Here is a 210,468-nt window from a genome sequence, read left to right as displayed (position 1 = left end):
AAGGAAAAGAACAACATTGGAAATATAACAGTGGATATATTTAATACAGAGATAGATAGATTCTTGACTAGTATGGGTGACAGAGGTTATGGGAAGAAGGCAGAATGGGGTTAGGAGGGAGAGATAAATGAGCCATGATTGAACGGTTGAGTCGACTTGATGGGCCAAATGGCCTACTTCTGCTCCTATCCCTTATGATCTTAAGATTTTATGAACATGCCTGGAAATAGCACCACATTTAAACACCATCCTAACCTATTAACACATCACCTTTGGGTCAAAATCCAGGAACTCCTTACGTGTTAACACTATATATGCTCCATAAAAGCTGCTATGGTTAAAGATGGTGGCTTACCACCACTTTCTCAATTCCATTTAAGGACAGGCAATACGTATTGCCTTAGAGTCAGACAGTAACACCCACATTACACAAAAGTTTTAGAAAATCCCAACCTTGTTCACAGTGAGAAGTTAGGTTTAAAAGGGAAATGACTCATATAAATTGAGCAAGATTGAGTTCTTGTCAGAAGGCAAAGGAAATTGTAAAGTAATATGTGTAAAGTAATCATTTATACAATGAAGAAAAAAGCGAACCATTTTTAAGAATCAATGTGCTTCAAAAGGTATTAGAAAGATTAAGTAAATAAAGCCTTGAGGAGGATATAAGGGAGGAAGGGAACATATCACTAATGCTGATGCAATGCCATCTCTGGGTGCATATGATCCATTCCTACTTAACATTGTGATGAATAATTAAATTGAACACTTAGACTTAATTAATAAAAAGGCTAATGGAAACAACACTATTAATTCAAACAACTCCAACAGGAATTCAAGGATATTAATAATAAACAGGACCTACTCCTTGGATGTGAATTAAAAAATAATAACTCTATAAAGCTTACCATGACATTCTGGCCGTTTATCAGCAAAATTGGAAATGAAGCTGAAGTGCTTCATGGTACGATGAGTGGCACAGTGGCACAGGGGTAGAGTTGTTGCCTTATGATACCAGGACCAGGGTGTCAGGGACCAGGATGCCAGGGTGGTAAATCTGTGGAATTCTTTGCCACAGAAGGCTGTGGAGGCCATGTCAATGGATATTTTTAAGGCAGAGATAGGTGGATTCTTGATTAGTGTGGGTGTCAGGGGTTATGGGGAGAAGGCACGAGAATGGGGTTAGGAGGGATAGATCAGCCACAATTGAATGGCGAGTAAACATGATGGGCCAAATGGCCTAATTCTGCTCCAATCACTTATGACCTTATGGCCCGGGTTCGATCCTGACAATGGGTGCTGTCTGTACGGAGTTTGTACATTCTCCCCGAGACCTGCAGAGGTATTCTCTGGGTGTTCCAGTTCCCACCCACACTCCAAAGATGTGCAGATTTGTTGGCTAATTGGCTTGGCATAATTGTAAATTGTCCCTAGTGTATGTAGGATAGTGTAAGTGTGCGGAGATTGTTGGTTGGTGCGGACTCGGTGGGCCGAAGGTCCCGTTTCCATTCTGAATGTCTAAACTAAACTAAATTGATATCATCATTGTCCATAATGTTTTATTAAATCTGTTTTACCTGTATATTTAAGAGATATTTCAACACATACATTTCCATTGAGTAGTGTCCAAATTTTCTTGGTGCTCTTGGCTCTGCTGACGATTCCATGGATGCCCCTCATAAAGCCCCATTGACCATCAAAGGAAAATAAATGCACATGGTGAGATATTGATCTTTTCACCCTTTTAAACCTAGAAATTACTCTTGGTAACATTAGCCAATGAATGCTTAATAATTATGTAATCTTACCCTGTCTGCATTTTTAGGATAAGCATGTTTTTTATTTAATCTGGTCTATCTTCAATGCCATTATTAATGACAAGGCAAAGATCCTATTAAGTTAATTGGGCATAATAACACGTAAAACATACTATGTTATTCTGTTTTAAGTGGAATTGCATTGAATTAACCTGTTCCTTTAACGGCCATAGACAAAGCACAGTAAGTAATCGGGTCCCCGGGTATAATAAAGTAAAAGTCCTCTTCCAGAGGTCAGTGCAAGAATAATTTATTTTATTCCAAAAGATAATAGGAGTCAAAGATATTTATTACCATTCTTAGGAAAATTAATTAAAAAAATTGTGCAATGATTATCAATAATCACATTTGTGTAATTATAATTAATTATTACACATATACAATAATATTTTTAAAATAATAATTACATACAATTGAAGACTATGTGATCTTGTATTTCTGAATTCATAATTTCATGTGTTTCAATCTGAAACATTGAAAGGCTGGCCAGGTTTTGTAAATTCTGAATAACCTATTCTGAAACCTTGCTTTTTATTACCTTTAGTTCACCCTGGCTTTGTGAGAAGTCCTGCATCATCCAAATTAGATGGTCTTTAGATCTAAAAGAGTAACTCTCCAAACCGTAATCCTGTTTGAATTTCCATTCAGTTGAATAGTTGTAGAATTATAGAGTCAACACTTCTGTTATTTTCTCAATCAAACTCCTGAAAACTACTCAGAGGAATTATTTATGCTCATATGAATGAGACCGTTAACCAACCTGTTAGCTCACTGGAGCATAACTTGCTGAAGATGATAAGGCCGTCACATCCAACAAAAGAGGTCTGTTTGTGGCTTCTGCTGAAATCTTATCAGTTAAAACACACTCTGTTTGTTCTGCATCCAAGCAATAACATTATCAGCGAAAGACCACTGACTGGAGTATCTTTTCATTAAAAAAATTCCCCCATTTGAAACGTACTTAACAGGAAAATGCTTAAAAGTTGAGAATTAACTGTTTCCTTACTCTTTCATCACTACCATTCAGGTGACTAATGTCAAAAAAGGTCAGGTGTGAACTACAGGCAAAGAGCAAACTTCTGCCCTAAAACTTGGATCCATCAAGTATTTAATTGTGGTTTATAAGAAAAGTTCACCAATTCTGGCATACCCCTTATGCTACCATAATTTCAAACTTAAATAACTGAAAACTGTATTACTTGATCCTGCTTCTCTTGAGATTGAAGTGAGAGTCTACCGTGCCTCGCATACCATCACTGCAGACATGATAACCACACCTATAATGACCAGAACAACTGGGGAACCCACCCTGCCGCCAATCCTCTCCCGCCTGTACTTCACCATCCTCCCACATTTAGCACTGAAGCAATCTCTCAACTTGCACAAAATGCTGGAGAAACTCAGCAGGTCAGGCAGCATCTCGGGAGAAATGCTCTGCAGTTATTTTCTTATTCTCCTGAGATGCTGCCTGACCTGCTGAGTTACTCCAGCATTTTGTGAATAAATACCTTCGATTTGTACCAGCATCTGCAGTTATTTTCTTATTCTCCCGAGATGCTGCCTGACCTGCTGAGTTACTTCAACATTTTGTGAATAAATACCTTCGATTTGTACCAGCATCTGCAGTTATTTTCTTATATATCTCAACTTGCACATATCTTCATCATGCATGATCAGATATATCGTTGTCATTCATCCTCGCTCATTAAGCTGCATTTAATATTTTGAAGCTGATACCTTAAGTTTACTTTAGTTTAGAGACACCGTGCAGACACAGGCCGTTCAGCCCACCGAGTCTACGCCGACCAGTGAGCCCCACACATTAGACAATAAACAATAGACAATAGGTGCAGGAGGAGGCCATTCGGCCCTTCGAGCCAGCACCGCCATTCAATGTGATCATGGCTGATCATTCTCAATCAGTAACCCGTTCCTGCCTTCTCCCCATACCCCCTGACTCCGCTATCCTTAAGAGCTCTATCTAGCTCTCTCTTGAATGCATTCAGAGAATTGGCCTCCACTGCCTTCTGAGGCAGAGAATTCCACAGATTCACAACTCTCTGACTGAAAAAGATTTTCCTCATCTCATTTCTAAATGGCCTACCCCTTATTCTTAAACTGTGGCCGCTTGTTCTGGACTCCCCCAACATTGGGAACATGTTTCCTGCCTCTAACGTGTCCAACCCCTTAATAATCTTATACGTTTCGATAAGATCTCCTCTCATCCTTCTAAATTCCAGTGTATACAAGCCTAGTCGCTCCAGTCTTTCAACATATGACAGTCCCGCCATTCCGGGAATTAACCTAGTAAACCTACGCTGCACGCCCTCCCAACAGCTTCATTAAAAAGGAGGCCACTTTAGACATACTGCCAAAAAGTAGATGGAGCCTTTCATTAACTCCGCTGGATCCAATCCAAAGTTCAACCAAAACCTCTTGTGCATCTTTCCCCGACTTATGCAAGATGTACTTTAAATTCTACGTGAGGGCATGGAAGGTGTAAATGACAATGTAGAGACACCTCATACATGGACTCATCCCCAGACTTACATTTGTAGCTATGTGGGGCCCTTGAAAGCTTCATTACTGAGAAGCGATCCTGGAAATATTGGTCCCGGTTGGGCCACATCCAAGTTTGTGGACATTTTGAAAGATTCATGTATATGTATGGTGAGATTACCAGAGTCCATTACATTTTCAGATACGGTGGAATTTGAATACAGGTGTAAAATTTCACTGTTCAAACTCTCAACATTTAGGTGTATGTTTATTTTTGTGATGTTTATGGGGGTACAGTGAAAAGCTTTGTTTTTGCATATTATCCAATGAAGTCAGATAATACTATACATAAATACAATCAATCCAAAGTCAAGTGCAATAGGTAGAATGAAGGGGAAGATGTAAGCTGCAGAACATTGTAGCTCAACAGTTCCAGAAATGAAGTCCAATATCCACAATGAGGTAGAGGTGAATAGCTTATGGAAGGTCTGCTCAGAAGCCTGATAACAAAGGAAGGAAGTTGTTCCTGTGCCTGATCGTGTGTGCTTTGAATCCTTTATATCTTTGCCCAACAGAAGCAGTGATAAATGTCAATTTCAAGAAGCTAATTTAACTCATATTTTTGTAACTTGCACAAAAATGCAAAATTTCTGGTTGGAGATTTTTAAAATAGTTTCTAAAGTTATCAACAAGCAATTGGATATGGATCCAAAATTAATTATATTAGGATTATCAGAACATACTACAAACTTTACAACGTCAGGTACATTTTCTTGATTACAGTTTAATAACTGCGAAAAAATTAATACTTAAATTTTGGAAAAAAACAATAACCCCCACAATTAAAATGTGGACTACGGAAATGACAGAGACCCTGCATTTGGAAAAAATAAGATTTGCCTTAATTGACAAACCTGAGTTATTTTTTAAAATATGGTCTCCATTTATTGAATTTTTAGAAAAGTAAATGGGTTTGGCACAGGACTAAAATAAAAATTTTAAATTAAAAGTTGAAACTTGAGTTTAGCGTTGGATGTACAACTGTGGTTATTGTCTCCTGGATCTACCCCCTTTAACTTTTATAGTTATACCTTTTTTTAAAATTTTCTTATTCTCTCTTTCCAATAGTTTATAGTTTTTTTTTCTTTCTTCTTTATTTTTTTATTTTCTCTCTTTAAAAATTTAAAAATTGAAGCTATGTTAGAACTTTGTAACAAATTTGTCTTTTATTTCTATTTGTACATATGCTTTTCAAAAATAAAAATATTTAAATTTTATTTTTTTTTAAATAAAAAAAAAGAAGCAGGAAGAAGAAAGAATGGCCAGGGTGAGAAAAGTCTTTGATTTTGTTGGCTGCTTTTCCGAGTCAGCACGAAGTGTAGATGGTGGGGAGTCTGGTCTGTGTGATGGATTGGATTACACCCACTACTCTCAGCAATTTCTTGCGGTCTTGGGCTCAGCTGTTCCCGAACTAAACTGTGATGCAACCCGGCAGTATGCTTTCAATGGTGCATCTGCAGAAGTGTTTAAGAATCACTGGAGACATACCGAATTTCCTCAACCTCCTGAGGAAGTAGAAGTGTTGGTGTGACTTCTCGGCTGTCGCATTAATATGGTTAGTTCACAACAAATCGTTAGTAAAGGATCTTGAAGTTCTCAACCATTTCCACATTGGCCCCATTGACGTATGTCCTCCAACGTACTTCCTGAACATGTGTAGGAAGGAACTGCAGATGTTGGTTTAAATCGAAGATAGACATAAAATGCTAGAGTAACTCAGTGGGACAGGCAGCATCTCTGGAGAGAAGGAATGGGTGACGTTTCGGGTCAAGACCCTTCTTCAGACGTCAAGTCACGGGAAAGGGAAAGTGTGGGAATGGGAGGGGAATTAAAGTGTTTAGCAACTGGGGAGACCCAGGTAGGCCCAGGCAGACTGAGCAAAGGTGTTCAGTGAAACGATTGCCTAGTCTACGTTTGGTCTCGCCGATGTATAAGAGTACACATCTTGAACAACGGATACAGTAGATGAGATTGGAGGAGGTGCGTGAACCTCTGCCAAAGGGACCCCAACAGTCCTTTCAGGTTAGGCCAAGTCAGCTTCAGGTCAGGTCAGGTTCATCATCAGTTCCTGAACATCATCAGTTTCAAGATATGATGGCTATTCTATGACCTTCACCATGGATTAAAACATATACATTCTTCACACTTGACAGATGCAAAAAAGGTGGATTAAATAGCAAGTCAAATATTAAAACCTGATAGTGACAAAAGAAGGTGAAGAGCTAAGAGAAGGCACACCAAGTCAACTTAAGCTTAGTTAATTCTTCAATCAATATTAATATTTTTCTTGTAATTTCATATGTTAAAGAAAACTCAAATTTCTTTGTCCAATGGTTTGCAAGTAGAAAGAGGCAGTCAAATGCCAAAACATCACGAGTAACACCAATATGATGGCTGGAGATTTCATGCTCATGAAAGTTAGTATATGGTCTAGAAATCTTTCACCAATAATTCTCAAAACAAATGGGGCCTAAAACAGTGAAGATTTAATCTACATTTGTATAAAATTTCTAAATTCAATAACAATTTGTGATAATTGGAAAATGACAAATATAGCCTCCATTATCTAAGAGATGGAGTTAAAAGAGGAAGAACGACAATTAAATAGACATTATTCAATGCCATTAGCAAATACAACCCACACAGTGGATCATTGTCATAAATCAAATGCCGGTGCTGTCAAACAGATATGCTCACTCATTGTAAATTACTATGGAAACAGCAAGGAATCATTGAAATTCCAGTGAAGTGATAAGTTACGTATTAATTCCAAATGCAGACTCAACTCTAGTGCTATATGATTGCCTGTGACTGAAATTGCAGAGGCAACTATTTTTTTGCCAACTCATGAACTTGAAATGTTACTCCCTGTCCTGGTGTGGTCTGTTACACACTTAATGCAGTCCGCACTGGTACAGAAATGCAATGAATACCAAAATATCTGTTGTGGTATATTGGATAATTATGAAGAACTACCAATGCAACTTTATCCTCGTGTCATCAAACCTCAACAGGTATCATTACAGGGGTCTTACCATCATAATATCATTCCTGCCTTTGAATCTACACTGACACCGAGTACCTGACCTTTACAATCTATTTATTCCAGAACTTTCTGAAGTGTTGTGGCACATGGTTCTACACAATGGATTCTCTACAAATAAAGGCTTAAACGCAATTGGGTTTGCAATCATCTGTGGTTTGTTTGTTGCTCTCACTGGGGCTATTCTACTGTATCACAAAATGCTGGAGTAACTCAACGGGTCAGGCAGCATCTCAGGAGAGAAGGAATGGGTGACGTTTCGGGTCGAGACCCTTCTTCACTGATATTCTACTGGTCATGGAAGGTCTTTCTGTATTTCTGCAAGCACTACGTCTACACTGGTGAGTATATAAAGCAATTGTAAAATGTGAAAAAGAATTGGAAAGGATTTGGCCAGAATATGTGATTCAATAGTGTTTAAAATAATTTAAATATTGAATGTAATTTCTGTTGTTAGATTAAGGAATTCCTATATGTTCTTTTATTATTGCACTGTATAAAGTTACTTTTGAGTAATCAGATCCCAGCAAATTGAATGTTAAGAAAGCTTTAGTCACTTCACCAGATATGCAATTAGATAATTAGCTTTGGTAATAACTGTTTTGAATGTGAACCAGTGAAATGGCTGAAGATTTGATTACGAGGACAGAACAATTCATTAAAAACATTTATTACATGAGATTTGCATATATCACTATTATTGCAGAGAAGATTCAAGTTTGTCCTCAGATTAGCAGCACCTGTAGATGGAGAAATAGCATGAATGTTTTGAGGCAATGTCCTATCTCCAGCATTTTCCATTATTATTTCAGATTTCCAGTATTTGTACATTTGTTTGTTTGGAAAGTAGGTACATATTTTTGTGAGAGTCACCTTTTTCCATCATGTTTTTTCAGTTATCGCACATGTAATACCTTCCTCTCATTGTTATAGCGCATTAAACTCCAAAGGCAGGTGGGTCTACGATATATATTGTCTTCTATTGTATCACCTACCACACACCTTTTACAGCATAGCATGAAGCACTCTAGAGTCTCCCGCCATTGCCTCCTGTTCGTGTTGCTTCTACCACACACTCTTATTGACAAGTCCGGTACGGGGTTGGCGTAGATGGCACTGCCCTGAGCTGGTTCGTTTCCTACCTCAAAAATAGGAGTTTCTCCATCAACATAGGCAATTATTCCTCTTCCCCAGCTAGCCTCTCCTGCGGAGTTCCACAAGGCTCCATCCTAGGCCCCATTCTCCTCTCTCTGTACATGCTTCCCCTCGGCCAAATCTTTCCATTGCTATGCTGATTACACACAGCTCTATCTCCCCCTGAAACCCAACAACCAGTCAAATTTAATCAGCCTCATGCACTGCCTGGAGGACATAAAATGTTGGATGGCACAGAACGTCCTTCGGCTAAATGAGAGCAAGTCTGAGGTCATCCTATTCGGCCCCTCCAACCCCATCAAAATGACAACAGGCAGCCTTGGAAGCCTATCCACCCTAGTCAAACCTCATGTCAAAAACCTTGGCATGATATTTGACTCCGCTTTTAAGTTTGACAAACAAGTCAACTCTGTGGTAAAAGCCAGTTTCCTCCAGCTTCGTACCATAGCTAAAATCAAACCATTCCTCCAATTTGAAGATCTAGAAAAAATCATCCACGCATTTATCTCCTCCCGCCTGGACTATTGCAACTCCCTATACACTGGGATCAGCCAATCATGGCTGATCATCCATGATCAATTTATATCAATGACTTTCACAAAGGCACCAAAGGTGTGGCTGCTAAATTTGCTGATGGCACAAAGATGGGCAAGACAGTAAGCTACGTAAAAGACATAATGAGGTTACAAAGCATAGGTTCAATTGAATAAGTGGACGAACATCTGGGAAATGGAAGGTAATGGGTGAGAATGTAAAATTTGGCAGGAAAGATAAAGACAAGCATATTGGATATAAACATTGCATCTCAATGCTCTGCAAAATCTCAAAGGGATCAAGTTGTCATAGACCACAATTCGCAAAAGCCTACAATACAATTCCAGTAAGTTATCAGAAAAGTTCACAGAATGTTGTTATTTGTTGGTGTGGAATTGAATGCAAAAGTTGGGAGATTTTGCTTCAGTTATATAGAGTGTTACTGAGACCACAAATGGATATTGTGTAGAGTATTGGTCTCCTTAATTAAAGAAGGACATAAATGCATTCAACGCAGTTCAGAGACAGTTTGTTAGAATAATATCAAATGTGGGCTGATTGACTAATGAAGGGAGACTGAGCAGGTTGGACATATCAATTTCATTTTGAAGAATGAGATGGATGATTGCAACAAACATGTTTTGGAAGAGTCTTGACATAATGGTCATATTTCCATTTCTATAAGAATCAAGAAATAGGGATCACTATTTAAAAATAATGAATTATCAGTTTAGGACAGAGAAGAGGCAATTATGTTTCCCTCAGTAGATCATACGTTTTGGAACTGTCTTCCTGAATGGCTGTGAGACAATAGACAATAGGTGCAGGAGTAGGCCATTCGGCCCTTCGAGCCAGCACCACCATTCAATGTGATCATGGCTGATCATTCTCAATCAGTACCCCGTTCCTGCCTTCTCCCCATACCCCCTGACTCCACTATCCTTAAGAGCTCTATCTAGCTCTCTCTTGAAAGCATTCAGAGAACTGGCCTCCACTGCCTTCTGAGGCAGTGAATTCCACAGATTTACATCTCTCTGACTAAAAAGGTTTTTCCTCATCTCTGTTCTAAATGGCCTTCCTCTTATTCTTAAACTGTGGCCCCTCGTTCTGGACTCCCCCAACATTGGGAACATGTTTCCTGCCTCTAACGAGTCCAACCCCTTAATAATCTTATATGTTTCGATAAGATCCCCTCTCATCCTTCTAAATTCCAGTGCATATAAGCCTAGTCGCTCCAGTCTTTCAACATATGACAGTCCCGCCATTCCGGGAATTAACCTAGTAAACCTACGCTGCACGCGCTCAATAGCAAGAATATCCTTCCTCAAATTTGGAGACCAAAACTGCATGAGGGCCTCACGAGGGCCTTGTACAACTGTAGAAGGACCTCTTTGCTCCTATACTCAACTCCCCTTGTTATGAAGGCCAACATTCCATTGGCTTTCTTCACTGCCTGCTGTACCTGCATGCTTCCTTTCAGTGACTGATGCACTAGGACACCCAGATCTCAGTGTATGTCCCCTTTTCCTAACTTGACACCATTCAGATAATAATCTGCCTTCCTATTCTTACCACCAAAGTGGATAACCTCACACTTATCCACATTAAACTGCATCTGCCATGCATCCGCCCACTCGCACAGCCTGTCCAAGTCACCCTGCAACCTCATAGCATTTTCCTCACAGTTCACACTGCCACCCAGCTTTGTGTCATCTGCAAATTTGCTAATGTTACTTTTAATCCCTTCATCCAAGTCATTAATGTATATTGTAAATAGCTGCGGTCCCAGCACCGAGCCTTGCAGTACCCCACTAGTCACTGCCTGCCATTCTGAAAGGGACCCATTTATCCCCATTCTTTGCGAGAATATCATTACAGCAGAGGAGGATAGATACTTGCTATAAGTGAGGCAGTGAAAGATTAATTATAAGTAGATGTGAATGTTGATCTGAGATTAAAGTCAGTTTGGACAATCTTATTAGCAGACTGGTTTTAAGTGCCCAAGTGGTCTACTCCTAATTTATGTGCGCTTAACTTGTTTAGGAAGTCACTGCACTATTGCGATCATGCAATATTATTCATTGTCCCATATGTCTGAACAGGGAAAGCATCTAGTGTTGAACAGTTTGGAGTGATTAGCAGTTTTGTTAAATTTAATAAGCTCTAGTGACTCACCCCTATACACTCCAAGCGGCCATGTCTTCATATGTCCCACAACTTACTCTAGACTCAATTATCTTGTTCCCTCCACTCAGAGATTTTTCCAAGCATTTTTCAAAGACATTATGTATCTATTGCTCCACAAAAATCTCACCTCATCCTCTTTATCCCTGCAAACTATTTCATCAGTTCCACCCTCCCTTCCTTTTCTTGAATGTGTTCTAATTATCTTCTGGATTAGCATTCATTAATCCAACTGCATATATGATTCTCTCCAAAAATGTTTACATCCTTTTAACAGTTCAGAGACAGCCCTGGAAAAAGTTATGAAAGGCATTTTATGTAACTTAGAGCACAATTTATTATTTTTGTTCGTCATCCTATGGCAGTTATCCATCTTCAAAATCTCTTTTGGCCTGTTTGGCAGAATTGGTCTTATTTGAATTTATTCACCATTCTGTGATCAACAGTTTCTTTTCTTCCAAACCTCACAACATTGTTTCTCAGTTCCACCAAGGGTCAACTTCCACATGCATAGCACATTCAGTACTTCCCCTCCTTCAAGATCTCAGTTGATCTTGTAATATTTTTGTCAGGGTACTCCTATGGCACTTAAACTTAGATGAGCTGCAGTTACATCCATCTAAGCTCTAAAAGACTAAAATCACCAACTTCACTCCAAACTGCCAAAAACTACATCTCCTCTCAGGCTATTGTCAAATGTTGAAATGCAAACTAAAGAAGTTTTCCCTCGATGATTTGAGTTGAGATTTTGATCTCACATTTTCTTGATCGCAAAGACATTTTATTTTTGCCTATGCCCTTAACATAGTTTTCTCTCTCCTCAGCAACTGCCATTGAAACCCTCAGCTATGCCTCTTTTATCTCTGGACAACAATTCCCATACTTTCCCTGCGAGCTTCCATCTTCCATCCACCCTAAACCCTGTCTCATGCAAAACTTTGCTATTCACAGTGTATTTTACCATGACCCAGAACAAAATCCCAGTGGCCTTTTACGCCTGGAAATAATTACCTATATTTCTCTTATCACCCTGCACCTTAAATAAATTCTCAGCTTTGCATTTAAATCTTTTCATGGTTTTATCTTTCCTTGTTTTGGCACCTTTGTCCAGCACAAAGACTGTCTCAAATTACCCATTTATCTAACTTGTGCCTCATGTGCTGTTCTACCTCCCTTTAATCTAATTTTGGTGGCTGTGTCTTCAGCTATCTAGCCCCACATTCGAGAATTCTCTAGTTCTGCTTCCCCGTATCATCTTTATCTTTAAGAAACTTAACAACTAAGTACTTTAATAATGCATTTGGCCAGCTCTGCCAACAAGCCCTTTTCTAGCTCAGATGTTGTTCTATTTAACTGGTTTTTATAAGGAGCAGAACATTTTCTTTCATTAAAGACATTTTAGAGACTGCCGCTGTTGTTGAATGAGAAGCATTCCTAGCAGAGAAGTGGATTATCTGCTGAAAGAATAAGTCTTCTGCGGCAAGCAAATGTCTCTATAGATATAACTTTGACCTATTTGAAACCCATCAGCAAATTGGAATAGTATTGAATTTTTTTCAGTGATTCTATAGTTTCTGCAATTATACTGTCCTTGGATATTGGCAGCAGAAGCTAACTCCAATGGATATATCAGCCCCTTTCAATATTATGTGAGCTCAAAAATACAATAAATCAATAAGTCTCCACTCTGAAGCTGCAACTCACAGTTGAACCAAATGTGGAGGGAGATTACAAGGGGAAAGAGAGAACTCTTGGCTTTATGCCAAGGATAAATCTCTTAGCTTTCAAGAAACAGCAATGTGTGCTGTGATTCTGTCTAATCACCTGGAATTTTATCTTCAATTGCAGCAGTATAACTTGTTATAGTGAAGGTGACAGTCTCAATTAATTTCTGCCACAGGCTCTTTCAGGAACCCCGAAGGGAATATGGCAGCATTGCACAAAATTGACAATTTATAATAGTACTGAGGAGATGACAGATGCCCTACCTTTAAAAATAGTGCAATGCCTCTATTTACCCAAATCGCTAAAGATGTGACTTGCCTTCAGCAAGAATGTTACAACCGTGCTGGATTTGTCTCTTTTTCTTATACCGCATTATTTTTATCAAAAAAGAAGCAAGGTACAATCTAAGCACATGGATCCATGCTTCATTGTGTAGATAGATTGAAATTTCAATTCTGAAACCCTGCAATAATTAGAAAATTCCCTTGCCTCAACCCACATTAAGTCAGCATTGTCAAAACATTGTGAAAGAAAACGTATTGAATAATGCTATCCAGGTGAATATAATTTTGGTCAAATATCATCGCATCTCTGAGTTTGCAGTATACATATGTGAACCAGTGATGCAGATAAATATGAAGCAGCTCTAGCACAAAAGACATGCTGTCCTTATACACATTGGGTCACAACAACGTGTATTGAGTGTAGGCTTAGTATGGCAGATCTCAACAGGAGCAAAATAAAAATATAGCACTAAAATGACAATAGCTCTTTCAAGTTTTTATATAAATCATTCACATGAGTGAGCAAACATTTCCATTTTCACATTTTCTTCTCCTTTAACCTCAATATGGAAAGTAACAGAAATAAGATAGTACCAACTATTGATAACAAAAATAACGGCCACAAGAAAACATTTTCATTTTGCAGAGAAGATCCTACTATTGGTCAATATTCAATTCTGCAGAAAATATTTTATGATGTTATTGCCTTTGCTGGACTTATAACAAGTTACTTTTATTCTTGCAGGGTGGAATTTCAAAACAAATTTTACAAAGGAACAGGTTATAAATTTATTCCGTTCTCATTTACAGACATATGTAAAAGATAAATTAGCAATTAAGGGCCACATTGTTTGACAAGTATTTTCTTCATTGTCTCATCCTTGAAATACTATCATTTAATTTTTTTTTGCCTGTATTCAGAAATTTAACGAGCTACATATTTAGCACTGTCAAACAGAATATGATAAGTAACAGATGCAAATGTAAGCCATATTGCAAGTCAGACCTGCTCTGCATTCCTCAAGATCATAGTTGATCTGACACTTCGGGTCATTTTGCCACCCATTTTCCAAATGTTTAATGCCTTGAGTCTAAAAATGTATCAATCCTAATATAAATATTCCCAAAAATATTTGATGCTAATAATTCTGAGAAAACTGTAATGTCCCTGTAACTGTTCTGTCCCTGTAATGTCAAACTTGCTGCCAATGTACCTCTGTGAAAATGCATGGTGGTCAAGTGTTTTAAAATGAAGCTATTCAGAATAACGTTAATTATGATTGTTATAAATTAATCTGTCCTGTTCAATAATGCAAGTGCACTAATTAGAAATATCAGACCTTGTGATTAGCTAAATGAATTGCAGATGACTTCTTGAGAACTGTTTCTGTTCTTCAGGATATATATGATAGTTACAGCAACTACTCTGAAGCAGGTCTTTAATAATCACAATGACAATTTAGACATATAATGCTCCACACATATAACACTTCAAAATGATTTATGTAGAATTATAGATTTTTATAACATGGGAGGTCATTAAATTCTTCTTTGCTTGATCCACGATGACCTATTTGTTTCAGCCCATTTTCCTGCCATTCTCAGCATTCTTGAAATTTATGTTAGTGGTTACCTACATCTATCTTGAAATATATTGTGGATTCAGCTTCCACTACATAGGATATTAGGACATTTTTGCCCAGAAAGTGTTGCATACTTTCTTAATTCAACATGTTCCATCCCTGTTTGTCATTCCTCAGACCAAGTTAAGCTCTCAGATACCTGATGATCATGGGGTCATTTGGGCGGTACAATGACGCAGCAGAAGATTTGTTGCCTTACAGCTTCAGAGACCCGGGTTCGATCCTGACTATGGGTGCTGTCTGTATGGAGTTTGTAAGCTTTCCCTGTGACCGCATGGGTTTTGGCTCTGGTTTCCTCCCACATTCCAAAGACGTGCAGGTTTTTAGGTTAATTGGCTTATGTAAAATTGTCCTTCGTTTGTAGGATAGAACTAGTGTATGGGTGATCGCTGGTCAGCATGGACTCAGTGGGCTGAAGGGCCTGTTTCCACGCTGTATCTCTAAACTAAACTAAAAATAAATTTGGGCATGCTTTGTAAGGACATATGAAACAGAAACAGGAATAGGGCATTTGGCTCTTCATCCTTACTCTCCAGTTCAATAAGATCATGGTTGATCTCTTACCACAGTGCTACTTTCCCACACCAATTCCATATTCCTTGATTACTTTTATATCTCCAGGGGGTGCCGTACGATGGCTGCCTCGCCAATGGTCTCTCTCGTCTTTATCCTTCATATGTTTTTAGTTTGTTGTCAAATGTATGTTTTAGTTTATCTTGGGGTGGGGGGTGGGGAAACTTTTTAAATCTCTTTCCTCGACGGGAATGTGACTTTTTCCATGTCATATTGCCGTCCGCACTGCGGCCTAACATCGTGGAGTTGGTGGCCTCTTGCTGGGACCTCGGATCTCCAACCGTGGGAGCCTGCGGACTTAATATCATAGAGCTTGCGATCCCTTTGCCAGCGATCAACCTCAGAGCTCCAACCGCGGGAGCCTGCAGTCCCTGGTTTGTGACCGAATTCGGGAACACCAAGCTTCAACCACCCCGCCTCGACGAGGGAGCTTCGATCGCTGGCTGCGGGAGCTTCATTCGCCCTGACTGCAGATTGTTCGACTCCCCCGTCTGCGGGAGAAAAGGAGGAAAGAAGATAAGATTTTATTGCCTTCCATCACAGTGGGGAATGGGGAGGAGCCACTGTGGTGGATGTTTATCTTAATTTTTATGTAGTTGTGTGTCTTGTTGCTTTTTTGGTATGACAGTATGGCAAAGCAAATTCCTCATATGTTGCAAAATATACTTGGCCAATAAATTACGATTATGATATATGATTATGATTATGATATCTAAATTTTAATTCTGGATTAGGGAGAATTACCTACAAGGAGAGATTGGAAAAACTTGATTTGTTTTCTCTGGAATGCCGGACCTTGAGGGGAGACCTGATAGAAGTATATCATATTATTAAAAGGTATAAATAGGTTAAAACCTTTTTCCAAGGGTGGAAATGTCAATGACCATATGGCATAGCTTTCAGATGAGAGTCGGTGAAATAAGAGATGTGTGGGATTTTTAAAGGAGATGTGCGGGGCACGTTTTTTTACACATGGGTGCCTGGAAAATGCTGCCAGGGTGGTGGTGGAGGCACTTACATTAATGGGCTTAAGAGGCTTTTAGATAGGAACATGGATAGATAGGGAATGAAGGGATATGAATCATGTACAGGCATATGAGATAGTTTACAACAGCATCATGTTCCGCACAGACATTGTGGGCCGAGGGGCCAGTTCTAAGTTCCATGTTTATCCACCTTGGTCTTAAATATTATCAGTCATTAGCCCTCAACACCCCTCATAGCCAGAAGATTCCAAAGTTTCAGCCATTAATGGATGGAAAATTTCTGTTCTTTCCTGTTATGAAAGGCTGCTCCTTGTTTTGAGATAATGATCCACTTATTCTAAACAACAAACCAGGGGGACTTAGCCCTGTCAAGCTCGCAAGAATTTTTAATATTCCAATGATGTCTTATCCTTTTAAACATCTAATGAGTATAGGTCCGTTTTGCTTAATTTCTCTTTGTACAATAAACCAATCATTCCAGGAATCAATCTAATGAATGTTGATTGGATTCATACTGTCTCAAGTACATAGATAGCCAGATTTAATCTGGCAATATTCTAGATACATTTCTTCAGAACAAAATATTGGATCAAGACATCCCTTCTCACAATAAAAGTAATTTACATCTTTCAATCTCCAACCATTCTATTTTTTCCAACAAAGGGGGCAGTTTTATATTCCATCTGCCAATTCCTGGCCCAATCATTTAACGTTTAAATCCTCTTGAAGCTTGTTTGCATCTTTCTGTCAGCTCACACTGCCATCTAGCTTTACTTTATCAGTAATAATGGACATATTAGATTTGATTCCTTTATCCAAATCATTGAAATTGATGGTGAAAAACTGGTACCCCAGTACTACACTATTCACAACCCAAACTAAAATTGTTCGATTTATTCCCACTTTCTGTTCTAGATGTCAATCAATCTTCAATCCACAGCAGTATATTACTCCCACATAAAGTGTGCTCCAATTTGAATTAATAATCTTTTGTGTGGGGAAACCTTATTGAAAGCGTCCTAAAAGTCAATATGCCTCTGCTTCTCATTCTTATAGTTTGCCCTTAATTATTCTACTAATTACAGCCAAAAAAACAGATTTGTCAAACTTACTCTTAAAGGAATTAAAAGGAAATGCAGTTACTATTGGTAACTGTATATAAAATCATGGCAGATCTTTTACCTTTTATCAAATGATTCATAAAAGGTCACATCACTGAAAGAGTTTAAAAAGATACACAAAATGGTTGCCGGCTTCTCCTTGCGCGTTGCACATGGCTTAGCTAAGCAGAGAGAAAAAGATAAAGCTGTGTCTAACCGTGAGAAGTGCAGCATGTACTTTTTTTAAAATTGACCTGCTAATGACTTCTTAATACCTTATCTCGACTTGGTCTTATTTCTTTCTCTACCTTGTATGGGCATGATGTGAGTGGTGCCACCTCATTTACTGATAAGAAAAAGATATAACTATACCGTTTTGTCCTTTGTTTCGGTGAGTGGGACACGAGGTGAGCTTGGGTGCCTGAAGACAACCGGTGCTGATCTCCCCACTCCACACTCCCCACTCCCCACTCCCCACTCCCCACTCCACACTCCCCACTCCCCACTCCACACTCCCCACTCCCCACTCCACACTCCCCACTCCACACTCCACACTCCCCACTCCACACTCCACACTCCCCACTCCCCACTCCACACTCCCCACTCCCCACTCCACACTCCCCACTCCCCACTCCACACTCCACACTCCCCACTCCACACTCCACACTCCACACTCCCCACTCCTCCCGCCTGGCGTAATAAAGACTTTACTGTTTTACCACTAACTTTGTTGCATTGTTGGCTGTCTAGAGAAAACAAACTTTAACATTGGCGTAGTCGGCAGGATCTCACTGGAACCGTCAACCAACGACTGAGTAAGAGTCTGCAGAGTGACCGGGACTGGACGGGGAGAAAACTGAGCTCTAGTCAGACCCTTTGAGGCCGACCTCCTGAAGAAGCTCCCGGGAACACTGTGGTCCCTCGTCTGAGGTCAAACTGGTTCCTGCTATGATCCTTTAGACAGACAACATAGGTAAGACAATTCTTTGTGATATAAGGTGAGATATCACGTGTGTTGTGGATCTTATCCGTGGAAAATTTCTTTGGACAGCTCTGACTAAAATCAGGAACTTTTGTGATTGGACAGCTCGAACTAAAGTCAGGAAATTTTGTGATTGGACAGCTCAGATAAACGAATATCTGGAAATTAGCAATAATGGGATAGGCTCTGGATAAGAGCGATGGGGAGCTCCGGTACAATACATGTGTTATCTGGATCCAGAAAAATGTAAAAATTACCGACAATTGTCTGCTTCATTAAAAAAAAGGCTGGGAAATGTTACAATTAGATTACCAATGACCAAAAACAAAATTAGAGAAAAAAAAAAATTAAGCGCTGAAAAAGGTCATATACAATTGATTATTAAGAAACAACCGGTTAAGAAAAATACCTCCGGAGACCCCTTGTCTGGCATAGCGACCCTGTTTATAGAGGAGGACAAACAAGGGTGGTGTAGACCTCCCTTTGTGCCCCCACTCCAGGGAGCCCAGGGTCTCTACCCTGCCTCACCCCAGGCTACAGCCCCTCCCCCAGTTAGACAAAGAGAAGTCGAGTCAGAAGAAGACAAAAGGCTGAGAAATATATGGAGGAAGGAGCAGTAATCGAGACAAGTGTTGCGGAGGGAGTTAAAATACTTTTTTTAATATCAAAAAATACTTTATTCAAGTAATAAATATCACTCACAAAACATATTTTTTAACAAGCCCATCCGACATTTCCGGAGGTTACACATTCAATACAGGCATTTACTTCCAAATTTACATACATTTACTTACATTTACAGACATTAACCCAGTATCCCTTATTTGGAGGGGCGTCTCTCTCCACCACACCCTGCACCCATGTCCAGCAGCGGAAGGACCCTAGACTGCGCTCCTCCCCCACAGGGCCTTGGCGTTGGCTGCACCAGGCTTCAGTGCGTCCCTCAGCACGTACTCCTGCAGTCTGCAGCGGGCCAGTCGGCAACATTCCTTGACGGACATCTCACTCCGCCGGGAGGCCAACAAAGCTCGGGCAGACCAAAGAGCGTCTTTCACCGAGTTGATGACCTTCCAGCAGCACTCGATGTCGGTCTCCGAATGCGTCCATGAAAGACAGCAATAAGAGTAATGCCAATCAGAGCTATGGTAAACCCTTGAGCCGAAGAGACAGACAGCCAGACACCGTAAGAATATACATGGCAGGGAAACCACAAGACATGTTGGTAATGAGAGATAAGTATTCTCCTTGACCAAATCCTTACTGGACTCCACTGAAGGGGCGCACTGAGAAAAAAAAACCTAATGGGACATGAAACCTGGGAGGCGTTACAAGGAGCGACAGGCTTTGGGAGAATGCCACTAGCTAGAGATAGACACAGCGAAACGCTGGGAACATGAGGACAAAGAAACACTGTGAAAATGGTCACGTGATGGATATCTGGTGAGATCAGAACTGCAAGTAACCATAGCTGAGCAGCATGGCCTTGAGAAGATAGTGTCTGGGAACGGTTGTATATTCAGCACTTGGATGAGTGACAACTCAAAATGATGGACTTTAGAATTGTGAGAGCCTTTTTAGGGTTGGTTAACTGAAGTTACCCTCCTGAGCAACCCGTACCTTACCTTCCATCATTGCACCACCAGTAATCCTTCAACATTTCTTACAGAAAGGCCCGAACATCGCGAAGAACCACTTCATGACTGTGCATTGGCAAATGAACCATTAATCACAGTCCAACAGGACCTACAGGATGGACACCGAACCTCGGGCTATGCGATAGTTGCAGACATCGGGGCCATAACAGAAGAAGGCCGGTTCTAAAACGTTCTCTCCGCCCAGTAGGCAGAACTTTACACTCTCACTAGGGCGTGCATTCTGGGCCTACTACGAATAACACAGCAGAAACAACTATTACATTGCTGCTAAAAGAAATCATACCCCGCTTTGGTTGCCAACCACTATCAGCTCCGACACTGGTCCTCACTTTATAGCCACTGTTAATAAGGAAATGTGCCAGCATTTTAAAATCAAGCAACAATTTCACTGTGTTCACCATCCACAGGCTTCTGGTACAGTCGAAAGGGCAAATGGGATACTCAAGACCAAATTGACTAAGTTAATGGGGGAAATGGGGCAGAATTGGATTAAGGTCCTTCCCCTTGCTCTGCTTGAGATGATGGGTTAATTACGTACGCACAGCAATTGACCCGAATCTTGTCAGTCTTGCATTCACAGGTATTGGAGACGCAGAGACCACTGTCGGCTGACTATAATGGCGAATCCATACAACCAGGAGACTACGTACTAATAAGAAATTGGGATCGGAAGAAACTAGGAGAACGGTGGAACGGGCCAAGTACTACTGACTACACCTACAGAAGTGAAAGTCGAAAATCACCCATGCTCGATACACCTGGCTGACTGCAAGCGCATCGGGAAAGCGAAAAGATAACAACGGAGATCGTATGGTCTGTAAAGATGGGACTTATTTGGTGTGTGGTTGGTGGGCTTCCCCTTGGTTACTAGGAATGCCACCTGGTGATATGGGATCATGGGAAAGGCCCAAGCCATGGCCTGGCTGTTGTTATCAGGCCTACGTAGTCCCCCACATGCGTATGGTGCCACAGCTGACTGAGTTATCCTTTCCCTTACGGGCTAAACAAGGCATATCTAAATCAGAGCAATTCTGGATGATTGCCTACCCATCCTACGGGACAAATCGTGGTCTCCGTCCATCCCTCTCCTCCACAGCTGCAGAAACCCTCATCCACGCCTTCATCACCTCCCGTCTGGACTACTGCAACAGCCTCCTCTATGGCGCACCCTCAAAAATCATCAATAAACTTCAATACATTCAAAACTCCGCTGCCCGTCTACTCACACACACCTCGATCCGTGACCATATCACCCCCGTCCTTTATAAACTCCACTGGCTCCCCATCCCCCAGAGAATCCAGTACAAAATCCTCCTCATAACCTACAAAGCCCTCCATAACCTGGCCCCATCCTACCTGACCGACCTCCTCCACAGGCACACTCCCACCTGCACCCTCCGCTCTGCCGCTGCCAATCTCCTATCCCCCCACATCCGGACTAAACTCAGATCCTGGGGAGACAGGGCTTTCTCCATCGCTGCTCCCACCCTATGGAACTCACTACCCCAAACCGTTAGAGACTCCCCCACACTCACCACATTCAAAACATCGCTGAAGTCTCACCTGTTCAGTACTGCCTTCAACCACTGAAGGTCACCTCACCTTCTGTCTCCTTTCTCTGTTCATTTATTTATTTACTTATTTATCTATTTATTCATTTCCCTATGTTCTCAAAATCTCTGTAAAGCGTCTTTGAGTATATGAAAAGCGCTATATAAATAAAATGCATTATTATTATTATTATGGCCTCGGTAATGGGGAAATTGGCTAATGACACTGCGGAAGCCTTAGACAATACACAGGTGGCTCTCTTATCCATAACAGCTGAAATGGTTGCACTCCGTGCTGTGGCCCTGCAAAATCGTATGGCACTGGATTTTATTCTGACCAAGGAAGGAGGGTCCTGTGCCATAATAGGATGGGAAAGTTGTACATATGTTCCCAACGAGTCCTCTAATGTTATCAACTTAGCTGCCCACATATTTCAGGAGGTCAATAAAATCAAGAGGATTGGAAGCCATGGTTATTATGGTGAGGGCAGCTTGTGGCCATTCAGCTGGTTCGGAGGTCTTTGGGGGTCCATAGTGCACAACGGTTTGGTTTTTCTTCTAATAATTGCTTTGATATTTGTAATACAGTGTATCCGACTAACCTGTGTTTTGCAGAGACTTTAATGGTTATCATGTTATGATAAAAGGAGGGAATGAAAGAGTTTAAAAAGATACACAAAATGGTTGCCGGCTTCTTCTTGCGTGTGGCACATGGCACAGCTAAGCAGAGAGAGAAAAGATAAAGCTGTGTCTAACCGTGAGAAGTACAGCATGTACTTTTAAAAAAACTGACCTACTGATGACTTCTTAATACCTTATATGGACGTGGCCTTATTTCTTTCTCTACCTTGTATGGGCATGATGTGAGTGGTGCCACCTCATTCACTGATAAGAAAAAGATCTAACTATACTGTTTTGTCCTTTGTTTCGGAGAGTGGGACACGAGGTGAGCTTGGGTGTATGAAGACACCTGATCTCCCCACTCCACACTCCCGCCTGGCGTAATAAAGACTTTACTGTTTTACCACTAACTTTGTTGCATTGTTGTCTGTCTAGAGAGTGGGGAAGATTCCAACAAGGGGACATAGCTTCAGAATTGAGGGACAAAAGTTTAGGGGTAACATGAGGGGTAACTTCTTTACTCAGAGGGTGGTGGCTGTATGGAATGGGCTTCCGGTGGAAGTGGTGGAGGCAGGCTCGATTTTATTATTTAAGAGTAAATTGGATAGGTATATGGATAGGAGGGGATTAGAGGGTTATGGTCTGAGAGCAGGTAGATGAGACTAGATCAGAGAGAGTGGTCGGCATGGACTAGTAGGGCCGAACGGGCCTGTTTCCGTGCTGTAGTTGTTATATGGTTATATGGTTATATAGAGAAAACGAACTTTAACATCACGACGGTCAGACACAGGTATTTGTTTAAAATTTCCCTGTCATTTTGTTATTCTCCAGTATAATTAATCCTGTCTCAAGCTTACATCTCACATTCTGTTTTCATGTTTCAAATTAACTCATTCTAATATTCTATTTTCACTTTCCTTATTGATGTAAATTTCTGAGATATTCCCAGTCCTCCGGCTTAATGCCTTTTTGGCAACATTTTACTCCTTTTCGATTAGTCTAATAATTTATTTTAACTTCTGTTGATAGCCACAGTGGGACCAGTATTCCTAATGAATTTTATTTTGCCTTCAAAATATATACAATATTTACAAACTAAATATTAATTCTTTAAATATTTCAGGCGTATGCCTTTTGACATCATTTTCAAATTTATGACAGCCAAATTCAACTACTCTTATGTAAAACTCTATCCTATCATGATCTCCATCCTATCATGATCAGTCTGAAGAAGGGTCTCGACCCAAAACGTCACCCGTTCCTTCTCTCCCGAGATGCTGCATGACCCACTGAGTTACTAGCATTGTGTGTCTACTATCAGGATCTCTGTTCACTCCAGACTCCGAAATTATAATGGGAAACAAAGAAATGGCAGAACAGTTAAACTAGTATTTTGGTTCTATCTTCACTAAGGAAGACACAAACAATCTCCCAGAAATACTAGGGGACCGAGGATCTAGTGGGAGGGAGGAACTGAAGGGAATCTACATTAGTCAGGAAATAGTGAAGGGCCGAATGGCCTCCTCCTGCACATATTTTCTATGTTTCTATGTTTCTATGTGTCAGATTAGGAAAATGGGAGGTTCAACGAGACCTGGGTGTGCTTGTACATCAGTCACTGAAAGTAAGCATGCAGGTACAGCTAGGCAGTGAAGAAAGCTAATGGCATGTTGGCCTTCATTGCGAGAGGATTTGAGTTTAGGAGCAACTGCAACTGCCTACTGCAGTTGTACAGGGCCCTGGTGAGACTGCACCTGGAGTATTGTGTGGAATTTTGGTCTCCTAATTTGAGGAAGGACATTCTTGCTCTTGAGGGAGTGCAGTGTAGGTTCACCAGGTTAATTCCCAGGATGGCGGGACTAGCGTGATGAAAGAATGGGCTGACTGGGCTTGTATTCACTGGAATTTAGAAGGATGAGAGGGGATCTTATAGAAACATATAAAATTCTTAAACGATTGGACAGGCTAGATATAGGAAAAATGTTCCCGATGTTGGGGGGGGGGCTCCAGGATCAGGGGTCACAGTTTAAAAATATGGGGTAGGCCATTTAGGACTGAGATGAGGAAAAACATTTTCACCCAGAAAGTTGTGAATTCTTTGGAATTCCCTGCCACAGAAGACAGTGGATGCTAATTCATTATATGTTTGCAAGAGAGAGATAAATTTAGCTCTTAGGTTTAAAGGAATCAAGGGATATGGGGAAAAAGCAGGAATGGGGTACTGATTTTAGATGATCAGCCATGATCATATTGAATGACGGTGCTGGCTCGAAGGGCCAAATGGAACTGCCTTTTAAACGTTATTATATCTGCATCTATCACCTCCTCCTGGAGGTTCCATATACCCACTATCTTATGAAATACTTGCCCTTCAATCCCCCTTAAATCTTTCCCCTTATACCTATGCCCTCTAGTTTCAGTCTCCCCTACCCCACGCAAGTTCCCTGCATGTGGCCATGTAAAATAGAACCAGTCTAATGGAGACAGAAAGAACTACAGATGCTGGAAACCTTGTATAAATCCTAAGTGTTATGATTGGGTGGTGTAGCTGAAGAGCTGCCTTACTGCGCCAGACCCAAGTTCGATCCTGACTATGGGTGCTGTCTGTACGGAGTTTGTACTTTCTCCCCGTGGCCTGCGTGAGTTTTCCCCGAGATCTTCAGTTTCCTTCCATACTCCATAGACGTACAGGTTTGTAGGTTTATTGGCTTGCAAAAATTGTAAAATTGTTCCTAGTGTGTGTAAGGTAGTGGTAATGTGTGGGGATTGCTGGTCAGTGCAGACTCGGTGGGTTGAAGGGCCTGTTTCCACGCTGCATCTCTAAACTAAGCGGGACAGGCACATCTGTAGAGAACATGGATAGGTAACGTTTCAGGCTGATTGTGGGGGGGGGGGGTTCGGAGGGGGTGAAAGCTGGAAGGGAGCAGGGGCAGGACAAAGCCTGGCAGGTAGTAGGTTGATGCAGGCGAGGGGAGCTTTTGATAGGCAAATGGTGGACAAAGGCCAGGCATGAAAAGGCAGAAGGTGTAAGACAAAAGGATTTAAGATCGCAAACTGTGAAGCTAGAGGAAACACTGTAGGGGGGAGGGGAGAATGTAACAATAAACTAAACTAAACATCTTAAGTCCAGATGGGGCTTAGTGGTGGTCAGGGATTAGTGGTGGGGGAGGAACGGGAGAGAAGGGAGAGGGGAAGGGTTTTGTAGTTACATTAAATTGTAGAATTCAATGTTCATACTGTTGGGTTATTCGGATGGTAGTCATTCTAATGTCTGTCCAAGTCGATATGGAACAGAATGAAGACTAAACAATTGAGGTTTGTACCTACTGAGAGGTTTTTCTTTAAAATAAATTGGTTTAAATTTTTTTTTAATAAATCTCAGCCAGAGCGAGCCGTGGACCCAAAGCCTCTCCTGCATTGGTGTAGCACCCTCCCCTCCCCCACTACCCCCCACCCACTCCCCCCACACCCACTCCCCACACCCACTCCCCACTCCCCTCCACTCCCCTACCCCCACCCATCCCCCCCTACCCTACCACCCTCACCCATTCCTACCCCCACTCCCCCCCTCTCCCCCCTCACCCACTCCAACCCCCACTCCCCCCCTCTCCCCCCACCCCCACATGCCCCCATCCCCCCTCCCCCAACCCTCCAACCCTCCTCCCCCTCCCCTTGCCCCCACAGGCATTGTGGGCCTAAGAACCTGTCCCTGTGTTGTACTGTTCTGTGTTCTATATTTTAAATGAATTGTTAGAGGAGTTACCTCTTCAGACAAGACACCAAAATTGTTTGCTGCTTGTGTAGCAGTAAAGATGCCTGGCACTATCTGAGGTAAACATTTGATTGGTTCACAAACATTCAGTTAAATAATTCAATTAAATCTGAAGGCAAATTATGTTTTTACTGATTGAGATTTTTGTAAAGCACAGATTAACTGCCATATCTGGCCGAATAACAACAGTGACTTAAAGTCAAGTTTGCTATTTTTAAATTCTGAAATAATGCCAAATGTTTATTTAAAAACTGCAAAGTACTTAAAATTCTGAGATTATTCACCCACGAAGCACAAAACAAATCTGCAAGTTTAACAGGAAACATCAAATATGCGGTGCATTGAAAATGCAACACTAAATATAGCAATGCAAACTCAAAACTTCACAAATTTGAAGTTTTAACCTCCACTGCAATGCTCGCTGGAGGTCAGATAACCTCTCACAGAAGAGAGGAAATCTAGATTGTGATTCTTAGGCAGGTTTTGCACTTCGTAATTAGTCCCAGAGGGATTAGTGAGAGGAAAGGAACCTGGCACTATGATACTATTCCAAGAAATTACGAAGTATCGAAAATATAATAAATTAAAGATAATGTTGTCTTCAGAAGTTCCAGATTGTTTTAATGTACAACTCTTTGTGGAAAATGCATGTAATAATGATTAACGATTTTAATCTATTTATGTTAATCATAGACAATAAAGTAATTGCAAAGAAACCTGAAATAGCTGTGTACTTATCTGGCAAGAGTTACTGTATGTTTGTCTTCATTATCACCTGGTTTTACAGATTTACATCGTTGTTTAAGATTATAACCGTTTATAATCACTGTTCATTTTAAATAAGGGCGTTTGTAAATATATATTTCTCACCTTAATTAGTATTTCAATAAAAAGTGCTAAAAAAACACCAAAATATTCAGTTGCAAAAAACAAACTGTTAGATGCTGGTTTACAAAAGGTACTCAGGAGGTCAGGCAGCAACTGGGAAGGCATCTGTGGTCACTTTGAGTCTGAACACTGCATCAGGACTGAGAGTGTAGATAGAGTTTGCTAGGATAAAGGGGTGAAATGGAAGAGTGATGCAGGGGCTGGCAGATGAGAGGTGGGACCAGATGAGAAGGTGGGTGCTGGGCAAATGGAACTAGATGGAGAGGAGGGGAGGCAGATGCGGGAGTTAGGGACAGAGATTAATGGCTAACCGGTGGAAACAGAAGAGGGAAAATAAATTGGCAGATGGACTAGGGTGTGGGGAGCAGGAAGGTAGAGGTTGAGACAGAGGCTAGAAGGGATGTAGAACAAAATAAGGGAGAGATGATAGAAAGGTGGAACCAAAAGGGGGAAGAGGATAGGAAGGATAGATAGGAAGGGAGAATAAATCTCAGTGGGTAGGTTTGTGGGTAATGGGCAGATGGAACTCTATCAGGGAAAGTGACAGAACTGGGTAATGGTGCAGGGGTTCATGCCATTTGGTTGTAGGGTATTCAAGCAGAATATGATGTTGTTATTTTAATTTGTGTATAATTCCGATGAAACCACTCACCCTGGTCTCACTCTGCTGTGGAAAGGGCTGTGGATGAACGGCCAAGCGTGGAGTGAGAAGAGGTGTAGAAATGGCATGAAACCAGACATTCAAGATGACCATTGTAAACGGAGTGCTAGTGCACACACACTCTTGCAGCATTAATACTAACCAACTTTCTGGAGAAGAACAAATTCCCGTCAAAGTCTCTTAGTGCCAACTTCCAGTTTTGCAGCAGTAAAAGTGATGGGATGTGGATATTTGGTTGTAATTTCCCGCACACAAAACTCCTCACAATTCTCCGAGCAGTTGTCAGATGAGGTACTCAATTGCTTAACGCTGCTTTTCTAGTTTGTCAGCATCTCCATCTGTTGAAACTTACACCTCACTCACTTCATCAGTGGGTGCAGGAGATCACAGAGCTGGCTCTCACATATGCATTGTTTGAGTGTTCAAGACACACTACCCCAAAACTGTTCTTCCACGCCCATCAGAGGCAATCCCAATATCTGACAGATTTTTTAATTATACATGAACAGTACATACACACTATCAGAGTCGGTAGTGTTGCAAAATAGTAAAGTTATAAATGAAGACACAAGGAACTGCAGATTTTGGTTTTTCAAAAAAAACACAAAGTACCGGATGGACTCAGCGAGTCAGGCAGTATCTCTAAAGGATATGGATAAGCAATGTTTCAGGTCAGGACACTTCTTCAGACTGATTGTAGTAAAGGAGAGAAAGCTGGAAAAGTGCTTGGGGCAGGATAAAGCCCGGTAAGTGATAGGTAGGACAAAGACTAGAGATGAAAAGGAGATTAAATGGTGTCAGATAAGGAAAATGTAAAACCAGAGGGAGGGACATAGGTGGAAGTGTCAGAGGAAAGAGAGGCAGGATAGTGGGAGAAATGGGTACACACCAGAATGGGGCACAGAAAACGGGAGGAGGAGGGGGTAAAAGGTGCTACCTTAAATTGGAAAATTCAATGTTCATACCATTGGGTTGTAAGCTGCCCAAGCTGAATATGAAGTGCTGTTCCTCTAGTTTGTTTGTAGCCTCATTCTGGCAATGGAGGAAGCCTGGGACAGGAAGGTCAGTATTGGAATAGGAGGGGAGCTAAGGAGGTGGAGGAAACTCCAGAGGCATCTCAGGGATCTGCTCCCAATGAGCTGGGATATTTTGGTTGGTCTATGATATTGACTGAAGAATGTCTTTGATTCCAAAATGTTGAAAAAGCTCAAGCTCACAATAAAGATACAAGATATGAAATTTAAACTGGGATTTAAAACCTGCATTCCTTCATACAACAGTTCAACAGAAAATCTTTTATTTCACTTTAGAAAAAATTACTGCAGAAATGGAATACCTGAGGTGCAAGGAATTACTTCATAAAACCAGGACCAGAGATGCTATAATTATAGTGAAGTGAACACGTGCACTTGCAGCATTAACACTAATCAGATTTGCAACGACGGATGTGATGAGGTGTGGATATCTAGTTGTGATTTTCCACACACCACTTAGAGCATTTGCCAGATGCAAGTTTGCAACTTCCACAAGGATCATTAAAAAGGGACCAGTAGTTCCATTTCAATGGCATCTTTCATGTGCTCTGTCGGTGCTCCTGGTTAAGAAGCTCATAGGTCTCCCCCACCAGGATCATAAGCACTCATCTTCCCAGCCACCCTCACTTTCATGCAATATCTCACCCATGGCAGAAATGCAAACTTACAAGCACTGACATTTATTCTTTGGTTATCATTAATTTTATGGGAGATGGCATGTGGCAGAGAGTGGGTTGAGTGGAGTGTCAGGGTAGTTAGTAAGGAAGGAGTGTGAGGTGCTGGGGGTGTAAAAGGCGGGGGTGGGGGGGGGTTGTTGGTGGGGGAGTCATTTCTTAGGAATTATCTACCGACAGCTGCCTCTCCAAGTTACACACTACCGGACTTGGAAACCATGCTTTCAGCAGTGCTGGATTTTAATCATGGAGTTCTTTCCCCAACAAGACTGAGGGAGTACCTTCACCAATAGGTCCACCGCCACCTTCAAGGACAATAATGACAAGCAGTAAATGACAGCATTCCTACACCTTGAAAATGAATATTTTGAAAAAAGGCAAAATATTGTTGTCCACCCACAACCATTCTGTACATTTGCTCCCAAGTCCAAGACTGAAACAGAGACGATGTGTTTTCTCTTGATGGTTCTTCACATGCTTTAAAAAATCATGGCAGATCATTGGCAGGGGAGGTCATCTTACACACATACACGCACGCATACAAGCACACACACATGCACAGTAAGATTCCTTACTTCCAGAAGTCCAATGAAGGGCCGGTTTCTTGAGAATGCATAATAAATGATCTGGTCTAGGTGGTGAAGAAGGCCATTGGCATGTTCATCAGAACAGGTATTGAATGTATAAATTGGGATGTCATTTGGAACATTACAATTGCACAAGACATTGGTGAGGCCGCATTTGGAGTATTGTGTTCAGTTTTGGTCACCTTGCTATTGGAAAGATGCCATTAAGTTAGAAACAGTGCAATAAGATTCACAAAGAATTTGCCAGGACTCAAGGGAATCAATTATTGAAAGAGGTTGGGCAGGCTATGACTTTATTTATAAGGCCATAAGTGATAGGAGAAGAATTAGGCCATTCGGCCCATCAAGTCTACTCCGCCATTCAATCATGGCTGGTCGATCTCTCCTTCCTAACCCCATTCTCCTGCCTTCTCTCCAGAAGCCTGACACCTTTACTAATCAGTCTTCCTTTGACTGTAGGAGACTGAGGTATGATCTTGTAGAGGTGCATAAAATCAAGAAGTGCATAGTTTGGCTGACTGCACACAGCCTATTTCCCCGGGTCGGGCAATCAAGAACCAGAGAATGTAGGTTTAACGTAAGACGGGAAAGATTTAATAAGAACCTGAGGGGCAACTTTTTCACACAGAGGAACACACAGTTTGAAATTGGATGCTAGAGGAAGTGGTCGAATCAGATACTATAACAACATGTAAAAGACATTTGGACAGGTACGTGGATGGAAAGGTTTAGAGAGATACGGGTTAAATACAAATGGGACTAGCTTAGATTGCCACTTTGATCAGTATGGACATTAGGCTGAAGGAAAACAACATCTACTGCCATGTCTCTATCAATTTTCGTAGTTACCTCCTCAAAAGAAGGGGGATATTTTGGAGCAGAACTGGAAAATGAGTTCAGGAAACTTTTTAAAAATTTCTTTCGATTCAAGAAAATATTTAAACAACAGCGCCAAATAGTCATTGCCTCATTTAAATTGCAGTTGTATCTCTAGAATTGTAGCCACCTATTTGGCATATCTGCCTACCCAGTTATAGAGCTAACTTCAGAGTCTGACATTCACACTAAGGTCTGTTGGATTCCACATTGGATCTACAAAGGAAACACAACAACAGAGACATGCAGCATTCGGCTTCAAAGATATCTATCTTTACCCTTCTGTAATTCTTCAAAGCATGATGTCTTTTCAATGACAAGCAGTTTGCAAGCAGAAAGACAAAAGACATAAGCCAAGATGGCACAGTATTGCAGCTGGTAGAGCCGCTGCCTCACAGCTTCATAAATCCGAATTCAATCCTGATTTACAGTGCTGTCTGTTTGCTTGTTTGTCTGCAGTTCCACACACGCATATCCATATTCCCTTAGTGCATGCTGAGTTTGGTCTGACCTCCAATCATCTTGAACATCCTTGCTACTGGGCCAAGTCTTCACTTTGTCATGACAACGTGGTAGCTGGGTGCAACAGCCACCCACTAAAAGGATTTTTTTAGCAACCACCCCTCAAAACTAAAATGAAAGCAAGTCATCGCCTACCCTGAGGGGGCTCTCAATGAAGGAGGATTGTTTGGGAGAATAATACAATACACATTATCAAAAATTCTCACCGAGGTCAGGAAACAATAATCTCCTTTGATTCAATTGATAGAAGCAGCAAATAATCATTGTTTCACTTGACCAAAGAATGTACACTCAAGCCACATTTGAAATTGCTTTGTAAGCCTTTAAACCACCTGCCAAAATCCAATATTATTGCTAATGTAAAACAATCACAAGGTCTGATAATAGCTGGCTTCCACTGGTAGCAGTGATTTCTCTCTGAAGTTAAACCATAAGATAGCCTGGGTAATTTAATGTGGCTTTATGACATGCCACCTAGGCTGGCTCTACACCAGGGGCGTCAAACTCATTTTAGGTCACGGTCCGGAATGGGCAAAATGCGACTTCATGCGGGCCGGATCAGTTGTGCACGCGCGAATGCACGCGCTCGTGCTCCCACAGCTTTCGTTGCCTTCGTTTTTTCAACCTGCTCTCATGTGTCTCAGTCTCTGCTATAACTACAATGTGTTTCACTTTACGAATTTTGTTTCTTATGGAGTCCCGCTGAGTTACTCCAGCTTTTTGTGTCTATCTTCGGTTTAAACCAGCGTCTGCAGTTCCTTCCTACACAGTGACAGATAGCAATCAGGCGGGGGACGAAGGATAGAAATAGCTACATAGGTTGGGAGGGAACAAGGACTCACCAAAGGGTTGCATATTGGGTAATCTGGTAAAACAGATGTGAAAAGTAGAAGCAAACAAGGGCAGCTGGAAATGTTTGGGGTACTACACTGAGTGGATCAGCGTGTGTCCACCCTAATTTTGTCGGCGGACCGGCCTCCCTGTCAGGGGGGGAGGCGGGACGGGCATGACGCTCGCACGCTCCAATGCTGTCCTCCGTCGGTCGGAGGGCACGGTCGCCCGTGGTCACCTCTAACCGCTTTCTCCTCTTCCCCCGTTCTTTCCCTCTTTCCTGCAGGGGGCAGCAATGCCTTACCCTGAGTCAGAAGGTGGACTCGGGTTGAGGGGACATGTCGGGCGGAGCGCCGCCTCCGGCCCCGCCTCACCCGTCCCGGCATAGTGCAGCCCATGGAATGCTTCAGCAGCAGCAGCAGCGCCTCGCCCGTGGCTCCGTCGGTCAGCAGCCCGGCCAGCAGTTCGTCCTTCGGACTTTCACATAGCGGCGACACCACCTCCTTCTCATGGCCGATCATTGATTCATGAGTTGGATGTGATGTTGGACTTTGCATGCAGCAGAACACATACGCACACTCATATTACCCTCACACACGTACACACTCACACATGCACGCCCGCATTCATATGGTCATATGCACACAGGCGCACTCACTCGTACACGTGGCACACTCTACATGCAGCAGGCAGCACAGACAGTAGTGGAAGAGAGGGCGGCGAAGGAGAGAGAACGGCGAAAGAGAGAGAGCAGCGAGAGAGAGTGGCTGACGTACAGATACATAATAAATGGTCGTGAATATACTTTTTTTTCCCCAAATCATCCTGCAAGCCGGATTAAAACGTAGGCTCAATGTGGGTAGTGTCAACCTACCCGTACACCGGTACTTTGACACCCCTGCTCTACGCAGTAGGCTCAATGTCCTCTTCTTTCATGTGAAGGTTATCCCAGGAATGGACATGTACCACACAAGAAAAGGACTTCAAATTCATGCTACTAAAGAGCAAGCTGCATCCTTTTACATAGGCATTCATCTTGGTACTTTGAAGTGACAGCTTAGGAAACACTTCTGTTCTTTCAACTCACTTCCCTTGGTTAAGTCAGTGTAAGGACTGAAAGATGAAGAGTATGAACAGAATCTGTAGTCACTTTATCAAATGGGTTCACTCAGCTTGAGCTGGGCAGACAAAACAACAATCTGAAGGTACAAAGTAGTGGGTGCAAAGGAAATTTGCAGAAAATCAAATTCAAAATCTACAGTATTGATATCCTGTTGTCTCTGCTTTCAAGGCACGTTTAGAAACAGCACATCTACACCCCCACTGCCACCTCTGGCCACTGCTGGAGGACTGGCACCACTTAGAGTTAGCTATCCTCTTAGTATATTCACAATCATCTTGTACCTTGTGTGACAGTGTTTCAAACCATGTCGTCTTGAGACCATGACTACAAACGGGCTTAAACACGAGAACACCTGGAAAAAAAGAACAGAAGCAGTGGGGTGGGCTTGCTCCCTCAAGCCCACCCCACCATTCAATATGATCATGGCTGATCTGTGCTGGGCTCAACTCTTCTTTGGTCCCATTTCCCCAAACCATCATTTCTTCAGTCTTTCAAATATGTAAGTACATTTAATGATTTGATCTCCACCATCCTTGGAGGCAGAGAATTCCACCTTGGACACCATGTCTGAGATCCGGCAGATGCAGAAAAGAAAAAAAACAAGGTAATGTTTCAGGTCTGAACTCCTTTGTCAGACTAGGAAGGAGAGAAAATAGGATGAGTTTCAAGAAAGTTTGGGGGGGAATGGATAGGACAAAGGTATATCTGATAGACCAAGGTCAGGTTGGCTCTCAGACAATTTACATCAGATCACCAGGCTTTAATGTGTACAGGCAGAATATGAGCAGCTGTTTCTCAAGCTCATATTGGGCTTTGATAGAACAGTGCAAGCAGAGACAATAAGAGTGGGATGAAGAATTAAAATGGCAGGCAACAGAAAGCTCAATGTCATCTCTCCAAACTGAACACAAATACTCAAATCACCTAATCTGCATCTCCTTTCTCCAATTTAGATGAGCCTACATTCTGAATGCAGTACACCAGATTGGAAAAAATCCAAGTGAATAATGTCTTCACCTGGAAAGACCAATTGAGCCCCAGGACATTATAAAGGGAAGAAATGAAAGGACAATATGGTACATAGGGGCGGGGTTGGTGAAAATGAAAAAGCGAATAAGTGAGTCAGAAAGAGAATGGCGGTGGAATCCTGGTGATAGTCACAGAAATAGCATAGAAAGTTCAGTAAAGATAGTTTGAGGGTCTCAAATTAGGTAGTTGGTAGCTGAGGACCACTCTCCAGTTGTAGATAAAATGGTTCAGTTGCCTAATAACAGCTGAGAAGAAACTGTCCATGAATCTGGAGGTGTGCGTTTACACATTTCTTGCACTTGTTGGCATGTCACTAGGAGATATGTGTACAGAGGGCTATTTTTGTTCCTGGCTAATATAGCAATAGTATGTGCTATTGATGTATGAAGGTTCCGTTAATTGAGACTGGTTGGAATTGAGCACTTTATGTCACAGGTCAACTGCTCTAAGATGCAATTAAGTCATAACCAGCACAGTTTTGACAAGCACAGCTTTACCTGGTGCCCGAGGTTTAGATTAAATTTTAGGTTGCCTGCACCAGCTCCCATCTGGCCCAGCACTCTCCTTTAAAGCTGCCAGCTGCTACACTGCGAAGGCTCCATTTTCTCTGTAGCACTAGAAAACCATTTCAACAACAAAAAACTACCGTGAATGTGATATAGATGTATCATCTGGGGTGTCTGTAATAATGGGTCTGAGGATGTGGACGAGGATGGCTCAGTCAGTGAATAAGTGACTGAATGAAAAGTGATAGCGAGAAGGAAAGAGAGAGGCAGATGAGCTGAGAAATGAAGAACAGATCAATATAGCACAAGGAGCAGAGGATGACAGAGGCATGGAGAACAGCAGGCAAAAGATGAGAAAGAAAGGCAGCCACTCCAGCACGCTCATGGCATGAGAGAAGCAGATGGAAATGGAAGGAAAGGAAATAGAAGCTCATACATAATAGTGAGTGTATGGATGCTTTATAAGGAAAGGTGTAAGCAGAGCGTGAATTGAAATGAAGTCATGCAATCAGCAGTTACAGTAGAATAAAAAAGTCTTCCATTGCAAGGACTACGTTGACCAATCTTGTGAGCCGATTACGTTTTTTTCTACTCTGGCAACAGAGTCCTGACGACAAAATGGTCTGCAGGTAGGCTTTTTATTCTTCCCTCCTGTGGATGATATGATTCACAAGCCTTTCTAGATCACTGCCTCTTAGCCTGGGAGAATGTTCCCTCCCCTCACAATCATTGGGAGCAGCTATAATGAGAAACGACATTCCCCCGCAGCTGACAAAGTGTGGGAGATGGGTAGGTGTGCCTTCAAGGGTTGGCTGATGAGATTTCTGCTGTACGTCCGCGTACTGACAGCTGTGAAAAATTCAACAAGAATTTGCAGGAGCTCCCACTGTTTCTGAAACATTGTGGCAATACATGAAGGAGCCTAACATCACTGCTTTTATATAGCGTTGTGGCGGCTCCCCAAAATACCTGGCTCCTTGCCTTTATTTCGGGCCTCTACCGACGCGCCACAGCGTTAACAAATTCCCTAAACTTTTTAGAGCTCATAATAACAACATTTGGCAGATATGCGATAAAAAATGATGGATGACCATTTAGGCCATGATATCAATTTAGACTGAAGCGTGGTGCCTGGAAAGTCAATTGTTTTTATTTAGCTGTGTGGGATTACCAGAAACCAAGATAAATGCTGGGCAGAATTGAATCATACAATAACACAAAATGTGGGAAAAGGATTTTTATCGAAAATCCAAACGTGTGGATTTTTTTGCAGCAGGTTGTATGCCTGCCCATGCATTACCACATTACTTTCCACAGAAGTATTTCTTTCACTTATTTTCTTGCAGAGTCCCATGAAGCCTGCAACCAGCTAAAATAAGATGAAATGATGGCTGAGCTGGTTTATAGCACAATTTGTGGCTTTGCTCTGGTGATTACAAATTTGCTATTTTGCAATGACTATGTGCAGCATTCTCGTTGAATGTGGTAAAGTAAAAGAAAGGGTGGGGAATAGGCTGGCAGATGTCAATATCATTGTAGTATTTTCTTTCAAATGAGTTTTGTTCGCAGCAAATGAAGGGGTGAAATGGGACTTGAATTTTCAAAAGTCCAACATTATTATCAATAGAAATGTTACATGAAAGTCTGTAACATTCATTAATGATCAAACATCATATCTTAAGAGATTGTTGCAAACTAATTTTAATGACTTCCTTCTGCAACATTCTGCGAAACATTTTCATTTGAAGTCTGCAGCCTAGTTTTCCAAAATGGTCACAGCTTACATCAGAGTAGCTATAAGTAGATGTTTCACGAACATAAATACAAATGTGATACTTATCAAGATTACACATTGTAATTATACAAAGTACAGATTGGACAAGCACTAAAAGCAATTTAGGCTGGAGTGAGTAAATGAATGAAATGAAGTACCAATAATGATGATGACAGTTAAACGGAAGTAACCCAATATAGCAACATTTCTGAAATGCACAAACACTTCAACTCATTGACAAATGTTTCCAAAACTAAAAGGATGAAGAAATGAAAGGCAAAGTGAGGGAAGAGAATGATGAGTCTAAGTACAGGAAGGAGATTGAGAACCTCGTGTCCTGGTGTCCAGCCAACAACCACTCTCTCAAAGTCAACAAGACAAAGGAGATAGTGATCGACTTCAGGAAGCGAAGCGGTATATATACCCCAGTTTGCATTGAAGGCACCGTCGTAGAGCTGGTTGAAAACTTCAAATTGCTAGGAGTAAATATCAACAACAACTTCTCCTGCCCCACCCATATTGAAGCCACAACCAAGAAAACGCACCAATACCTCTACTTCCTTAGAAGGCTTAGGAAGTTTGGCATGTCCTCAACAACCCTCACCAACTTCTACAGATGTGCCGTTGAAAACATTTTATCGGGATGCATCACAGCTTTGTTTGGGAACAGCTCCATTCAAGGCCACAGGAAATTGCAGCAAATTGTGGAAGCAGCCCAGACCATTACACAAACCAACCTCCCTTCTATTGACTCCATTTATACCTCATACCTCCTTGGCAAGGCCAGCAGTGTAATCAAGGACGAGTCACCCTACTCCTGCACCTGTTGTCTATTGTCTATCATGTATCTGTACATGTGAATGGCTCAACTGTAATCATGGCTGGCTGGTTAGCGTGCAACAAAAGTGTTTCACTGTACCTTGGTGCACAGGACAATAAACTAAACTGCAACTGTGAAATCCAAACTGAGGGATTCATCTGCTAGGAGAATCGCGAGATCCAACCATTGTTTGGAAGCTGCAAAACTAGATGGAAAATGCATTTCCAAATGAGGGCACCCATTACTTATTACTATAAAAGCTGCTGCAGTTCTCTGATATCCATTAAGTTATAGGAGATGCCAATGAAAAAACAAGACTTGTTTTTTTAATCTAGTGACATACTATTAACATATCTTTCATCGCAAGGACTAAATCCCTGAATACCATAACCAACAACATTGTAGAAGTACCATCACAAGAATCATTGTAGCAGTTCAAGAAGGGGAGTTGCCATATCATTTAATGGCAATTAAGGATGGGCGATAAATGTTGACCCTATCAGCAATGTCAACATGCTAAAAATGAACAATGAAAAAAAGCACATTGCCAAGAAATTTGTAAAATGCTTAAACATAAATATACTGATTAGAGTTAAACATTGTTCTAGTTGTAGTGATTATTCATTCTTTATTAAAGCTTCATTAAATTATGATTTTCCTCTGGAATTCTACCCAATTACAGGTAGATATCATTTCTGTGAACAAAGAAGAAAATTCTAATACAAAATATCCACTGGAAATGATGAAGACCTCTGATATCGAAATCCAAATATGAGCAGTTTCATTATAGTGGGACACATGACAAGTGGACACTTCCATCATTTGTGTTGAACAGCACTGCGTGAAAAGCATGAATGAAAGCATAGAGTAATCAATTCTTTCTACAATGTTTTGACAAATGGAACTAATGATGTGATTATTCAGAGAGAATTGGGAATTTTTTGTAAAATTGCAAAAGATTTATCCAGCAGTAACTACATACTGACAAAGTACCACTGAAATTTAGCCATCATTTAACTGAAGACGTGATACAGTTGTATTGCAATCATGTAGAAACAAGGAACTGCAGATGCTGGCTTATACAAAAGGGCACAGAGTGTTTGAGTAACTCAACATGTTAGACAGCATCTCTAGAGAACATGGATAGGTGATGTTTTGGGTCGAGACACTTTTTCAGAATTTTTTATGTCTTAGGAAGGGTCCTGAAACGTCATCTATCCATGTTCTCCAAGGATAGTGTCTGACCCGTTGAGATAGACCAGCACTTTGTGTTACAATCATGTCTGTTGTCCATGCAAATTATCGATCAGACCTCAGAAAATACCAAATGACTAAAATTAGTGAAAAGACAAAGGATTGAAAAATGTTGTAAACAAGCAAAGGATGATTCTAAAATTGCAGAGACTAGGTAGAATATCCAAAATGTCACCCATTCCTTCTCTCCTGAGATGCTGCCTGACCCACTGAGTTACTCCAGCATTTTGTGTCTACCTTCAGGTAGAATAGTAAAATCAGTTGGCAATTATATAACAACAGACATGAAGAGCTTCCACAGATAAATAAAAAGAGAACAAAATAGACCCATTAGTGAATGAGACTGGGGAAATATGGGAAATGGAGAGTGGTAGAGATGATAAATAATAAGTTTGGATATGTGTTCACAGTAGTAAACACCAAAAAACATTGAAATAGTCATAGATAATTATATTGCTATCGGGAGCGAGGAAGTTAAAACAGTCTCTGTCAATAGAGGACAAATATTGAGCATACCAATGGGGCTAAAAGGTCAATGTTCCCTAGACCTGATGATCTCCATCCTAGAATTTTAGAGGTAGTGGCTGTGGAGATATTGCTTGTAACCTAGCAAAATCCCCTATGTTTTGGAGAGGTCCTGGGAAATTGCTAATGACACAAAATTAAGAGGGTCAGCATGCTGTGCAGAAGACACAAAGTAAAGTTAAACGAATGGGCACAAAAGAGATTGCCTATGTCACACAGCAGCGAAACTTGCCCAAAGCAACCAAGATGCCCCATCCGTACTAGTTCCAACGGCTCGCGTTTGGTCCATCGCCCTCTAAACCTTTCCTGTCCATGTACGTGACTTATGCTGGAATCTTGGGCAAAAACAAACTGCAGGAACAACTCAGCAGATCAGGCAGCATCTTTGCAGGTAAATGGACAATGTTTGCGTTAGGACCCTTCCTGATTGGATTTCAGGGGAGATAGCTGGTAGAAAGAGGTGAGGGGAAGGTGTGGGGAAAGAGCTGGCAAGTGATTGGTGGATCCAGTTAAGGAGGGTTGTTTAGCAGATGAATGAGGTGGGGGGGAAGGGTGATAATATCAAAGTATGGAAGTGATAAATGAAGAAGGCAAGATTCCAGCATTGGTAGTCTGCAGTGGAAAGGTTCATGTGAATGCAACTCTTTGCCCTCTAAATATTTTGTGCCATCTGCAGGTTCATTTTCAGTGTCAGGTCAGTATATTGGCACTTATGAACATATAATACATTCAGGTATTTAAAGATGCAATTTCCAGTGTGAGTTTACTTGTTAATTACTTTATAAATTCTATGATGCGGTAAAAAGCAAAAATATGTTTTTTGTGAAATTGACATTGTGAATACTAGATTTTTGATGCTTACATTTGGCCTTGCATCAGGCCCTTATTTGAATTTGCAATGTAATGTGTGGATAAGTAACAATGACTGTTATTCTGAGAGCAAAATATGAGCCAATAACTGACTTTTATATTTCAGTTGATTGTACCTAAAGAATATTGAGGATTTTTTCAATCCAATTTGATATTGGCATATCTCAGTTGCATTTATAAAGTTTCACTCTCTCAGGACAGACAGGTTCCTTAGATCTCAAGACATGATAATGACATTATAATGTGTAATCCATCGGGCTTGCCTATCTGGGCTATGAATTAGGTGCTCAAACAATTCAGTTTTTCAAGCACAATGTTTGGACACATTACTACTGAACATGCTATTCCATTTGGGGCTTTGGGTGCTATACATTTAAATGACATGACAATATACTGATGTTCTGTGCATCAAACCTATCAGGGCACATGCTGATCAGTTACTGCTGTGGTAATAATATGCTTACACTCATCCAAGGACATGCTACAAATGTTAAACTGGCAGGCGCATTTCACATTTCAGTTTTCTCAATGTTGATAATTGATATTCCTGATATTCGCAAAAATATTCTCTGCTGCTTAAACCATAATAGATCCAAGCTATTACTGACCTTTTGCAGGAACTGTGCAAGATCTGTTAATATTCATAACATTGTGCAATTTATTGATCATATAATACTTTGGTGATATAGCATCATTCATATTATAAACAATGTGTATCCATAAATCTATTTCTGTCTCAAACAGTCAATTTCCCTTATGAATTCTGCTGGAAACGTGACTATGCTGTTTACTTCAACAATCTGGCAGGCATACCATTGGCACCAAAAAAGATACAGAAAATGTGTGCAATTTGAGGCATGATTAATTTTATTAGCCCATAAAAAGATACGCTAAAATGGGATTGCACAGGGGACTTCCACTAATTTCTTCAGCTGTCAATAGTGCATGATTTCCATTCCCGCACTAATGCAAGGATTGTGCACAATGGAGGCACCAATCTTTAATCATTTTACCTTTACTGCATACTAATGATAAGTAATTTCAAGAGTCACATGCATCTGCTGAAACTCTTGTAGCAGCCACATCAGCATAAGCATTGGATAAACACCACATAGTCATAGAAGATAGACACAAAAAGCTGGAGTAACTCAGCGGGACAGGCAGCATATCTGGAGAGAAGGAATGGGGTGACGTTTCTGGTCGAGACCCTTCTTCAGACTGACCTGAAACGTCTCCCATTCATTTTCTCCAGAGATGCTGCCTGTCCTACTCAGTTACTCCAGCTTTTTGTGTCTATCTTCGGTTTAAACCAGCATCTGCAGTTCCTTCCTACACAGAGAGTCATAGAATTGTAGTACAGAAACAGGCCCTTTGGCCCAGCTTGTCTATGCTGACCAAGGTGCCCCATCTACATTAGTTCCACCAACGCACATTTGACCCATATCCCTCTAAACATTTCCTATCCATGTACCTGCCCAAACTCCTTATAAATGTTGTTATAGTTTCTGCTTCAACTAAGGCACTCATTCCATATACCCACCAACGTCTACAAAAAAGTTGTCTCTCAGATTCCTATTAAATCTTTCCCATCTGACCTTAAACCTATGTCCTCTGTTTCTCGATTCACCTACTCAGGGTAAAAGACTCTGTGCATCTACCATATCTATTCTCCTCATGAGCTTATATACTTCTATAAAATCACCTTTCATCCACCTATGGTCCAAGGAATACAGTCCCCTCCTGCCCAACCTCTCCCTCAGATCCTGGCAACATCCTTGTAAATCTTCACTGCACTCTTACCACCATGTCACGAATGCAGACCTTAGTGGGAGAGACAGGCTGAGGAAGCAACCAAGAGCCTAAAAGGAAGATGAACCTGGTATAACTCCTTCATACCATCCTAGTATTCAACCAGGAATTGTCTTTTTCAACCTGCCATGTGATAAGAATAAATGGGATGATTAGAATCAAAAATAAGAAATGTTAAAAATGTATTTGTAATAACAAATAAGAGAAACACATATCATGATAACACATGAGGTACATTTGTACTTGGATATGATGGGAATCATTAGGCTATTAGTATTTGTTGCTCATTTCTATTAGCCATTGTGGGTATCTCCCATTGCAGTGCTTGCATTGAGGGGAAAATCAGATCAACATTGGGAGATAAAGCTCTCTAACATTGCAACTATCTAAGGTACTTTCATCTGCAGTTGCTATGTTTCTCTGCTGCTTCTAATATGATAATTTCTTGTGCTAAAACTCATCTTTCACCACAGAGATCTTTTTTAAAAATATTTAACTACCTGCTTACTAAGTGATGAATTCTTCATAAAAGTTTATTGAAAATGGACACTGCTGTCAAGACCATGGTTTATATACAGTTTTCAAGTGTGCTGTGAGGAATTTTATCTTGGCTAAACCAGGAGTACTCACTTTATCAGCTAAAAGCAAAAAAGTGAGTTTATAAATCTTATAGTCACTGAGAGAAATAAATGTTGGAGATACTTAATAGGTCAGCCGATCATAGATGGAGTGATAAATCAAGCTAACATTTTAGGGTGTTGACCTTCATCAGAAACTCAGTGACTTGAAACATTATCCATAGAATGCTGTCTTGCTTGCAGAGTTGTTCCTACATTTTCTGCTTTATTTCAGATTTTATTATCCTCTGCATTCTACTTTCAAACCTCCTCTAATTTCCAGCCTTACAATAGAGATCTGGCATGTTCTGGTTCTCGAGATCATGGTCCAAACTTTTAAATTTAGACGATTTCAGTTTAGGTCAAGCAGAATGCACTGTATGCACTTAATCCAGTTGAAAAGCAAGAAATATGGAACATAGAACAACAGTACAGCTCAGGAAAGGGCCCTTCGCCACACAACCTCTGTGCCAACTGTGATGCCAATTTAAGCCACACAAGGCCATATCCCACCATTTTCTGCCTGCTTCTTAAATGTTGCTATTGTGTGTATTTCCACCATATCCTCCGGCAGCACATTCCAAACACCCACCACTCTCTTGGGTCATGAATCTCCTGTACATGACCTTAAAGCTATAGCCTCTAGTAGTTGATGTTTCCACCCCGGGAAAAAGACACTATCTAAGTCTCTCATAATTTTATATAGTTTTATCGGGTCGCTCTTCATAATCCACACTTTAGAGAAAGGTTTATCCAACATCTTCTGAAACCAATACTTTCTAGTCCAGGCAACATTCAGGTAAATTTCTCCTGCACCTTTTCCAAAGGCTTTTCATCCTTCCTGTGAATGCGATGACTAGAACTGAACACAATACTCCAAATGTGGCCTCAACAAAGTTTTATACAGATGCAACATGACTTCCCATCTTTTATCCTCAATACACAGACCAAAGAAGGCAAGTACACCATACACCTTCTATATCTCCTACCCCCAACCCGTGTGCATGAGTTCCTACTTTCAGGGACCTATGGGCTTGCACCCCAAGATCACTCTGTGCAAACCAGCTAGACTGAATGCACCATTGAACATCAATGCCAAAATATTGCTTGCACTCCCCTTGTATTCTCCCCTTGTTTTGGTGGAAGATCAAAGATACATGAGTTTCAAAGTGGGGGATCCCAAAATGTGCCAAATTCTTTGTGATAGGGACAGGCCTTTGTGAAGAGATATTCAGCAAATCTTCATTGTTTGTGAACATGTGCAACATAGCTATGAAAACCAATTGGGGCTATTTCCAACATATCCTCTGGCAGCACATTCCAAACACCCACCATCTTGTGATGAAAGTGCTTCATTGTTAATTTGCTACTGATATTTAAAACCAAAACATTGATCACATTTTAAAATTATTTTCTCAACTAAGGAAGAATAATTATCGAACACCATTATTTATTACCAGAAATCAAGGGGGGGGGGCGGTCGGGGAGGGGAGGAGGGAGAAAAGACTCCCCTACGGCAACAAAATAAATTACAACAGGCAGAAAATCAACCTGGTGTATTATTAACCAGGATATTTAGCCACAAGTTTCATGTTTTATATGGCAAATGTAGCACAAGAATTTTCTCTTTAAACAGAAGAATATCAAAGTATGAAATCACCTAACACAGTGGGGTTTTAGGACCTGCATACCGGATTGCTTAGGAAGGAACTGCAGATGCTGGTTTAAACTGAAAATAGACACAATATGCTGGAGTAACTCAGCGGGACAGGCAGCATCTCCGGAGAGAAGGAATGGGTGACGTTTCGGGTCGAGACCCTTCTTCAGACTGTTTAATTTTGTTTAATACTAGACCAAGTGGACCCGTTGGGCCCAAACCTCTCCTGTATTGGTGCAGCACCCTCTTCTACCCCCCTCACTCCCCTCCCCTCCCCCCTCCCCACTTCCCCTTCCCCCTCAACCCCTCTTATCCGCCCTCTTCCCCCCTCCTTTCATCCCCCCACCTCCCTCCCTCCCCCTCCCTCCTCTCTCTCTAGGAGATAGATTTAAACTTTAAAATGTGAATAACTTAAAAAATATAACACCGATTTCAATAAAACTACTTGCTTTACCATTAAAGCGACAACGGTGAGTAAGATGGGCCTAAAATTGTCACGCTATTGTGTACCGTTTTGGCTGTAGTTCGATCACAAATAAACAAACAAACGAGAGTTTTAGTATATAGATGCAGTTAGATGGTGGAATGGTGAATGGTCAGTAAGATTGTTATGATTCGAAGGAAGTGATAAAATGGGATAAATATTTATCTTCAACCACTCAAAACCCATTTTTTGCAGTACATGTGACATTATCACATTTGGGCTTATGAGACAATTCTCAGGTCCTGTCCACAGAACAATAGATAATTGCTAGTGATAGAAATCAAAGAAAGAGCAATAAATCAGTAAATATAGACGCTTTTCGTTGGCTCATTCTTTGTCACGTTTTAAAATGAAGATGTTAACAGGCTGTATGTATGCCTTCCCTAAGAGGAGTGACATTAAAGGTTATTTAATTACGTTTTATAAAGGGAGCTCATTAGTTTCTTCAGAATGCTTTAATTTCCTCAGAGACAAGTTTAGACAATTTTTGAACTATTCGGATAATAATCAAATATGAATTGCCCTTCAATGAAGAAGAGCTACGATTAGATTCCTTCAATTCACATATTTATAAATATAAGCATCAGAATTGTTGATGAGAAAGACCAAGGTCCATCTATATTGCTTTCTACAGTCCTGGTATTTTCATACATGTAATGATGCGTATTTATTGGTTAATCATTCGTTCTCAATTAGCTTACAAAAGACCGGGAAATTACATGGGGAGAGTACCCATGGGTGGAAATCATAAGCACGAAGGCACCATTTGCTTCAAGCATGGGAACATAAAACATATCAGCCAATAAAGGCAATCGCAGAGAGATGTGCATTAAACATGACTCAAGTGATTTCTAGAATAAAACAGACTACAGGTTGTTCTGCTACAATGCGTTTTTCCATAACGCAAGTATTTGGGAACGCTATCTGCATTACATTATTTATAATGCATTTTTGATTTGGAACTAGAGAAACACTTAAAAGCAGAAAAGCAGAAAAAAACTGTCATTGTTTCCAAATCACTTCCCCACAGTAATCAGACACCCTTGTCTCTGAAGAACACAGGTGCTACTTTAATCACGGCCGGCAATCAAAAATTGCCAAGCAATCACTTCCATTGATGGTTGTGCAATGATACTCTATTAAGTAATGTTTCGTATTTTTAGCTAGTAGTAATAAAAAATAAACTTATTGCTATTAAAAAGATCTTTATCTTTGAAAATCCTGTGGGCATAAACTTTGTTCTTGTTAGCCTGATACACTCCAGCCCCTAACCTCCGTTCCCTCATTGACAATTGTCTTTATACGGTAACACGATTTTCTAAAACACAATTTTTTTTCCAGAGGCTCCGGGATTGTAAGATGCCACCTCATGTAATGCTCTGGCTTTGCATGAATCTCAAAAATCATACAGGCTGTTAGAGGTACCAGAAAAGTCCTCTCCAGCTCTAAAGGCACAAGAACATTGGCTTCTTGCTCTATGTATACCCCAATTGAGACTACCTTCATACAGACAAAGATATTGAGCAATGTTCAAATGCATTCAGCTCAAAGCAGCCCAGTGCATTGTCAATCCCTTGAACTTCCCTCACCACACTGCAGTCCAACATTTACTCAACTCCCCTGGTATCTGACATTTTCCAACATTATACCAGAAACTTACAAAAATTTAGAGAACAAAGGGATGTGGGCCTTGACCTCAACCACCTGGTAAGTCAAATGCAGCAGGACCATAACAGAGACAATATGGTGTCCAAGTTATTCAATGCCCTTACTTGGAAATATACAGTCTCTTTCTGGGGTCCTGTCCCATTCAGGATTGAACGTGATGCATTCTAGAAATTGTGGGGGGAAAAATGAGAGGAAAGGCAAGCCAACCAATTGAATTCAAACGTGGTTGGAGGAAGGCATCAAGGGGTAGTTGTGAAGGATTATTTTTCTGATGGAAGGTCCATGACACTAAGGTTGGTGCTCAATTGTTGTTTGTTATCCATGTTAATAACTTGGATGACCATGCAGTTAATATTGTTAATATATTGACTGATTACATAAACATTGGTGGTCAAGATAGTAAGGAATAATATATGTTTACAACAGGGTCTAGATCAGCTGGGACGGTGGGCCAAGGAATGGCAAATGGAATTTTACTCTGAAGAGTGCCAGGTGTTATTCTCTGGTATGTCAAACCAGGACAGGACAGTAAATGGTAGAGCCCTGGAGAATGGTGCAGAACAGAGAGATCTGGGAAGTGGATGGTTCCCTAAAAGTGGCAAGACAAGTGGACAGTGTGGTGAAGAAGACGTTTGACACACTTGCCTTCATTGGGAAAGGTATCGAATACAAAATTGGCACTTCATGATGCAGTTATACATGAGACCACACTTGGAGTACTTTGTGCAGTTCTGGTTACCCAGCTGTAGGAAGAATGCTGGAAAACTGTATTCAGCATTCTGGTATTTTTTCTCTTTGCTCTACCTGTGTAAGGCTTCATTGGACATGTACAGTATAGACTCACCTAGAGTATTAAATTGAATTGGATATCACACATACAAAACCTTTTCACTGTATTTCAGTACATGTGACAATAATAAACCATTATCCATACCTATTTTTAAAATTACATACAAAATCAACTTATGAACATCTATAAAATCGGAACCTCTCTGTTCCCTAGGGATGGCCTGTAACCTGTAACCTTTTTTATATAAGCTTGAATATCACTATGCTCTGCCTTTTAACATTTTATCATTCCTCCCCTTATCTGTCCTTCTACTTTTTGTACCTTGAGGGATTGTAGATAAAAGGTTTGCAGGACCAAGTCAAAAATATAACATTTGCAAACCAACTCTCAAAGCAATTACTTTGAGTTATGACAACCTATCCACGATAATTTGTGTGGGAACACCAACCCTCTCCATCATACCTGGCTGGTCTCAAATGACCTTTAAAATGAGAAACTGTTATCAGCTCTGAACCAATCAAAATCTCCACAGGTGCAATGGCAGCATCTCCTATTGTACAAGTCTGGGGGCATTTCTTTAGCAAAGCAACCGAGGCATTAATTTTATGAGTGACAGTTAATTTTCTAAATCCAGCAGGGATTCTCAAGCAGTTTCAATTCTTTTACCTTCTGGTTTTTCAACTGATAAAATAATGATGACAAACATCAGAACTGACCCCAAGCTTAAAAAATACATTGAGCGCAGCCTTTCCAACGCAGATTATTCTTGAATGATCCTGAGTTATAGGCTAATGATGTGTGGCATTATATGGACTTTGTAAATTAACCAACATGTTAGAGTAGAAAAGAAAAATCACTTAAATATATGAAAGCCTAAAGGGATATAGTACATTTCTAGGGGATTCGGAACTTGCATATTTACATACCCATCAATTTTAAGAAATAGTAATATTTTACAATTGAGAAATTAATAAACCAAAAAGACTAATTTCCCACTTGCATTTCCAACAAATCAATCAGATTGTAACATTTCCCAAATAGACCTCATCTGTGTATGTCAAATTCCTCAATCCTATCCCAGAGTGCCACAGAGAAACCTGGCCCTCTGCAGACGAATTTAGAAGAACTGAGGAGAAACAAGGGACTGCAGATGCTGGAGCAACAACAATCTGCGAGAGGAACTCAGTAGGACAGACAGCACCTGTCTGAGGAAAATGGAACACTGACATTTTGGGTCAGGATCCTTCATCTACCCGTATCGGAAGGCACTACTCTCGGTGAACAGAGGAGAAGAAAAACAATGAAAATATACTAAATCTGGATTTTACAGCCTAGGTCTTATGAATAGAAAGTTGCCAGTGGAAAAAGGGTAAATGTAGATGAATAGCACTGTTTTTTACTAAACCTCATCTGCAATGTTCCCTGTATAACTAAATGGAGAATATGGGCTGATGGAGTTTGTTTATAAGCATCTCATTATCTTTTTCCTAAAGCAGTTCAAGTTATTTTTCACATTCTAGGAAGGAATTGCCAAGCAGCATTATGTGAACGCAACAGAAATGGTGACAAAAAGAGTGTTCAATTAGTGTTTGCATTCATTTTTCTGAAGAAATGGGCATCTTAACAAGACGAGCATTTATTGCCCATCCCTCTTTGCCTCCAAACAGAGTTGCTCGCTCAGTGATTTCAAGACTCATTCACATTTCTGTGGGTCACTTTTTGGCCAGACCAAGTAAGGATGACATTCATGAACCAGATGAGTACTTTGACATTGTAACTGAAACAAGCTATTTTTCTTTAAATTCCAAATTATTAACCAAATTTAAATTTCACAACTGCCATGATAGAATTTGAGCTTGGGTCTTTGGATTGTTACTTTAGACCACTGGGTTTTATCGTTCAGTGATTTAATAACTGCACCACCACTACACCGTATAATCACTGACCACAAAGATAACCAAACAATAAATTAAGCATTTCTGTTTTGTTTTGACTTTCTCATGTATTCATTCATAACATAAGAAAAGGCCAGTTATTCTCTTCAACCACATTATTAGTAGTTAGACATCTGTCTACCTGATCCAATTGTTTGACCTTCCTGAATCAAGTTGGTTTTCATATTTTTTAAAAAGGAGATCATTTGTGCAACAAATTGGGTGCTTACCTCACTATTCAAGAGCTGAAATTTCTGACTTGCATTGCTATGCGATGTGTGGTGGCAACAGCTATCGACAAATTAAGAACAATGCAATTCTGAAGCCAGTTCCTTAATTAAGCAAATCATTAAAATCTAATCCCTGCTTCTCCCAAAGTCCATCACAATGCTAAAGATCAGGTACTCATCAGCAGTCCTTGTGACCAAAGATGTTCAGTTAAACCAGTCAATATAGTTGATACTAGAAATCCATTTGTACAATGCCAACAAAAATAGTGTGTGAAATTGACAAAATTGCTTGTACGTAATTTTGTACATTATTCTGGATATCTTTGTGTCAGTAAATATTATCGCTTTTGACCAACATTTTCTCATTCACCAACACTGTTTTCTCAACATCATGTTCACCCAAATGACATCAGCAGTAGGGCAACACTGAAAATTCATCATCAAAACATTTTCAATCATGTATGTCTAAATAACGACAGTTACTGTTCACTCACAAAAGAACCAAGTTATACTGACACTGAGGGCTCAAAAACATTGATACTAAAAGGGGCAATAATATAGACCCACATTTATGGCTAAAGTGCTATTCATGCTCATAGGTTACTTTGCACATTACTCACAATGGAGGCTGACTTTTCCTTGCATATCTTAACACTTTGGTGCAAGATAAATTGATTTACTTTTTTGTCGATGTAACAGTCTACATTGGATAACATGGGGGACCAAAGATGCCTCCCAGTCTCCACATGCATTGATGGGCATTATGCTGCAGATGGCACCTAATACACATGGGACATGATTTCTTCAGTTCTTCCTGGAGCTGCAACGTCTATATAAGCAATGCGTTCACAAGATAAATGGCCACAGATATTTGCAGTTATTGCCAAAGTGTAGGCATTTATAGATTGCAATCATGAGGATGTTATGTTCAAGCTGGAACTCTGCTGCCAACAACATTTGGCTGTAGCATGGAAGATTGCTTTGGCCCTATTGAGCAGAAGACATTTATAACTCCTGTGATTCACCATCCCCTCCAGGTTCCTGTTGGTCCCTCTCCTCAGGATTCACTGGAGCTGTCAGCTAAAAATAAGCATCACTTTCTTGTAGTTGGGAGTGTGTTGGTCATGCTGTGTAAGTGTGCCTTTAAGGGCTAGCTGATCAACTCTCAGATGTGTTTCTAAATGTTGGATGCTATGAGAATTTTGAACAGACCTTTGTAGTTACACCTGCTGTTTCTGAAACAGCGTGGCATTACACAAGGGTGTTCAACAAAGCTGTGCTTTAAATGGACCTGTCAAACATGACAATCTTTTTGGAGCTTTTTAAAACAGCAATATGGAGATATTTAATGAGATTTAACAGCAAAACAAACAGCACATATGAATTTCCAGACTTTGGTCTTTTCATAAGAACAGCATTTGAAATGGTTGTTAAATTACATAACTCAGAAATATGAATCTGGAGCAACAACCTGTCAATTCATTTTAAAAACATAAGTAAGTATATTTCAAAACTGGATTGGGAAAGATACCCATATTAAATTTGGCTCAGCAACATCATTGTTATATTACATCTTGATAGATTCTATCTATTGACATTTGTAGCACGCAGAATGCAGCACATCCTGCTCCACAGACACACTTACAGGGTATATCATATTGCATGGAAGAAAATAACGTGGTCAGAATCCACTTCAAGAAGTTGCCAATGATAATGTGTAACAATGCTCACTGGGATGTTATATACCTGCCAAACATGTACCTTGTCTTCTTTAATTAGAGGTAGCCAGGGATAAACACAAAATATCTGCTGAGTGCCCATTTCAGAGACAAAGCTTTTGGTACATTGTGGTAAAGTGAGTCAGAGCCTTAAAGAAGCAGTCTCCATGGTATCCTTTTCTGCAGCTGCTTTGGATGCCATAGAAATGAAGGTGTTAAAAGGGAGATGGTGTGGCCATGTCCCGGCTCGCACCCAACCCTCACTGTTGGTGCAAATTGTGTTCCATGCCCTGAAGGATCCCCAGCCATTGCCAGGCAGCCTGATCACTCAGCAGAGATCCCAGCATGTATAACTGCTGCGCATTGCAGCAATGGTTATGGTGAGACACAGCAGTGATGTGTGAAGTATGCAGAGCTTTAAAATCTCAGGCAGATACAGACAGCAACATACCAATGTCCCAGTAGGGAACCTTTAATTCACACCTTGCCAACTTTCAAAAAATATTTGCTCCTTGTTTTGCTCAGAGCTATAAACAAATAACGTAAGTTGAAAGTTATTGCTCCAATTTCCATTGGTAGAATTGAGCATTGCACAGTCTGATGATATTATATGTATGAATAATACCAGATAAATGTTGCCTACTCTAAGAACTGTTCAGTCCAATTTTGTGTTGGGGTGGATTTCAATAGCAGATAGTCACAATTCCATTAGAGCACATTAAATGACTTCTGTGTGCGATGTTCATAAAAAGGGTGTAAATATGTCCAATTTGCAAACGTTGTATTTCCAAATTCAGCAATTTTCATTTATAATCTCACAACTTGATACCTTAATTAGTACATGCAACAATAAAAGACCTTTGAAATATCAGTTACTGCTACCCAAATTTCTCCAGTGCTTTTCCTTAAAGTGCTGAGTCTTTACTTTTCTATAGAAACACAGCATGGAAACATGCCCTTCGGCCCATTGAGACTGCACAGACTAGCCATCACCCCGTGCGCTAGCACTATCCTGCACACGAGGGATAATATACAATTTTAACCAAAGTCTAATGAACCTACAACACTATACATCTTTGGACTGTGGGAGGAAACTGGAGCACCCAGAGAAAACCCATGAGATTACACGGAGAATGTACAAACTTTGTACAAACAGCACATGTAGTCAGGATCGAACCCGGGACACTGGCGCTGTAAGGCAGCAACTCTACCACTGTGCCACCCGAGTCATATGATGTATACTCAGGTATAACCACAGCTCTCTTTAACTCATGCAATTACTATACTTTATAAGTATGTCTGTATAATGGGCAATTACAGGGTCTTCAGTCATGTCAAGTCAATTTTATTTGTATAGCACATTTAAAAACAACCCACGTTGACCAAAGTGCTGTACATTAGTTCAGGTACTAAGAAACGAACATACAATGGCACACAAACATAACAGCACATACATAAACAGTTCACAGCACCCCCTCAGAGGGCCTCAAACGCTAGGGAGTAGAAATAGGTTTTGAGCCTGAACTTAAAGGAGTCGATGGAGGGGGCAGTTCTGATGGGGAGAGGGATGCTGTTCCACAATCTCGGAGCTGCAACCACAAAAGCGCGGTCACCCCTGAGCTTAAGCCTAGACCGCGGGATAGTGAGTAGCCCCAAATCGTCCGACCTGAGGGACCTGGAGATAGAGTGGTGGGTTCGAAGATTTTTGATATAGGGGGGGCAAGCCCGTTTAGGGCTTTGTATGTGAATAGGAAGAGCTTGAAATTGATTCTGTACCGTACTGGGAGCCAGTGGAGAGAGGCCAGAATCGGGGTGACGTGGTCCCTTTCACGGGTACCCGTCAGGAGTCTCGCTGCGGCGTTTTGGACCAGTTGCAGGTGGGACAGGGATGATTGGCTGATCCCAGTGTATAGGGAGTTGCAGTAGTCATGAGATTATGCTCTGTTTCACAGAGACATGGCTCATCTGCAGCTTCCCAGACTCGGCCCCCCCCAGCCCGAAGGTCACAGTTTTTCAAATATACTTTCAAGTACTTTTATTAGAGTGAAGAGGATATGTTTCTAGTACCTTTCCAGGCACAGTGAGTGTTACAGACACCTACCCTCTAGGTGAAATCTAACTTCTTCATCTCCCTTCTAATCCTTCAAACAATTAATTTAAATTGATGCTCCATGATTTTGATTCTCTCCTATGGGAAATAGGTCTTTTTTATTTACTCAGAGCCTCTTGTATTTTATAAACTCCAATTAAGTCTCCATCTTTTCTTATTCAAAAAACAAACTACTGGAGGAACAGCGGGTCAGGCAGCATCTGTAGAGGGAATGCACAGATGACCTTGCAAGTCAGGACACTATCTTCAAGACTGGAGTCGAAGGGAGAGACCTGGTAGAAAGAGGTGGGGGAAAGGCAGAGGCAAGAGCTCGTAAGTGACAGGTTTTATTTACTCGTGTCATCACACAGCTGATTGCCAATAGTGAGCAAATTTTAGTGCCACGTCTTTGGCCTCTGCAAGATCCTTTACAGTGCATGTGTCATGCAGCTCAGATGTTCCATAGTTTGGAGGCCATGTCCTCACTCGCTGTCTGCCGCATATTCAGTATATCCCCCACTTCAACATGCTCGATTTGCTCCTCCCCATGCCTGTCCGCAGTCTGTTGACAGGTAGATCCCTCTGGACAAGGAGTTGATTTGCAAATGAGAAGGAAGCCTCATGAGGTCGATGTGTTGCCACCTAGTGGGAAAACATGGTATGCGCGCCAAATTACAAGCAAGGCGAAAACAATGTGATTTAAGACCCCCCCCTACCTCAAAGTGAGAGACTGCTGTGTGCTCTGTTTCACAGAGACATGGCTCACCCCTGACATACCTGACCGTGCCATTCAGCCCGAGGGCTTCTCCCTTCACCGGAAGGACCCTACAGCGTCTTTGGGCAAGGTTAGAGGCAGCGGTGTATGCTTTCCAATCAATACCTCGTGGTGTTCAGACGTACCATCCCTACTACCTGCTAAGGGAATTCACCTCAGCTATCCTGACAGCAGTCTGCATTCCACCACCCCCCACCCCCCCACATACACGCGCACACACACACACACACACACACACACACACACACACACACACACACACACACACACACACATCAAGCTTGCTCTGAATAAACTGTACTCCATTATCAATAACCTTGAGACAAAGCGCCCCGAAGCCCAGGTCGTTGTAGCCAGACTTCAATCAAGCCAACCTCAGGGGCATACTACCGTGTCTCTTGTCCCACCAGGGGCCAGAACTCCCTCGATCACTGCTACACATCAATAAAAAATACCTACCGCTCTATCCCTCGACCACATTTTGGGAATTCTGATCACCTAGCTGTGCTTCTGCTCCCTGCCTACAAACAAAAATTGAAGCAGGAGAATCTGGTACAGAGATTTGCAAAATGCTGGTCAACAGACACAGATGACGTCTTATGCAACTGCTTTGATTCATTGGACTGGTCCATATTCAGGGATTCCAAAGCTAACCTGAATGAGTGCACCACTGCCATGACTGACTTCATCAGCAAGTGCATGGAAGACTGTGTGCCGACAAAGTCAATCCGAGTGTATACCAACCGGAAAACATGGATGAACCGCAAGGTACATTCACAGGTTAAGGTCAGGTCTGCTGTATACAAGTCAAACAATCCCGAGCGGTAGAAAAAGGCCCGCTATGATCTCTGCAAAACTATCAAGGATGCCAAGAGACAATACCGGGACAAACTTGAGTCCCAGTATAATCACTCGGACACACGGAGAGTGTGGGAAGGTCTGAATCAGATAACTGGCTGCAAAGCAAGGTCAGGCAACATCATTGGTGATAGTGTGACCTTACCCGATGAATGCTTTCTATGCTCGCTTCAAGCAGAAGGTCAACAGGGCGGTGACACCTGGCCCTTCAGACGCCAGTGTGCCTCTCCCCAGGGTGAATATAGCAGAGGTTAGATCAGCCTTCCTGAGGATAAACCCATGAAAAGCAACTGGCCCAGACGGAGTTCCTGGCCATGTCCTTAGTAGCTGCGCGGACCAGCTAGCGGGAGTATTCGCTGACATCTTTAATCTCTCCCTACTCCATTCTGAGGTACCCACCTGCTTCAAGAAGACCACCATCATTCCAGTGCCGAAGAAAAGCAAGACCTCATGCCTAAATGACTACTGTCCAGTGGTCTTGACATCCTCCATCATGAAATGTTTCGAGAGGCTAGTTATGGAATGCATTAAATCCAGTCTACCCAGCGGCCTTAACCCACTGCAGTTCGCCTACTGCCACAACAGGTCCATGGACGATGCCATCGCCCTATACCTACACATGCCCAGAACACCTGGATAAGAGAGGCACCTATGTCAGACTCCTATTCATAGACTACAGCTCTGCTTTTAATACCATTATACCATCCAAATATATAACCAAACTCGCGGGACTTGGTGTCAGCACTTACCTCTGCAACTGAATCCTCGGTTTACTGTCCAACAGACCCCAATTGGTAAGAATAGGGGACAAATCATCCCCTATAATAATCCTCAACATGGGAGCTCTGCAAGGATGTGTTCTCAGCCCTCTTCTTTACTCCTTGTATACCCTCGGCTGAGCAGTCCTGTACAAATCCAATTCAATTTTCAAATTCGCAGACGACACTACCATTGTAGGCCAGATATCAGATAATGGTGAGACGGAGTATAGAAAGGAGATCGAGAACCTCGAGTCCTGGTGTCGAGACAACAACCTTTCTCTCAATGCCAGTAAGGCAATGGAGATAGTGATCGACTTCAGGAAGCAAAGTGTTACACATACCCCAGTTTGCATTGACGGTGCTGAAGGAGAGATGGTTGAAAACTGAATCATCCAACCGCAACCAGAGAGCTGTACTGAACTACTATCTACCTCTTTGGTGACCCTCGGACTATCCTTGATCGGATTTGACTGGCTTTACCTTGCACTAAACGTTATTCCCTTATCATGTATCAATACACTGTAAATGGCTCGATTGTAATCATGTATTGTCTTTCCGCTGACTGGTTAGCTCGCAACAAAAGCTTTTCACAGTACCTCGGTACACGTGACAATAAACTAAACTGACATAGTCACAAAGGCTGGAGGTGATAAATGGAGAAACAAAAGATTGTAGATGGTGGAATCTGATCAGGAAAGAAGGTGAGGAGTAAAATGTAGAATGAGTTGGATGGATAGACGTTAGATTGGAACAGGATGGAGGAGAAAATAAAGGTCCTGGATGAGTAGGAGTGGGTAATAAGCAGAAGGAGGGGATGGGTGAGGAAACTGGGTGGGATCAGGGAAGTGGAAATAATGATGTGTGTTAGAGGACCTAGGTAGACATTAAACGGTGGTGGGCTGCCTACGTAACACTGGCCAATTGAATCTTCATGCTGTTGGGTTGTAGGCCTTTAAAATGTTTAATATTTCTCCACCTGCCATGTTGTTGCCTACTCACTTAAAATGTCTATATTCCCTTGAAACCTCGTTATATTCTTATCACTATTCACATTCCCACTAAGTTTCATATCATCCGAAATCTTGAAATATTACATTTTGTCCCCTTATCGATTTTGCTCTAAATTGTGAATAGTTGAGGTCCAAACACCCATTCCTATGAGACACCACTGGTCACTGCCTGTAAATCTAACAAGTCCCCATTCTTTTTTTTGTTTCCTGTATGGTAACCCAATTCACTTTCAATCCACCCTCAACCCCATATGCTCCAATCTTGTTTACCAACCACCTGTGGAGACTACATTGAAACCTTCAGAAAATACAGAAATAAATACACATCCACTGGTTTCCCTACCTTCACAAATCACAATATGAGTTCCCTTTCCTAAATTATACCATTAACCTTGGAATGTCTTGCTATTACATCCTTAACAATAGATTACAGCCCTAACCCTTCTGATGTCAAACTGAAATAGCAGGGTCTCATTTGCCACCCTCAATTCTCCCAGAGCCATTCCAGAACCATCAAAAGAATCATTTTGGAAGGTGATAATCAGAGCATCTGTTATTACAAATTCTGTCAAAACTTTGGGATATAGATCATATGGTCCTTTAGTTCCTTCAATTTTTAGGCTCTTTTACCTTTCTGTAACAATACTTAAATATTTTATTTTCTTATTTAAAATGTTTGCATGCTTTTGCCTCACAATCCAATTTGATCCAATCCCTCTTATATTTTCTTCATAACTAACCTGACCCCAATATAAATAGTCAGATCCCACCAGGACTGAGTTTGTTAGCCAAATTTTATTTGATTGAAACAAACAGTATGGAAACAGGCCCTTTGGCCCACCGAGTCCATGCCGGCCATCGATCACGATCACACTAGTTCTATGTTATGCCACTTTCTCTCCTTATGCACGGGGGACAATTTACAGTAGCCCATTAACCTGTGGGAGGAAACTGGAGCACCTGGAGGAAACCCACACAGTCACAGGAAGAACGTGCAAACTCCTCACAGACAGCACCTGAGGTCAGGATCAAATCTTTTCCTTATAGATTGGTGAGCCTCCTAGATAGGAGCACTTTCATGATGTCAATAATTCCAAACCATGCTGCAATTTTTAGGTGGTGGATAACGTATTTTAGGACTATCAGATTTACTATTCTCAAAATGTATTGGTGGCAGTCCACTTTGCTCATTTTACAATTCAGTTAACAAACTGAACTGTATCCCCATCTAGTGAATATTTTGAACAGTGCAGAGGAGCTTTTTAATCCTGTTGGCTGGCCCTCAATGAATTGTGTTCTAGGATATTGAAAATTGTTCGATTTTAGTAAAGAGCTAAATTAACAGATGTTGTGCTTAGCTCCAATAAAATGTATACTGAATGTCAGCATTGCAATGATTTATCAAATTGTCACACAATAAAGGTTTAAATCATAAATCATTCACGTTACTGCTTCTCTGCTTGATGTTTCTCACATCAAATGTAACAACATCTTAGTTTAGATTGCTTATCCTATTAGAATTGTAAATCTGTTTTTCATTTAAATTCAGATTCTTCTGCATCCCCCACCCTATCTGCCACGTGTAGGAGAGTGGACCAAGGCTGATCATGAAAGGAAATTAGATGATAGTTACTATTTATTAAATAGTATATTTTATTCTCTGTCATCATTGGGTGGCATGGTGCCACAGCAGTAGAGTTGCTGACTTACAGTGCCAGAGACCCGGGTTTGATCCTGTCTACGGGTGCTGTCTGTATGGAGTTTGTACGTTCTCCCTGTGAACGTGGGTTTTCTCCGGGTGCTCCGGTTTCCTCCCACACCAAAGATGAACAGGTTTATTGGCTAATTGTAAATTGTCCCTCGTGTGTGTAGGGTCGTGTTAGTGTGCGAGGATCACTGGTCGGCCCAGACTCGGTGGACCGAATGGCCTGTTTCCAGACTGTATCTCTAAATGAAACTGAACTCAAATTATTAAATACTATTAAATACCACACTATCCATTTTGCCTGAAAAAATGTTTTATACATATTATTTAAGCTGGGAGAGACTGTAAGGGTTTGTAATGCGGAGGGATCTGCATGCCCTGGTGCAGGATTCACAAGAGAGCCAAGAATCAAGAATGTTTAATTGTGATAGGTACCTAGGACAATATAGTACATAATATAACAACATTTAAAAAACATATGGACAGGTATGTGGATAGAAATGGTTTAGAGGAATAGGGGCTAAATGCGAGGAGTTGGGATTAGTATAGATGAGGCATCTTGGTCGGCAGGGGCAAGTTAGGCCAAAGGGCCTGTTTCCATGCAGTATGACCTCTATGACGCTATGACTTTATGAAATTCTTACTTACAACCGCATAACAGGCCTTTAAACATGATGCAAATTGATAATATATAATTTAAAAATCAATAAATTAATAACCACAAAGCTGTGCAAAAAAACCTCCTACGTCCTGGTGCAACTAAAGACAGTCCAAAGTTCATTCTTGAGATTAGTGTTGTGGTCATAGTTTTCAGACACGTGTACCTTCTTCCCGTTAGACAAGTTAGAGATGAACCATGCCAAGGCAAGAGCAGCTTGTAAATTGGCAGCAAAAGTAATGACATTTTCACATTCTTTCTAGGAAACAGAAGTTGAAAATGCCATTATTTTGCTACCAGTTTCCAACCTGGTTCATCTCTGAAGATTGACACAAAAAGCTGGAGTAACTCAGTGGGTCAGACAGCATCTCTGGAGAAAAAGAATACGTTATGTCACCTTTCCTTTTCTCCAGAGATGCTGTCTGACCCACTAAGTTACTCCAGTTTTTAGTGTCTATCTTCGGTTTAAGCCATCATCTGCAGTTCCTTCTTACACTGGTTCATCTCTGACTGTTCCCCTCCAGTTCTGGAACTAGCCGCAAGCCTTCTAAACAACTCCAATGCACAAGAAGTTGCAGAGAAAGGTAGACTCAACAGAGTCCATCACAAAAATAACCCTGCCCACTACCAAAAGTATCGACATGACAAGCTACCTCAAGCAGGGGGCAACAGAGTGGCATAGTTGATTGAGCTGCTGCCATATAGTGCCAGAGATCCGAGTTAGCTCCTGACCTTGAGTGCTCTGTGTGGTATTTGAATGTTCTTCCAATGACCGCGTGAGTTTCTTCTGGGTGATCTGGTTTCCTCCCATATCCCAAAGGTGTGCGGATTTATAGGTTAAGTGACCTCTGTAAATTGCCCCCCAGTGTGCAGGGAGTGGATGTGAAAATGGGATAACATAGCTCCAGTGTGAACTGATCGATGGGTCAGCATGAACTCGAGAGACAGAGGGTCTGTTTCCATGTTGTATCATTCAATCAATCAATCACGGTGGCATCTATCCAATTTACCTGGTGCAAACCTTTCTCATCCCATTGACATTTGCTCTTCGCAATTTAAATTATACTTTTCAACATAATTTCAAACAACTCCTAAATTGAATCATTTTTAACAAACAAATTCAGAATTTCCTGCAGTGACACATTTCTACATCACATTGAAATGTTCAGCTTGTCAACATAAAATTATAGTGACCTTTCTCCATCTATTCCCAGAATATTAGTGGTTGGGAAATGATAGGAATGCCATTGAATATCAAAAATAGTTAATCAGCTTTAATAATAATAATAATAATAATATATTTAATTTATATAGCGCTTTTCAGGATACTCAAAGACGCTTTACAGAGCAAACAAGACATAAAAACAAACAAACAAACAAAAGATTTGTCATGACGGAGAAGCGGCGAACAAACAGCGCCGGCGTCCTCTCACGTCAGGGTCCGACAGTAAACAATAAAGAACACAAGACACACAATTACAATTTAACACAAACAACCATCACAGTGATTGCTCCAGGCACACCCTCACTGTGATGGAAGGCAAAGAAAAGTCTTATCTCCTCCTCATTCTTCTCCCGCGGTCAGGCAGTCAAACTGCTGCCTCGAGGCGATTGAGGCTCCCGACTTTTGAAGCCCCCACCGGGCGATGGAAAGTCCCAGGCCGAGCCGAGCAGGCCGATGAAGGTCCTAAGCCCCCACCGGGCGATGGAAAGTGCCGCGGCCGAGCCATGCAGGGTGATGAAGGGCCTGCGAGCGGGTCGATCGAACCTCGCGCTTCGGGGCGATCGAAGCTGCTACGGCTGGAGCTCCCGAAAGCCAGTCGCCAGCCAGGGACCTGCAAGCTCCCGATGTTGCGGTCTACAGGGCCCGCGGCTGAAGCCTCCGAGATGGTAAGTCCAGGCTTAGGATTGGAAAGGCCATACTGAATTCTTGGAAACCCAGACTATTGCCACTGATGAAGCTGTTCAAGTGAGGGCACCGTTCCGGATTTGTAGTGTCAACTGCAGTGGAAAAAATAGCAATAAGAGTAAAACAGTAAAAGTGTATTCATTGATGATCTGGAAGTTGGAAAAGTGAGAACCATAAAAAGGGATTGGAATGAGAATTATATATTTAAAATAACTGAATTGAATACGGTGGATTTCCCATCCGTTACAAATTGGAGGGAAACCAAAAAAGAACAATGCAGAAAAGTTTTCAATAAATCTTTTTTTTGGAATCGAATAGAATCAACTCATCATATGCCTTTGCTCTGGATGAGATAAGTCCATTGTCGGAAAACAAACATTTATTTCACAGAACAAGAAGCATTATCAACTTGTTGCAATTTATAACTTATTAACATCAGGGGCCTCAAAGTTCAGCAGTCTAGTGCCTCACAGCAGAGCTCTAAGGTAAACCATTATGAGTATTTTCATCAATAACTTGTGAAAGCAAGATCTGGGCAACATTCAAACTTATGCTAAAAGATAATTAGTAGCAAATCACAAGTGGCTTGAGAATCTTCAATATGCAAGGGCAGTTTGAGATTAAGGAGTAGATTTTGGGGTAGTTGAAGTGCATTAAGGTGGATAAATATCCAGGGCCTAATAGGATCTATCTCGAGTTATTAAAGGAGACAAGAGAGGAGATTGTGGGAGGCTTGGCAAAGATCTTTGCACCTTCTCTCCCTACTGGTGAAGTCCCGGAGGACTGGAGAGTAGTTAATGTTATTCCTTTGTTTACAAGGGAAGTAGAATCCAGGAATTATAGCACTCTGAGCCTCAAGTTAGTGGTGAGAAAGTTATCAGAGAGGGTTCTTCAGGTTAGGATTTACCCCCATTTGGAAGAGAATGGGTTAATTAGGCAGTCAGCCCGGCTTTGTATGCGGCGGGTCGTGTTTTAGTGACTTGATCGAGTTTTTTTGAGGAGGTGACGGCGGCGATCGATAAGGTGGTGGATGTTATCTACATGGATTTTAGTAAGATTCCAGAAGATTAATATGCCTGGTCATATGGATCAAAACTGGCTTACTGATAGAAGACTGGTTATGGTGGAAGGACAATATTCAGGCTAGGGTCTGTGACAAGTGGAGTTCAGCTGTTTGTGATATACAATAAACACTCGATTCAACAGACCTCTCTATAACAGATTTTCGTTATAGCAGACAGCCCTAGCGACGGCTGCCCACACCACCCACCCCCCCCCCCCCACCCGCTTGCTTCGCGTCCAGTCCAGACCTTTTGCCTATGCACACAGCTTCCTCGACCGCATCCAAGCCCCACCTGATGCCGCCACCGCCAAACCTTACCTGCACTGAGTCCCGCGATCCACGACCCTTGACTCCGCCGGTCCTTTCAAGAGAGAGCTAGATAGAGCTCTTAAAGATAGCGGAGTCAGGGGGTATGGGGAGAAGGCAGAAACGGGGTACTGATTGAGAATGATCAGCCATGATCACATTGCATGGTGGTACTGGCTCGAAGGGCTGAATGGCCTACTCCTGCACCTATTGTCTATTGTCTATTGTCCTTGCCCCTCTTCTGGCTGCCAGTCGTCAACTCACCTGGAATCCAGGCCTAGTTCCAGACCGAGAGTCTGAAGAAGGATCTTGCCCTGAAACATCACCTGTCCATGTTCTCCAGTGATCTGCCTGACCTGTCAAGTTACTGCAGCACTTCATGTTCTTTTGTGTATCACCCAGCAAATGGAGTTATTTGTTTCTGCTACTTCTACAATAATATACATATTGAACATATGAATGTATAGCAATACCCTATTCAGTTGTAGCAATCACCGATAATGGAGCCAACCCCTCCCCCCTTTGGTCCTTCATAACGAAGATTATATAAATGATGGAAACATAGATGGGTTGGTAAATAAGTTTGCAAATTGCACCAAGATTGTTGGAGTTTGTGAATGAGGAAGGCTGTCAAAGTATACATAGACAGGTTGGATTGTTTTCTCTTGAATATCTGAGGTTGTTTTCTCTTGAATATCTGAGGTTGTACCTGACAGAAGTATATAAAATTGTGAGAGGCATAGATACGGTAGAGAGTTAAAGCCTTTTTCCCAGAATGGCAATTTCAAACACTAGAGGGCTTAGCGTTAAGGTGAGAGCGGCAATTTTGCTTTTACACAGTGCGGTGAGTGCCATGATCATGCTGCCGGTGAAGTGCCGGTGATGGTGAAGGCAGATACGATAGTGGCTGTTAAGGGACTTCTGGATAGGCGCATGGATGTGCAGGGAGTGGAGGAATGTAGATTAGGTATAGGCACATAATGTTGGTCTGAGCATCATGTTTGGCACAGACGTTGTTTGCCAAAGGGCATGTTCATGTGCTACACTATTCGATGTGCTAAAAAGAACCACTTCCCCCGATATTGAGGCATTCGGTGACAATACATCACTAAATCCCTCACAATCAAGATCTAGAAAAGGCAGTAGGCAGTCGACAGTGCCATCAATAGTTATTAACAACTCCTCCCTAAACCACCACAGCCACCTCCTCCCAGCCTACTGGATGGTATAAATATAACAATGGATTAGACCAGTGGGCAAGAATCCAATTGAGAAAAGTATGAGGTAATAAATTTGGGAAGCACATTTGGGAAGCACAAACCAAGGAAATGTATAGCAAGCAGTAAGATATTGATAAGAGTATGAAAATCTTAGCAATGCATGACCATCAATCCCTTAACATACTAGAACCTGTAGATAAAGTTGCAAAATTGGCTTATAGGCTGCTCTATTGTTCAAGAGTATTCTACAGCAATATAATGCACTACTTAGGTCAGAGCATTCAGTTCCCCAGCAGCAGGTCAATAATTAGTGGACTTGCATTTAAGCTAGTTGGTAGGTAGATGACAGTGTAATTGGGGATTTTTTTTTCCTTTCCAAGAATAGTTGGATTCTGGAACTACCCGAACGGGTGATGAAGGAAGAGATCCTCACTCCATTTTTTAAAATAACTGGATAAGGACTTGATGTGCCATAACCTAAGAGTTTAATTTTCTTTACTTTACTTTAATTTAGAGATACAGGGTGGAAACATGCCCTTCAGCCCACCGCGTCCATGCTGACCAATGATCTCCCAAGGAAAATCATGTGGCCACAGGGAGAACATAAAAACTCCCAGCACCCGTAGTCAGGATCGAACCCGGGTCTCTGGCGCTGTAGGGAAGCAACTCTACCGCTCTGTCACTGTGCCACTTATTTACAGACTAAGAAATGGGATTTAAAAATGAGATTGAATGATCTTCTTCGGTGACACTAACTAGAATTGGCTTCACCTAACCATTTGTTTCTCTATAGTCTAAAACTGCTGTGTTGATGGTTGATCACTACCACCTGGCATTATATCTTTTATCAGGATTTTCCTACAACCTACCCTGTAACCTTTGATACTTTACTCTCTGCTTTGCAGTTTTATTGGATTTTTAGATTCAATGATAGTGTTGCCCAAAGTCCAACTGAGAGCTACGTATAGACTCTCAACTCAAGCAATAAAAGTTCAAACATTGCTATTTCTGTTTCATTTATTTGTTGATTTGACCCTATTCAAAGTGTATGGACTAATATTGTTATTGATAATTTGCATTGGTTCATTTTTGCCACCTCCAACGGGATCCCACTACTGGCCACATCTTCCCATCTCCACCCCTTTCTGCTTTCCGCAGACCGTTCCCTCCGCAACTCTCTGGTCAACTCGTCCCTTCCCACCCAAACCACCCCCTCCCCAGGTATTTTCCCCTACACCCGCAGGAGATGCAACACCTGTCCCTTTACCTCCCTCCCTTGACTCCATCTAGGGGACAGTCTTTCCAGGTTGCACCTCCTCCAACCTCATCTACTGTATCCGCTGTTCCAGGTGTCAAATCATATACATCGGCGAGACTAAGCGTTGGCTCGGCGATCGTTTCGCTGAACACCTCCGCTCAGCCCACCTTAACCTACATGATCTCCCGGTTGCTCAGCACTTTAACTCCCCCTCCCATTCCCGATCTGACCTTTCTGTCCTGGGCCTCCCCCATTGGCAGAGTGAGACCCAGTGCAAAATGGTGGAACAGCACATCATATTTCGCTTGGGTAGCTTACACCCAGCGGTATGAACATTGACTTCAAATAACCCTTGCTTTCCCTGTCTCTCCATCCCCTCCCCCTTCCCAGTTCTCCCACCAGTCTTACTGTCTCCAACTACATTCTATCTCTGTCCCGCCTACTCCCCTGACATCAGTCTGAAGAAGAGTCTCGGCCTGAAACGTCACCCATTCCTTCTCTGCAGAGATGCTGCCTGTCCCGCTGAGTTACTCTGACATTTTGTGTCTATCTTTGACCTCCTAAATCACATAAAACTAATAACACATCTTACTGGGAATGATGTATTAAAGGCACATCCGATGCTGTCAAAATATAATTAGGGTTGCTATCGATGGGTCCGTGATGGACATGTTTGGCCAAAGATACTGTTTCTGCAGTGTATGACTCTATAACTTGGAAGTTCCAAAAGAACTGTTTTAGTACTACTGCTCAGTGATGTATGAATCCCAAACTGAAAAAAGGATGTACTGAAATCAGCAATAGTATAAACATACTCTAATTTTTAATGGTCATATCATATCATATCATATATATATACAGCCGGAAACAGGCCTTTTCGGCCCACCAAGTCCGTGCCGCCCAGCGATCCCCGCACATTAACACTATCCTACACCCACTAGGGACAATTTTTACATTTACCCAGCCAATTAACCTACATACCTGTACGTCTTTGGAATGTGGGAGGAAACTGAAGATCTCGGAGAAAACCCACGCAGGTCACGGGGAGAACGTACAAACTCCTTACAGTGCAGCACCCGTAGTCAGGATCGAACCTGAGTCTCCGGCGCTGCATTCGCTGTAAAGCAGCAACTCTACCGCTGCGCTACCGTGCCGCCCGTATTATTCAACAAGAACAAGCCTGGTCTTGCATCTCAGCACCACACTTTGCATCCAGACATTCAAGCCCCACTGAAAATCAATATTTCTTAATCTCACCATTTATAAAATACTCAGCATTTCTGTTTACCTATCACAGTTGATATCTCATTTCCCCACATGATCCATCCATTTGTCTATTTGAGTGACACTGACTCAGTTCTGGTCGTCACATTACAGGAAGGATGTGTTGGACAAACTTGGACCTTTGGACAAACTAGGGCCATTTTCTCTGGAGTGTCAGAGGCTGAGGGGAGACCTGCAAGAAGTTTATAAGATTACTAGTAAAGGATGCACCTGTTGGGCCCAAACCCTTGTTGGGTTCCCATTGTGACGTGGGAAAATCTTGATTTTTCTTTAAAATAAATGGGGTTTTTCTTAAATGTCAATGAAAATCGCGTTTTTTCTTTAAAATAAATGGCGCTTTAAAAATTAAAAAAATCTAAATGAAAATCGCGTTTGTCCTTTAAAATAAATGGCGTTTTTCTAAAAAAATAAAAGAAATCTCAATGAAAATGAAGATTTGAAATAAATAAATAAATAAATAAATCTTTAATTTTTTTGCTTTTTATCGTGAAAATCCTCTCTTGGAGATCCTCAAGGCTGTCCCCTAATTCAGCAGCAGCGGCGGCTCAACCGCGACGGCCGTTGCTTTGAGCGGGAAGAAGACCCGGTGGACAACCAGCACGCTTTGAGCTGGAAGAACCGGCGACTAATCAGAGCGGCCGCTGCGCTCATCCCTCGTGGGACCCGGACCAATAGGGCGTTGAGTGGGTCGGAGCCAATCAATTGACCCCACGTGAGAAAATCGCGTTTTTTCTTTAAAATAAATGGGGGTTTTTTTAAAAATGAAATAAATCTCAATGAACCAGAACCAGAACCAGGGTACATAGTCTAAGAATAAAGGGGAGTCCATTTAAAACTGAGGTGAGAAGAAACTTTTTCACACAGAGTTGTGAATTTGTGGAATTCTCTGCCACAGAAGGCAGTCGAGGCCAGTTCATTGGCTATATTTAAGAGGGAGTTAGATGTGGCCCTTTTTGCTAAAGGGATCAGGGGGTATGGAGAGAAGGCAGGTACAGGCTACTGAGCTGGATGATCAGCCATGATCATATTGAATGGCGGTGCAGGCTCGAAGGGCCGAATGGCCTACTCCTGCACCTATTTTCTGTTTCTATGTTTCTATGTTTCTTTTTTTTTTTTGAAAAGCATATGTACAGATAGAAATAAAAGACAAATTTGTTACAAAGTTCTTACATAGCTTCAATTTTTAAATTTTTAAAGAGAGAAAATAAAAAATAAAGAAGAAAGAAAAAAAAACTATAACCTATTGGGAAGAGAGAATAATAAAAATTTTAAAAATTTTAAAAGGGTATAACTATAAAAATTAAAGGGGGTAGATCCGAGAGACAATAACCACAGTTGTACATCCAACCCTAAACTCAAGTTTCAACTTTTAATTTTAAATTTTTATTTTAGTCCTGTGTCAAACCCATTTACTTTTCTAAAAATTCAATAAATGGAGACCATATTTTAAAAAATAAATCAGGTTTGTCAATTAAGGCAAATCTTATTTTTTCCAAATGCAGGGTCTCTGTCATTTCCGTAGTCCACATTTTGATTGTGGGGGTTATTGTATTTTTCCAAAATTTAAGTATTATTTTTTTCGCAGTTATTAAACTGTAATCAAGAAAATGTACCTGACGTTGTAAAGTTTGTAGTATGTTCTGATAATCCTAATATAATTAATTTTGGATCCATATCCAATTGCTTGTCGATAACTTTAGAAACTATTTTTAAAATATCCAACCAGAAATTTTGCATTTTTATGCAAGTTACGAAAGTATGAGTTAAATTAGCTTCTTGAAATTGACATTTATCACAAATAGGAGAGATACTAGGAAAAATCCTATTTAATTTCATCTTCGAATAATGTAATCTATGTATTATTTTAAATTGTATTAAGGAATGTCTAGTATTTAATGAACATTGGTGTATATGTTGTAAACTTTCATCCCATATATCTTGCATTATGAGTTGATTCAATTCGTCCTCCCATGCTCGTCTATATGATTCTGATGACGGAATGTCAGTATCTAGGAGAGTATTATAAATAAAGGATATTAATTTATTTGAATTATAATGTCGATTCAGGCATACATCAAGAGTTTCTGGACCTCTAAATTTATATTCTTGCATGTGTAATTTTACATAATCTCTAAGTTGTAAATATCTGAAATAATTATTAACATGTAATCCGTACTTCTGCTGTAACTCCTGAAAAGAAAGAAAAGTTCCCTTATGATAAAGATCTCCTACCCTTTTAATTCCATAACTTTTCCATTGAGCAAATCCTCTATCTAAGACAGACGGTTTAAAAGAAGGGTTATTCGCAATAGGGAGGAAAGCAGATAATTTACTCAGTTTTAAAGTAAGTTTTAATTGTTTCCAGGTACGGATAACACTGTGTATAATCGGATTACCTCCATATGTTTTTTTATTTAAATTTATTGGGGCTAAGAGGATCGCACCAATATCAAATGGTAAACAATCCTCTTTCTCCATCTTTAACCAATCCGGTTGTTGATCAATGTCATCCAACCAGCAGGTTATATTTTTAATATTAACCGCCCAATAATAAAATAAGAAGTTAGGTAAGGCAATTCCTCCATTAGTTTTAGACTTACATAGATGTCTTTTATTTATTCTATGAGTCTTGTAGTCCCAAATAAAATTAGTAATAATTGAATCGATTTTTAAAAAAAACTTTTTTGGAAGATAGATCGGAATTGTTTGAAATAAGTATAGTAGCTGTGGAAGAAAGATCATCTTTATAGCATTACTACGACCAACTAATGATATAGGAAGTGTTTTCCAAAATTGGATATTTCTGTGTAATTTAGTAAGTAAAGGAGGAAATTTTAATTTAAATAAAGAAGTATATTTCCTAGTCACGTAAATTCCAAGATATTTAAACTTTTCATAGGCAATTTTAAAAGGAAATTGTTGAAGTATGGCCGGATTTTGTTCCATTATTGGCATAATTTCACTTTTGTACCAGTTAATTCTATAACCTGAAAATGAACCAAATTGAGTTATGAGATTTAATAAATTCGGAATGCTAATTTCTGGCTTTGTAATGTATATTAATACATCATCCGCATATAAAGAAATTTTATTGGTTGTATGTTTAGTGTTATAACCGTGAATGTCTGGATTTGATCTAATATTCTCAGCAAGTGGTTCTATAACGAGGGCAAACAGAAGCGGAGATAGTGGGCATCCTTGTCTACAACCCCTAAATAAATGAAATTTGGATGACAGCATTTGATTAGTTAATATTCTAGCTGTTGGGGATGTATATAAAAGTTTCACCCATGAACAAAAATTTTCACCTAATTGAAAATTTTCCATCACTGAGAAAAGATAGGGCCATTCTACTTGATCAAATGTTTCTATGTTTCTATGTTGAGTGGGTCGGAGCCAATCAATTGACCCCACGTGAGAAAATCGCGTTTTTTCTTTAAAATAAATGGCTTTTTTTTTTTAATGAAATAAATCTCAATGAACCAGAACCAGGGTACATAGTCTAAGAATAAAGGGGAGTCCATTTAAAACTGAGGTGAGAAGAAACTTTTTCACACAGAGTTGTGAATTTGTGGAATTCTCTGCCACAGAAGGCAGTCGAGGCCAGTTCATTGGCTATATTTAAGAGGGAGTTAGATGTGGCCCTTTTTGTTAAAGGGATCAGGGGGTATGGAGAGAAGGCAGGTACAGGCTACTGAGCTGGATGATCAGCCATGATCATATTGAATGGCGGTGCAGGCTCGAAGGGCCGAATGGCCTACTCCTGCACCTATTTTCTATGTTTCTATGTTGAGTGGGTCGGAGCCAATCAATTGACCCCACGTGAGAAGAAACTTTTTCACCCAGAAAGTTGTGAATTTGTGGAATTCTCTGCCACAGAAGGCAGTCGAGGCCAATTCACTGGATGAATTTAAAAGAGAGGTAGATCGAAATCTAGGGGCTTATGGCGAGTCGTAGGCGAAGTGCGTTGAGGTAGACGTTTATTGTAACATTAACAACCGTGACAACCAACGCACCAAATGACAGACAACCATAAATCTTACTGTCTCTCTCGGAGTTCTAAACCAGACTGCCTTGTCCCTTTACCTGCGCACCACCTCACCTCTTCTACCAATCAGAGGGTTCGATGGTCTGGACCAATCCTTGTGCCCCTACATGACCCCCCCCCAGAACCCTCGGCGCGGTACCGGGCAGGTGCCTGGACCACCCGACCGGAGCGGGTGCGGAGAGGAGAGGGAGGCCCCACCGGGGGTGGGGACGGGGAAGCCGGCACCGCGGGAGGAGGGGGAACTGACGGAGCCGGAGGCGGCAGTGGCAAGACGACCGGGGGAAGAGGAGTCCCGAACGGGGGCAGCGAGGGGGAAAACTGCTGTACGGGAGCCGTGGCCGGAGGTCGGCCCCGGCGAGGAGGTTGAGCCGCTGTGACGGGCTGGTCTGGGTCCAAATAGGTAGGCTTGAGGCGGGACACCGAGACGACCTCTTGTCGTGTGCCCACTTCTAACGTGAAGGTGACTGTGCCTTTCTTCACTACCCTGAACGGACCCTGGTAAACCGGCCGGAACGGGGGACGGTGGGCATCGATGCGCCGAAACACAAACTAGCAGTCGCCCAAGGCCGGCGGGACATGTGAAGGGGGATCCCCGTGACGAGAAGCAGGGACCGGGGCCAGGGACCCCACCCGCGCTCGGAGTGAAGCTAAGAGTGCTGGCATGGAGGGAGGGGGGGTAGAACATTGAGGGAGAACATCGCCTGGTACCCGCAGGGGCGAGCCATAGACCAGGTCTGCCGAGGAAGCTCCGAGATCGTGCTTCGGAGCCGTGCGGATACCCAGGAGAACCCATGGGAGCTGGTCGGCCCAGTCGGGGCCGGACAGGCGGGCAGTGAGTGACGCTTTAAGCTGCCTGTGGAACCGTTCCACCATCCCGTTGGCCTGGGGGTGATAGGCGGTGGTTTGCTGTAATCTGGACCCGCACAGCTGAGTCAGAGCCACCCACAGGGACGAGGTGAATTGGGCGCCCCGGTCGGTAGTGATGACGTCCGGGACGCCGAAACAGGCAATCCAATTTAGTGCCAGAGCCCGCGCGCAGGAGGCTGCTGAGATGTCGGACAACGGGAGCGCCTCTGGCCACCGGGTGAGCCGTTCGACTACCGTGAGGAGGTGGGTGTAGCCCCTGGAGTGGGGTAACGGGCCGACGAGATCCACATGGATGTGGAGGAATCGGACTGCGGGGACCGTGAACTGCTGGACGGGGGGCCGAGTGTGCCGGTGTACCTTGGAGGTTTGGCACGGAATGCAGGAGCGGGACCAGGCGGCCACCTGCCTCCGCAGCCCGTGCCAGACAAATCGAGCCGCAACCAGAGCCGAAGTGGCCCGGATGGACGGATGTGCCAGGCCGTGAATAGTATCGAAAACCTGGCGCCGCATGGAAGTGGGCACTACCGGGCGGGCGCGCGGCAGAGAAACATCGCACCAGAGTTTGGTACGCGTGGGACCACAGGCTACCTGTGCCAACCGCAACCCCGAGGTGGTGTGGGGGTACAGGGAGGGGGTGTCTTCCAGGCGCTGAGCCTCCGCGAGCTCCTGAAATCCACCCCGGAACTTACCTCGGCAACCGGGGAAACCGCCGGCCTGGACAGGGCATCCGCCACGGCGTTTAGTTTTCCCGCAATGTGCCGAACGTCGGTGGTAAATTCCGAAACGAAAGTGAGGTGTCTCTGCTGGCGGGCCGACCACGGATCGGAAACCTTCAAAAAAGCAAACGTCAGTGGCTTGTGGTCAGTGAAAGCCACGAAAAAGCGACCCTCTAAAAAATAGCGAAAATGACGGATCGCCAGGTAGAGGGCCAGGAGTTCCCGATCAAAGGCACTGTAAGCTATTTCTGGGCGAGTGAGCTGGCGGCTGAAAAACGCCAAAGGGTGTCAGAGGCCGTTAACCTGCTGTTTTAATTCGCCCCCCACCGCCACGCCGGAGGCGTCGACGGTGAGGGCAGAGGAGCGCGGGTGGACGAGCATGGTGGCGTTCGCGAGGGCCAGCTTGGCTGCCGCGAAAGCCACGTCGGCAGCAGGGGACCACACGAGCTCGGTGGGGTTACCCGCGAGGCATTGGAAAAGGGGGCGCATGATCCGGGCTGCCGCCGGGACGAATCGGTGGTAAAAATTCACCATGCCTACAAATTCTTGTAACCCTTTGATAGTGTCGGGGCGGGGGAAAGAGCGGATAGCAGCCACCTTCTCGGGCAAGGGAACGGCACCGGCCTGTGTGATCCGATGACCCAGGAAATCGACTGAGGATAGTCCGAATTGGCATTTGGATGGGTGTAGGATCAGACCATGGACCTGCAACCTTTGGAATATGGAGCGCAGGTGGGACCGGTGTTCGTGAGCTGACCGACTTGCCACGAGAATATCGTCCAGATATATGAACACAAAAGGCATACCCCGACCCACATGATCCATGAGGCGTTGAAACGCCTGGGCGGCGTTTTTGAGGCCGAAAGGCATCCGCAGCCACTCAAAAAGTCCGAACGGGGTGATTGTGGCGGTCTTAGGGATGTCTGCAGGGCGAACCGGGATCTGGTGATACCCTCGGACTAAGTCCAGTTTTGAGAATACCATGGCACCCTCTAGGCTGGCAGAAAAATCCTGAATATGCGGGATCGGGTATCGGTCAGCCGTGGTGATGGCGTTCAGACGTCGGTAATCGCCACATGGTCTCCACCCCCCAGATGCTTTTGGGACCATGTGTAACGGTGAGGCCCACGGGCTGTCTGACGGGCGTATGATCCCCAGCCGTTCCAAAGTGAGGAACTCTTCGCGAGCGACTGCCAGCTTATCAGGGGGTAGGCGTCGGGCTCGGGCGAAAACAGGCAGTCCCTCCGTAGGGATGAAGTGCACGACTCCGTGCTTGGCGGCCGGTGTGTCGAAACGTTGGACTAGGAGCTCCGGGAATTCAGCGAGTATCGCAGCAAACGGGTCGGAGGTCGTGGTGACGGCCTGGACGGTCGGGCTGGATGACACGGAAACCGAAGGAGCGGGGGGGTCAACGCTACTGGACGACGGCTGCAGGCTCTTCCCGCGGACGTCAGGGATCAATGAAAAAGCCCAAAGGAAATCCGCTCCCAGGATTGCCTGGCCTACATCTGCGATGATGAAAGTCCAGTTGTAGGTCCTGGAACCAAAGGACAGGGACATGTCCCGTGTTCCGTAGGTACGGACAGGGCTGCCGTTCACCGCAATGAGTGGGGGGCCGGTCTTACCTGATCGCGCTTCCTGGCAGGATGGAGGCACAATGCTGACGATCGCCCCGGTGTCCACGAGGAAAACGGTACCTGTATGTTGCTCCGCAAGGTAGAGGCGATGGTTCTGGCCGATCGAGATTGCCTCTACATTTGATCGGCCGAGGCATTTCCCGAGAATGTGCAGGGGCTTCTACAGATGCGTGCAGCTGCTCCCCACCGTCTATGAAAGAAACACCAGCCGCGCTGGTGTGTTTCTATGTCGCGGGCCTGTTTCAAAATGGCCGCCGTCGACGTAGCAGCTTCGCGGGTTTTTTGAAAAGTGGCGGGCGGATGGGCGCCATCTTGGCCGCGCGGTCGGTCGCTCACCGGTGTGGAAACCCGATTTACTGAGCCGGGGTGCCTCGCCTTTGCCGCGACCAGTGCGTCCGCCTTTTCTGCGAAATCCATCGGGTCCCCGAAAGTAACGTCTGCTAGGACTACGCGGAAGTCCTCTGGCAGCTTCTCGCGGAATGCCTCCTCGAACATGATGCATTTGGTGTGCTCTCCCGCTAGAGTCATCATCTCCGTCATGAGGACCGACGGCGGTCGGTCCCCGAGCTCAGGTAAGTGCAGGAGTGTGCTGGCCCGCTGTTGTTGGCTGCGGCCGAAGGTTTTCAGCAGCAACCGCATACTTGCCGGTTTCTGGCGGGTCGGTGACGTACTGTGCGACCCGTGCGGACGTCTCCGACGGCAGGACGCTCAACAGATGGTAGAACCTGGTCTCGTCCTCCTGTACTCCCCGGAGGTGGAACTGTGCCTCCGCTTGGGCGAACCACAGGCGTGGTTGGTGGGCCCAGAACGGGGGCAGATGAACGCTGACTGCGTTCGGCGTCGATGCCTCCCGATGGGACATCTTGGTGATCTGTGATCACGTCGGGGTCACCACTATGGCGAGTCGTAGGCGAAGTGCGTTGAGGTAGACGTTTATTGTAACATTAACAACCGTGACAACCAACGCACCAAACGACAGACAACCATAAATCTTACTGTCTCTCTCGGAGTTCTAAACCAGACTGCCTTGTCCCTTTACCTGCGCACCACCTCACCTCTTCTACCAATCAGAGGGTTCGATGGTCTGGACCAATCCCTGTGCCCCTACAGGCTAGTGGAATCAAGGGATATGGGGAGAAGGCAGGCACAGGTTACGGAAGGGAAGGATATGGATCATGTGCATGCAGAAGAGCTTAAAATAATTTGGCATAAGTTTCAGTGCAGACATCGTGGGGTGACGGGCCAATTTCAGTGGTATCATTTATGTAACCTTGTTTACCTTCTGACTGATCACTGCTCACATGCATACTTAGTTTCAATAGAATCAGTAACCTTAGCTAAGTTACATTTGATTCTCACAACCAAACTGTTGACATACTATATTAGAACAGATGACTAAAGGATTAATCAAAATGGTAGGCTTTAAAGAATGTCATAAAGCTGGAAAGAGAGACTTGGACTTGGAGAGGAAATTTCAAATAAGATTCTGATGTAAAAACCAGCAATGGTTTTAAATTCTAGAATACTTAAACAGCCAAAATCTCAGACATTAGATTCAGGGTAGATATTGTCAGATACTTCGGGTTGCAATGATATTCCTAGTTCGCATGAAGCTCAAAGAGTAAACATTAAATACTATAGGTACATAATAAATACAACAGTGAATGCAAGAATAACAGAATAGTGCAAAGATAGTACTGCAAACTGAAGTCGTTCAGGTAGTTCTGCTTTGAAATCACATTATAAAAACAATTGTGTCAATCAGAAACATAGAAACATAGAAAAAGGTGCAGGAGGAGGCCATTTGGCCCTTCGAGCCAGCACCACCATTCATCATGATCATGGCTGATCATCCACAATCAGTAACCTGTGCCTGCCTTCTCCCCATATCCCTTGATTCCACTAATGCTCTATCTAACTCTCTTTTAAATTCAACCAGTGAATTGGCCTCTGTCTTCCGTGGCAGAGAATTCCACAAATTCACAACTCTCTGGGTGAATTTTCCCGGTGTAAATTTCCCCGGTGTGGGACGAATAAAGGAATATATATTATATATATATATTAAAACGTTTCTTCTCACCTCAGTTTTAAATGGAAAGGGGGTGAGGGCCAGAGAACATCAAAGGGGGCGAGGGCGAGAACTTCACACTTGCAGTAACAGTTACTTTTCCTACAGGAGTTTCACAAATAGACGTTTTTTTTAATAGGTATATGTTTATTTATGTTATTGCAAGGTCAAAATACAAAAGGCTGTATGTTACATTGTTTGGAGTCATAGAGTTGTACAGCAAGGAAACAGGCCCTTTATTCCACCTCGTTGATATGACCAAGTCAGCATATTGTGCTCATCCCAACTGCCTGCATTTGGCTCATTGCCCTCCGAACCCTTCCCATCAATATACCTGTCCAAATGTATTTCAAAAGTTGTTAAATAGAGTAACATTGGACAAGTGTCAATTGAAGCAATTGTTTGTCACTTTCCAGTGACCACCCCTGGTTAAAGTGCCAGATGTGTTTTTTAAGAGCTGACAGTGTCCAATTGCTGTACAGAGGTTACAATAAACTGATTTTTTATTTCGTAGACTTCTTTTCAAAAAAGCTTTTTTCTTGTTTGTCAACTTCCAAAGTCATTTTTATTTGATTCTCTAGTTCCAAAAATCGCATTATAATCAATTCAGGCAAGTAATGCAAACATTTTATCGATGGTATTGCATCCACGTCATGGAAACATGGGTTATAGCAAAACCACCTACACACAAATGACAATAACAGAATAACCGAATAAGGTGGAGTTAAAAGCACGATGCAGCACCACTACTAAGGTAATGTGAAAGGGGCGATTGATTGATTCTGTGTCTGGCAGCCGTGGGGAAGAAGCTGTTCTTAAATCTGGGTGTCCCAGCTTTCATACCCCTGTATCTCAGAAGGAAGAAGAGAGAACAGGAAATTGGCAGGGAAGCAGGTTTGTTGTGGGCCTGGTTAAAAATCATAACTATTCAAGGGTGAGTGATTCTAAAATTAGGATAAGATTTAAAAGTGCGAAGATTCTTTACTCAATTATTAAAGATGTAATAACAGTGCATTTAGAAAGCAGTGACAGGATCGGACAAAGTCAGCATGGATTTATGAAGGGCAAATCATGCTTGACTAATCTTCTGCAATTTTTTGAGGATGTAACAAGTTGAATGGATAAGGGAGAGCCAGTGGATGTGGTGTATCTGGACTTTCAAAAAGCCTTTGACAAGGTCCCACACAAGAGATTAGTGTGCAAAATTAGAGCACATCAATATCAATAGTCAATAGTCATTTATTTGTCACATACACATAAATGTGTAGTGAAATGAAACATGGTATTGGGGGTAGAATATTGACATGGATAGAGAACTGGTTGGCAGACAGGAAGCAAAGAGTAGGAATTAACGGGTTCTTTTCAGAATGGCAGGCAGTGACTAGTGGGGTGCTGCAAGGCTCAGTGCTGGGACCCCAGTTATTTACAATATATATGAACGATTTAAACAAGGGAACTAAATGTGACATCTCCAAGTTTGCTGATGACACAAAGCTGGGTGGTACTGTGAGCTGCGAGGAGGATGCTATGAGGCTGCAGGGTGAGTTGGATAGGTTGGGTGAGTGGGCAGATGCATGGTTGATGCAGTATAATGTGGATAAATGTGAGGTTATCTACTTTGGTGGCAAGAACAGGAAATCAGATTATTATCTGAATGGTGTAGGAAAGAACTGCAGATGTTGGTTAAATCTTAGGTAGACACAAAATGCTGGAGTAACTCAGCAGGACAGGCAACATGTCTGGAGAGGAGGAATGGTGACATTTCAGATCGAGTCCCTTCTTCAGACTGATGGTGTCTGAATGGTGTCAGATTAGGAAAAGGGGAGGTGCAACGAGACCTGGGTGTGCTTGTACATCAGTCACTGAAAGTAAGCATGCATGTACAGCAGGCAGTGAAGATAGCTAATGGCATGTTGGCCTTCATTGCGAGAGGATTTGAGTTTTGAAGTAAGGAGGTCCTACTACAGGACCCTGGTGAGACCGCACCTGGAGTATTGTGTGCAATTTTGGTCTCCTAATTTGAGGAAGGACATTATTGCTATTGAGGGAGTGCAGCGTAGGTTCACCAGGTTAATTCCCGAGATGGCGAGACTGACATATGATGATAGAATGGGCTGACTGGGCTTGTATTCACTGGAATTTAGAAGGATGAGAGGGGATCTTATAGAAACATATAAAATTCTTAACATTTTTAAAGGATTGGACAGGCTAGATGCAGGAAAAATGTTCCCAATGTTGGGAGAGTCCAGAACCAGGGGTCACAGTTTAAGAATAATGGGTAGGCCATTTAAGACTGAGATGAGGAAAAACTTTTTCACCCAGAGAGTTGTGAATCTGTGGAATTCTCTGCCACAGAAGGCAGTGGCCGCCAATTCACTGGACGTTTTCAAGAGAAATTTAGATTTAGCTCTTACGGCTAAAAGAATATGGGGAAAAAACAGGTATGGGGTACTGATTTAAGATGATCAGCCATGATCATATTGAATGGCTGTATTGGCTCGAAAGGCCGAATGGCCTACTCCTGCACCTAATTTTCTATGTTTCTAACCCCCAGACAAATGCTGATCAGCAAGGAAATAGTGAGGGACACAATTGTGTGTCAGTAGGCATTCAGTAAGCAGAAGCATAATGGAAAATTCAAGTCAGTTGGTAACAAAGGCACGGTCTAGTCTTTCAGCAGCATAAAAGTTGAGACCCAGTCGGCACAGATCAACGTGTGTCCTTTCTGTAATTATAACCCTCGGTCATTGTGGCAGGAATACAGAGGCTGTGTGCGGACTCTTCTAGCCTGGGGCATCCTCTTTATCCTGAGCTAAGGCGGGCCTGACCCCGCCCTGTCTGCCGGCTCCTCCCGCCGCCGTCTCTCCCCCCTTTCTCTCAGTGCGTGAAGATGGCGCCGATCGAGGCTAGCAAGTCCCGGAGACGAGCCGCTAACCTCCCGGCGTTGGCTCCGCCACAAAGCAAGTGTGCAGGCGCCGGGCACGGAGATCAGCAGCGGCGGCGGCGTGGGGCAGCCGGAGATGGCGAGGAGGATGAGGAAGAGGAAGAAAACAACTTGTGGTAAGGAGCCGATGGCGGGGTTGGCCTGACCCACCCGGCCCGCTCTGCGTACCCCCCCCTCCCACCCCCTCGGCGGCCCACGCTGTGTCCTGGCCCAACTGACCGTCCCTGGCCTGCCTTGTCTTTCAGGTCCTCCATCCTGAGCGAAGTGTCCACCCGCTCTCGCTCCAAGCTGCCGTCCGGGAAAGCCGTGCTGGTGACGGGTGAGTCTTCAACCCCGCTCCCCTCCGTTTCTCGCGGCCCTTTTGTCGGCGGTGACTTCCCCAGGGAGGGAGGGAGAGGCGACCCATCTCCAACGTTGGGCCCGTCCGCCTGTGCCGACTCCCGGACACCGCCTCCACTGCCACTGCTTCATGATCACCGGAGCACGCCGCTCCCGTTTCCCCCCGGGTCCCGGGCCACTACCCGCTCGGTGCTGCCTTTGCTCTGGGAACCGCCAACTAATGGGCGGCCGAAGCCGCTGTCCGCCCGGCACCGGTTTCACCGCCGGGCCCCTGAAAATAAGACTCCTTTTGGTCAGAGACGGAGCCACGACGGGGAATGAACCCGGCGGCTGCAGGCCCGGCGTTGCCCCGGTAACCAGCCTGATGGGCAAAGAGTCCGGGACACCCTTTGCTTATTTCGGCTTTTGTGGTGGTGTTTGGGTGTGGGTGGGTATGACTAAAGAGATAAATAAATCACATTTTCGTTTTTCTGTACGACTTGGGCTTTGTTCGATTTGAAGTCAATTAACGTTAATGTTGGGACTGGTATCCAGTCCTGCACATGGATCAGAATATTTGTTGAAATATGATACTGTATTCAAGATTCAAGATATCTTTATTTGTCATCCAAAAAACAAGTTTTTTGGACGAAATTTCGTCACCCACAGTCCAACAATAAGAGCAATAAAATAAGCAAATTACACAACCCCAACCAACACAAAACCCCCCAAAAAGAAACATCCATCACAGTGAGTCTCCTCCAGTCCCCTCCTCACTGTGATGGAAGGCTAGAATGTCTTTTCTCTTCCCCTGCCGTCTTCTCCTGCGGTCAGGCTGTTGTCGTTGCCATATCCACAACTAAATGGTCAACATCCCACGCCTGGTCTTTCAAGCTTCCGTGGGGAGGGTTGTGAATGAGCGGAAGGATCTAATAAAATAGGGAAACTGCATTCTTCAAGTTATTTTGAAAGAATCGTTTCAAAGAAAAGTTAAAATAGCAAGTATGGATAATAGTATATGGCATTTTCAACGTAGTCTTTGTTGCCTCTTCAAATTTGATCTAGTTCATCCCACTATTTTCAATCTTACTCTTCCCTTCGTTTTTAATTCCTTTTATATTGATTTCGATTTTGAATAATTAATACTCTACAGGGCAGATTATTCCAAAGTGTAAACATAGTTTGTACATAGAAGAAACGTGTTCCTTGTGATTATTTTGTTGCTGATCCCAAAACCTGTGGCCTTTTGATTTAATGTTCTTTCAACTATTGTACATTTCAGTTAATTCACTATCTAAACTCTTCATAATTTAAAAATATATGTTTCCAGCCTATCCAGAATATCAAAACTGCCATCCCCATAATTTGGGGAGGTTACGCTTTGTTATTTTATTGATGCAGGTGAAGTTGTCATAATGGGACCATGTTACAAAATGAGGCAATTGTTATGAATGTATCAGGTTTTTTGTTATATTGATTGAGCATACATCAAATACTTTAAAATCCAGGCAATAATGGATGTCTTTTTCACATAATTCTGCTATTAAAGTGTATTTTTTATTGGAATATGTATTCAGAAGTTAGGCTTCTATCTTCATTTTTACCAACAAAGTCATGTTGATCACAAACTTGGGTGATTTTAAAAGTGGATTATTTGATATATACTCATCAAAAAGTTCCTATAATTAATTGCCCACAAATACTTTCTATTCTAATGGGGGGATTCGTTTAAATGGTTTTAAAATTGGCAGAGGAGGGATGGGGGAAGAGGAGAATTGGACAACATACAGTGCTCTCCATAATGTTTACGACACAGACCCATTTATTTATTTGCCTCTTTACTCCACAATTTGAGATTTGTAATAGAAAAAATCACATGTGGTGAAAGTGCACATTGTCAGATTTTAACAAAGGCCATTTTTATACATTTTGGTTTCACCATGTAGAAATTGCAGCAGTGTTTTTACATAGTGTCCCCCCCCCCCCATCCCATTTCAGAGCACCATAATGTTTGGGACACAGCAATGTCATGTAAATGAAAGTAGTCATGTTTAGTCTTTTGCATGCAATGACTGCTTGAAGTCTGCAATTTAGGGACATCAACAGTTGCTGGGTGTCTTCTCTGGTGATGCTCCGCCAGGCCTGTATTGTAGCCATCTTTAGATTATGCTTGTTTTGGGGGCTAGTTCCCTTCAGTTTTCTCTTCAGCATATAAAAGGCATGGTCAATTGCGTTCAGATCGGGTGATTGACTTGTCCACTCAAGAATTGACCACTTTTTAACTTTCAAAAACTCCTTTGTTGCTTTAGCAGTATGTTTGGGAACATTGTCTTGCTGTAGAATGAACTGCTGGCCAAAGTCTTTTGAGGCATTTGTTTGAACTTGAGCAGGGAGGATTTGTCTATACACTTCAGAAATCATTATGCTTCTTCCATCAGCAGTTGTATCAATGAAGATAAGTGAGCCAGTACCTTCAGCAGCCATACATGCCCAGGCCATAACACCCCCACCACCATGTTTCACAGATGAAATGGTATGCTTTGGATCTTGGGCAGTTCCTTCTCTCCTCCATACTTTGCTCTTGCCATCATTCTGATATAAGTTAATCTTTGTGTCATCTGTCCACAAGAACTTTTTCCAGAGCTGTGGTTGCTCTTTTAAGTACTTCTTGGCAAACTGAATCTTGCAGTGTAGCCTCTGTATTTCTGTTCATGAAGTCTTCTGCGCACATTGGTCATTGACAAATCCACACCTGACCCCTGAAGAGTGTTTCTGATCTGTCAGACAGGTGTTTTGGGATTTTTCTTTATTATAGAGAGAATTCTTCTGTCATCAGCTGTGGACTGTTAGTCCCTTTGCGAAGAGTAAGCTCACCAGTGCTCTTTTCTTAATAATGTTCCAAACAGTTGATTTTGGTAAGCCGAAGGTTTGGCTGATGTCTCTAACAGTTTTATTCTTGTTTCTCACTCATAATGGTTTCTTTGACTTTCATTGGCACAACTTTGGTCCTCATGTTGATAAACAGCAATAAAAGTTTCCAACGGTTAATGAAAGACTGGGGGAAAGACTAGGTGCTGAGAGCTCTCTTATACCTGCATTGAGGAGGCAATTAAACACACCTGAGCAATTACAAACACCTGTGAAGCCATATGTCCCAAACATTATGGTGCCCTGAAATGGGAGGACTATGTATAAACACAGCTGTAATTTCTACATGGTGAAACCAAAATGTATAAAAATGCCCTTTAATAAAATCTGACTGTGCACTTTAACCACATGTGATTTTTTTTCTCTTACAAATCTCAAATTGTGGAGTACAGAGGCAAATAAATAAATGATGGGTCTTTGTTCCAAACATTATGGAGGGCACTGTAGCAACTGCAGAAAAAATGTTCCAGCGTGTTCTCAGAAGGGATTCAATTTTCCATGTCAGATATTGGAAAGATGTCTGAAAGTCAGAGTAATTGCTGAAGAAGTGAGAGAGTGGCAGACAGGTGAAGCTGAAGGACGCACATAGCTGGGTAATATTGAATTAAGTGCACCATAGTTATAACATGATACAGTGAAAACAGGCTATTTGGCTCAACTTGCCCACATTGGCCAACCTGTCCTAGCTACACTAGTCCCACCTGCCCATGTTTGGTCCATATCCGTCGAGACCTGTCCTATCCATGTACCTTTCTAACTGTTTCTTAAATGTTGGGATAGTCCCTGCCTCAACTACCTCATTTGGCAGCTTGTTCCATACACCCACCATCCTTTGTGTGGAAAAAGTGACCCCTCAGATTCCTATTAAATCTTTTCACCTTAAACCTATATTCTCTGGTCCTCAATTCACCTACTCTGGGCAAGAGACTCTGTGCGTCTACCCGATTTAGTCCTCTCATGATTTTATACACCTCTATAAGATCACCCCTTCATCCTCCTACACTCCAAAGAATAGAGTCCCAGCCAACGCAATCTCCCTCTAGCTCAGACCCTGTTGTCCTGGCAGCATCCTTGTAACCAAGCACGGGTTTGAAAGCTAAGTGTGAATTTTAAATAGTCATATTGCTTTAAGATGAGGGGGGCAGGTTTAAAAGAGATGTGCAGGCCATGTTTATTTTTTAGGAGAGTGTTCTGCCGGAGGTGGTGGTGGCATTTAAGAAGCATTTAGATAGGCACATGGATATGGAGGGATATGGATCGTGTGCAGGCAGAGGAGATTAGTTTAACTTGGCAGCATGTTCGGCGTCAGACGTTGTGTGGCAAAGGGCCTGTTTCTGTGCTGTTCTGTCTGTTTTCTATGTATAATTACACAGGAGCAACATTAACAACCATGGCCTGGCCTTTACTAAATCTGCAAAGGCCCTTGATGCTGCCAATGAAAGGGGATTGTGAAGAATAATTTGTAAATTTGGCTCCCCTCGGAAATTTGCATCCATTCCCTTTCATCTACTTGAACGTATGCATGCGTTGATGAACCACTATGTTCATCATATATCTTGTGCAAAATGGGGTCAAGCAAATGTACATTATTTCCTCAACCTCTTCTCAATATTGTACCTTGCCCACAAGTCTTTACTGGAGTTCAGCGGGAATCAACGGGAAGGGGAAAACTGTCCGGTGTTGAATTAAGATACTCCAACCTCTCGTTAAATTGCAGTATGCAAGTGACGGCTTTCAATGTGCACATTTGGTGGTTGAACATTGAGTCATCTCATTTATTTAATGGTACAACAGGATGTGTTTTGCATTATATGATCAAGAAACAATGGTATGCTACCATTGAAGTTGAGCTTTATGCTAGGTTTGAGTATCTGTCTAGTGAGCAGCAGTGATCTCTGATAAAGAAAAACAAATTGCTGGAGAAACTCAGCAGACCAGGCAGCATCTGTATAGGGAAATGGGCACAAGACCGTGTGTGCACTTTGGACGCTACCAACATCATACATCTCAAAGCACTAGAGGTGCTTTCTCTATAAAATCCTTTACATCCTGACATCCTCTGGCAGGATAAGCGAGCCATCATCTGTGTCACGTCTCAGGCCAGCATGCCCAACCTAGGGCTTTCATTATACGGCCAAATCTGAGGAGTAAGCCATCGTATTCCCAGTCAGACACCAAAACCCGGAAACGGACACAATAATCAATGTCATTGTAAGAAAGAAACCAATTCACAAATCTTCTCTACTTGTCCCTGATAAAAATATCACATTCTTAATAACTTAGGAATCCCTGCCATATGACTGACCAAAATAGGGAATGAGCAATCAGGAAAACACACAACCATGTCATTTCAGGAGCATGCAGAAGTCCATTGAAAGGAATGCACTACCTGCCTCACCTAGGGCAGAGTCTGGGAACCCCAAATGGTTTCATCAACCACCTTAGAAGCCACAGAACTGTAGTGAAAGCAGATCGTTCTTAGTCCTGAAGAACTGCCTTAGATTAAAAAAACTCAAATGGCTTTGTATTAACATTAAAGATGATGTATAAATGGAGACTGACTTAAAACAAGAGTAACGTGTCATGAAGTAACAGCAAATGTGAAGTAAATAAACAAATACCTATTCAAGAAAGTTACAAACTTGAACTGTTGATTGGATAAGGATTGAGCAAGACTGAAAAAAACTAGTTCATAAGTTATAGAAGCAGAATTGGGCCATTCGGCCCATCGAGTTTTCTCCACCATTTAATTAAGGCTGATGTATCTTTCCCTCTCAGCCCCATTCTCCTGCCTTCTCCCCGTAACCTTTGCATTCCTTGACAAATGGCCTTCTCCTGCACCTATTTTCTATTGTCTATCCTTACCAATCAAGAACCTGTCAATCTCCGCTTCAAAAATACCAAAAGATTTGACTTCACGTCTGTCTGTGGCAATAGATTCCACAGATTCACCATCCTCTGGCTAACAAAACTCCTCAAAATTCTAAAGGTATGTCCTTTTATTTTGAGGACGTTCTCTCTGGTCCTAGACTTCCACAAGTGAAAACAACCCCCCCCCCCACATCCACTCAATCCTGGCCTTTCACAGTTCGGTACGTTTCAATGAGGTCCCCCCCCTCATCCTTCTAAACTCCAGCAAGTACAATCCTTTAAATGCTCATCATATGTTAATCCAACCATCCTTAAGATCATTCTCGTGAACCTTCTCAAGACCCTCTCCAAGGCCAGCATATCCCTCCTCAGATATGTGGCACAAAACTGCTCACAAGGCTCCAAATACGGTCTGACCGGGGTCTTATAAAGCATCAGCATTACATCCCTGCTTTTATATTCTAGAGTTCTCAAAGTGAATGCCAACATTGCATTTGCCTTCCTTACCACTGATTCAACTTGCAAATTAACCTTTTGGGAATCCTGCACCAGCACCTCCAAGTCCCTTTGCACCTCCAATTTCTGAATCCTCTCCCCATTTGGAAAAATCCCTTTGTACCTACTACCAAAATGCAGGACTCCACCCTTTGCTACGACGTATTCCATCTGCCACTTATTTGACCACTCACAACCTATCCAAACCATCTCTCTTGTACAGGTCACCTCGCCCTAGAAGAAATCCCAATAGTGCAAAAATCTAAATCCCTGTCTCCTGCACCCTTAGCCACATATTCATCTGCCCTATCCTCCTATTGATACCCTCACTAGCACGTGGCACAGGTGATAATCCGGAGATTATCACCCTCAAGGTTCTGCATTTTAACCTTTTACCTAACGTCCTATATTCAATCCGCAGGACCTCATCCATTTTCCAAAAAACTTCTGACTGCTCATCCTTCTCCTTGAGAATGTTCTGCAGCCATTCCAAGACATCCGGGACCCTAGCACCACGGAGGCAACAGATCATCCTGGAGTCCCGATTGCTGCCTCAGAATCTGTGTCCCTCGACTAGCGAGTCCCCTATCACTATCATCGGCCTGACTTCATCCTATACCTCTGTCAGAGCCAGGCCCTGTGCCACAATCTTGGCTGCTACTGCCCTCCCCTGAACGGTCATCCCACTCCACAGTATCCAAGTGGTGTACCTGTTTTGCAGGAGAATGGCCAACTTTTCCAGCTCATTTTCCTGGTGCTCACCCATCTATTCTCTGTCTGCTCCTTGGGTGTGACCACCTCTCGATAGCTCCTATCTATAACTTCCTCACTCCCGGATGAGACTGAGTCATCCAATTGCAGCTCCAGTCCCCTAACATGGTCGTTAAGGAGCTGCACCTGGACGCAACTCCTGTAGATTATAGCCCTCGGGGACATTGGCCATCTTCCTGAGTTCCCACATCCCACAGGTCGAGCACTCCACATCACTAGCTTCCATTCCATCTTACCAGGACCAAGTTGCACTCTGAAACAAACAAAGTGACAGACCAAACTTTATCCTGCCCTCACCAAAGCCTCAATGCCCTAGTCTTACTCTGTCCACTCCCACAATGGCTGCTCTCACTGTGGCCACTTCACCTAGGTTTACTTTCCTTTTTATTACCCAACCTGTGAGACTTGACTTTTTACCTTGCACCCGTTCTCGTAGAGAAATCCCAACAGCTGACAAGTTCCATGCTATTAAATCTGAGAGAATTTAATGCACATTTTACTTCATGTGAAAACAATTTGTTCCCAGAGAACAAATACAAAAGGTTTCAAAAGTTCCATCTGTAAAGTTTGTGAATATTGCTTATTGATTTATAGCTGATTATAGAAGATGGATAATTTAGCCTTTCAGTTATCAGTCATAAAATAATGATTGTTTACATTTGGATTTCATCTTTATTCTTGAAAGCACACCTGATAGACCTCTAACAGGTTTTCTTCAACCACCAATAGAGTATATAACATTATGAGAGACATGGATAGAGTAGACAGTCGGAACCTTTTTCTCAGGATGGAGGTCAAAGACAAGAAGGCATAGTTTTAAAGTGAGCGCAGCAAACCTTTTTTGTCACATGTTAATTGGTTTAGTGGTATGGAGATTGCAGCTATCCACCGTTGTACAGTATGTATTGATCTCAATCTACAATAATTCCAACGCCACATCAACAAAAAGTGAAATATTGCAAATTTATTTCCAATATAGTATCTTGGATCATTTCATCGACAATTGGGTTTCATTTTATTAGCATTTGTATTAAAGAAAACAATTATTTATGTGGATCAAAACAAATTAATTAGCTCAAATAACTTTTAGTTTGTGGTTTATGTTGTCTGTATCATAGGCAACAAATTTCCATCATTACTATAGATGCACTGTGGTTAACTGGCACTGGGAGAAAAATAACTTGAACGTTTTGGGTCAAGGATAGCCTTTTATCAGAACTGGGAATATGAAAAAAAAAACAAGCGCATTAAGTTGCAGAAAAGGAGGGGTGGAGAGAACACAGGAAATATCTGTGATAGGGTTTAGAGCAAAATTGTCATGGTAATGTCTACTTTAAAATCTGACACATAGAGATAGGAAAAAAGGAACAAATGTAGTGGTTCGGCCGCACCGTATTATTGGAGCAATGTAGGAGGCCCACGACACAGAAGTCGGAATGGCAGTGGAGAATTAAAGTAACTTGCGACTGGAAGGTCAAGTGGTGCTTGTGGACTGACCAGAGATGTTTTGTAAAATGGTCATTTGGTTTCTTAGGTCATTGAAACAGTCAAAATCATTTTCCTCCTACAGAGTCCATTGGTTAGTTTAGATAAAAGCATTGAATTTCAGTAATAACTGATATTTTGACATTACAAGATTGCAATACTTAATAAGCGAATACTTTTTGAGGTCCCAGTGCATTGGAGTTAGTTAACTTCAGTGGGATGGCTTATTTCTTTGAGCACAAGTTAGGCACATTAAATAGAGAGAAAGCCAGCTCCTGATATTTCTATTTTGATATGTTTGATGATATTGATGAGCACCAGAGCATTGAAATATGCATTTGTTTGAATGCAGACGTATCCTATCAGAGAGTATGTTCACTTTGCAATTTTGTTACTGACAATAAACCAACATTGTCAAATGAACACTACTGCTCTTAGATACCAAAAAATAAGTGGTTTTCACAGGTGATTTCATTGGCGAACCCTCTTCAGAATATAAGGTGGCCATATATAGAGACTACTGCAGCTGAGTGGCTTGGCTTGGTCATATATGCCCAGACAGAGGACTTGCTTGTTTCTATTGATTATTGATCAATATTAGAGAAGTTACAGTGACACAATTGTATCCAGAAGAGACAGAAACTATAGAGCACAATTTTTATTATTTTTTAATTTCTAATGCACCCATAATCTAATGCTGTTATTTGCAAAATTATTTCCGGGAATTTTTTCCACAAGATAAATGTTTTTCAAATTATTCTAAATACTAAACCATAAAAATTAACATTTTGTTATGGGAATAAAGTAATTTGAATATTCAATTTAAAATACACTATTAATAAAATTAAAACTTGAAGTGAGCAAGTAACATTATCCGATCTAGACATTAGATTGCATCGGTTGCATTTATGATGTGATGTTTAGTTTAGAGATCCAGCCTGGAAACTGGCCCATTCGGGCCACTGAGTCCCCGCCGACCAGCGATCTCCGCATATTAACATTATCCTACACACACTAGTGACAACGTTTACATTTACTAGGCCAATTTAACTACATACCTGTACGTCTTTGGGATGTGGGAGGAAACCGAAGTTCTCTGGAAAAATCCACGCGATCACTGGGAGAACGTACAAACTCCATACAGGCAGCACTCATAGTTGGGACTGAACCCGGGTCTGCAGTGCTGCAAGCGCTGTAAGGCAGCAGCTGTGCCACCTGATGTGTTCTGATAATATGCTTTACTATTTTTCCCAAACTCTTGCTTTATTTCCAGGAGAAGATGGATCTGGTAAAACTACTTTAATAGCAAAACTGCAAGGAGTGGAGGATTACAAGAAAGGACGAGGAATAGAATTCTTGTACCTGGATGTTCATGATGAAGATATTGAAGGTGAGCACTCGCTATTCCATGATTGAAAATTTTGCTCCTCATTATTTGTGTTGATTTTTCTTTATGTAAAAAAATTTAAACATTTGTGATCTGGAAATTAATAATCCCTTTGCAGCCTTCATTATTCAACTAAATGGGGCAATCCATACTTCAAGCAAACACCTTCAGCAATAGAAGGTAGACACAAAATCCTGGAGTAACTCAGCAGGACAGGCAGCATCTCTGGAGAGAAGGAATGGGTGAAGTTTCGGGTCGAGACCCTTCTTCTGTCTGAAGAAGAATCTCGACCCAAATCTCTAGAGATGCTGCCTGTCCCGCTGAGTTACTCCAGCATTTTGTGTCTATCTTTGATTTAAACCAACATCTGCAGTTCCTTCATAAACATCTTCAACAATAGCCTCTAATTCAAGCTTGATATTAGTATTAGTTTATTATTGTCACGTGTACTGAGATAAAGTGAAAAACTGTTTTGCGTGCTATCCAGTCAAATCATACCATACATAGCATGGTACATACAATCAAGCCATACCATACAATCAAGCCATACACTAGTACAACAAATAGTCCAAAGAGAAAAATTAACTGTAGAATGTAATATTACAGGTACAGGAAAATGTACAGGGGCCAACAACAAGGTAAGTTGGGAGATTCAAAACTACACCCTTATAGAGTCATAGAGACAAACAAGCCCTTTGACCCAACTTGCCCACTCCAACCAAGTTGTCCCATCTACCAGACCTCCCAACCCTTCCGAATTTGGCGGAAAGTTTCCGCTTTCTTATTTCATTTCCGCCATTCCGATTTCACCTCACATTTTTCCGCAAAACGCACGCTTCGCCCTGCCGCTCGCCGCGGCTCGCTGCTGGCCCGTCCTCGCCGCTGGCCCCGACTCGCCTCACTGCTGGGCTCGCCTCACCTCGCCGCTGGCCTTGCCTCGCTGCTGGCCCGGCCTCACCTCGCTGCTGGCCTCCCCTCGCCGCTGGGCTCGCCACACCTTGCCGCTAGCCTCGACTCGCCTTGCCGCTGGCCTTGACTCACTGTTGGCCCGTCTCACCTCGCCGCTGGCCCCAATTCGCCTAGCCGCTGGCCCCGACTCGCCTTGCCACTGGGCTCGCCAGAGAGGGGATGGGGTGCGTGGGAGGGAGTGGGGAGGAGGGGAGGGTGGTGGGGGGGAGTGGGAATGGTGGGGGGGGAGTGGAGGTGGGGGGGAAAGGAAGGGCGGGCGGACTTGAGGGGAAAGGGGGGAGGGGAGTAGTGGGGTAGGCGGGAGTGGGGGGAGGGCGGGAGTCGGGGGGAAAGTCGGGAGTGGGGGTAGAGTGGGAGTGGGGGGGTGGGTTGTGGGGGTGGGGGGTCATGGACTGTTGTGATGTGCTGTTGAAGACCTCTGGAGCAAGTATGTCTTCAATGAAATTAGGTATGTGCAGTTTTAAATGAAACTTTCTTCATAACTTAATCATACATTTTGTGTAAGGAAAAAACAAAATAGAGAAAACAAAACAAAACAATTTTTTCTTTGTGTTGTAAAAAGTATTTCTGTTCAATAACCTTTCTATAAATAGCAGAATATACACATGATAGGCCTGACATTGTACATGTAGTCCAAGAACTACAGACTGTTGAAAATAACAGTTGTTTTTCACACAGGAATGTAGCGCAACGCGTATGCGCATTTGGCGTGCATACTTTTTTTTTGCTGGGAAGTTGCATTAAGCGCCATATTATGAATTTTGATGTAAAATTCTGAATTTTGGAGATCAAAATTCTGAATTTGTAAAATCAAATGTTGGGAGGTCTGCATCGACACTAATCCCACCTTGTGTTTCGCCCTTCTGAAGAGTCCATATCCTTCTAAACGGATAACACAAAGCAGGGTGGCAGTGTGAACTGTGAGGAGGATGCCATAAGGATGCAGAGTGACTTGGACAGATTGTGTGAGTGGGCAGAAGCATGACAGATGCAGTTTAATGTGGATAAATGCGAGGTTATCCACTTTGGTGGTAAGAACAGGAAGGCAAATTATTATCTGAATGGTGTCAAGTTAGGAAATGGGGAAGTACAAAGAGATCTGGGTGTCCTTGTTCATCAGTCACTTAAAGTTAGCACGCAGGTACAGCAGGCAGTGAAGAAAGCTAATGGCATGTTGGCCTTTATGACAAGAGGAGTTGAGTATAGGAGCAAAGAGGTCCTTCTGCAGTTGTACAGGGCCCTCGTGAGACCGTACCTGGAGAACTGTGCAGTTTTGGTCTCCAAATTTGAGGAAGGACATTCTTGCTATTGAGGGAGTGCAGCGTAGGTTCACTAGGTTAATTCCCGGAATGGCGGGATTGTCATATGTTGAAAGACTGGGGCGACTAGGCTTGTATACACTGGAATTTAGAAGGATGAGAGGGGATCGTATTGAAACATATAAGATTATTAAGGGATTGGACACACTAGAGGCAGGAACATGTTCCCAATGTTGGGGGAGTCCAGAACCAGGAGCCACAGTTTAAGAATAAGGGGTAGGCCATTTAGAACGGAGATGAGGAAAAACTCAGAAGACAGTGGAGGCCAATTCTCTGGATGCTTTCAAGAGAGAGCTAGATAGAGCTCTTAATGATAGCGGAGTCGGGGGGGTATGGGGAGAAGGTAGGAACGGGGTACTGATTGTGAATGATTAGCCATGATCACATTGAATGGCCGAATGGCCTACTCCTGCACCTATTGTCTAAACCTTTCCTATCCATGTACCTGTCCAAGATTGTTTTAAATGTTGTGATAGTACCTGCCTCAACTACCTCATCTTGCAGCTTGTTCCATATACCCACCACCCTTTGTGTGAAAATGATGCCCTTGGGTTCCTATCAAATCTTTCCCCTCTCACCTCAAACCTATGCCTTCTGGTTTTTGATTCCCCGAAACTGGCTAAAATACTCTGTGCATTTACCCTATTGATTCCCCTCATGATCTCATATACCTCTATAAGGTCACCCCTTATCCTCCTGTGCTCCAAGGAATAAAGTCCTGGCCTGCTCAATCTCTCCCTATAGCTCAGACCCCGAGTCTTTGCAACATCCTCGTAAATCTTCTCTGTGCAATTTCCAGCTTAACATCTTTCCTACAACAGGATGACCAAAACTGAGCACAATACTCCAAATGTGGCCTCACCCATATCTTGTACATCTGTAACATAACCTCTCTACCCAATACTCCAATTGATGAAGGCCATTGTGCCAAAAGACATCATCTTTTGAAATTAGTAAGAGTCATTGGAGACATTACTGTTCTATGTTTTAAAACATCCTAAATTTTCTCTGACTTCTAAGAACTATAGGCTTTCGTACGCTTCCTTGGTCATGGTGCCAAAGTAGTTGGACCAGGACCAATTGGTGATATTTACATCTAGAAATATGAAGCTCTCAACCATCTCCCCTACAGTACCATTGATGCTGATTGGGGCATATACACTATCCTGTTTCCTGAAGTCAATAACTTGCATCTTTGTTTTTCTGTCATTGAAGGAGAGGTTGTTGTCTTTACACTATGTTACTAAGCTCTCTATCTCTTTTCTGTATACCTTCTCATCATTGTTCAAGATACGCTCTAACTGTGTAATGAAGTTGGAGCAGTTTTCGGCCGTACAGTCATAAGTGAATAGGGAGCGTATAAGGGGCTGAGAACGCATCCATGTGAGGCACTGGTGTTGAGAATTATCGTGGAACATTGTTTGTCACATATCCTTACTGATTGTGATGGATGGGCAGGAAGACAAGGATCCAGTTGTAGAAAGGTTGCGGAGTCCTAGATCTAGGAGTTTGGAGATGAGTCTTGTTGACATTATGGTGTTGAAGATGGAGCTATAATCAATAAATATCAATGCGAACGTGTCCTTGTTATCCAGACATTCCAGGGATCAATGTAGGGCCAGGGAGATGTCTGCCATGAACCTGGTGTGGTGGTAGGCTAATTACAGTGGATCAAGGCTATCTGGGAGGATAGAGTTGATGTGTGCCTTGAAGATCCTTTTGAAGCACTTCATGATGGTGCATATCAACACCACCAGATGGTAATTATTAAGGCATTCTATGTTGCTTTTCTTTGGCGTCAGTAATGAATGATAGTGGTACTCTTAAAAGCATGTGGGCAACTTCGAATGGAGTAGGCAAGGATTAAAGATGTCCATGAATACATCTGTCAACAGGTCTGTGCAGGTTCTGAGGACACGGCTGGGAACGCCATTCTGACCAGTTGTTTTTCACTGGTTCACTCTCGAAGGTTGACCTGACATGCGTGACATTGACCAATATCCGGTGCATCCTCTGTTTTCTCTGGTTCTTTTAGCTTGCTACGTCTTGGTAATATTCCATTTTTTTAGATTTTTGTTTTTAGATTTCGAGATACCTCAGTCTGCTGAGATTGTTTTGCCTCAGTCCCTCTACCTGTTCCAACACTCTTGTCCACCAAAAACACCATATCACACAGCTACTAAGAAGTGGATGCAAGATTCCAGTTGTAGATATTTATTTTTGTCGCTTTGTCATCTGCATGGTGTCCTGTAATTTGGGCACTTGTATATAAGAGAGGATATAATATTTTATTTTGTCAAAATGTATTTTATTGAGCTATTACGTCTAATGTCTTTTTTTTCCCTTGGCTCCTATAATTTTGGGGCATTCTATGGTCCTTGCTTTTCTGAACATTTCAGATGAACTTGCCAAGGAGAAGGATGTGTTCAGAAGAAGATAGGTACATTTTGTGCAATTAACACAGTTTGAATTGGGAGGAAATCCTGAAACAGTTGTTAAACTACAGAGTTTCTCTTCTGAGTAGCTGAAATATTCTGACAGATTTTCCGAACAGGACTGAATAGTGTGTGACTTTGTGATGAGAGAGTAAGGAAAAGGTACTACTTATTTTCCACTTTGTGGAATTTTGTATTAACAGATCACACTCGCTGCAATGTTTGGATCTTGGATGGCGACACTTATCATAAGGGTCTCCTGAAGTTTGCAGTTACCACCGACAACATAAAAGACACTTTGCTCATGTTGGTGGTGGACATGTCTCGGCCTTGGATGGTCATGGATTCGTTACAGAAATGGACCAATGTTGTTCAAGAACACATTGACAAATTAAAAATACCACCAGAGGAAATGAAAGAAATGGAACAGAATTGTAAGTACTGTGCTGTATGGACATAGATATAATTGAGGGGGTATGATAATTGATTACTGGCACTTTTTAGATCCTCGAGCTATTATGTAAAAAATTAAATCAAATCCATGAAGGGCTGAATATTCTGTAATAGATCAGCATTTTAGAGTAATTAATACAACAAAGTCTGTGGCAGCAGGATGTGTTTTTCTCAGTATTTTTAAAACTGTATTCTCTTCTCCCATTGAATTAAAATTGGAAACCAGGAAACAAATGCTACTTTGTTTATCTTGAGGGGTTCAAAAATTTGCACAAGATAGACACAAAAGGCTGGTTTAACTCAGCGGGTCAGACAGCATCTCTGGAGAAAAGGAATAGGTGACGTTTCCGGTTGAGACATTTTTTCAGGAGACCTTTCAGAGACCTGAAGAAGGGTCCCCCGAGACGTCACCTATTCCTTTTCTCCAGAGATGCAGCCTGACCCGCTGAGTTACTCCAACTTTTTGTGTCTATTTTCGTTTTAGACCAGTGTCTATCTTCAGTTCCTTCCTACACATGGTGTATTTTGCCTGTTATTTTCAGTATTTATATAACACTAGATCAAGTAACATATCAATGCTTGAGAACTAAAATGTTTAGATCAACTGTAAGTTAAACAAGAAAATTAAATGTGCTATTTTGATGGCATTACAAGATGCATTTTAATTTGGGTCAGAAAACCGAGTCTTGAATTAGTGAAATATGATGTCTATGGTATTGACATTACAGAATGAACATTAACTACATATATCCAATAGGAGGATAAAAGGATTCATTTGGCTTCTAAATACCTCGTTCAAAGTTGCTTTACAATACCGGCATTCTTTGCAAACAATCACTACTACAAACTTCAGATCATGGCGGATTTTGTCACACTGGCATTGATTTTCCAAAATTCACACTGTTTCGATGAAGATTCCATTGGATTGGGAAGTAATTAATTTATTCAAAAAGTATGGGAAACCAAAAACAGGATGCTATAAGTCAGTTAGCTTGACATCTGTTAAACATGCTTTTAAAGATGCTACAGCAGGGCAGTTGCAAACAGTCAAAGTAATCGGGTAAGATTAATGAGGTTTGTGAAAAAGTATTTGGCTTCATTTGCCAACTTTTCGCCCACTTTCCGAACCTGCCAATATCTTTCTGTGAACTATTTGTATGCTGTGCACTACTTGCATCATCTACAAATTTGGTTGTTGATATGTGCTTCTGTCTGCCAAGTTATTAACATATGTCGCAGCTCCTGTGTACAACATTAGATCCTAGGTTGCCAACCTGAAAATAATCCCATTATATTTACTCTGTTTGCTGTGACCATGGCAATGTGTCATCCAACATAACCATTTATGAAGCAGCTTGCCAAATGACTTTTGATTTGGTTGCAATCTGATTACTTTGTTTTGGAAAGTACCCATATTGTAGAAGAATGAGATTAGACACAACAGATGTCGCATAAGTGAATTAATCGTGGAAACAAGCCCTTCAGCCCACCGAGACCATGCCTCTTCTTTTAATTATTGATTTACATTGTGAAGAGCCAAACCCTATCACCAAACCCTCCGCATCCCAATGTTTACAGTCTCCCAACCCCAAAATAAATATTTGATTTTGACTGTTATTTATCTGTTGTCACTCTTCTATTAACAGCAGTATAATGCTTCCAATGCTGTGTACTCTAATGTAATAATCTCATGAGTGTTACCGTAATGAAAGCTGCCTGAAAATACACTATAATCAACAAATTTGTCCTTATCTGTTCAGCTTGTTACAGGCTCAAAATATTTTAACAGATTTATCAAATATGATTTCCTCCTTATACACCACACCTATGTTGACTTTGTCAAGACCTAATGTTTTCTAAATGCCTGCATTTCCCTTTCATCACTTTTTAAAGTAGTAGCTGCATCTGCTACCTACCAGTGTGTTGGAACCATTCTCAATCAGTGGAATTTTGGAAGATGACAAGCAGTGCATCCATTATCTCCATAGCCACCTCTTTCAATACCTGCCATTCGGGTAATTGGGTTCTGAGGATTTGTTGCCTTTCCCTTCTCTAACAGGCAGAACACTGTCCGTTATTCTTTGGTACAGGAGTGGTGAAGTGTATATGATAACACTTGAGAAAAGTTTACAGGAAAATATAATAAATTAGTTAGAATTCATGAAATGCTATTATTTAATAGGAGGAACCTTTTTTGTTATAGCTACTTCTCATTTGGTCTGTTAATGTTTTATTAATCTACTTGACACCAGTTTTTATTAATCTACTTGACACCAGTAATTTAACTTGATCAATGAGAAACTGCATCAATAGCACTGAGATAGGTCTCCATTTGAAAACCTTTTATATGCAGCAAAATCTGAGTTGTGTTGAGGGGCATGTAAGCAGAAGATGGATTACAGGGAGAGGAGATTTAAATGCTTTGTGAGTTGGCATAGAGTTAATGGGCTGAGTGACTTACTGTATCATTTAAAATGAGAAATAAAAGATGGTACTAATTTGGTGCCTGATAATTTATTTATTTCTCATTTCTTGTTCTATTTACAGTAGTGAGACAGTTTCAAGAATACGAAGAGCCAGATAAAGAAACACCAGTATCTCCACAGAGAAGAAGTATGGTTTCACAAGAAACAAATGAAGAAAATGTGGTCTTGCCTCTGGGCACTAATACACTTACACATAATCTTGGCGTTCCAGTACTAGTAGTTTGCACCAAGGTATGTCTATAAAAATATTCACGTGATAAATATTAACTCAAGTAACTTACAGAGCTGGTCCTTTTTCCAACTGAAACATTTTGACTCGAGAAAATACTTGCACGTAAAGAGTGCTTCAGATTAGAGGAGGCGAGGAACTGCAGATGCTGGTTTACAAAAAAAGACAAAGTATTAGAGTTCAGTCTGAAGAAACGTTACCTATCCACATTCTCCAGAGATGCTGCCTGACCTGCTGAGTTACTTTGTCGGGTTTTTTTACCTTCATCTGCAGTTCCTTGCGTATCCTCTGGCTAAATTTTAATAAAATCACTTTAAATACAACCATGCCAAACCAAAATAAGTTGTAACACAACCCGGTCTCCTTTCTATGGAAACTGATGTTAATGTTATTAAGATATATAAAAATAGATTGATCTGAACTTTTCAAGCCTATTGCAAAACACAAGATTTTTATTCACACATGTATTTTCAAGCTCACATGTATTTTCTAAAATATTAAATTCTGATGAACACTAGAATTTTCACTTTGGGCATAAATAAACATGAACAACAATGAACTACTTAGCCCTTTGGGCCTGTCCAATTATTCAACACAATCATGGCTGTTCATCCACATCAGTCCCAAGATCATTCTCTCATAGCCCTTGATGCTAGGTTTAAAAAATATACCTACTCCTTCAGGAATATATTTAACAACAGCTTCTGAGATGGTGAATTCCACAAGTTCACCATTTTCTGAAGATATTTCTCTTGATTTCGGTTCTAAATGACATTCCTTGTCTCAAAGTTGTGACCCTACATAGAAACATAAAAAATAGGTACAGGAGTAGGCCCATTCAGCCCTTCAAGCCAGCACCGCCATTCAATATGATCATGGCTGATCATCCAAAATCAGTACTCCGTTCCGGCTTTTTTCCCATATCGCTTGATTCCCTTAGCCCTAGGAGCTAAATCTAACTCTTTTATGAAAAGATCAAGTGAATTGGCCTCCACTGCCTTCTGTGGCAGAGAATTCCACAGATTCACAACTCTCTGGGTGAAAAGGTTTTTCCTCATCTCAGTCCTTAATGGCCTACCCCTTCTTAAACTATGACCCCTGTTCTGGACTCCCCCAACATTGGGAACATTTTTCCTGCATCTACACTGTCCAATCCTCTAAGAATTTTATATGTTTCTATAAGATCCCCTCTCATCCTTCTAAATTTCAGCGAGTACAAGCCCCAGTCGTCCTATTCTTTCATCATACGTCAGTCCCGCCATCCCGGGAATTAACCTGGTGAACCTACACTGCACTCCCTCAATAGCAATAATGTCCTTCCTCAAATTAGGAGACCAAAATTGCACACAATATTCCAGGTGCGGTCTCACCAGGGCCCTCTACAACTGCAGTAGGACCTCCTTGCTTCTAAACTCAAATCCTCTCGCAATGAAGGCCAACATGCCATTGGCTTTCTTCACTGCCTGCTGTACCTGCAAGCGTACTTTCAGTGACTGATGTACAAGCACACCCAGGTCTTGTTGCATTTCCCCTTCTAATTTGACACCATTCAGGTAATAATCTGCCTTCCTGTTCTTGTCACCAAAGAGGATGACCTCACATTTATCCACATTATATTATACTGCAACTGCCATGCATTGTCCACTCACCCAACCTGTCCAAGTCGCCCTGCAGCATCATAGCATCCTCGCAGCTCTCACTGCCACCCAGCTTTATGTCATCCGCATTTTACATTTAATTCCCTCGTCTAAATCATGAATATATATTGTAAACAACTGGGGTCCCAGCACCGAGCCTTGCGGCACCTGCCTGCCATTCTGAAAAGGACCCGTTAATTCCTACCCTTTGATTCCTGTCTGCCAACCAGTTCTCTATCCAGGTCATTACCCTACCCCCAATACCATGTGCTCTAATTGTGCACACTAATCTCTTGCGTGGGACCTTGTCAAAGGGGTTTTTTAAGTCCAGATACACCACATCCACTGGCTCTCCCTTATCCATTATCCTGGTTACATCCTCAAAAAATTTCAAAAGATTAGTCAAGCATGATTTCCCCTTCACTCGTTTAACTGTTTTGCCATTTCCTTGTTTCCCATTATAAATTCACCTGTCTCTGACTGTAAGTGACCTACATTCGTCTTCACCAATCTTTTCCTTTTTACATACCTATTGAAACTTTTAGTCATTCTGGACTTTCCAGCTATAGGACATATCTGTATCTATTCTGGCAAATTCTGTTAGAAATGTTATAGTTTTTTTATACAATTACCTCTAATTCTGAACTGCATTGAGTGTAAGCCTAACCAACCCAATTCTTCCTTTATAAGTCGATCATGTAATAGCAGGAATCAATCTAGTAAGCCTCTATTGTATTCCTTCCATGTCAAATAAGGAAATCAAAGCTGCAAGCACAACTCCATATGGGATCTCACCAGTCCCTGTTCAGGTGCAGCAAGATATTCTGACTCATGTCCTCAAACCACGGTGGCTGTCTTGCAATGATGGCTACCACACGGTTTGTTGATCTGAATGTATGCTTTCAGCTACTGGGGTACAAGATCACCCAGATCTAGTTGCGTCTTCCCTTTTCCTAATTTATCACGATTCAGATAACCAGTTTGAGATTATCAACCATTTCACCAATTTTCAATTCATAACACTACTTGCCCACAATTCTGCAAACTTTAATTTTGGCACACTAACCTCTTTTGTGGGACTTTATGAAAGTCCAAATGTATTAAGTAAGATGCCTCTCCCTTATCTATTTTACTCGGTCCATGTTTAGCCGTTTTGCAACATACTCGCCCAAGTTTCCATATTGAATCATTTCAAACTAATTTCTGTATACATGTACACATTGAGGAACCACTCAATGTACATACAGATTATTTTATTTTAAATACCATTGCTGAGAAGCATTTGAAAGTTTAATGCTTATAATGCATGTTAATTCTTTAGAGTATGATTCGGTATATGCATGAAATCTATGCCCATGTCCCTCATGAATAATGAAGATCCTAAAAATAACTCCATTAGATGTGTTGAGCCTCATTTCCCTTTCCTAAACTATGCTGAGTTTACCCAGACCCAATAAGGTTTACCAAATGTTCTCCTATTGCATTTTTGTACAGTAGATTCTAGAATTTTTCCTATCCTGATATTGGGGTTGCTGGTCTGTAGTTTGTGGTCTGTGGTCTATTATAAACTCATTGACTCCCACAATTATCTTGATTACAACTCTTCTTGCAAGGATGCCATCCCCTTCTCTCGATTTCTCTGTCTCTGCTGCATCTGCTCCCAAGATGAAGCTATCTACTCCAAGACATCCAAGGTGTCTTCGTTCTTAAGTGAACATGGTTTCCCCTGTTCTTGTAGATGGATCCCTCACCCATGCCCCCTGTGTCCTGCAGTTCCCCTATGCACACCCCTCAACAGAACAAGGATAGAATTCCTTACCTTGCACCCTATCAACCTCTGCATCCAATACGTCATTCACTGACAGTTCAGCTACCTGTATTATGATCCCACCACTAATTACATCTTCCCATCTACAACCCTTTCTGCTTTCCATAGGTAGCACTTCTTCCATTACTCCTTGGTTCACTCATTCCTTCCCACCCAAACCATCACCTCCCGAGGTACTTTCCCCTGCAATGGCAGGGGAAGTAAAGTTAAAGGACCAAAGGTTGGACCATAGAGAAAACAATTTAGTTAAAAAATTTATTTCGTTCTTAAATCTACCTATTAATTTAAGCTCTCTTTGGATAGTTCCTTTAGTTTGGCTAACTGGAACCTTGACATTAAACATGCTCTAGAACCCAGAAAAATAATGAGTCAAGCTTTATTTTTGCAGATGATATTTGCTTATGCCATTAAAACTTGTTCAATATTTACAAATATACTTTCATCCGAGCTTTCAGTCTCCTTTTGACTTTTTCATGCAAATAATTCAATTAAGTGAAATGCACTCTTCAGGGCATTGGGATACTTGAGCTTTAACATATCACTCTTGTGTTATTATTGCCTGGGTAGCCTTCTGAGAAAGTGTACAGCCATTGCCATTTTTTTGTTGGAATTTTGTCTCTTTCAAGGTTGAGAAATAATATGTTAAGCAGTTAATTTTTAAATTGTATAATACAAGGTATGGCTAGGTGAATGGGAGACACGATTTTAACTCCTTTCAAAATAATTACCAGTTAATTCTCGACAGAGCTAGTTTAACAGTTGGGTGTATTTTATCTCATATCTGCAGTGTGATGCAATTAGTCTACTGGAAAAGGAACATGATTACAGAGATGAACACTTCGATTTTATTCAGTCACACGTTCGAAGATTTTGCCTACAGTGTATCCTTTTCAATCTTCATGCCTGAGTGCATTCAAATAGTATTTGTCTATCTTCCATTTAAAACAATTTTTTAATTAACATTTTGAACTGGCTTTCATTCAGTAGCAGGCAAAAAGCAGCTATCTAGTCCAACAATGTTATTTAATGGTTTAAAATGTCTTATGGGGCCAAAACATGTACATTTTATAATAAAGATGATATTTGGGTTGGGAGGACAAGGGGATTAAATAAAAATGTCATAATGTATAATCCTAAAACGTATTCGATTGGATACCTCTGTTTGGAAAAATTCCAGACTGTATTCCAGACTATATTCCTGTGGATTGGAGGGTAGCTAATGTTATCCCACTTTTCAAGAAAGGAGCAAGAGAGAAAACGGGGAAATATAGACCAGTTAGCCTGACATCGGTGATGGGGAAGATGCTGGAGTCATTTATTAAAGAGGTAATAACGGCGCACTTGGATAGCAGTAAAAGGATTGGTCCAAGTCAGCAGGGATTTATGAAGGGGAAATCCTGCTTGACTAATCTTCTGGAATCTTTTGAGGATGTGATAAGTAAAATGGATGAAGGAGAGCCAGTGGATGTAGTGTATCTAGACTTTCAGAAAGCCTTTGATAAGGTCCTACATGGGAGATTGGTGAGCAAAATTAGAGCACATGGTATTGGGTGTAGGATATTGACATGGATAGAGAATTGGTTGGCAGTCAGGAAGCAAAGAGTAGGAATAAACTGGTCCTTTTCAGAATGGCAGGCAGTGGCGAGTGGAGTGCCGCAAGGCTCGGTGCTGGGGCCACAACTATTTACAATATTTATTAATGATTTGGATGATGGAATTAGAAGTAACACTAGCAAATTTGCAGATGACACAAAGCTGGGTGGCAGTGTGAACTGCGAAGAGGATGTTAGGAGGTTGCAGGGTGACCTGGACAGGTTGAATGAGTGGGCAGAGGCAGTATAATGTAGATAAATGTGAGGTTATCCACTTTGGCGGCAAAAACAAGGAGGCAGATTATTATCTCAATGGTGTCAGATTTGGTAAAATGGAAGTGCAACGAGACCTGGGTGTCCTTGTGCACCAGTCACTGAAAGTAAGCGTGCAGGTACAGCAGGCAGTGAAGAAAGCTAATGGCATGTTGGCCTTCATAACGAGAGGATTTGAGTATTGGAGTAAAGAGGTTCTTCTGCAGTTGTATAGGGCCCTGGTGAGACAACATCTGGAGTATTGAGTCCAGTTTTGGTCTCCTAATTTGAGGAAGGACATCCTTGCTAAAGAGGCAGTGCAGCGTAGATTCACGATGTTAATCCCCGGGATGGCGGGACTGTCATATGAGGAAAGATTGGAAAGACTGGGCTTGTATTCACTGGAGTTTAGAAGGAAGAGAGGGGATCTTATAGAGACGTATAAAATTATAAAAGGACTGGACAAGCTAGATGCAGGAAAAATGTGCCCAATGTTGGGGGAAGTCCAGAACCAGGGGCCACAGTCTAAGAATAAAGGGGAGGCCATTTAAAACTGAGGCGAGAAGAAACTTTTTCACCCAGAGATTTGTGAATTTGTGGAATTCTCTGCCACAGAGGCAGTGGAGGCCAATTCACTGGATGAATTTAAAAGAGAGTTAGATAGAGATCTAGAGGCTAGTGGAATCAAGGGTTATGGGGAGTAGGCAGGCACAGGGTACTGATTGTGGAGGATCAGCCATGATCACAATGAATGGCGGTGCTGGCTCGAAGGGCCAAATGGCCTCCACCTATTTTCTATGTTTCTATTTGGTAGTTTTTAAACATGGACATTGGTTTAGAAACCATAATTTATTCATTTTAAATGAAGAAAGCATGCTAAAGGCTGCGGGTGCTATCTTGGGAAATTACATCAGCATTAGCTAAGGCTGCAATAATTAAATGTTAAGAATGACTGCTATCATCCTTTGTTTTGCAAGCCAGTAGAAGTTATTTCTCTTAATCACATCCGCAAGGATATAGACAAAATGCTAGAGTAACAGCAGGACAGGTAGCATCTCTGGAGAGAAGGAATGGGTGACGCTTCAGGTCGAGACCCTTCTTCAGACTCTAAAGAAGGGTCTCGACCTGAAACGTCACCTATTCCTTCTATCCAGAGATGCTGCCTGTCCTGCATTACTCTAGCATTTTGTGACTATCTTCAATGTAAACCAGCATCTGCAGTTCCTTCCTCCACAAGTATATAATTTTACTAGTAATTAAGGGCCAGCTGCTTTTGCTCTTGAAAAGATGGTAGTTAGCTACTATCTTGAACTGCTGCAATCCTTCAAGTGAAGTGCTGTTGGGGCTGGATGAATCAGCAACTTCCTTGTGGTAAACTCAATGTGGAACCTGGAAGTGGGGGTCTTGTCCTATTCCTGCTTCTCTCCACACCCTCTCCCCCCCCCCCCCTCCCACGTGGAACAACAGAAGTCCCATCCCTGCTACCTATCAAGGAAATTTGCCCCCTTCATCATGACTGCAGTCTACATCCTGCCCCAGCCAGGCATTCTGCTAGCACTGGAGAGACAACTGACCATAATCAACAAACACCTGGCAACGTACCCTGAAGGCTTCTTCATCATAGCCTGGGACTTCAATAGAGGATCAGATAAAAGCTGCTACTCTATCAGCGACACCATTCGCTCCATCCTTGCTGTAAGCAGGCATGGACAATTTATCTGTGTTTGAAGAATTATAAATGGTATTGAATCATCTATGAACATCCCCACCCTAAACCTTGTAACAGAAAGAATGTCAGTTATGAAGCAGCTGATCATGGAGGGGCTTTGAGACACTGCTCTGAGAAATTCCTGCAGTAATGTCCTGAGGCTAGGTTGGTCGACCTTACCAATCACGGCTTATGCAATGTCATGAGTTCTGAGCTGTTCGTGTGACTAGCTTTGCAATTTGAAGCTGCCTAATAACATTCCAGACACTTAATTGCCATATTTTGAGTATGTCTGTCATGAGATGCTATTATGTTATCTTCCTTAATGTGGATGTTTTAGATGGTGCTGCACTTATTTATACTTCAATAAAGGAAAATAAAAATATTGATTTAATGTATAAGTATCTTGTCCATAAATTATATGGATTTCCGTTCCATTCACCGGTACTGGTTGTAGAAAAGGATGCAGTATTTATGTAAGTTTGATTTTGAATTATAGCATATTTTTACTCACAAATGCATTGCGAATGTAAAACAGCATTCCATTGTTTATTACAAATTAATTTTAAAATTTCAATTTGCGCTTCAGTTCTTTTTTAAATATGTTCCCTCCTCTTTAACTCAAATAGTATTTTAAATGAGCCATCTTATTTAATTTTATGCTAAACATCTTAATATTACATGCTCACTTTTTTTTACCGTTTATATGGAATGGTGTAGTAATAATGATTGATCCTATAAAAATAAGGATTGATCCATACTCAGTGTATTCATATCATGCCACTGTCAGAAATCTTGTTTAACCTTACAAATCAAGGAGTTCAATTTTGAGGTTGTAACTCCCTGTATTCCCTGTATATACTTGACAACTGAGATGTTTTCCTTATTGAAACAAAAATTCTGGGATGAAGATAGAAAATACTGGAAGTATTAGCTTGCCTTGAAATGCAAACTGGTATTTTATCAATAGTTGCATATTGGAAATTCTAGCTTTGTTATCTTTTTAGTGTTGTTTTACTTTACACACTAATTGTTTAATCCATCAAACATAATTTTGTAAATGAATTAAAATTATAAAAGTAGATTTTTTAAAATTTGTATAAAATAAGCAAACCATCCATGAAGTATTTTATTGAATAAATGAATTACAAATTTCCTCATATAAACTTTGCTGACATATTAAATGACCAACTGATATACTTTCCAATGTCACTTCAAACTTTTTCAAGAAGATGTGTTGATGATCAGGCAGTATAGTTATGTTAGTTTTCCTGGTACTTGAATTTTCTGTTCAAGTGATTACAGTGCATTTTCTATTTTCATCCCAGAGTTCATGGTGTTCAAATTACTCCATGAATATTATTAGTTCTCATTTTCTCTCAATATTTTACGGTCTGGGAGGAATTTAAATATGTTACCACAGCAAATATACCTCACATAATTGACTTAGCATTGTATCTTTATACAAAATAAGAATATTTAAAGTTATTTTCATTTCGTGCCATTCATGGTCTTTGCATATGTTAACATTTTCATTTGGGATCATTCTTGTTATTGTTTTGGTGTTTGATTGAAATCAGTTATATTTTCTATAGTCCTGCAGGATGGGACAATGAAAAGAAAATAGGAATTTTGCATGAAAACTTCCAGTCATTAAAAGCTGATGACAAATTTGAAGATGGCATCATGAAGCCTCCAGTAAGAAAGGTATGTTTTTCCACATTTTATCACGGACTTGGAGGGCCGAAAAGGCCTGTTTCTGGCTGTATATATATGATATGATATGATGATAGCAAGGAACTAGAGTAAAGGAATTTTTATGCTTCATTCTTAAAATTTTACATGCTATCGTCTCATTTATCTTGCCTTAATTTGCAAGTCTGTTGGATTTTCGTTCATAATGGTAGTGCATTACCAACAATGCACCAGATTTTTAATATTTTAAGATTCTAATGCACTGTTGCAAAATGTTGCAGTACTCTAACAAACTGCTTTATCTAGATAAGTAGTAATTATTTGCAGTGTGCTGTTGACCTTCCATTTCCAATTGGGTTGTGATAAGAGGTAAAATCTTTCCATCTGCCTACCACTGGAAGATGGTGTCTTGCTAAGGCCAGCTCATAATCTTTGTGTTGTTCCCATCAATGGATTGATCTCTGACTTTGGTGGAAGAGCAAGGAAAATGTTCAATTTCTGAACGAACATGCCCTTTTGGAGTTACACAAAATCTAAAAGCTGATGTAATAGAAAATGTTACAATTTAATTGAAGTAAAAGTATTTTACAGTTATTGTTGTACTCCAACATGCTCTATATATCTAAACAATATCTACCTAGATGCATTTCACAAAATGCTGGAGTAACTCAGCAGGTCAGGCAGCATCTCAGGACAGAAGGAATGGGTGACGTTTCGGGTCGAGACCCTTCTTGAGACTCCATCATCTACCTAGATGCTTTACTGCATGCCAGCCAATATAACTGTTTTTTCTCGCAGTTTGTACAGGAAAAAGAAATCTTATCAGAAGATGATCAAGTTTTTCTTATGAAACAACAGGTAAAATATTTCATATTCAAATAGCAACAACTGTAGTACTGCAAATCTAAAATAAGAATGGAATATCCTGGAAAAGTAAAAAAATCAGGCCACAGCTGTGAAGAGAGAGTAAGATTGCGGTGAATCTCCTCGACCCCTTCCTACATATTGGCATCCTCCATATAACTGGTTGACCAAAACTGCACAGTATTCCAAGTGTGGTCACGTACAACTTGTACAGCTGCATCATGATGTAACAACTTATGTACTCAATGTGCTGACCGATGAAAGGCAAGCATGCCAAACGCCTTCTTCACCACCCTGTCCACCCGCTCGCCACTCTTAGCAAACCCTGCACCACTACTCCCACATCTCAGTTTGGCAACATTCTCCAGGGCTCCACCATTTACTGTGCAGGTCTTGCTTTGGTCTGACATACCAAAGGACAAAACCATACTTGTCAGAGTAAAAGCCCATTTACCATTCTTTGGCCCATCTTCCCAACTGATCAAGATCCTGGTGCAAACTTGGATCTCCTTCCTCATTATCCACTGATGGCATACAATTTTGGTGTTATCTGCAAATTTACGACATTGTTAACTACATTGTCACCAAATCATTCATGTAGATAACAAACAACAATGGGCCCAGCATTGACTCCTGCTGTTCCCCTGGTTTTCCAAGCTGAAAAAACAATATTCTGCGGTGTAAAATACTGGACCTAGAAAATTTATATCTATTATCGGTTTTTAGAATAAAATTGAACCACTCTAATGTTTTCAGTTGGATATGTGCAGCCTGAGCTGCACTTTCACAGGGGCCAACAATTGTTTTCTAGTGAATTAAAATGGGTTGAGATGTTAATTTGAGTAACAAACATTAGCCTGAAAAATCTGTTGGGTAGGCACCACCAAAATCTTATGGGTGCTGATTAACATCCTCTCCAAAGCCTTCACATCATTCGATCTCAACTGCAACTCCATTTGTAGCCTACCCAAAGTTTAATACGCCTGCAACATGACTTCCCAAATTTTATACTCAATATCCCCACCAAAGAAGGCATACCTCTTTACCCTATTTGTTTACCACTTTCAAGGAGCTATGGGCTTGCACCCCAAGAACCACTTCTGCAAATCAATGCTCTGAAAGCTCCATCAAGTTATTATATACTTTCCTTGTACATTTCACCTCCTAAAGTGTAACACCTCACACTTGTCCAGATTAAAGTCCCTCTGCCATTTGTCCATCCATATGTCCAACTGTTTCATATCCTGCTGAATCCTTTGATAACCTTTCTCACTATCCACAAGCTGCTGGTTTTTGTGTTGTCGGTGAACTTGCTAATAAGCCCAGCTACAATATATATTAATCACAAACAAGATCCAGCACTGAACCTTGTGGAACCCCATTGGTCACAAACCTCCAAACAAAATAAGACCCCTCTACTCTGATCAAGCCAATTTTAAATACAATCTACCAAGTCTTCATAAATCTCATATACTAAATTAGCCTATCATGAGGGCTTTGTCAAAAGCCTTACCCAAGTCCATGTATACAACATCCACCGCCCTATCCTCATTAATCATCTTCATCACCTCATTAAAACTTGATCAAATTTTGAAGGCCGTGTGTTGAAATACTATTCGTGATTTTACACTCTTTAAAGTTTCAAATTTTTGAGGGTTGACAACGAGAAGTAGAATGGTAGAATTTGCTCCTCACGCCAAATTGGGAGTTGTTAACACAGAAAAGGACTATTCTAAAATACAAGATTATTTTTTATAATACAAAATTATATTTTAAATAATTATATTATATATATACAAAATTATAATACAAAATTATGTTTTCAGAATGGGTCTGTAAAGGACAGATTTACAAAATAGATAATGAGACAACTCCTTCAAAATAATGAAGCCAGATAAATGAATGAGGGAGAAGGGAACATAAATAGATATCTAAAAGATCACTTGGTTCAGGCAAGTCTTTGTAGATAGGAGAGTCATGCAGAATGTAAACACTGACATGAACAGATTGGCTGAATGGTTTGCTTATTTCTATAGCTACCAAAATAAAAACAAAGAGTGAAAGTGCTGTGATATTTGGCTTACTATTACTTGTTGTTAGAAAATATTAGCATGAGGGAATATAAACGAAAATAACATCACTAAAATTGTATCTTTTTATATTGGTAGCTAAGGAAATGCAAACCTTTTGGATTCCTGATACAATTATAATGTTATTTTCATTTTCAGTCTTTCTTAGCAAAACAACCACCTCTTTCAACTGGAAGACCATTAGTAAGTACATATCTTGGAATTTTACACATTTGTGTTTTGCTTTTGATAATCAATGCATCTTTTTCAGTGCCCTACGTTCTCCAGATACTGGAAGATTACGATTTATTTGCATCCAAAGAGACTCTTCAACACTGCTATCGTATCTGACAGCGCATTATTCATTCCTGCCAATCATTTTAAAAACTGGCCCCTCACATCCCCTTTAAACATTCACCCTCTGATCTTAAAACTATCTCCTCTGGTCTTTGACTTTTCCGCCCAAGGGAGGTTGTTCTAACTGTCTACTCTTATCTATGCCTCTCACAATATTTCTATCCTATCTCCCCTTCACTTCTGAAGCTCCAAAGAAAACAGTCCAAGTTTGTCCAATCTCTCTTTATAGCTAATATTATCTAATCCAGGCAGCATTTTGGTAAAACTCTTCTACACCTTATTCAAAACCTCCACGTCCTTCCTGTAGTGGGAGAATCAGAACTGCACCCAATACTCAAAATGCCTTACTTTGCTCCCAATTTGCAAATTTGGGCTGTATAACTTTTGATTTAGAAAGATGTAGAAAATTGATTTGCTCGAGTTAAATTTAGTTAAGGTTTAGTTGCTCTGCAGAAAACAAAATAACTTGAACACTGCAAAGTGTTAGGAGCAATTCTCATCATGTAATTAAATTGGCAAGTTCAAATTGAAACAATTTGCCAGAAATCTACATGTCTAATATTCTGCCAATAGTATAGTGATAAATCCACAGACCAAGTAGTGTAGGGCGACGTAATCATATTGCTCACACATTAAGGAAGAAAAATTGAACACAATTTACAATCCTTCTGATCACTATCCTGTGATTCACTGAATACGCATGGCTATATGGCTATAATGTCTATAATGGCAATCGATAACTAAAGTAGGATCAATTTTGACTAAGACGCTTTTTTCTGCCTCATTATCAAAAAACATACCAACAATTAACCTAGTGACCTGGGAATAAGTCACTGACTATGCAACACAATGCTGCAAAGGAATCAATATATTTGGGAGAAGAGAGGGATTCTTGCTATTGAGGGCGTGCAGCGTAGGTTTACTAGGTTAATTCCCGGAATGGCGGGACTGTCATATGTTGAAAGACTGGAGCGACTAGGCTTGTATACACTGGAATTTAGAAGGATGAGAAAAGATCTTATCGAAATGTATAAGATTATTAAGGGGTTGGACACGTTAGAGGCAGGAAACATGTTCCCAATGTTGGGGGAGTCCAGAACAAGGGGCCACAGTTTAAGAATAAGGGGTAGGCCATTTAGAACTGAGATGAGGAAAAACTTTTTCAGTCAGAGAGTTGTGAATCTGTGGAATTCTCTGCCTCAGAAGGCAGTGGAGGCCAATTCTCTGAATGCATTCAAGAGAGAGCTAGATAGAGCTCTTAAGGATAGCGGAGTCAGGGGTATGGGGAGAAGGCAGGAACGGAATACTGATTGAGAATGATCAGCCATGATCACATTGAATGGTGGTGCTGGCTCGAAGGGCCAAATGGCCTCCTCCTGCACCTATTGTCTATTGAAGGGCCGAATGGCCTTTTCCTGCACCTATTGTCTATTTTAGAAGACATATGTGCAGAATTGTAAATGGTGGCATTTGATATTTTGGTACTGTTCATTTGTAATTTGGAGACTAAAATGTTACTGCCACAAAGCCTGCCAGATGCCAGCTTCGTTGTGGATATATAAATCAAGTTATGCCATGTTTGATGCATATGCTAGTCGTCTGTGCATGTAAACATTGGCTTTGTTTTCTCTTCTTTCCCTGATTGTCTCTGGAAAAAACTGTTCCAAACACTTAAGTTTAAAATAAAAATTATTTGCATGATTGCCATGCCTTCAGGCACTGAGATCTTAACCTTGGCAATCAGCACCAGGTGTCAAGCATTATCCCTGCCGCTCTTGTTACTCCCAATGAGCACAGTCCCAAATTCTAATACTCCCAAAGTTTGCGATATTCTTACCCAAATCTCCACCAATGCTCCCAAGGCTAACATTGTTTCGGTATTCTGCTTCCATTTCCCTCAACAAATTGATCATGGACCTGGAGAGTCATAGAATCAGATAGCATGGAAACATGTCCTTCAGCTCAACTTGCCCATGCTGACCAAGATCCCATCTACATTAGTCCCACCTGCCTGCGCTTAGCCCATAACCCTCTAAACCGTTCCTATCCATCTACCTGTCCAAATGTCTTTCGAGGTCAATTAGTTCCCTCCCAGAACATCTACACTACTTTCTGGCAATCAAGAGATTTAACCTTTGCACCATGTTATGTTAAAATGATGCCTAAAATCCAGGGTTTCACATGTCTTCACGTTTGAGTTTGGGCTGTCTACACTACATGGAAAGCATCTAAAAATACACATTTCAGAATTTTTAGGCTCATGTGTTCACCTGCAAAATTGAAATTTCTTCCATAGAAGCTTTAAGGTAGAATTTTTTTTGTTCGTTTCTGCAGTTTGTTATATACTCTGAAATTTTGTTTTGTTTTGTTAAGGACTCGTCAACAAGAGTTGCTGGAGGTTCACCAAGAACGCCAAGCCGATCTGGAAGTGCCAATGTTGTTAATGTAACTCCTATTCCTTCAGGAAACAAAAAAATTGATCCTAATATAAAAGGTACTGTGTACTTAAATTTTTGGGCATAACAAAGTCATATGTTCGGACAGCACAGAAACGGGCTGTTCGGCCCATCACATCCATGCTGGCTTTCTTTTGGCTATCTACACTAATCGCATTTGCCTGCCATGATCATATTGAATGGCGGTGCAGGCTCGAAGGGCCGAATGGCCTACTCCTGCACCTAGTTTCTATAGAACTGTGTCCTTCTATGCTTTGCATATTTAAGTGCCAGTCAAAATTCCTCTTCAACGTAATAATTGTATCTAATTCCACCAACTCTTCTGGTAGCATGTTCCAGATATCAACCTCTCTCTGTAAAATAACTTGCTCCTCCGATTCTCTTCAAAACTCTCACCTTAATTGTATGCTCTCTTGATACCCCTACCATGCAAAAATGATTTTGTCTACCTTAATTCTGCCCCTCATAATCATGATACTTCGATTAGGTCACCTATCATCCTCATTTGCTCCAGGGAAAATAAGCCCAACCTGTCCAATCTCTACCCAGGCAACATCCTGGTGAAGCACCTCTGCACTCTCTCCGGCACACCTTTCCCACAGTGTGGCCAACAGGACAGCTACAATTGTCCAACTGGAACCAAACCAAAATATTATAATCTTGCATCATAATGGCCCAACTATATCTTGACCTATATTCCATATACTAATATACCTATGTTTTGCACTTCAGGGAACTTTGTACCTAGGGCCCCTCTGTCTCCTTCAACATTTCTGTGGAGTTCAGAAAGGGTTTAAAGGGATATGGGCCAAATATAGGCAAAATGGTCTTAACTTAGCAATGGCCTTTTTCTGTGCTGTTTGACTCTGACTTCACAGAATAAATTCTGTTTCTCTTTCCACAGATGCCACCTGACCTGCTGAGTATTTGTAACACTTTTTGTGCTGAATTAAGTTGTTTATAATTCCATAAAATTCTTTTTACCATTTACCATTTCTAATTTAGAATAACCCCCTTTGTTTTGTATTTTGCACTTCCAGGAGCTGCAAGTGAAGGTGTTCTAGCAAATTTCTTCAACAGTCTTCTGAGCAAAAAGACCGTCTCTCCTGGAGGAAGTCCTAGTAATTTACAGGGTTCTGTAAAGAAAGGTGGTAAGTAATTGATATTCTATTTAAGTAATTGATATTCTATTTAATAGGATCCATATATTGTGATAACAGTTGGATGATTTTTTTATTAGATCGGATATTTTGTACAAATTAACATATTGTAAAAGATTTGTACAAATTCACTAGTAATAAACATTCAAAAGGTGTATGCAGCATAAGCTCGCAAATATGTTAATATTATTGGGATTTTTACATTAATGAAATAGAGCATCTTTAGGTGATTTTTGTTTAAAAATATTCCTGCATTTGAATCCTGCGCACTGGGTATCCCTTTAAAAAATATATATATATTATTTCCTTTTCTGGCCACATGACACACACGCTTACTAATCGTGCATACCAACACACAAATTTACTGATGCCACTGACTTGGAGAAGTGAAAGGAGAGTGCTTTCAACATCAAAATATGAGCCTGAGCTGAAAGGTTACTATTTTTAAAAAAATCTCACTCCCAGTTCTCTTTCTGCCCATCCACTTGTACCTTTTGCTTCGAAGGGACACTTTAATTGATAATTAACCTACTCCTGAAATGTGTTGAATGTTTTAAATGAAGATGTAAAATAAAAGTATGCTGACAGGGTTGAAGAACATAAACAGCCAAAGAGAGGCAGGAACTGTTAGATACAGCAGACAAGCACCTTTTCAGCACCACTTGTACACCAGGTGGACTGATTGCATCTTGATGCCGTGGCCCATCTTGCTAACCTTTGTCCATCTCAACCCCATTCCATGCCAGCCGTTCTATTTGTTCTGACTTTCCAATTTCATCCTATATTGCCACCACTCCTCCATCCATATCCTCTATTCCTAGTAACCTTCACTAACTATGTCCCTAATATTGTTACGCAATCCATTCTGTTTCAGCCTTCAGAGAAAAAAAGAAAGCTGTCCCAAATAAAATACAATTCTCTTATCTTGTTTGGCCCTGTATTATTTCTATAGTTGTATGTAATAGACTGTGTTTGATTGTTTGTGTCCATGTAAACCTTCTCTGGGTCCTATCTATGCTGTCCCACTGGTATGATTCCTGTTTTCCCTTCAGTTGTGAACGTTAAACTTTGACAACTCTGGCGTTGAACAAGCTACATTATTTGCAACTCATGGGTTTGAATTCATGGGTTAGTCATGACATCATTGTCCTTGTCATACAGAAGGTTTCAAGGGTTTGGTCATTCACACTCTCAAATTCTCATGGTTGGAATGAGTTGGTTGTGCAAGTTGCTTTTTAAGGAGCAAATGTAGTATTGAAAAAATCTTAATTCATTCAGAATGACTTTCTGCTGCTCTAAAGCAGATAAACATTGCATTTGCAGTAAAGATATTGCTCACTCCGCAGTAAACAAATTACTCTAATATTAGAGTATTATTAGAGTATTTCCTGCAGAACTGGACTGAGAGGCAAATAATAATTAACGTTACGGTTCTTTTAATCTTTTTACAGTTTTTGTGAATTTACTTGGGAATATGTATTGAACTGTAAAAACATTGCATGTTTATTTTTAGAAATGGCTAAACTTCTGAATTAGTACACTATAAACTATACCAGACAAAGGGCAGTGATTTCCATTAAATTTATTTATTTTAACAAAATGGCAATTTCATCAAAGAGCGAATCAAAAATCATTGAGAATAATTGGAATACAAGATCAATTTATTTTTCCCATGATTGCAACAGGTGTGGGCATCAGACTAAACCAGGGTCATTTAATTTGCAGCTTAAAGATTGAAAGATCCTTATACAAAACAAAGAAAATTAGGCTTCAAACTTTAGTCAAATTGGAAAAGTGGCCAACATAACTCTTCTTCCTCTGTATTAATGAGACTCAGTAAGTTTCAGCTATCAGTTCTTCAAATCTGATTCATGGTTACAATAAAGGGCAAATTAACTCCAAATTATAAAATTCCCTTGTGGAAATACCCACCAGATTTGTGATTAAGAATGTAGCATACTTTGTTGCAAAGTTTGCTCCAATATACAATTTGCAGGCTGTGAGGTTTTAGCCGCACATTGCCCTATGTGATCCATGGGCCAACCAATATAGACAATAGACAATAGGTACAGGAGTAGGCCATTCAGCCCTTCGAGCCAGCACCGCCATTCAATGCGATCATGGCTGATCACTCTCAGTACCCCGTTCCTGCCTTCTCCCCATACCCCCTCACTCCGCTATCCTTAAGAGCTCTATCCAGCTCTCTCTTGAAAGCATCCAACAAACTGGCCTCCACTGCCTTCTGAGGCAGAGAATTCTACACCTTCACCACTCTCTGACTGAAAAAGTTCTTCCTCGTCTCCGTTCTAAATGGCCTACCCCTTATTCTTAAACTGTGGCCCCTTGTTCTGGACTCCCCCAACATTGGGAACATGTTTCCTGCCTCTAATGTGTCCAATCCCCTAATTATCTTATATGTTTCAATAAGATCCCCCCTCATTCCAGTGTATACAAGCCCAATCGCTCCAGCCTTTCAACATACGACAGTCCCGCCATTCCGGGAATTAACCTAGTGAACCTACGCTGCACGCCCTCCATAGCAAGAATATCCTTCCTCAAATTTGGAGACCAAAACTGCACACAGTACTCCAGGTGCGGTCTCACCAGGGCCCGGTACAACTGTAGAAGGACCTCTTTGCTCCTATACTCAACTCCTCTTGTTACGAAGGCCAACATTCCATTGGCTTTCTTCACTGCCTGCTGTACCTGCATGCTTCCTTTCATTGACTGATGCACTAGGACACCCAGATCTTGTTGAACTCCCCCTCCTCCTAACTCCTCCTAATATGTACCTTTGTGTTGATGATGTGATGCTGCCACTGTATTTATAATACGCCTACTCAGAATTTATTATTTCTCGGGATTGCTTTAATTCCCACAGTTGCAACCCACCACCAAATCTGCATTTTCTATGGCCATCCAACTTTTTGTCATGGATTATCAGTACTGTATTTATGCGCTCTGATTGTCACCTACTTTCACAGACCGCTTTCTTCCAAAACCAAGATTTTAAAACCCTTTCGGTTGCACCTTCACCAAATATGTTTGAAAATGCCTTCAGCAAATATATCCTGCTCGAGATTAAAGAACATTTAACACAAATGAACCAATTTTTTTGCTTGTGTGTAAATTAATCTATGGTTTAATTGTCCACTGCCCTAATTCCTCCATGGTTCTTCATATCGTCAACAAATTGAAAGATTCTGGCTCCAGAAAATGTATCGAAGATATTGTTTATGATCCCAGGGGAATTACACTAGTGATCCAATTTAATTTGTAACTTCTTGAATTTGACATTTACTATCTAAAGCCCAATACATTCATGTTCTAATTTTCTTCTTGTTCTGTATGTGGTGACAGTTGCTGCAAGTTGCTGGCCTCATTAAGGTCAGTGTTTTGCTAAAGCTTTCGGAATCGTGAAGATCACATAAATTACCTTTCTTCCATGTTGGCTGAGCATGCCCATTTTCATTTTGCTACTGCTCTAATGTCATTCCTGCTTGAGATTATTCATAAAAGAAACCCACATTAGTCGATTCATAGAAAATAAATGATTGGCACAGGTGATATATATTTATCTTTTACTTAAATTGCAGTGTTCCGCTTCCAATTGCATGTGAAGGTTTGATCTGATGTGAAGAAGAAAGTTGTCCCAGATTTTAATTAATGTGTACGTCAGCCATTAAAAGGAAATAGTATTTTTCTTTACAGCAGTTTTTGTGTTAAATATCATCACAGAAAATCAGAGCACTTATAATGGTACATGGTGCTGACAATTAATTGAGTTTTGTATGCACTAGAACTATTTCATATCATATCATATATATACAGCCGGAAACAGGCCTTTTCGGCCCACCAAGTCCGCGCCACCCAGTGATCCCCGTACATTAACACTATCCTACACCCACTAGGGACAATTTTTACATTTACCCAGCCAATTAACCTACATACCTGTACGTCTTTGGAGTGTGGGAGGAAACCAAAGATCTCGGAGAAAACCCACGCAGATCACAGGGAGAACGTACAAACTCCTTACAGTGCAGCACCCGTAGTCAGGATCGAACCTGAGTCTCCGGCGCTGCATTCGCTGTAAAGCAGCAACTCTACCGCTGTGCTACCGTGCCGCCCTTGCCAGAAGCTAATGTTTAATTGAATGCTCCTGGATTAGATGTGTACAGGACAATGTGATTGGATAAAATTCCTTGACATCCAAAACATCACATTTCAGAATCTAGCCCTACTAGTATTGGTTTTCTACGGTAAAACTTTGATTAAAAGTAATTACACAAGTGGAAATAATCATGAATGCCATTAATTTTCTAAAGCACAAACCAATCAAACTGGAAAGCAGAATAAACTATCTGAAATTTCAGGAACCACGGCAAATTTGAGTGGCCATAAGTTAAGCAAGCTCAGGCCTAGAAATTTGTCCATGCAATGTGTTTTGAAATAGGTGATACACAGAAGAAAATGTGTTTGAATGCAATTTTTGTTCTTTTCTATGGGAATTAATGCAGTTGTTAAGGATGGATATTTGGCCAAAAAAAAATCAGGAACCAACGGAATAGATGGGGGAAATGCAGAGTCTGTCACCCAGAGTAAGGGAATCTGGAACCAGAGGACAAAGGCTTAAGGTGATGGGGAAAGATTTAATAGGAACCTGAGGGGCAACTTTTATACACAAATTATGGTAGGTATATGGAACGAGCTGCCAGAGGAAATGGGTGAGGCAGGTAAATCACAATGTTCAGAAAACGTTTGGACAAGTACATGGAGAGGATGGTTTTAGAAGGATATATGGGCCAAACGTAGATGAGGCATGTTGGTCAGCGTGAGCAAGTTGAACTGAAGGGCCTAATGTAGCGCTGTATGACTCTATGACACAAATTGCTATTTATTTGATGTTGGATTGCCCTAATGACATCATAGTGGTAGTACTGTAATGCCCAAATTTGGTTCTTGCGAGAGTTTTATACACTTTCATTTGAATCACAACCGACCTTGTTCTCCAACAGAATAAAACAGGGTTTCGGCATGTTTAAGACTCAATCTGAAAGATTGTGTTTTTCTGTTCTACGGTCACAGGTAGAGCGCTTCACAATTCTCCACAAAACAAATCTCAAATAAACTGACCCAGACTGCGATCCCAGTCATGACATCAAAGTGGCCAAAAATCCAAGAGGAAATCTTGCAGGAAGAGATGGTTTATTTTATATCAGATTTCTTTTTTAATCTGATGGAAGACATTTGAGAATGGAGGTGCATATGGCAGGAAGCTGCCAGGGATGTGTGTATTAGGGCACAAATGCTAAATCTTGCAGTCATTTGCCCTTTTTGTGGTGTGAATGACCTGGGTTCAATCCTGACCTCGGAGTCTGTGTGAAGTGTGCATGTTCTCCATGCCCCTGGGTGCTCCAGTTTCTTCCCACATCCCAAAAATGTAGCATTTGATGAATGGCGGAATTGAAAAGGGAGGGGTGATTACTACAATTGCAGGGTTGATGAAAATAAATGATTAATGTAGGATTAGTATAAATGGCTAGTTAAAAGGTTGGAACAGACTTGTTGGGCCAAAGGGCCTCTTTCAATGCTGTAGCATTCTCTCGTAGATGTTTTGCTAATATTTTATTGAAGAGGACCTTGAACTTTATCAAAATGTTATTATAATTTTAAGTTAAGATCACAAGAATTTTTTTTCAATCTTTAAGAGCAATAATTAGATCCAACCTTGCTGGTTACTGAGCTGATACTTGAGGCATTCCACTTCATAACAAGACAGTGGGTGCTATTTTAGGACATGGTGGACACTGGCAAGGCCTTAAAGAGCCTGGAGCTTTTCCTTTAAGTACTATTGTCCTTGTGGTTGTGTCCCACAATCATGCAAGGTGCATAATTCCAGGATATTGTGATAACGGGCAGAGATGGCCCATCTAAATTGTATGAATGAATGATACTTTATTGTCACATGTGACAAGTCACAGTGAGATTCTTTGTTTTGCATACCCACGGTACGCAAAGAGTCGCCTACAAACTATTCCATTTTAACACAAAATATTCCATTTGTGGTCCCCTTAATGCTCGTCGGTTCCCCCACGCTAAGCAGATTGGAAAATTTAGATTAAATTTTAATGACGCTGCTGTAATTTACTTCATTTGGTTGAGTTTGCAATAAAGCCCAATAACATTGCATTGGTAAGTTGCTGCAGTGCATTATGTAGCCATGGTGTATTAGTAGAAAAGATACATAATGAATTTGGAGCCTGAAATCCTCATGTTTTTTCCATTAGTACAGCCAGCACCGCCATTCAATGTGCTCATGGCTGATCATCCACAATTAGTACATTACCATTCAAGTTTCTCCAAAACAGTTTTTGTAGAGGTTGCATAATCTCCCATGAACCCTTCCATGTGAGTAGAAAGGATTCCATCACATTTTGTCTTGAGCCTTGTAGCTGGAGATCTCTGAGGACTCGGGTGAAATTAGCTCGCTGCTGGGTACTCTGTTTCGGCCTTAATCCTGTGGCCATTATAAAGAATCTTAAAACTGAGAGGCTTTACCTGAAAATTTAGTGACAGCCCTCCTGGTCAGAGAGCTTCATTATAATCAAAACTTGAAATGCTATCTTTCTGAGTCGCTAGGAAACCAAAAGCTAAAAGTCAACAGATCCAGGGAGATAGAATCTGTCTCGAATCAGATCTAATGAGAAAGTTATCTTATTTCAACCACATAAATTACTTTTATAATTTTCTGGTTCGAGTAAACTAACTGACCAGCATGAACATGTGGCAATTTTTGTTTACAAAATCAAGGCTGTCCAAAATCTTTTTTTTCTATAAATAAATCAGCTTATTCATTTGTATTTGTCTCTGCCTTTATGAAAGTTTTAATTGATCTATCAGAAAATTGGAAAGCACACATTCTATATAACATTGTGGTGTCTAACTTGGCCTTCAAGCAATATTACTTCATGTTATCTTCCTGGATCATAAGAGATGCAGATTCATTGTTGAGAATTCATAGGCTTAACAAATTTAGAAGAAAAAATTATCTAGTGCAGACCAACTTCTTTGTTCTAATGATGTATCAAAATGTATCACAGCAAGATTCATGCCTCACACATTTCATTGTAAGTTCTGTCACTTTCCAGGAATTGTTTTTTGTCACTAACTAATGCCTTTGACTTCTGGAGCATGATGCATGCAGAATGGTGTAAACATTTTTTGGTGGGTGGTGGAGGGAGTAGATGAAAAAAATGAATTTTGTGAATGCTTGCTAGAAATTTGGAAAATATGTGGTGGTGATGGCCTATTTAGAATACATGGATACATAGACAATAGGTGCAGGAGTAGGCCATTCGGCCCTTCGAGCCAGCACCGCCATTCAATGTGCTCATGACTGATCATCCACAATTAGTACATTACCATTCAAGTTTCTCCAAAACAGTTTTTGTAGAGGTTGCATAATCTCCCAGTGATTTCCATCTTGCACCCATTGGAAAAACACGTTCCCATTCAGAAGGGGCTCAGCTTTGCAGAATATGCCTTTGTGCTATTTAAAGAGTCATGAAATGCTAATGATATCACAACAAATAGGATGCAGAATTATTTTGTTCTTCAGTCCATCGTAGGACCAATAAACATTTCTCAGACATGCACAAAATAACCACAGCTGCAGAAAAAAAGTTCATCTCGGGGCAAAAAGACTATTAAAAATAGCTCTGTATCAGCCGTGAGCCAGAAAGTAGTTACTGCTACCAGTACACACTAAAAATAAATTCAGTTCGTGTTTGGCTTCCTTATTCATGTTACATCTGCCAGTTTCATTTTGATTTAGTTTAAGTACATTTAGTGTGCTGCAATTTTAGCATTTTTGAGATATCACTTTAATTCTTGATCAATAATTTGTATAGATCAGTTTTAAGAATTACATTTTTGATTCATTATGTGTAATTAGTAATCTTCCTCGATATTATAAAAATAATAGTCCGTGTGAACATATGAGTTTGAGTCCAGGCCATTTGTAAAATACTTCAGCCAACACTGCATGTCAAATTTCTGCAGTAGCACAACTTACTGTCTACTTCCGTTAATTTACTGCACCAAATTTTGTTTCGTCAATTGATTTAATAATCAAGTGTGGAAAATTCAGTCGCAGGAGTAGGAGACATGGTGGTGCTGCACTGTCTCGGCTCTAGTGCGCTAGGTTTGATCTTTGTACAGATTGCGCGTCCTCTCCGTGACCAGATTGGTTACCTCAGAGTACTTCAGTTACCTCCCAAGTTCTAAAGATGTGTGGGTAAATAGTTTAATTGTTTACAGTAAATGTTCCTAAGATGTAGATGAGTGTATAATCTGAGCTAGGGGAATTGTTTTTATTTTTAAAAAGTGGGGGGAAATAAAATGTGACACAAGAGACAGCTGATGCTGGAATCTTGAGCAAAAAACAGGTTGGAGGTACTTGGACAGCATCTGTGGAAAGAATGGAAGGATGGCGTTGGCATCCTTCAGGCCAAAATGGATTGATATAAATGGGTGCTTGATTGATGTTGTGGGTTTCCTTCCTTTCATTATCTATCATCGTGACTCTTGAGATACACTGGATTACCTACTTTAAAATGTCCCCGCTATTCAGTGTACCAGGACTATTCAGACCAATATAGAGTAGTCGTAGAGTCATACAGTAGGGAAACATGCCTTAAGCCTGACTCATCCATGCTGACCATAATGTCCCATCTAAGCTAATACCATTTGCAGGCATTTGGCACATGTCATTCTAAACCTTCCCTATCCATGTACCAGTGACCCTGTCTGAAGAAGAGTCTCGACCCGAAACATCATCTATTCCTTTTTTCTAGAGATGCTGCCTGATCTGCTGAGTTACTCCAGTTTTTGTGTCTATCTTTGATTTAAACCAGCATCTGCAGTTCCTTACTACACATGTATCTGTGCAAGGGTCTTTTAAATTTTATTGTACCTGCCTCAACTCCCTCCTCTGGCAGCTCATTCCATATACCCACTGAGTGGGAAAAGTTGCCTCTAGGGTTCCTATTAAATCTTCCCTACATTAAACATATGTCCTCTGGTTCTTGATTCCCATACTCTGGGTGAAAGACTATGTGCATCCACCCTATCCTCAATTCCCTGCATAATTTTATACACCTCTATAAGATCACCCCTCAGACACCAAATTGGTGCAGTAAAGTAATGGAAGTAGACATCCAAGGAATAAAGTCCTAGTTTGTCTGACCTCTCCCTGTAGCTCAGGTCCTCAAGTCCTGGTAACGTAAATGTTGTCTGCGATATTTCCAGCTTAATGGCATCCTTCCTATAGTTGGTCAAAATTGAACACAATACTCTAAATGCAGCCTCATCAACATCTTGTACAACTGTAGCATAATGTCAGTGAAGGCCAGGGTACCAAAAGCTTTCTTTACCACCCTTTCTACCTGTGCTGCCACTTTCAGGGAACTGTGAACCTTTACACCTAGATTTCTCTGTTCTACAATATTCTGCAGAGCCCTACCATTCACAATGAAGGCCCTGCCCTGATTTGACACCTCAAAATGCAGCACCTCATCCTTTCTTGCATTAAACTCCATTAGCCATTCTTAACCCCATTTTCCCAGCTGATCAAGATCCTGCAGTAATTTTCGATAACCATCTTCACTATCTACAATACCACCTACTTTATTGTCATCTGCAAACTTACTAATCAGTTACTTACTAATAAGTTTCACTTTAACACAATAGCGATGTAGAGGATTGGGAATTATATAATCCTCTGTTATTTACGTTTGCCTCTTTAATTTTGCTATCCAAAAGTTCATAGTTTTGTTTCAGTTGCATCAGTGGCAGTGGAGAAATGTAGTTCTGAATGCAAAACATTACACATTTGAAATCAGAAACAAACAGAAAATACTGCAAACCCACATCATGCAATAAAGGCAAAGGAGGTAAAGTGGCTGGGGCAATAAATGCCCTTTCATCGGAACTGACAAAACATTAAACTAAGTGGTCGCTCTTACTTTCCCCAGCAATTGTCTGACATGCCAAGTGTCCCCCAGAATACATTTGACTATTTAAATGGATACGTGTTCCAATTTTAATCAAAAATGCTACCCACAATCTGCAAATGAACGGAAAAGTATTATTTTATAAAGTTTTTTTATATCAGTAAATTGAGTAACTTTGTTCTCCACATGATGGAGTAGATGCACAGAGTATTTTACCCAGAGGAGTGGTATCAAAAACTGGAGGACATGCAGTGCATTCAGAAAGTATTCAGACCCCTTCACTTTTTCCACATTTTGTTACGTTACAGCCTTATTTTAAAATGGATTAAATTCTTTTTTTTCATCAATCTACAAATAACACCTCGTAATAAAAAATTGAAAACAGGTGTTTGCAAAGTAATTAAAAAGAAATAACTGAAATATCATATTTACATATTTATTCAGACCCTTTACTCAGTACTTTGTTGAGGCACCTCTGGAAATGATTACAGCCTCAAGTATACTTGGGTATGACGCTACAAGCTTGGCACACCTGTATTTGGGTTATTTCTCCCATTCTCTGCAGATCCTTTCAAGCTCTGTCAGGTTGGATGGGGAGCGTCGATGCACAGTTATTTTCAGGTCCCTCCAGAGATGTTCGATCGGGTTCAAGTCCGGGCTCTGGCTGGGCCACTCAAGGACATTCACAGACTTGTCACGAAGCCACTCCTGCGTGGTCTTGGCAGTGTGCTTAGGGTCGTTGTCCTGTTGGAAGGTGAACCTCCGCCCCAGTCTGAGGTCCAGAGCCCTCTGGAGCAGGTTTTCATTAAAGATCTCTCTGTACTTTGCTCCGTTCATCTTTCCCTCGATCCTGACTAGTCTCCTAGTTCCTGCCGCTGAAAAACATCCCCACAGCATGATGCTGCCACCACCGTGCTTCACCATAAGTATGGTATTGGCCAGGTGATGAGCGGTGCCTGGTTTCTTCCAAACATGACGCTTGGCATTCAGGCCAAAGAGTTCCATCTTGGTTTCATCAGACCCGAGAATCTTATTTCTCATGGTCTAAGAGTACTTTAGGTGCCTTTTAGCAAACTCCAAACAGGCTGTTATGTGCCTTTTACTGAGGAGTGGCTTCCGTCTGACCACTACTATAAAGGCCTGATTGGTGGAGTGTTGCAGATATAGTTGTCCTTCTGGAAGGTTCTCTCATCTTCACAGAGGAACTCTGGAGCTCTGTCAGAGTGACCATTAGGTTCTTGGTCACCTCCCTGACCAAGGCCCTTCTCCCCTGATTGCTCAGTTTGGCCGGGTGGCCAGCTCTATGCAGAGTCATGGTGGTTCCAAAGTTCTTCCATTTAAGAATGACGGAGGCCACTGTGCTCTTTGGGATCTGCAATGCTGCAGAAATTGTTTTATACCCTTCCCCAGATCTGTGTCTCGACACAATCCTGTCTCGGAGGTCTACGGACAATTCCTTCGTCTTCATGGCTTGGTTTTTGCTCTGACGTGCACTGTCAACAGTGGGACCTTATATAGACAGGTGTGTGCCTTTCCAAATCATGTCCAACCAATTTAATTTACCACTGGTGGACTCCAATCAAGTTGTAGAAACATCTCAAGGATAATGAATGGAAACGGGATGAACTTAAGCTCAATTTTGAGTGTCATAGCAAAGGGTCTGAATACTTGTGTAAATGTGATATTTCAGTTATTTCTTTTTAATTACTTTGCAAAAATTTCTAAACACCTGTGTTTGCTTCTTCATTCTGGGGTATTGTGTGTAGATTGATGATATTTTTTTTTTAAAGAATTGAATCCATTTTAAAATAAGGCTGTAACGTAACAAAATGTGGAAAAAGTGAACGAGTCTGAATACTTTCTGAATGCGCACTGTAGCTTGAAGGTGAGGGGAGAAAGATTTAATTGGAACCTGAGGGACAACGTTTTTACACAAAGGGTGGAAGGTATATGGAACGAGCTGCCAGAGGAGGTAGTTGAGGCAGGTACTATCACAACAACATTAAAAGACATTTGGACAGGTACATGGATAGAATAGGTTTCGAAGGATATGGGCCTTATGCAGGTAGGTGGGACTAGTAAAGATGTGGAATGTTGATCGACATGGGCCAGTTGGGCCGAAGAGCCTGTTTCCATGTTGTATGACTCTTCACTTTGGGTTATCTGTGAAACTCATTCATGCTTGTATTAGATTCCAGTGCAATTTATAGACCAAATTCCTCAGTATCAAGCAATATAGGATAAAGTTTGATTAAACGTCATTTGTAAAGTTCGCACAAATCTTGGGGAATCACTTCATAAGGTTCAGACTTTGGATGTTTTTAGACTAGGTAAATAGAGATATGCTGTAATAGAAATAAGGCAATGTTGGCTTAACTGAATGAGGTGGCATTTGAAATCAAATGTTCTAACATAGTACAAAAAGTTCAAAGGTGAAAGAGCAAAATTTGTAAAGCTTTCCTGATAGTCGAAGAGGGATATTTTTGTAATGACACAAAAATTCACGAACTTTAGTTATACAGCGGGGTCAGAATGACCTGTTGGTATAAATGTTTTTTGAAACGGAATTAAAAAACATCTTGCTGATTCGTTAGTTGTATTTATTAAGAATCTTGTTACTGTACTGGAATACCATAGGAAAACATCATTTGATGTAATACTAATAATCCATCTGGAACCACCTGTTTCTAATACCACAGCACCGCCACCCAGTTCTTTAATTATAAATTTCCCCATTATATATGATTGGTTATATAGTAAACAATGTCTGTGGCCAGTTACAGTAAATCTATCCCTAAGTTAATTATTAAGCCTTGAGTGCACTGGGCATCACCGGAATGGAGAGGAGAAGAGCCATCAAGAACACCACAAAGGCAGCGGAGAAAGCCTCGAGATGGCTCTGGATCAGGAGAAGAGGTCCATGGGGAGGAGTGAATGCCACCTGAACACAAGTCGTGGTCTGATCAACCACGGCTGGATCGCCTGGGCGAGGGTGTCTGATGTTGAAAGACCCGAAACACCCAATGACCCCAGGTTACATCACTGATGATGTGTTCAGGCGCATCAAGTGGAGGAAAAGCTATTTATAAATTATCAGTAGCACTTCTATGTTTCTTACTCCAAATGGAAGTAATTTCAGATTATTCTCATAACTAATAATTATATTTTATTAGCAATTCATTAATATTATTAAGGGAAAATGAAATATTTCTTCCTAACCATCTTGATAATATTTATTTCACAACTGTTATAGGACAATCTTTGTTTCATAGTTCTTGACAAAATATCTAATTAGATTAAATTCTATAAGAAATCCCTCAATCTCAATTTTCCCTTAAGCTATCACTTTGGCACTTCCTTGAGAGTAAAGCCACTTGTACAGAGTAAACTAAAAAAGTGCTCAACTCTGAAAGGTTGCTAAGTGATTTTCTTCCCTGATTATTTGCTTAATCAGTACAGGATTTATAAATTGGTCCAAACTTAATTTTTTTAATGTGCATGAGACCAGAGATTATTTATTTTTAAACATGCTTAGAATTAAACGTTGCAAATAAAAACTTTCACTACATCATGATACTTAAACTGTTGTGAATTAAATTTGATGACATGGGTCAAATAGAGACTGTTTTGCTTCTGACGCTCTTAAATTATTGTAATTACAAAATGCCCCAACCCAAAACATCACAGTCCAGATGCTGCCTGACCCATTGAGTTCCTCCGGCATTTGTTCTAATCAAAATGTATTACTGCTTCTAAACAATAAATGGCTTTGTGAGCATCTATATCTCATTATGCCTTCATCAGATTCAAACATAATCTTCTCATTTTGTTTCCAACCAAACTATCACAAGATCTCCGTTCTAACTATTTGTACGGATATTTATTTTTTCCCCCTTGAAAGCAAATTGAGTTCTATAATTAAAATGTAATTTTGTTATCAATATCTATGACTATTAATTTTCACAAGATGCCAAACCATTGTTTAAAGGTGTTCAGCTTCTCAAAGAAAAAAAAAAGACTAACACAGTCAGTGTTTGGGCCCACTACTTATCTAATATCTTAGTCATTGCACTTATTTAAATTCACATTATTAAGATATTTGGTTACTTCCTTTTAATTTCTTTAATTTAATTACTTCTTTGTATAAAATTCCAGCCTTGCCCAGATCATCTCAAATTTTCTTTGAATCACTAATTCAACTTGAAAATGTCAATATTATTTTCTGATCTTAAGTTGCTGAGAGATTTCCAGTTTCTGCTGCATTTAGAGCAAATTAATCTAATTTTGAGTAAATGATTCAGCTAGAATATCTGGTGAGTTGCAGTTTTTAAGATCAGTTCCACAAATCTCAGTTCCACAAATCTCAGTTGACGCTTTCCAAGTCTGAAGAAGGGTCTCGACCCGAAACGCCACCCTTTTCTTCCCTCCAGAGATGCTGCCTGTCCCGCTGAGTTACTCCAGCTTTTTATGTCTATCCACAAATCTATTCTTATTCTTGCAAATGTAGAAATAAGGAACTTCAGATGCTAATTTACAGTGGGGGTGGTTAGGAGGGTGGACAGGTGGTTGAACAAAGGCCACAGGTGATAAGCATAAGAGTTGCAAATTCTGAAGCCAGAGGAAGGAATGTAGGTGGAAAGTGAGGGAGAGGGGAGAAATGGGTGTGAGTCCAAGTTGGGCTGTGAGAAGAGAGGAGGGGAAAAAAAGGTGATGGGAAGGATTCACTTGGTTACCTAAAATTAGAAAATTCAATGTTTGTACTGTTGAGTTATAAGCTACCCAGTAGGAATTTGAGGTGCTGTTTTTTTCCAGTTTGCTTGTGGCCTCGCTCTGGCAAAGGATCGGCAAGAGACCAAGCATGGACTCGGGAAAAGTTTGGATTCAGTCCTCCAAGGCCTACTTGATTTCCCAAATGCTAACCATTTTAACCCCTCTCCACATTCCCATACTGACCTTTCTGTCCTTGGCCTCCTCCGTAAGGTTGCATGACGGATTAACGAACTACCTGAAGGAAATCCAAGTGTTTTCCAAGAAGTGCCTTAAGAAACCATGGTCAACAAGATTGTTTATACGTACACAGTTGATTTACGTGTGACATCACCTGGAGGATAAACCACATACTAGTTTTGAGTGGTGTGGTTTGAATCTGTCTGTTCCTCGTCAGCATTTATATATTTAAAGCTCACTTGGACAAAGGAAGAATCAAGCATATGGATCATACACAGGCAATAAGATTTGTTTACCATGACATTCTGTTTGGCACAGATTTTGTGGGCCAAAGCGCCTGTTTCTGTGCTGTACTGATCTATGTTCTACCACGAAAAGGACTGAGGTAGATACAACCACAAAATTCTCTTTATATATTTGTTGAGCTCTAATATGAGTTGTATTCTGAGGAATAATCGCATAACTCTGTCCTCTTCCTATTAAATTCAGTATGAGCATAAACAGAAGAGAACCTGACCAAAAATTCGTCTGACACAAAGTTTCATGAATATAGTTTATAAAAGACCAAATGCTCAAGGAAATTCTTAGTGATCACTGATAATGTTTCTTTATTAAAATAACTAAACTTGCAACAATGATTACAGTCACTATTTAATCTATTTTTCTTGTTGCTAACAGAGATTATAACAATATCTCCCTTTCCTATTTATAGGTCATAAACCCGTGTTAACAGATGTACAGGCAGAACTGGACAGAATTGCACGCAAGCCAGAAGCTGTATCTCCAACCCATACATCCATAGCAGAAGACAAAGCATCCTGAAGAAAAGCTACTCGTGTGACTTTTATACCGTATTGTTGGCTTTGCCTTTCCTTTTTCCTTCAGAACATGTGCTGAGTATCACAGGCTGTTTTTGAAGTATACTGGACTACCACGTTCGATGAGTTGTTCGTTGTATGTGCAGAAACTATTGAGAGGGAGTTTGCTGCAAAAATGATTCTATTGATGTGTTTTCTGAGAGGAAAATAATGAGATGAACTTAATTATTGGACTTTGCATCTCTTTGTTCAATAATGCTAATTTGCAGCCAGTTTGGGCGAGTTATTTATATTTCCCAGGTGTTCAAAAGGGAAATGTCAGATTCAAATCGTAACTATGGTGCCTAGAACACACTGTATCTAACTGTTTTGCTGGCTGGAGGCAGAGCAGGAATCCAGGCTATTAAAATCAACTTTTCACAAACTTGCATCCCAACAGTACTGCCTCAAATATGAATTGCTGGTGGCCAAACATAAAAAGTGTGCTGAACAGAAGTACTCTTTAAAAATCCTGAACAATGTGGTGAAATGCCTGCTTTTTGTATCGTAGCCTGTTACTTGTAAACTGCAGTGTTGAATTTGAAGAAAGGGGGCAGTGGTCAGTCACCCAAGGAATGTACAATACATCAACTTGAACTCTGTATCCTTTGTTCTGGTTGTTATATGGTACTACCTTCACTCATTTCTGTCTGGTTCCTGTATTGTGCTGTTTCTAATTACAGAAAGATGTAAGGATTGTCATCCTTCAATAAAGTTGTATTTATTCTCTTCAGCGGATCTAAATTATGTCAGTCTTTTATTTAGAAAAAGTAAATCAATGTAATTCACAAATGGTTGTTGTCTGCACACAAAGTTTGGCTCTCCTTTAGGAGGGCATCTTTCATTTGATGTTTTCGGCCTCCAGGAACGAACACGTGGATGTGCTCCAAACAATAATTCAAAAATGTATTCCTCGCCTAGTACGTCATTTTTGTAAGTGTGTAGGATTTAATTTTTATCCTATTTAATTGTTTTTAAGTTCTGAGATAGCAGGCCCAGAAAATGAAGAATTATTTCCGACAGTGGAAATGGAAGAACATTAAAAATCATTTTCTTTAGATCAAACGAATGCTCGCTGGATCAAATTTTCTGCATACTAGTACCAATTAAAGATGATCCTATTTATGTTGGCAATATGGCTGCTTTGTAAAGGCATTGCTCGTGCATGGAAATGTCTGAAACAAACCAATGCACTGCTGTTGAGGGTGCAGGCAAAATATTCCAAAGTCATTCATCCTGGGTGCAGTGTTCCATTCCACATTTATGGGGAAAAAATAGATACATTAAATTTACTATCAGTGATTGAGAGATTTTGAGGGGGGTATGGAGTGATGGAGTACTCCAGAGTACTTGGAGTGCTCTGCTAAAGAGGGTAGTGGAAGCAGATTCACTAAGCAGATTGTCCCCATCTTACAATTCACCAGGGTTCTGTTTCCTATATTCTTTTAAACACACTGGAACCTAATTTTTTTATATTCCCTTTAATCTCATTAGGGCCCCATTTCTCATATTTCTTTTGAACTCACTGGGGCCCCATCTCATGCATTCCCTTTATATTCTTTTGAATACAATACAATATATATTGTCATTGTACAAGTACAACGAGATTAAGAATGCTACTTCCAAATCGATGCTATAGAATAAATAAATCACGGAGAAAACTAAAACAACAAAGGGAGGGGGGGAAAAAAGGAAACGGGGTAAAGTGCAATAAAGGTTCATGGTAGTGGAGGACAGGTGGAGGCCCATTTTCACTGTCTGAGGACGCTCCGTCAGGAAATTCAGGATCCTTTGCATATTGACGAGCTGAGGCCTAGCTGGTGGAGTTTGGAGTTGAGCTTAGTGTGGATGACAGTATTGAAGGCAGAGCTATAGTCTATAAATAGCATCCTCACATATGTGCCCTGTCTCTCCAGGCGGGTCAGGACGGTATGAAGAGCCATAGAGATGGCGTTCTCTGGATCTATTTGCTCTGAAGGGGAACTGATGTGGGTCTAGTGAGGCAGGGATGATGGCTTTGATGTAGGAGAGGACCAACCTTTCAAAGCAATTCATTACTATCGGTGTGAGGGCAACCGGTCGGTAGTCGTTCAGATTGCTGATGTTTGCTTTTTTCGGCACCGGCACTATGGTGGCTGACTTCGGGACCGTTGTCAGAGATAGAGACAGATTGAAGATCCTTGTAAATACCTCAGCCTTACAGCGCCAGACCCGGGTTCGATACTGACTATGGGAGTTTGTACCTTCTCCCTATGGCTGCGTGGGTTTTCTTCGGGTGCCCCGGTTTCCTCCAGCACTCCAAAGATGTACAGGTTTGTCGGTTAATTGGCTTCTGTAAAATTGTAAATTGTCCCTAGTGTGTAAGATAGTGTTAGTGTACAGGGTGATCACTGGTCAATAGACAATAGGTGCATGGTCGGCGCAGTCTCGGTGGGCCATAGGGCCTGTTTCCACACTATCTCTAAAATAAAGTAAACTAAAGTATCTAAAAGTAACTATAGTTTAAACTCCTACCACGTGATATTGAGATGCTAAGTCTGAGGTGGAAACTTCTCAAATACTTGAAAAGTATATTTCCCAGGAAGTCACAGACACAGAAGTAGCAACGTTGTTCTGTGCAGAAAATGTGATTACACTATTAACGTATAGAATCAATAACAGAATTAATGTAGAAAACCACGCACTCTGTTTTCTTTACATATTTTTTTTGAAGAAAGTTGATTTTTTAAATTAAAATATTGCAAAAGTTTTGTTTAGTTTATTGTCATGTACCAAGGTACAATGAAAAGCTTTTGTTGCGTGCTAACCAGTCAATGGAAAGACAATACATGATTACAATTGAGCCATTCACAGTGCACAGATATGCAGAGGAGGTTTTGAAGGGGTGGGGACGGAAGAATGCAGGGGTTGAGAATAGCTCTGATAATAAAGCATAACATAAGAGCATCAGTAAGGAATTAGTATAAATATGAATAGGGATTAAGGAATAAAAGGACAAGAAACAAAATTTAGGATAGTTAAAAATGAAAAGTTGGGTCTCTCATGTGCTAAAGGACAGCAATATCCTTATGAAACAGATATCATTGGAAAAGAAACATGAATCTGCAAATGTTTGATAAAATGGTAGGCACAAAATGCTGGAGTAACTCAGCGGGTCAGGCAGCATCTCGGGAGAGAAAGAATGGATGACGTTTCGGGTTGAGACCCTTCTTCAGACTGAATTTATCACCCTGTTTACGCCACAGTCTTTTGTAGTATGCTAATCAATAGGAACACTAGAGGTTGAAGTCTAAAGGCAATATATTGACATTCCTTGTTACTGGTCTTTGCCACATGATGGTCCACTTAATATCTGGTCAAGGTCCCCAGGGACAGTTCAATGTCAGTGATGTCAGACTTGGGACTCGCACAATTCCAGACCAAGGCGCCAGAGACCAGCTCATGGACAGGTCTTTCACAAGCCCGAGCAACGATGTTAAAGAGTTATTTCTCAGGGCTTGCTCATCATGCAGGGTGAGCTGTTGGATTCTTTGAATGTCTTCCTGGACCAATCTTTCTTCCTAGACATGTGTATGTGTTCATGAACTTAAGGGATTCTCACGCTAACCACAGCTGTGAAGGACAGTGGTTTTGGAGGCAGGATTGTTGGTAAATGTGTCCAGCTTCCTGATTTAGGGCAGACTTCAATTTGCCCTCTGAACAGCTATCTTTTTTGATAAACTTTGAATTGTTTTTACAATTTAATGGTCAGATATCAGTCTGGCAAACAAGAAGGACAGTCTAAATCTAGCTATTTGGACAAAATCACTTACATCTTGCATTTTCTTCATGATGGCAATCAAATCAACCTTAACTAATGGATAATAGTACAACAGATTAATTTCAGTTCAAACTAGTATCAAGCAAAGCTGCGTCGTTGTTCAACATATCTGGCAGCATCACACTTCCAACAAGCCTCCCACTGGAGCGGAACTATCTTACAGGATAAATGGGAAATTGTTCAACCATGTATCTCCACTCGAGAGCCAGTTACCTCAACCTTAATGATTGAAATGCAGTAGGTAATCAATGCTGCATTTCAATACACACACTCTGAGGCCAAGCTCCGAGTCTTTGATGAAGAGTTCACCAAAGCGTTTTTTTTTTCTCATTTATTTACTTTTTAAGATGTGCAAACTTCTAGCAAAGTCAGCATTTTTTACTTCTAATTGCCCTTGAAAAGGTAATCATATCATATCATATCATATATATACAGCCGGAAACAGGCCTTTTCGGCCCACCAAGTCCGTGCCGCCCAGCGATCCCCGTGAATTGTCTTCTAGAAGTGGTGTGATCCTTCTGGTGAACATACATTGGTACCTTGCTTAGGTCTCAGGCACACTCAGCAGAAAGATAGCACTAATGGAATAAGTGGAAAAATAAATCATTGTCGCATTACATAGAGACCCTTATTGATAGTGCTGCATTATATAGAGCTAGAACATAAAGCATTACAGCACAGGCCGTTTGTTCCACCATGTCGGTGCTGACCATGAGTGGGAGGAGTTGGCTGCGCCTAACGGCTGCGGCTCTCTGGCAGTCTGTTGTCTTTTTTTCTTTTTTTTTGTTTGTGTCGGTGTTGGGATGGTTTTTGTTTCTGTTTTTGGCTGTGTATGTGTGGTGGGGGTGTGTGGTGGGGGTGTGGGGTGGGGTGGGGGGGGGGGGAACCTTTATTTTATTAGGTCTCTTCCCCGGGGCGCGGCTCGGCTGCGGGCCTTAACATTGCCGGCGCAGCTCGGCTGCGGGACGTTTCAGTGCCCGGTGCGGCTCGGCTGCGGGCCTTAACATTGCCGGCGCAGCTCGGCCGCGGGACGTTTCAGTGCCCGGTGCGGCTCGGCCGCTGGACTTAACATCGCCCGGTGCGGCCGCGGGACGTTTCAGTGCCCGGTGCGGCTCGGCCGCGGGACGTTTCAGTGCCCGGTGCGGCTCGGCCGCTGGACTTAACATCGCCCGGTGTGGCCGCGGGACGTTTCAGTGCCCGGTGTGGCCGCGGGACGTTTCAGTGCCCGGTGCGGCTCGGCCGCGGGACGTTTCAGTGCCCGGTGTGGCTTGGCCGCTGGACTTAACATCGCCCGGTGTGGCCGCGGGACGTTTCAGTGCCCGGTGTGGCCGCGGGACGTTTCAGTGCCCGGTGCGGCTCGGCCGCGGGACGTTTCAGTGCCCGGTGTGGCTTGGCCGCTGGACTTAACATCGCCCGGTGTGGCCGCGGGACGTTTCAGTGCCCGGTGTGGCCGCGGGACGTTTCAGTGCCCGGTGCGGCTCGGCCGCGGGACGTTTCAATGCCCGGTGCGGCTTGGCCGCTGGACTTAACATCGCCCGGTGTGGCCGCGGGACGTTTCAGTGCCCGGTGCGGCTTGGCCGCTGGACTTAACATCGTCAGCGCTGTTCGGCCGCGGGACGTTTCAGTGCCCGGTGCGGCTCGGCCGTTGGACTTAACATCGCCCGGTGTGGCCGCGGGACGTTTCGGTGCCCGGGGCGGCTCGGCCGGGGGGCCTTCCATCCCCTTGCGGGGGCTGTGCGTGTCGTTTGCCTCGGTAGGGGTCGAGCTGCCTGTCCGTGGGTGCGGGGGGAAGAGAGGGGAAGTTTTGTTGCCTCCATCACAGTGAGGGGGTGTTTGGAGTCACTGTGATGGATGTTTGTGTTGGGGTCGGGTGTCCTGTGTTCTTTTCTTTTTGCTGTATTTTGTGTGACTGCTGAAATTTCGCTCGGTGTTGTGCCGAGTGACAATAAAGTGTTGTTATGTTATGTTATGTTATGTTATGATGCCAAATTAAACTAATCCTATCTGGTTGAACGTGATCCATATTCTTCCACTCCCTGCATATTCATGTGCATGTTTTAAATTCCTTTTAGATATTACTGTTGTATCTGCTTCTACCACCTCCCTGGCAGCAGATTCCAAGCACCTACTACTTTCTGTGTAAAAAACAGAACTGCATACAATACTACAAATGTGACCTAACCAACAATTTATACAGCTGCAACATGACTTCCCAACTTTTATAATTAATGTTGACTGATGGCATGTCATATGCCTTCTTTATCACCCTATCTACATGTGTGCCACTTTCAGGGAGCTATGGATTTGCACCCTCTCTGTACATTAATGCCTACCATTTACTGTATACTTTCCTCTTACATTTAACATGCAACATCTTGCACTTGTGTGTCAAACTCCATCACTATTTCTCTGCTCGTATTTCCAACTGGTCTATATGACATCCTTTGGCAACTTTCCTCACTATCCAGAACTCCACCATTTTTTGTGTTCTCTGCAAACTTACTAATTAGCCCAACAACATTTTCATTGAAGTCCTTTATATATATCACAACCAACTGAGATCCCAGCATAGGTCATAGTTCTCCAGTCAGAATACCGCCCCTTCAACGTGTAGTATAAGAAAATAACTGCAGATGCTGGTACAAATTGAAGGTATTTATTCACAAAATGCTGGAGTAACTCAGCAGGTCAGGCAGCATCTCAGGAGAGAAGGAATGGGTGACGTTTCGGGTCGAGACCCTTCTTCAGACTGATGTCAGGGGGGCGGGGCAAAGGAAGGATATAGGTGGAGACAGGAAGATAGAGGGAGATCTGGGAAGGGGGAGGGGAAGAGAGGGACAGAGGAACTATCTAAAGTTGGAGAAGTCGATGTTCATACCACTGGGCTGCAAGCTGCCCAGGCGAAATATGAGGTGCTGTTCCTCCAATTACCGGTGGGCCTCACTATGGCACTGGAGGAGGCCCATGACAGATAGGTCAGACTAGGAATGGGAGGGGGAGTTGAAGTGCTCGGCCACCGGGAGATCAGATTGGCCAATGCGGACCTTTCTGTGGCCATGCCAATTGTAGACCATAAGGCCATAAGACATAGGAGCAGAATTAGGCCATTTGGCACATCGAGTTTGCTTTGCCATTTGATCATGGCTGATCTATTTTTTCCTCTCAACCCCCTTCTCCTGCCTTAGACTGTAAACTTTGATGCCCTTACAAATCAAAAACCTATCAATTTCTGCTTTAAAAATACCCAATGACTTGGCTTCCACAGCTGTCTGTGGCAATGAATTCCACAGATTCACCACCCTCTGGCTAAAGAAATTCCTTTTCGTCTCCATTCTAAAGGTACGTCCTTTCATTCTGAGGCTGTGTCCTCTGGTCCTCGACTTCCACTATTGGAAATATCCCCTCCACATCCATGCTATCCAGTTTAGTTTAGTTTAGTTTATTATTGTCACGTATACTCAGGTACAGTGAAAAGCTTTTGGTGTGCGCTGTCCAAGAAAAGGCTATACCTGATTGCAGGCCTTTCATTTTGCATCCAATCTACCAAATCACCGTGAATTCCATGTGTCTTAATCTCTTGGACCATACGGCACTCACAGCGTTGCTGGTGTGAGACACCCTAGCCTGCCCGCTGCTGTGCTGGGAAGTCAGGTATAGGGAACTTGGCTCAAATACAGCAACAAACTACCCAAATAAAGCCTAAGGAGACTGCCTGTGTATCTAGATCCTACAGTCTCACTGTAGTTGAATGAGGAGATAAAATTGGCGTGTCAAAAATGTAATGCTACGGTGGTTATGGGAGATTTCAACATGCAGGTAGACTGGGAAAATCAGGTTGGAAATGGACCCCAGGAAAGAGAGTTTGTAGAGTGCCTTCGAGATGGATTCTTAGAACAGCTTGTACTGGAGCCTACCAGGGAGAAGGCAATTCTGGATTTAGTGTTGTGTAATGATCCTGATCTGATAAGGGGACTAGAGGTAAAAGAGCCATTAGGAGGCAGTGATCACAACATGATAAGTTTTACTCTGCAAATGGAAAGGCAGAAGGGAAAATCGGAAGTGTCAGTATTACAGTATAGCAAAGGGGATTACAGAGGCATGAGGCAGGAGCTGGCCAAAATTGACTGGAAGGAGGCCCTAGCAGGGAAGACGGTAGAACAGCAATGGCAGGTATTCCTGGGAATAATGCAGAGGTTGCAGGATCAATTTATTCCAAAGAGGTGGGAAGACTCTAAGGGGAGTAAGAGACACCTGTGGCTGACAAGGGAAGTCAGGGACAGCATAAAAATTAAGGAGAGGAAGTATAACATAGCAAAGAAGAGTGGGAAGACAGAGGATTGGGACTCTTTTAAAGAGCAACAAAAGTTAACTAAAAAGGCAATACGGGGAGAAAAGATGAGGTACGAGGGTAAACTAGCCAATAATATAAAGGAGGATAGCAAAAGTTTTTTTAGGTACGTGAAGAGGAAAAAAATAGTCAAGGCAAATGTGGGTCCCTTGAAGACAGAAGCAGGGGAATTTATTATGGGGAACAAAGAAATGGCAGACGAGTTAAACCGTTACTTTGGATCTGTCTTCACTGAGGAAGATACACACAATCTCCCAAATGTTCTAGGGGCCGGAGAACCTAGGGTGATGGAGGAACTGAAGGAAATCCACATTAGGCAGGAAATGGTTTTGGGTAGACTGATGGGACTGAAGGCTGATAAATCCCCAGGGCCTGATGGTCTGCATCCCAGGGTACTTAAGGAGGTGGCTCTAGAAATAGTGGAAGCATTGGAGATCATTTTTCAATGTTCTATAGATTCAGGATCAGTTCCTGTGGATTGGAGGATAGCAAATGTTATCCCACTTTTTAAGAAAGGAGGGAGAGAGAAAACGGGTAATTATCTGACATCAGTGGTGGGGAAGATGCTGGAGTCAATTATAAAAGACGAAATTGCTGAGCATTTGGATAGCAGTAACAGGATCATTCCGAGTCAGCATGGATTTACGAAGGGGAAATCATGCTTGACAAATCTACTGGAATTTTTTGAGGATGTAACTAGGAAAATTGACAGGGGAGAGTCAGTGGATGTGGTGTACCTCGACTTTCAGAAAGCCTTCGACAAGGTCCCACATAGGAGATTAGTGGGCAAAATTAGGGCACATGGTATTGGGGGTAGGGTACTGACATGGATAGAAAATTGGTTGACAGACAGAAAGCAAAGAGTGGGGATAAATGGGTCCCTTTCGGAATGGCAGGCAGTGACCAGTGGGGTACCGCAAGGTTCGGTGCTGGGACCCCAGCTATTTACGATATACATTAATGACTTAGACGAAGGGATTAAAAGTACCATTAGCAAATTTGCAGATGATACTAAGCTGGGGGGTAGTGTGAATTGTGAGGAAGATGCAATAAGGCTGCAGGGTGACTTGGACAGGTTGTGTGAGTGGGCTGACACATGGCAGTTGCAGTTTAATGTAGATAAGTGTGAGTAAGAATAGAAAGGCAGATTATTATCTGAATGGTGTCAAGTTAGGAGGAGGGGGAGTTCAACGAGATCTGGGTGTCCTAGTGCATCAGTCAATGAAAGGAAGCATGCATGTACAGCAGGCAGTGAAGAAAGCCAATGGAATGTTGGCCTTCGTAACAAGAGGAGTTGAGTATAGGAGCAAAGAGGTCCTTCTACAGTTGTACCGGGCCCTGGTGAGACCGCACCTGGAGTACTGTGTGCAGTTTTGGTCTCCAAATTTGAGGAAGGATATTCTTGCTATGGAGGGCGTGCAGCGTAGGTTCACTAGGTTAATTCCCGGAATGGCGGGACTGTCGTATGTTGAAAGGCTGGAGCGATTGGGCTTGTATACACTGGAATTTAGAAGGATGAGGGGGGATCTTATTGAAACATATAAGATAATTAGGGGATTGTACACATTAGAGGCAGGAAACATGTTCCCAATGTTGGGGGAGTCCAGAACAAGGGGCCACGGTTTAAGAATAAGGGGTAGGCCATTTAGAACAGAGATAAGGAATAACTTTTTCAGTCAGAGAGTGGTGAAGGTGTGGAATTCTCTGCCTCAGAAGGCAGTGGAGGCCAGTTCGTTGGATGCTTTCAAGAGAGAGCTGGATAGAGCTCTTAAGGATAGCAGAGTGAGGGGGTATGGGGAGAAGGCAGGAACGGGGTACTGATTGAGAGTGATCAGCCATGATCGCATTGATTGGCGGTGCTGGCTCGAAGGGCTGAATGGCCTACTCCTGCACCTATTGTCTATTGTCTATTATCATCTCTTGTGGGGAGCTGCAGCCTCTACTCTAATGCAACAGAAAATGCTGGGAACACACATTAGGTCAAACAGCACCTGTGGAAAGAGAAACAGAGTTAATGTTTCAAGTCCAAAATACTTCATCACCACAGGGAAAGAAAGGAAACACAGTAGCTGTTGCAGAGAGTGAGTAGGGTTGATAGGAACAAGGGGATATCTTTGATAGGGAGAAGCCAGAATTGCTGTTTTTTAAATGAAAGCACATGGTTGACAATTTGATAAAAGCAGTAAAAAAAACCAAGGGGATTTGTAAAAGCTGTGGGAAATGCGTAGAAGGTCAAGCAGTTTCATTGGTGGGAGAAAAACTGGTTTATAACCCACATGGATAACCCACAGATTGCCTGGTTCTGATGCATATTTTGAGGTGCATTTCTCTCCAACTGTCCTCATTCACCTGTCAAGGTGATAGCTTCATGATGTCAGGACGGAGCCGATGGTGTTGGAGCCCTATGTCTCAGTGCTGAGGGGCCACATACAGCTCATCCTAGTGTGTCCAACACCAAACCAACAGAAACCGTCTGCACGCCAAGTTGTGGGCGTTTTATTGCCACTAGAGGGCAGGGCTTTGAGCAGGGTTCCTATCATGCAGAAATGGGGAGAGCATAAGTTCACACTGAGCTGTTAGCACTAGTCTTGACCCTGACCTCTGACGCAGATTAAGCAGATGTGACAGGGGTGCATCCCTGTGACTATTTGGATTGGCCAAAATGAACCAGCGTAATTTTGACCAGCACTAAACAGGGTAGTTGTGTATGCCTGTGGAGTCCGTGGGTAGCAAGTTCCCTAAATTAAATGCCACAATGGTAAACTGGAGACATATTGGTGAGCTGGATCTGGCCGGTGGTTCCCTTGTGCATGCCTTTTCTTTTTGGTGATAAAGATTACAAGTTTGGGAGGTGCTATTGGAATAACTGCAAGTAATTGCAGTGCCTTTTGTTGATGATTCACACTGCACCAGTGGTGGAGGGAGTGGTATATGGGATGCTAATCAAATGGCCTGCTTCGTCCTGTGTGGTTAGACACAAAAAGCTGTAGTAAATCAGCGGGTCTGAAGCATCTCTAGAGAAAAGGAATCGGTGACGTTTCGGGTGAAGACCCGAAAAGTCACCTATTCCGTTTCTCCAGAAATGCTGTCTGACCTGCTGAGTTACTTCAACTTTTTGTGCCTATCCGGTTTAAACCAGTATCTGCAGTTCCTTCCTACACATTGTCAATGCGTGCTGGGTTTTTTGAGGGATGTTGGTGCTGCACCGATTCGGGCAAGTGGCGAGCATTCCACAACAGTCCAGTGGCGCGGCTGGTAGAGCTGCTGCCTCACAGTGCCAGAAACCCAGGTTCGATCCTAACCTCTGGTGCTGTATGTGTAAACTTTGCAGAATCTCCCTGTGATGATGTGGGTTTCCTCCAGGTGCTCTAGTTTCCTCCCACGTATATATGAGCTAGTAGATTAATTGGCATCTGTAAATTTCCCCTACTGATTGGGGAATGGATGGGGAAGTGGAAATAACATAGAACTGGTATTATCGTTAGTCAGCATGGTGTTGATTGGGTGAAAAGCCTGATTCTATGCTACATCTCTAAAAATATAACACTTCTCAGAATCAGAATAGCCTTTATTGTCATCCAGAAAACATGTCTTTTGGACGAAATTCCGTTACCCACAGTCCAAAAATAAGAGCAATAAAAATAAGCAATAACACACACAATCACAAACCAACACAAAACAAAAAAAAGAAACATCCATCAAAGTGAGTCTCCTCCAGTCACCTCCTCACTGTGATGGAAGGCCAGAATGTATTTCTTCTTCCCTGCCGTCTTCTCCAGCGGTCAGGCTGTTTGAAGTTGCCATGTCGGGGCGGTCGTGGCTCCCAACATTGAAGGCCCAGCCGGCGGAGAAATTCCAGGCTGTGCCGAAAGGTCCGCAGCGGGCCAACCCAAGCCCCGCGATTTGGCGCGGGCGAAGATGCTGCCGCTGCCAGAGCTCCCGATATCGGCCCCCACCCAGGAGCCTGCGAGCTTCCGATATCCACGCGGCCCGCGGCCCGAAGCCTCCGAAGGCGAGTCGCAGCCGCACTCCCAGCACCACCACAGCCTCCAAAGGTAGCCAGCTCCGCAGATGGTAAGTCCGGTCCGTGGGCTCTGCGAAGCAGAGCCCCAGGTGGTCCCAGCTGGAGGCCGCCAGCTCCAGGCGTTTGGCCGATGGTAGGCCGCAGCATGACCGGAGACACGACCAGAAACAAACGTCGGGTCTCTGTTCGGAAGAGATAATTTTATAGTTCCCCCCCCCCCACACATAGTACACAACCACAAAAAACACTACATCACATCTAAACACTACAATTTAGACAAAAAACACAAAAGACAAATGGACTGCAGGTGAGCCGCAGCTGCTGCACAGCGCCGCCACTTTCTGATTTGTGTCTTGTAGATGTTGGAAAGACCCTGGATTTTCAAGAGGTGAATCACTCACCTGCTCTTGCAGCCATGTTAATCTCGCAAATGGTCCGACTGATTTTCTGGTCAATCCATGATGACCACTCCCTTCCCCGTCCTCTTCACTCCACCCTCCCCCCCTCTCCCCCCAATGTTGATGTAGGGGACTGTCAATGCTAATTAGTTAGATTCCTTTAGGAAATTTCATGTCATATCCACTGTTGCAGAAGATACATTGGGTCATGGAGCCCCTGCTGCTCCCAGGTCTTTCTATTTACAATGTAAACTGGCGTGGCCACATCAAGAGCCTCACCCCAATGTTAGAATGCAGCATTGACACCCCTTCATATAGCCCTTTTTAAAGTACAACCACAATCACAAATCAAATTAAAAAAAAATTGAAACAAGCCACGTGCAATGAAATGATCCCTAAGCTCCTGAAACTGTCACACCTGTTGGAACATTATGTGGCATCGGTGTTATTGTTGTATGTCTATCTAAGCCTCAACAGTTTAACTCTCTCTTTCCATTGTTTCTAGCATTGTCTGATTTCCACCAGGTGCAGATTTTATTGATGTTACCGACGGAGGAGTTCCCCTGAATCAGCCACCTGCCCAGTGAAGCATATTGAAATCGGTCAGAGCAGCATGTGCAGTTCCTTCTTACACAGAGCAGGATGCGGATCGGTTTCCAACAAATACATTCAGCGTCTTTGTTTTGTAGTCCAGCCAAGAAGAGTTAAAAATCTTCATCCTCCCTATCCGAAGGATTTTACATCCAAGCACTTACATCCGAGATGTACAGAGAATTGACCCGGTACTTTGTAGACTGGTGCCAGTGGAACCACCTCCAGATCAACGCGGGGAAAACCAGGGAGATGGTGCTGATCACCAACGGTGATGAAACAAACTACAGAGCGGAGATGCAGAACCTGGCGGACTGGTGCTCTGATAACAACCTGTCCCTAAATACCTCCAAGACCAAGGAGCTGATCATCAACTTCCATAGGTCACACAACAGGGAATACGCCCCGATCCTTATCAATGGGGTCAGTGAGGAGAGAGTGTCCACCTTCAAGTTTCTGGGCACTCACATTTCGGAGGACCTAACATGGTCCACTAACACTGCTGCGCTGGTCAAGAAGGCGCAGCAACGATTGTTCTACCTAAAAACACTGAAAAGGTCTGGTCTACTCCAACAGCTGCTGATGACCTTCTACCGCTGCACCATAGAGAGCATCCTAACACATGGCATCCCTGTGTGGTATCTCAGCTGCACGGGGGCAGAGAGGAAAGCTCTTCAGCGGGTAGTCTATAGAGCTCAGAAGACTATCGGAACACAGCTACCAGCCTTGGAGGGCATCTACAACACACGATGCCTCAGAAAAGCCTCCAGCATTCACTCCTCACACCACTGCAATAGTCTGTTCGAACTTCTACCATCAGACAGACGCTACAAGACCTTCTACGCCCACACCCCCAGACTCAGGAACAGCTTCATCCCCAGGGCCATAGCTGCCATGAACCGGTGTCATAGCTGCTGAGCCGGATGGTCACATCGCACAGTGAACCAGCACAGATCTACTTGCACTGTATACTGTTTTAAAACTGTTTCTAATTTGTTTCATAGGGTTGTTTAAATTAATACTCATTAGCTAATTAATTTATTGCATCGTATGGGAGGCACATTCCCAATCTCGTTGTACCCCTGTACAATGACAATAAAGATGTATTGCATTGTATTGTGTGGACTTCCGCAGGCGCAGCCACGCCCACTCGATACTGGTGAACATCCAGGGAATGGACATTGAAAGAGTGGACTCTTATAAGTACCTGGGTGATTACCTGAACAATAAACTGGACTGGACTGATAATAGTAATGCACTGTATAAGAAAGGCCAGAGCAGACTGTACCTGCTGAGGAGACTCAGGTCCTTTGGAATGCAGGGGGCACTCCTGAGGACCACCTTCGACACTGTGGTGGCATCAGCCATTTTCTATGGAGTGGTCTGCTGGAGCAGCAGCATCTCAACTGCTGACAGGAAGAGACTTGATAAACTGATCAAGAAGGCCAGCTCTATCCTGGCATGTCCCCTCGACTCAGTGCAGGCGGTGGGAGAGAGGAGGATGATGGCAAAGCTATCATCACTGCTGGACGATTCCTCCCACCCCATGCAGGACACTGTCACTGCACTGAGCAGCTCCTTCAGTGACAGACTCCTTCACCCCAAGTGTGTGAAGGAGAGATATCGAAGGTCCTTCCTTCCTGCTGCCGTCAGACTACACAACCAGCTCTGCTCCCAGCAGACCAGTAAATAAAGATAATTACCGCTATTTTAATTTTTTAATGAATGCTTATTTATTTTTGCTATCCACTTTGTTGCTGTAATCCTGAAAATTTCCCCGTTGTGGGACGAATAAAGTACTTTATTATTATTATTAAATTATATTATTATTATTATTATTATTATTAAAAGCCCACCGTGTTGCATCAGGAAAATGAAACCTCAGACAAGTTTAAGCAGAAATGTGGAGTTGTGGTTTTCTGACAAATCAACCATGACATTTATTGAGCGGCCTACGCCAGTCCTATTCCTCATTCGCACATATGTAACTCTAAACCAATTGCATCACGTAGCGTCAGCACTGCTGCTTCAGAGAAAGTCCCCAACTTGTCCCGACCCAGGCAGAGAGAGAGTCAGAGTCACACAGATCCGTTTCCATTGGGTTGTGTGCGAGCTCTCCGGGACCAGCGCATGATCAATCCCCGGGGCGGGGGGTAGTCCATGTAGGTGGGCGTCAGTGGAGAGTCCAGGCAGGTGGGCGTCAGTGGAGAGTACAGGCTGCAGAAAGTCCCGCTGGAGGTCGGGCTTCCTCACTCTCGGCTCCTCTATTGCACGAAACTGAAACAAGGAAGTGAAGCGCGAGAGAGAGAGAGAGAGAGAGAGGAAGGAGTGTGCGTGGATTGGAGCAGTTTGCTGTGGCTGGGGAGGGGGAAGGGAAGGGAAGACGAGACGAGACGAGACGCCAAGGAGGAGCGTCGCCAGCCTCTGCTGTGGGCGACCAGCCGGTGCTGTGGGCGACCAGCCAGCCGGTGAGCGGAGCGGAGCGGGGGACTCACACCCGCTGCTGGTCTGCGGGGAAAGGAGGGTGGGAGTTTGCGGACTTTGGCTACACGGGCGGTGTCGGGCTCCGACCCCTCCCCTCCTCTACTCACCCCTCCCCTCCTACTCTCCCCTACCCTACTCTCCCCTCCCCTCCTACCCCCTCCTACTCTCCCCTCCCCTACTCTACTCTCCCCTCCCCTCCTCTACTCACCCCGCCCCTCCTCTACTCACCCCTCCCCTCCCCTCCCCTCCCCTCCTCTACTCACCCCTCCCCTCCTACTCTCCCCTACTCTACTCTCCCCTCCCCTCCTCTACTCACCCCTCCCCTCCTACTCTCCCCTCCCCTACTCTACTCTCCCCTCCCCTCCTCTACTCACCCCTCCCCTCCTACTCTCCCCTCCCCTACTCTCCCCTCCCCTACTCCCCTCCCCTCCTCTACTCTCCCCCTCCCCCTCCTCTACTCTCCCCCTCCCCCTCCCCCTCCCCCTCCCCTCCCCTCCTCCTCTCCCCTCCCCTCCTCCTCTCCCCTACCCTACTCTCCCCTACCCTACTCTCCCCTCCTCTACTCTACCCTACTCTCCCCTCCCCTCCCCTCCCCTACTCCCCTCCTCTCCCCTCCCCTACTCCCCTCCTCTCCCCTCCCCTCCTACTCTCCTCTCCCCTACCCTACTCTACTCTCCCCTCCTCTACTCTACCCTACTCTCCCCTACCCTACTCTCCCCTCCCCCTACCCTACCCTCCCCTCCCCCTACCCTACTCTCCCCTCCCCTACCCTACTCTCCCCTCCCCTACCCTACTCTCCCCTCCCCTACCCTACTCTCCCCTCCCCCTACCCTACTCTCCCCTCCTCTACTCTCCCCTCCCCTACTCTCCCCCTACCCTACTCTCCCCCTCCCCTACTCTCCCCCTCCCCTACTCTCCCCCTCCCCTACTCTCCCCCTCCCCTCCTCTCCCCCTCCCCTCCTCTCCCCCTCCCCCCCCCTCCTCTCCCCCTCCCCCCCCCTCCTCTCCCCCTCCCCCCCCCTCCTCTCCCCCTCCCCCCCCCTCCTCTCCCCCTCCCCCCCCCTCCTCTCCCCCTCCCCCCCCCTCCTCTCCCCCTCCCCCCCCCTCCCCCCCCCTCCTCTCCCCCTCCCCTACTCTCCCCCTCCCCCTCCCCTACTCTCCCCCTCCCCTACTCTCCCCCTCCCCTACTCTCCCCCTCCCCTACTCTCCCCTACCCTACTCTCCTCTCCCCTACCCTCCTCTCCCCTCCCCTACTCTCCCCTACTCTACTCTCCCCTACCCTACTCTCCCCTCCCCTACCCTACTCTCCTCTCCTCTCCCCACCCCAGTCAGCGGGCGATCATCCGTGAACTTTGTGCCCCCCCGGAGTTAACAAACATTATAATAAAACCAGCCGGGCGAGGGATGCTTATAGAGACCGGGCGAGGCCGGGTGATGATGATCATGATGCGGATTTGTTTTAACAGAGGGGGGAACCTTCACTTTCCCAATTGATCGTCACCCCCCCATTCCAGGAAAGTCTGTGCTGTGTTGTGACGTTTGCTTTTCCCAAAACCAAAGCTACCGGTGATCGATCGTTTAGTGGGAATTTTTGCTCTTTGTTTGCAGAGCAGAGGAAGTGGTTTATTTAGGGTGTGCGTGTTGGAGGCGACGCCTCTTTAATACTCAGCCACACAATGCCGCAGCGCGAAACACCGGGGGAGAACGGAGCAATGGAGGGGGAGCAGGTCTATGGACACACCACCGTGCCCATCCAGGGAGCCGGGTACCTCTGCAGCTGCAGCTACTTCAACAAACCCCGGTGCATCGTGAAGCTGTTGGAAGTGGTGAGTGCGTCCTTTGAGTCGAAGCAACCGGTTGCGCGTTTTTATCGGCCTTGTGCTGCTCAAGAATAGACACATCCAACGTTGCAGATTTAGCCTGGAGGATTTGACGTAGAACTTCATCCAGGTGGAGCAATATTCTGTTTTTGTGACTAATATTCTGTTTTCATTATACAAAACTAAAGTTCAGGAGTTGTGTAAGGGAAGATGAGGTTGCCAACTTTAAGATGCGTTCATGCACAAACCTGTTTACTTCTAGAAATACATGTCTACATTCTCACAAAAATAAAATATCTCCAGTGTTGTCCAAACTGGCCATATGCTGTAAAGTACTGATATCAGGGTGGAAGGTCCCGTTTCTGAGGTCCCAGATAAAATTGTTATTCCTGATAATGGTATGTGACTGTTTTGTAAGGACATTATATGCTTATTTGCTGTATTGGGGATGATGCCTTTTGATGGAAGGGTAGGATTTGATCCCAGTTGCTGAAACCGCAAATTAAAAGTGTGATGTCAAAGACTCTTCAAAGGGATGTGGGCAGGTTGAGTGAGTGGGCAAAGTTATGGCAGATATGGGGAAAATGTGAAATTGCTATGTGGGGAGATTGCGACATTTTTATGCTAAGAACATAATAGTTTATGCTAAGAAAATAATAATTTTTTAGTGTACTGAGGGAGCTTGGTGTGCAGATTCATGTCAAACAAAATGTAAATGCAACTGATATTAGGAAGACAATATATTAACTTTATTGTAAGAGGGCAAGAACACAAAAATAGAAGATAGACACAAAATACTGGAGTAACTCAGTGGGACAGACAGCATCTCCGGCGAGAAGGAATAGGTGATGTTTCGAGTCGGGAGAGTCTATGTTGTAATTATGTAGAGCTTGGAGATCACACTACTTTGTAGATCTGTTGCTTTACAGATCCAGTGACCTGGATTTGATCCTGACCTCAGGTGCTGTCTGCGTGGAACTTGCGTATTTTCCCTGATCAGTGGGTTTCCCCTGGGCTCTCTGATTTCCTCCCACATTGCAAAAAATTGTGGATTGATAACCACTGTAAATAACCCCCAATGTGTGGCAGAATCTAGGGAATGTTGGGGGGATGCTGATGGTTACAGAGCAAAATTAGTGGAGGAATGGGATTATTCTGTGAGCCAGCATTGGGTCGAAATGGCCTCCAATGACACATGGAATACTTTGTGCCCTCTTGGACTCTATATTTCTCTTTGGATGGTTCAAATGTGGATTTCCAGGATTAATTCCTGGGGTGAGGAGATTGTCCTCTGAGGAGAGAATGAGTACGATTGATTTAAACTCGGAATGAGTTTAGAAGAAATGAGAGATGATCTCATTCTATCATTTGTAGACAGGTTGATGCTGAGAGGATGATTTCTCTAGTTGGAAAATCTAGAATTAGGTAGTGTAGAGGCACAGATCAATGGTCATAAGGGCATAAGTGAAAGGAGCACAATTAGGCCATTTGGCCCTTCAAGTCTACTCCGCCAGTCAATCATGGTTGATCTATCTCTCCTAACCCCATTCACCTGCCTTCTCCCCATAACCTCTGATGCCCGTACTACTGGTACTGTATGAGACAAGGGGGGATATTTTCACAGGATTGTAAATCTTCAGCATTTTCAACCCCTAAGGGCTATGGGTATTCATTTGAGTATATCCAAGGCTGAGATTGGTTAAATTCTTTGGACACTAAGAATATGTGGGATGGATCTGAGGCACAGAATTAGCTCTGACCTCGCTGTATGAGAAAGCAGGTTCAAGTGGCTTCTATTTCTTGTGTTCTTTTGATTACAGAGTTTAGGTGAGCTGCCATGCACCTGCAGCCTGGGGCTGCTAATTTGCCAGGTGCCGTGACTGTGGGGTCAGTGATTGCTGCAGTTCATTTTGCAGATGGCATGCTGTAGCTGCAATGTGGAGGGAGTAAAGTTTTATGGTGGTGAATCTGGAATGCAATACCCAAGAGAGCTGTGGAAGCTCAGTAATGGTGTGTATTTAAGAATAATTATATTTTAGAAATAAGAGGTGTGAAAGAATGAGAAATGTACAAAGTTCCTGTGGAAAACTTGGCGCATCGTAGATGTGGGGTTGATTATTTCCCCAGCTGGCATGTCACATTCTCAAAATAAAGGGTCAGTCGTGATTTTTATTCCACCTTGAGTTGGCAAAATCTTTGGCATTTTCTGCACAAATTGATTGTAGAGGCTTGGTCACGAGGACAATGATAATTTTTTTGTTTAGATATGAAGGAATTCAAAAGCTATGGGAGTTAGTGCAAGAACATGATGCTGGAGATAAGCAATCAGTCAGGATCTTATGGAATCCCAGATAATCAAGCAGGTCTTTTTCATCTGGAGCTAAAATTTATGAATATTGTTGGAGCTGTGCTCATCCAAGTAAGTGTGGAATATTTCATTGTAATTATGCCAACTGGTTTGTAGATGATAGGAAAGTGTTTGAAAACTGAAGTTTGTGACTGGTCCTATCCTGTCTGATCAATTTGAACCAAGGCTTATTAGATTCTTGATTGTGAAGGATTTAGTCGTGATAATGTTGTTGGTTTGAGGAGGTCATGCATTGGCTTTTCGCTGACTGGTTTGCATGCAACAAAAGCTTTTCACTCTACCTCGGTACATGTGGCAATAAACTAAACTGAACTGGTCAGTGGCTTGGACACGTTTGTCCCTTTTCACCAGTAGCAGCCTGAACACGAGATCTTCCTGCGCATAAAAAGGATCTGCTTTGGTACTTGGAGAATTGAGATTTATTATCCTAACATTTTGTGTGTCAGTCGCAGAAGATTTCCAATACAATCATTGCCAAGAACTTTGTTCCATGGCTTATATTTGCTGTCATGTGCTGCTGTCAGTTGACTCTTTGTAGACTAATGCAGAATCTTCCATTCCGCATTCATGAGTGAGCAAACAAAGCTCGTGTTTGACAGCGTAGGGTATTGCTCAAATGAATGCACAAGATTGTTGCTAGATAGGAAAGTTTTTTATGTTAAATGGAGCTCGGGTGAACTACTGTACGGTGAGGTTTGGGTAGAAAGTTAAATAAACTGCTGGAGGTCGAGTAGCATGTGTAGAGGCAAGGGGACAGTCGATCTATCAAGCTGAGACCCTGCAATAGGACTGGATAGAGAGGGTTGCAAAGCGGAAGATGAACTTTCAAATGCAGTGCTGCATTCTGCCATGAACAGCGTTGAATTGGTGGATTGGTCCATGGTGAAGGAGTTATCAACCAACCAAAAAGGGTACATGCCTCCATCATATTCTTAATCAGTGGTCTGTAGAGGCATGGCAAAGAAGTCAATTCAACTGTTCCCCAACTGGAAACCATGATGAACCGTAAGATCCACTTCCAAGTGAACACCAAGTCTGAGGTATTCAAACCCGGTGATGCCGACCTGTCGAGGTACAACCCTGACAAAGCCATCTGTTGCAAAAGGTCCGTGGCAGGCATCACCTGTATGACACTATAAACATCTCTCGAGCATCTGGATAACAAGAATATCTGCACCAGGCTCCTATTTATTTACTATAGCTCTGTCTTCAACACCATAATTCCAACCAAACTTTTCTCCAAATTCCTGCACCCAGGACTCAGCACTGTCTCCACAACTGGACCCTCAATTTCCTGACCCATAGATCGCAGTCAGTACGGATAGGCGAGAAAATATCCTCCAGGATAATTCTCAGCCCCTTGCCATACACTCTGTACACTTACAACTGTGCGGACAAGTTCTGCTCTAACTCCATTCACAGGTTTGCAGATTTCATCAGCATAGTGACCCGGGTCTTGATGAACAATGTCGAGATTGAGTTCATGAAGGAGAGGGAGGGCTTAGTAGCATAGTGTCAAAATAACAATATCTCGATGTCGGCAAAATGAAGGAACTGGTCATTGACCAGGAAATTCAGTGGAGTACATGCCCCAGTTGCCATCAATGGTCCAGAAGATGAGATGGTCCATAGCTTCAAGCTTCTGGGTATAAATTTCACGAACAATTTGTCCTGAACTAGCTACATAAAAGCTGCAGCCAAGACAATGCACCAATGACTGACTCTGTCTTCTCAGAAGGCTAAGAACATTTGAATTGTCTTTAATTACTCGTACTAATTTCTGCAGATGCACCATAGAAAGCATCCTATACAGTTGCAACATGGCTTTTTAAGGTAACTTGTGCGTAAGTCTGCAAGAATTTACAGAGAAAAGACACAAATTTCAAAAGTCCGGGAGCAGAGCAAGGACGCCCGTTGGCTGAGCACTAAAGTAAGTGCCAATCACAGTTGAGCAGGCAGTTTAAAAAGAGCGCCAAAAGGAAGCTAGTAGTCAATTTCAAAAGTCCGGGAGCAGAGCAAGGACGCCCGTTGGCTGAGCACTAAAGTAAGTGCCAATCACAGTTGAGCAGGCAGTTTAAAAAGAGCGCCAAAAGGAAGCTAGTAGTCAATTTCAAAAGTCCGGGAGCAGAGCAAGGACGCCCGTTGGCTGAGCACTAAAGTAAGTGCCAATCACAGTTGAGCAGGCAGTTTAAAAAGAGCGCCAAAAGGAAGCTAGTAGTCAATTTCAAAAGTCCGGGAGCAGAGCAAGGACGCCCGTTGGCTGAGCACTAAAGTAAGTGCCAATCACAGTTGAGCAGGCAGTTTAAAAAGAGCGCCAAAAGGAAGCTAGTAGTCAATTTCAAAAGTCCGGGAGCAGAGCAAGGACGCCCGTTGGCTGAGCACTAAAGTAAGTGCCAATCACAGTTGAGCAGGCAGTTTAAAAAGAGCGCCAAAAGGAAGCTAGTAGTCAATTTCAAAAGTCCGGGAGCAGAGCAAGGACGCCCGTTGGCTGAGCACTAAAGTAAGTGCCAATCACAGTTGAGCAGGCAGTTTAAAAAGAGCGCCAAAAGGAAGCTAGTAGTCAATTTCAAAAGTCCGGGAGCAGAGCAAGGACGCCCGTTGGCTGAGCACTAAAGTAAGTGCCAATCACAGTTGAGCAGGCAGTTTAAAAAGAGCGCCAAAAGGAAGCTAGTAGTCAATTTCAAAAGTCCGGGAGCAGAGCAAGGACGCCCGTTGGCTGAGCACTAAAGTAAGTGCCAATCACAGTTGAGCAGGCAGTTTAAAAAGAGCGCCAAAAGGAAGCTAGTAGTCAATTTCAAAAGTCCGGGAGCAGAGCAAGGACGCCCGTTGGCTGAGCACTAAAGTAAGTGCCAATCACAGTTGAGCAGGCAGTTTAAAAAGAGCGCCAAAAGGAAGCTAGTAGTCAATTTCAAAAGTCCGGGAGCAGAGCAAGGACGCCCGTTGGCTGAGCACTAAAGTAAGTGCCAATCACAGTTGAGCAGGCAGTTTAAAAAGAGCGCCAAAAGGAAGCTAGTAGTCAATTTCAAAAGTCCGGGAGCAGAGCAAGGACGCCCGTTGGCTGAGCACTAAAGTAAGTGCCAATCACAGTTGAGCAGGCAGTTTAAAAAGAGCGCCAAAAGGAAGCTAGTAGTCAATTTCAAAAGTCCGGGAGCAGAGCAAGGACGCCCGTTGGCTGAGCACTAAAGTAAGTGCCAATCACAGTTGAGCAGGCAGTTTAAAAAGAGCGCCAAAAGGAAGCTAGTAGTCAATTTCAAAAGTCCGGGAGCAGAGCAAGGACGCCCGTTGGCTGAGCACTAAAGTAAGTGCCAATCACAGTTGAGCAGGCAGTTTAAAAAGAGCGCCAAAAGGAAGCTAGTAGTCAATTTCAAAAGTCCGGGAGCAGAGCAAGGACGCCCGTTGGCTGAGCACTAAAGTAAGTGCCAATCACAGTTGAGCAGGCAGTTTAAAAAGAGCGCCAAAAGGAAGCTAGTAGTCAATTTCAAAAGTCCGGGAGCAGAGCAAGGACGCCCGTTGGCTGAGCACTAAAGTAAGTGCCAATCACAGTTGAGCAGGCAGTTTAAAAAGAGCGCCAAAAGGAAGCTAGTAGTCAATTTCAAAAGTCCGGGAGCAGAGCAAGGACGCCCGTTGGCTGAGCACTAAAGTAAGTGCCAATCACAGTTGAGCAGGCAGTTTAAAAAGAGCGCCAAAAGGAAGCTAGTAGTCAATTTCAAAAGTCCGGGAGCAGAGCAAGGACGCCCGTTGGCTGAGCACTAAAGTAAGTGCCAATCACAGTTGAGCAGGCAGTTTAAAAAGAGCGCCAAAAGGAAGCTAGTAGTCAATTTCAAAAGTCCGGGAGCAGAGCAAGGACGCCCGTTGGCTGAGCACTAAAGTAAGTGCCAATCACAGTTGAGCAGGCAGTTTAAAAAGAGCGCCAAAAGGAAGCTAGTAGTCAATTTCAAAAGTCCGGGAGCAGAGCAAGGACGCCCGTTGGCTGAGCACTAAAGTAAGTGCCAATCACAGTTGAGCAGGCAGTTTAAAAAGAGCGCCAAAAGGAAGCTAGTAGTCAATTTCAAAAGTCCGGGAGCAGAGCAAGGACGCCCGTTGGCTGAGCACTAAAGTAAGTGCCAATCACAGTTGAGCAGGCAGTTTAAAAAGAGCGCCAAAAGGAAGCTAGTAGTCAATTTCAAAAGTCCGGGAGCAGAGCAAGGACGCCCGTTGGCTGAGCACTAAAGTAAGTGCCAGTTTAAGTGAGGAGTCAGGTAAATTGGACAATCAGGCAATTTAATTGGTAATATAAGCAATACTTGCAAAAGGGTGCAGCCCAGTGAGGGAAGTGCCCAGTGAGAAAAGTGCGAGTCTTTGGCTGCGAGTCTTTGGCTGCGAGTCTTCGGCGAGGAGGCTGAGGTGAGGAGGATACCATTGTTTTAAGCCAGAGCTGGTTATAGGCACAAGGTGATGGCGGAAAAGTTGGTGCGGTGTGTTTCCTGCAGGATGTGGGAAGACAGGGACGTCGCTGGAGCTTCTGGGAGCTACACCTGCAAGAACTGTGTCCAGGTGCAGCTCCTGAAGGGACGTGTGGTGGAGTTGCAGAGGCAGTTGGATGACCTCAGGGCCATCCGAGAATGCGAGAGTTTCCTCGACAGGACCTATTGTGAGGCTGTCACGCCAAGGGTCCAGGTCGAGCGAAGGTGGGAGACTGTTTCAGGGGGGAGTGGACGTGGACTACAGGAGACCCCGGTGGCTGTGCCTATTGCAAATAGGTATACCCTCTTGGGAACTGTCGGGGCAGAAGACGTTTCCAGTCCGAGTGGCGGACCTGTTGGCAAGGATACTCGACAGGGGAGGCCGAAGTCTGGAAGAGCCGTAGTGGTCGGTGACTCCATAGTCCGAGGGACGGACAGAAGATTCTGTGGCAGCAGGAGGGACTTGAGGATGGTCTGTTGCCTCCCTGGTGCCAGGGTTCAACACATCACAGACCGGCTTCAGAAAATCCTAGTGAGGGAAGGCGATCAACCTGAAGTCGTTGTGCACGTGGGCACGAATGACGTCGGGCGGAAGAGGAAGGAGGTGCTACAGCGGGAGTTTAGAGAGTTGGGAAAAGCACTGAGAAGTAGGACGTCGAAGGTGGTTATCTCTGGACTGCTACCGGTACCTCGTGCTGGTGAGGCCAGGAACAGAGAGATAGAGGGTATGAATTTATGGCTGAGGGGCTGGTGCAGAGAGCAGGGATTTCGATTTCTGGACCACTGGGATCTCTTCTGGGCTAGGGGTGACTTGTACAAAAGGGACGGGTTGCATCTTAACAGCAGGGGGACAAACATTCTGGCAGGCAGGTTTGCTAGTGTGACACCTGTGGCTTTAAACTAAGTAGTGGGGGGGAGGGGTTAACAAATTGTGAATATGAAGATGAGGTAAAAGGGAATACAGGAGATATTGCAAAAGACTCTCGGAAGAATGGGAACAGAAGTTCTAGAGCGGAAAAGAAATTAAGGGCAGGGCCAATTGTGAACGATGTGAGAGAGGAGGTAAATACAGAAGTTAAAGTGTTGTACTTAAATGCGCGTAGTATAAAAAATAAAGTGGATGAGCTTGAGGCTCAGTTAGTCATGGGCAAGTATGATGTTGTAGGGATCACTGAGACATGGTTACAAGAGGACCAGGGCTGGGAACTGAATATCCAGGGGTACACAACGTATAGAAAAGACAGACAGGTGGGCAGAGGGGGTGGGGTTGCTCTGATGGTAAGGAATGATATTCATTCCCTTGCAAGGGGTGACATAGAATCAGGAGATGTTGAATCAGTATGGATAGAAATGAGAAATTGTAAGGGTAAAAAGACCCTAATGGGAGTTATCTATAGGCCCCCAAACAGTAGCCTCGACATAGGGTGCAAGTTGAATCAGGAGATAAAATTGGCGTGTCAAAAATGTGATGCTACTGTGGTTATGGGAGATTTCAACATGCAGGTAGACTGGGAAAATCAGGTTGGAAATGGACCCCAGGAAAGAGAGTTTGTAGAGTGCCTTCGAGATGGATTCTTAGAACAGCTTGTACTGGAGCCTACCAGGGAGAAGGCAATTCTGGATTTAGTGTTGTGTAATGATCCTGATCTGATAAGGGGACTAGAGGTAAAAGAGCCATTAGGAGGCAGTGATCACAACATGATAAGTTTTACTCTGCAAATGGAAAGGCAGAAGGGAAAATCGGAAGTGTCGGTATTACAGTATAGCAAAGGGGATTACAGAGGCATGAGGCGGGAGCTGGCCAAAATTGATTGGAAGGAGGCCCTAGCAGGGAAGACGGTAGAACAGCAATGGCAGGTATTCCTGGGAATAATGCAGAGGTTGCAGGATCAATTTATTCCAAAGAGGTGGAAAGACTCTAAGGGGAGTAAGAGACACCTGTGGCTGACGAGGGAAGTCAGGGACAGCATAAAAATTAAGGAGAGGAAGTATAACATAGCAAAGAAGAGTGGGAAGACAGAGGATTGGGACTCTTTTAAAGAGCAACAAAAGTTAACTAAAAAGGCAATACGGGGAGAAAAGATGAGGTACGAGGGTAAACTAGCCAATAATATAAAGGAGGATAGCAAAAGTTTTTTTAGGTACGTGAAGAGGAAAAAAATAGTCAAGGCAAATGTGGGTCCCTTGAAGACAGAAGCAGGGGAATTTATTATGGGGAACAAAGAAATGGCAGACGAGTTAAACCGTTACTTTGGATCTGTCTTCACTGAGGAAGATACACACAATCTCCCAAATGTTCTAGGGGCCGGAGAACCTAGGGTGATGGAGGAACTGAAGGAAATCCACATTAGGCAGGAAATGGTTTTGGGTAGACTGATGGGACTGAAGGCTGATAAATCCCCAGGGCCTGATGGTCTGCATCCCAGAGTACTTAAGGAGGTGGCTCTAGAAATAGTGGAAGCATTGGAGATCATTTTTCAATGTTCTATAGATTCAGGATCAGTTCCTGTGGATTGGAGGATAGCAAATGTTATCCCACTTTTTAAGAAAGGAGGGAGAGAGAAAACGGGTAATTATAGACCAGTTAGTCTGACATCAGTGGTGGGGAAGATGCTGGAGTCAATTATAAAAGACGAAATTGCTGAGCATTTGGATAGCAGTAACGGGATCATTCCGAGTCAGCATGGATTTACGAAGGGGAAATCATGCTTGACAAATCTACTGGAATTTTTTGAGGATGTAACTAGGAAAATTGACAAGGGAGAGTCAGTGGATGTGGTGTACCTCGACTTTCAGAAAGCCTTCGACAAGGTCCCACATAGGAGATTAGTGGGCAAAATTAGGGCACATGGTATTGGGGGTAGGGTACTGACATGGATAGAAAATTGGTTGACAGACAGAAAGCAAAGAGTGGGGATAAATGGGTCCCTTTCGGAATGGCAGGCAGTGACCAGTGGGGTACCGCAAGGTTCGGTGCTGGGACCCCAGCTATTTACGATATACATTAATGACTTAGACGAAGGGATTAAAAGTACCATTAGCAAATTTGCAGATGATACTAAGTTGGGGGGTAGTGTGAATTGTGAGGAAGATGCAATAAGGCTGCAGGGTGACTTGGACAGGTTGTGTGAGTGGGCGGATACATGGCAGATGCAGTTTAATGTAGATAAGTGTGAGGTTATTCACTTTGGAAGTAAGAATAGAAAGGCAGATTATTATCTGAATGGTGTCAAGTTAGGAGGAGGGGGAGTTCAACGAGATCTGGGTGTCCTAGTGCATCAGTCAATGAAAGGAAGCATGCAGGTTCAGCAGGCAGTGAAGAAAGCCAATGGAATGTTGGCCTTCGTAACAAGAGGAGTTGAGTATAGGAGCAAAGAGGTCCTTCTACAGTTGTACCGGGCCCTGGTGAGACCGCACCTGGAGTACTGTGTGCAGTTTTGGTCTCCAAATTTGAGGAAGGATGTTCTTGCTATGGAGGGCGTGCAGCGTAGGTTCACTAGGTTAATTCCCGGAATGGCGGGACTGTCGTATGTTGAAAGGCTGGAGCGATTGGGCTTGTATACACTGGAATTTAGAAGGATGAGGGGGGATCTTATTGAAACATATAAGATAATTAGGGGATTGGACACATTAGAGGCAGATAACATGTTCCCAATGTTGGGGGAGTCCAGAACAAGGGGCCACAGTTTGAGAATAAGGGGTAGGCCATTTAGAACGGAGATGAGGAAGAACTTTTTCAGTCAGAGAGTGGTGAAGGTGTGGAATTCTCTGCCTCAGAGGGCAGTGGAGGCCAGTTCGTTGGATGCTTTCAAGAGAGAGCTGGATAGAGCTCTTAAGGATAGCGGAGTGAGGGGGTATGGGGAGAAGGCAGGAACGGGGTACTGATTGAGAGTGATCAGCCATGATCGCATTGAATGGCGGTGCTGGCTCGAAGGGCTGAATGGCCTACTCCTGCACCTATTGTCTATTGTCTAAATTGCTGGAGTAACAGCTGATCAGGGGGTATGGGGGGAAGGCAGGAACAGGGTACTGATTGAGAATGATCAGCCATGATCACATTGAATGGCGGTGCTGGCTCGAAGGGCCGAATGGCCTCCTCCTGCACCTATTGTCTATTGGTCATGTAACGTTCCTGTAGAACATGGATAGGTGAAGTTTTGGGTCAATACTGTTCTTCAGAGTCCTAGCTCTCAAGAGATGCCGCCTGACCTACTGAGTTACTCCAGTCCTTTGATTTTTTTTGTAAACCAGTATCTGCAATCCTTTGTTACTAAAAAAAAATTGCAGAGAACCGTGGAAACAATCTAGTCCACTGCACAAATCAGCCCCACTATCTCCCCCCACCCTTCAGACTCCATCTATACTTAATGCTGTTTCAGGCAAGCAGCCATTATAATCAAAGACTGCTCACATCCCCTCTTCTGTTAGGCAGTATATATAAAAGCTTGAAAACGTACCACCAGATTTGAGTACTGCTTCTTCCCCACCGTTATCAGCTCTTGAACAGATCTCTCGTATGCTAGGGATGAATTCACTATCTTCCAATCAATGTTGTTGTGGTCCTTGCATTTATTTAACTTTTTCCATGACTATAACACTATACTGCATTCTGTATAGATTTTTTCTTTTGCACTATCTGGTATACTCGTGTGGCATGATTTGCCCGGATAGCTGTGTACATGTGACAATAACAAACCAATGAACAAAGTAATTTAGTAAGATATCCAATATCACTTAAATTTGTATTCAAAAACTTCTTTGTATTCGATCAGTGATGTGTAAAGCAACACAAGGGCTTGTAAACAAAAAGTAAAGTTAAAGATTTTTTAATTTGTTTTCTGATGATAATGTTCTTTGGCAGTGAGTGTGTCAAAGGTTGGGAAACTTCCATGTGTGAGCTTGGTCCATGAGTTAACTGATTGGATCAGTAAAAATAGTAGTTGGATTTGGTGTGCAGTTGCTAAGGATGGGGAATAATTATCCTGCAAATCCCATGCGAATGTCACTTGAGAGCTTGGTTAAGATTCCCCACCCCTTCCTTCCATTATGTGAATAGCCAGCCAAAACATGGGAACTCCCATGAAGCAATTCAGAGCTATCGAAGCAGTGCGAGTCTTTATCTTCCAAACAGGAAAGAAGAAAATGGGAGGGGTAGAGAAATTTAACATCTAACGGGAAATTTGAAAATATGCAATTTGGATCTCCAGGGAAATATACTGGGAGTATTAACATAGGAATTTGTTTAAATTCTTTGGTTTAGTTATAAATTAGACTAGACGGGCGTGGTCTCGTTATGTCTAAATCTCTCCTGCGGGCACGGCAACCCCCGTTAGGTGCAACCCTCCCCCAACTGATCCAAAACTGTCCGGCAACCCTCCCCCAATGACGATCAGTGGACCCATTGCCGGCCGCGGAATGGAAACCTCCTGCAGCGGCAGCTCGGCGGCGAACAGGGGCGACGGCCATCTTGTTTGACCCTCTGCCGCCGCGCTGCATCACGGGAGGAAGGTCATGTGCAGGGTACTCTGGGACAGGCGCCGGTCCTCCCGGCAGAGGGGGGGGCGCGCATTTATTAAAGTTTAAGTTAATTGTTTATAAAATGTAACAAAACTTGCTATTTGCCAACCCCAGGACAATGGTGAGTAAGGTGGGCCAAAAATTGTCGCACTGTCGTGTGCTGTTTTGGCTGTATCTCGCGATCAAACCAACAAATATGTATACAAACATGCAAGATGAGTTTTAGTAATATATACTAGATGGGCGTGGGTCCAAATCTCGTCTGCGGGCGCTCCTGCGGGTGCAGTTACCCCGTTGGGTTCAAACCTCTCCTGCGGGCCCGGCAACCCTCCGTGCAAACCTCTCCTGTGGCCAGCAGCAGGAGAGCTCTCCTCACCACTCCCCCCCCCCCCTCTTATTGGCTGCCACCTGTCACTCGTGCAGGTCCCGCCCGCTCCGAGCGGCAACCTTCCCCCAACTGCGCACGTGCGGATGCGGCGGCCATTAAGTATTACATTTGAAAAAGTGTTTGGCGCCCGTCTTACGTAAGTATTAAAGTTTAAAAAGTGATTTTTAAATCTCTCCTGCGGGCCCTGGAACCCTCCGTGCAAAACCTCTCCCATTGGGTGCAAGCCTCTCCTGCGGGCCCGGTAACCCTCCCCCAACTGACGATCCGTGGACCCATTGCCGGCCGGGTAGTGTCCCCCGGGGCTGTGGGCGGGTGAGGGAGGACAGGGAAGGGGAGAGGGAGCCACTCACGTCGGCCCCGGGCGTCCATCGCGTCGGCCAGAGGGAGCCGTGGACCTGTTGGGTGGAAACCTCTCCTGCCGCTGATGCTCGGCAGAGACGCCCATGTTGATTGACCCTCTGCCACCGTGCTGCACCATGGGAGGAAGGTCATGTGCGGGGCACGCCCGTCCTCCCGGCGGGGGTTTGGGGGGGAGCACATTTATTAAAGTTTATTAAGTTAATTGTTTTTAACAAAACGAGTTATTGACAACGCGGGGGGAATGGTGTGTAAGGTGGGCCTAAAATTGTTGCGCTATTGTGGACCGTTTTGGCTGTATTTCGAGAACAAATCTATCCACAAACACAAACAAGATGAGAGTTTTAGTAATATAGAAGATAGATAGATGGCACATCAGTAACATCATAACATTATGATGTGTAATGTCTTGTCAGCTCCACTGATGATAACATAACTACTTATAAACACAATTTTCTTAATGAATTTATGCAGGTTATTCTCATTTTACTGCATTCTATGTACTCTTTGTTATCAGTGTTACGGGGGTTAGGAATACTCACATTTCAGCAACTTTGATTTTCTGGGATAAAGTTTATGAAGGGTTCTTCTGAAGTAAATATTAGTTTTGCTGTTGATCAAGACAAAACAGACAAAATAAGCATACAATGAATTAAAGACCAAACTGCAATATTCCATAGGAAAACCTGCTAAAGTGAAGTCTAAGGAAACACTTTATTAAACTGACCCTCATCTATGTACGTATCAAGGTGGTTGCGGAGCAGGTCAGAAGAATGGGATTAAAGTGAGAGAAAAATGGTGGATCAGACAGAATGAACCACGGTATATGTTTATTTAATACAGTGGTGTAATTCTGTCTTTACAATAGGATTAATGTTGTAGAATGATATGCGGCTTCTGTTTATTCTACAATCTGGATTTTCTTGTGCTGATTGACTACAGATTTTCTAATTTTGGTTCATGCATGCAATCAACTCCCAAGTTGATCCTATAACGCCACTAAATACTTATACAATTGTAAGCACCAAGCTTTCATTAAATCATACCTATAAAATCAATAAACATACCAAAACACTTTCACAAGAAATATTCCAATTTAACCATAAAACCTTACAATTGCCTATGTCCTACTTGTTGATAATATCCGCTACTAAGCAAATTATAACATAACATTCCTCCATGCTTCCTACAATAGCTGATATGCCCTTGCTTTTCTCAGATATTAATTTTCCTTCCAATCTGGCATCATCAATCCTCCACTAACAAAAATCTTTGACTCCTTTGCCCATGTTAGCCTACCATCTAATCTTCAATGTCCCTTTCCCTTCCAAGCTCTTTGAACAGTTGGGACATATTCCAAATAATTGTTTTCTGAATAATTCTATTGGTATGTAAACTCTGTTAGTTCCTTGAATTTGTCAAGTATCTGTTAATATCTTTTGAATGTTTTGTGGTTGCCAAGTTAAGCTATGTGGCCTTTATGTTCTCCATAAGAAATCCGGAGCAATGCCATGACAGAGATATAGTCATAGAGTTGTATAGCACGGAAACCGGACCATCCATGCCGACTAGTTTGCCCATCTACACGCTTCCCATTTGCCTGTATTTGGCCCATAGGCCTCTAAACCTTTCCTAGCCCTGTATCCATTTGTGTCTTTTAAATGTTGTTATAGTTCCTGCCTCAACTACCTCCTCTGCCTGCTTGTCTATGTTCACAAATTAAATATGTATAATTCCACAACTCCTATCTGACATATGCTTCCATCCATGATCAATACGGCATTCAGATGACGCATGCTTTTATTTGCACCAGCACTTCCACCTGCAGCTGATGATGTTCCACCAGTTATCTATCATGTATAAAATCATGAGAGGAATAGATCGGCTAGATGCACAGAGTCTCTTGCCCAGAGTAGGAAACTCGAGGACCAGAGGACATAGGTTTAAGGTGAAGGGGAAAAGATTTAATTGGAATCTTTTTCACACAAAGGGTGGTAGGTGTATGGAACAAGCTGCCAGAGGAGGTAGTTGAGGCAGGGACTATCCCAACATTTAAGAAACAGTTGGACAGATACGTGGATAGGACAGGTTTGGAGGGATATGGACCAGACGAGGCAGGTGGGACTAGTGTAGTTGGGACATGTCGGCCGGTGTGGGCAAGTGGGGCTGAAGGGCCTGTTGCCACACTATCACTATCCATTGAGTCCATTCAAATCTGACTCTGCTCCATATCCCTGATCTCATTGCATCCCATCATTCACCTCCACTGTCCAGCAAACCTTACTATTAACACCTTCAACTGCAGGTGGCCCCCAGACCAAACCCAACTGTGCTCTTTTAAATGAGCTTTAACTCTTGGGTGCCACATTTTCCTTGGTTCAAATACATGTTCCTACACACAGAAAACCAGAGTGTGTGTCTGTTTGTAATAAATTGATCATGGGTTGGAGAATGTGCCAGAATGGAGTTGGGGAACTGTACATATTTATTTAATTTGTGTACAGAAGAAGAAACTTGCTAAATCTGTCGGTACAGCAAACATTTGGTTTCTTGTGGTGCCTCCTGTTGCATGTTACTGCAGATACTCCTGTTTCGAAAAAGTTGGTCACTTTAGCAAAGCATTGTGGACTGTAGTCAATTTCTTGCATTGAGATATTTCAGGTACAGAAAAGAAATCATAAATCAATGCTGCGCATTAACCTTTACAAACTCTTACAATGCCTTTCTCTGCTTATCATAGAAACATAGAAAATATGTGCAGGGGTAGGCCATTCAGCCCTTCGAGCAAGCATCGCCATGCAATATGATCATGGCTGATCACCTAAAATCAGTACCCCGTTCCGGTTTTTCCTCTTATCCCTTGATTCCTTTAGCCCTCAGAGCTAAATCTAACTCGCTCTTGAAAACATCCTGTGAATTGGCCTCCACTGCCTTCTGTGGCAGAGAATTCCACAGATTCACAATTCTCTAGGAGAAAAGGTTTTTCCTCGTCTCAGTCCCAAATGGCCTACCCCTTATTCTTAAACTGTGGCCCCTGGTTCTGTACTCCCCCAACATTTTTCCTGCATCTACCCTGTCCAATCCTCTAAGAATTTTTTTGTTTCTATAAGATCCCCTCTCATCCTTCTAAATTCCAGTGAATATAAGCCCAGTTGACCCATTCTTTTATCATACGTCAGCCCGCCATCCTGGGAATTAAACTGGTGAACCTACGTTGCACTCCCTCAATAACAATAATGTCCTTCCTGAAATTAGGAGACCAAAATTGCACACAATACTCCAGGTGCTGTTTCACCAGGGCCCTGTACAACTGCTGTAGGACCTCCTTGCTCCTAAACTCAAATCCGCTTGCAATGAAGGCCAACATGCCATTAGCTTTCTTCACTGCCTGCTGTACCTGCATGCTTACTTTTAGTGACTGATGTAGAAGCACACCCACGTCGGTTGCACCTCCCCTTCTCCTAATCTGACACCATTCAGATAATAATCTGCCTTCCTGTTCTTGCCACCAAAGTGGATAACCTCACATTTATCCACATGAAACTGCATCAGCCATGCTTCTGCCCACTCACCCAACCTATCCAGGTCGCCCTGCAGCCTCATAGCATCCTGCTCGCAGCTCACACTGCCACCCAGCTTTGTGTCATCCGCAAACTTAGAGATGGTACATTTAATTCTCTCGTCTAAATCATGAATATATATTGTAAACAACTGGGGTCCCAACACCAGGCCTTGCAGCACCCCACTAGTCACTGCCTGCCATCCTGAAAAGGACCCATTAATTCCTACTCTTTGCTTCCTGTCTGTCAACCAGTTCTCTGTCCATGTCAATACCCTACCCCCAATGTCATGTGCTCTAATTTTGCACACTAATCTCTTGTGTGGGACCTTGTCAAAGGCTTTTTGAAAGAAACAAATCTACCACATCCACTGGCTCTCCCTTTTCCATTCTACTTGTTACATCCTCAAAAAATTCCAGAAGATTAATCAAGCATGATTTCCCCTTCATAAATCCATGCTGACTTTGACCGATCCCGTCACTGGTTTCCAAATCCGCTGCTGTAACATCTTTAATAATCGACCAGCATCTTCCCCACTACCAATGTAAGGCTAACTGGTCGATAATTTCCCGTTTTCTCTCCCCCTCCTTTCTTAAAAAGTGGAGTTACATTGGCTATCCTCCAGTTCACAGGAACTGATCGATCCATAGTCGAGAGAACATTTAAAAATGATCACCAATGCATCCACAATTTCTCGAGCCACCTCCTTGAGTACTCTTGAGTACAGACTGTCGGGCCCTGAGAATTTATCTGCCTTCAGTCTGAATTGGTTACCTAAAACCATTTTCTGACTAATGTGGATTCCCTTCAGTTTCTCCCTCCCACTAGATCCTTGGTCCCCTAGTATTTCTGGGAGATTGGTTCTGTCTTCACTCAGGAAGACACAAACAAAGTACTCGTTTAATTGTTTTGACATTTCCTTGTTTCCCAATGTAAATTCCCCTGTCTCTGACTGCAAGGGACCTACATTTGTCTTCACTATTCTTTTCCTTTTTACATACCTAAAGAAACATTTACTGTCAGTTTTTATATTCCCCGCAAGCTTTCTTTCATGCTCTCCCCCCCCCCCCCCCCCCCCTCCTCTTAATTAACCCCTTTGTCCTCCTCTGTTGAGTTCTAAATTTCCAGTCCTCCAGTTTGCCGCTTCTTCTGACCAATTTATATGCCTCTTCCTTGGCTTTAACTATCCTTGACTTCCCTCGTCAGCCACGTTTGAGCCGCCTTCCCAGTTTTATTTTTTCGCCAGACAGGGATGAACAATTTCTGGAGTTCATCCATGCAGTCTTTAAATCTTTGCCATTGCATCTCCACTGCCAACCCTTTAAGTATAAGTTGCCAGTCTATCCTAGCCAATTCCCATCTCATACCTTTAAACTTTCTTTTATTCAAGTTCAGGACCCCAGTCTCTGAATTAACCGTGTCACTCTCCATCCTAATGCAGAATTCCACCATATTATGGTCACTGTTGCACAAGGGGCCTCGAGCAACAAGATCGCTAACTAATCAGTCTATACCCAGTCTAGGATGGCCTGCCCTCTAATTGGTTCCTCTACATATTGGTTTAAAAACCTATCCCGTATACATTTTAAGAAATCCTCCTCCTCAGCACTGTTACCAATTTGGTTGGCTAAATCTATATGTAGATTAAAGTCACCCATGACAACCACTGTACCTTTGTTACACACATCCCTAATTTCCTGCTTGATGCTATCCCCAACCTCCCTGCTGCTGTTTGGTGGTCTGTATACCACTTCACAAGCGTTTTCTGCCCTTGGCTATTTCGCAGTTCTACCCATACCGATTCTACAGCATCCAAGCTAATGTCTCTCCTTGCTATTGCATTAATCTCCTCTTTAACCAGCAATATCACCCCACCTCCTCTTCGTTTCTGTCTATCCTTCCTGAATATCAGATACTCCTGCATGTTTATCTCCCAGCCTTAGTCACCCTGGAGCCATGTCTCCGTAATTCCAACATCAATATCATATCCCTAACTACTAACTGCACATTCAATTCATCCACCTTATTTTGAATGCTCCTCGCACTAAGGCAAAAAGCTTTCAGGTTAGTTTTTCTTATCTCCCTTCTACCTTTTGCTTCTGTCCTCCTATTATGGCCCTCAGTCTCCTTGCATTGGGTGCCGTCCCCCTGCCCTGTTAGTTTAAACATGACCTTTCCTAACTCTCTTTCCCGTTAGCTGCACAGATAAGCGCCCACGTTGTTGACTCCACCCCCCACTTTTTAGTTGTAAAAGCCAATAGGGTTCTTAGTTTCATATTTTATTTCATTTGCAAACAGCCGGAGTCCAAATATTAGCCCCAATTTACAGAAGAGGACTTGGTCAATTCCTATTCTAGATTGCTATCCAATGATCCGTTAAAGGTATACACATTGTGGACGCAAATGACATTAGGCTCGGCAAGGATTCCTATCGTGCCAAATATCCTGCACATGTTCTCTATTTGGATTTTTGTATGAATGTGGGCAGCTGGGACAAGATAATGTTATTTAACTATTGATTGTAGAACTGGGAATGAGAGAAAATTGTCAAAATAACTGAATCTTGATTTGGTTGCATATTTAGCAGCGTTTACAAGATTTAACACTGTTCCGTATTTGGCATTTCTTTTTGAGGGGAAAATTCAGTGCGCTTGGTATTGGTGGTTTCTGATGACTTTGTAAAGTTGTGGTTACAACCTGTACTTTTATAGGCCGCAAAAGATAAACAAAACCTAACTAATTAATTCTTCAAACGAGTGGCAGTTCAGACACAGCAAGTGTGTAGTGCTCACCAAATGACTTTTATCACGGATGCAAAAGTAAACTCACAGTTTTGGACTAAAATGTATGTGAACATTACAGCTCCTTAGGGATGTAGCATATTTTTGACTGTGAAGTTGAAATTAATGGACTTTCATTCACCAGCTGGTGTGTAGTACATCTGAATATTGGGTTGAGAGTGGGTGTTTGTATAACGCTGCATCAGGATGTTTGAATTGTGCTTGTGAATCTTGGAACAGTTTGCTTGCTCCATAAGAGACTGCTCTGCTTTTCTTAAACAGCTGATCATTGTGTTCCATCTACAGCTGCCGTGTATCCTTCTTCAAATGTCTGTTTTAATTTTGGCATTCCCTTATTTTGCAAATATATTGGTTACACACCACCTATTTGACCGGAGATGTATCAGAATAAACACTCTTAACTCATGGTAATGTCAGGACCTTAATTGTATGGGTAGACTGCATTGACGCATTGCATTCCCTTGAGTTTAGATAGTTTATTTTATATTAAAGGATTTGAGGCTGTAGTTGAGTTACCAGGTGTAAGAAATTTTGGTTATTTGGAGAGATTGGAGAAGCTGGATTATTTTTGTTGCAACATAGAATATTAAATCTAGAGTTGAAAATCAAGGGTTTGATAATCTGAAGTGATCGGCAAAATAATCGATGTTGACTTAAGCTTGTTTCTTCTCAGTGAATCTACTGTTCCTGAAAGGCTGATGACAATAGTTTTAATAATCTTAGAAAGGGGATTGATAAATATTTAAAGGGGAAATTATTTGCGCAGTCATGGCGAAAGTGTGAGGTGTTGGAATGAATTAAACACCTCTGCTAACAGGCCAAATGATCTCGAACTTTATTCCATGTTATTGATCAGATAAATACAAGAGCTGGTGGGGAAATCCAGAACAGTTTTTGTTTAAAATGTAGCCCATTCAGAAACATTTTCCACATGCATAGAAATTGGAAGTTGCTAATTGTCTGCACCATAAATCTGTGGATGGAGGCCAGTTGACATTTTTAGAATTTATATATTTTTTTGTTACGTACAAGTATTGAAAAAGATGGATAGAATTTTTATGGCATGGAGGGAAACCATTTGTCTCTTGAGCTCATGCTGATTTCTAGCAGAGCTATCTTGTCAGCCCCAACTCTCTGCTATTCCCTAGAACCCTGTTACATTTATCCATATCAAGTGCGTATTCGGTCCCCTTTTGAGGAATTGGTTATTCTTTTCATCGCCTTCACAGGCAATGAATTCCCGATGCCAATTGGACTGAATTGAATGTTTATTTTTCCACATTCTCCTTGTACATACTGTGTTCCCAGTCTTTGAGACTTCCACAAATGGGAACATCTTCTGTTTACCCCATCTAAATGATCTAATCTTATACATTCTAACCAAATATCTTCCCACTCCTTGTTCCAAGGATCAGCCACAGGTAGGTAACTAGTGCGATGCAGTGATGTGACTGGGGAAAAAGGACGCTGTCACAGTTACCTGTAATGTTTTTTTCCACTGTACTGTGTGATAGTTTATACTTGACTCCACTCCATTGTATTATAATAAGGAGCTAAAAGGTAGTTCACTTGCAAGGGGAAGAGGCTTTTTCATCACTGTATGTGTACGAAGCTGCGATTGATTTAAACTGCACCAGCTTAATGCGGCAGTGGGTGGGATGTAGAATTAGGGAACTAAAGTTCACAATTTCTAGATCTACTCAGCAGTTGGCATTTTGGATTTTAAGTACATTGGAGTTTGCCTCCTTTAGTCAGAAAGTTCATAACCCAGTATGCATTGCCTAAGTAACTTGGTGAGCATTGCTTTCGTCTTTTAGATGCAAGTCTGAGAGTTAATGACCCAGTGGACAAGAGTGCATAATCAAGGTTGGCACTTTAATGGAGAGCTGCTTTGTTTGGGTTGAGCTTAGGGGAGCTCTGGCTTCCTACATGAGTGGAAATTTCAAATTATGCTGCAGGATCATTAGAACAATTCTCAATTTCCCTAAACAACATCGCCAAACACATGAATATTAATCCCTGGTCAACTTGTACTTTCCCCTGCAACCGCAGGAGATGCAACACCTGTCCCTTTATCTCCCCCCTGGACTCCATCTAAGGATCCAAACAGTCTTTCCAAGTGAGGCAGAGGTTTACTTGCACCTCCTCCAAACTCATCTACTGTATCCGCTGTTCCAAGTGTCAACTTCTCTACATTGACGAGACCAAGCGCAGGCTCGGCGATCGTTTCGCTGAATACATCCACTCAGTCCATCTTAACTTACCTGATCTCTTGATTGCTCAGCACTTCAAACTCCCCCTTCCATTCCCAACCGGACCTTTCTGTCCTGGGCCTCCTCCATTGTCAGAGTGAGGCCCAGCACAAATTGGAGGAACAGCACCTCGTATTTCACTTGGGTAGTTTACACCCAAGCGATATGAACATTGAATTCTCTAACTTCAAATAGCCCTTGCTTTCCCTCTCTATCCCCTCCCCCTTCCCAGTTCTCCCACCAGTCTTACTGTCTCCGACTACATTCTATCTTTGTCCCGCCCACACCCCTGACATCAGGGTCTCGACCCGAAACGTCATCCATTCCTTCTCTCCAGAGATGCTGCCTGGCCCGCTGATTACTCCAGCATTTTGTGTCTACCATGAATATTAATTAACGTCTTCGTATTTCAAACAGTTCTATCTGCATTAATTTGCTGTCATAATTACTATATTATTGCTGTGACATAAAATAATTGGTTACCTGGGATCACCAACATTCCTTGGATTAAATTGGTACTAATTTTTTTAATGGGATCAAGCCTTCCTGAGATGTCGCCTGACCCACTGAGTTACTCCCGCACTTTGTGTCTTTTTTGTAAACCAGCACCTGCAGTTCCTTGGGTCTACTAATTTTATCTAGTGAGTAAATAATTATTGGTAATTTGTACCACCATCTGCAGTTATTTTCTTATACAAATAATTATTGGTGCTGTTCAGCTCCTGTCTTTCATCTGCTAAACAAACCTATCAGTATAGGTACAAAATCTAGGGTTATAGTGTCCATTGCACTAATATTTGCAAAGTCTTGATGAGTTTTGAAATATAAGAGCTACCACAGCCAGCTTCCTTTGGATGAGTGTCATTCATTTTATGCTTGAGTCAACTCCATTATATTAGTATAATGAGCTTTAGTATAGTTTGCTTGCAAAGGGAAGAGATTCAGTATTTTTTCCTGGATGCATGCGTCCTTGCATACATTCACCATACGGACTGCTGTTTCTCAAAAACTTAGATTGACACCACCTTATCAATAAACAATAGCTTTGCTAATGATTCCAAGATTCCAAAAATAAACAAAAAATCCTCTCCCAAGCTCTAGTCATTGGTGTCTTAATCATCAGAGTTGGAGGGGATTGCCATCAGTCAGAAAGGTCGCAATATGGACTTGAGGAAGGTGGCCCATTCAGTTTAAGGATGACTGTACACAAGGAGACCAGACCCAGGCACTTCTGCAGTCTCTCGTTACAAAAATAGCTGATATGAACTTTCATATCCTGTCATAAGCAACCTGTTCATCCAGAGTCAAGTCAAGAGTGTTTAATTGTCATATGTATCGACAACGGAACAGTGCAATTCTTACTGTTTGGTTGCATACTGTCTCCTTGCTTGGATGACAAATAACTGTAAAGTCCCAAAATACTAAAGACCTGAAGTGCTAACTTTGCAGAAAGGTTACCTTATTTTAGAGGTCAAGGTCTCTTTTTCGCCCTTCCGAATATTATGGACATGGGTTAGAGTCAGAAGCTGGGTATCCGGTGTCCAGTAATCTAAATGAAATATCTTTATTTGTCATTCAAAACAAGTTTGAACAAAATCTTGACCCTTCCCAGTCATTCCATTATCAGGAAGTATAGGTCAGGAGGTGAATGGAATACTCTACTTGTATCATTCCAACAAAGCTTACGAAGATTAACACTATTCATGAACATTGCTGGACTGCAAAGATAGCCCATGTTAAAAATTCACTCCCTCCATTACTGGACCAGTCTTAATCAACAGCCATCTTATGGTGCCACTCACCACTGCTACTTCCAAAGTATTTCCCAAGCCCATAACATTCACTATCTTGAAGGACAAGTGGGAGGTTCAGGGAGATGGGGTGTTTTCTGGGAATGTTACCAGCTGCAAGTTTTCCAACAAGTTCCACGTTATCTTGGAAATGTATCATTGTTCCTTCATTGATGCAACATTGACATTCCTAGAATTCTCTACTAAACAATGGCGTTGAAGTACCTTGGTAACAGGACTGCAATAGTCCAAAAAGTTTGCTCCTCGTTATTTTTTAAAGGCTATTTAGGGTTGGGCAAGAAGTCCTGTCACTGGTGCCTGCGTTCTATCAAAATTAACAAGGGAAACCAGCTACCTTTACTCACAGATTTTTCTCGCATTTGCTGACTGGAGCAGACTCCTGTTCAGAACTATGCGTATCTTCATTCTAGTGCAGCCCATCCCTCAGCAGAAGATTCAACATAAAAATAAAACCTTGACAAAGTCATTTATCCTTTCTGTAAATATCTTTGTGATGGTACGACCAGTTGAAACACGTTTTATTTCACAGACTCCTAATCAAATGCTGCTGATCGGTTTGTCAACTTTGCTCCCATTACCATGAGATTAAGAAAGAATGGTGACATGATTGGTCATTTGCATATATTGTGCTGGGCTGAGTTTATTTGACATCTGCAATCTGGTATCTGCTGGTGATAATATATCTGAGTCCTCTGCACAGTGGAAGAAAACGTTAACTGGGTGAGCACCAGGGAAGCCACGTGCTGCATGATCGCACAGAAATATTATAACATAATCGAACCGTCACTGCATCTTGAATCAATTCTTTCCACCACTCAAAGGTATTTCTTGCTTTGCACAAGTAGTGGCAAGATAACAGCCCTAATATTTGTCGATGAAAAGGATTTAAAAAACTCTTTTTTTTTTTTTAAAGGCAAAGTTTGATAGAAAAGGTTTTAAGTCTAACATGGGCAGGACCTACACAGTGAATGGCAGGGCTCTGGGTAGTGTTGTAGAGCAGAGGGATCTAGGAGTGCAGGTGCATAGTTCCTTGAAGGTGGAGTCGCAGGTAGATAGGGTGGTCAAAGACGCATTTGGCACATTGGCCTTCATCAGTCAGAGTATTGAGTATAGAAGTGGGAGGTCATGTTGCAGTTTTATACGATGTTGGTGAGGCCGCATTTAGAATATTGTGTTCAGTTCTGGCACCATGTTATAGAAAATATGTTGTCAAGCTGGAAAGGGTACAGAGATGATTTACAAGGATGTTACCTGGGCTAGAGGGTGTGAGCTATTGGGAGAGGTTGAGTAGGCTAGGACTCTATTCCTTGGAGCACTTGAGGATGAGGAGTGATCTTGTAGAGGTGTATAAATCATCAGGGGTGATCTTTTTCACGCAAAGGGTGGTGGGGGTAGGAAACAAGTTGCCAGAGGAGGTAGTAGAGGCAGGGACTATCCCAACATTTAAGTAACAGTTGGACAGGTACATGGATAGGACAAGTTTGGAGGGATACGGACCAAACACTGGCAGGTGGGACTAGTGTAACTGGGACATGTTGGCCGGTGTGGGCAAGTTGGGCCAAAGGGCCTGTTTCCAGACTGTATCACTCTATGACTCTAGTCTATGACTCTATGACATAAAATATGTATGTGTATGAATGTATTTGCTTTCAGATGTTGTCATGCAGCATTCAATTTTCCTTTGTTTATTTAATTATAGTTTAAAATCATCATCTTGATCAACAATTTAAACAAAACACTGAGCAGTTGGAGTTCACACTTTTATTCTGAGCCTGTGTTGCTCTTTGATTTTGATTTATTTTTGACACGTTAAGCCCATCATATGAGTAACCATAATGAATATAGGAGCTGAGGGAAACCAGGATAAAACTGGAAATAATGTTTAAGTGCGATTATTCTTGAAAGCACGGGGGCTGAGCTTAGAATTTGCACTGCACTCTTTCAGGTTCTTGAAACATAGAAGGCAGTACAGAAAATATTTTTTTGGTCGCAATATATATTTTTGGTTGTAAACCAATTTGGTAAATAATAGCTGCAGCACTTCATTATCTGCATCTATACAAACAGTTGACAGTTTAATGATGAAACTCGTTGGGTAAGTAGAGTACACCACAAGCGCAGCGGTAGAGTTGCAGCTTTACAGCGAATGCAGCGCCGGAGACTCAGGTTCGATCCTGACTACGGGTGCTGCACTGTAAGGAGTTTGTACGTTCTCCCCGTGACCTGCGTGGGTTTTCTCCGAGATCTTCGGTTTCCTCCCACACTCCAAAGACGTACAGGTATGTAGGTTAATTGGCTGGGTAAATGTAAAAATTGTCCCTAGTGGGTGTAGGATAGTGTTAATGTGCGGGGATCGCTGGGCGGCACGGACTTGGAGGGCCGAAAAGGCCTGTTTCCGGCTGTATATATATGATATGATATGATAAGAGTAAACAGCAGTTGTGTGACTCCTGTTTATGAATGCTTAAAAAAATGCATCTGTTGAACACACAGACTTTGCTGCTTTGATTTCTGTCATTCTAGTTAATGCTTTGAAGAGGTAACCCTCAGGTTTCGGAGGAATGGGGCTTCCATTTGAAGAAAACGAGTCTTGTCGCAATTTTCTGTAACACAGAGCTGCATCTTTTGTGCATGGGCCAAGAAGCACAAGCCGCACAAAAATAGCTTGTTTATTTACCCCTTTCATGCAAGTTATGTTAGAACACATTGTAAGATGTATCTAAAAACTTTGGGTAGTGATTTGACAAATTCTGTAAGAGTGAATTTCAGTTATCAGAATGACCATAACGCAGGGGTGGCCTGAATGTTCCAGCTTCTTGTGGTGAACTTTCAGCTATTTTCATCATCCCGTCATCCTCTCTTGCCAGAAAACTGAAAATGCAACTTTTCTTTGATTACATTTTTCTTCTGAAATGTTAGAGTTGTGGCTGTGCCTGGCTTTAGTCCCTGCCTTTCTCCTGCAGTTGTCATCAACAAATTTAGTGAATCGTGCAGTCCGTGTTTGGGCATTGTTGACAATGTAACAGGAGCTGGTTACTGCACACTGTGCACATCTTCCCTGCTGGTTAATCATAAATGGGAATAAATGTTTCACTGGCACATTGTTACTATGAAGCATATTTCAGAGCATTATTGTTAAAACACCTATTTATCTCACACATTCCTTGCTATTGATAGAAACAGAACTATAGAACACCAAGCACTAATTAACAAATAACTAGTCATCTAATAAAACTTGCGATATTGAAGGCAGTACGAAAGGTATTGTACCTAACAAACCTTTTTTTGTTGCAAACCTAATTGGTAAATAACGGGGCAGGAGCAAAGGTAACAATTTTCCCCCTTCAGTTATGCAAGAAGATCCACAGAACAGCATAATTGGTCTGTGCTCGTCTTTACGTTCAATATATTAAAAGCAGTGATTTTTGTACCTACAGTGGGGATCACCACCGTAAACTTTGCTGTAACTCAACGAGAAACATTTCGCTTTTGTTCCTTGTTTGTATTTTAGACAAGGGGTAGGGGATAGAGAGGAGAAGCAGGGACTACCTGAAGTTAGAGAAGTCAATGTTCAAACCGTTGGGGTGTAAACTGCCCAAGCAAAATGGGTGCTGTTCCTCCAATTTGCACTGGGGCTCACTCTGACAATGGAGGAGGCCCAGGTCAGAGTGAGGCCCAGTGCAAATTGGAGGAACAGCACCTCATATCTCGCTTGGGCAGTTTACACCCCAGCGGTTTGAACATTGACTTCTCTAACTTCAGGTAGTCCCTGCTTCCCCTCTCTATCCCCTACCCCATTCCCAGTTCTCCCACCAGTCTTCCTGTCTCCGACTACATCCTATCTTTGTCCCGCCCCCTCCCCTGACATCAGTCTGAAGAAGGGTCTTGACCCGAAACATCACCCATTTCTTCTCTCCCGAGATCTTGTCTGACCCGCTGAGTTACTCCAGCATTTTGTGTCTACCTTTGATTTAAACCAGCATCTGTAGTTTTGTTTCCTTCAACCACAACCTCGTTTACAACATCGTATTCTTTGTTGAAGACAAATGTAAACTAATTATTTATGCCTTCTGCCATGCGTAGACTGTTTTTGTAGACTCTGATCAGCAACACCTTGCAGACCTCTTCATTACGATCATCTCCCCTTGCCACCAGTTTCCTATGTTGTATTTTTAAAATTCCTTTTCATCTTCATTGCTACTCTTTTCTCAATGTAGTCACTTCTCTCGTGTTCTCTTCTTACTTCTCTAATCTTTCATCAAATAGGATTTGAATCCTGCTCTATTTTCTTCTTGATCATCCACAGACCTCTAACTTTAATTTCCATACCTCCTCCCTCATGGGAATGTACCAAGACTGAAGCATATACATTCTACTTTTAAGGCCATCTGTTGTTCAATTAGTTTTGCCTGCCAATCTTTGCCTTACTTTGCCTGAGCCAAATCAGTTCTCATTCCAATGAAATTGGTCCTTCTCCTGTTAACTACTTTAACCTTGGAGAGGTTACATCCTTTTCCTTAACTTTTCTAAACTTCATGACACGGTGATCACCATTTCTTGAATGTATTCCTTATTGAGTTTTGTTTATTGTCACATTTACTGAGGTACAGTGGAAAAACTTGATGCTTCCTTCACTTGGTCTGGATCATTTTCTAAAACCAAAATTGTTAATCCTGTCTTCCTTGTTGGGGCACGTACACGTTGATTAAGAATATTCTCCTGAATAACTTTAAAAAATGCATTTGGACAGGCACATGGATAGGAAAACGTTAGAGAGATATCGGCCAAAAGTGGGCAGGGGACTAGTGTAGATGGGGCATCTTAGTCGATATGGGCAAGTTGGGCTGGAGGGCCTGTTTCCGTGCTGTATGACTCTAACTTCTGACATTGTCTCTTGTGTTAATATTACTACTGTCCCTAACTATTTGTACATTATTGGTTACTTGCTGCTAAGGAAGTGTAGAGATGAAAATTCAAATCTCTCTACAGCATTTGTGGAATCAAATTGTTACTTTCCTCTTCATCCCATCCCCAAATTCTAGATCCTTTTCCTTAACTTTGGTATTGATGACAAGACAAAATTACCAGATTGTTGCAATGCCCATCAAGTTCACTAATATCCTTCAAGAAAGGAAATCTGCCATACCTGCCTTGATATGACTCTGACTCAACGCCAAGTGCTTGACCTTTCAGGGATGCTCTGAAATGACCTAACAAGTCGAGTGATTCTATCAGAGGTACAGCTGTAGCGCTGCTGCCTTGTGACTCCTTGTGACCCAGATTTGCTCTTGACATTTGGAGCTGTCATGTGAAATTTGCATATTCTCCCTGTGACCGCGTGAGTTTCTATGGGGTGTTCTAATTGCATCCCACATCTCAAAAATGTGCTGGTAAGTTAATTAGTTACATTAATTTATCCATTTAGTGTAGGTTAGTGGCAACCCTTGAAGAGCGTTTGGATCTGATGGTGCACCTGGTCATGTTCTAAAAACCTGCGTGAACCAACTTGCTACAGTTTTTGCAGACATCTTCAACCTTTCATTACTGAGGTCTAAGGTTCCCACCTGCCTTAAAAGGCCATCAATAATACCAGTGCCAAAGAAGGGTAAAGAAGAGTAAACGGACCGTTCGCACAGCTGAGAAGGTTGTTGGCTGCAACCTTCCCCCCATTTTTCGAACTGTACACTGCAAGGGCCAGGAAGCGAGCGGGCAAGATCATCTCTGACCCCTCTCACCCTGGCCACAAACTCTTTGAAGCACTTCCTTCTGGAAGGCAACTCCGGACTGTCAAAGCATCCACAGCCAGACATAAAAACAGCTTTTTTCCACAAGTGATAGTTCTACTCAATAACCAAAGTCTGTAGTCTCTTTTTTGCTCTGGTTTATTTTCACCATTTTATGTTTAGACCGTAATGGTGTATCCTTATTGTTTTGATGTGTTTATTGTTTTGATGTGTTTATGCTTTATTCTTAATTGTTAACTGTATGTTTGTGTTGTCATTTGTGAGCGGAGCACCAAGGCACATTCCTTGTATATGCATACTTGGCCAATAAACGTATTCATTCATTCATTCATTCATTCATTCATTCATTCATTCATTCATTCAAGTGACATGCCCCAATGACTATCTATCGATGGCACGAACATCGTAAAGTGCTTTGTGGTGGTAAGTGCTTTGATAGCTTGGTCAACTATCTTAGTAAGAGCCTGGACCCACTACAATTTTCTTTCTGCCACAACAGATCGAGGGGGGGGGGGGTGATCTCGCTGTTCTCCGCTGCACTAGATCACTAAGGCAATAAAACACATACGTCAGGCTGTTGTTCAATATCATCAACCCCTCCAAACTTGTTACCAAGCTCGGGGAACTGGATTTCTACTTATCCATTTGCAACTGGGTCCTCACTGGAATTTAGAAGGATGAGAGGAGATCTTATCGAAACGTATAAGATTATTAAGGGGTTGGACATGTTAGAGGCCGGAAACATGTTCCCAATGTTGGGGGAGTCCAGAACCAGGGGCCACAGTTTAAGAATAAGGGGTAGGCCATTTAGAACAGAGATGAGGAAAAACTTTTTTAGTCAGAGAGTTGTGAATCTGTGGAATTCTCTGCCTCAGAGGGCAGTGGAGGCCAATTCTCTGAATACATTCAAGAGAGAGCTAGATAGAGCTCATAAGGATAGCGGAGTCAGGGGGTATGGGGAGAAGGCAGGAACGGGGTACTGATTGAGAATGATCAGCCATGATCACATTGAATGGCGGTGCTGGCTCGAAGGGCCGAATGGCCTACTCCTGCACCTATTGTCTATTGTCAACTTCCTCATAAACAGCACACAATCGGTACAAATTGGCAACAACACCACCTCCTTGATAACCATTCACACAGGAGCTCCTGACGGCTGTGTTTTCAGTCACTTTATACCTATAACTGTGTAGCTGGACACTGTTCCAACTCCATCTTTAAATTCACCGATGGCACCATTGTTGGGCAAATTATGGGTCATGGTGAGTCAGAGTATATGAGTGAGATTGTTCGTCTTTGCTATCTATTGAGCGCTATGTTTACAAACCTGTTGTGCTGCAGCAAGAAAGAATTTCATTGTTCCATTTCAGTGCATATGACAATTAAACACGACTTGAAAGATTCGAAGGGGAATCCATAAGCATTTGAGAGGAAATTGTAGAACAAGGAAGTAATGAGGCAGGGGGAATTGGACAAGAAGGGTTGATCTGTTGGGCTGAATGGCCTCTACTATTCCAATAGGTAACATCATTTGCTGCCCCACAAGATGAGCAAGGAAACCTTCACCTGATTTCCTTTAACTATCCTCCCTTTTATGTTTTATCCCCCCACCGATAAAAGGAGTGGGTAATTTGAAAAACCATCATCTACATGGCTGACCAAGCAGTCCAAGTCCTGAGGAATATAGCTACAAACTGGGTCAGCGCACAGATCTTTGGAGATAACGTCCTGTCATCATATAGAGGACACCCTCCAGTATGTATGGCAGTACTATCTTGCTGAGGTGGGAAAACTTCAGACAGATCTGGTAGCTCTAAACTGGGCATCAGTGAAGTGATGTGAACTGTCATTGTGCACATTTCCGTTGCCAATCACAATATCATGGCCTAGCATGTACCATCACAGTCAGACCAAAGGATTGAACCCGAGTAAGTTAAACAGCTAATGGGATGAAGCAGTTTCAAGTATCTCCACGTTCTCAACAATGGTAGGACCCAGTACATGGCTGCTAGAAAAAAAGACTCAGACATTCCCCCATTAGTCTCCAGGCAAATCTATTTGCTCCATCTGAATTTGGGAAAGGCTGAGAACACTGAAACAGGGAGCATTTGTAAATGTGATCTTGCTCTTAGCTGGGCATAGGGGTGTGGTCTAATGCACTCTGCAATTACATGCAAATAAACGGCAAACAAAACAGTTGGAAAATAACAGCAGTGTGTAATTATCAGTGAACATCACTTTCATCTTGCGATGGTAGGAAGGTCATTGATAAAGCCTGTAAAGATGTTTAGGCCATCAAACTGAGAAACAGCTGCATGGATCCCGTGGCAGCAATAAGAGCTCCAAGCAGATTATACATTTTTAAATATAAAAATGTTGAGCCCTGCATCTGCTGAATTTTCTTTTTCTTTTTCTCTAATAACCCGAATAAAAAAATAACTTCTCTGTCTCTGGTAACTTTTTTCAGTGGTCGTTAGACCCATATCTGTTTTTTCCATCCCAGCAACCCCGCTAATGCTACACCGCTTATCTCATCTCCAGTGTAATTAATCGATTTTTGACATTGTTGCACTTGCACAACATGGTTGAGCAATAGATGAAAATGATGCCGAAAGCTCTTAACGTGCTAGATGGCAGTCATTCAATATTTGTCAACTCTAAAGGCACAGTTCAGGGTCGCCTCTGGCTTTGGTTGCTCTGATGTTAAAAAAAAGAGCAAGATGCCAAGCATGAGTGGACACCAAAAGATCGTCTGGGCCATCAGACATGCTGCAGTGTACCACGTTGTATTTCATGTACTTAAATTCTTTAACTAGAAAGCACTAGGTTATGGATGTATAAGAAAATAACTGCAGATGCTGGTACAAATCGAAGGTATTTATTCACAAAATGCTGGAGTAACTCAGCAGATCAGGCAGCATCTCAGGAGAGAAGGAATGGGTGACGTTTCGGGTCGAGACCCTTCTTCAGACTGATGTCAGGGGGGCGGGACAAAGGAAGGATATAGGTGGAGACAGGAAGATAGAGGGGGATCTGGGAAGGAGGAGGAGGAGAAGAGAGGGACAGAGGAACTATCTAAAGTTGGAGAAGTCGATGTTCATACCACTGGGCTGCAAACTGCCCAGGCGAAATATGAGGTGCTGTTCCTCCAATTTCCGGTGGGCCTGTTATGGATGTGGCTTTTTAGCTACTGGTGGCGGACGCGATGTATCTCAATAATACATCCTTGTGGAGTTAAGAGTATTTTATTGACACATGCACCAGGAATGGAACAATCAAACTCTTACTCCTGCAGCTTTACAAGCACATTAAAGGCAACACCATAACAAATAATATGCACAACTTAATCCATATATAATAAACAATAATTCAATTAATTATCAGTTATATTAGATAAATGGATCAAAGTCCATAGTAGTAGGTACTGAGGTGGGATTGTGCAGGGTGGTTCAAGAGCCTGATGGTTGATGGAAAGAAGTTTGCCTTGAACTTGGAGGTAACGGTTCCCACGCTCCTGTACCACCTTCCTAGTAGTAGCAGCGAGATGAGAGCAGGGGCAGTGTGTGTGGGCTTTTGTTATTGGATGCCTTTTTGAGGCAGTTCTTCCTCTAGATCCTTTGGTGGGGAGGATGTACCTGTATTTTCAAAACTGAAGAGAGCGGTAATCTCAATGACATGTTCCCTATATGTATGGAACTTGACATATTAGAACTGAGAAGCATATAATCTGGTAGTGAGTGTGTAACTAATTAGTATTGATGTACAGAGAGAAATATCTTTGGGGCAGATGGAGAGGTGGGATTGTGGAACCTTGGAGCAGTTTCCACATATTGAAATGAAATTAAGAGATATGAAAACGGGAACTGAGTTAAATGATCATCCATTCTCCTTTTGAATGGCAGATGGATGACTTGCATGCTGGTTTCAAGAGAAAAATGGTCAGATGCACAGAAATGAGCTTTTGTTTTTATGTTAAATTTCCAAGCATGTGACAGGACTTTTAAGTTGTGCAATGGTACAATTTTATTGGTGATGGGAATTAATTATGACAGAGAAGGAGGCCACCCAACCCAGTCTACACTAGTTCCAAGAGTACCCCCATTCTCCCACAAATTTTCCCAGTAACTATTTACATCACAGTGCCTTCAATTCTCTGCCTTACCAAGCTTCCATCGCGCACCTACAAATTGGGAGCAATTTACTATTGGTTGGTTTATTAGTGTCACGTGTACCATGATGCAGTGAAAGAACTGGGTGCTATCCAGTCAAATCATGCTATACATGAGCACAATCAAGCCATGTGCAGGTACAACAGGTAGTACAAAGAGAAAAATACCAGAATGCAGAATATAGTCAGTTATAGCATGTTTCAACATTATAGGGTTTAGAATAGTTAGTTGTTAGTTGAGGAAAGATGATATCTAACCAATTAGTTGAGGAAAGATGATATCTAACCAATTTGATTGACTTATTTGAGGAGATACTTAGAGCATTGAGGAGGGCATTGTGTTTGATGTAGTCTACATGGATTTTAGCATGTCCTATTGGCAAAGTCCAACATGGTACACTGATCAAAAATATAAAGAGTCCTGGATTAAGTGGCTCTAGAGAGGTTGGTTTGACCTTTGAGCACTTGCATGCTATCCCCATGACATTAGGTTTCTGCCAGGCCCTTTGGTTCATAACTGTACAAAACCAGTCACTGCAAAACTCCACTGTCTGGTTTCAGTATTTCTTACAACCTGTGTTGTGCAGAAAAAGGGCAACTGTTGCAATTCAATCTGTTTGGTGGGGAGTTTGAGGGACTTTTTAAATATAAAGCCATTTTTGGAAATATTTGTGTTATTTGAATATGGTATCACTTCATTTTGTACTGGGATTTTTTTCAGAATATTAGAATATGGTTTCAGGGAATTACCACACAGGGCCATTTTGTATTTGGCTTATTAAGTGGACTGAGTGAAGATGGAACATGGTCAGTATAAAGAGGAGAGATGGGGGTTGGTAAGTGGTAGGTGACTGAGATGGGGTGAAGGGTGCTGGGCAGATGGGGGACTGTTGGAGTTGGAAGACAGGCAGGAGTAATAGGTGGAAGCAAATAGAATCAGTCTGAAGAAGGGTCTCGACCCGAAACGTCACCCATTCCTTCTCTCCCGAGATGCTGCCTGACCTGCTGAGTTACTCCAGCATTTTGTGAATAAATAGAACCAGGGGAGAGAAGGGTGAAGGTGAAAACAGCTCTAGAGGATGATAAGTAGAAGCACAAAGGTTATGAGTGTCAGAATCAGACAAGTAAGGAAGGTGATAATTGGAACCATTAACAGAGAGATGAAGGACAGATGGAACCAGATAGAGAACTTCTGGTGGGTGAAATGTGTGGATAGAAGGTGGATTGAGCCAGGAGGGGGAGGAAGCAAATATTGGTGCTGGGAATTATGGGAAAGGGACCAAAAATGGGAGAACTGGAAGTGGATCAGAAGGGGAGAGAGGGAGCACAGAAGAGGGCGTTGCAGCCTTACAACGCTAGAGACCTGGGCTTGATCCTAACTATGGGCGCTGTCTGCACTGAGTTTGCACATTCTCACTGTGACTGCATGGGTGTTCTCCAGGTGCTCTGGTTCCTCCTACGTTCCAAAGACGTGCAGGTTTGTAGGTTAATTGGTATCGGTAAGTTGTAAAAAATTGTCCCTAGTCAGTTGGATAGTGTTAGTGTATGGGATGATCACTGGTTGGCGATTCCTTTATTGAAGGAAGCAGAGGGTGATGGTAGAAGGTTGTTTTTTGGATTGGAGGCCTGTGATTAGTGGTGTATCTCAGAGTTTGGTGCTGGGCCAATTTCTATTTGTCAGCTACATCAATGAGAACATACAAGGCATGATTAGCAAGTTTGCAAATGACACTGAGGAAGATGGTATTGTAGATAGTGAAGATGGTTGTCATAAATTCAAGGCCCCCTCAGCCCTTGACGCCATGGAGTGCCTGCCGACCATGGATGAGTTAGATGGAGAGCCGACGGTAGAAGAGCTTAGCAAGGCCATTGACAGCCTGGCCTCAGGCAAGGCCCCAGGCAGCGATGGGATTCCCCCTGACCTGATCAAGCACTGCAAGACTACCTTACTGCTTCCTTTGCATGAAGTCCTCTGCCAGTGCTGGCAAGAAGGAGCTGTACCGCAGGACATGAGGGATGCCACGATCATTACCCTCTACAAGAACAAGGGTGAGAAAAGCGACTGCAACAACTACAGAGGCATCTCCCTCCTCAACATCATCGACAAGGTCTTTGCTCGGGTCATCTTGATCCACCTGCAGAAGCTGGCAGAACGTGTCTCCCCAGAGTCACAGTGCGGTTTCCGAGTTGGAAGGTCAACAGTAAACATGGTCTTCTCCCTTCGCCAGCTCCAGGAGAAGTGCAGAGAACAGCGGATGCCCCTGTATATTGCTTTCATTGTCCTCACCAAGGCGTTTGACTTCGTCAGCAGAGATGGCCTATTCAAGGCTCTCCCAAAGATAGGCTGCCCACCAAAACTGCAGAGCACGATTGAATCCTTCCACATTAACAAGAAGGGGACAGTGCAGTTCAATGGCAGTTTCTCGGAGCCCTTCGACATCCGCAGTGGCGTCAAACAAGGCTGCAACCTCGCTCCCACACTCTTTGGGATTTTCTTCGCTCTGCTCCTGAAACATGCCTTCGGCACCGCAACAGAGGGGATCTACCAGCGTACTAGATCAGACGGCAAGCTCTTCCACCTTACCCGCCTCTGAGCCAAGACAAAAGTACGTGAAGCTCTCATCAGAGACATGTTGTTCGCCGATGACGCAGCAGTTGTGTCCCACACCCAGCGGGAACTACAGTCACTGATGGACCGCTTCTATCGGGCTTGCAAGGACTTTGGGCTAGCCATCAGCCTGAAGAAGACGAACGTCCTGGGACAGGATACAGAGGCACTGCCTGTCATCACCATCGACGACTACGAACTCGATGCCGTCCATCAGTTCACGTACCTCGGCTCCACCATCACCGACAACCTCTCCTTGGACACAGAGATTGACAAGAGCATCGGGAAGGCAGCTACAACTCGAGTGTGGACCAGTCCAAAGCTGACAGTGAAGACAAAGATAGCAGTCTACAACGCCTGTGTCAACAGCACGCTGCTGTACGGCAGTGAGACATGGACTACATATGCCAGACTGGAGAGAAGACTTAACACCTTCCACCTTAGAAGCATCTGCCGTATCCTGGGTATATCCTGGCAAGCCAGAGTGTCCAACGGCTAGATTCTGTCTCGCGCTGGCCTTCCGAGCATGTACACCTTACTCAGGCAGCGCAGGCTGCGGTGGCAGGGGCATGTCCACCGCATGGAGGATGGCCGTATTCCAAAAGACATCCTCTATGGGGAGCTAACATCTGGGAGGAGAACCATCGGCCGCCGCCAGCTACGTTACAAGGATGTCTACAAGAGAGATTTGAAGGTGCTCAACATCGATGTGGAGTCCTGGGAGAGCCTTGCAACTGACCGTACAAGGTGGAGAGGTGGATCAGTGGGCAGGTGGACTGAGGAATGGTTGATGGAATTTAATGCAGAAGTGCGAGGTGTGTGGGAGGTGCAGAAGCACGAGGTGTGAAGTTTAACCAGGGCAGGACCTACACAGTGAATGGCAGGGCTCTGGGGACCATTGCAGAGCAGCGGGATCTTGGAGTAGAGGTGTATAGTACCTTGAAAGTGACTTCACTGGTGGATGGGGTGGACAAGAAGGCTTTTGGCACATTGGCCTTCCTCAGTCAGAGTATTGAATATAAAAGTTGGGAGGTCATGTTACAGTTGTACAAGACATTTGTTGAGGCTGCATTTAGAATATTTTGGTCATCATATAGGGAAGATTTTGTCAAGCTGGAAAGGTGCAGAGAAAATTTGAGGATGTTGTGACCCTGAGCTGTAGAGAGAGAGGTTGAGCAGTCTAGGACTTTATCCCTTGGATCACAGGTGGATGAGGGGTGATTTAATAGAGATATAGAGTCTCCAAAATCATGAGAGGAATAGATAGGATAAATGCACTGTACTCAGGGTAGGGGAATCAAGAACCAGAGGACACAGGTTTAAGGAGAAGGGAGGAAGTTTTAATAGGAACCTGAGGGGCATCTTTTTTTACACAAAGGGTAGTAGTTACATGGACGAGCTGCCAGAAGTGGTAGTTGAGGCAGGTACTATTACAATGTTAAAAAAAAATTGCACAGGTACATGGAGAGGATGGGTTTAGAGGGATATGGGCCAAATGCAGTCAGGTGTGACTAGAGTAGATGGGGCATCTTGGACGGTGTAGGCAATTTGGGCTGAAGGACCCATTTCTCTGCTGTATTACTCTATTAAACTTATTGACTTCCACAATAACCTGGTCAATACCTTTTCCCTCTCCATTTCCAAGGATGCCACCACTTTCTCCCAATTTCTCAATTTCTGCTTTATCTTCTATGAAGATGAAGCTGCCTTTTTCAGGACATCTGAATGCCCTCTTTTCCTGGAAATGTTCTATCTCATACTGTGGTTGAGTCCTCTCTCACATTTCCTCCATTTCCTATATCTCTGCTCACACTCTCCCTCCTTCAGAATAGAGATAGTGTTCCCTTACTCCTCTCCTTTCACCCACCTACCTCCATGTCCAGCACATCATCCGTCGTCATTTTCCCCAACTACAATGGGATCCTACCACAAATCACATCTCCTCACCACTTTTTTCTGTCTTCTGCAGGGGCAACTCTCTTCATGAGTTTCAATCTGTCAGAACACATGGACAATTCCTTGCCGCCTCCCCCTCACTGATTATTCTGGTTGACCCACCAGGTCCACCAACAGTTTCTTTTTGCTCTAGATTTCAGCATCTGCAGCTCTCCTGTCGCCAGTTAATTTTGTGTTGTTTGTGCATTTGAAGTGTGGGCTTGGCTGCATGAGCATCAACAATGTTGGCTGCCACATACTGGAGTTGATTTAAAATGCAATGGTTCCGTTCTGTTAGAAAGAATTTCCTGTGTGTGTCACTGACATTATGTGTGGTATTTCCCATCTCTTCTCCTTCATCAAAAGTGGTCATGACTCATTTTTCAGTTAGTGGAAAGTTATTATTTAATCATGCCACTAACAGTTAAAATAAATCATGAGCTGAAATTACCTTTCCGATATGCCAGCCTTTGGAAGGGCAGTAACAATGTGTCCTTATATTGTGCATGTCTGATCCACCTCATTCCATAATTGGTTCTGTTCAACAAAACCACTTTCGTTATTTGGTACCATACCATAGCATCTCGCAATGAAGTCAATCCTGAGTGTTCTGATAGAGAATAGGGCAGCACAGTGGCACACTTGGTGTCTTACAGCATCCGAGGGCATGGTTAGATCCTGACTGCGGATGCTTGTCTGCATGGTTTGTACGTTTCCCCTGTGACCTGCGTGGGTTTTCTCCGGGATCCCCGGTTTATTCCCTCACTCCAAAGACATACTCCAACGATTTGTAGGTTAATTGGCTTGGTATATTTGTAAATTGTCCCTAGTGTGTAGGATAGTGTTAATGTGCGGGGATCACTGGTCGGTGCGGACGAAGGGCCAAAGGGCCTTTTTCCACGCTGTATCTCTAAATTAAACTAAACTAAAGAAGTCAAGAATTTCTTCACAGATACGGATTATGGTGCACTTCAGGGCTATCCAAATCCTTGGATACGTGCCTTCTGTTGTTTAGGTGTGGCTGATGTCAACAGATTGTAGTCATTGTCAATATGTAAGCTTTGTCCTGCCTCGTCTCTCTTCCAGTTTTTTCTTCACCAGCATTCAGTCTCAAGAAAGGTCCTGACCCAAAATGTCACACATCCATGTTCTCCAGAGATGCTGCCTGACCTGCTGAGATACTCAAGCACTTTGTGTCTTTAGATAGTAGTCTCCAAGTGCTCGGGCACGCAATGCTTTGACACATTTAGTTACAACCATGGCCACCTTTAAGTCCATGGTGGCTAACCAAATGTTATGCTTATGCAAACAAGGTTTAGATTTTTGACCTGATGGTCCAGTAAAGAGGTAAAAAAAATGAACATGGAACAGTACAGCACTGGAAAAGGCCCTTCAGCCCCACAATATTTAATGCCTACTTAAACTAATCCCTCCTGCCCGCATGTGATCCATATCCCTTTTAGAGATACAGTGTGGAAACGGGCCCTTCAACACACCAAGTTCACGCCAACCAACGATCCCTATGTACTAGTTCTATCCCACGCTTTGGGGACAATTTACAAAACTCAATTAACCTACAAACCTGCATGTGTTTGGAATGTGAGAGGAAACCCATGCAGTCACATGGAGAACGTGTTAACTCCATACAGACAGCACCTGTAGTCAGGATCAAACCCGGGTCTCTGGCGCTGTAACAGAGCAACTCTCCCGATGTGCCATTGTGCCATTCTATCTAAATGCCTCTTAAATACTATTAATGTTTCTGCTTCCACCATCACAGCTGACAGCACATTCAAGGCATCTAAAGCTATTAAGTTGACAACTTCAACAAATTGAACACGGTTTAAAGAAATGATAATCTATGTATTTGCACCAGGTGGTGCTATATGCCATAAAGTATCATAATTTCTTTCTTTAAACAAAATTACTATAACGTGCATAAAATAACTTCCATAAATAAATGCATGCCCTGTTTTTTTGTAGGTCCCCTCAAACATATATGTAGGTTAATTGGCTGGGTAAATGTAAAAATTGTCCCTAGTGGGTGTAGGATAGTGTTAATGTACGGGGATCACTGGGCGGCACGGACTTGGTGGGCCGAAAAGGCCTGTTTCCGGCTGTATATATATGATATGATATGATATGATACTTGTTTTATGGTTAATGCTTTGTTTTGAAGGTGTTGGCTCACCTATTCTAGTTTTCTCCAACTTTAAAAGTTTGTATCAAGTTATACCCCTGCCACAGCTTTGAAATTGCACTAACCGTATCACAAACAACATTCACCGAGATTTTATTTTATTGTCTTCTTCTGGCCCTCTGTAGCCTTTAACATGATATGAGCACACCAATGCCTTTCTTTTGTACCCACATGGGTACCCATGTGCCCATATGACTGACGCTTTAATCGATGTTATGCCCACACGCCACCTTTACCACTTTAACTAATTGTGCTGGCAATTTCATAAATCCTTGGATTTCTAAACTAAGGTCCCTCTGTCCTTTAATATTCCCTTAGGCCATTGTGCGTCCTACACTTTTCTGGTCCTTCCGAGGTCCATCACTTGTCATACTTATCAGGATGAAATTCCATTTACCAATATTCTGTTAATCCTATCAATTGATCCATATCATTCTTCACTCTGCCAATATTATCCTCACTAAAAAATAAACATTCTGTTGTTCATGTTATCTGCAGACTAAATAACCTTATTTTCTGCATCCATTCCCAAATCATTAATGTAAATAACACACAGCAAGGATCCGAGTACAGACCCTTGTACACGAAGAGCCTCAAACGTTTAATCTCAAAAGCTACCCCCCCCCCCCCCAACTATTGCCCTTTGCTTCCTGTTATTAAGCCAATTTTGGACCCAATGTGCTATCTTAGCTTACAAAAAAATGACCTTAATTCCTCAGCGCTTCACTTGGGAGCCGTGAACCCACTAACAGTACTTCAAACCATTTTGAGTAATTGGTCACTTGAGTAACTGGACATTTGAATTAGATAATGCTTCATTCCCAAGTTGAAAAAGGTATATGTGCACTCTCTAGGAGGCTGACCATTCCATGATAAATCAAGCATGCGTTGATATTGCCTCTCTATTGTGGTCAATATCCTGTGAAAGCTTCAGAAACTACAGCATCAATGTGGGCCGTGCCTCAGCGATGGGCACAAATAGTCTGGATATTCCATTGCAATGTTCATTTTCAGTAATAACCTCCTAATGTTCGTTCTTAAAACAAACTTGTGGTTAGTTTGTGCTAATGCCTCATCTAAAAAAAAAAAACACTTTTCCCTGCTGATAACCACTTTTGCATCAGCCCAACAGCTCACTAGGTATATTTACTGACAAGTACATCAGGTCATTGTGTGGCTCTGGCAATCTTTTCAGATGGAACAGCAGGAATTGCATGCTGATGATCAACAGCAGTAACAAACGGGTTCCATTTTCACAAAGGTCCATGTTAATGATGTCCAATGATGAAAATACACATAATCTGGTAATCACAAAAGTGCAAAAATAATAAAGGAACAATTACTAAAGGTAGAGATAGAAAGAAACTAGTTTTGACATTTGTAGAAACTAAACTTGTATAAATACGTTAGGCTCTTGAATCTAATATGGGGTGCTCACTCATATATAGGGGTGTCATTAAGTTAGATCTTTGTAACCTGCAGGTGGCCTGTATTTACATCACAGCATAACTTGCAAGTTGTATATTTGTCTTAATTTCTCTTTTGCTTTGTGCCCTGAATAGGTCTTTTCGTTTTTGGCCTTTGTTCTGGAGGAGGTGGTGGCATCCTGCGAGATCTGTCATGCACTTTACTTCTTTGAGTTTGTCAGCTGCAGTGCCTTCTTCCTGACTTTTCTCTTGTTAATTATATTGACCACGTCTCTGAAAGAAAAAGTGAGCAGAGTCAACTGGCAAAAAGTGGTAAGTATAACGATTTAACAAAGTTTTTGTTTTAGCGTGGTAAATTTGTGGTGATGTTGATGTGATTCTTAGTCTTTCTGTCTATGATGCTGCTTCCATGTACTTGCTCGGCCCTAATCAAATGAACATGGATCACAATCACAAACATAAGCAAACTTCAGGCTAGATCATGAAATTTGTTTCAAGAAGCAATTGAGCACGTGGGATGGGCCCCAGTAAATTCCCAAGAGTGGCATTAATCATAAGGTCATAAGGAATAGAAGTAGAATTAGGCCATTCGACCCATCAAGTCTACTCTGCCATTCAATCATAGCTGATCAATCTCTCCCTCCTCACCCCATTTTCCTGCCTTCTCCCCATAACCTCTGACACCTGTACTAATCAAGAATCAATCTATCTCTACCTTAAAAATATCCACTGACTTGGCCTCCACAGCCTTCAGTGGCGAAGAATTCCACAGATTTACCACCCTCTGATTAAAGAAATTTCTCCTCATCTCTTTCCTAAAAGAACGTCCTTTAATACTGAGGCAATTACCTTTAGTCCTAGACTCTCCCACTAGTGGAAACTAGTATTAGCCAGTGTCCACAAACTGTTTCAATGCATCTACATTTATTCAATTAGAGATGGTGAGGAATATTTCTTTAACCTATTGATTAGGAGCAGAACTAATCCAAGCTATTTATTGCTGCATCAGCCTACTTTTTCAAATGTCATAAAAATGATGAAAGATGATCTGTCTTTTTCACCAGTAAGCTACAGTCTTTTTCCCCCCAGTCTTGGACCACTTACCTGTGGGCCTAATCTGACAGCAGTTTTCTTCAGGCTTTGGTCAATAGTGGTGCCATCAAGTTACTCTGTATAATAGCTATTTCATTTTCTCAACTATATTACATACCCCTCTCTTGCTGTACTTAATATTTCACATATTTGGTGTTCACCGTGGAGGAATATAATGCATCCGAGGGAGAATAGTACTAATCTATCAGAAGCCGAAGGTTTCGCTGTCCACGTTATATTCTATTCTATAATACCTTATGCAACCCAGAGTCACCAAAGCTCCCAAGGCCCACTAAAGCCATGCTTCTCTGCTCTCACCTTTGGGTCTGAACTCCCATTGGATCAGATAAGCTCAAGATGCTAGTTATGTGTACAGGATGTTGGCTGAACCGTACGTTTCTATAACAGCGTGCTGTTTTGCTCATTATGGGCAGCTCTATCAATTTTGTTATATCTTTGTCATGTCAGGTGCCATACAGTTGATGCCTGGCAGTCTATCGGGTATTGAATAGAGCAGTTTCTTTTTTTTAAATCACTCATTATTGTTGGAATGAGACATTGGTCAAGAAAAATACCCAGCATCATTCAATATTTGTTTCTTTCTGAAGATTTTCCATAAACTCATTTTCTGATGTGTGCCCACTGGAGGATTTACAATATCATATATTGTACGCATCTCCAAATATAGCAGAAGCCCTGAAACCATTTTCTTTAACCTACAAAAAAATGGTATGCTGACAGTGAATGAAAGGAAATGATTCATCACTTCCTTTGAAATACAGCAGGAAATTGCAATCACAATAGTCTTTCAGTTATAGTTTGTTTGGTCTTCAATTTAATGTCTCTGCTCCTTGTATTGCACATTAAAACCCAGACAAATGTCTTCTTGTGGATATGTATTAATAAAAGAAAGCATGCTAGTAACATAAGCGTGATGGATAGTTGAACCCCACCTGCAATATTTAGGTGCAGTATTTAATAGCTGCTGAGCTACATGGATGATCCAAATCAAAGTTTACAGGGAGGTTTTGCTTGCTCTGTTTTTCAGCATTTTTCAGATGCAAAAATCAAGAGCAGGATTCTTTAATCTGGAGAACAGATTTATTTACCTTTTTTTAACCTTCCTCAACCACTTCCTCCAGTAACTCATTGCATTTACATCCTACCCTCTGCAGAAAAAGTTGCCTCTTGGGTTTCTAGTGATTTTCTCTCATCTAAAACCTCTGCCTGCGAGATCTTGATTTCCCCCCATCCTTGTGGGCATATAGGTATAGGTAGACCAGTATATAATTGAGAATGCAATCTTAAAATTCCTTCTCGCTTCCATGGCGGGTGAAAAAGTTAATAAAACAAATTCACTACAAAAATGCTCCCTTTACTACAAAATTCAAAAGCTCTTGCATTGAAGCAGAATTGAAGTGCTGTGTGTGTCTCATCCCATTTTTTTTTTAAAAGGCAAAATAATTAGTTGACAAACCTCTCCCCTGCTGGATCCCAAATGTGTGCACAAGCTCACTTTGCTGTCTGATAACCATTACATCTGGTTCAGCTACATTTTTTTGTGCAGTGGTAGAGGTGTCAGAGTTCCTCTGAAGTAGGGTAAAATGCTAAAACATCAATCTTAAGCCCCCTTGAGTGCATTACTCACTGGCCCAAATCCCAAGAATAGAATTTGTTGAAAATTGTCAAGATTGGCTTCTCCCATGTCTCCTCTTAAAAATGAGCAGGTTACTGATTGAAAGCATTCTTCTGCATTCTTTATAGTTTTCTCCTTGAATGTTTAGATGCGGTTCGATGTTCAAATGTCTTGTTTTGTTTAAAACAAATTGCAAAAAGTGGAGCAGATAGCAGAAAGTTAACCAAATAAATATTTACGTAAAATTCTGAATTTTGGACATCAAAATTATGAATTTGTAAAATCAAATGTTGGGAGGTCTGGCGTTTTGTTAGCCTTCCCTATTACATGCTCCACTTCTATGCCAGGTTTCTAGTTTTATGCACAAATATCTCCAAATTCTCATTGTGCTGCAGGTTTTCTCCAATTAAACTATTTTTCTCGTATTGTTCTTATCAAAATGAGCAACTTCGCATTTTTCCTGACCATGGACCATTTGCTGATTTATTGCCCATCCATTCAACCCATCAATATCTTATTTAAAAACGTTGTATATTACTTGCAATTCGCCTTTCCACCTATTTTTAACATCCACAAATTTGGCTACCATATATTTGTTCTCTTCCTCCATCTTTTACACATCTCGTAAACTGTTGTCTTCAATAATTCATCCTTCTTCAATGCTATGAGTATTATTAAGGAGAAAAGCCTGCTTTGTTAAGGGGAGATCCAGCTAATTTTTCAAAGACTTACCAAGTGTGTCAATGTGGATGGTGTGATTGTTGTATTTGGACATGAGTAAGGCCTTTGAAAATACCCTACATTAGACTGGTTCAAATGCTAAGAGTCCATAGAATCCAGGACAGTTTCATAATTATATTAGCAATAGGAGGCACAAGGTAATGGTTCTGGGGTTTTTAGGATTAGAAGCTCCTAATCAATGATGTATTGCAGGTATTGGTAATGAAACCCTTGCATTTTGTTATCTACATTAGTGATCTGGATTTGAATGTTGGAGGTAAAATTTATCTACCCATGTCAGCTGACATTAGAATTGATATTGGTGATGAGAATATTCTTCGGACTACAGAATTATGTTGATGTGTTGATGAGATGAATAGAGAAATGACAAATGGAATTTGGTCTTGAAAACCTGAAGTGATGCATTTTGTAAGGACCAATAAAGCTAGATAAAAACAATGTATGGTGGGACCCTGGGAAGTACTGAGGCTGGGCAGTATCCAAGGATCCTTGAAGGCAGCAACATGGGTAGCTAATGTTGTTAAAGCGGCATGCGGAATACCTGCCTTCTTACCTGGGCTGACTCAAGGAACTGAAGATGTTGGTTTACAACAAAAAAAACAGTACAGGAATAATGCAGCATGTCGGACATCTCTGGAAAACATGGTTAGGAGAAGGGTCCCAACTAGAAATGTCATCTATCTTTCCTGGTTGACCTGCTGAGTTACTCCAGCATTTTGTCTCTTTTTAAAAAAAGTTAAATGGTGTTAGCCACTGGGAAAGTTCTAAAGTCGTTGTTTGGTACCAATGGCTGGGGTGTGTTCTGCTGGTGGTTTTGGAGTTGCTTTAGACTGAGATCAGTTTGAGGGCGTTACTGCAATATGAACCGCAAACGAGCTTTTGTAATCCAGATGGGTTGGGTTTGTTTGACTTGCAAAGTTGCAAGGGCTGAGACGGCAGTAAGTGAAAATTACTTATTTGTTGATCTCATAATAAAAATAAGACTTTCACAAGATAGTGTTATGTAACATGGGACTTCTTTTGTTTAAAAGGCTTGTAATAAAGTTTGTACAAGGATAATAAATCCTAATTTAAATGCCACAATACTACCAATGCAAACCCGTGTGATAACTAATTATTGTTACTTCAATTCATGGAGGATATCACTATAATATTGAGAGGACACGGGTTTAAGGTGATTGAGCACAAACAAATGTAGTTACAATGCTAACCCTTTTATAAAATCTGGTTAGAATTTGGATAGTCCAAGGGTGGGTGCAGATTCACCAGTATTTTTAAAAAAAAATTGTTTAAATGCATGTTGGGGGGGGGGGGGGGGGGAGGGGGAATACAATTGTAGAGTTAAAGTGAGTAAAGATCTAATTGGTTTGTTCCTCAAAAGATCCGGCCTCTATATGCTGTGCTATTTCATGGTTTAAAGCTGCCTCAATGAGTTGTATTGCTTGTTAGCCATTACTGTCTCAGTTCTGGAGTGTAAAGGAGCAGCCATATTTTTCCAACCTATTAATGAAAATAGAACTTGGTAATGATGTTCCATGAGCTGTACTCCTGGTCTATCGAAGTGGTGGAGGTAACAGGATTAGAATATGCCATTAAAGAATGCTTGGGAGTTATTGCAGTCTATTTTGAAAATAATGCATCAGTGGTAGAGAATGGATGCCCACGCTCGCAAGCTGCATTGGTCCAAATTGAATTTTGGGTTGAGCATTGTTGAAACTGCCTTCATCCATGTTGTTGGCTTGTGCCTTGCACTTGGTGGAAAGGCTTTGTCTCTGGAAGATGAGTTGCTTACTGCAGGACTTAAGCTGTCATTGTGTTTATATGGCTGGTCTTGTTGGACAGAGTCAAGATGGCCATGGCCATTGAATCTGCTGTTCAACCCCAATTTGGGTTACTTCAACCAAGAATTACAAGACCCTGCCACAGGTTTGGAAAAACTGAGTGGCAGATCCTCACAGATCTTTCGTTCTGTTGCAAAACTCTGTGGTGTCTCTTGGGCCATGGATGTGCTAGTATTGCCCTGGAGAATCTATCTCTGCAATTCTATGGTTGACCTGGAAACTAGGAAAAAAGCAAATTCAGTTATTTTATTACTTATTGGTGTTATAATGTGCTTTTAATTAAATTACCTTTTTATTCAAAGGAAAGTTATAGATTTTCTAGTAGTTGCTGTCAGCATCTTACAAACTGCTTAAAAAGCTCCTCGCTCTGCCTTTAGTTAGACCACTTCAAATGCAGGGTGTTGATACTTTACTTGCAAGAACGCATTGTTCTTTGGACATTGGAGTGCCACTTCCATTCTAGGTTAGGATACACAATTGAATCTTGTGGTGGGGGTGGGGGGTGGCAGTTGAGTCCAGGCAGCAAATTGAATTGAGACATTTAGTCACATGTTTCTGGTCAGTGTGGTCTTCTAAGATACTAAGATACCAAGAATTGATGTCTGTGATGATAGCCATTGAATGCCAAGGATTGGTAATGATTATTATCCAGCATTTATTTGGTGCAATTGTTACATATCATTTTCGTATAGGCATGAATTATTTTCCTAACTAAGGAATTAAAGTGTAATCTGCAGGAATGATAAGTTTTGTTTTATGTGAAGACGAAAGCTAGCTGAGGAAATTTTTAGTTTGAAGTAGAAGTTTCAACTTCACTTGCATCCTGAGCAATGCAAAATGGCTAGTTTTGTCACATTTCAAATGAATACAGTTTAGATTTAAAATAATACATTTGTACTGTTTCATTCATAATTTGCGACTGATTTTGACATAATTGGGACTGCGCCTGACATAGATGACGCTCAAACCAATGCTTGTTTGCATGAAGGATTTTCTGTTTGAAATCTTGTGTCCTGGAGCTAACAGTAATTTCTTGCAATTCTTGGTAACATCTGCTGATAGTCACCAGTTCTATTTTTTTAAAAATAAAGTCTGAATTCTCCTGCAAATTCCAACTAATACATGCTCAGTGGGTTAACAATTTTTAACTGGCTCTGGAATTTTTTTAACGCAAAATGAGCTTCCATTTTACTCACAGGATTTCCTAATTGTCAAAATCCCACTCCCTAATATTTATCTTTAACCATTACAATTCTTCCTGCAGACTTTTCCATTGCTGCTTGCATTCCACTCCATTCAATAGACAATAGACAATAGGTGCAGGAGTAGGCCATTCAGCCCTTCGAGCCAGCACCGCCATTCAATGCGATCATGGCTGATCACTCTCAATCAGTACCCCGTTCCTGCCTTCTCCCCATACCCCCTCACTCCGCTATCCTTAAGAGCTCTATCCAGCTCTCTCTTGAAAGCATCCAAACGAACTGGCCATTGTACTGGCGAACAACGTACAACGAACTGGCCATTTGTTCCATTGTAGTTAACCCTATTTTTGGTGGAAAGATCAAGGGTATGGTGACAGATCAGTTAATATATAGAATTATTTAGTGATAGTTTCCATCTCTTTTGACCTTGCAAAGTGCTTAAAAGTCTTCACAAACTAAATGTAAATGCTTCCTTTTGAGAAACCTTAAACTCCTACACTCTGCTCCCTCCCACACTCTCTTCATAAGTTCATGGGAGCAGAAGTAGGCCATTCGGCCCATCAAGTCCATTCAATCATGACTGCTAGAAAACTGAAGTCAATAATAAGACTCTTGGGCCTGGAGAGTAAATATCCAGGGAAAAAGAAGGTGCGGGTGTCTGAGAACCATGACATCAGGCTCGAGAGCAGCTTTGTCTCACCAACCAATAGACTTATTAACCAGAACCCTACCTCAGCAACTGTTTACTGTGGACTTTGTGCTATGTACTTCAGTTTGCACTCTGGTTTTGTAGAATTATTGATAATTTATTGCAATTTTGATTATTGTATATCTATTTGTTGCATATGATGTGCCTGAAGAGTGGCAGTAAGTAAGAATTTCATTGTTGCATCTCAAGTGCATTTGATAATTAAACATGCTTGACTCTTCCCAACCCCAGCTTCAGTCCTCTATCACTTGTATTGTATCCCCTCTGGGCTATGTCCACCTACCACCCATGCACTTCATCCACCAGCTCCTATCCCATATCTTGTACCTTTCCCCCTTGGTCTCTTGTAATGTTTTCCATTATCCCATTCCTTACTTATCATATTCCAGCATTGGTAGCCTTTTTTGAGTTCCACGCTGATCACCCTCCAGCAACTGTCTCAACCTTCACCCTCTCCTTCCTGCCCCACCTCCAGCCTTTTTTACTTGCCTTTTATTTGCTTCCACTACTGTCTGCATGTAAATATTCCAACTCCATCTCTCTCTCTCTCGCTCTTTTCCTCTCTCTCTTTTTCTCTCTCTCTTTTTCTCTCTCTCTTTTTAACTCTCTCTCTTTTTCACTCTCTCTCTTTTTCACTCTCTCTCTTTTTCACTCTCTCTCTTTTTCACTCTCTCTCTTTTTCTCTCTCTCTCTTTTTCTCTCTTTTTCTCTCTCTCTTTTTCTTTCTCTCTCTTTTTCTCCCTCTTTCTTTTTTTTCTCTCTCTCTTTTTCTCTCTCTCTCTCTCCCCCCCCCCCATTCTCTTTATGCGGGTGATCTTCCCTCTACACTCCCTCTGCAGGTTCTTGACCCAAAATATCCAATCCCTCCCAACCTCTGTGGTGGAACTTAAACTAACTGGATTGGTGACTTGTTGAATTAAACATGAGGGCCAGTGTAAACCATCCTTTAAAAAGGCACAGATTAATACATTAAACATTGATTAGTTCAGATAAATCATGTTTGACTAATCATTGAGTTTTTCCCAAGGAGAGAGATCCTCAATGAGGGCAGCATATTTGACACAGCACAAAGAGGACGTTGACGGGAAACATAATTGATGTGTATAACGCCCTAGATAAGTTCCAAATGGGAAAACCTATTTTATGTAGCAGGAGGTATAAGAAGATAACTGCAGATGCTGGTACAATTCGAAGATATTTATTCAATGCTGGAGTAACTCAGCAGGTCAGGCAGCATCTCAGGAGAGAAGGAGTCAGACTGAGTCTGAACAGTATAACAGAACATAACAGAGCTTTATTTGTCGTTCGGTACCGAAGTACCGAACGAAACTACATAGCAGTCATAGAAAAAAAAAAGAACACAAGACACATAGCCCCAACACAAACGTCCATCACAGTGACTCCAAACACCCCCTCACTGTGATGGAGGCAACAAAACTTCCCCTCTCTTCCCCACGCCCACGGACAGACAGCTCGTCCCCGACCGACCCGCACAGTCCCCGCACCGGGCGCTGAAACGTCTCGCGGCCGAACCGGGCGATGAAAGGCCCGCGACCAAGCCTTGCGCAGCTAAGTCCCGCAGCCGAGCCGCACCAGCGGTGAAAAGTCCCGCAGCCGAGCCGCGCCGGGCGGTGTTAAGTCCCGCAGCCGAGTTGCACCGGGCGGTGTTAAGCCCCGCAGCCGAGCTGCACCGGGCGATGTAAGTCCAGCGGCCAAGCCGCACCGGGATGCAAAGTCCCGCAGCCGAGCTGCACCGGGCGGTGTTAAGTCCCGCAGCCGAGCTGCACCAGGCGATGTAAAGTCCCGCAGCCGAGTTGCACCGGGCGGTGTTAAGCCCCGCAGCCGAGCTGCACCGGGCGATGTAAGTCCAGCGGCCAAGCCGCACCGGGATGTAAAGTCCAGCGGCCAAGCCGCACCGGAATGTAAAGTCCAGCGGCCGAGCCGCACCGGGGGATGTTAGGCCCCGCAGCCGAGCCGCACCCCGCGCCGTGAGGAAGAGAAAAGTTCCCCACACCCACCCCCCACACACCACCACCCCCCACACACCACCACCCCCTCCCACACATACACAACCAAAAAAATATATATAAAAATCATCCCAACACCGACACTCAACAAAAAAAAGACGGACAGACTGCTAGTCAGCCGCTGCCGTTAGGCGCCGCCACGTGATCTCGACCCGAAACGTCACCCATTCCTTCTCTCCTGAGATGCTGCCTGACCTGCTGAGTTACTCCAGCATTTTGTGAATAAATACCTTCGTTCTGCAGCAGGAGAGTCAGAACAATGGCACATAGATTTAAAGTAAATTGGTATAAATATGGGATTGTGGATTGTAATCTTCTCCAAGAGTGTGGCAGAGGTCCTGCAGAGGTAGACAAAGTCATAGTCATAGAGTCTCACAGCATGGAACTAGGCCCTATGACTCAACTTGCTCACACCGGCCAACATGTCCCATCTACACTAGTCCCACTTGCCCATAGTTTTGCCCATATCCCTCTAAACCTGTCTTATCCATGTACCTGTCTAAATGTTTCTTAAACGTTGGGATAGTACCTGCCTCAACTACCTCCGGCAGCTCGTTCCATATGCCCACCACCCTTTGTGTGAAAAAGTTACCTCTCAGGTTCCCATTAAATCTTTCCCCCTCACCTTAAATACAGAAATCAATTCCTTTAAAAAGGACAGTACTTGCGTGTGTGCTTGAAGAACTGCACCTTGCAGCCTTCTAGTCTTGAAAGTTATGATGAGACTGGGATGATTTTAATTTGAGACAGAATGGGCTGAATGGCCTCCTGTGATGTAAATTTTCAATTTTGTCCTAATATGCCTAAATGGAAGTCAATGTCTGTTTTGTTCAAATGCTGCAGAAAAGTGCTGTGAAATAATTTACTAAGAGAACGTTCAGTATAATAAAGTTGTTATCATAGCTAGAGTCATAGAGTCTTCCAGCGTGGAAACAGGTCCATCAGCCTAACTTGCCCACACCTGCTAACATGTCCCATCTAAATGTCTAAATGTTTCTTAAATGCTGCAATAGAACCTGACTCAACTAGCTTCTCTGGCAGCTCCTTCCATACGTCTAACCTCGTTAGCGTGAAAAGGTTACCCCTTGGGTCCCTATTAAATCTTTCCCCCTCACCATAAACCTATACCCTCTAGTTCTCGATTCCCCTTTGGGCAAGAGACTGTGCGTCTACCTAATCTATTCCTCTCATGATTTTGTACACCTCTACAAGATCACCCCTCATCCTCCTGTGCTCCAAGTCCTAGCCTGCTCAACCCTTCCCTATAGCTCAGAGCCTCGAGTCCTAGCAATATCCTCATAAAACTTCTCTGCACCCTTTCCAGCTTGACAACATCTTTCCTATAACATGGTGAACACGATACTCTAAATATGGCTTCACCAACGTCTTATGCGACTACACATGACCTACCAACCTCTTTCCTCAATGCCCTGACTGATGAAGGTCAATGTGCAAAACAACTTTTTGACCACCCTATCTACCTGCGATGTCACTTTCAATGAACTATGTACCGATACTCCTAGATCCCTCTGCCCTACAACTCTCCCCAAAGCCCTACTGTTAACTGTGTAGGTCCTGCCCATTTTAGACTTCCCAAAATGCAACAGCTCGCATTTCTCTATTAAGTTCCATTAACCATTCCTCAGTCCACCTGCCCAGCAGATCAAGATTAAGATGTTATGTCATTTTCATTTCCCTGTCCTGTAGCTGAATACTTTGGGTTTAGTAAAGGCACAAGATGCTGTTGAAGCTGGACTCAGGAGTTTAAAAGAAAAAGCAGCTGGAGGAACTCAGTTGGTCAAACAGCATCCGTGGAGACAAAGGAATGGCCAACGTTTCAGGTCGAGAAACCATGTATCAGGACTGGGAGTGCAGTGGAATGATAGCCAGTGTATAGAAGTGAGAGGGAGGGGTGAGGAAGAGGCTAGTAGGTGATGGTGAAACTGGACAGGGAGGTGGGGGAGAGGGCAAAGGAATGATAGAACTGGGTGGAGGAGAGGATAGGAAACATGAACCAAGAGATATCACCATAGCTTTACTACCAATTATGGTACTGACAGGGGATGTGCAAAACTTAAGGGCTGAAAACTTGTGGTTTTTGATAAAGGTTTTGGTTCTTAGGACGCTGTAGCAGGAAGTGCACCTGTTCATTTGAGTGGGTTGCTTGCAGAAAAAACAAAGAGGAACTATGTTTTGTAGTTACTATTTTTGAAATGAAAATTTCCTGGGGGCGTGTGTCTCGTATCTTTATCCTCCCACTGTCATGATGCCCTTTTCCTCTTTCTGAGTGATTCTGAGGGGGGGGGGGGGTGCAATGAGACCTGGGTGTGCTTGTACATCAGTCACTGAAAGTAAGCATGCAGCAAGCAGGCAGTGAAGAAAGCTAATGGCATGTTGGCCTTCATTGCAAGAGGATTTGAGCTTAGGAGCAAAGACCTACTGCAGTTGTACAGGGCCCTGGTGAGACCACACCTGGAGTATTGTGTGCAGTTTTGGTCTCCTAATTTGAGGAAGGACATTATTGCTATTGAAGAAGTGCAGCATAGGTTCATGTGTCCAGAGAGTTACAAAAGTAGCACAACAATGTAATGGTAGCAATGGTTTACAGGACAGCATCGCAATGCTTGCAATTTGTAAAACTTTGAGGATTTTTCACTTTTGAACATGTTTGAAGCTTCCATCGAACTCCAAGTCTTTCCCTCCCCCACCTGGTAAAAATGCTTAATGAACTTATTAAATGGAGTGGTTCTGAATGGTTAATCATTTCATGACGGATTGCTCTGAACATTGAAACTCGTGTCGTTTTCTCCCATATTATTTCAGAAGCAAGCCTCCAGAAATCTCAGTTATTTAGAACAAAGGAAAATGAAAATTTTAAAAATCCATTGGTCAATTAGTCTTTTTGTTCTCTTCTTGCCAAAAGAATGAAAGGAGAATAGATGCTTTTTTTTTAAGATGGAATATTAGATGTGATATGGTTCCCAAAACTGTATTTTGAAGTAAAATGTACTTGAGAGAATGAATTAAATATTTGAAAAAATTAAAGGGTATGAGAATTAGGAGAATCTGGTAAACAACATAAATATGTTAACTGATGATTAAACACTACTTTATAAGGATAAACACGTGAGAAATAATTGGTTCAGCTTTTTAGCATAATTTGATGTGAAAGTAGCTGTAAGAAAGTAACTGCTTTTTTAAAAATGGGAAATTATTAAATCGTCTGCTTCCAAAGGTGGTTTCTAATTTGGATATTCAGTTAAACCAACCATGCAAGCTGACAAACTGATAGTTGCATTGAGCTATTTCTTGGATAGCCTCTTAAAATATTGAGTTTCTTGAATTAGAAATGTTCATTAGTCATCGGAGCAGAATTAGGCCATTCAGCCCACCAAGTCTACCCTGCCATTCAAGCATGGCTGATCGATCTTTCCCTCTCAATCCCATTCTCCTGCCTTCTCCCTGTAACCTTTGACACCTTTATTAACCAAGACCCATTCAATCTATGCTTTAAAAATACCCAAGGACTTGGCCCTCGCAGCCTTCTGTGACAGATTCACTACCCTCTGGCTAAAGAAATTCCTCCTCATCACCTTTCTAAAGTAAATCGTTTTATTCCAAGGTTTGCTCTGGTTCTAGACTCTCCCACTAGTGGAAACATCCTCTCTACATCTACTCTATCCAGGCCTTTCATTATTTGGTAAGTGCCAATGTGATCCTCGCATATCTTTCTAAACTCCATTGAGCACAGTCCAAAAGCCATCAAACACTCATCGTACATTAACCCAATGATCCCCAGGATCATTATTACCCATCAGCGGTCGCATACAGCATGCAATCCTCCGACATTTTCACTACCTTCCACCCTTTTTGTTTTTTGCAGAGATCATTCCCATCGCAACTCCCTGGTTAACTCATCTCTTCCCACCCAAACCACACCCTCCCCAGGCACCTTCCCCAGCAACCGCAGGAGATGCAACACCTGTACCTCCACTCTCGACTCTGTCTCACCTGAAAGGGCTTTTGGGGCACCTGGACAGAGGTTCACTTCACCTCCTCCAACCTCATCTTCTGTACCTGCTGTTCCAGGTGTGGACTCCTATATATCGGCGAGGCAAAGCGTGGACTTGGCAATCATTTCGCTGAACACCTTCCCTCAGTCCATGTGATCTCCCAGTTGCCAAACATTTTAACTCCCATTCCCATACTGACCTTTCTGTCCTGGGCCTCCTCCATTGCCAGCGAGGCCAAACATAAATGGGAGGAACAGCACCTCGTATTTCTCTTGGGCAGCTTACAACCCAGGTATGAATATTGATTTCCCTAACTTTAAATAATCCTTGCATCCCCTCTCTTCACCTTTCCCAAACCCTAGCCGTTGTGCAATTTTAATGTCATCCCGTTGAGTTCCACTGTCTGCATAACCCATTATCACCTATCCCACAGCCAACAGTGGACCATTGTGGACGGCACATTTACTTAATTATCATTGATTTTTGCATATCTTCCATTCATTTCTCCTAAGTACCGTCTATATCTCACGTTCCCCTTTCCCATGACTCTCAGTCTGAAGAATGGTCTCGGCCCGAAACATCACCTATTCCTTTTCTCCAGAGATGCTGCCTGACCCACTGAGTTGCTCCAGCTTTCTGTGTCTGTCTTCAGTGTAAACCAGCATCTGCAGTTCCTCCCAACACATCAATCTTGTAAACCTCCTCTGGACCCTCTCCAATGCCAGCACATCCTTCCTTGGATATGCGGTCCAAAACTGCTCACAATACTCCAAATGCGATCTGACAAGTGCCTTATCAAGCCTCAGCATTACATCCCTGCTTTTATATTCTAGTCCTCTCAAAATGAATGCAAACATGCCATTTGCCTTCCTTATTCAACCTGCAAGTTACCTTTCCGCACACTTTGCTACGCTGTATTCCATCTGCCACTTCTTTGCCCACTCTCCCAACCTGACCATGTCTTTCTGCAAATTTCTTGCTTCCTCGACATTACCTGCCCCTCCACCTATCTTTGTATCATCTGCAAACTTGGCTACAAAGCCATGAATTCCATCATCCAAATCATTGATGTACAACATGAAGAGTAGACGACACAGTATGGACCACTGCGGAACACCAGTGATCTCCAGCAGGCAACCAGAAAAAAAACCTTTATTTCCACTCTTTGCCTTCTGCCATGCAGCCTATCTTATGTCCATGCTAGTATCTCCCCTCTAATACCATGGCCGCTAATCTTAATTAGCAGCCTCATGTGTTGCACTTTATTAAAGGCTTTCTGAAAATCCGAGTATAAAATCCGATAGTCGTTTCAGGTTCCATCATCTGACTCGAGAAGTATCTAAAGAAGGGTCCTGATCTGAAACATCCTCCTTCCATTCCCTCCACATCTGCTACCTGACCTGTTGAGTTACCCAAGTACTGTGTGAGATACTCAGCTAGACTTGCATTGTTTGGGATTATTTAATGCTGCAATTTCCTAAAGAGCCAGAAGGAGCTGGAGGGGACCTCTCAACTCTTTAAATCCTAGAATATAGAAAAGTACAGCACTGGAACACGTCCTTCGGACCATAATTTCCACGCCGAACATGATACCAATGTTAAACAAATCTCTTCTGCCTGCACATATCCATATCTCTCCATTGCCTGCATAATCCATGTGCTTATCCAATACTCTTAAATGTCACGATTGTACCTGCCTCCGCCACCACCCCTGGGAGCGAGTTTCAGGCACCCACCACTCTCTGCAAAAACCTTGTTGCTGTTCCACAACTTAACTTTGATGTGCTACCTATGAAGAGAACACATAGAAACTAATTGTTATGTCCAGAACCACAAAGTTGGGGATGAGGGAGAGGAATGGAATTCTTGGTGGCACAGAAGGCAGAAGCTGTGGTCATCCTGACTTTAGTTGAAGGAAATTTCTCTTCCTTCATTACATGATGTTAAATATACAGTCTGATAATGTGGAAACTGTGCCATTCTGGCTTGGTATGGATGATGGAGGTAGAATTGTATTGATATGCATGTGAAAACTATCCGAGTATTTTCTGATGATTTTAGTTGAGAGTCAAAATGTTGGTAAGGAATAGAAGGAGGCTGGGTGTGGCTCTTTTAGGGAACCAAAAAGGAAAATGTGTTAGCATCAGTAATCTCTGAGCCAAAAAATGGTTTGTTATAAGTGGGTGGAAAATTTTGGAAACTTATAAAACCTGAATATTCTGTTTCAAAGTTTTACAGAATAGCATAAAATGATTCACATATGTTTTCTCATAGTTCTCATAGTTCCTTCAATTTATAATAGTAAGCGTAATTGTTAAGAAACACGATTGAAAGAATTGTTACAATACAGGTAGTTCTGCTATAACAGATAAAAGAAATTGGCTATAATGAGGTTGGATTTGGGATACTACATGCATTTAACATGTTGCATTGGTTATAACATGGTCAAGACCAGGAAAACCTGTTTACATCTGTGTTTTGAAGGTAACTATAGCCTGTTCTAATACAATTAGATTTTTCTATAATGCATGCTTTCTCAGGAATGTAACAATCTCATTATAGCAGAACTAACCTGTAGCTAAAGATTTTTCTTGAAAACCAGCACCAGGTAAATAAAGTGGACATTGCAGGATTAGATGTAGAAGAGGTTAAGAAAAAACTATTAAAATATTTCTAATAATCTACCAAATATTGTAATGAGATTAAAGTCTCTGTCAGTATTGTATCGTCCAAAGAGTTGTATGATTGGACTTGCAGCAATCAATTTATTTACAGAGATGATGGGCACTAAGGCATATTCTCTAGAAAATACAATACGTTTTTACAGTAAGAAGGTAGTTGCATATAAATGATATGCGTAAACTCAATCTTGGTGCATCTCAAGTTGAGTGACTGAATCACTTTCACTCCAGCTAGGAATAATGCTGACACATTTAAATAGCCCAAATAGAACTGATGGTGAGCAGGACAGTAGTGAGAGGGAAGAGGTTTATAATGCATAAGCTTTGATTTACCGTCTTGTCTAATTCTAATGCTTTTTCACTGTCCCTTCTTGATAGAACGCTCGTTGATTAAGACACTTGAAATTCACGTGATGTCATTTTTTTTTCTTCACAGGACTTTTGTTACACTTGTGTGATAGCATCATTTTTCTTGATTGCCTGTGTGGTATTTGCAGCCAAGAATGGGGGATCTCATGTCGAGAAAGCTGCTGTTGTAAGTTTTGCCATTATTTTCACTTCTCCTTGTGTTGTCATTAACACCAATGAATGCTAATTGGGAAACAAACCCATGAGAATCGGTGGCCCTCAACTGATTAGTCTCCACATTAGATAGACACAAAATGCTGGAGTAACTCAGTGGGACAGGCAGCATCTCTGGAGAGAAGAAATGGGTGATGTTTCGGATCGAGACCCTTCTTCAGACTAGTTAGGGGAAAGGAAATGAGAGATATAGACAGTGATGTAGAGAGAAATAGAACTATTGAATGAAAGATATGCAAAAAAGTGACGATGATAAAGGAAACAGGCCATTTATTAGCTGTTTGCTAAGTGAGAATGGGAACCTGGTGTGACTTGTTGGGGGCAGGATGGAGGGAGAGGGAGTGCAGGGGTTACTTGAAGTTGGAGAAATGAATATTCATACCACTGGGTTGTAAGCTGCCCAAGCGAAATATGAGATGCTGTTCCTCCAATTTGCGATTAGCCTCACTCTGACAATGGAGGAGGCCTAGGACAGAAAGATCAGTGTGGGAATGGAAAGAGAAATTAAAGTGTTTAGTAACCGGGAGATCAGGTAGGTCCAGGCTGACTGAGCGACGGTGACATTAGTTCAGTTCGCAAATGTGTCTCTCAGGAGGTTGTTGGTCCAAGACCCACTCCAGATTCTTGAGCTCAAAAATCTAGGCACCGCTGTAGCCATTAAAATATAGCACTGCCTGCCATCTTAAATGGATGTAAACACAGCACTCTTTTGAAAAATGAATGTTATGCTTTGTTTCCCTGCTGATACTTATTCCTTAATCAGCATCAAAAAATCAAATTAGTCACTTATTATTAAATTTTTATTAAAGAGAATTTGCTAAGTGCAAATTGGCTGTGCTGTTTCCTACTGTACCAAAGGGACATTAAAGCCAATTAAGTGTTTCTTGATGCATGTTGGAATGAATATCTAGTCAGTGAAAGTCGATTTACTTTTAAATATCAATCTAGTTGGGAATATCAGCAGACTCTGATTCCCCAAACTACTATCTGTTGAATTAAATTCAAGAAAGAGATAAATGAGCCTCACTGTGAGGATCATTTTCCGGAGTTGACCTGGTCTAGGTTCTTTTATTCGGTCAGGCCCTTCAATCCCAAAAGGCCAAGGATAGACTGTGATTGGTGCTCAGCCTGCCTCTGAACAATTAGATCAAGTTGCTTGCACCGTTTATTTCACCACATGTAGCTTATTATATTTCAAGTTGCCTCGTTTCTGGATTGGCAGAAAGAAGTTTGAGGTGAGATTCCCATTTTGTTTGTTTTTACTTTTCTAGGCATTTGGATTCCTGGCTACTTTTGCCTTCGTGGTGGATATTGTGCTGTGTTTGAAAGACAAGGAATGGCCCATGAGCAAAAAAGAAACAATCCAAGCTGAGACCCCAAGAGACCCCAAAACTGTGAAAGGAGAGACAGAACCACTGAATGAGTCTGGAGCTGTACCTGTCTGAGCCACAAAGGCAAACATTTTTTTTTACAACTTTACCTATTTTGTGTACATTTGTATTTTGAATACTCAGACTTGACCCAACAGAGTAGCAACAAACTGTTCAGAGATTTCTTATTCTCTTTGGCCTTCCTGGCAAGTGTTTATTTTACCGTGGGGGACTCCTTGACATGATACAAAGTCCTTTCTCTCATTTACCCGTGTTTCCTTTATGTATATTTTTAATAGACTGCACTGTATGCAGATGGGATAAGATTAATGATCTTTATCTGTGGTAACATGTGTTGATGGCCCCTTGGACTGAAGCTTCTTCCTATTATAAAGCATGTTTACTTTTTTGGGAAGCTCAAATTTAAGTTACTTCCTGAATCATATATTTGTGCTTTTTCAAATCAAACATTATATAAAATATACAATCCAATTTGTTTTTAACAATCTTTAAAAGAAAATGACAGAGTGAGTATATTAATTTTCACTGTATTCTTCCCCAAATTATTTAGTTTGCTGGAAGCAATAATATTTAATTATCGTCTTGTAGATCAGAAATAGACAGTGCTTATTATTCAGCTGAAGTGTATGAAAGAGCATCTGATAACTTGTAAGAGTCGTAGAGCATTGCAGCCATATGAAGAACCAAAGTTTTTGAACTTAAGCATATGGCTGTCCTGGTTAATGGCTGAATTGATTAGTTGGCATTCAGCAAGATATTAATTGTATGGTAAAATAAACTTTAATATTTCAATATATTTTACCCTCTGCAAAACATACACAGGAACTTTGTTATCCTACTAAAGTATCACAATTAATCTAATGGTCAAACCTTTAGTTTCTGATTACCTAATTAGAGAATTGAGGTATCATTTAGGGCTGACCCTGTATCTGAATTAGTTTTGTTAGCATAATTTTATTGAACACATCAGCCAGCCTGGTTTGGCATATAACTTTAAAATTCCATCATTTACTGGGTGTAATGCTGTTGTGCATTCAAATTTTCTGCAGCAAAAGCTACATGGAAATTCTTTAAGTGGCAGTTAGACACTAATTTTTATGAGGTAACCTGAGGCAATAGTAGGAAGTTGTCTTTATTCAAGAACTACCACAATGAAACATATTGCAGAATATTTGACCTAGTCAGTGGTGTATGAATATAGTTCTTGTGATGTCCTCATGGGCTGATCTACATGGAATTGAGATAGACCAGCCAACATAACAATACTCCATAGTTAATGTATAACTTTTTTAACTAATATATTTACTCGTATGTTACTGAGAGCTTGTGGGTGAAGAAGTAACCTGCTACTGGCCCATATAGGGAATGTAGTTAGTAAAATCAGTGGAACGTCATAAAAATCATGGATACCAAGTATGCTTTAAAATATGTTCAAAAGCAACAAGTCCACATGTGTCAATAAATCAACGCTGCATAAGACTTGATTAGAAAGTGTGATGTGTAAAAGCAGAAATGCAATGAAATGAGCAGCTCTTTTAGTGATGTGTGTTAACAAAGAGACTTCAGAATTTGATTATTTACAGATAAATAAGTTTATAATCTGACTGATGTAAGGATTACATATTTACCATGTATTTTAAAATCTAATAAATTGTTGCTTTGAAAACCGACCTTGTAGATTTGCCCTCGGCAAAATATCCTGTTCACAAATATAGGTGTTCCTGTTTCTAATTATTCTACATCGACCAAAATTTGTTTTTCCATGGAGTAACCTACTTTCAGCATTCCAAAAGGAATTGAATACATTGGCATTTTTTTCTGATATTTTACAAAAATAAATGCTGTTCTTTTCTGTAGGTAAACCTCCACCATAAAAATCTATTGTTGTGTAATTTTCTCAGACCTGCAGTGTAATAGAAAAACTACCAATTATTTTAAATATAATCCCCCCCCGCCCCCATTCTCCCGTTGTTGAAATGAACAGCTGTCCTGGGTTAAATATAAAGAAACAAAATGTGGTTGCCTCCGACTTGTCTGTCCACTTGTTATTGAGCAATGCTTTTTGTTATGGAGCGATGCTTTAAACTGAGATAGGGTAAACATGGTATTTTTTTATTGAATGTCATTGGATTTAAAATATTATAAATCTGGCATAGCAGATTCTGCTGTGGCTTTATACATTGTATACGCGTGTACATACATTTTGCTGTTACATGTCTCAAAGCAATCTGAAGAAACACTATTGAATATTCAATATGATTAACAATGTTTTGTTAGAATTTTCATGCATATGGTGAAAGCAAACTTCTAGTGAGGGGCTTTAGGGGCTTTGTCTTTAACTAGCAAAAATATAACTTGTAACAAATGTGCATGTTCCAAAATTCATGAGGATTAATTTGCAGCATTGTGGTGTAGCAGTTAGTGCTGTTGCCTCAATTCCAGAGACCCAAGCTTAACCTTAACATCAGGTGTTGTCTGTGCAGAATTTGTGCATTTTGTGACAATGTGGGTTTCCTCTGGTTGCTTCAGTTTCCTTTTACATTGCACGATCAAGTAACCTCTGTAAATTATCCCTTGGTGTACAACAATGGCAAAAACAATCAAAAGGGGGTTGGTGTGAGAGATGTGATGCAAGGGTTGGTTTTCTTCTCCAAATGCCGGCACAGACTAAATGGCTACATTTTCACTATTGGTAAAAATAAGTTTTGTGTCATGTCTTTATGACTAATCTTATGACACCGATATTGACCATATTGATTTATTAATTACAGTTTAATGTTGTTGTAATTAGTAGGTTTTGGATCTTCCCCTTTGTTGTGAATCTGACTACACATTCAAAAATAGGAACTTTAATGTCTCCTTCCCTTTTACAAATTGATGCATATTAAATTCATATTTGGCACTCTTCCAGCTATTCTGCCCCCCACCCCCACCATCATTGTGAATCAGGGTTCCAACCCAAAACATCACCTATCCACGATTTCCAGGAATGTGTCTTTTTTTCATATTAAATTCTTGGTTGTTGAAGGGGCATATTGTTTCTGTGAGTGAGGGTCAGTGCTGTCGTCTATCAAATCACAATCATGTATCGCTGTTCAGTCATAAAAAAATATTTTGTGGGATCCGAGGAAGGAATCTGACTCTGCTATTGTGGTGAGATGATGTGTGGCCCTGTGTAGATTGTCTCTAGTTTGAGGTCTCGGTCAGCTTCAGCCTAAATTGGAGTCCAAGGAGCAGGAGAGAAACTGTCTTTTTTTTTTTAAAGTGTCATTAGCAGGAAGAGCAACTAGTCTTTGGCTTCATGGTGAATATCAATGGATTATAATGCTGCTATGTTGCAGGTGGGAAATGTGTAGTTATTTCATGTAGGCTGTCAAGGTTATGCTGTGACTTAATTGCACTATTGCATAGCTAGTTTTATTGTGAATCGCAGTTTCTTCCAACTTTAAGATTAAATTCAGAATTGGTACATAGCTTTGGTTGGGCAACAGGTAAATCAGCAAATAAAGATTTTGATATTGATGGAGAATGATTGGAAGCTATGTCTAATATTAATTCATTTTAGATTTTGATGAATTTATATCATCAGTAGCTTTAGAACTAAATGGCAATGATATTTAAATCCACATCTGGATAATTGGTCCTGGATTGAGTTAATTTGATTTTTGGATTGAATATGAAGAATTGCTGTTGAAATGATAATTGACTAAATCATTTGCTATTAGAAAATACTACATGTGCTAATTGTTTTTAACAAAAAATAGTTGCTTGTATATCAAACAAGATTGAATAATATTGCAATGGAAAAGATTTAGAGTAGTGAACCATTTTGGTTCCATGAAGATTCTAAGATTTACATGGCTCTCATTACCAATAATGTACATCTATTGATGGATCAAAGGTTTGCTGGATTCTCATGAGTTATCCTTAAGTTTATAATTGTACATTCATAATCTTTTTTTAATTGTGTTGGGGAAATGATTTTAGATGTCAATATTTTTATTTGCTCACTTTGTACTTAAGCAATTTTATTGATACCAATTCCTTAAAATCACACTACTTCTGCTTGTTATCAGGAAATAAGTTTGCAATGGTGACACATTCAGTCTATGGGCATACATGTGTATTGTAAAATGTAGTAGGCACATTGCTATGCAGATGCAAAGATTTATTGGGTCCATATAAATTCCAATAATACATATTTGGGATATTTTAATAAGGTTGTGCTTCAACTATGATTATGTATAATTTTTTTTACACATGCTCATGTTTCTTTGTACCTCTAATTCAAATGAATAAAACTCCTTAAAATTGTGTGACTTCTGTGCGCTTTTTGTCAGGTCACTGGGAAACAAGGGAGGTGGGGTAAATCAGATAGCCCATCATTTTTAATCCATCTCTGAAATCAGTACAGAAATTCATCCAGGAAATATAGCTGATACCAGTTTGCTTCTGTGTTGGTAAGAGCAACAGAATAGTCACTTGCTTCCCCAAGCAGGAAATGCCACTCCTCAGGAATCTGTAGACTGCAAAGTGAAAAAGACCAGCCTTGATAGAGATTATGTGTGGCCAGCAGCCAACCAGACTCCAGTTGTATCTGAAGGCAATAAAAGCCCAGTAGACTTGACAGGCAGAGATCCTAAATTGTGAAACGGCAATTAGGCCATTCAGCCCATCGTGTCTGTACCACCATGATGCCAAACTAAGATAATCCCATCTTCCTGCATGTGGTTTGTATCCCTCCAATTATGCCCTCTACTATTTGACATTTCCACTCTGAGATAAAGACTCTGACTGTCGATCATATCCATGCCTCTCATCATTTTATATATTTCAGCTTACCCCATGGCTTCCAGTGCTCCCCTCCCCAAAAACATGTGGCCTGTCTAAGGTGGAGGTGTTGCATTGCTTGTCAGGGAAGATATCACAGCAGTGCTCTGGCAGGATAGATTTGAAGGCTCGACTAGGGAGGCTGTTTGGGTGGAACTCAGAAATGAGAAAGGCTTAGCAACACTTATTGGGGTGTATTATAGACCGCCAAACGGGGAACGAGAATTGGAAGAGCAAATATGTAAGGAGATAGCAGATATTAGTAGTAAGCACAGAGTAGTGATTGTGGGTGATTTCAATTTTCCACACATAGACTGGGAATCACATTCTGTAAAAGGGCTGGATGGTTTGGAGTTTGTAAAATGTGTGCAGGATAGTTTTTTGCAGCAATACGTAGAGGTACCTACCAGAGAAGGGGCAGTGTTGGACCTCCTGTTGGGAAATGAGACGGGTCAGGTGACGGAGGTATGTGTTGAGGAGCACTTTGGGTCCAGTGATCACAATGCCATTAGTTTCAATATAATTATGGAGAAGGTCAAATCTGGACCAAGGGTTGAGATTTTGGATTGGAGAAAGGCTAACTTTGAGGAGATGAGAAAGGATTTAAAAGGAGTGAAATGGAACTTTTTGTTTTATGAAAAGGATATAATAGAGAAATGGAGGATATTTAAAGGTGAAATTTTGAGAGTACAGAGTCTTTATGTCCCTGTTCGGTGGAAAGGAAAGAATAATAAGTTGAAAGAGCCGTGGTTTTCCAGGGAAATTGGACACTTGGTTCGGAAAAAGAGGGAGATATACAATAAATATAAGCGGCAGGGAGTAAATAAGGTTCTTGAGGAATA

At 42.2% G+C, this 210,468-nt stretch overlaps 2 protein-coding genes across 3 annotated transcripts; both read left to right on the top strand.

Moving 5' to 3' along the window:
- Nucleotides 1-78,154: 78,154 nt before the first annotated feature.
- Nucleotides 78,155-128,556, top strand: dync1li1 (dynein, cytoplasmic 1, light intermediate chain 1). Of its 2 annotated transcripts, XM_078417713.1 has the most exons (14): nt 78,155-78,353; nt 78,483-78,556; nt 88,379-88,495; nt 93,419-93,649; nt 96,216-96,385; nt 100,636-100,729; nt 103,741-103,876; nt 104,996-105,107; nt 105,894-105,953; nt 108,188-108,232; nt 110,759-110,879; nt 111,882-111,992; nt 115,362-115,388; nt 127,674-127,794. In XM_078417713.1, the coding sequence occupies exons 1-13, from the start codon at nt 78,184-78,186 to the stop codon at nt 115,385-115,387; spliced, it is 1,467 nt and encodes a 488-aa protein (XP_078273839.1). In that variant the 5' UTR covers nt 78,155-78,183; the 3' UTR covers nt 115,388; nt 127,674-127,794. The 2 variants fall into 2 exon arrangements, with proteins under 2 accessions (XP_078273839.1, XP_078273830.1); XM_078417704.1 differs by lacking the exon at nt 115,362-115,388 and having other exon boundaries at nt 127,674-128,556.
- Nucleotides 128,557-143,081: 14,525 nt separating this feature from the next.
- cmtm6 (CKLF-like MARVEL transmembrane domain containing 6) lies at nt 143,082-209,110 on the top strand. Its single transcript, XM_078417692.1, has 5 exons — nt 143,082-143,467; nt 145,092-145,309; nt 187,017-187,193; nt 203,260-203,358; nt 204,677-209,110. Exons 2-5 carry the CDS (start codon nt 145,160-145,162, stop codon nt 204,848-204,850), a joined length of 600 nt encoding a protein of 199 aa, XP_078273818.1. The 5' UTR covers nt 143,082-143,467; nt 145,092-145,159; the 3' UTR covers nt 204,851-209,110.
- Nucleotides 209,111-210,468: the final 1,358 nt, after the last annotated feature.

The sequence above is a fragment of the Rhinoraja longicauda genome, chromosome 2 (assembly GCF_053455715.1).
Source record: "Rhinoraja longicauda isolate Sanriku21f chromosome 2, sRhiLon1.1, whole genome shotgun sequence".
Classification (NCBI taxonomy): Eukaryota; Metazoa; Chordata; class Chondrichthyes; order Rajiformes; family Arhynchobatidae; genus Rhinoraja; species Rhinoraja longicauda.
The sequence above is the reverse complement of the archived record's forward strand: the minus strand, read 5'-3'. Positions and strand labels throughout refer to the sequence as shown.

What these genes read in the sequence shown, in the direction of transcription:
- dync1li1 (XM_078417704.1), top strand. Translation starts at nt 78,184, where the DNA reads ATGGCGCCGATCGAGGCTAGCAAGTCCCGGAGACGAGCCGCTAACCTC. An exon ending in GAAAGCCGTGCTGGTGACGG is followed by an intron (nt 78,557 to 88,378) that starts GTGAGTCTTCAA and finishes CTTTATTTCCAG; the next exon opens with GAGAAGATGGATCTGGTAAA. An exon ending in TACTAGTAGTTTGCACCAAG is followed by an intron (nt 96,386 to 100,635) that starts GTATGTCTATAA and finishes TCATATCTGCAG; the next exon opens with TGTGATGCAATTAGTCTACT.
- cmtm6 (XM_078417692.1), top strand. Translation starts at nt 145,160, where the DNA reads ATGCCGCAGCGCGAAACACCGGGGGAGAACGGAGCAATGGAGGGGGAG. An exon ending in TCGTGAAGCTGTTGGAAGTG is followed by an intron (nt 145,310 to 187,016) that starts GTGAGTGCGTCC and finishes TGCCCTGAATAG; the next exon opens with GTCTTTTCGTTTTTGGCCTT. An exon ending in ATGTCGAGAAAGCTGCTGTT is followed by an intron (nt 203,359 to 204,676) that starts GTAAGTTTTGCC and finishes TTACTTTTCTAG; the next exon opens with GCATTTGGATTCCTGGCTAC.